The sequence below is a fragment of the Rattus rattus genome, chromosome 4 (genome assembly GCF_011064425.1).
Source record: "Rattus rattus isolate New Zealand chromosome 4, Rrattus_CSIRO_v1, whole genome shotgun sequence".
Classification (NCBI taxonomy): Eukaryota; Metazoa; Chordata; class Mammalia; order Rodentia; family Muridae; genus Rattus; species Rattus rattus.
Window position 1 is genome coordinate 131,182,226 of NC_046157.1, and position 288,358 is coordinate 131,470,583.

Sequence of the window (288,358 nt, forward strand, 5' to 3'; positions counted from 1 at the left end):
TCTAGTTAGGAAGAAAGAGGGTGTTTGTCTTTGTTTCCTTGGGCACTTGCTCATTTGCCTGTTCGATGGGCTTTGGCTCTACAGGGAGAGTGGCCTTGAACTCACCGTGGCTCCCTGTGGTCCAGCCTCAAACATGTGATCCTCCCAGTGATGGGATTATAGATCACAGACAACCTCACCTAGCAAGGAACATGTTTTCATTTCAATCTCAGGTTGATAGTAGAAGAGAAAAGGGCTGTCTCGAGAATATTAAAATGGCCTGAAAGTTCCTATGATTTAGAGATCCATACTCTTGTAAGATATCTATTTCCCATCTTTTAAGCAGACCCACAAATCCGCACATTTGGTCCATTATTTTCTAACAGAAAGCTATGTTCAAACAAGTCAAAGTCTGGCTGTCTCTTTCCTAATTCTGCAACCACACTATTTTAAAGCTGATAAAATATTTCTTTCATCTAAACATTGGTAAGAATGCCAAAATCAAACAATTCAGAATGACTGAGTGTAGAGCACACAATCTGGGGGGCATCGTGATGGGCATACATGTGGATCGTTCCATCTGATTTTCTGGCAAGAAAGGTTATGAGCTTTACTCTCCTCATGGCCCTGTAGCTCTTCACAGCCTCAGAGGCAGCAGCCTGTCTTTTTTCCATCCTGAAAGTTTAGGAAACAAAAGAAGGAAGTAAATTTCATTTAAATTAAGTCATTGTGGTGGTTAATTCTGCTCTTCAATAGATCTGGTCAACTAAGAAACAGGCTTCGCTATTCACTGGAGAGATTAGCTAAGTGGGGAGAGTTTCCCCTTGAGTGAGATCACCTTCCAGTGGTGTCCCCAGTATGAAGAGAACTGAGGAAGCAACCCATCCCTCTGCCTGTCTTTGCCCCTCACTGGTAGCATCTACTACTCTCTTGCTTCCACTGCTGCAGCCGTCCTCCGCTGACATCTGAATCCATCCTCTTCAGTCTTGCAACAGGGACCTGAGGCCAGTGACTCTCCAGAAACCCACCAGGCCATGAGCACTAGCTCAGGACCACTGAGGCAACCAGCCTTGTGGACTGAGCAGTTAGCACCTTGTCAGCCTCACCAGAGCAAAGACAGCCACTGTTTGGGTTACCCAACACAGATGACGTAAGGCCACCAGGTAAATTCCCTTTGTGATATCTAGTCATCCCATCCAGTTTCATTTCTCTAGAGAACCCCAACCCATCCAATAATCCAAGAACCAAATGATATTGACAGAGGTCTAGGATAACAATGGGTTCTGATCTGTGCATAGGAGGGGTGCTAAACAGGGCAGTGATTATGAAGCTCTGAGCAAGCATCAGTCAACTGTATAATTAGTCCACGCAAAGCACTCGTGCTGATCCAGGCAGGCAAGAGCAATGTGAGCTTTTATCCTCTTGCTCTACCACAGAAGCACGAACTCATCCCATTTCTTGTCAGCCCTCTGTGTTATTAATATCATATAGACTCCAGTTCTAAGATAATCTTCTCATAATTTGTCTTTTTAAAGAGCAGCCAAATCTCATGCTTTTGAGGGAGAGGGCAAATGTCTATGACACACAGGCAAAGCATAGGTCAAGTCAACTGCAAATTTGGATTTTCAAATCTATACCATTGCCCAGGCCCCGACCCTCACCTTCTGTCTCCACTGACAAAGAGAACCAGAGTGCTCTGCCTCCTGGACTCCTGTAACACGAGAAACCACTCTTCTGTGTCAAATCCACCATCAATTTTGCAGTGGCTTGCTGCCATTAACACACTCCAGGTAGGTAGTTGTCACGACGCATTAGCTCTGAAAGAGGCTGACAGCATAACTGCAGGCGAGCTCAGGGCTCGGTCCAGGCCAGCACCTGCCACCTGCTCAGGCAGGAGCAACCTCTGTCAAGACACAGGCTGGCAAGAAGCTTCAGGAATCATGTCGGTGCCCTTCATGGACAGCATGCTGCAGGGCAGCCTGTCTAGTAAAAGCAGGACAGAAACCTTTGCCAGCCACCTGCCTGCCCCCATATGGTGGCCATTTAAAAACCCGTCACTTTCACAGAGAAACCCTCGAATTATTCACTCATCAGATGCAGTTTTGACTGGCCCAACTGCCTCAATACAGTCACGTGGCGGTGGTTAGCCCTATTGTGTTCTGTAGGTTTGGGGCGTTGGTGAGGAAGATATTGCATGCACCTAGCTAAGCCAATGAGTCTGGCTCACTTCACTTCCAACACCCTCGGTACTCCAATCTGGGAGCCAGGGCCAAGGAGTGGGAGAGCTTCAACCCAGTCCCATCAACCTTCGAGGTTTTATGGACCATGGAGGGAAGTGTTGGACAATGTTGCAGTGTTTCCACGCTCTCCTGGTTCCAAGGGAGAATGTTCGAAAGGAAGAAGGGGAATCCTTTCAGAAACCATAATAAAACTCTGAAAACCTCTTAAAAGTTCCTTGGATAAGTCAGCCAATGGTGTAACAACAGCAGCTCACGTTGCAGGGGCCCGGTCTTCCGGTATTAGTTGCATGTCAAAAATCGTCTATTTTTTGTTTCGGTTTGAATTATGTTCACAAGACAATTTAAATGTTTGGCAAGACTTCAATAGAAACAATGATATTTTCCTCTTTTACTTTTTGTTTTTGTCTGCTTGGGTTTTTTTTTTTTTTTTTTTATTTTTTGTTTTATATTTTCTGGATATCCCTTCAACTCCCTTAACACCGTAAGAGGAAGAAGGGCCTTGGTCACTGTCAAGATGTTCAAAAAATGTTTTGGATAAATGAAAACAAAAATTGAATGACAGGCCAGGTGGTAAGACACCAGATGTCTTATGGGTTTTTCAAATATTGTGCAACGGTTGTTGGGGCAGGGGCTGAGTGACTCACCGGACAGAAGCAATGAAGCAGTTTAGACCAGTTTGGGAACATGTTAAAGATGTTAGAATTCAGATTCATATGGTTGTGACATCACACTAAACAAAGCCTGGTAACTTGGTCCCAGATCAAAATCCACTTTAATGAAGTTTAACAAAGGACCTCAAAGCCCACCCCCACGGGGCTGAACTTCCTTCAACAAAGTCACACCTACTCTGACAAGGTCATAGCGCCACTTTACATGGGCCAAGCATATTCTAACCACCACAAGCAACACAACAGGCCAATCAATTCTGACTATGTACCTAAGATTAAGAAAGAAATTGAAGAAGACCTCAGAAGATGGAAAGATCTCCCATGCTCATGGATTGGCAGGATTAATATAGTAAAAATGGCCATTTTACCAAAAGCGATCTACAGATTCAATGCAATCCCCATCAAAATACCAATCCAATTCTTCAAAGAGTTAGACAGAACAATTTGCAAATTCATCTGGAATAACAAAAAACCCAGGATAGCTAAAACTATTCTCAACAATAAAAAGGACTTCAGGGGAATCACTATCCCTGAACTCAAGCAACATACAGAGCAATAGTGATAAAAACTGCATGGTATTGGTACAGAGACAGACAGATAGACCAATGGAACAGAATTGAAGACCCAGAAATGAACCCCACACCTATGGGCACCTGATTTTTTGACAAAGGGCCAAAACCATTCAATGGAAAAAGATAGCATTTTCAGCAAATGGTGCTGGTTCAACTGGAGGTCAACATGTAGAAGAATGCAGATCGATCCATGCTTATCACCCTGTACAAAGCTTAAGTCCAAGTGGATCAAGGACCTCCACATCAAACCAGATACACTCAAACTAATAGAAGAAAAAAATAGGGAAGCATCTGGAACACATGGGCACTGGAAAAAATTTCCTGAACAAAACACCAATGGCTTATGCTCTAAGATCAAGAATCGACAAATGGGATCTCATAAAACTGCAAAGCTTCTGTAAGGCAAAGGACACTGTGGTTAGGACAAAACGGCAACCAATAGATTGGGAAAAGATCTTTACCAATCCTACAACAGATAGAGGCCTTATATCCAAAATATACAAAGAACTCAAGAAGTTAGACCACAGGGAGACAAATAACCCTATTAAAAAATGGGGTTCAGAACTAAACAAAGAATTCACAGCTGAGGAATGCCGAATGGCTGAGAAACACCTAAAGAAATGCTCAACATCTTTAGTCATAAGGGAAATGCAAATCAAAACAACCCTGAGATTTCACCTCATACCAGTGAGAATGGCTAAGATCAAAAACTCAGGTGACAGCAAATGCTGGCGAGGATGCGGAGAAAGAGGAACACTCCTCCATTGTTGGTGGGATTGCAGACTGCTACAACCATTCTGGAAATCAGTCTGGAGGTTCCTCAGAAAATTGGACATTGAACTGCCTGAGGATCCAGCTATACCTCTCTTGGGCATATACCCACAAGATGCCCCAACATATAAAAAAGACACATGCTCCACTATGTTCATCGCAGCCTTATTTATAATAGCCAGAAGCTGGAAAGAACCCAGATGCCCTTCAACAGAGGAATGGATACAGAAAATGTGGTACATCTACACAATGGAATATTACTCAGCTATCAAAAGCAATGCCTTTATGAAATTCATAGACAAATGGTTGGAACTGGAAAATATCATCCTGAGTGAGGTAACCCAATCACAGAAAAACACACATGGTATGCATTCATTGATAAGTGGCTATTAGCCCAAATGCTTGAATTACCCTAGATGCATAGAACACATGAAACTAAAGATGGATGATCAAAATGTGAGTGCTTCACTCCTTCTTTAAAAGGGGGAACAAGAATACCCTTGGCAGGGAACAGAGAGGCAAAGATTAAAACAGAGACAGAAGGAACAGCCATTCAGAGCCTGCCCCACATGTGGCCCATACATATACAGCCACCCAATTAGACAAGATGGATGAAGCAAAGAAGTGCAGGTCGACAGGAGCCGGATATAGATCTCTCCTGAGAGATGCAGCCAGAGTACAGCAAATACAGAGGCGAATGCCAGCAGCAAACCACTGAACTGAGAATAGGACCCCCGTTGAAGGAATCAGAGAAAGAACTGGAAGAGCTCGAAGGGGCTCGAGACCCCTTATGAACAACAATGTCAACCAACCAGAGCTTCCAGGGACTAAGCCACTACCTAAAGACTACATGGACTGACCCTGGACTCTGACCTCATAGGTAGCAATGAATATCCTAGTAAGAACACCAGTGGAAGGGGAAGCCCTGGGTCCTGCTAAGACTGAACCCCCAGTGAACTAGACTGTTGGGGGGAGGGCAGCAATGGGGGGAGGGCGGGGAGGGGAACACCCATAAAGAAGCGGAGGGGGAGGGATTAGGGGGATGTTTGCCTGGAAACCGGGAAAGGGAATAACATTCAAAATGTAAATAAGAAATACTCAAGTTAATAAAAAAAAATAAAAGTCATTTTGAGGGGCTAAAGAGATGGCGCAGCAACTGAGAATACTTGTTGCGTCTGCAGAGAACCTGGGTTACCAACACCCAGATGGTGGCTCACAACCATCCATAACTCCCTGTCACTCATGTAATAGAGAGTTATGTACATAAAATAGCCTGAAAGAGTATAGTTTCTTTCTACTTATTGTTACAATGAAACAATAATAATAACAAAAACATCCAGCACATAGAAGAACGATTTTGAGACAACAGAAAATGAGCTCACTTTTAGCTAAATTGTTCTTCTCTTCAGCAGGTGTTAGATTATGAGAGATTGGCCAAAATGATATCATAAATACATCACGTGACAGAAGGAATGGATACTAAGGGACAGGAACCTGTGCCCTTAATTCTTGTAAGTCCTTATGGTCAAATTCAAACAGAGAGTTGGGGTACCATAGCCAATTGGTGGTAACTAGGAAGTGACCCAAGCCAGGCAGGATATCACTGACTAACAACACCATGTTGTTTTCGGTGCAGCAACAACAGAGCTTCAGGCTGTCTGATCCTGCTAACACTGCTAACAGTTCTGAGATGAAGCATTCTGTCTCAGAGGGCCTGGTTTTACCCTCCAGAGGCCAACCGCTGCTCAGGGCCTGGGCTCAGATAAAGGCTCACTGCGCAGGGTTGTGGTTTGTACAGGAGAAGCTGTGACTGTGTTGACTTCCATGTCTGAAATCCCTGGTGTCCCTAATAATTGTAACTCGTGCTTCGATAAAATGCACAGATAATGTTACTGAACCATTTCCAGTCTCAAGGTGTTAATTTGGGTCTGGAAGACTTACAGCCTTCAGTACTTGAAAAGAGAGTGTCAAGATGGTCTTACCTTTGTCTGAAAGGAAACAAAACTCCTAGACTTTTGGCCAAGCGCCCATTCCTGCATATCATCTATTAGGGCGGTGGCAGCGTAAGGGCATCAGAGTGACATTTCCATACAAGTCAGGGCCACATTGAGAGACCATGACAGTGTTGCAATAGACTATAAGCCAGGAGCTCTATGCAGGTAATTGTGCATATACGTATGGGAGAGGGTGGCCAGGAAAGGGGCACTGAGCAGGATGTAAAGTGAATAAGTAAAAAATAAATTAATTAAATTAAAAATAAAAAATGAAATGAAAAGTAGTAGTACTGCCAAACCTAATGATGTCCTTGGCATGAGTTCTGCACGTGGTTATTTTTTCCCATTATATACTCTTAATTCCCCTTTCAAGCATCAGTTGAGCACGTATGTCTGGCTTTATATCTAGGTTTTCTATTTTGTCCCATTAGTCAATATGCATGTTTTTATGCACCATTCAGTTTTGACTTCTGGGGCTTTGCAATATACTTTGACAGCAGAAAGTGTGATTTACCCAATTTCATTCTTGTTTAAATCACTTTGGCTGTTCAAGATCACTTGTAATTCTACAGGAGCTCTAATTCTTGCAAGAAGTCATTGGGATTTTGAGACAAATTGATTAAATCTGCAAATGGCTTAGAGTTGACATTTTAAATTATCTATGTTTCAATCTATGAATATTTTGCCTTCTTATTCTCTGTACCTATATTACTTTCCTTCATCAGGGTTTTATAGTCTTCATCGTATAACCTTTCATTTTTGTGATTAAATATATTTCTAAGTGTTTATTAGTTTTATGCTGTTGTGATATTATTTTCTTTTTAAAGGTTTTAAAGATTTATTCATTTTTACTTTATGTGTATCTGTAAGTATTTATGTGTGTGCATGTGTGTGCCTGTGTTTGTTTGTGTGTGCGTGCGGATGGGTGCACATGTGTTTTTGTGTGTGTGTGTGTGTGTGTGTGTGTGTGTGTGTGTGTGTGTGTGTGTGTGTGTGTGTTTACTATCTGCTTGGATGCCTGCAGAGCCCAGAGGAGGGTACCATTCTCTGGAGCTGGAGTTTAGGTGGTCGTAAGCTGCCCAGTATGAATTCTGAGAACTAAACTCAGATCCTCTGCAAGAGTAGTTCATGGACCTCTGAGCCATCTCTCCAGCCATGGCTTACTGTTACCATATCCATGTTTATCGAGAACATTAGCCTGTAGTTTTCTTTCATTTTATCTTTAGTTTTGTTATCAGCATGATACTTTCTTTATAACAACTATTTCTTCTATTTTGGGGAGAATTTAAGAAGTGTTTGTCATTAATTTATCTTTAAATATTTGGTAGAATTAACTTGCAAAGCCGTCTCCCCGGAGTTCTGCGTTGGGGCATTTTTTATGCTAATCTCTCCATTTATTATTATCAGTCTGTCTTGACTCAGTCTTGGCAAGTTTTTGTTTGGTTGGTTTTTGTTTTTGTTTGGTTTTTTGTTTTTTGTTTGTTTTCTGATTTTGTTTGGTTGGGGTTTTGTTTGTTTTTTGTACACATGATGCTTTGTAACAGTCCCTTGTGCTCTTCTTAATTCCCATGGCATTGGTTGTACTGTCTTCTCTTTTCATTTCTGATTTTGTTTATTTTACTCTTCTCTGCTTTTTACTTGGTCAAGTGAAAGGCTTGATAATTATATTTCTTTTTTTATTTCTTAGCTAAGATACCAAAAGCCCCAATGACAAAAGCTGAAGCAAACAATTGGGATTACATCAAACTAAAAGCTTCTGCAAAGCAAAATGAACATCATTGAACCAGAAGGCATTCTATGAATAGAAGAAGTATGTGCCAATGGTCTCACACTCATTCTCAACCTGTGGGTCACGACCGCTTCAGGGGTAGTATGACGCTCTCAAAGGGGGGTAACATAAGACGAACACAAAACACCAATGTTTACATTGTGAGTTATAACAATAACAACAAAATTATGGTTATGAAGCAGCAATGAAAATAACACAATATGAGGAACTATACTAAAGGGTCACAACATAAGGAAGGTTGAGAACCACTGAACTATCAGAGAGAGAGTTAGGATCCAAGGTATACAAGCAACTTTTACAACTTAATATCAAGAACTATTCAAAACAAGCAAACAAACCCACCAAAACAACAACAACAACAACAACAACAAAAACCCCAAAGACCTAATTGTAAAGTGGGCAAAGGAACTGAGTATACATTCACTCAAAGAAAGCACACAAATGTCCAGCAGTTTTTTGAAAAGGTTATCAGGATCACCTGTGTGCCCGCACCCTCATTTCTGGATATTTTACAATCAGATAAGAGAATGGCCCTTACACTAAGCATCTATCTGCAAAGATTACAATAATGACAATAGGAATAATAAGGAACTTTGGGGGTGACAGGTGGGTTATTATACACATTGCGTGGTCATTGTGAAGGCCAGCAGCTCCAAATTTGCCAGGCTCTACATATTACACATGTACAGTGTTCTGTAGGTCAATTATATTTCAATAAACTGACTTAAAATTTAAAAAGTACTGCAGTGGAACGAATCAAGCAATGTAGAAAATAAAGTGAAATGGAAGACTTCGTGTTAAGCCTTTAGCACTGCAGAGTTCACATGCCCAGACCTCATGATGCAAGCCATGCAAACTGGAGTTTTCCTCCAGCTCTACCTGATAGAAACCCCTCAGTATAGTCAGGCAACCAGTTCACCGAGTTCATCAGAGGACTCACATACCCTGCAGACCACCATGGCCAATGGCCAAGAACTTTGTCTGTGTCAGTCAGTCACGAGGCTTCACATGGAATTGCCCACCAACCCTTGTTCAGATGAACATTCCTCTTGGAAATATGTTTCTTCATTGTTTTACATATCCTAGACTGTACCAGAAAAGATTTACTGGGGCACATGGGGAAAAGATTGGTTACTACATAGACTTAGAAAAAAACGGTAGTTAGTATCCAAGTCAGTTAGACTCATATTTTACCTAATGTCCATTAAAGCAGAGACTGAATTTAACATCCTGTCTGTGGATAAATCTTAGTAGAAGGAAAGCTAGTCACCTCGGCTGAAGGGTAAGTGTTGTCCTAGGAGACATCAATGCCTCCTTCTTAGCCAAAAATAGATGAGTGCCAGGGTTGGAAAACTTCCTATGCTGTATGGGATTATATTAGATGAAGATAAAATACATAGAAATCATAAGGAATTATGGAAAATTAGGCAATAGGGCAAAATAAACTCTTCACGTTTGAGTCAATTATTAACATTTCTCCAGGAAACAAACAATTGAGACTATTGTCTTCTTTGCAGAGGTTGCCCAAGAGTGAGCAAAACAGGTAACTTCATTAGACAAAATACATAATCCAGGGTAGTTACTTAGTCATTATATGCAAGTGTTCCTGACCATAAATGTACCTTACATAGGTCTTAGGCACTTTGAGTTGTTGAAAGGCTCAATGTAATAGACGGGGAAAGAATGTTACAAGAGGATCACAAAATGTACTGTGAATTAAAACATCCTATGATTTTGCTTGCAGGTTAATATTTTAAACAATAAAAGATATAGTAAGCTATACTATTTGCAATTAAGAAGCTTAAACGTATAGCACATAGTGGAGAAGACATAGATTTCTTTGGATGGCCATGGTTCTCATTCATTGGCCAAAATTGTGTGTTAAACCTTGGAGTTATAAATTTCAAAGACCAGCAAGCCTGGATCTGTAGATGGAATTATGTTTTTTTCCATGCCTGGGACAAAAGACATGTTGAAGTTCTAATCCTAAATTTCTCAGAATATGAGCTTATCTGGTAAAAGATTCTTTATAGAGTGATCAGGTAAAGTGATCTCTTTAGCCCCATACCACACACAGAGGGAAGACAACAGGAATAGACAGGATTGAAGAGATACCTACAAAAGCCAAGAGGTACCAAAGATACAGACGCTAGGATGAGGCACGGAAGGATTCCTGACTGCGTTTAGAGGAAACACCTCCTGCAAATATTCAGTTTTCCTTCTGCCTTCCAGAGCTGTGGTGCCATACATATCTTTTAAATGCTTGGATACTTCAGCCATTGGAAACTTGTACACCTAGTATGCTGGTTAGGTTTTTGTTTGTTTGTTTTGTCAACTTGACAAAACCTATGCTCATCTAGGAAGAGAGAATCTCGACTTAAAAAATGCCAGTCATTAGTCTGTGGGACATTTTCTTGGTTCATAATTTATATAGAAGGGTCTAGTTTATTGCAGACAGTGCCACCTCTATACTGGCGGTTCTGGGTGGTATAAGAAGTCTGGCTGAACAAGCTATATAAGGGGCAACCAATAAGGAGTGTTCCTCAGTGGGCTCTTCTTTGGTTCCTGCCTCCAGTTTCCTTCCTTGAGTTTCTTCATGATGGACTGTAAGCTATAAGATGAAATAAATCTCCACCCTTCCTCCTCAAGGTGATTTTGACCATGGTCTCTATCACAGCAATAGAAAATGAACTAGGACACCTGGAAAATGAGTTTCCAAGAGACACAGGTCCCTGCCTCTGCTTTATTTCCTATCACACGTCCCTCTCCTTAGACAGGTGAGGCAGCCTGTAAGAATTCTAGCCAATACACAAGCCCAGTGTCAATGATCAACTGGCATTTGTATTATGATCATCAGTTCTTGGGATGAGCCAAGCTCACAAATGTATCATATATCTTATAAAACAATAGGAAAATGTAGAAAACCATCTTCTGCCATATGTCCGTTTTAGTTACAGGGTTATTAATTAGTTGGTCTCAGATCTTTCTTGGCTGATTATGAAATAATGTAATTCTAAAGTGACACAAAAATGATATAGGGAAAAGACGATGAAAGCATTCAAAGGCACTAATTCACACTCCAGCCCATGCCATATTAATTACATTCCCCTTAGAGTTTAATAACTTCTTCTTTTACTTGACTTCCTTTGCCCTGGATCGTGCTCCTGAATATGTGGTCATGAGTCTCATAGCAATGATAGCAGCTTATATGCAATATCCACCATCTACTGTGTCAAATCTCTCATAAACTTACTTGATTTGAGTGTTAGAATTATCTATTGATTTTTATAGTGGAGAAATGAAATCTAAAAGTATAACTTGCCAAAGTGGCAGAACATGAACTTTAGGTTTTGACGCCAAAGCCTCACCCTTTAAAGCACTGTGCCCTGGATTCCACCTGGCATGCCATTTGGGTATAGCTGAATACTAACAAGATATATGGATGCTCTCCATTTTGATTAATAGCTCTCATTCTCATCCAGTCAGCCTAGAGCTCTGCAGGTTGGGAGAGGAGAGATCACCCACTAGTTAAGAGCACTGTCTGCTCTTTCAGAAGACTAGGGTTCAATTCCCAACACTCACATAATGGGTCACAGTTATCTGTACCTCCAATTCCAGGGGTCCCAATACCCTCTTCTGGTCTCTTTGGGCACTGCAGGCATTTAATGCACAGACATATACATAGACAAAACATTAAAAACATAATATAAAAATTAATCTCAAAAAATTAAGAAATTTTAAAATAACAACTGCAACACTTATTTGAAGATGTTCATCTTTTCCTAGATTACTTCACTTTTTAACTCTTGGTGAGCCAGTGAGGAGTTATTTTTCAAAATAATTTGGTAATTTATAAATACTTAAAGGTACTCAGAGAGTTGAATTTGGCTTCGGGCCAGTTATTAATATTAAACTAATATTTGCCTGTGTGACTAAAAGGTTCAAATGAAATTGACCACAAATGCACAGTTGCATAATAAAAATAAATAAATAAATAAATAAATAGCTAAATAAATGAATACAAACCCTACATTTTCAATTCTCTTGTGACTCAACAAATGGAGCCAAATTTAGGTCTATTAAGCTCTGTCCCACAGAAGTATCGTGGCAATCACTACTCACTCCTGGTGAGACACTTTACAAGAAGGAACAACCTGAGCAAGCAACAGGAACTCATGCTGTTGGATGAGTGCCCGCTTGGTGTACATGTCAGGGACACCAAGGCTCTCTATACCTGACACCTGACTGTGAACCCATGACTTTGTGTATGGATAGGTTGGTGGTCAGAGGATGTCAGAACCTGGAAGATCATCGGGCATTCCTAGAATTTCAACAAGGACAATTTGATCTGTAACTGAGTCACCATCTAGATGCTTCCCTTTTCTATCAGTGACCTGGGGACAGATAAAAGCATCTAGTGACTCATGTGGAGCCTGTCACCAACATCACTTCCTCTTCCTGAAGCTTGTTTTGTCAGGCGAGAAAATGAAGAGAATTAATTTACCATTAATTGTGACGATAATTCTGATTAAATCTTTCTGCCTTTTAAGAATCTGGTTTTTTGTTTGTTTATTTATGTTTGGTTTTGGTTTTTGTTTTAACCTAGATTATCCGGGATACTCAAAAAGTTACTTGATCCTCCAAATCCTTCATTTCCAGTCACAAAAGGAAATCTGTATAAGAGGGTTTCCACATAGCCATGCTTCTCAAAATGTCCTGATCCCATCTAACAGAAGGTTGTCAAAAATAATACTTTTGCTTGTTAAAAAGACGTCTGCTACATGATGTCTTTGGTACAGATCTTCTTTTTGACCCAACTTTTAAGAAAGATTAATGGAGGAGAAATTGAGGGATGGGGATGAGAGGAGGGGAGGGAGAAGATATTAGTGTTGGGATGTATTGCATGAGAGAAGAATAAACAAAAATATTAAGAAAGAAAGAAAGAAAGAAAGAAAGAAAGAAAGAAAGAAAGAAAGAAAGAAAGAAAGAAAGAAAGACAGACAGAAAGGAAGGAAGAAAGGAAGGAAGAAAAGTAGGTAGGTTAACTTTGAAACCTTTCCAAAGTTGCTTAGTAAAATCACTACATGCCAATCTCAGAAATAAAAACAGAGACTACAATCTGAATGGCAGGGCATCATATCTTACTGAAATGCTTTCTCAAAGTAACAAGCCAAAGAAGGAATAAGCCAGGTGAAAAAGGAATTCTAATTGGTAATAGCACACATCGGGATGGTGATTTTTGATCTTGAATATTTGACTTTAGTTTGGAATTTCTCTTTTCATTCCTGGGATTATAACCTCAATGCTGTGCAGTTATTTTGTGCAGTTCATTTTATTTTCCTTAGTGTCATTCAATGTTCAGAACAACATGAAACATATCTTCTTCACATGGAGAGTGAATTCAGTGACAACTCAAGCACATAATTCTTCTCTGCATGGAAGAAGATGCTGGACATCTGCTCGCTGTGATACACAGAACAGCACAGCACACAGCCACTGAAGAAGTATGGAGGAAGGGACCTCCTTGCATCACACAATTCAGCTTTATTAGAAGGAGACTATTGAACATCCTTTCAAAAAATCTCATTTGTTTACCTGACTCTTTGAGAATGGAGACTGAAAAAAAAATCAGTATTTTCTTTTCACGCTGAATCTCCTAACCCCATAATAAGGCTGGCCCATGGTAGTTGATGTGGAGTGAAGTGAGTAATTAAAAGAAAATAAATGAAAATTTTCTATTTTTAAATGCCAATCATAAAAGCTATACTGGATTTCCTTTCCACTCATACTGCAAAGATAACTAAAATGAGTCTTCCTTTCTTAATTGTCACTGAACACTATTTTGTTTTAGGAAGGGCTCTGAGTGGATAAATTCTATCCTGAAAGAAACTCTTTAAAATACAGGCACTCTAAAGGGAAGGCCTTGAAGACTCAGAGGGTAAACAACTGAGAAGCTTCAGGAAATCCTTGAAACCTATCAGGTGCAGTGAACTCCCTTCTCAAGCTTTGTACAAGCAGTAGAGTAGAGAGAGACACTCATGTGCACGTGAAGCTGCCTGAAAGACAGAAAGGATGAGATACTTGGAAAACAGACCACTTGTTCTGGAGTTGGACTTTTAATTTAATTTAATTTCTTCCTTTCTTTCCTTTCCCTTTCTTTCTTTCTTTCTTTCTTTCTTTCTTTCTTTCTTTCTTCCTTTCTTTCTTTCTTTCTTTCTTGCTTGCTTGCTTTTGTCTGTAACCCCAGTGAGACTAACTGATTCAGCAAGTTAGATGTTAGTGGGACCCTAATTTTTATCTGTCCTCAATTCCTTATCTGGGGTGAGACTTTTTTACATATCCCCAGCCATAGTATCATAAACACTCCAATTTCTATACACATACCAATTTCTAACCCAAATAAAATGCCACTGCTTTGTAGGCCTCTGTCTCACTTCTTTAATGCACATATCCTAGAAAAACTAGATCCCTCTTAGGGATTCGGCACCCTTTCCCCAATGGTCTACTGTTTCTATCAAAGTGTTCCACAGAAATTTTTACCACCATATTTTACTTAACTTTTTGGAGCTCCAAGCCTCAGATTTCTCACTTTTTTGTATACTAGTTTTATATTTATTGGAAAAATGAACAAATTATATAATATTCCCATATAGAAGTTTCCTAAGCCACAATTCCCTTGTAACATCTTGTAGTTGTATAGTGTGTTTCTTTAAATTAATGAACCAATAGGATATATAATATGAACTAAAACCTGGTGTTGACATTAAACATCAATCTTTATATCACGTAGTTCTTGATATTCTAAATGTGTAATGTCACATTTTCAGCATTGCATATATAGAGAAGTAGCATTACCAAGTTCAAAATCTCTTCTCTTGGTCTATGTTCCTCAGCCTTTCTTACTGTGAACTCCTGCAAAGAATGGATCTATTTATTGCCTTCATAGTTTTACCTTTTCCACAGTGTTCTTAGTTAGATTCACACAGGATGCTGCCTTTTAGCTAATTTCTTTCATTTAGTAACTTGAAGTTCTTTCATAGAGCATGAGATTGCCTAGTGGTAGAGCACCTGCCTAGTGTTTGCAAGGCTCTGGTTTTACTCTGTAGCTTCACATATATAACATTCCCCATGTCTCTTTGTACTTCAATTCCTGTTTGTCACTGAACAAGTCTCAGATGCATGGATATATCAGTTTATTTCTTCTTTGATCAATGGATATCATGGCTGTTTATAGGTTTGGGCAATTATAAATAAAGCCGATTGTTGGTTACCTGTCTTGTTACTGAAATAAAACATCTTACAAAAGTAAGTTATAAAACAAAAGGTTTGTTTTAAGGGTATAGGCCATCGTGGTAGGGAAATTCATGGAGGCATCAGCAGTAGAGAAGCAGAGAGAAGTGAGTGCCACTTAGCCCCTGTCTTCATTAGGGTTTTCATTGCTGTGAACAGACACCATGACCACCGCAACTCTTATAAAGGACAATATTTAATTGGACTGGATTGCAGTTTAGAAGTTTAGTTCATTATTGTCAAGGTATGGTGGCATGCAGCCAGACAAGGTACTGGAGAAGTCGCTGAGAATTCTACATCTCAGCAGGCAGGCAACTGGAAGAGAGAAAGATGCTGGGCCTGGTTTGAGTATTTGAAACCTCAAATCCCACCAGCAGTGAGAGTAGGCCACACCTCCTGACAGTGCTTTTACCTAGTAACCAAGCATTCAAATCAATGAGCCTATGAGGGTCATTCTTGTTTAAACTACCACAGTTCCTTTTCACCTTTTCATTGAGTTTTGAACCTCAAACTATGGAATAGTGCCACCTACATTCAGGGTGGGTCTTCCCATCTCATAAACATGCTAAGAGATTTGTTTCTATGGTGATTATGAAAACATACTATGTTGACCATCAAGATTATCTATTACAGCTGCTATAAATATGGGTGTGCAATGTCTGTATGAACAGATATATTCAACTTAGTTGAATCAATAACTACAATCAAGCATATGGTAAAGTTATGTTAACCTTTATTAAAACATGCTAACTTAGCTGAGTATGGTGTTATGTACCTGTCATTCCTGCCCTCAAAGAGAAGAGGCAGAAGTTACAGAGTTCAAAGCAGCCTCAGAGATATAATGAGTTTGAGGCCAGCCTAGGATGAGAGCAAGTTAACTTGTCTTCCAGTAAAATTGTACCATTATGCTCTCCAACAAGCAATGAATGGAGTTCCTGGTGCTACTCATCTTTGTCAACACTTCGGATTTTAGTCATTCTAATTAAGTGGATAATATCATTGCACTGCCGTGCTAATCTACATTTCCTGAATCAAGTGGGGACTGTGTTTTCTCTGTTGTTAGCCATCTTTCTTCAGTGAGGTATCTCTGCCCTCTTAGCTACTTCTGATTGAATCATCCATTTCTTCTTGTTGAGGTCTAGAGTTTGTCTAAGATTTTAGATGTTAGTGATTAATGATACTGTTTTCTCCAGTTTGAGACTTAACATTCTTCTTTCAACAGAGTATACAGCAGAGAAGCTGTTACCTTTAACAAAGTCCAACTTGTCAACCGTTCTTCTGTCACCAAATCTAAGGTCACCTAGATTTTCTCCCATGTTTGTCCTGTAAAAAAAAAAAATCTTACAATTTTGTATTTTATACTTAGGTTTTTGATCCACCTAGATTTAAATTTTAGGAAAGATCAAAGGCCTATGTCTAGACTGATTTTGTGGTATGTGATGTCTGATTGTTCCTGCGTTACTGGTTGAAACCATCCTTCATTTACTTGGTTTCAATGTGTTGATAACACCAGATGACTGCATCGCATGTGGATTTCTGAACCAACCCTCTATCCTGTTTCATTGTTTCTAGACTTTCTTTGCCACCATCACACTATCTGACTTACTGTCTGTCTGTTGTCAATACTGGACTTGAGTCAGTCATCTAGCTTTGCTCTCTCTCCTCTTTCAACACTTTGCTGCCTGTTATGGGTCTTTGGCATTTTCTACCTACATTTGACAGCTAAGCTTTTGTATCTACAAAGTAATTTGCAATCTACAAAGTAATTTTGTATCTATAAAGTAAATGATTTGGGTGGTATCTAATCTGTCAATCTTTGGGAAGAACTAGCATCTCAATCATGCCCTCCACAGAAGTCCTGACACTTTCCCAACGAATTATCAATCACTTCATTGCTTTCATCAATTTCATACTTTTTCCATAAAGCTTGCATAAATAATTTTAGTCAATTTTAGCAACCAATTTCAATTTAGAAGATAAAGCATGATTATTATTTTGTTTGAATTTCTTGTTTTCTAGTCATTATCATTGTCTTAAAGAACAATTGATTTTCAACATCTTTTTTATTATTTTTAATTTTTTAAACTTTTCTTCCCCTCCTGTTCCCCTTCCCGACAGTTCCACATCCCGTACCTCCTTCTCACCACCACCCCCATGTCTCCATAAGGATGTCCCCACCCCACCTACCCCACCAGACCTCTAAAAAGTCGACAGTCTCTTAAGGGTTAGGTGCATCTTCTCTGACTGAATCCAGACCCAGGAGTCCTCTGCTGTATATGAAATGGGGGCCTCATCTCAACTGGTGCATGCTGCCTGGTTGGTGATCCAGCATGTGAGAGATCTCGGGAGTCCAGGTTAACTGAGACTGCTGGTTCTCCTACAGGGCTGCCCTCCTCCTCAGCTTCTTCCAGCTTTTCCCTAATTCAACCAGAGGGGTCAGCAGCTTCTGTTCATTGGTTGGGTGCACATATCTACATCTGACTCTTTCAGCTGCTTGTTGGGTCTTTTGGAGGACAGTCATGATAGGTCCCTTTTTGTGAACATCCATTGCCTCAGAAATGGTGTCAGGTCTTGGGGCCTCCCCTTGAGCTGGATCCCACTTTGGGCCTGTCACTGGGCCTCCTTTTCCTCAGGCTCTTCTCCATTTCCATCCCTGCAGTTCTTTCAGACAAGAAAAATTATGGGTCAGAGTTTTGGCTGTGGGATAGCAACCCCATCCCTCACTTGATGCCCTGTCTTTCTGCTAGAGTTGTGCTCTACAAGTTCCCTCTCCCCACTGTAGGGCCTTTCATCTAGTCCCTGCCCCTGCCCCCCCCGTTTGAATCCTGAGAGTCTCTCACTTCCCAGGTCTCTGGTACATTCTAGAGCGTCCTCCCACCCTCCTTCCTCCCGAGGTCTCCTGTTTCCATTCTTTCTGCTGGCCCTCAGAACTTCAGTCCTTTTCCTACCCCCACCCAATACTAGATCATGTTCCCCTCTCCCCCGCCCTCCCTCCCTTTTCCCTCCCCTGTCCTTCCCTCTTCCTGCTTTGTGGTTGCTTTCTTCTCCCTCCCAAATGGGACTGAGTTGTCCTCACTTGAGCCCCTCAGCTTGTTGAACTTTTTGAGTTCTGTGGACTGTATCTTGGGTTTTCTGTACCCAAGGCCACTATGAACATAGTGGAGCATATGCCCCTGTGGCATGGTGGATCATCTTTGTGGTATATTTCCAAGAGTGGTATTTCTGGAATTTAGGTAGGTCTATTTCCAATTTTCTGAGGAACCTCCAAATTGATTTCCAGAGTGGTTGTACCAGTCTGCAATCCCACCAGCAATGGAGGAGTATTCCTCTTTCTCCACATCCTCAATAACATGTGTTGTCACCTGAGGTTTTGATCTTAGGTAGAATCTCAGGGTCTTTTTGATTTGCATTTCTCTGACCACTAAGGACTTTGAACATTTCTTTAGGTGCTTCTCAGCCATTCGAGATTCCTCTATTGTGAATTCTAGTTTTAGTTCTATACCCCATTTTTTGATTGTGTTGTTTGTTTTTTTGGCAGTAAGCTTTTTGTGTTTTTATATATTTTGGATATTAGCCTTCTATCAGATGTGGGGTTAGTTAACACTTTTTTCCCAATTTGTAGAATGCCAATTTGTCTTATTGACTATGTTCTTTGCCTTATAGAAGTTTTCCAATTTCATGAAGTCCCATTTATCAATTCTTGATCTTAGACCATGAGCCATTGGAGTTCTCTTTAGGAAATTTCTGCCTGTGCCAATGACTTCAAGACTCTTTCCCACTTTCTCTTCTGTTAGATTCAGTGTATCTGGTTTTATGTGGAGGTCCTTGATCTACTTGGTCGTGAGCTTTGTGCATGGTGACAGATATGGGTCTATTTTCATTTTTCTACATACAGACATCCAGTTAGACCAGCAACATTTATTGAAGATGCTTTCTTTTTTTCCATTATATATTTTTGGCTTCTTTGTCAAAGATCAAGTGTGCTTAAGTGTGTGGTTTCATTTCTGGATCTTCAATTCTAGTCCATTGATCAAACTGTTGGTCTCCGTACCAATGTGATGCAATTCTTATCACTATTTGTTTAATTATGCATGTGTATGCGCAGCTGTGAGTGAAGATACCCATAGAGGCCAGGAGGGAGAGTTGGAGCTGAAAGAGCTGGATAACTGCTGAGTCATCTCTTTGGCCTACACCTGACTTTTTGGTATTAAACTGGAATCCTACAACTTTGCCACAGTGGCTGATTAGTTCCGGAAGATGGAGAGGCACGTGTTGTGGTGTTTGTGGCAGTGGAGATTTGCAATGCATCACTTGCAAACAAACAAAGGAAAATTATTTCTTTTTCCTAAACTTATACAGATTGTCTTATTGCTAGGAATGCCAATATGATTTTCAACAGGATGATTCTTGTGCTCTTGAATTTAGAGGAAAATGTTTAGTTTCTCACCTTTAAGGAAGTCAGTTATAAAGATTAATGCATGCTCTTAATTTGAAAAAAATTAATCTCTCTTCTATGTGTATGAGTTTCTTTATGGTAAACGGATATTAAATTTGGTTTGTTGAGCATCTTTTGCCACTGATACTATGTGATTTCTCATTAGCCTGTCGATATAGTGGATTAAAAGAGTGGATTCAAATACTGAGTCGGCCTTGCCTATATAGAATAAATCTTACTTAACCATTACCTTGAAGAGTTTGTTTTGGGTGTATAAGTAGTTTTGCATCTATATTCTTGAGAGGTGTTGGTTTACTATTTTCCTTTCTTGCACTATCTGTAGCTGATTTGGCAACACAGTGTTACTGGCCTCATAGAATGAGATAGAATGTGGGGTTTTTTCTGCCGTTATTTTTTTACTAATAAATAAAGGTCAGTTCAGACACCTGTTCTCCTTTGAGTTTTGGGAGTTTGTACCTTTCAAAGAATTGGTCCACTGACCATGTATCAAAAGTGTAGGTATGAAGTTGTGCATAATATTTATTTATTACATTTTTGATCCTCACAAGAATGATGCCCTTGACCCCTTAGTCTCACTATTTACTAATTCACACCCTTCCTCTTCACTCATTTATTCTAGATGTGGGCTATTAACTCTTTTCTTTTTATATGTATTTTTATTGGATATGTTATGCATTTACATTTCAAATGTTATCCCCTTTTCCCTGTCTCCCATTCCCCCTCCTCCTGCTTCTTTGAAGATATTCCTACTTCCACCCACCTACTCCCTCCTCAACGCCCTTTTGGCTAAGATCCAGTGTAATATCTGTTCTTATAAGTTTAACTCTCAAACAGACAACTTTGGGTTTGTTGGGTTTCTTTATTGATTCTGTCTTCATTGTTTGCTTTTTCTCCCTTTATTGAGGCTCATATTGTTCATCTTTCTGCAGTTTTCTAAAGTGTTAAGTTATTGACTTCCAATCTTTTCCCATTTCTAAAATAAGTATTCATTGCTTCAATTCCTCCACACACACCCGCCCCAAACAGCTTTTGCTGTATCCTTACCCATTTTGGTCAATTGTATTTTCACTTTTATTTAGGTAAAAGTTTTCAGTTGATTTCTTCTTCAATCCACTTGTTGAAAAGTATTATTTAGTTTCAAAGTATTTGTAGAATTTCAATCTACTATTTGGTTATTGATTTATAACTTAATTTGATTGTAAGATAGGGACTTTTATTACTTCTTAAATTTGAGGAGGTGTGTTCAATCTACGTGTGTGCTCAGCGTGAGTTTAAGAAGAATGAGACAAATATTCTTACTGCTTTTCTGTAGGTAAACTTTGCTTTGCCTTATTCTCTGAATTCTTACAAAATTGTCTCTATGTCCACAGCTTGAGTGATATGCATAGGTACCATAGGAATCCAATTTTGGGGTCTTTGTTCTGTATGATATCCTGCTCTCTGTCAAAAGTATTGACATATTCTCACCAGTATTACTTCAAATATTTCTTCTGTTCCACTTTCTCTTTTTCCTCTTTGGTTTTTATCACTGTGAAAATCCTACACTTTTTAAAAATAATTGTCTTCACTTCAGTTTTTTTAAATAATTTTTCCTGTTCTTTTTTCTTGATCTCTTCCATTTAGCTTGTAAAGTTTTGTGATGTCTTCAGAACTATTGATCTATCTGTCCTTCTTCCTTTTTACTGATAAGCATCGTGTATTGATTTTATACATTTTAAGTGACCCATCTGAGAAATCCAAAATCTGTGTCAGATCACAGTCTAATTCTGACATTTGTCTTCTCTCTTCACACTACCATTGTTCTTTGTGTGTGTTATGATAGTAAGAATCGAAGTCAGTCAGGATTGGCCTGGGAGATGTTGTATCCTAACAGCTGCTCTGAGTTTACCATTTTTTGTAGGTGTAGAAGCCAGGGGCTCGAATTTCCAGAAGTTTCTCTGTTAGCTCATCTGATGTCCCTGGAATTTCCTAAGAATACCTGAATGCTGTCTGTCTCTTACAGGGCTCTGATGTCAAGGTTGTTGCTGTAGTAATGGCCCATGATGGCCCATGATGGCAGTGAGCTGTAGAATAGATTGAATCATCTATAATTCTATGATAAAGTACCAATCAGGTTGTTTAGAGGCCTTGGAGTCCTAAGTGGCCAAACCCAGAGTTGTGCCTGAGCTTCACTTTTTAGGGCAATTACCTGAGCCTGGAGTTGTGAAAGTAGATGACTCAAACCGTGGACACAAAGATGATTTTTGAAAGAATTCAGAAAATAAGGCAAAGCAAAGCTTACCTTCCAGAAGAACGGTATGAACATTTATCTCATTCTTCTTAAACTCACACGGAGCACTAGTCAAGATTGAACACACATTGAGATATAAGACACACCTCCCCAAATTCAAGAAGTAATAAAAGTCCCTATCTTACAATAAAATTATGCTATAAATCAGTAACCAAAAGGTAGATTGAAATTCTAAGCTTTTCACATCTCAGATGGAGGTTCACTGACCCCAATGAGGGGTAGAACCTGGTTTTGGAGACTATTCTGGGAATGTTTCAAGGGTGAATTACCAATTCTTTCTCGGAAGCTGAAGGGAAGTGTTCTCTCAACTTCTGTTTGAGGACAAAGCAGAGCTCCTAAATGTAAAAATCTCGAAAGCTTCCCGTCTCTCCCTGCCCCTCCACCTTCTTTTTTTTTTTTTTTTTTATAAAGTAGTTATTTAAAATAAAATGAAAACTAAACTATCCATTATTTCAACATAAAAGTATTATTTTTTTTTATTATTAACTTGAATATTTCTTATATACATTTCGAGTGTTATTCCCTTTCCGGTTTCCGGCAACATCCCCCCCCTCCCCTTCCTTATGGGTGTTCCTCCCCACCCTGCCCTATTGCCGCCCCTCCCCCAACTGTCTAGTTCACTGGGGTTCAGTCTTAGCAGGACCCAGGGCTTCCTCTTCCACTGGTGCTCTTACTAGGATATTCATTGCTACCTATGAGGTCAGAGTCCAGGGTCAGTCCATGTATAGTCTTTAGGTAGTGGCTTAGTCCCTGGAAGCTCTGGTTGCTTGGCATTGTTGTACATATGGGGTCTCGAGCCCTTCAAGCTCTTCCAGTTCTTTCTCTGATTCCTTCAACGGGGTCCTATTCTCAGTTCAGTGGTTTGCTGCTGACATTCGCCTCTGTATTTGCTGTATTCTGGCTGTGTCTCTCAGGGGAGCGATCTACACTTCTGCACTTCTTTGCTTCATCCATCTTATCTAATTGGGTGGCTGTATATATATGGGCCACATGTGGGGGCAGGCTCTGAATGGGGTGTCCTTCAGTCTCTGTTTTAATCTTTGCCTCTCTCATCCCTGCCAAGGGTATTCTTGTTCCCTTTTTAAAGAAGGAGTGAAGCATTCACATTTTGATCATCCGTCTTGAGTTTCATTTGTTCTAGGCATCTAGGGTAATTCAGGCATTTGGGCTAATAGCCACTTATCAATGAGTGCATACCATGTATGTCTTTCTGTGATTGGGTTAGCTCACCAGGATGATATTTTCCAGTTCCAACCATTTGCCTCATTTGAATTTCATAAAGTCGTTGTTTTTTATAGCTGAGTAATATTCCATTGTGTAGATGTACCACATTTTCTGTATCCATTCCTCTGTTGAAGGGCATCTGGGTTCTTTCCAGCTTCTGGCTATTATAAATAAAATGTAATGAACATAGTGGAGCACGTGTCTTTTTTATATGTTGGGGCATCTTTTGGGTATATGCCCAAGAGAGGTATAGCTGGATCCTCAGGCAGTTCAATGTCCAATTTTCTGAGGAACCTCCAGACTGATTTCCAGAATGGTTGTACCAGTCTGCAATCCCACCAACAATGGAGGAGTGTTCCTCTTTCTCCACATCCTCGCCAGCATTTGCTGTCACCTGAGTTTTTGATCTTAGCCATTCTCACTGGTGTGAGGTGAAATCTCAGGGTTGTTTTGATTTGCATTTCCCTGATGACTAAAGATGTTGAACATTTCTTTAGGTGTTTCTCAGCCATTCGGCATTCCTCAGCTGTGAATTTTTGTTTAGCTCTGAACCCCATTTTTTAATAGGGTTATTTGTCTCCCTGCGGTCTAACTTTTTGAGTTCTTTTGTATATTTTGGATATAAGGCCTCTATCTGTTGTAGGATTGGTAAAGATCTTTTCCCAATCTGTTGGTTGCCGTTTTGTCCTAACCACAGTGTCCTTTGCCTTACAGAAGCTTTGCAGTTTTATGAGATCCCATTTGTCGATTCTTGATCTTAGAGCATAAGCCATTGGTGTTTTGTTCAGGAAATTTTTTCCAGTGCCCATGTGTTCCAGATGCTTCCCTAGTTTTTTCTTCTATTAGTTTGAGTGTGTCTGGTTTGATGTGGAGGTCCTGATCCACTTGGACTTAAGCTTTGTACAGGGTGATAAGCATGGATCGATCTGCATTCTTCTACATGTTGACCTCCAGTTGAACCAGCACCATTTGCTGAAAATGCTATCTTTTTTTTCCATTGGATGGATTTGGCTCCTTTGTCAAAAAATCAAGTGACCATAGGTGTGTGGGTTCATTTCTGGGTCTTCAATTCTGTTCCATTGGTCTATCTGTCTGTCTCTGTACCAATACCATGCAGTTTTTTATCACTATTGCTCTGTATACTGCTTGAGTTCAGGGATAGTGATTCCCCTGAAGTCCTTTTTTATTGTTGAGGATAGTTTTAGCTATCCTGGGTTTTTTGTTATTCCAGATGAATTTGCAAATTGTTCTGTCTAACTCTTTGAAGAATTGGATTGGTATTTTGATGGGGATTGCATTGAATCTGTAGATCGCTTTTGGTAAAATGGCCATTTTTACTATATTAATCCTGCCAATCCATGAGCATGGGAGATCTTTCCACCTTCTGAGGTCTTCTTCAATTTCTTTCTTCAGTGTCTTGAAGTTCTTATTGTACAGATCTTTTACTTGCTTGGTTAAAGTCACACGAGGTACTTTATATTATTTGGGTCTATTATGAAGGGTGTCGTTTCCCTAATTTCTTTCTCGGCTTGTTTCTCTTTTGTGTAGAGGAAGGCTACTGATTTATTTGAGTTAATTTTATACCCAGCCACTTTGCTGAAGTTGTTTATCAGCTTTAGTAGTTCTCTGGTGGAACTTTTGGGATCACTTAAATATACTATCATATCATCTGCAAATAGTGATATTTTGACTTCTTCTTTTCCTATCTGTATCCCCTTGACCTCCTTTTGTTGTCTGATTGCTCTGGCTAGAACTTCAAGAACTATATTGAATAAGTAGGGAGAGAGTGGGCAGCCTTGTCTAGTCCCTGATTTTAGTGGGATTGCTTCAAGTTTCTCTCCATTTAGTTTAATGTTAGCAACTGGTTTGCTGTATATGGCTTTTACTATGTTTAGGTATGGGCCTTGGATTCCTATTCTTTCCAGGACTTTTATCATGAAGGGGTGTTGAATTTTGTCAAATGCTTTCTCAGCATCTAATGAAATGATCATGTGGTTTTGTTCTTTCAGTTTGTTTATATAATGGATCACGTTGATGGTTTTCTCAGATATTAAACCATCCCTGCATGCCTGGGATGAAGCCTACTTGATCATGGTGGATGATTGTTTTGATGTGCTCTTGGATTAGGTTTGCCAGAATTTTGTTGAGTATTTTTAAGCCGATGTTCATAAGGAAATTGGTCTGAAGTTCTCTTTCTTTGTTGGGTCTTTGTGTGGTTTAGGTATAAGAGTAATTGTGGTTTCATAGAAGGAATTCGGGTAGTGCTCCATCTGTTTCAATTTTGTGGAATAGTTTGGATAATATTGGTATGAGGACTTCTATGAAAGTCTGATAGAATTCTGCACTAAACCCGTCTGGACCTGGGCTCTTTTTGGTTGGGAGACCTTTAATGACTGCTTCTATTTCCTTAGGAGTTATGGGGTTGTTTAACTGGTTTATCTGTTCCTGATTTAACTTCGGTACCTGGTATCTGTCTAGGAAGTTATCCATTTCCTGCAGATTTTCAAGTTTTGTTGAATATAGGCTTTATAGTAAGATCTGATGATTTTTTGAATTTCCTCTGAATCTGTAGTTATGTCTCCTTTTCATTTCTGATTTTGTTAATTTGGACACACTCTCTGTGTCCCTCGTTAGTCTGGCTAAGGGTTTATCTATCTTGTTGATTTTCTCAAAGAACCAACTTTTGGTTCTGTTGATTCTTTCTATGGTCCTTTTTGTTTCTACTTGGTTGATTTCAGCTCTGAGTTTGATTATTTCCTGCCTTCTACTCCTCCTGGGTGTATTTGCTTCTTTTTGTTCTAGAGCTTTTAGGTGTGCTGTCAAGCTGCTGACATATGCTCTTTCCTGTTTCTTTCTGCAGGCACTCAGCGCTATGAGTTTTCCTCTTAGCACAGCTTTCATTGTGTCCCATAAGTTTGGTATGTTGTACCTTCATTTTCATTAAATTTAAAAAGTTTTAATTTCTTTCTTTATTTCTTCCTTGACCAGGTTATCATTGAGTAGAGCATTGTTCAATTTCCACGTATATGTGGGCATTCTTCCTTATTGTTATTGAAGACCAGCTTTAGGCCGTGGTGGTCGATAAAGGCACGATGGGATTATTTCTATCTTTCTGTACCTGTTGAGGCCCGTTTTTTGACCAATTATATGGTCAATTTTGGAGAAAGTACCATGAGGAGCTGAGAAGAAGGTATATCCTTTTGCTTTAGGGTAGAACGTTCTATAAATATCCGTTAAGTCCATTTGGCTCATGACTTCTCTTAGTCTGTCTACGTGTCTGTTTAATTTCTGTTTCCATGATCTGTCCATTGATGAGAGTGGGGTGTTGAAATCTCCTACTATTATTGTGTGAGGTGCAATGTGTGTTCTGAGCTTTAGTAAGGTTTCTTTTACATATGTGGGTGCCCTTGTATTTGGGGCATAGATATTTAGGATTGAGAGTTCATCTTGGTGGATTTTTCCTTTGATGAATATAAAGTGTCCTTCCTTATTTTTTGATGACTTTTAGTTGAAAATTGATTTTATTTGATATTAGAATGGCTACTCCAGCTTGCTTCTTCCACCATTTGCTTGGAAAGTTGTTTCCCAGCCTTTCACTCTGAGGTAGTGTCTGTCTTTGTCTCTGAGGTGTGTTTCCTGTAGGCAGCAGAATGCAGGGTCCTCGCTATGCATCCAGTTTGCTAATCTATGTCTTTTTTATTGGGGAGTTGAGCCCATTGATGTTGAGAGATATTAAGGAATAGTGCTTATTGCTTCCTGTTATATTCATATTTGGATGTGAGGTTGTGTTTGTGTGCTTTTCTTCTCTTTGTTTTGTTGCCAAGACGATTAGTTTCTTGCCTCTTCTAGGGTATAGCTTGCCTCCTTATGTTGGGCTTTACCATTTATTATCCTTTGTAGTGCTGGATTTGTAGAAAGATATTGTGTAAATTTGGTTTTGTCATGGAATATCTTGGTTTCTCCATCTATGTTAATTGAGAGTTTTGCAGGATACAGTAGCCTGGGCTGGCATTTGTGTTCTCTTAGGGTCTGTATGACATCAGTCCAGGATCTTCTGGCCTTCATAGTTTCTGTCGAGAAGTCTGGTGTGATTCTGATAGGTCTGCCTTTATATGTTACTTGGCCTTTTTCCCTTACTGCTTTTAATATTCTTTCTTTATTTTGTGCGTTTAGTGTTTTGACTATTATGTGACGGGAGGTGTTTCTTTTCTGGTCCAATCTATTTGGAGTTCTGTAGGCTTCTTGTATGCCTATGGGTATCTCTTTTTTAGGTTAGGAAGTTTTCTTCTATGATTTTGTTGAAGATATTTACTGGTCCTTTGAGCTGGGAGTCTTCACTCTCTTCTATACCTATTATCCTTAGGTTTGATCTTCTCATTGAGTCCTGGATTTCCTGTATGTTTTGGACCAGTAGCTTTTCCGCTTTACATTATCTTTTGACAGTTGAGTCAATGATTTCTATGGAATCTTCTGCTCCTGAGATTCTCTCTTCCATCTCTTGTATTCTGTTGGTGAAGCTTGTATCTACAGCTCCTTGTCTCTTCTTTTGGTTTTCTATATCCAGGGTTATTTCCATGTGTTCATTCTTGATTGCTTCTATTTCTATTTTTAATTCCTTCAACTGTTTGATTGTGTTTTCCTGGAATTCGTTCAGGGTTTTTGCGATTCATCTCTGTAGGCTTCTACTTGTTCTCTAAAGGAGTTCTTCATGTCTTTCTTGAAGTCCTCCAGCATCATGATCAAATATGATTTTGAATCTAGATCTTGCTTTTCTGGTGTGTTTGGATATTCCATGCTTGTTTTGGTGGGAGAATTGGGCTCCGATGATGCCATGTAGTCTTGGTTTCTGTTGCTTGTGTTCCTGCGCTTGCCTCTCGCCATCAGATTATCTCTATTCTTACTTTGTTCTGCTATTTCTGACAGTGGCTAGACTGTCCTATAAGCCTGTGTGTCAGGAGTGCTGTAGACCTGTTTTCCTGTTTTCTTTCAGCCAGTTATGGGGACAGAGTGTTCTGCTTTCGTGTGTGTAGTTTTGCCCCTCTACAGGTCTTCAGCTGTTCCTGTGGGCCTGTGTCTTGAGTTCACCAGGCAGGTCACTTGCAGCAGAAAAGTTGGTCTTACCTGTGGTCCTGAGGCTCAAGTTCGCTCTCGGGGTGCTGCCCACGGGCTCTCTGCGGTGGCAGCAACCGGGAAGATCTGCGCCGCCTCTTCCGGGAGCCTCCGTGCACCAGGGTTCCAGATGGCCTCCGGTGTTTTCCTCTGGAATCAGTAATGTGTGCAGAGAGCAGTCTCTTCTGGTTTCGCAGGCGTGTCTGCCTCTCTGAAGGTTTAGCTCTCCCTCCCACGGGATTTGGGTGCAGAGAACTGTTTATCCAGTCTGTTTCCTTCAGGTTCCGGCGGTGTCTCAGGCAGGGCTCCTGCCTCTCCTGGGCCCTCTCCCACGGGAGCCCAGAGGCCTTATACAGTTTCCTCTTGGGCCAGGGATGTGGGCAGGGATGGGCAGTGTTGGTGGTCTCTTCCGCTCTGCAGCCTCAGGAGTCGCCCCTCCACCTTCTTACTCCTCCCACCTTCCCACTCCTTCCACCTTCCCAATCCCGCCCTCCACCTTCCCACTCTCCCCACCTTCCCACTCTCCCACTACTTCTCACCCCCTCCCACCCAATTCAATGGGCTCTCAAATAAGTCCTCGACCTTCAGAAACTTGTCAATTATTACTAAGAGTTTCCTCCTAGTTAGTGGCTTCACTGGCTCCTGCTCCTGCTAAGCGCACCCTGGCCATGATTCTCAGTATTTTCTTTTTCCAGGTCTCAGAGCTAATGATTTGTCTTGCAACCTTGGTTCCCTGATGAAACTAAGAAAAGTCACTGATATATAATGTGTTTAGCTTTTGTTTTATTGAGAAGTTTGGTCTGATAACTTTTGAACTCTTCATATCTCTAAGCACATTTTGGCTGGGGGTGGTATTTGTTTTTTTGTTGTTTTTGTTTTCTTGTTGCCTTGGATGTTGAGCCTAGTTGCTTTGTGCTTACTGGCAAGCATTCTACCTATGTGCCTACCTTTTTCAATTATTTTAAGACCAGATATCATTAAGTTGCTCAAGCTGGTTCTCAGTTGCCTTAACACCCTGAGGAAATTATAGGCCTGTGCCACCAAACCGGAGTATGCGTCTTAACCCACAAGATAGCTTAAAAAAATAAACAAAAGATAACTTAGATTTTTATAGAATTTGTAACATGTCTTGCCTATCAAACAGCAAGCCAAGATATTTATAATAGCTAGTCACTGTCACATGTATTTTACATATGTCCCCAACCGATTATCACACACAACAGAAAGCTATAAGGTAGGCAAAGGCTATTACTCCCATTTTACATGCATGAGGCTGAAATGCAGAGAGACTCTAGGCCTAACCGAGGACTCTAACCTTCACCTGACATCCCTTTACCAGCTTCTGCTTCTGCTCCCATCCTGTGACTTCATCAGTCTTGAGTGGATGGCTTTGAAGGGCTCATTGTTTTGGATCCTGAGACTTTCTGAATCTACCCCATGGTCCCATCTGTTCCCCCTGGCTATTTCACAGCCCTGACTGATGATATGTTTAAGAGCTTGCCTCCTGATCTCACCCAGGTTGTAGACACAAAAGCTGAAGGGGGGAATCTAAATGCTGAGGAAGGAGATGCACACACATATGTGCATGTGTGTGCACAAACACAGTCTGTGAGTGTTTTTCAGAGATCCTGTCTTTCCTAGAGTGAGGACAGAGGCTGGGAGAGAAGTGAAAAGCCAGTGAAGACAAACAAGGTAACTAATGGAGAGCAACATTTAATTAAAGGTCTCAGTATCTCTGGCTGACTATGCCAAATTACTTCCTCCATGAGCAAGAAGGTACCTACTTCCAGGAGAGGCAGCAAGGAGGCTGGAGCACTGTGAAATTGTTACCCCAGGCTAGAATCTAATAGGTTTTCTTTCTTGCTTTTCTCCTGTGGATGACATGTGTTTCCTACGAGTTGTCTTTGTAGGAGCCACAAGGAACTGAATATTGTTGGAGACTCCACTGAAGTGGAAACTTAAGGGCTTTTGGAAAGTTGATTGGATGGTGTTTTGTAGGGGAAAACATGTGAAGGAACGTTTTGTTAAAGTGGACACAGGTATGAAAGGCTAAGGCAGATTCGTGAAGGAACATTTCACTGAAGCAAATGCAGGAGAGTGGATGTTTAGTTAAAGCGTGGATGTGAAAGGTGATGAAGGATTTTTTGTTGATGATCTGCAAAAAGAGATCATTTTTTTGACCTGCATTTGTCAGAACACTATAGAAAGAAACGCGACAAAAACTTCTGCTGGTGTGCTGCAATTTCCTGTCACTTCCACTGACTCAGGCCGAGTGGCTGAGTGGTATCAGCTGAGACAGACTTCTGTGTTGAGGCAAGGCACATGGAGGACACGTGCTGTTTGAAGAGTATAAATAGGACTCGATGGCCAGTGACAGGGGCTCATCTTAGCTTGTTTATAGAGCTAGCTGTGTAATGCTTGTGGGACTCGCATCTTTGTTGATCTTTGCTTCCCTGAGAGAGGCACAGATGAGAACTTCTCTTAGCATTTCTCTGGGTCCCACTTGTTGTGTTGAGGCCGAGGCCTGGCTGTCTCTGCCAGCTCTTGTCACCATTGTTGATTTGTACTTTTCTTCCTACTCTATCCAACTGGACTCCAGTTGTATCTGGTTTTGAGTGGACCGAACTGCCACTACTGACCTGTGAGCTGAACTGCTGATTTCCACACAACATGGATGAGCTTGTCCCAAAGAACCTTTCCAAACAGGTCCACTTCCCCCATATCCTTTCTTTCCTACTACCTCTGGTGTGTGGTGGGCTAAAGGGAGGTTAAAGCATCTAAGAATCATCATTAAAAATAAGATTTAAAAACATTAAAGTTATACTTTATCTGTGGTCGGTCTCAACCTAACTTGACTCTTAATGTCTTCTGTTCTTAGCAAGAGAGGAGAAGAGAAAATGGAAGGAAATAAGAGAATGGAAGAGAGGGAGGGAGGGAGGAAAGGAGGGAGGGAGAGGGAGAGAAAGGAGAAGAGAAGAGGAGAGAGAGAGAGAGAGAGAGAGAGAGAGAGAGAGAGAGAGAGAGAACTGTCCATCACTACCTCTCCCATTGATCTATACAACCCTTTCTGGGAAATCAATTTACATCAGATCAGTATTCTGGTGTTGCTGTTCATTAGAGTTCATTAGGGGCTAAAATCAATTTCCCATTCTTTGCATTTCATTGCCCTGAAATCATGCACCCAACATAGCTTTCTGGCAATATTGGTTCAATTTAATACCTAATATCTCACTGTTGTACTAACAGAAAAAGATCAATGTCCAGCCAGTAGTGTCATGGGCATTTAACAACCTGCTCTTCCCAAAATAAAGTGGAGGGGTAGGTAAGGGCTGCTTTGTAGAATTTGCCATGTGAATGTTGCTATCATGGCCAGCTATAGGTTACAGGTACAATGTCAGCAACCATGGAGATGGAAATGTGTTAACTGTAAAACGGCATCCCTTAATTTCTCATGTGGATGTATGTAGTAGCTTGATTATAACATCACTAAATACTAAACGTGATAAAAGCTGTTCAGAGTAGGTTCTGATGTATGACCAAGGCATGGAATGAGCATTTCATTAAGAAAGGCTCTTGGTTTTCATTTTTATTTTCTGGTCTCAGAGGCCAGAGTACGTAATCTATTCTGATCCGTGACTCATTCCATACCCCTGGCGGGATTCTCTGACTTCACTGTCTATGATTATCACCTCAAGGAAGTCTCTGTCTGCCCAATGCATGTCATACTCGCCGACTCTTTTCCATCCATATACGAATAGGGTGAATCAATTATAACTTCCAATAGCAATCATAGCTAAGATTTGTGAAAGCAACTTTTATTTGCCTGAAGTAAGTGTCATCTTGGCGGCTCACTGCCTGTCTGTTAAGCTAGTGCCGGGAGCTTCTAGCCTCTGTAGTCTTATCTAAACCTAGAATGCCTTCAGCCTCTGAGACTTACTGCTGAGTAAGCTCACTCTTTCTAGGTCTGGCTGGCTGGTTCACTCAGCTGTTTTGGCTCAAAATTCCTCTCCATGGTAACTGATTCAACCTGACTTCTCTCAGCTTCTCCTGAATTGCTCTGCATGGCCTCAAGCCAGCTCTAGCAAATCTTCTCTTTCTCATTCTCTGACTCATTCTGTCTTCCCCTGTGTCTAGCTTGTTCACTTTTTAATCTGTCTTTTTAAACTCTTCCAGTAAATCGGCCTCCTTTTCTTCTTCTTCTTCTTCTTGTTGTTCTTCTTGTTCTTGTTCTTGTTCTTCTCGTTCTTCTTCTTCTTGTTCTTCTTCTTGTTCTTCTTCTTGTTCTTGTTCTTGTTCTTCTTCTTCTTCTTCTTCTTCTTCTTCTTCTTCTTCTTCTTCTTCTTCTTCTTCTTCTTCTTCTTCTTCTTCTTCTTCTTCTTCTTCTTCTTCTTCTTCTTCTTCTTCTTCTTCTCCTTCTTCTTCTTCTTTTTCTTCTTCTTCTTCTTCTTCTTCTTCTTCTTTTCTTCTTTTTCTTCTTCTTCTTCTTCTTCTTCTTCTTCTTCTTTCTCTGCTTTTCTCTTTCTTATGTAGCCTCTTTTTAATCTGTTCTTCTGAGAGTTGGGTGTATCCTATTCTGTCAAATCTTTCTCTGATTCATCACTTTGTCTTACACTCCATTAGACATCACTTCCAACATGGATGTTTCATTCTATAAACTAACTTTATCTTCATGGAGATTAAAGCTGTGTACTAAGGGCATGCTTACATTACAGCCAGAGAGGAATTAAAGGTGTGTGCAAAGGGGTGAGCTACATCACAACTATAAATTCATTTGTCCAGAGAATAACACAATCTCGGGTTTGCAGCGTAAACAAATATCCTGCAAACAAACAAAGGGAGTAGCGTTCACTAGGAATATGTAAGATGACTGAGACCCTACGTCTCCACACCATCAATGCTGTGTGTAAAGATTTCAAAGGTGGATAAGCAGAACACACAGAGGGGTAGACGGCACAGGATCTTGTATCCCATGGCCTTGGCACATGGGTGTTAATTATTGTGCTCTAACTAAATCACCTCTACATGTGTGCTACTTGGGGGACACGGACATGCTTGGGATTATTTGGAACAATGATTTCTAAAGGAAAATCTGGCAAAATAGGGGCAGAGCAGATAAATCAAGAGGCTTGCCATGCTTTCAGGGTAAATTTTGTTTACTAGCTCAAATCGTAAAAGGTTTCTGAACATGATGCATGACCCTGTCCTTTTTACCTTTCATCTACAGAAGTTCCTGACAAGAGAAAATTCTTATTTATTTTTAGTAATTCTTCTTTACTACCGGCTGAGAAAGATGGCAGTGTAACACAAACCTCCATAAACAAATTAGATAGTCCCTTATCCCCCCAATAAGATCGTATAAGAAACCACCAATTACCGTGAGAATTATCTTCATTTCAACCATCTGGTTCTTCTGAGTAGAAGGAGTGTATGCGCATGAGCCAGGGACATAAGACAGAGAACTGTTGTTATCTTGATATATTGCCACATATGAAAATAATTGCTTTTCGTGTGGTTAATACTCATATCACACACACTACAACTTTAGGGCAAAATTCTTGTCTGTGTTCCATATAAATAATTAGACTCCAACGTTCAACTTTCCTTATATGTACATGGCCGACTAGACATTCTAAGACTGACTTAATTTTGCATAAAATTTTCCAAGTGAACCTGATGATGAAAACCCATACACCGAGCGAATGCAGAGTCAGTTTATGATTTCCAAAATGTACATGAACATGTGATATGAGTTTTTGGATAACGATAATGTATGTGGTCTGTGTGCTGCTTGGTTAATCCCTGTTTACTACTCAAATGTATTCCTTACCCTCTATGGGCCTGCTCTGCATCTAGAGAGATGATCACATCTTTTATCTCGATGGGTCCTTTTGTACTTTGGCTTGTGGTGCACGGGGTTGGGTAGACTAGTCAAATCAGAACATGGAGAATGCAGATTTATACTCCTGCCTGTCTGCTAAGACCACGTGTCATGTGCTCTTTCTTCCTCTCTCCATGTGGCCCTTCCAGATTTATGGAGATAGTTACCCGCTTTGCTGGTCTTCTGAGTTCTGGGTGCCTCTGGCTGACTGCCTTGATGCTAACTCCAGCTCTTTAAATATGCTGTCCCTCAGCTTCACATAATGTATACACCATCTACAATCACTGAAATACTATACTTTAAAGAAGTTAAATATGGATACCAACATTTCTTGCATACTGTAAACTTGTTATATCTGACATCTTGTCATTAATATACACATATGTAGCTCAGTGGGTAGAGAGCTTGTGTGTCATTCACAAAGCCCTGGGTTTGAATCCTAGCACTGCAGATACAGGATGTGCTGGCACATGCTTATCCTATTAGCATTTGGGAGGTAGGGGCAGGAGGCTAAGGACTTTAAGCTTATCCTCAACTATGTGTAGACATATTATGCACATATGTGAACAAATCCTAATTTAGTCTAAATGAAACTGAATGCAGGCAAATTTTCAGGAACATACTATAATTAGTTACTTTTATGCAGCAGAACTAAAACAACTGAGGGAACATCTTCAAAGAGAAACGTTCTCTGCTCACAGGCTCAGAGGGTACACTCTGGTTGCCTGGACTCATGGGTATCATAACAACAGAGTACATGATGGGAGATACCCCTCACCTCATCATAGCTAGGACATAAAGGGAGAGAAGTAGGGTGAGAGCCAAAACGACTTTCCAAGACACACATCCAGTGATCTACTTCACTAAAGTAGGCCCCACCCCTCAGTATTTTCAGGACCTTCATAAATGACATCTAGGACTGAGTGCTTGTCACTTGAACCTATGGGGGATTTAATATTCAGATTTCAGCACTTGGCTCCTGGCCCCCCAGATACTCATGACCAAACACATTTAGGACATCTCCAAGAGTCCCCAAAGTCTAATGGTTCCAACTTTGTTCACAATTCTCATTTCAAAATTTTCTCTAAGATATGCTATAAACCATTTGCCTGCATCCATTCAAAAGGGAGAGTTATATACTCCCAAGTTATAGGACTCCATCAATGGCACAGAGTAAACCTCCCCACCCCTGTAAGGATGGATAGGTGTGCAGCAAGGATGGTCTCAACCAAAGCAGAGTTTCTTGAAACTCAGCAGGACACGCAGGGTGTTATCAGCAGGACACATGGGTGTTATCACGTGGCCTTAAGCAAGCTCATGCTGGTGGCTCTGTCAGCTGTTGGCTGCATTGCCTCTTTCCCTTATCCTTGCTTCTTATGCCTTGCAGCATCCCATAGTAGATGACCATGTTCTCCAATGCAGCTCAGGTTTTTCCATCACAGCTGCACACAAAAAACAAAACAAAACAAAACAACCTCTAAGGGGCTGTGTGCACGGAGACTGACTGGTCGTTGTGTCATTGCTGTGACCAGCTGGCTACCTGACAGGAAGAACTCTTGCTCTACAAGCTCCGGTGCTCTGAAAACACAGTTACCTTCTGACGCGGAGGATGAGAAGAGCTTACGATGTGCCTTGGCCTCTAACCATGCTTTTGCAATGAAATATCAGAATTCATAAAAAAATATTTTTTATTCTGTTCCATGCTGTCCAGCTCCGGTTTCACGGTTTTCTCTTGTCACTCTAAAGTACCCTGTTCTGTGGCCCTCCCTGTCCACTTGACAATCTGAGTTCTTCCCAGTGAACAACGAAAGGAACTGAAAATAATTTTCAAAAGCAACAACGAAATAATAGCACTTGATGAGCTGCAAGGGGCATCTGTACATGAAAAAACACTCATTTATCAAAAATTCAAACTTAACCAGGTAGTCTTGAATTTATCTGTTTTGGTTTTGCATGTGTGAGTGAGTACCATGCTGGACAGAATGGATATAAAATATTTTTATTGTGTCAGAAAAAATATAATGGACAGTTCTGTCCTGCAGTATTATAAGTTCAATTTTTATAATGTGCTTAACGGTTCATTTTTAAAACAACGACAACAGCAGAGGTTTGGGGACTGGGATGGCTCATCCAGTAAAATGCTTGCTATGTAAGAGGGACCTACCTGAGTGCAGATCCCTAGAACCCATATTTTAAAAAGACAGGAAGGGGTTACAGAGATGGCTCAGTGGTTAACAGCACTGGCTGTTCTTCCAGGGGACCAGGGTTCAATTCCCAGCACCCACATGGCAGCTCATAAGAGTCTGTAACTCTAGTTCCAGGCAAAACACCAATGCACCTGAAAGAAAAAAAAAAAATACTAAAAAAAAAAAAAAAAAAAAAATGGTCATGGTATACACTTGTAATCCCAGCTAGGAAAGCAGAGACAGGAGGATTCCTAGGACTCATTGCTCAGCCAGTCTGGCTCATTGTTGAATTCTAGGCCAAATTCAGTTCCCATCTCAGAGACAGTAGCAGGCTCTCCCGAGTGCCACTCTAGTGACTGTCCTCTGGCTTCTGTTCCCCTCACACCTCTCACACATGCACTAAATAAAGCACAACGTCAATAATAAAATGATGCAAAAATCATATCTCTGTTTCTAAAGAGTCATATTTTGACAAAACAGGCAACTTTTTTGTAGTTGAGAAATGGGCTTTGCTATGTTTGGGTAGTGACCAGATCCAGCCTTCTGACTGCTAGTTTGTATATCGCCAGTTTAGCCCATAGCACTGACATAATACCTAAAACTCCTATACAGTCCTAAACTTCACAGTAAACTACAATCCTCATACAGAAGTGTGCTTAATCCACGTTCTAAGGATGCAGATCAGCCTGGGCCTGGCATTCCTCTGTGGTTTGACAAAGCCAGGTCCCTACTCACTGAGCCTCTTTACTTTCATCCCTTCTCTTCTAGGTCTAACCAGAATTATGTTTTCTTCTGTTTAAACAAACAGCATTTAGTAAACATATAACTCGAATACTCATGACATTGTTACCAAAAGAATGGAATGAGCTGTGTCTAGGGAAGTTATTAAGACAATTGACCTCTGTTTCCCTAATAAAAAATAGGAGAGAGGGGGCCGCTCCAGCCCAATCAATGGCATTAATTGGTTATTGGCACAAACGAACGCTGCTCTGTCTGCCCGCCTCCACATTTAGGAGAAACTAATGGAGTCCATTAACTTTAGCATCGTGAGTTTGAAGTGATTTGGAAGAGGCTACTCTTGTATTTCCCTGGGTTGTTCTTTTCCATGCACTTTAAGAGGAAACGCTACCCAAAACATTCCCCTAAGTCCAGAAGGAAGCGTCCCAACTCTCCTAATACTTGGAAGTGAGAGTGACAGGCAGGCGGCGGGCCTTTATCTCTGAGGGAGACAGCTGGAGGGAGCTCTCTCTGAGGGGCTGCGAGCATCTTGCTCTTTATTCAGCTCTTCTGATGAGGCCTTTCGTTGGGCATCAGTTTACCCATTGGTAAATGGAGTTGAATAATATATACTTACCACTCCATAGTAAATGAATATTGAAGATCTTTGGCTAAAGGGGGCTATGAATATGTAAGAGCACTGGGAATACAAATCAAGAATTCATGACTTAGGAAAAGCTCAATATGTTGATAAATCTTGAATTTTTGCAAATGCTGAGATGTTTCGCTTTTATTCAGAATATATAATAGTTAGGGATTGAGGTCTAGCCAGAGCGGCTTTATGCAAAGGACACATATGTAACTATGTACAGTAAAAAGCTGTACATCTGGCATGTTGGGGAAAATTGGAGGCACCAGTCAGTCAAAAGTTCTGACTAACAATTTCATTGCTTTTCATATTTCTTGTTTTCTGTCTTGGCCTCTCTGCTAAAGCCTAGATGGGGGAATAAGTGACGGTTTGGTTCCATGTTGCCAAAAGTCTACTGCAGCCGAGGTAGGGCTGGGTCGCACTCCCCTGGCAAGGCTCAGAACAGCCTAAGAGAGGTCCCAACGAACAGGCTGCGGGACCCAGGTGACACTGTGACGAAAGAGGGGCAAAGGAGAAACATTCAAATAAGTTTGTGCCGGAAGGTGTGCAGAGCCATTGCTGGCCTGCTTTCACATGGGTACAAGACACAGAGCCTAATTGTGACAGTACGAAGTAATACACATTCAATAGACTCAGTACTTCGAATTTTGACTGTGATCTCTGTCCAGGGTAGTTAAACACTCATGATGCTGGCCAAGGCAGTGAAGTACAGCTCCCAGTGGTCATGTGATTAGGAGGGAACAGAGCCAACACTGCAGTGGACAGCATTGCTACACTACAGTGCCCAATAAGCAAGGTGTGTTAAATGCATCCCCAATTTGGTGGATGCTTACTGTTATTCTAAGCTAAGGAGCATCTGCAGCCAAGACCACTTCCTTGAGCAGAAGCAGGTCTCACCACGGCAGGCGGCTGACTGAGTCTTTCCTTGCTGCTTCATGTGGATACCTATAACATGAACAACCGGCATAGTCATGAGATGGCTGGGATAGGAACCTCAGAGAGCCCTTTGACATCTCCAGAAAGATGGATCTGTCTCTGGAGAGAGCTTATCCGACTTAATTTTGCAATTGTATGCTAGTGAAAATCCTATATTATTCAATTTTAGTTTTCTAGGTAACTTGAGTTTGTCTCCTTTTTTCCCATTTAGAAGTATAGAAGTATAGAATTAATTCAGTAATAGCTGTTGAGCATAAATCGTGAAGTTCCTAATAACAAAACGTGCCAGCTCCAAATGTAGCTGCCCATTGCAAGGAGAAACGGTGATTTTTTTTTATTGCTTTCAGGGCAGGGGAGATAACTCAGTTATCAGTGCTCAGAACCACAGCACTTGTCTAAGAAGCCAGTAACGTGCAATGCTAGGGCTAGGGAGGTAGATATTAGAGGATCTTAGAGCTTGCTGGTCCCCTAGTCTGGCCATATCAGTGAGCTTCAAGTTCAGAGAGACTCTGACTCAAAACTAAGGTAGAGAGAAATAGAGAAAGACACTCTACAATGACCTCTGGCCTCCACCATTTATGTGTGAATGTGTGTGTGTGTGTGTGTGTGTGTGTGTGTGTGTATTTCTGTGTGAGTGTCAGTGTTTGTGTATATGTGAGTATGTATGAATGTGTGTGAGTGTGGGGTGTATGTGAGTGTGTGTGAATGTGTGGGGTGTGTGTGAGTGTATATGAGCATGTTGGGTGTGAGTGTGTATGAGTGTGTATGTTTGTGTATGCATGAATGCATGAGCGTGAGTGTCTGTGAGTGCATGTGTGTGTGAGAGCATGTGTATGTGAGTGTCTGTGAGGATGTATACTGTGAGTGTGTGTGTGATAGTGCGTATGTGTGAGTGTGTGAGTGTATGTGAGTATCTGTGAGTGTGTGTGTGACTGTGTGTATGACCACATATGTGTATGTGTGTGAATGTGTGCATGTGTGTATGTAGGTGCATGGCAAACCACTGTCCCACACATATTTCTTGTTTTTAAAACTAATAGAAATTTCTTGTGTGGAATTTCACTTGGGAGCCACTGACAGCTTTTGTAGGTAACAGCTGCCCCCACAATTCAACAGCAAATTCACTGGCAAGAAACGTGCAGCCGTGCTTTTTCGCTGACAAGCTTAAATTAATTTGGGGTTAAGTGTGGAGCCTCTGGTGGCTGCCTCAGAGGACAGAGTTTCTGGGACAGTAAATATTCTGCCAAATCCCTAGAATAGCAGTTCCCATGTGTCATCTGTAGTAAACTCTGGGAGTTGATCCTCTCCACTGTAAGGTAAGACAGAGACATGCACATTTACAGAAAGTCGATTAAAACTTTCCACTCCACAAGCTGTGCTTAGTTGTAAGACTATGAGAGGGTTAACCTTGTCACAATGTTTTTTTGGATCAAATAGTACTTTCCCGTTTTGCATTGTTATGTTTATTTGCCAATGTGAAATTGAGCATTCTGTGTTGGCTTCCAAGTCAAGTTCTTACTGGTCTGTGAAGTCCCAGTATCTGGCAATGACTGCTATGCACTGTCTTCACGGAGTAGATTTCCCCATGAAGCAGGTAGGTGAGAGACACCACTGTAGCTGAGGCTTGGCATGCATGCTCTTGTTCTTGAATGGGCTGGAAACTACATGCTTCCTCATTGCCAGTAAAGTAGGTCTCTTTGTTGCCACTGACCTGAGGCTCAAGGCTATTCACAGGGAGCTTCAGAAATGTGTGATCGTGTCCATGTAACTGTTTAACACCCTATCGGTTGACTGTCTCATTGTGGAAGCTTCCAGAACAAAGCTACCTTTAACTTATCTGTAATGTACAGAAGGTTCTTGTATGTTTTCGGGGTCCTTCACAGCCCAAACCAATGCTTGTCCATAGTGGAATTGGTTACAACATGGTTTCTCCTAGATCAATGTTTCTCAACCTGTGGATTACTACAACCCTTTCAGGGGGCTCACCTAAGATCATTGGAAAACACAGATATTTACAGTGTGATTTATAACAGAAAAAAAATTACAGTTATGAAGTAGCAACGAAAATAATTTTATGGTTGGGGTCACCACAGCATGAGAAACTGTATTAAAGGGTCACAGCATTAGGAAAGCTGAAAACCACTGTCCTATATTGTCTGCATGGTTGCTCTGCCACTAAAAATGTGTAATATTGGCCAAGTGACCCCAGAACAATCAATGGCAGTGGCTCACTTTCCATCAGTCCCATTCCACTTGCATCGAGACAGAAGTCTGGACTGAGACTGAAGCTATCCCAAGTTGCAGCTGACAGGCACAGGCATCCTCACAGTTACAGGAAGAGGTATCTGTTCCTCTCAGGATATAGGTCTTCTTATCAACTAGGAGTCTAGATTACTTTTCTCTGTATTTCAATATTGTTTGATTCTTATATTAGCAAATGATATATATGCTTTTTCAAAGTCAAATACCGTAAGTTTTAACAAATATTTCTGTTAAAAAAAATGGGGGTTGGGGATTTAGCTTAGTGGTAGAGCACTTGGCTAGCAAGCACAAGGCCCTGTGTTCGGTCCCCAGCGCTGAACAAAAGAAAAAAAAAGTATTTGGCTAGAAAGATGGCCCAGCTATTAAGAGCCCTTGCTGCTCTTCCCAGTGGCCACATCAGGCAGCTGACGACCAACTCTAACTTCAGATTCAGGAATTCTGACACTCTGTCTTCTAACCTCCAAAGACACCCACATACATGTGTGCATGCACATGCATGTACACACACACACACACACACACACACACACACACACACACACAAGTGCGCACATGCATGTGCACACCCACAAAGAGCAAGGATGTGGGCTTCCACATGGTTTCTGGTAACAGCTCAGACCATGAATTCTTTGCCCCTTCCAGCTACAGTACAACCAACCATGAACCCAAACAAAGCCCTCAGAGGCAGCCTGGAGCTCAGTTATTAACATGACCTCAGACAGCAGCCCAGATCATGGACATCAATGTGGCTTTGGTGGTAGCATGGGCCATAGACATCAGAGACACTGACTTTGAACCCAGACATAACCCTCCATTGCATGTGCTAGAATTCTGGATTCTCGGCTGGTGACAGACTTCAACCAAACTCAGAAGTGTGTGTGTGTGTGTGTGTGTGTGTGTGTGTGTGTGTGTGTGTGTGTGTGTGTGTGTTGGGTGGGATACCTTCCCATTCCCATGTCTGCCTAATCTCTGCTGTTCTATTCTACCTCAGTCAGAGAAGTTATCATGGGGATGCTGGCTTTGCTCACACTAGAGAAAAACAGTGAGTAGCTGTCAGGAAAAGGGGAATTCTTTAGAGAGAAGAGAATGGAGGCCAGTGAGCATGAGGGAAAGGATCAGAAAAGAGGTCATCCAAGCGTCTGATGTAAGTACCCTACTGAGCCCTAGAGGTTTGGCAGGGCAAATGTGGATGGTGATTAAGCACTCCTGCAACTCAAACGAGGGAGGACAGCATTAAACTTAGCACCCAAGTAGAGATGTCAAGGAGGCAAACAGATTTAACTCTCTCTGGTTTAAAAGGTCTGAATCTGTCAGGTAGGGCAGCACGTGGGTTCATGTATTGTCACAGTGTTGCACAGAAAGGGAGTACCGTCTGGGGCAAAGGAGGAAGGGACTGAGGGACACAGAGAGGATTTCAGGCTGGAGAGAAGAGGGAATGTGCCTAAGAGAGCAGGAACAGAGCAAGCAGCTGCAGGGCTGTTAGTGTCTAAACGCCCATTTGGAAGATTTCAAAAGACTGCCAAGATGTTACATTCATTTTGTTTTTAATTAAGAAGGAAAATCATATGCCTCTTGACAGCAAGAAAGAGCAAAGAGGGGAGAGAAGAAAGGAATGGAAGGGAGAGGGAGAAGGACAGGGAAGAAATACGGATGGGGCACATCTCTGTGACTCGGTTTCAGCTCTTTGGGCAGAAGCTGGGCACGAATGTTTTAAATCACATTAAACAAACAAACAAACAAACAAACAAACAAAACCTAACATCAGATCTTATCCTAACTCTAAAACTCACCTGAATTCCCAAGTCAGCTAGAACATTTGAATACTTCCTGCTCTCTTTCTCCTTCAAAGAGAAGGAAGGAAGGAAGGGAATATTCTAGATATTTCAACAGAGTTGCTGTATTTGATTCTGTGAAGTTCAGGTGTATAAACAGCTAGTCTTGTTTTATGGATGGGAAAAGTAGAAATCCTACATTTTAGTACATTAAGCTACAAACCTGATAAGGGATAGGAGAACAGCCCATTGCATTTTCCCACAATCAGCTGGAGAGAGGAATGACTGCAAAATATGTTGCCTTACCTCTTGTTTCAGTGTCAGGCCTTAGAACTGCTCTGCCAAAGTTGCTACCAAATCTCCCAGGATGCCCTTAGCCTGTGCTGTTCTGTGTGGCCATAGGGTTCGATTTGTTAATGGATAGTTACGAAATCGCAGCTACCTCTTCAGTTCATTATTGCTTCATACTATTTCCTACAATATTAATAGAATAATTTTGTAATTATTTCTCCATATGAAAAATTTCATACTTTTAAAAAAATATTTCCTTCTTCTGGGATAGTTACACCAACAGGTTACAAACAACATGGTTTGTTCTTGCTGTTATTGTTTAATATTATGACTTGTTTCCTCTTCAAAATAAAGTCCATCAGAAATGCCAGTCAGACAAAACCATACAAGTGTGTGGAGAGAGGTACAATGATTAGCTCCAATAAATACATTCACAACTCACAGTGCCCAGTACCCTGATGCTCTATCATACAATCTAGGTCATTCTAGGACACAGAAACAGAGGTAGTGTGACACTAGAGAGATGGGAGCTTTGGGGTTATGCAGTCTGGACTTTCTAGTTCTGTAGTTTACTTCCTGGGAAGGCTGACTTTTACTGCTTCAAACTACCCATCTCTCATTACATCTGAGTAGGCATAACAGCCTTGAATGTCACCCTAAGGATGTATTATGGGCTACAGTTCATCACTGAGGGAAGTCAAGACAGGAGCTCATGTCAGGAACTTAGAGGCAGGAACTCAAGCCCAAACCACAGAGGAATGCTGCTTCAATGGCTTGATTCTAGGTTTACGTTCAATGTTCAACCCTTCTTCTTAGACAGCCCGGGCCCCTTTGCCTAGGGATGGTACCACCCACAGTGGGCTAGACCCTTCTACATCAACCAGTAATCAAGAAAATCTTCCACAAACAAGCATATATATATATATATATATATATATATATATATATATATATATATATTCATAGATGGGGATGCATTTGATTAAAATCAATGCATCATGGGAATGGGCATGTGCAATGAACAAACAGTTACATAATCCAAGCTGTCCAACCAAACAAGGAAGCCACCTATGCTATTCAGTTTAGCAGTCTGCCTTCTTAAGTACCACAAACAACAACAGGGGTCTCGAGTACTTACTCTCAGACTCTTGACAGTAAACTTCTTTTTGAGTTTCACTATTGCATTGCTTTGACTGAAGTTTCCTTGCTACTTTACAATTTGTGTGCCCCTTTATCTCATTTTTTAATAAGACAGGAAGAAACACCTGATACAGACCCTGACCACCATAAAATAGTTCTTCTTATATGCTCATTTCTAAGAAACTCCACAGACACAAACCACTGTAATTAGTCATTTCTTATACTAGTCAGCTCCTTGAAGTATAACCTTCTCATGTTACAGAAAACAAAAATCCCTTACAATAATTTTGAGACAGGTTTCACTCTGTAGATTAGGTTGGCCTGAAGGTTATATGATGTTGCCCAGACTGACTTCAAGCTTGTTCTATAACCCTCTGTCTATCTTCCCAAGAGTTGGGATCAAAGATGCATGCCACTATGTCTGGCTTAAAATAATTAATTTAAATGGATTCAGAAGTGAATTGATACTGCAGTAAGAATTGAGGTCAGGGGCTGGAGAGATCGCTCAGTGGTTAAGAGCACTGACTGCTCTTCCAAAGGTTCTGAGTTCAAATCCCAGCAACCACATGGTGGCTCACAACCATCTGTAATGAGATCTGATGACCTTTTCTGGTATGTCTGAAGACAGCTACAGTGTACTCATATACATAAAATAAATATTTAATAAAAAGAGTTGAGGCCAATGCCTGTGCTCAGTAGATCCTTACAGATTCTCGGAGTTGATCACAGCATCCCATCACCAGGTCTTAATTAAATGTTTGTTCTAATCACACAAAAGTATATTCGCCACTTCGTTTTCATTGGAGTTCCTACGAATTCATAAACAAAATAACAGAATGAATGATGGAGTAGTATTTAGCAAGTTATGATTTGCAGAGTGTGGTATTTCTACTAGGCTTTGAGGTTTCAAAATGTTTTCACAAATATTGGACCATCCATACCACTACCAGTTTGGTTCATTTCCCGTGACTTTGGTTTGGTTGAGGGCTATACCCTTGCTAAGCATGTGTTCAGTGGCTGAACTCCAGTCTCAGTTTTTCCCTTCTGTTTAGATGAGGATGGTAGGTTAGAGACGTAACTTAGTCAGTGTTATGTGACCTGGGATGATGGTGCAACCCTGAGAACCCAGCTTTTTATGGTTCCAAACCCCACTTTAGTCTTCAGGGCTTTGCCTTATAAACATCAACCTAGCAGATGTGAACTAGTGACACAGGGCTGGCTCTGATTGTCCAGTGGAGTAAGGGATGGGGGATAGCCATCCCATGCACTAGAATCTTGGAGAATGGATCATTTTAGGAAGAGCTTTGTTAATTTTTCTTTTCTTTTTTGACAAGATCTCACTGTTTAGACAAGAACTGGCCTTAAACTTGTGACAGCTTTCCTTGCCCTCTTGAGAGCTGTTTTACAGACAAGTGCTGCCATGTCTACTCAGGTCTTCAGCTTTATTGTAGAGTATATTAGAAACACCACAACCAAATTTACCAATCTCGCCCCACAGTTTTCATCAGATTTTTTCATTTCACCTTTTGGAAAAACTTTGAATTAAAAAAAAAAATTAGGGGTCCCAACATGTATATCTTGAATAATTCTCTAAACGTCAGAAAAACAAAAACCCACATTGGAATCAGGAGTTTAGTCATGTCTGCTCTTCTCCCACAAGGCTAGCTAAAAATAAGCCACTATGGGACACAAAAGGTTAAAGACCTAGGAACATCCCTCTCTTCTTCTTCTTCTTCTTCTTCTTCTTCTTCTTCTTCTTCTTCTTCTTCTTCTTCTTCTTCTTCTTCTTCTTCTTCTTCTCCTCCTCCTTTCTTCTCTTCCTCCTCTTTTCTTCTCTTCCTCCTTCCTCTTCTAATTATCTTATTTTTGAGATTATATCATTTCACCTTCTCTTTTCTTTCTTCAAAGAATTCCATATATCTCTCCTTGTTTTGCTTTTTCAAATTCACAACCACTTTTTTATTGTTGTTATGTGTGTGTGTGTGTGTGTGTGTGTGCGTGTGTATTCCTCTTCACTATTGGACAGTATGCTTTCTATTTGAATACCTTTCTTTCTTTCTTTCTTTCTTTCTTTCTATTTTTCTTTCTTTTTCCTTTTTCTTTCTTTCTTTTTGTAGATCAGGCTAGCCTCAAACTCATGATGTAGCTAGTGATTTCTTGATACTCTAGTATCTACTACCTGAGTACTGGGCTCATAGCTTGGCCTACCATACCCAGTTTATGTGATGTTGAGATCAAAACCAGGGCTTCATGCAGACTTTATATCCCCAGCCTTTATCAACCACATAGTAAGCTTTCTTCCCCCCACCTCTGAGCCCTGCAAAGCATTGTTTTTGTTGACCATATATGAGGCACTGTCCTAGGGCTAGGTAACCCACTGACTGGAATGCAGATGCAAAGTTTGGGTATCAAGAAGAACACAGTATAAGAACTACAGCATGCTGTGCGATCCAGGATAGTGGGAAGCCCTGGGAACTGTGTGACCACAGGATTTGCAACACATCAGCAAAACTGTCTGGACAGACTTCATGATGTTGAAACAGGTTAGACCCCAGAATGGGGATAATGAATGTAGGGTGAGCAGGAGGTAGATAGATGATCCAGGGAAGATTGCTGGGGAAAATATGCCTCTTCCTTTTTTCCTTATCTATTATTTTCAGCATCCTTTTTGGATATTTGCTGGGACAGAAGCTATTAGCTGACTCCACATACACACTCTCCTTGGAGCTAATGGTATAGCCAGAAACACTTCCCCCCCCGTGGATTCCGATATAGGGCTTGTAAAAACTCTCCAAGATAGACGTATGGAATTGTTTATTACTCTCCATCCATGTCTATGGAAAGTAGAAGTAACAGTTATTATGGACCATGAAGAGTGAACACAGACCAACAAATGCAGGGAAAATGGAACCTTGAATGGAGGTCAGGGAACTCTGACAGCTTTGTGAAGCCAACTTACCTTAGTCATGTCATATACCTGAGGAGACAATGTCTTAGTATTTTTCTGTCCCCTTTCCCTCGTATATGCAGCTAAGCCTTTCAAAACCACTCTAGAAGATGATTCATATTTTCTCTTGTATTTATAGTCCACCCCACAAAGCAGTGACTCTTCTGGAAGTCCAAACATTTCTTTGAATTTCCTTGGAAATAGAAGCAGCTAGTACGAGGTTGTCCCCAGGCAGAGCTGCTCATGTGTCTGGCTGTAGTTTTTACTTTACAGTTTATCTCTGGTGAACTACAGCCTCTAAACGTGCAGAAGGCATGCGGAATGTGGAACTACCTTGTTAAAAGTCTAATTATCCCTCCATTGCTTTCCTTCCTGGCCTCCACGCCCCAAACCAGAGCTCACGTACATTTGTACTGAGAATGTGGGTCACCCCCAAGTTAAGTTCTTTCTAGCCCTCAAAAAAACTTCAGCTGTCTGCATTTCTGTAAACACCTAGTTTTAGCTGTCTGTCCTTAGGATAGAGTTACCGGGCATGTAGGCTACAAACCGTCATGGAAAAGGAAAGAAAAATTAATCTGCACACCCACCAAAGCAGAGGGATAAGAAAAGGAAAAAGGCAGGAAAAACTGACCTTATCTAAATACCCAAATCATTTTTTAAATTTACTTTCTCTGCAACTAAACATTTGCTCTTTCTTTATTAACTTTAGTCTTTGGAGTAATTTTTTCCATCGTAAGCACTTTCTAAAAAATCATTTTCGCACATTTCTCAGATACATCAATCCTTCCAGCATCCCTCTAAGCACACATTATGGTGCCCAAGCTCTAAATATAAAAGACTTTTATTATGTCCATTAACCATGGACATATGTGCTCCAAAAGTTTCCTGACACGCAGTCATTTGTGGTTTTTTAATTATAAACAGAAAATATTCACTAGAAAAATAAAGAAGTGGGCCCATAAATATATCTTTTCACACTTGAATTTTGTTCATATATGACAAGACAGTGGCTAAACGACTCTTCAGGTCGCCCATGATAGCAGGTGAGCATGCGTGTGTTCAGATATGCTGAGAGAGACACACAGTTCACATGTGTATGTTCAAATATGCTGAGAGACACACAGTTAACATGTGTGTGTTCAGATATACTGAGAGAGACACACACACAGTTTATATGTGCAATTAAATCCACACACTGAAAAGAATCGAAACATCTATAACTGTGGGTACCACGGTCTTCTTTCTAAAACATTTTTCTTAGATTCTCCAGGTCTTGTTCCACTGGAAGACTTAAAGTGGGAAAGGGGGAACCATGCCCAGTAAACTATTTGACAAACAAAGTCAGATTTATTGAATGCGTTTTATTTAACAACCAAAAAATTCTAACAGCCTAACAATGCACATAAGTTAAAAATTATCACTTAGTGATAACAAAGATAGTTGATTTACATGGAAAAAAGAACATTTACAATATGTTAATCCTTATTCACATTATTGATACTGCAATAAAACACAATTTGTTTTTTTTTTTTCTTCATTTCACACACACACAAAAAAAAGGTGGGAAATTGTGCTTTGTCAAGAGCACTACAAGAGAAAGTTTCTTCTTCCAAATAGATATTATATGACAGATATTGAATAAATAGACATATATGCATTGTAATTCGCAAAGATCTGGCAAGACCACAGGCTAAAATGCCCACAGATTCACTTAGAATCACTGCAAACTCGGCAGTGAAATTAAAAAATAAAAGGCAAGACTTAGCATTGAAAAATACCTAATAAATTTTTGGTTGAAGTGTAAAAGATACCAAATACGGATGCCATCGGTCGATGAACCACCTGTAAGAGCTTGGCAAAAAAATCGGTGTGGAGGGTGTGTACAGAGTGACTTCAGCAACAGTGTCAGAACACAATTTGGAAAGAGTAACTCGGAGATCAGGAAGCAGCAACGGTGAACTCTCGGATTAAAGCTGCAGCATCTACAGAAAGGGGAAGGGCAGGTCCAGGCCTCGATTGCAAACAGCCATCCTTTTGCAAAGACACGTGACACTCACGTCAAGGTTAACTGTTTTAAACATCATTATTTGAAAAAGTACAGGAAAACGTCCCTTTGAAAACTCCAGAGGTTACTAAGCAGCTAGAATTAGCTTGTATTGCAACGTGTCTTCTCCCTGTATAGTGTAAGTTCTGAGTTAATATCTACACATAGAGGTTTGTTTTTTTTTTAAACTCCTACCTCTTATACCTTTCAAATATATAAATAGTATTAACAGTTATATTACAATGTTTGTGTAGTAAACAGAAAATAAATTTCAAAGTGATATTGCATGAGGTCTTTGACAAGGTTGCATGAGGATACAACTCAAAAACAAGACAAAACAAAACAAAATCCAACCGTGCGGGACTGCTGAGTGGCCGTCTCAAGCCTGGAGTGGGTTCTGGAGGCCTGGCCCGAAGGGGCGGTCTCCTCTTGCTATCTCTGTCAGTGGAACTGGAAGGGAATGCTACTGTTTCTAATAGGAAACTGGAGGAGACTTGGCAAACGGTGGTAGACTGCAGCTTAACGCTTGTTTCACAAAACAGCCCGTTGGCATTAGTTCTGCTTTACGTAAGGTAAGCGCAATGTGGGGCACTGGGACAATTATTTCCTTTTCTGATGAGTAGGTGACTCTGCTGAAATTGCTTCCCTTTCTTTATTGCCTGGAGGTGCATAATGATTCCAAACCAGGTTCCTGTCAGGGCTGCCATGGCAGGGGAAGGGCGGAGGCACGTGAGCTCAGGGTCTGCAGAGGTTTGGCTAAGCGAAGGGGGTTTGTGAAGAAAAGAAGTCCAAACGGAAGAGGAATAAGAAACGCTTGGGGAGCGGGCCGGGTGCAGATTCATTTGAGTGGAAGCCCCTCAAACCGGGCAGAAACTTCTTTCTCTAACCTAGCATTACCTTGAACTATGCTCTATTTAAAACAAAACAAAATGAAAACAAAAACAAAAGAAATCCAGAAAACAGAAATGAAACGAAAGGAAACAGTAACATCCCAACATTTTTAAATGAGCAAGCTTAATAATTTTAAGATTTGAAGCCACAAGCAGGTAAATAAACTTCACGACAAAATGTGGCTCATAGCATGGATCCCATAGGTCATCCAACATCAGAATGTCATTCATCGAGACTGCGCTAAAGGTCAAGTTTCCCCTGCACTGAACTTGGCTCGGGATTCCACAGAATACACCTGCTCGCTACAGTGCTCACATGCTCAGTAACGGAGTGTGGAGGGTCACGGCGTTGCGTCATTGTCTGAAAGTGTGCATTATGTCCTTAGGAGTCATTTGCCTTACGTCGTTTTTTAACAGGCCCTGGTTGTCTCTCACTTTACTCTCTTCTTTCCTCTTTTCTCTCATTTTTTTTTTTTTTGGCAGTGTTATTTTGTTAAATACATACCTCAAAAATTACCCATTAAGCTGCCAGATAGGAAGCCATAGAATTAAAAAAAAATCAGGGACAAACACACAAAATAAATAGGAATTCAAAAATAGTTACCCCGCCCTGAGAGCAGGCCGCAGTTTCTCCAAAAGTCAAAGCGACTCACTGTGAAGTGGTATTATTTTTTATACATACACGAGTCTTTTGTTTAAGAACTCATTTCACAGTCTAGTCCTTCAAATTGTAAAGTTCTCTGTCCCATGCAATTTTTAATATATATATGTAAATATAGAGATATGTACATATACATATACACACACACTCGTAGCTTCCTTCATTTATTTCCTGGGTCTTCCCATCCTGGAACTTGTCTGGTGTCTCTTCGTAGGTCCAAGAATGATGGCAGGGTCTCCCGTGACTAGAATTACTATGGTCCAGTCAATTGTAAAAGTTTAACACTTAGTGTCTTTGCCAAGGCGACGTCTGATTCAGAAACTCTGAGTTCACTCAGTCTATAGGCTATCCTGTGCAACAGAGGAATGCCATTAAGGGTAAGAAAAATAAAACAGACATAAAATAAAAAACAAAATAAAACAAAGCCGAGAGGAACTTTAAAAGAAACTAAAGCGGAAAGTCCTTGGACCCATGTATTGCGCTGCCTGTGGAGCTCACATTATCTCTGGTCAGTTTCAGCAGGGGCCACCTTGTTCTTCTCTGCGCTCTCCTCCTCGGCCTCCACCTTGTACATCTCGTCCGAGCCTTCCTCGCTGTCATTCTCCTCAGACTCTGTCAGCAGCTCCTCGTCCTTATACTCCGCCACGTCCACCGCGGAGCCCAGGTGCTCCTTCAGCTTCCCATGATGCTTCACGTGGTACCTCTGGTTCTGGAAGAACTTGATGATGGTGTGTTTAGGTAGATCCAACTGGGCCGAGAGTGTGTGGATGGCTTCTTGGTCAGGATAGAGGCCTACATCATGGATGAAGCTTTGAAGGATGCCCAGGGCTTCCAAGGAGATCTTTGTGCGAGACCGAGGTTTTTTGGCACAACTGTCTTCTGTTGGAGGAGGTGGTGGGGGTGCTTCTTCTCTGGGAGGGGAGCTCTCCTTAGTCGGCTGGGACTGCTGTCGATGAAGGACCTGAAAAGCAGAAGAGGGAAGACTTAGTGTGACTGGGATCTTAAGTTTGCAAGGCCACCAGACCTCTGCGACATTCATTATCTCCTTCAGACTGCACTCAGACAAAGGGAAGTCTTGGGAAAGCTGAAATCATTTCTGAAGATTTAGATTCTCATCTATGAAATGTGAAATCCTGAGACTCATGGGAGCCAGGTAAGGTAGGACACGCTTGTATAACTCCAACGTGAAGGAGGTAAGGGCAGGAAGATGTCCACGAATCTGAGTTCATTGGGCTACACTGAAATTTGATGCCTGACTAGACTGCAGAGCAAGACTTTGTTTCAACAACAACAACAACAACAACAACAAGAAGGAGAGAAAAGAAAAGAAAAGAAAAGAAAAGAAAAGAAAAGAAAAGAAAAGAAAAGGATCGGATAAACTAAACCAGCATTGAAATTGTGGGCCATTGAGTAGTTAAGCCATGTACCTGAGGTTATATGGAGCAGGGCTTCATTGAGGAGCTTGGCTTTAAATCGCCTCCACTTGTAAAGATACCCAATTGCACTAATGACAGGTACCACAGTTCAACTTTAGACTCCTCTGCAAGCTGGGGGAGCTAGGCAGGTCTTTGAACCTCCATCTCCTCTTGTGTCAGAGAAGGATTAAGAAAGTACCATCCTGCTGGGAAGCGAGAGGCTCCCAGGCCCAACCAGGATGACATTAGCTGAAATACCCAACAAAGGGGAGAGAGAACCTCTAGAGACCACCTCTAGTAGATAGCATGGCTACCAGGTGAGGGATGGAGACACCCACCCATCTCAAAAATTTTAACCCAGAAATGTTCCTGTCCAAAGGAAAGACAGGGATAAAGTATGGAACAGAGACTGAAGGAACGGCCATCTAGAGATTCACCCGCCTAGGGATCCATTCCCTCTGCAGACACCAAACCCTGATGCCAAGAAGCGCTTGCTGACAGAGGCCTGGTATGGCTGTTCCCTGAGAGGTTCTACCAGCACCTGACCAATACAGATGCAGATACTCACAGCCAACCATTAGACTAAGCCAGGGGACCCCAATGAAAGAGTTGGGGAAGGACTGAAGGATATGGAGGGGATTGCAATCCCATAGAAGAACAACAGTATCAACTAACTGGATTCCCCAGAGCTCCCAGGGACAAAACACCAACCAAAGAGCACATATAGAGCAACTGTGGCTTCAGCTGCATATGTAGCAGAGGACGGCCTTTTCTGACATCAATGGGAGGGGAGGACCTTGGTCCCATGGAGTAGGGTAGGGGTCCCCAGGGTAGGGGATGCTAGAGCAATGAGGTAGGAGTGGGTGAGTGGGTGAAGGAGCACCTCATAGAGGCAAAGGGGAGGGGAGAGAGGGGGAATAGGATGGGGGGTGTGTGGAGAACATCATTGGAAATATAAACAAAAAACGAAAGAAAGAAAGAAAAAGGAAGTGGCGTCTCAAGCATGGCTCAGATATTAAATGCATACTGTATAAGCAGTACACTGTCCTGAAGGGCGGAGGCAACAGGGAACCTTCTCAGTAAGGGGCCATAGTCACTGCTCAGGGCTTCTTGGGAAAGCAAATGAGCTCAACTCTGCCCACTGAGACTGGATTTGGCCCAGGAAGTCACAACTAGCCTATCCCTGGCTTGGTGCAAACTTCCAGTCAGTGATAATCATTGGTCTTCTCGGCCACATCGTTCCCCAGGTGGTAGAGAGAAATAGTACTTTGAAATGGATAACACACCCTTCATCGAATGAAAAAAAAATCTTATCTTCTTTTAGTTCTGACTTTGCTCTTTAAATATTATTTTAAATATGTAAAAAATTTCAAGCAATTTAAGATTCTGTATGTTTAAATTTTAATTGACTGCTTTAACCACATTTAGATAGGCATTTTAATATCCCTATAAACTAATTAACCCTCTGTTTTGAACATACTTCCAAGTTTCTATTTCTTAATTTTTAATTGCAAGATTTACTAGCTAGCTGTTAAAATTTAAATATTTCTTTTCTTTTTTTCATAAGTATCCCTCTTTTTATTTCTACCTATGCTACACGTTCATGAAAGAAAACCCTAAGTGGGCCTCAGCCACCACCGTTACCACTGCATGAAATAACTTCCATTTTAATATGAACTTACTGACTCTACGAAGACTGGAAGGGAGAATGTCACCCAGCAAGGAGACATGGCCGACACTGCAGCTGTCTTGCAGCTGCATGTCACAGAATTAAAAGGCAGCAATGGTCATCTCTGCTGAGAGGCAGGAGGTCATGCACAGAGGTGAGGATCACAAGGCCTGTGCTAAGACGCTGCCCAACTTCCTGTGTCCTCTCTGGGCCCATTATAACGACAGGGTCACTTAAAAACGACACATGCTTCTTCTTTACAATTTTCAAATGTTTTGTGAAAGGTTCTCCCAAACCAGGGTCCCAGATTACACATTTCCAGAGTCCAGGGAGAATTAGATCCAAGCAACACAGAAAAAGAAATGTATGTAGCCACACTTAAAAAAAAAAACAAAACCAAATCACCCATGGTATCATCCCTGCCACATTCCTCCCAGCACGGGACTAGCCATGTGGTCCATTGCTTAACTAAGAACCAGCATCATTGGCCTCAAAGCAGCTAAAGGTGAGAGAATCTGCCATTTGCACCAGTCTCTGGGGCCTTTGATGAAAAGCCTACTTGCACAAGTGAAAACATGCAACTTTTTATAGAATTTAATAAATAGTAGAGGAGATAAAATATGGCAGCCACAGGAATAGGTTGTTTTTCAAATTACTACCACTATGAAAGCTGAAAGGGGCTCGGCACGGTGGCCCACGGCTGTATAAGCATGTGGGCAGCTTGGAGAACAAAGAACCTCAACCACAAGGCCAGCCTGGGCTACATAATGAGACTACCTACTGTAATCAGCTGCTGGCTGGTAGCAGAAAGAAACAGAAAACAAAGGACTATAAAACAGAGGACTAGCGTCCAAATAGCGCTGACCAATTAAAGGCAATGTTCTTAGCGTTTTCGTTACCACTTTCAACTAAGAACAAACTCATGTGGTCTGATGTGGTGAGCTGGCATCAGCAAAAAAAGTGAGAGCTCCGTTATTCCAACGTCCTAATTATCCCCGCCAGGGAGAGCGGGGCTGCATTGCAGGCTCCCACGGCTCTCGGTGGCTTTGACAACAGGAGGATGTGTGCTCAGGGCCTATGATGTGGGCAATGTGAGCGTGCTAATAAATAAACCTCTGTGTCAACAGGTGAGGGGCTCGGCTTTTGGTGAGAAAGAGGACTGGAATCAGGGACAAAGTACATTCTAGCCGGACATGTGCTCAAGCACGAGTGGTCCCTATTAGAGCAACTCTGTTAATTGGAAAACAAAAGAGAATTAAAGTGCTCCATTTTCTAAATTATGCTCGCCTTCTGTAGTAAAAGCCAGCAGAACGGTTCCATTTAATTGAATAATTAGATTGGTTCTTAAGGGGTTTCCATTGTGTGCTCAGTAGATTTAAAGAGATTTTCCAAAACTATACTTTGAAGTTACTATAATCTTTCTGCATGATAGCATTTGCTCTCCTTAGGCCCTACCAGTTGGACTACTCCACTTCCCCTCATTTCCTAGGACGGAGCACCACAACACAAATACACAAAGAGGACAAATGTGAGACGCAATAACAAGACTAGCAGAGCGGCTCACTCACGGCTTACTTGATTCTAAAATAGAGAAATAGAAAGGTAATCCTACAATTCTTCATGACAGTGTAGTCTGGACCAAGAACTAACTGGGAATGTACTGCACTGGAGGACACTCCTCTACACGGTCAGGAGAATAGGGAGAAATCAGGCTGGAAAAAAAGACTTCCAGGGGACTTTGCAGATCACAGACTAGTAAAGCATTTCTAAAAAGAGATACGGCAATAAAAATTCCCCATAAAATGAAATGTACTTTCTGACCAAGCAATACAGAAGAGTGGGTTGGTGGGCATGACAGTACAGGCATAAAGTGAGTTCTAGTATTTTCTAACAGACATGAAAAGATCAGTCAAAACACAGAAGACAAAATGAACATCTCTAAAAGTGATCTGCCTTATAAGTTACACAAAGGGCTGAGTCTTTTGCTTGTATCTTGCTACTGGCCAATGACTGTCTGCCTCCCAACCACAGCACGTAAAACATCTAGAAAGTAGTGATCTTCAAAGATGTCTACCACAACTATTTTTACTTTTCCAAAATGTTCTACCCCCACTAGTCGAATAACTACCATCTCTAGATAGTTTCTAGCAAAAGGTCTGAATGATGTTTCATCTATCCAGGGTCTGTGCATTCTTATTGGGTAGTGCTTTCCACAGTGAGCACAGTGCGTGGGGAAACAGGAAGTGCAGCTTCACACCTCCAACTGTCTCACTTACAAATGATCTTTGCCAAGAGCAAAGTCAATCCACGAACTCTCCAATTCCTCTCATCTAGAGGTTAGTAGGAATTCATTCTATCTATCTATCTATCTATCTATCTATCTATCTATCTATCTATCTATCATCTATCCATCCACCCATCCATCCATCCATCCATCCATCCATCCATCCATCCATCCATCCATATCTCTCTCTTCCTCCATTTCTTCCCTGATTTCTCCCACTAATAATTTTAGCTTCTTTCTTTCTCACAGGACAGGTTTATAATCTCACTTCAGTAAGTCATGGTTTTCCTGTCTGAATATGTTATGGCACCTGTCTGTTTCCTTTTAGTAAGTAGAATGGGTCAAGGTTAAGTCTGTGTCTCCAGAAAATACCATGGGAGACACCCCACTGATCCTTGGTGGACGCTTGCAAGCAATTCCATTCCAGAGTTCATTGGGAAGTTCTTGCATTTATTTATAACTGGCTAGGTTATTTTAATTTTTTTAATTTTTTGAGATTATAATATAATTATAAAACTTTTCTCTTCTATTCTCCCCTGTGCCTTCTATATGCTCTCTTCTCTGCTCTGTTTCAAATTCATGGATTCTTTTTCCTTCACCTCTCTCTCTCTCTCTCTCTCTCTCTCTCTCTCTCTCTCTCTCTCTGTGTGTGTGTGTGTGTGTGTGTGTGTGTGTGTGTGTGTGTGTGTGTGTGTGTGTGTGTTTTCAAGGCTGGACAGTCATTGGTGTGCTCCTCCCTAGGGAAGACTTTTCTTGCTCGTTCTCATTATTCTTTTGCTGCCTTTAGTTCTTGTGTCGGAGTGAGGCCCTGGAGTGTTCCTCCTTCGGCGTTGGTATGACAGTTGATGCCATCCTTGTTCTGGCTAGTTTTTAACATGTACAGTCACATAAAACCTGTAGTAACAAACACACAGGTACACATCTAGAGCCAGAAAGAATCCTGCAACCTCTGAACGGTATGTCCTAGGAGTTTCAGTCATAAACGCCCCTAAGTTGAAAGAATACAAGTGTTCCCCAGTGACAGAATAAGTAAACTATTATATTATATTAAGAAGGATGCCAAACCAACTAGCCCACCGTGGGGAACTGCCACAAAGTTACTGCTGTGCAAAAGGAATCAGGTTCGAAAGACTAAAGATTCTACTTATGGGAGAGCCAAGAAAGAAAGAAAAAGCAGAAAACACACTGCAATAAGAAAGCCCGAAGCAATTGGGCGGTGGTGCATGCGTTTAATCCCAGCACTCAGGAGGCAGGGCAGGCAGATCTGAGTTTGAGGCCAGCCTGGTCTACAGAGCAAGTTCCAGGACAAGTGGCAACACCATGAGTACACTGTCATTGAGAGTTACTGACTGAAAGGTTAGGAGACAGTCTTTGGGAGATGCTGAAAATATTCTCTGCATTGATGTGGGTATTGATTAAAGGGATGAAAACGGGTCTGGAAGATTATTCTGTATGTTCAAGAGCTATGATTTTTACTTTTGATTTTTACTGTACCACCACTCAAGAGGAAAAAAAACGCTATGGGTCCAGAACCAGTGTGATGTGGTGTAGCTGTGAAATATATCAAGCAAGAGGTTTGAGAATTCAAAGGCAGCTTGGGCTGCACACTGAGACCTGTTCTTACAACAGGCAAAACTTTTAGGGCCCAGTGGTTGATCTTTAATCTCTAATGCTGCACCATCTTCCTGTGATCTTCTGACATAAGGAAACGCATCACTTTGTACAGACAGCAAATGCCTCTACTTTCAACCTTTATGTACCCACTAATTCTTCTTGGTTCTTTGGAATTTTCTGTCACAAATGCATTTTTGGTATTTCTATAACGAGATTCCTGAAAAGCATATTTTCAAACCTCTCTATCATAGCATCATTTGTTTTCAACATGACTATGGTGGGAGGGGTCACAGTATTGACATATACAAATTCCAGTGGTAGAAAGTAGCAGTCAGAATGGATATTAGCGTCCATGAAATCTAAGCCAAATGCTTCAAATATATATATATATATATATATATATATATATATATATATATACTATGTATATTACATATGATATAGATCACATATATACTTTATTTCATGGTAATCCCATGTTTTGACCCACATAATAAGAAAACCAAATATGTTCAGCACCCACAGCTTGTGACAGAACATGCATTCTGTATCTCTCGGGTCTGAACATGAAGCCCATGAGCAGAGTGTACAGAGGGAAGCTGAGTAGGTCCTTAGAGCAGAGGGGAAGCAAACTCCTAGTCAGACATCCCAGAGGAGGATTGTGAGTGGCAGAAACACACAGGCGAAGGAGGTGCTTCAGAGAGGGGAGAGCTCACTGAGGAAGCAGCATAGGTGTATGGTCTGAAGGAGAGGGGGAAGGCAGGGAGCAGCCTGACATGTATGAAAAGCGCTCCAGACAAAGGAATGCTGGGAGAAAAGGACAAGCATGCAGTATCTGGAAAACAACAAGGCTAGCCCACTGGAGTACACTCTCCAATGCAGGGGCCATGGCTGCAGACAGCTTGACATTTATTCCATGTGTGTGCTAATGTGTGAGCATGTCTGTGGAAGGAGGTCAGAGGTCAGCTTTGGATGTCTATTCCCAGGCACCTTTTACTCCCCATGCTCCTGTTTTTGTTTTTGTTTTTTTTTTTTTAACACAGGGTCTGGAATGCACTGAGGAAGCTAGACTGGCTGGCCATTTAGTTGCAGGAATCCACCAGTCTCAACCTCTCCAGCACTGGGATTAGAAGCATACCACCATGGGTTCTGGATATAAACTCACGTCCTAGTACGTGTAGCAAGCACTTTAGCAAGTGAGCTATTTTTCCAGACATCCCCCCCTTACATTGAAATTAATTTAAATATATTTTTAAAACAGCCTTCAGTTCTTCAGCCTCTTAGCCACATCACAGGTGCTTGGACGCCTCCTGTGTACAACGCTAAGATGGACGGCATGGGCCAAGGTGCTCCTATATTCATATAAAGTACTTGGTCCTGCACTGCCAAGCAGTGACACCAGAGAGAGATGGATCCAGTCCTGGAGCATGCGGAGCTCAGGGTGATACAATCCCCGAGAGACCGTGATCATATGATCTATTCTAGCCAAAACCACAGCTTGAGCTGTAAAATACTAATATAAGACACAGGGCGAATAGCTGTGTGCTCATGTACTAAATCTGAAATATTCAAGTTATACTGTGTTCCTAGATCATCGGTAAATTATTCCACATAGGAACATTAGTGTAAAGTAGCCAGAAATGTGCCTAGACATTTCTACCCTCGAAGAAATAATTAGTCTACATTTAATTGACGGCTGCCTTCTTCAGCTGTGGCACTTACCGCACCTAAAAGGAATTGTGTTACACAATCTTAGCTTTGAGTTGGCAGAGAGAAAAGTAGATCCACTCACCAAATATTTGGGTACTTACAGGGCTACCTACAACAATTGAACCCATTCATTTAGAGGGCTTCTAAATAAGGAGGTCTAGGTCCAACAATTGAGAATTGGTGAATAAGTAAGTCACGGGCTTACTTAAATGAGTTAAAAGTTCAAAGCCTGGTAAAGTTCCTTTCTTTCTATTTTCTGAAATCTCTCTGAGCTGAGATATTAACACATGTGTACATGAATGAACATGAAACTAACAATTCAGGAAGAAAAGTTGTAGATATATTTCTAAGGGATGCCATCATCCAAACAGAGCCTTCCTGACCAGTTACAGAGCAGAGCTATAATATGGACACATGTTGCTTCTCTGTCTTAAAACTAAAACCTTGGAGAACAGAAGGAGCTCACGGTACCATGACAAAAGCCGACGGAGAGAGATAAAGCCCGCTTCTTAAAGCTCTCAGCGTTCAAATAGATTTTGAAGGCCTCAATGAAAACCAGCTGGGAGCCATGTGTAAAGTATAATGGTTCTTGCCTGCAGGGAAGGAAGTAAGATCTTGAATGATTAAGTTTAGGAAAGTATATAATTCACTGTATCATTACGGGGTGAACTGGATTACTTATAATAAGCCAAGACTTTGTGGTCGTTTTTATATAGAGAAAATGAGAAATGATTATGGAGGTGACTGTAGAGGGTGGTGGAAGCATGGTAACAGGTTAATGCAGCTTTCCAGGTGGCCAAGTGTGGCTCTCTAGGACAAGATTCACCCACACAAGTAAGCCTTGCTCACAGCATAAGGCACAGCAGCAGGAGGTGACTAGGACAAGACATCTTCTGTCCACATCTACTAAGCGTTAAAGTCAAAATCTTTTACCCACTTTGTTTTACCTCATCTATGCCAATAAATAATCAAAAAAATATTTCTGCATCAAAAATTCCAAGAAAAAATATATGAACCAACAAGAACAATTGGTTGAAAGCCCTTTGGCATACGTTCACTGTAGCACACCAAACACAGGAACGGGTGCATGGTATTATTTTTACCCGTTACTATATATAAAATGTCCTGTACTTACCCGTTACTATATATAAGATGTCCTGTACTTGAGGTTTCAACAACTCAGTGGCAAGTTTCCCTCCACCCCATCAAAACCAGCAGTAGAGACTATTAATTTGAGTCTAAAAATTCAGCAGGGGAAACACCTAACATTGGTGATTATAAACTGGAAGAATCGACTGTACGACCGACGTAGCTCACCCACTGGGCTGTGAACTGTGGATGTCATGCCTAGCTAAATGCTCAGGACTTCTTGGTTATGCTGCACTGAGCCAATCCCACATCCTCTGGTCTCTGTTTCTAGCTTTAGTTTTGCTTTTACCTGTTGAGCACTGGCTCTTCTTCCTGCTATTAATCTACACGTAGTAAGTAAGGACATTGTCACCAAGTGTAGGCATTTACTTCTAGCATCTATCTGAGAACACACAACACACACACACACACACACACACACACACACACACATATATATATGTTAAGAACAAACACTTATGAAGTTGATGTATATAGAATACATATACTTATGAATGAATATATATATATGTTAAAAACACTTATGAAGTTGATGTATATAGAATACATATACTTATGAATGAATATATATATGTATATATATGTGTGTGTGTGTATATATATATATATATATATATATATATATATATTGCTATTTCTGCTCTTCTAGGGCACTAGATAACTCATAACAATCAATTGTTTAGAAGTTTCAAGCAAGTTTGGGGTTATAAAGTTCTAGTTTCAAGGCAGGTCCTACTCCAAGTACCACTATTTGTCAGCCTTGAGAATCTGGAGCAAGCTATTCTGAGTCCATGTTTGGCACCTTGGAAGATCATTTTTGCAGTATTAAGAAGAAAGATTAAGCAAGATCATACCTATGAAATATTTGACAGAGGTCTGACCATAACCAAAGCCTTTTTAAAAAGCAATTTTCATTTCAAAGGATTTATTTTATTAACTATGTACATATGTATATGTGAATATGTGCATGTTGAATAAGAAGGCAGAGGGGACACCTACAGCTGGAGCTACAGGCAGTTATGAGCTGCCCAGTGTGGGTGCTGGGAATGAAACTGGAGTGTCTGGAGGAGGACAGTATGTGCTCTTAACCGCTAAGCCATCTTCCCAACTCTAAGCACGTTTCATTTTTAAAATGTGAGAAATACTTAAAGAACAATACTAAATTCCTCATGCATTTTTCTGTCAATATGCTTATTATTAAAAATAGCAACAATTTCAGGGATTGGCCCTTTCACCTTAAGGGTCCAGATGGATGAGAGGACACCTCTGTTAGGAACTTCTCTTCCTTCCTTCACCGCAGACTTCGTAAGTATTTGCTCTTACCATGGTACCTGGCACATGGAAGCTGCCTCAGGAGCATTTGTCACACAGAACTGAACCTCAGAGCCAGAGTCCCCTTTGAAATGGTTCATAGCTGTGTGAACTCTTACGGTCATATAGTCCTCTCTAGTGGTTCTTCAAACAAGATCCACGGAGCTCAGTGAAACTGCACTGTATTAAGACAGCCATGACATCAAGCCTATTTCCAAACAAAACTACAGAGTTACTGCTCATTGCCTTGATTATGCTAAAATTTGCACCAAAGACACAAAACTACAGACAGGGAAGTGTGGCCCGTGGTAGTCAACATGATGGTACCAAACACCTCACAGCAGCCTTTAGCTCGTGTTTACAAGCTCGTGTCTGCAGTGACATCACCTTTGTGTGAGAATAATCTTGATTAAGCGACACAACCTAATTAGTTAATACTAATTATTATTAATCTCACAACTTGAAAACACACATCTCTCCTTAACATTCTATGTGGGGAAATGACATTGGCATGAAGCTCTTCTGTGACACAGCAAAGTCATGTGGTGGTCTTGAGAAAGACTTTGCCCGCACTTAGTCTCCAAGCAGAATGCTTCCGTTACAACTGTTTATACTGAGGCTGAGACGCTCTTATGCCGTGGAATATCATGTTACTTGATGGGACAACTAATAGGAAACCTGTGGTTAGTCAGATTTGAGTAGATAGTTCTTTAAAAATGGAAGGTAGGGGCTGGAAAAAGCTTAGTGGGTAAACTTTTTGCTGTACAAGTTGAGGACTGAATTCTCATCACCAGCACCCAGGTACAATAGCATCTAGCAGGAGTCTGGGCAACACTGGGCAGGAGGAAGCAGGCAGCTCTCTGGGTTAGGAACTTGATAACCAATACTCTAGCGGAAACAGTAGCTTCAATGAGAGAGTGTCTCAAAAAACTAACATGGATCCTGCTGTGTGTCTTTAATCCCAGCACCTGGGAAACAGAAACAAACAGGCCTCTGAGATTGAGGCCAGCCTGGTTTACATAGTGAGCTCTAGCCAGCCAGGGCTATAGAAAGAGACTCACTCTTGTACGTGTGTGGAGCATCCAGTGTTATCTAGCTTCTCTCTATGCACACACATAGGTATATGTACTGCACATACAAGCACACATACATACATACATACATACATACATACATACATACATACATACATACATACATATACAGAGAATGAAGTAAGCCTGTCACTTTAAGTAAAATATCTAACAGCATTTACTTGTGATGGTCAGATTTGACCTTTTAAGTAAAAATGAGAGTTTGAAAAGCTTTAACCACCACAATAAGCTTATCAACATCCCAACACATAGAAACTTTCCTAACGAAAATTAGTAGTGGTTTAAAAGATGCTTTTTAGAAATGCTATATTCAGAAGTCTCAACATTTATAAGATCTTCATAAATGAACAAAACAATATTTCCCATGTGACCAATATATAACACTGCAGAGTTATACACTGGCAAAAGATCCAGTCAAAGTTAAATGGAGACCAATGATAAAGTATAAAACTATGAAATATTCACCAGTACATTGGCTCGATTACATTTGGAAAATTCCATTTTGCAAACAAAAACATTGTCACTTTCAAAGTCTTGCTAAAATATCAAAAGAGAATTTCTCAATTACCTGGAATGCCTGTTGAAATATCTCTTGCTATCCTAATTACTTTATAGCTTCAACCAGAAGTACATATTACATCAAGCACACAGCGTTTCTGCGAAATCTACTTGCCTTGCATTAAAAGCATTAAATATCATATCTGAGATTAAAGTATCTTCAAATGTATATAAATGCTGGTATATATTAAGTTTTAGCAATATGATTTTCATAAAATATATCCTTTACACACACACACACACACACACACACACACACACACACACACACACAGAAGCACACAGGCGCACACGTGCACCCGCATGCACACACTATGTACAATTATTTAAAACTTAGCAGACTCTTCAGCTGTAAAGGTTAATTTCCAGGGGGTAAGACTGATATACATTACATATTACTGGGGTCATCAGCTGCAAAAATGAAAATGGGTCACAAGACCAAAAAGATTGAAAACTTCCATATTATTTGAATCACGCTTGAGACATGAGCCTGACTCTCCCTAATGATTATCAAGTTCTTTACTAGAACATTCAAAATAGATTCTGCAGTTGAAAGCATCCTTGCTTGAGTCAAATCATGTAGGGCCCCAGAGCAGGGCTGTAGGGAAATCACACACACGTTATGATTTGCCTCTTGACTTTATCACTCAGAGACATTTTCACAGGCAAAACATATTCTCTTAGACACAACTCAGCACTATTTTTAGCTTCAAATGATGTTACTTATGTTGGCTCTTATGGCTGTAATTTCACATCCTAACATTATAAGGCTTATTAAAAACTATAGTTCAGTTCTGTTGCTTTTTTGGGCGATTATACTGTATCCTAAGGTCAAAACTCAGGAAATATGTTATTAAAAAAGAGTACCCATGAAGTGATGACAAACTGCAGACTACAGGTGTTAGATTACATTTTGACTCCAGGCAGGTTTAATATAAGTTGGTTTTCTTTGTACAATTGCTCTTAGCACATACAGCTGTAGGAAGGGGATTAAAAAATGGCAAGAGAGAGGGAGAGAGAGAGAGAGAGAGAGTGGAGCTCAATAAAGGAAGGCCATGTCAAAAGAAATCAATACAAACAAGCAAACTGATAGGAAGTCCAACATGGAAATCCATGTTCAATATCCTCGAGCCTTAGACAGGCTTTCCTGCAATATTGTAACCAAGATACTATGGGAAGACTTGTATGCTTTTAATGCAGGTTAATAATTGTTTCTCAAAATGAACGCTTTGGACAAAGATAAAAGCATTACAACATTGTGACACAATAATCTGTTAACATAAGCTTAGTGTTGGAGGAAACGTGGGACTTAAAACAGCCTTGGGCTTATAGCATTTCCTTCAAGGTAATAAATTGAGAACAACTATACCAACAACTTTGGAAATAGTTTGGGGTAAAATAAATAAGTTGCAGTTATTAATAATGGTCTTAGGAATGGACAGAATCTGTGACCATCCAAGAGGCAGCCCAGTAAAGCACTTCCTTCATACAACTGAATGAGCTGGTACAGTAAGAACAGCGAGGCTGAGAGGAATACCTAGGTCTCAATTAAATGGCCACCAAGTGTAAGATTAGGCCATACCTTCCTCTAAAACATGGTTCTCAACCTTCGTAATGGTGCAACCCTTTAGTATAGCTCCATAGAATTATCTTTGTTGCTGCCTCATAACTGTTATGATGCTACTATTGGCCATTATAATGTAAATATCTGCGTTTTCCAATGTTCTAAGCAGACCCCTCTGGAAGGGTTATTTGATCCCTACCCAAAAGGAGTGGCAACCCACAGGTTGAAAACCACTGCTTTAAGATACTTCATATTGCATAAACATGGTTTGTTTGTTTGTCTGTCTGTTTGTTTTCAGGTTCTTCCTTGCCCCAGACACTCCATTTTAAAATCAGCTTTTGACTCCATTTTGGGAGAAAGGAGTGACTGAAGCCTCTTTAATTTGTACTCTTTCTGTAAATGCAACCAGGTCTACAGATATATTCTCTGTGTGCTGTGTGATATGAACTAAGTTAATATGAGCAGTTATGATTGGAATAATGACAACAACAATAACAAAAACAACAACAACAACAACCTGCCTAAACAGGATTGTTATTGTTATTGTTGAGTTGTTATTGTTGAAATGGATAAATGATGTATTTACTCTTATTCAATAAATTATGACACTGTAGAAAGACAGAAATATGTTTGCTTATGTTTCTGGCATAAAGTAGTCATGATACCAAGAAACACATCAGGACCAAAACCAAATAAGCAGAGAGATCTAGAGAGAAGAGTTCAGTGCTTATGAGTACTTGGTGCTCTAATAGAGGGGTCAGTTCCCAGGGCCAACATGAAGGCTCACGACCATCTGTAAATCAGTTCCAGGGGACCCGAAGCCCTTTTCTGATCTCTGTAGGTATCAGGCGTTCACATGGTGCAAATATATACAGGTAGGGAAATATTCATGCACATAAAATAAAATTTAAAAATCTAAAAATTAAAAGCAAGCAGAGAAGATGTGTTCCACAGTTAGACATTAAGACAGGCAAAACATGGCCACACACTGAACCTAACGGGAGTCTATCCTTCCCTTCACGGGCCTCATCTGAGAACCAAGTTTATTGATCATTTATCAATAATGTAAGTGAAAACTGATTTCACAAACAAGACAACATATGTTCCAACCCATGGCTGTACATCCTGCCCTAGGAGGAGCCTGGCCCTGAGCGGTGTCACATGCCTACCAAACACACCCTTCCATTTCCTCCCCTTTGCACACCATTATCACCTTTATCATGGCTTCTTACAGGATAAAGCTTGGCTTACACAGTCACAGGAAAAGAGGCCTATCTTTTGAAGACAGATTTAAGGGACAGGCAATGACAAGGTGCTGCAAAGATTTCATATTTATGTTAAAACAGTAAAGAGGAACATGGAAAGGACTGGCAGTTACTCTGAGAACTGATTTTTAGGTGAACGTGTCTTGCTTCACTGGTATAACTGGGAAGAATGGTCCTTGTCCCAGCCCACAGGAAAGAAGTTCCTGAGTTAAAGATAACCAGAGTCACTGACCAGCAGGTGAAAGGTTAGGATGACTTGAGTCACAGGAATTCAAACAGCATTAAAAGAAACAGCCTGAAAATTCGTAATGGTTCCTGGATGGCCAAAGGCCAAGAGAGAAAGACATGTTAAGTTTTCAGGTTAAAATGACCACCAGAATTCTGAAGCAGTTAATCTAGGTGGCTAAATAATTCTCAAGAGAAGTAAAAATGTGACCGAAATGCAAACAACCTGGGCACCACCTGGGAGATGCGATTTGTGAACTCTTAAGTTGGGTTTTACTAAAATAACAAAACGGGGGTGGTGCTAGCCAATGACAGTCACATTGGTGCAACACAGGGTGTAAATTATTTGAAGAGAATGCTGAAAACATTTGGTTGCTTATTTGGGGGGCAAGGGGCAAAGGCGGGTTATTGTGTGTCTGAGGCCCGGGTAGGACATGGACTGGGCCACACTTTCTGTATAATTTTTACAGTGGGGACACTCCAAAGGCAGAACAATCTGACAGTTATGGTTAGTGAAAATATTAGACGCTCACCAATAATATACGACCTCAGCATATTTCTGCTTTCTGGATATAACCACTTAATAACAGGACTTGAGAAAACTGCACTGCGTGAATCAAACACATAAAAGTATGGACATGCCTTTTATAGAAAGCAGATCTTAGGCAGGGCATCATAATCAGTGACTCTGGTAAAGGACAAACTCTACTGCATTACCACACCACTGAGATATTACAGTTTATTATACCCTGAAGACCAGACTGGGTAAACCAAGTCAGATGATCTAAGCAGGGCTGTTCCTCAGACCATGAAGCAGAGGTCCCTGAGCCAAGATTCCTGGTGAGTTAGTTCTTAAAGGGTGTCAGATGAGGGCTCTGGGCTCACAAGGCTACTTTGCAACCTTCATTTACTCCCACCAGTGGCAGGCCTGCTGGCTATTTTTTTTCAAGAGAAGAACACAGGGACATTAAACGGCGTGAAGTAAAGCTTCCCAAGGGTAAATGAGCTGTCAGTCCAGGAGTGTTCTTTTTCAATACTAAACTCTTTAATATTAAACTCTAGAATACTAATACTTCACTGTGAGGATATTAGCTTTGCATCCTTCATATTAATGGTTGCTCTAACTTCAACAAGGTAAGGAGAGACTCTTACATCCCAACTTTGTGCCCGGATGCGTAGGAAGAGGTGGGGGCCTGGAAGAACTAGGCCCTCTTATTTAACCATGAAAACTGAGACAAGAAAACCAGTCTCTTCCTCCAGGATGGTGACTGGGAACAAAATCCTCAGTTCCTAATTCCCTAGGGCAAAGTAACTGGACGGGAGGTTCCTTTTCCCACAAGAAAGATTCTAGTCTCTAAGCTGTAGAAGACTTTGGTGTTCCCATGAGGCCAGCTATCCAGCCTCCTTATCTACTTGAATTCACACAGCAAGTCCACTCTGTCTCCATGCCGCATTGCCTTGGCTCTCCAGAGCGGATTTGCTTACCCCATGCCGGTCATCCTCATAAGCTGGAACTGTCGAGTGATTATACTTTCAAATGTGAATTTGCTTAAGGGTGGATTTAATTTAATAGCTGAGAACTCAGTACCAAACAAATATACTTACAAATGACATTAGTGGGGAATTAATCATTAACACTCTTGATTGGTGTTCCAAGGCCAACCCCCCTCATTGGCTACCACGATGATCATGGAGTTTCCACTGACTGATTCCTTCATTTTAAAGTCAACATCCAGCCTACTCCGTGTGCTGAAGAGGACTTCCTTCTAAACAGTTCTTGTGGAAAGGTTCCACTCTCCAGACATATATATTGATGCCACTGAGGTCTTTACAATCTCTTGCTTGAATGACCAACTCTTCCTCCTGACAGGCCTCCCTGCCACTGACCACAGGACACCTTGCCAAATGCCTTCAGTGGCCTTAAGTCAGGCTAAAGTCTCTTCGAGTGTCTAAGAAGACTGTCACCTGACTGGAGCTTATTCCTCTGCCCAATTCTCTTTTTTAATTTTTAAAATTTTTTTAATGTTTCACTTAAAAACAAAATGTAGGAACTAATGTCTTCAGTTGCTAAAAACATGGTACTAATGTTCCAAAAAGGCCTAATTAGGAGGAAGGACTATAGTTACAAATAAATGTCACATTCATTGCATTAGTTTGAAAGCCCCCAAGCCACTTTTAAGAGTTGGCAATATATGATCAGCCAGCTTACTAAGGCCAGTGGCCAGCTGAGATAAAAGTTCCACTGTAATCTAATGGTGTTCATTCACCTAAGCTCTGCCCACACAGGCTCTCTTGTTATCTGGACAGGTCTGCAATGTGAGAGCAAGACCTCATGGCCTACAAGGACCAAAACCTCCGCTGCCTGGCCCTTTGCAGAAAAACTCAGCCAAGCACGCATCCATGTATTTATGGGCAAGATTTTCTGGACCTGAGAGAAGACGCTCATCTTACCTAAGGAAACGTAACTGTGGCTAATACACTGTACATGTCAAGACCTACTAGCTATACACACACCTGGGACTACTTAGATTAAGAACGAGCTAGCACAAGTAATTATAATCTTGTTTTAATAGTTACAAAATAACGTGCCTATTTTTAATAGGAAGGTTTAAAAATAAGGCAAATTTCACATTTTGGTGAATGTTCAGGACCCAAAACAATCAGGTCCAACACAATTGCTTAAGATGTGCTTTAAAGTTGATTTTAAAAGATAATTTATTCTCAGATTACTTAAACTTACCAGGTAGATGTCACCTTTTAAATTTTTCTGTAAATATATGATTATTAAAGTCTAAATTGAAGAAAAAAAGCTTAATATATCCACAAAGAATTAAGGAGAGGTAAAGCACTGATATTCTGAATACCAATGGCAAGAAAACCTGAGATTAAAAACGCACAGCTCTAACCCGAGTCACACAGATAGAGCACCACCATTAGCAAACACTTCTTGTGTGTAAAGATGGTGACAGTCAGTGTTCAATGCAGACACACACGCCTTTAGGATTCATATATGAATGAAAAGCAGCAGATGAGATGCCGTGTGAACACAAACTCCATCTCCTGGTTGGTCTGCATTAGGTTCTTCAGCCTGGAGTCTCTTTGCCATATAATAGCATTAAAAATAACAAAAGAATGTACTTGATGAAAGAGTTTGGTAAAGTACTTCATCAAAAGACAAATTATTCCATAAAATTACTTTTTGCCTACTAACATTACCCATTATTTTACCAGTTCTATATGTTTAGATAACTTTTCTTCCACATTGAATACAAAATTTTCAAACAAAAAGGATTTTTAAAATGCCTAGTAAAAATCTACTTGCGCACCCAGATAATTATTGCATGTACTTTCTTAGTGTGTAACATTCTTCTGGGAGTCAACTTCTTACAATTCACCTTCCCTTTCAAAGGAGGCCCTCTGCCCAGTTCTTGCTACTCAGCCCCTGCCTTGCAGGTAACCAGACCCCTGTGGTCAGAACCCTCTTCCTCCTGACTCTTCCTTCTCCTGTAAGCGACCTGGACAGTCCCCCGCTGGGCTCCTCCTGAGTCCTCTCACCAGTGAAGTTTAGCATCCTGACACTGTATTCTGTGGTTCCCCCTGTATTCACCTCCCTCGTGGCAGTCATCTATTCTTGAATACCAACCACTTCACAGGACAAGGCACGAAGCCCTCAATGGAGAATTGAGACTTAAAATTTATCATAAAATGTTCTATCAAATAAACTGAAATCTTGTTAAAGAGTTTATGTTGTCTGAAAAGACTTGAATTCGAGTCGTTTGGAGCAACGAGTTGCGAGCATACAATACTATCCAGCTTTCTAACTCTCCCACACCACTAGGCTGGAAGAGACTGACGCTCAAGAGAAAAACCTTAGGCTGTTACTGGTGTTGATCACTGAAACTGACATCTTTACTCATTTGCTTCTATCTCTAGCCCTTCTCACACTGCAAAAATATTTATGTCTCAGCAGATCTCAAAAGGTCTACAGTAGGCAGCTGCTACGACCAGAGAGGTTGCTGCAGGCAAAATAAATTGCAAGCAGCACACAAGTATCCATGTAGGACAAAGAAAGGGAATCGTGAATCAAAAAGGAGTCTACAAAAGCAGCCCATGGTTTCTAATGAAGCCTATGGGTCTTAATGACCTCTTGAGAGGGTCCTGGCCCCTCACTGAGATATACGAGAGTGTTACCTAGCTATAAAATGCTGTGGAAGAACACTGAATGTCTTTTCCAAAACAAACATCAAATGTCAGTGTAGTTCTCCTTAGAGTGGAGTGAATCAGCTGAGAGAAGAAGAAAGAAAGTAACAAAAATCAATTCAAAGAGCATTTTCGCCTTTATTCTCACTCAGCTTCTCCAGCCTCAACAACCCACATTTCAAAATGAGCAAATGGTTCAAAATAAATTCTTTGCTGCTTTCTGGCTACTTTGTAGCTTATTTGTATTTTATCAAAATCTGTTTTTTTTTTTTTAAATATTTAACTAAAACATAAGTCATGGAAGCTAAGCATAGAAAGCCAAACATAAGCCACCTCCCGAATCTACAGAGATCAAAAGGCATTGGGACAGCATCAAAGAAGGCTTGTTTTAAGGTGTTATTCTTCTAAGGGACTGTGCAGCTTTTAGCCTTGATGGGGGTCTCTGTCAGAATTTAATTCCTAACTGATGAATAAAATGCTATTATCATATTAAAACACTCGATTGTGTATGACTTCAAGAATCCAGACTTTCTATTTCTGAGAAGAGAATGGATTTAACGAAATATTTTTAAAGTGGAGCAGGCAGAGAGAATATCGGCCAAGAGGCAGTTCAGATGGCAGATGCAGAGAAAGCACAATTTACCATGTAGACTGTAGCAATGGGCATTAAATAATCATCTCTGAATAAACTCCACAAATCAATATGGCCCCGTCGCTCTAAACGAAGAACGGTATTGCCTAAAGGAAATCTCTAAGGTCAACCAGCAATTAACTGAAAGGTTTTGATTGAAAATGCTATTGACTGCTTTCATATTGCACAGCTTCCTGGTTATTATACTTCATGGGCTAAGTAGGTGCCAAGACATTAAACTGTCAATAATCTATTAATACTGGACAGCTACACTCGCTCTCCCCGAATCTGCAGGCAAATAGAGCCAAGCCAAATACCTTGCTTAGAAGCAATGCAAATTCCTCAGCCCTGATATGGAAATCGCATCCTCATTACGCCATTCTGGATGCGTTGAAGTGTCACTCAGTGTAGGAGAAATACGCAGGTACAGACGCTTGTTCGCATGAGTTAAACTAACATTTGTTTTCTGAGAGACTGCTGAAGGGATAGAGTGTGTCCGGGACCCTGCCTTCCATTCTAAGTCATATTTAACAGTTCCTAAATGGAGCATAATAAACACTTTACAAAGAGGAATGAGAAGTTCTTCAAAGGGAGCCTGACAACCCCGTGCCTCTCGGCATCTGGAAAGCAGTTATATACAGGGAGGGGGGCTTTTAATGAATTTAATAGAGAAAAGCACTTTAATTAAATGCTGTCAAAGTGGATTGTATTAATGACTGTACACAGAGGAATTTAAAGGCAGCCAAGTTTATTTAGCAAATAGAAACTGGGCTTTCGAAGCCTGCAAGTATTTATGTTTCTACAGTTGGTGCACACTGAGAGGGTGGTGATGTCAAACGAAAGCACTGAGTTATTAGATATGATTTTATTTATTGTGTATTATAAAAGTTACAAAGGCCTCGGGGGAGTCAGTTTCATTTTCAAAATGAAGCACTGTATCTGATCAGGAGGGGTTAAGGAAAGAGTCCTGTCCCCAAGGTGGGTTTTCCTGCTCCTTAGACCCTGACTGCAGGTAATGGGTTAGCAGAGCAGGTGGGAGGCCGGCCTGGGGGCTGGCCAGTCAGAATTCACACCACTGGACAGCAGTGCAAAGACATCAGTGGCAGTGTTCCCCTCTGGCCAGATGACTTACCCCTAAACGTAATTCATTCTATTATACATAGCCATAACCTGAAAAATGACCCAAGCTATTAGAAATCTGCATGAAAATTTGGTTGCCATAGCCCATTTAATGAAAGCCATGAGGAGTACTGTGCTTTACGTGACTCGGGGGCAGTAGGGAAGGGGGTCTTCCTCGGTGTCGTCTACTTGGAGACCGATCATAGGACAGACCTATTATTAGTGAGAGTATTTTTAAAACAAACAAAGAAAACATGAGCCTTTAATGCATGAAAGCTGTAAAAGATTGAGAAGCTGGCCGGGCTGGAAAATACTATGTGTGTAGCAAAATGATTTTCTCTACCGTTTGTAAAAATGTAATTATCCACGATAAGCTATTATCCACGATACTACAGCTGTGAGGGATTTCAAGGAAGCCCATCGGAGGGAGGGATTCTCCATTTGATCTCCCGTCTCTGACACCACCATGTCTGAGATCACAAACCACTCCTTCACCGCATCCTCCTTGCAGATATGTATATAGCCTTGCAGGCTGTCGTAGATTTTAATTCAAAACATGAGGGGGGGGATGTGAGGATGAGAAAGAAAAAAAGCAAACCCCTAAACGGAGCACCTACTTCCTCTGAGAACAGAATAATAATCACAAATGCAGACTTTCAACTTTCTAAATAAATAATCTGATTTTTGATTCTCCCTGCACCCGAGCTATTTATTAATGTCAGATGTCTGGTCTGTGTCTTTGTAGCTCTGGAACTTGGACGTGCCTGTGCTTTCCCATCTGTGCCAAGATGTTTCAGACTAGGCTTTGAGATGCTGCAAGTGCAGATGAACAGGACATGGGCTAAGAGCTGATTACAGATACATCCTGTGTTTGAGGACGGGCAACACGGAGCACCGAGGACATTACACATCCATGTGGTGTAATGCAGTCCTCAGGTCCATGTGGGCAAGTATGCAGAGACAGCTGGAGTGCAAGCCACCGCGGCGCAGTTCTAGCTCTGCTCTGGGAAGGCAGAACATGTGGACTACTTTCTTCCAAATACAATGACAGTGGTTCCTGTCCTGGTTACTCAGTACATCTGAAGTGACGATGTATCCAAGAATTATCCACCCATAGGACAGGATGAGGCAACTGGTTCAGACTGTATTGGGCGAGCGGAAGACTCAGTCATTCTGCTCCTTCTTCAGAAGAAACAACTGTGTCCACAGTGTTACCATTGTTTGCTTCTCTCTCTTCCGAAACTCAAATGTAGATTTCCTTCATAAAGGAACCCTTAAATTATACCTGCATGGAAAAGCTCCATACAATTCCTTCTTCCCATTTCAATGGCTATACTTGAAATGTATTGTTAACCAAGACTTTCCCCACCCCTCCCCCACACAAAAATAGTACTCAGGAAAGTTGTGCATGAGCCAGGTGGGGGATGCACGCCTGTTGTCCCCACACAGAGAAAGAGGCAGGAGGAGACACAGTGAGGTCAACCTCAGCTACAGTGAGCTGAGCCTAAGTTCCAGGCAGCCCAACCTATCTCAGAAAGGGTGGGTGGTCCTGAGAGACACAGCCAGAATACAGCAAATACATAGGCGAATGCCAGCAGCAAACCACTGAACTGAGAACGGGACCCCCGTTGAAGGAATCAGAGAAAGGACTGGAAGAGCTTGAAGGGGCTCGAGACCCCATATGAACAACAATGCCAGCCAACCAGAGCTTCAAGGGACTAAGCCACTACCTAAAGACTATACATGGACTGACCCTGGACTCTGACCTCACAGGTAGCTATGAATAGCCTAGTAAGAGCACCAGTGGAAGGGGAAGTCCTTGGTCCTGCTAAGACTGAACCCCCAGTGAATGTGATTGTTGGGGGGAGGGTGGTAATGGGGGAGGATGGGGAGGGGAAGCCCATATAGAAGGGGAGGGGGAGGGGTTAGCGGGATGTTGGCCCAGAAACTGGGAAAGGGAATAACAATCGAAATGTAATAAGAAATACTCAAGTTAATAAAAAAAAAAAGAAAGAAAAAAAAAAAAAAAAAAGGGTGGGCAGGGCTCATTTTGATGTAGACACTGGGCCTACACAGCCCATACCCACTTTCCCTTTTTATTTACTCGGTCCACAGCAGAATTGGGAACAATTTTCCATAGCCACAAGAATTTGTCATTTCGAGTTTATATCACTGATTTCAGCTTCCAAAGTCTGAAGGACTTTGAAAACAAATAACCTAGTCATCGTTTTGAGTTATACAGTCTGGGCTCAGTTTATCTTGTCTAAAATAACAATTCTGCTAGGATAATTTGTTCGCATTTCCTACTTTTCTGAATGTTTGGAAACGGCAGGCTATGGGCTCCTCATTTGACATGATTTTGCACAGTGAACACAAGCAGATAGTCAGGTAAGCCATTGGAATGGACACAGACAAACCCTGAAAAGGAGAAATAAATAAAAACCACTGCCACTTTCATAAACATGCTTTAAAACCCTGGTTTCTAGTGTTACTTGGTTTCAGAAATAGCTGACTTTACTGTATATATATATATATATATATATATATATATATATATATATATATATGTGTGTGTGTGTGTGTGTGTGTGTGTGCACACGCACACACACACACACACACACACACCATGGTATTTGACAAAATTTATTCATAAAAAATCAAAGATATGAATGGCAAAAAAACATTTAATTTATCCTTTTCTAAAGTTAACTGGCATTTATTGATTCGTATCCATGGGTGTTTAAAGATTGGTTCTCTGGAATTAACAGCCCCAATTGTCTCCTTGGCAAATTCTCAAAGTAAGGCCACCATGATGAGTTTTATGCTCTCAGAGGTGTACCAACGAGCCTCCAAAATTCCTGAAAATGAAACGCGCTGCTGTAGACTACAGGATATGCAGACTCTACTGTGGAAAGCGATACCACATCCCTCCTTTGGTGAGCCGCACACGGCTTCCTGACCTTTCTCTCTGGAATCCCTTTGCTTGGCCTGGCTTAGCTGTCATTTATCCCAATGCCAATGTGATTATGATGACTCTCATGAAACAGACATTTCCACAGAAGATTGTATATCAAAAGGTGAAGGGTTATATGATTTACAGTGAATTTGATCACAAAACAGCTTGTGAGGAAATTGAACTTATGGCCCCGGAACTGTTAGCCTGGCCAGTTTGCTTGATCCCCCCATTTCTAGGGTCAAGCCAAGTAATAATAAAATAAATGAATGTCAGAACTTTGGCAGTTTCTCTTTAATTGGAAGTGTGCTTTTCTATCATTACAAGAGAAACTTCTAGACTTCCACTTAATAAAAATCAGCAGTAGTTTTCAGCTACATTAGATTTCCTCACTAAGCAGAAACAGCTGAAGAGAGACCTCCAAAAGAGATCTACTATAGGTAGGTTTGACTCGGAGTTTCAAACTCAGTGCTGGTTTTCTCTCACTGTAGTCTGAATTTTGAGTCACGAGCAAAGTGATTGGGTCAGAGTCTAAGTAATCTAAGCTGTTCAGAGCCATTACGCTCTTGCTAAAGTTCTTTTCCCTGCGTACCTGACTCTCCTGGGAGCAATGGGTTTTTGTTTTATTTTGTTTTGCTTTTGACATTCATTGAGATGAAGTAGACAAAGCAAACCAAGGAGTGAGTGTATCAAATAAAGAACCCCGAGATTACCTACCTTGTGTTATTAACAGTTTACAAAATTGGTATAGAAGACATTTTGGATCCTGAAATCATGCACCAAAGTCCTAGGGTGGCAACAAGCATGCAGAAAATAGGAAATATTTGGGGGATGTTATGATTTGGATGAGCAAACTCCAAAGCCTGTGTTAGAGGCCTGGCCGCCAAGGCATTGTTAACAGGAGGCAGGGAGAAGTGCAGGAGCAGAGCCTCCTTCGGTCCTGGAGTTGCATACCTCAAAGGTGCTGGGGGAAACACTGTCCTCTCTCTGTTCAGCTTCCTGGCTGATGAAGTAAGCAATCTGTCCCCACTCTTTGTTGTTGCAGACAGACAACCTGAGTGATGGGGCACTTCTTAGCTGGGAACCTTTAGAACTATGAGCCAAATAGCTCTTTTTAAATACATTTCTTTCCTCAAGACCAGCTAATATTTTAAGTCCAGAAAGACCATCACAGAGCTGCTTCAGATGCCTGTTTAATGTTGGACCAAAGATATTCAAGCTTAGCCACTGCATAGCCTTACAACACCTCAGTGTCAAAACCAGCTAAGTTCCTAGTAGTTATCAAGAAACGGATGCATCGTTTTGCTTTTTTAAGAGTGAAAGCATTGAAGGAGGAGGAGGAAGAGAAAAAGAAGAAAAGAGGAGGAGGAAGAGGAAGAAACATCTACTAACCAATCTTATCATCTACAAATGTCATTTAGTTCTTCTACACAGAGGGAAGTTTAGTCAGAGCAAACAAGTCTTCCAATGACTTTTGACAGACTTTAAAACATAGAAAGTCAGGAGAAAGTGGAGTGTCCCGAGTCTTTCGATCTGTCTTACACCAACTGTAATAACAAGCAGATCACTCTCAAATATTCCTGTTAGGAAACCACACACTGGCACCACCCTCAAATCAATTCTGGATTCACTTGAGTTGAAATTATTCTCCAAATCCTTAATGAAGAGGAATAAGAATACTACTGAGGGGCTGGGAAGATAGATGGCTTTTGCAGAGGACTCTGGATCGGTTCCCAGCATCTACATGGTATCCTACAGCTGTCTATAACTTCAGTTTCACGGATCCAAAGTCGTCTTCAGGGCATGATGGCAGCAGGCATGGATGCCATGCACGGACACACATGTAGGCAGCACACTTGTACACATATTCATGTTTTCCTTAATTATTACTCAGAGTCTATCACATTTCTCAGAGACCCTCAAGCAAACGGCAGCTCAGTTCATCTGCACTGAATCTCAGGATGAGGATGATTATCAGTAATTCTAAAGATATTTCAGCAGTCACTGTGCTCTTGGAGATTTGACCTTAGACTTCGGCCAGGATAGGGGCACTGTTCCTCTTTACCTGGCACTCACTGTGACGTGGCCCAGACAGGGATCCATGGGCTAGTCACAGAAAGCTCCTTCTTTGGAGATGGGGGCAGGGGAAGCACAATGGCCCTTTCATTTGGATGCATTTGTAAACGTTTTAATATTTCAATTTATGGATCAGGTTTGCAGATTTCATCAGGTATCTGGGGTACAGCTCCTAAACTCAGAAAGGCAACTGGGCCTGAGGGCCCAGAATATTTCTATGTCACTCCGGTTGGGACTGTCTCTTGTCTGTGACCTTATTTGAGTAACGAAGCCTAAACCAAAATGTGTGAAATCATCACTCGTCGTGCGGGTCAACAGAGGCAACAGTGGGGAGGTCCCACGTGGGAGAGCCCTTCTCTGGAGACCGCCCGCCCTGTGCTTCTTGGGTGAAGAGGAAGACTCCCTCTCAAACCAGCAGTGGTCCATGAGTACAGCACTCTGGTAGCAATGCTAAGGAGAAAATGTGGACCGGGTCTCCAGGAGTGTTTTTCTATGCTCAATACAGAGACTAGTTCATACCACCAACCTCCGAAAGGCCATGGCCTTGGTCAAGGCATGCCCAGTGAGCCAGGTGGTTTGGTTGGTGCGCTGACAATGATTTAGCCCTTCCCCGGTGCCACAGGAAAAGGCTGAAGAAGTCCCTCGGGGTGGTAAGACTGAATACAGCCAGGGCACAGACACGAACCAAGTGTCTGTGTGGTCAGGGACAAATTAAGGGTGGGGCAAACATACCATTTATGCATCTGTTTTCCATCAAAACCAGTTTTCAAAATCCTACTTGATTACTAATCAGCAGATATGATTGTGTAGAGCTATGTAAATCACTCGGGACTCCAGAAGTGACTCAGAATGTCTGCTAGGTTCACACCTTCAAATAGCCTGTGTATGTCTGCGTGCATGCAAGTGTGTGTGCTTGTGCTTCTTAAGGTAACGGCATTCCTGAGAGGCGCCGTATAGTTTAGAGTTGCTACTAGATTCGTTCTGAAAACAGAAACAAAACCAAAAGAAAGAAAAAGAAAAGGAAGGAAGGAAGGAGAGAGACGGGGGGAGGGGAGGGAGAGAGAGTGCATTGAAGCAAAGAGATATTGGAACAAACTAGTAAGCAGGAGCTGTGCGCCATTGTGAGACTGAATCTTGGGTTCAGGTAAAGGAGCATAGAAGAAAATGGTGGTGTGTTTGAAATGGGTCATATACAAAAGGAAACCCTTCAATATGTGTGAAATCCTATCTTGATCGCTTTTATATATGTAGAGCCTAGAAGAATATCTGCTACCCTGCTACCCTGGAGGAGTTCAGTAGTTTCTAGATGAAGAAATCAAAAGTATGAATAGAAACCACTAGAATCTTACAACAACTTGCACTTTGAGAACAGGTTTACTGGTCCTTTCAAAAGTTGTATTGGAGGACATCTCAGGAAGTATAAAGGAAGTACTTTCCTTTCCTTAGGTGAAATACTGTGCGGAGGCCTGGGCTTATTACAGTAACTGGTCAGTATCAATGGCAGTCTTCATGTTGGCTTTGGTTAATCATTGCTACTTTTATAGGAGGGGGCCAGGAAGAACACCTCCCACACACCCTCTACCTTGTCTCTGCTGAGTGTCTCTTTTTCTCATGGCTATGTCAATAGCATGAGATCAGTCTGTCCCTCCTCAAAATTTATAAGTTATTTCTCTCTACCCACTTGAGTTGAAAAAGAAAAAACCCATAAGTTTACGCTTTTAAGTCCTATTTAGGCTTCTTTTTCAGATGTATTTTATTTTATGTATATAGATGTTGTCATGTGCAGCGCGTGCTCCAGTTATTAAAACAATGAGCCCAAGGAGATGTCGAGCCCACTGTAAAGAAAACAAATAGCAGACCCAGATACAAATTAAGATGGAAATGAAGATTAAGTTCCATCAGTGACTGAACACAAAGAAGTATATAGAAAATGCCAGGAAGGCTGCCATGAAAAGGAGCAGGGGTGGGGGAGCACAGTATGCAGAGCTTGCAACCTCCCTCCGGCACTGGCTCTCCAGTACTTATTCATAAACCCTTATAGCAAAACACAGGCTATATGAATCTCCTTCAATATGATTTTACTGAAGTTGTCCACACTTGCAAAACATCTATTCTGACCAAAAAAAAAAAAAAAAAAAAAAAGTCCTGAGATACATATTCTCCTATTCTCCTAAAGGTGACTAATTTTCTGGCTGAGGTGTGACCTATTTACAGGCTACTTGTAAACAGTCCAGAACCCATAGCTTTCCCACTTCCCAATCAGCTTCTTCAGGCTCTTCAAATGCATTGAGATGCAGTGCCTTTTGAACCAAGCGTCTGTGGTACTGCTCGGAAATTCATGCCTAGAAAATCTGCCTTCAGTGGGGTAAAGTGGGCAGGTACACTTCCCTTTGGCATAATCTAAGGCAGCCAGTGTGGACAAACACAATACACTGGCTAGAGTGAGGACTGGGGAAACACCGTGACATAGAGGAGGGGACAAAGACGGGCTGAGGAGGAATACTTAGAATGCAGAGAAACTGTGAATGGTACACAGAGGATACAGAGTGGAGAAATACAGGCCAGAAAGGGCAAAAACAGGTGACAGTTTGGAAGCAAAGCTTATTAGACAAGGAAGCTGGCATGGGAAGAGGTTGTGTGAATTAAAGACGGGCAGTGAGGTGAGTTCATTTACTGCTGACTGAACACCTTCCGGCCTCTACACAGCTAACCACACACAGAGCCCTGCACATGGACTTCCACGAAGTTCCTCGCTGTTTGTTTCTTCTGCTGTGCTTCCAAACACAGTAAATACACATTTATATATCTCATAAGAAGGTAAAAGACGCTAATAAAACTTTAAATTTAACCAAAGAGCCTCCGTTCTCAAATGTGTATTAAACACCAAGTCTATAGCAAACGATCTGAGCTGCTGACTCTGGACCCTAAGGAACTGCTCCGACTCTGACATTTCCCTGGGGAGAACTTTTCAGCACAGTTAGGGCTATGAACACAGGGATGAATACACCAGTTTCCTAAAAAGAACTGGTAGCAATAGATAGATAGATAGATAGATAGATAGATAGATAGATAGATATTAAAAATTAATTAAATGCCAAATTTCTATATATTCCCGTGTAACACATTTTTTTTAAAAAAATTAAGCACATTGAGATCTTAACTGGTGACACAGAAATCAAGAAGCCTCCTTACGAGGACTGACTTCTTTATGCCCACCTGCCCCACCGTAGTAGACAGGGAAGAATTCTCTGCACAGCTCCTTAATAGCACAATGCGGACTGAAAGCTGAAACTACATTTAAACAGCAGGCTTTGCATAGGAGTTTGGAACATACCCAAGATGGAAAAAAATTGTAGTAACCTGGATAGAGAATTTGCAAACATCCTTAATTAATTAATTGGCTTATCTATTTATTTTCCTAGAAGCTGTTCTTTTGGAAGCAAATTCATAAATCAAGATAGTCTATCCAATTGAGTGGGAAGATAGGATATCTCGCTTGGTACGGACAACATCTTCAACTCTAGCAAGAGAAGCCACATTCCAAGTCAGCTCAAATGCAGCTGATGACGAGGGCACAGTTCACTGATCCCAGGGCTTTGACATCACAGGAAGTTACAAGTTTCATCAAACTGTGTGGCTTGGAAAAAGGAAAGCTCACGAATCTGAACCTATTCAGCCGAAAAATTAAAAATAAAATATATGCAAAAAAGCTGTGTACAATATGAGACAGCTAACGGTAGGTGCTCTGGAGGTGCTGCTGTGTAACATACAATAAAGGTCAGACTTGGAAGGTAGGGAGAGGTGAATTCGAGTTCTCACTGGGAGCAAGTTACTCAACTTCTTTAACTCCAATTTCTCATCTCACTAAGGAAATAAAAACTATCCACTCTCTTGGCTTTTCACAATGAATAAAGATGTTAAAATGTTAAAAATCCCACATTTGGAAGGTCTAGGTTTCAAAAACTCTAAAGAAGTCTAAGAAGGAAGGATGGGGAAGAGGAAAAGGAGGGGGATGGACAAGGAAGAGGGGGAAGAGGATAGAGGGTGGGGGAGGAAGGGGGAGGAAAAGGAGCAGGAGAAAGAGAAGGTAAAGAAGGGAGAGGAGGTAGAAAGGGAGAAGGGAGAAAAGAAGGAAGAGGGAGGAGGGATGAAGAGGATCAGGGAGAAGAAGGAAGAGAGGATGAGAGGAAACTGAAAGAAAGGGGGGAGAGGAGGGAGAGCAGAAGTCTCACTGTTACTATTAACACTGGATTTTCACACAGCTAAGAAATCAGCCTGGAGACAGAGTGCTCTGCTTTAAGGTGAGCACCAGTGTTGAGTCTAGACCAGAAACTGCAACTCTGGCCCTATGAACATGTCATCCGAGCCTTGTTTGGGGGATGCTCTAACATTCTGTCGGTTGTTTGGCAGCATTTACTTACTCACCATTAGCATCCTAGAATTAAAATATCAACAATGTTTCCAGACACTATTAAATATCCCACGGAGGACAACGTTGCTCTGGTTGTGAACCACTGGTGGCTACTAGGAAGGCTGTGGCTTACAAGATGGTGAGAGTTCCCTGAGCCTTTGTCCAGATGAGCAAAGGCACAATGATGTGCCACCAGGCCTCATGTTCTTACTCGATGCACAGCACAGAATTTTCAAATTTTAAAACAAGTGCTTCTCAAGAAACCATAGAGTGGCTAACTCCAAATCCCTGGACTTAGAAAGCACCCATGGAAACTGGGCAGGGAAAACACCATAAACCAGTAAACCACGACTCCATCAACAATCTGATGGCTGCTCCCCAGTCAACCCTGCTCAGGGACTAGAATGAGCAATAGCCTTTCTTTTAACTGCATTCAGAGGCAAGTGTGGTCAGACAGAGGCAAGCAGGATGCCAATGAACGCCTGTGTTCTCATTTAGCTGGTGATCTGGTGATCCTGGCTTCAGGCAGGCTCAACAGCTACTCCAGTTTTTCCAATTGTCAAGTATAGTTGTTACTAATGAAGACCTGAATGTGACTAGTATTTTTATTCTAAGCTGAGGATTCCCATTTGCGCTAGGGCCGTGGTTCTCAACCTTTTGGTGTCTGGTGAACTTTTCACAGAGGTTGCCTAAGGCCATTGGAAACACAGATATTTGCATTATGATTCCTAACAGTAGCAAATGAAGTAACAATGAAAACGATTTTACGGTTGGGTGTCACTACAATAGGAGGGATTGTACTAAAGGACTACAGCACTGGGGAGGTTGAGAACCACTGCTCTAGCACATCCACTCACTAACCACAAGACATGACTTTGTCCCAATCTGCTGGAATGAAACATAGAACTTAATTCATTTCTTGCCTTTTTTACAGGATATTTTAGTTTTGCTTGCCCTGTCATGTGCCCTGCCCTCTGAGTTATTACACTCTATATGTATGAGTATTATGTACTTAAGTATATATGTCTGTATACCATGTATGTACCCAGTGCCCATGGAGGTCAGAAGAGAACATCAGTTTCAGGACACCCTGGAACTGGTGTCATGGCCACTGTGAGCCACTATGTGGATGCTGGGAATTGAACCTAGGTTCTCTGCAAGAATAAGTGCTCTTTACTGATGAGCCCTCTCTCCCTCCCCTTGTCTCACTCTCTTGCTCTTCTCTGTGCTATCTATTCTTGAACTAGCAGCACTCGGAAGATTAATGCTTCTCCCCATTTTCAATTCATCAATGAGGCTTCTATATCACTCTTTCCTAAAACATCTCCCCTCTTCATACACTTTAAGGCCAGAGATATGCTTACTGGCTCTTTATATGCTGAACCACTACAGTGGACCATACCCTATTGTGAATCTAGGCTTTTTATTTTCCCCAAGACCCAGTGCTCATTTGTCTTGGGACAATGTATCTCTTATTGTGGACCTGGGGTATATATGGTTTTACAAAGTGAGTTCAGAGTTAAAGCTAGTTTCTACTCAGACAAGTTAACTGGTGTTTCTAAAGAGATACAGAATAGCCTCAAGAAACTTTGTAAGGCCAGCTACTTCAACATGACCTGAAAACTTACATATTCCCTGGGAAATATGAGTTCCAAGGAGGAGACATGTCCTTCCATCATGACTAAGTCTAGGGCTGACAACATTCCTACATGGGCCCTAAGTCCAACATAGTCTCAACTGTAACCTTGACTCATCTCTGATGGGAAATTCCATCAAAGACATACTTATCAGCCAACAAGCAAAGGGTTAAAGTCAAGATAATCAGAACATATTATGTGACATTCTCAAAGAACTAAGTGGTATGTAGAAAAAAAAGCCATAATTAAAGGCAGCACCAGGAACACCAGGGTCAGGTGATTAACAGTGGCAAAGAGACATAATGAATGCAGAGCTTGCATTAATAAAGTGAAATGATGTGTGTACAAAGGCACAGGGTGTGGCTAGTATGGATGGAGTGACATGTTGGTGTGTGGGTCCCCATGGACATGGTGCAGCTTCAGTCATGTGGGACTTCTTGAGCTTGGTGGGCCACATCTTCTGACTCTCTAAATTTTATATAGAACCTTCCAAGTTATAACTGTGGGTTTAAAGTTTTAAGTCTTCATGATCCTAAAAGAAGTATATTTCCAGTATACATAAGACAGTGGTGCACTTCTAAATTCTGTCTGCAAACCACTGGTAAGAAACCATGGGCTGTGAGCTGAAAAACCTCACAGACAACTCCAGATAAAGACAGAGACAGGGAATCCCTCCTTTGATCCCGTGTATCCACTGCATTCAGGTCAACAGACCAATATAGTGATTATACCCAAAGACACTGTCTCTTGATCATCTAAGAAAAACTAGAGACTACTCTACCCAATTACATAATGAAATCAAATGGTACTCTTCTATGCCCACCAAGAGGAAACCCCTCTGGATTTATTATGCTGTGTACATGAGACTCCCCTACCCATCACTACTTTCATTCATCCTTAATGATTTAGTGATGATACATTTCCCACCCAATTTGACAAAACGCAGCATTGCTAAACCAATAGTAAGCTTATAGATAAAATTTCTAAAATATGTAAGTATACCTATCTTTTTTAAATTGCAAATGACAGAAAGGAACAAATTAAATCCCAACTCTTAAGTCCAGTGGCCTGGCATGTGCTCAGCCAGAAAATGTCATTATGGGTAGGTATATTTCAAATCAGTCTTCTACCATGCACAGTGGCACCTAAGGAGATGGTGTCAGTTGCATTCTCTAGTCTTTAAGAGCATTGCCAGCTGTTTCTAGTGATTATTCCTCATCTTTAACACTATGATTATAATTAAATAATAAATCTATAACTTTGTATTTTTCTGACATTATGAATTCACTGAAGCAATGTCACTCACGGGAAGCCTCAGGTTTTGCAGTAGTGGAAGGGGCAAGATTGATACACAGGGCAAATTCAGTGCAGAGAAAATGGCCTTGTTTGTAAAGTCCTTAGCTAGGAGTTGTGTGATAGGAATAGACTTCCAGGATGTAAGGGGATTTGTCTTAGAAGAACTGGAAGTCGATGTAAACTAGCATGGCACACTGAAAGTCACAAAGGCTGATTTTTGCTTACCCATGAACAAGCACTGATATAGAAAACACAAGAGAACAAATGAATGAACTGCCTGGCTGAGAGTTAGTTCTCTCAGACTGGTCAACTGCATGACTACTGTATCATCTACCTAAAGCAACACAAACGAGAAGGTCTGGACAGGAGTCCAGACAGGTATGGTGAGAGAGCTATTATCAAAAGGAAGGGCTCCTCCACTGCCGTAGATAATGGGTTATTTCAGATTTCTGTTTCTAGACCTGATGGCACTGGGGAGGTTGAAACAGGAGGATCTCCAATTTGGGGATGACTTGGGCTGTATAGGGAAACCCTGTCTCCAAAAGTCAAAACAAAGAATAATAGAAAAACCCAGCAAAACCAAAAGCCTGTGAGTTCCCCTTTCATCACTGGCATGGAGCTGAGACCATTTTAACTTCTGCTACTATCAAGAATAAGACTTTACAAACATTTTGCTCTTGTATTGGACTAAGACAGACCTTGAATATAAGGCCATGAAAAGTCCTTGGCTTCTGAAGCAGTCTTTGGTATTCTACTGGTTCAAAACAGAAGTCTGGACCGGAATGCAGCAAATGAGAGAATAAGGGGGGCAGGTGATGAGTGTTCCTAGAGGATCCGATTTCTACTGTTGCTACGGTCTTTGCTGTATGCTATTTCATGGAGATGCTTAGGGTTCCTCAGTACTGAACACTACAGAACGGTACGGCGAATGACAAGCACTTCTCTGGAACTATTTGAATCGGTTTATTTTCTAAAATAAAAGGTTGGTAAACTATACTGAGCTCTCTTTAATTTGAAGAAATTAAAAGTCTGAAAGCCACTGCTCTGTGTGACTCAGTATACTGGTCTAATTATCCAAAGGGAGGTTCCTTGCTGTTTGGATGAAGCCCCAGACAGGAAAAGATCAGGACAGGGAGAAAAGAGGATAAGCATTGTGGCTCAGCCTCCCAGAATGAGTGGTTCTGTTGTTACTGACCCTGGATCCTGCCTATCTACCGTGGGTTCTCTGAGAACCTTTTAAACACTGCCTCAATGAACCTATGAGTCAGAGCATGACTCTGACCCGAGAAACTGACATAGAAAAGCATGACAGCTTGGGCTGAGATGCCAACATTTGATAAAATGAGGTTTCACTTCTGGCTACTCCCAGGCATATAGTATAGAGCAAAGAGAGGAGAGACAGACAGCTGACGGCTATTCTTCCGCATCCTTCCTCTTTCTTCTATTATGTCTGCATCGTAAACTGTACCTCACCAGGCTTCCTTTGCCTTCGTAATCTTCTAACATAGTCTTTACACACCTGTGCACACCCGCATTCCACTTCAGTTCACGCTTCCACATAGATGCTAAGTCTAAGAGAGGTCTCACACGATCCCCTTTGTTGCAGTCAAGATTTCTGTTACTGGGCTGCAGGGCCAAACCAATTGACGTGCCCAACTCTGCCAATACACTGGTTAATACTGATTGAAAGTGATCTTAGATTCAGAAGTAGACCAGCAAACTCATTTACTTCCAAAAGAAAGATTTGTTTCATTGAAATTGGAAAACTAACCCAACGGAGCATACTGCCCAAATAAGGAAGACTTGTAAAAGTAGGAACTGGAGACGGCAAACTCATCTTAAAGTTCTGAGGATCTATCACGACTTCTCTCAGGGGGTTGGTGAAAATTAAAGGGATTCCTCTGGTCAGAAGACTATTTCTTTGCTTTTCACCCAACAAAAATTCTCTGAAGAATTTTGAGTCAAAATTTACTTCAGTTTTTCTTTAGAAAACAATTGGATGGGCCCCAAAGGGATTCCCAGACCCAAATAGTAGAAGGCAAGAATTGATTTCTGCAAGTTTTTCTTTGGTCTCCACTGTGTGTGTGTGTGTGTGTGTGTGTGTGTGTGTGTGTGTGTGTGTGTGTGTGTGTGTGTGTACTCCTATGTGTGCATATACACAAATAAATAAAAGTTAAAAATACTAAAAGGAGAATCTGATAAGCACTATATTTAATTATCTGAGTGATCTGCTATCAGCCAGGCCACTGCCATTGGCATTGATCTCCTGGTCATCTTCTCTGGGTGTAAGCACACAGAACCTGCTGTGACCTCAGGACAGGGTACCAGTCCTTCTCTCACAGGAGGTGGTACTGCTCTCCCTGACCCTGGGTAGCTGCTGCCAGCAGAAAGCCTGTCTTAAGGCTGGGGCTGGAGAAGACACTGACCTGCACGGGCTCAGGTGGCAGCTGGACCACGTGCTGCATGCGCTCACTGTGGTGATGTCGAGATTCTTCCTCATAGATCACATCCCTCTCATGCTGGGGAAGATTCAGGAAACGGCGAATGGTGCAGAGATTCTCCCAAAGGGTGCGGTTTTCTGGGCTGGGGTTCTCCTTCCAACGAAGCAGTTCACAGAGCCAGCCCTGGAGGGAAGGAGATATGGGAGTTAGGACTGCAGGGTGTAGAGCAGTTATGTGAGCCTAGACACCAAGTCAACTGCCATCCCCAAACCATGGTTCTATGTCAGAATTATTCCCATCAATGGTAGAAGCTACTGAAATGGCCCAATTCTTAAATCCAACCAATGGCCATGTTAATACTTATGCCAATGGTCAAGAGTCTTCTTCTTATTATATTATTATTTTTTTTAATAAACCCAGGCTAGCCTCTGATGGTATAGTCAAGGATAACCTTCAATTCCTGATCCTTTTGTCTACAACTCCCAAGTACTGGGATTACAGGCTTGTGCTACAATGTCTGTTTGAAGGCTGGAGAGGGTGGAGCTCAAACTCAGGACTTCCTACATGCTAGGCAAGCACTCTACCAACTGGGCTATATCCCCAGCCCCAAGAATCTTTACTCCCATTGAAATTTCTTAACACCTTCCTATAGAATACATTCTCAATGAGTTTCTTAACAATCCATATAACAAAATCTTCTAGATGTACAAATGAAATTACAGTTATCCCTTCTCGAAAAAGAAAAAGGAATTTTTTAGTTTCAGCCATAACATTTTACAAATTACCCAACTGGTTAGTTCTACTACAAGAAGAGGGGGAAGTCAAACATGCATATATTATGAGAAGGCAAATAATAAAAAAAAAAATACAGTCCTGGGTATCACAGTACTGAGTCCTCTAGGGAGTTAATGTCCTTCTAATCATTAGTAACCTTGCAAACAGAAACCAGCAGCCTTTGCTAGAATCAAAACGCAATGTAGATTTGCTTCATCTGTGAGCACGCTGGGCTCAAAGCCCCCGTAGCCATCACCCTCCCTCCATAGCCGCACCTGCAGGAAGGGACAGGGGGTCAGCCTGCACCTGCAAACGCCCTGTCCCAACTCTGCCATCCGGATGTTCCCTCTCACAACTGCAGGAGGAAGGAAAAGCAATGCAAATGATGGCTTATATGAAAATAATACAGAGGCTGTCAACATCGCTCACTGACTCATGTCAAAATATTTTACCCAGTAGCTTTCTAACCCATCACTTCCAAGCTACGTCGCTAATTTTAAAACCAAGAACTGTCCCACAATTCCTCTCTTGTGAAAGGGTAGAGTTTTGTTTTGTGTTTTTTTTTTTCCCTTAAAAGGTGCATAAACACAACTGACTTTGTGAGAAACAAATCCCAAGCCTTCACATACTCTCCACCATCACTTGTAAGCCAACGGAAGCCCCTGACACGCATCGTAAAAACCCCATATAATATCATAAGCTCTTGTTTGTCTAACTCTCCACTGTGTCTTCTGCCTTTACCCCCCCCCCAAAAAAAGGCAAGATTTGATTATCTCCGCAGCATCAGCCAAGACAGCAACACCAGCTGTTCTCATTGTGCAGCCTCCTCCTCACGGCCTCCATGTTAATAACCTGATCATTCCATTTTCCCCTTCAACTGCCGGCTGCAGCACTGAGAAGAGACAAAAACCCAGGCCTGTGTGCAGCAGCTGTGGGCACTGAACTGTGAAGCCACTGGGGATTTATAAACTAATCTGTAACACAACACTGCCTTGTTTTTACAAGTGAGAGGCCACATTTGCGCAGACCTGATCTTTTCTTGCAATAAACTGGGAGCTTGGGAGAGTTAGAGAGTTAGGAAGAATGAAAACAAGGTATCTTACCATTTGCTTGCAAATCTTTTTTTTCTCAAGTACTTCTATAGCTCCCCCAACCCCCCAACTCAAGAGACAGGTAATGGTTAATTTTCAAGTGCCATGCACATGAAAAATGAAGATAAATTTTTATCACTACCAGAAAATAAATTATATTTTAATAAAAATCTCCTGGTCCCAAAGTGTTTTCTCGGGGGGTTCTTTATACAAAGGAAAGAATTCTTGAGATGGAAAATAAGCCATCTGTGGAAAAATTAAGCTCCCATTTCTGTGTCTTTTCACAGATCTGAATAAGTCTCTGGTGAACTCTTTCAAATGTTTTAAACAGGTATGTTTAACATCTCCCAGGGGAGGCGAGAGCATGGAGACCAATCACTGAATGGAAAATAAAAACAAAAACCTACATCTGTTAAAAGATGAAGTTCGGAGATAGCCAGACCTTAAGGAAGACAGCACCTGCTGTTCTGCTTCCAGGATGCATTGCATTGTGGGAAGCCGCAGCTTGAAGGAAGACAGGTGACAGCTGAGTGGTGTCTCCACTTATGACACTTGGAACGTCTCACAGAACATCCATTGCCACGTTTGATTCGTATGCGCCGCTATAATCTGTGTTCCTTGCTCTCACTTAGAACAACACTATAGCTTGTGCTGTATGGACTGTGCTATCGGCCATCGGTCTTTAAGGAGGGTAGTGCTCAATTTGCCCACTGACATGCAAGGTCTTGACCTTGAAGCTATTAGGGAGTGGATTAGACACAAGTGTGATCATGTGTACAGACATAAGCAAACCAAATTAATTTCTGGCATCAGGAAGTAGCCAACAAGGCCCTGTTCTTAGGGCGGCAGAGAACTTCCTTGGATCCCTGATGGGCTGAGCTAATGGCATGTTTAAGGGAACTCGGTTTGGAAGATGAAGCACATTCATGGTATTTAGAGGGTTATTAATCAAGTTTCCCCACAAAGTGTTTGCTTGGCTGATCAGATTAAGGGAGGGAGCCTTCACCAGTGCACCCCCACCACAGCAGGCCCCAAGAAATCTGTGATACTTCACAGCCTTGGCCATATTGCACCATGTGTACCCAGCTGCTTCAATAATTAGCTTATGAATGTATCAGCTGGTTCTGTGATTTTTATAAATAATAACTAACCCACAGAGCAGAAAGCTTGTTGAGAGCCCGCACTAGCACAGAGTGGTGAGGAGCTCCTAACTCTAATTTGCTCTACAAAATGCTGATATTCCCACCAGTAGGACTCCTGTGATGCCATTTATAAATATTTATTTCTTATCTGAAATGGCAGTGTATTCTTTGGCTGATGTCCTTCTCAGTGGCCATGATTTGCTGTCTCCTCACTGACTCACTTGCTCCCTCTGCACATTTGCACGCTAGCCTTTCTCCTCACCTCTCATCCCATCCAGCATCTTTTTGTGCACCCCATCCCTCCAGGTGGCCATTTGGACGGTGGCTCCTTTTTCTAAACAGGACCTCATATTTGCTTGTCTGGTGACTAATGATCACGTAAAGAAGTGTCATGCTCTTGCATGTACACATCCATACCTGTATAACTCTGAGTGAACCCATCACAGAAGAAATAAAGGATCCCTACGTTGGGAATTTTTTTCATTTATATAATTTTTGCATACCATCCAAGAAAGTTTTGCAGTATCAGGCAAAAAAAAAAAGTGTAAATGTCAAATAAAACAGTGACAGATGACTGTATTCTCTATTGAATAGCACTGTTTCTGTCATGCATGTTCAATGGGAACTCATGAATTATTAATAAACAAATCTCCTTTTTCTGTTAAAAATCTCAAGTAGGTTTTTTGTTGTTGTTCCCTGTGTGTTGTGTGGAACATTCCTGAAGTATTTTCATTTTCAAACACTGACACAGTTCATCTGATCTCCAGCCCCCCAGAAGCTCCTTCCTGTCCTTCTCTGTGGTTTCCCTCTTATTTGAAAAGTCTGAGTTTTAAGCTCTGATTGGAGATTGGCTGAATATCCATGCAGTCCAGTTAGTGTTTATAGTCTAATAAATTGGGGTTCTGTAAGTCTCACGGAGGTGAGCATGACTCAGAGTGGCAGATAGCATTCATCTTTGCAGTCCTGAGATCTGACTTCTAATTTAGTTCTCGCTCTGCCCCAAAATGACTGGGCAATCCTTGAGTAAGTGGTTGCTCTGTTGAAGATTCTGGGTATTAAAGGGGAGACTCACAAAAATGGTGGTGTCCCCTGGTTCTACACTCTAGCATCTGCTATCTGATTCCTATCATGAACAGCAGATAGTAATTAGCCTTTAGAGTTCAAAAATACAAGGAATAAATGACCTTGACCAATTGGTTAATAAATATGTAAGGAAGTGCCAATTGGTCAAGGCCGGCCTCACTACTGAAGCTGCACTGACATCATGACCACTGTTCACAATACACACCACAAAAACAGACTGTCACATGACATACCACAAGGGCAGACTGTCACTCAGAAGGTGGTCTAAGCCCAAACTAAGAGAAACTTGATGTCAGCACTCTTCTGGCATAGCCATAAAAGACAAGGGAAGATGCAGGAAGAATTATGGGGTAAAGACTAATAAAAATGACCAACCAGATCTGGGTCCAAGAAAAAAGACGTGAATAGAAGAACTAAGGCAATGGAATTACATTTTCCATATGAGAGCTGCTAATGTCCTGGCTTTGTTACTTGCACGGCTAACATTTCTCTCCAGTGATGGACAAAGTCAACACTAAGGAAGCAAGCGGGGGTAAGGATGGTACACAACACAACATTGGTTCTATGCTTTTTCTTATAAAAATTGCTGTATCCAAAATGAGTTTGAAAAAGTTTCAAAACTTCCAGAGAGCACAAGGACCTACATATGAAAATAAACATGGAGCCCATGAATATGATTCCAGAGAATTCATCTTTACAACGGGACTCATGAAGGGGCAGCAGTTCAAAGATTGATTCCTGGCAACCAGTGGTTAATGAGTTCCTAAACACTCAGAAAATAAGCAAATAGTATTTATTAGCATTATATTTCAGCCATCTCGTCAGTCTCTTAAGCAAATTTCTCTCTGTAGCAAAAACAAGTCTGACGACCCTCTCTAGCTCTGCAGGTGAGGCCGACACTCGCACCGGCCATGGTATCGCTCACTTACTACCCACATGTCCCAGAGAGTTGGCTGCCAATCTAAATTTACAAAGCAAATCATGGAAATGTATTAGGACTCTGTACAACTTGAAAAAAAAATACCCCACCAATTCTTTTTGAAAAACAAGTAACTCTTGTCTATCTTTCAGAAAAGGGAGTTTTACTGATGAGTTGCAGGAAGGAAGCGACTAGCAGCCCCCCATTCCAGACCACTGGAAGAGGCAACAGCAAGAACCACGAGCTGCTGTTGTTTGCTCATTCCTCAATAATTCCCAGGGTGACCTTATTCTCCAGCCACAGTGATTACTCAGTCCCTGCAGACATTTGGTACATGCACATTACCACCTCCATGCTTTGTCATGCTACCCTCTTGGCTATAATACCTCTGTTCAGATCAATAATCCCTGGAGATGCTGTTCTTCAAGACTCTCATAACCTGGCTTCACCTAATCGCCTGTGAAAAATGCTTGCTCATTCCTGTCTGGGCCTCACAGTGTTACTGTCAGGCGTGGGTATGCCTGATGTACCTTCAGGGCTGGCCTCTTCTCGATGGGAGTAAAGGACAAGGCCGTGCTTCTTGATGCAGTCTCTCTGAGCACAGTACTCCTCCTTGCACACAGTACTGCTATGCAGATGCTAATTAGATTGAACTGGCACTACTGGGTTATATAGACAGTATCACGTGGGGACTATTTTGTCACCTCAAAGTCAGTTCTTGTTGAAGGGGAACACCAATTTCCAAAGGCAGCCTGACAAGGTCTATTTGCCCATCTGCAATAGGCGAACATCTCATTTTAATGCTATAGCCTCTGGGAGCTACCGGAGGCACTTAAACTGTGAAGATAAAGAATGAACTCTTCTCTGGTTTCCTGTCACACTTTTTTCTATTTAGTATGGAGTCCTTGGGGTGTGGGGTAGTATATAACAAAGTCAAGAACACCATTAAGCCTAGATACTATTTCTGTTCACATTGAGACTATGCTGTTGCATATTTAAAAAAAAAAACAACAACAAAAAACAAAAAACAAAACCCCACATGACCTGAGAGTGAAGCGCGTCCTGCCTGAGCTGCATTATTTGGGGTTGTCTAAAAAGAATGACATACATCACTAACACCATACTGACCATTTAACAAGCTGCTCTCATCCTTTTGAGCGCTTTCTATGTGGGCACTGGTGTGAACTTTCTGTTACTGCTCACATCGGGGTCCTTAGAGTTTTCCTGGGTCAAAACTAAATGGAAGCTGGCAATATCTATTTCAGTTTTTAACTACCACAGGCTGAGAATGTTCAAATGACCAAGGCATTTATAGAACATTAACAAGGCCTAGCTTGAGTGAGGACTCAACAGGCATGAGTTTGAATTTAATCTCTAAACTGTGGGTCTAAGCGCTGCTGTGGGAGACAGAGGGGCCACAGTGGAATAGGAGCACGTGGTCCTGTCCATGGTGCTGAAATGCCTGTGCTTGAGGTTGCCATGTATCAAGAAACCGAGCTAGGATCCTCCCTTCTACCCCTTATCAAGTGTTCTTCTTTACAACAACAGCAATAATATTCTAGCACTGGGGAGGCAGAATGAGAGAAGTGGCCAAGTCTTAAGCCAGTCTGGGTTTTGCCTTAAATAAACAGACAGACAAACACATGAACAAAAAATATTCTGGGCTCATGACATTTTTCTCGATTACATTTTACTTTGGGTGTGTGTGCACGCGTGTGTCTGCAGGTGCATGTGTGTACATATGTGGAGGTCAGAGCCGAGTAACTCATATGACTTGCTTTTCTTCTTATCCTATGTGGGTCCTAAAGGTGAGAGGTTCTCAGTGTCCCTACCTCTCGAGATGCCTCAGCAGCCCCAGTGTTCCTGTCTCTGTGTTAGCTCAGAACAAGCACTACTGAATACAAGCTCATGGCTTGCTCTAGTCTCCAGCAAAGGAGGTTAAAGTTGCCCCTAGTGAAGGAGGCTGGGTGATCCCAGAAGGGAGGTGATGCCTGTCCCCCCTCCTTCCTGACGTGTCTGGGAGAGAGCTGGTGAGTGAACCCCAGCTACCAAACAGGAAGTTGCACCACCCTTCTGCCCCTCTAGGAACTCTAATGAATGGGAAACTCAGCAAATGAACAGTTCCTCGGAATGACTCAAGCTTCTTGCCGCAGAAATGTAACAGGCCATTTCCTCACCCACATCTTCAATACAGAAAATGTCAGCATATGTAACCAAAAGGGAATGTTTTCTGAGTTTCTTAAAGGAAAATTCATATTATTAACCACAGACAGTTCGCTTTCTAAATGGAAGCACAGAAAGTCCCCAAACAAACTTTTGTAACTGTGAAAGGATTTCTCTTCAGCTGGTTGAGACTCTCCTCAAGTGTGAAATGAGCCAGATAGTATTCTGCTCTTGTTTCTTCGTCACTGAATTCTCTTTTCATGAATCCAATAAGTGTCTATTAAAATAAATAACCCCCCTAATGATTCAAGATAACCTAATCAGGAAAGCTGAAATAGATAAGAGGCTAAATACAGGGGAGACCTGTCAAGGGCGTCAATGAACCTCTGCTGAGGATGTCATCTAAGCCCGGACAATGGAATCTACTCTGTACTCGGTTACAGTTCAAGGTTAATTACAGTTTACCTTGCACGAAGTGAGCTTTTTCTAGTGTCCAAAATTGTATACTAAGTCCTAAGCTGAATCTTCATAGGGACCAATTTTCAGCTTTCTCTGGGCTGCCTTAAGCACATCTCTCACATTTCTGTGGATGTGTTTACAAAGATTGAGTCTGTAATTGAGAGTAATGGAAATTTTATTTCAGAACAATTCTTTAACCTCTGCTGTACAGGGCTGAAATCAAGAGGGGATTGCATGAGACTGTGCTGCCTCTACTCCCACAAATACATGGGAATATGCTGGATTTCACGTCTATGGAGGTTTACTGTGCCTTTTTGTGTTACTGTATACACAGACACATGCATAGATGAGCACACATACATGAAAAAGCCATTTATATGTGTACAGAAGAATAAATGTGAAGCCTTGGGCTCTTTATTATACTAGAAACATAATAGCTAAATGTGCCTTACTATATGTTTCTACGCCCTTCAGGCTCAAACTGTAGCTGAGGTGTTAAACTTTATGCTAAGCAAACTTCCTCCAGAACCTAGGAAAGCAGGGTCATAAGTAAGACTTGTGCTAGGTCAGGGCAAGGACCATATGGAGGTAAGCTAACAAATGGTGCCCGATTTGAAAGGAGTATGACTGCCAGAGGACACAAACTCGTAGGCACCTATGTTCTTCTCTGACAGAACCATGGCATAGCTCACGCCTCTTCCCAACAGGGCTGGTGAGAGTTCAGAAGACCCTTTAACAGGGAAGCCAGATTTGCTTCAAAGTCACACCCAGTTTCCAAAGGCACCATACCATAAACAGGCAAAATATATCAACTCAAAATACAGAACGAAAAAATACTAAAAACCAATACCAACTTAAAAGACATTCCAATTTTGAGAAATTCATGAATACTATGACCAACTTTCATTGGTATCTAGTTAATAATACCAGTAATAACAAGAAGACGACCAAATAAACAAAAACTCGCTTTACACCATAAAACAGATAGAGGGGAGAAGAAAGACAATTCTTTATTATAAGGTTTCTATCAAAACAAACCCATGGGGAATGTTTGCTGATGCCCTGCGGAAGGTTCTCATTCCTTCAGATTATGCCATAAAGAAGAACTGGAAATCAGAGGTCCATGTTGATGTACAGGGAATACTGGGCTCACTGCCCACAGACTGTGGTTTCAAGGAAACCACTTTCATGGGCTCCCAGAGAACCTGCCGTACAGGCAAAGCACACCCATTGTTTTAACTTCTGCTGAGGGTAAGTGGTACAATGAACCAGGAGTCATCTGTAGAACCTTCTGGCTGTGCTTCCTGGCACGTCCCATACCACAGAAATCAGCACAATCATATATTTATTTCCAACACCATCCCAAGGATGCTACCCTCATAATGGGACCTTAGAATAATGTTAATCATTTCTTTTGAATACATACAAAATGGCAACAGTTTGGTCTCTTGCAACATAAGCAAGGAAGGCTAAGAAACTCAAATAGTGAAACTAAAGAAAACCATTTATATTTTATAAATTTACTCTTCCACATGATCTTGCCTTTACTAGATAACTTATAACATAGTTTTTTAACTATCTACACTGAAAGCAATGAATGCATTCCATATAATCCCTATCAAAACCCCAATGGTTGGGTGAGGAGTGTAGCTCGGTGGTAGATAACCTTCTTGGCACGCATAAGACCTCAAGTCAATCTCTGGCATCAAGAAACAGGCAAACAAACAAACAAATTCCATTTATTTACATTCTTCACAACAGAAAAAGGAATTCTAAAATTTTTAAGGAACTACAAAAGTCCCCCAAAGAGCCAAAAGTCAGGGACATCATACTTCTTGATTTAAAATTGTACTACAGGAGCTAAGGCTGTATCTCCGTGATACAACACTTGTCTGTCACACTCAGGCTGCTGGGGTTGATCTCCAGCAACTCCAATAAATGAATCACTCATGTTACAAAGCTAATCGTCAGAATTTCAGAGTGTGGCTGTAAACACTAATGCACAGGCTGAAGGAACAGAATGGAAAGGGCTTGGAACTAAATCCAAACATACAAAACTGAATTTTTCAACTAGGATACCAAAAAACACAATGAGAATATGGAAGTTTAATGGGATGAGGGTCAAATGTTCAGGGCCAGCTATGAACTGAGATCCTATTAACCAACCAACCAGCCAACAAACCAATCATTAAAAAATGTTCCAGAAAACTGGATCTCCCCATATCTAGGAGAATGAAATCGGATGCTTATGCCATATAAAAATCAACTCAAATCTAAGACAAGAAACAGGCAAGTCAAACTATAATTGGTTGTTAGTTGAAATTCAGAACACACATTTTAATGGCAATGCAGTAATGAGGCATACAGCTTTCTACAGAGTACTAGTGCCTGTGAGGCACAGAACCCACAGAAACTCCTCTACATGAGAGCAGAGACACTAGAACCACTCGCATGCAGAACACAGGTTTTGTGGGAATAACATGGTAGAGCTTTTCAGTGTTCAGAAACTCTTCTCTCTCTCTAGCTACAGAGAGCTCACAGTCTTGTCTTCTCCTCTGCTCTTGCAGTGAGGAGAAAACTCTCCTAATCCCTGCATCCTCCTGTCTCTCTTGCTTGAGGAAGAAGACCCTCCCACCCTCCCTCTGGCTATAGCTAGAGCTCCCAGGCCTGATAGGGTGTGGGGGACAAGGAGAGCATCCTAGGAGTCCTTAAACCCGGGTAGAGGACTCCAGGGCCATTCACCCACACCCCATGGGTCCCCTGGTTATTCTTCCGGATCACCTCCTTTGCTTTATCCCAGCAGCCCCCATCCTTTACGTCCCCACCATCTTTAATAACTGATTGCAGCCGATTCACACCAAGTGGGAACGGGCCTACTAGACGATGGTTGAGTTCTATGGAAAGTGAATTTCTAATGAAGTGGAGGATTGAGAGCTATATCTAAGCTCAGGGCTCCAGTCTCCTCCAGTTCTTAAGGGATCTTAATCAACGGTTTCACTAGTTTCACCTCCATATGATGGGAAAGCCCTGGAGAGGCATTAACCTCCTCAGTCGCCCTGAGAACTCCCAAGCCCTCCAGAGAAAAATAACAGAATGACAGAAGTTAATGAAAGAAAGGAGGGAATGCTTTGCTCTCTCGTTTCTCACAACCCAAAGAAATGTGTGTGCATCTTGGGGAGGTAAAATCTGCCTGAGTCATTCCCGCACTAGAAACATACATTAAATACATGGACCAAATCAAGCAAGTGGGCCTGCTGTTGGGTGAATGCTGGTGCTTCCGGGATAGAGTATCCTTTATGATGAACTGTCTTTAAAGCTATGTTATTTGGCACTATTTTTTTTTTTTTTAAGAAACATCATTCCTGAAATACTTATTTGGTCAGCTATTTGCAATATATGGTTCTTTGTCCAAACATTTAAGAAGAGCCCATTCTTCTGAGGAAAAAGAGAGACTTCCAAGTGCCTAGTCCCCACTTATGCTCAATTTCATCCTTTGGGATATTAATTTTCAGAACCACTTTTCCAGGCTCTAGGAAATCAGGACTGCTGATTTCTTGGGGAGGCCTCAGAATTGGTAACAGCTAACTGTCAAACGCAGCTCTCAATCATCCACCTGAATTAATTAGGCCTTGCTAATCCCAACAGCCACAGAGCCATGTCAACAAGAAACTTGTGCGCCCTTCAATTGAGCTCTCAGACTCTGGTCTTCAGTTTATCCTTATAAAAGAAGGAGCAAGGAAAACTGAAATGTGTGTCAGGACACAGAGAGGGTCAGGTTTGCAAAATCACTTATGCAGCTCTCACACCCACTGCACATCCACACATACGCCCCTTATTACCCAGTGGAAAACCATTAAATGCACAGTAGTTTTGCCAAGTGGCGTTAGCATTTAACACCTTCTTCGTTTAACAGCTCCAACTCTCATTATATTATACCATGTGTTACATGGGATTTTTATGCGTTTAACAGTGTAGGGAGGCGCTATGGTCTTTTCTTTTTGTGGATTTTCATCCTATGGTTAAACATATCTTAGCAAACTCGGTTCCCTAGTTTTGTTGATGAAGGAAGTCAGAGTCATTTTCAAGAATGACTACATGGAGATTAAAAAGGAAAATAAACATTTCAATCCTCTTCAAACTCCTCTGGTATTCTCTCTCTTCATTAAAAACTGAAAGTAAGATACTGTAATGCAGGTCAAAAATGAGGTTAATCTGCCAATAATTAGTCTAAATATGCTAAATTTAACATTTATCATGTTTAAGGACTTAATTTTTATTGAACTCTTTCTTGCTCAATAAAAAACGTGACACCCAGTAACTTAGTACTACAGCTCACAGTAGTAACTCAGAGCTCAGTAGTAACTACAGCACCCAGCACATATCTGTCAGGGAGAGGGCCCAGGCCATTTTCCATTTGCATATGTAGGAATGGAAGCATTTGTCATGCAAAGCACAGTGGAAATCAAGCTCAAAATCAAAGGGCTCCCAAAATTCTGCTTCACCTAACTTCCATTTCCTCTGTCCTACACTAATCCTTTATCTGTGGGAGAAAGAAGGGTGCCCTGGTGCAGCCTAAGGCAGTAGCTGCCCCCTTAAACAGACCGAGGCAGAGGGGTAGATCCCACCAACCAGTGCTGCTTTCAGAAAGGAAGCCAAGCATCTGTGTGCTGGGCTCCCCTGAGCATCGCACTCCCTGCAGCTCTGATGCTGAACACTTTTACTGGATAAGCATCTATGTTTTTCTGCTAAAAGATTTTAGCACTTATTCTGGAACCCCCACGTGTGTTTTCTCCTGGAAAAACAACTGTATTCAATATGTGAACGAAACACCCGACAATCACAAGGTGTCTCTGGGGCTGGGCAAAAGTGGTTATTAGAGCGAAGTCAGCCTTTCCCCTGGTGGGAATAGGAAGGTGATGAGCCCTAGTTAAATGTGGTCTCAAGGAAGGGGCTGTTATGCACAGACTACAGTTTTCTTTTTTTTTACTTAAAAAAATTGCTTCCTCAAGAAACACATGTTTTTTTTCAATGAACATAGGAAGCTTTGGATAAGGGAAAAATATTTTAACTCTTATTCTTTAATATCAAACATTTATTTAAGAGAATGAAGCTAGGTTCTGGCATTGTCTCTCTTCTGAACTCCGATGGGAGTTACAGCAAAGCCATGGGGCAGAAGGCAGAACATGATGGGCTCCCCAGGGGTTATTACTGTTATTATTATTATAAAAACAGATGTGTTTTTATTGGAGGGGAAAGAGAGCGGTCCCAGCACTCCATTTTATTCTTTAAAAAAAAAAAAAGAACAAAACAACAAAACAAAAAACCCCTACTCACCTGACTTTTGTTTGCAGCCACTTTGGCAAACAGGGCTTGAGACACCTTGGCTCTTTTCATCTCCTGTTGGATCTCGTCATAAATGGCAGCTGTGATGTTGACGTTGGCTCCGTCCACCTTAATAGGGAGGTCTGTTGTCGGTGTCGAGGTTTTGGCCTACCAAGAGACCATGAAAATAATAATTTAAAAAGTGCTGCATTCAGAGCAACCATCTGTGCAGAAATTATCAGAGGGTTTCAGTCAGCTGATGCCAAACCACATTAGCTACAGAGGGACACTTCCTGTCCATTATTCTAATCAGGTTAATTGTGATTGGAAATAATTGCAATGCATTCCTATAGGACATACAGAATCCTGTCAGCTCTTGGTTCCCCTCACAGGAGCCTGGTAGCTCACAGGTAGGAAGGCAACCCTGGGCACACCAAAGTCTGACATCTACCTACAAGCAAGCACACAGAACACACTCACTTTTTCTTTGCAAAACATGACACACCTTACAGAAGAGCCAATTCTCCAAGTTAAAAAAAAAAAAAAAACTGAGTAAATGGGTAGAGGTCTCTAAATAATAAATTATTACTCAATTTAATGCATTCCCGCGAGTACCTCTCACTCTTTATTAAGGTTCATGTATGTTATTTGAGTCTGTGTGGTTCCCGCCACTATTGTCATTATGCTATCCAGACAGACCCCTAATTTCACCTAGGAAATCACTGGAAATGAAACAAAATTTCATTTCATACAATTCGGCTTCAGATGCCGTCCATGGGCAGTTTTCATTTCCTTAAACTCATATTGTGGTTTCACGCATTCTGCTGCACGCGTTTTAATCGAATGATTTCCCATTAGCTTCAGAGACAAATGAAGGACGATGCAGGTGTCGTGCTTCCCGGGGTAGGAATACCCTAAACCGTCCCACTCAACCTGGTCCAAAAGATTGCCAGAGAGGCGATGCTGAGTCTGGTCCCTAAGCTGCCTACCTGGAGGGTCCAAGCCGATTTCCTAACCCAGGAAACACAGCTCAGGGACAAGTCATTCCCACCCTTGAATACCTGGGCAGTGCTGACTAAATGGGCCTACGTTTGGTTCTTTTTGTCCTTGCTCACTCTAAAATCCCATAACAAAAATGATGTCTGTAAATCACAACTCTCCCTGTGTTGATGCCCTGAGCCGCCCCTCCCCTAGGCTGACACAATGCAGGGCTAATGGAGGACAGTGTGCAGTTGCGACATGGCTGACTTGTGCAAGGATGGCTGTTGTGAGCCTGTCCTGCCTGCTCTAAGTTCCCATGGAGGCTCAGCTTCCTGAGAGAGCCGAGTGGCATTTACTATCTTCCTTTGCCCTCCCCATCCCAACTTCTTTACTAGTTACTGCCAAGTCACAGCGAGTGGAATTTATGGGCTTCCGCGTGCCAGCACTTCAGGAAGACTACTGACTTCTGTTTTATCTCGTAGCTCTTATAAAAGAAAACCAATGGTGAGGTATCTGCATTTTTATTCACAGGTAAAAGAGCAGAAATGAGGAAAGTCTTCACTTGGTATAAAGGCCATGCAATAGTAGGGTGTTCAATGAAAGCCTTGAACTCAAGCACTTCAGGCTTTAGAGCCTTGGGTCCACTATGCTACTCCACTCCTATATGGGGGAGGTTGATTGGGCAAGTATCCTCTGCCCACAGTAACTCAATCCTCTAGATTCTTTTTTTCCTAATCAAACTATGTTCCTCGACACTGCACAGTCCTTGTTAAGAGAATGAGAAAACATTCTCAAGTGTTGTTGGTCACCATTGCCCTGTACCTCACTGCTTAACTCTTCACTTGAACTCTTAGAGCTAAAAGACGGTGGTAACTCTGGTGCCTGGGTAAGATTCTGAATTCTGTCAGCTGTCTAACTACAGTTCGAATCCCCACTCTATCACTCAGGCATGCGAACTCTCTTCTAGGAGCTGCTTGGCCCAGAGAAGCCTGTTTCCTCACTGGAAACACAAGAGTGTCAGCACAAAACAGCAGTGGTGGAATTCATGCAGAACGCGCTCAGTACGCACTGTGACGCCAGGGAGAGCGAGGAAACAACCACTCTCACCCCATGTCATCCTATTTCCTAGGACACTGAAGACACGCTACTGAAGAATGACTGGAGGCTTAATTTCAAATGGGAAACATCTTCAATGTATTGATAAACTCATGATCAAGTGTTAGAGGACTCTGGAAAATGATTTGTGTAAAAGCTGCCTGTGTGGACAAAGTTGTTCCTCTAAATTAAGACGTTGCTTCATTGAGGTGTTTTTCCCACTCACCTCCACCCTTGGACAAGAGCTCTGTAGAAATTTGCATCACTTTTTCCAGTTATGAGGAAGGGGGTCATGACGGCCTTGAACTTGCCTTGTAACTATTGGCCATGAAATTATGCTCCTCCCACCTCTACCTCGGAGTGGTGAGACGGCGGGCATAGATCCCTGTTTTCTGCTGCTGTTGTTTCTACCGAGCATCTTTATCACTGAGATGTGTTAGAACGAACTTTAAAGACATAGGCACGTAGGGATGCATGAAATGTTGAAAGATTCAAATAACTTTCTTTTTTCCAATCTTCAGCAATGGACACAGAATAAAATGGTAATGAATGTGTGGCTCTAGGATTAAATCCTCAAAAGTGTCTGAATATTTCATATGTACTTTCAGAAATGAAAAAACCAGTAAAATTAAGTACACAACTTCCTGTATTTATCCCTAAGGAAGTTTTATCTAGGAAATTTCAAGATTGGATCCTAATTCAGACAAGGAAAATGTCCTAATGTGAAGCCGTCCGTGTTAAGCCGCTCGGTCAGGTTCTGGAAGTGATCAGGTCTTTGGAAAGGTGCCGGTGATACGATCTTGTTAGAAAAATATTACAAAGACATGGAAAACAAAACAAACTGACCTGTGCCATTTTCTAACAAGTACAAGTGGCCTTCTTCCAAGAGAGCTGCCTGGGGGTGGTAGGGGCATGGAGTAGGAAATGTGACTAGGCTCTCCAATAATGGCCTAACAGCCTTTTAAATGTTGCAAAAGTACTACTGAGTTTACTAGCAGTTAATATTAATGCAAATTGTCAATGTCCTTAACAACAGTTCTCTATGTATTCTTTGATATTTAAAGAGAAATAAATTAGAAGGCTTGGTTGCAGATGTCCAAAGAAGGCAGTGGAGACTTTAACAGTGAGTATGACTCATAGCTTACTAAAGGCTGAATGAAGTACAAGCAACAATTTGGCAGGCATAACAGAAGGTCATCCACAGTTACAAATCTACTGCAGGGTGCTAAAACACCGAGTCAAGATGTGTGCGAAGAAAATGACGATATACTCACAAAGGCTCTAATATTCCTAACGAGAATAAAATTCTGATGCCGTGTTTAATCAGCTTCTTGAGAAACAAAACTACAGTCTCTCAGCAAAGGAACCTTTTATTTTAATGTAACCCGTTTTCAGTTTTGCACGAACAGGTATGCACCAAGTGACCTTTCGTCCTGAGAACCATCGCTCAGAACTTATGCAATCCAGAGAAGCAGAGAGGGAAATGGTTTTATCTATGTTAACAAAGTAGGGAAAACTTAGGGGAAGTGTGGATTCGGTGGAAATGAGCATCTTGCATTTGAACTGCTACTGTGCCTTGCCTGCCTTGAGCTCTGACCACATTAGAAGTGTGGAGACACGGAGGCCAGACCTCAAATCCTAGAGGGACAAAACCGGAGGCCTCCTGCTTCTAGGACCCATGGCTCTGGCCCGGCTACTGCACTCCCTGCACACAGAACTTTCCCACTGTGTTTCATTTTTAAAAAAAAGTTCTCATTTTGTTGTTAATTGGGGGTAGGGGTGGGGTAGGTAGACATGTGTGCAGGATCTCCCTGGCGTTGGCGTTCCAAAGAAAAATGTTAACCGCTGAGCCATCTCTCTGGCCCTCCATTTTCTTACTAGAATGTACATGATATGCTCACTGAACGGCTGTTTCTTGCCCTCAACCACAGCCCCCACTCCCAGAAAATAAACAAGCAAGGAAAATACAGTAGCTGTTATAGAGACACAACTCCAACAGGAACCCCATTTTTTTCTTCTGAAACTGTATAATAGTCAGGAACCCACCTCCTGTTCTTGCCCTGTCCCCTCGCCTGCTTGTGTGGAAGAATGGGAAGATCCTAAAGAGAAGGGAATAATGCACCACCACAGCACGGGATTGCCTCGTGCCATGGCCAGAGGAATCCTTTGATCTGCTCAATTATGGTTCTTGGTTTTCAGGGGAAACTAGCATGTACACGAAGCAGGAGGTAGGAAGTGACGTCTGGAGCAGATGGCTCACCTGTGGGGTTCGGGAGGAGCTGGGACTGCTAGAGGCAGAGGACACCATGCTCACATTGGGGTTCATGCTCCGCTCTCGCTCATCCTGGTAAATGCGGTCGCGCTCCACTTCAGGCAGGTTGAGGAAGTTCTGCATGGCCCTCAGGTTTACTAGAAGAGACTGAGAGGCAGTCCTGGGGTCTTCTTCCTTACGCAGTATCTCTGACAATAATCCCTGGTAGAGTGGGGAGAGAAAATAGGTAAAGTCACGTCTACAGATTTACGTGTATGGTTTCCATCTCCACCCCAACTGCGCCTCGGTTTGCCATAACCAGCTTGAGGATACCAGGAACATGCCTAACTCCTTAGGGCTTGGGAGGAGTCAGTCTGCTGTGCTCCTTTCTGGGGCTGTGCCTTATTTTAGGATATCTACTCTGCCACCTCATCAGCCCTGTACTAATCCTGTGTGCGCCAAAGCCAGCGAGCAAGGTAGGCGCTCAGGAGGAAATGTGGAGCTGCAATTACCACCAGGTGCCTCCTGCAAGTATTTCAGGAGCTGTTAGAACTCTCTCTGCTTGAAACTGGGAACTCTTGGCAGTCCTGCTTAGCTTTATGAATCTGCCAAGTTTGGTAAATTTAGTTCCGACATTTAAACAGCATGGGAGATTTACATCGATTTTTAAAAAAAAATAAAAGTTTGGCTGAATTTCTGTTATGACCGGCCACTGATTTCGATATAGATGTGTCCGAAGGCAAAGGGGGGGGGGAGTGGAAAGCAAATGGAACCTGTCAACTCTGTTAACTTCTCAGCCTTCCCACTCAGAAGTTATGCTCTCATAGGTATCGTGAGGCACCCCAGACCTTTGTGGGGTACCCTCATGGGAAGCTCTAATTTCAAGTGATGAAAATGTGGTCACATTAGCTAGGGACCGAGACATGCTCTAACTGTAGTTTGGAAAAGCTCTGATGTCCTGATTGACTAGATGTCTTCTGAATTTTTGACTCAAATAAATAAGGAGGCTTTAAAAGAGGTGTTTTGTTGTACTCTAGTGACACAGAATTCACAAAGATTTTGTCACTACTCCAGTAAAGCAACATGGCCTCAGAGGACAGTAGGAGACAAGCCAGAGAAGCTGCTCTTAACCTACAGGTTGTGACTGATCCTGCTCAATAACCCTTTCCCAGGTGCCACATATCAGATATCCTGTGTATGAGATACTTATGTCACAATTCATAACAGGAGCAAAATTACAGTTAAGAAGAAGCAACAAAAATAATTTTATGGTTGGGGGTCAGCAAACATGAGAAACTATTAAAGGGCTGCACCATTAGGAAGGTTGAGAACCATGGAGCTAGAGCGATGTTAAGACAGAGGCAGAGTCATTACTGCTGCATGCGCTGTGGGGTGACCACTCAGAAGCATCATTTCATATTCTCAGCTTTTATCCTTTTGCAGGGCACCGTGAGATGAGGGTTTAGGACTGTTCCCCCCAAGAAGAGCTAAGATGTTAATCCTATACTTTGAACACATGGGGCAACCCTAAGTCACGAAAGTCACTTCTGTGAAGTGTGGTAAGGCACTGCTGGTGCCAATGGTGTCTGCACTAAGGAAAATTAATATAAATGCAGGAGACACCGCTCGCATATAAAACAGCAGTGGTTGTAAGGAGAACTATCCTCTGGCTGGACAGAAGTCTGCAGGGTACAGTGGGCATTTTCATATAAACTATTACATTGTTATTGTAGTATAGCAAATGCCATTTGTAGGAATGTGCATCACACAGCTACCAACATTTCAGGGAAGCAGAATCATCATTCAGAACATCACATAGGGCTGGAGAGATGGCTCAGTGGGTAAAGGCACTTGCCTGATGAGCTCAGGTTGATTCTTGGGATTTACATGGTAGGTGGAGAGAACTGACTCCTGCAACCATGTGCACTGTGGTACACGCATGCACATGCGTGGGTGTCCACACACATACCATACACAGAGAGACACATAAATCAAACTAATATTTTTTTAGAAATTACACAAACCGACTACACAGCATGGAACCGACCAATGGTATGCCATCTGCCAGCTGTGAACTTGGAGGGCACATTACTTTGGTTAGAGGAACCCTAACACTATGTAGAAGTGCCCACACACACATAGCTCGGAAGCACACAGAGTTTGCTTGAGGTCAGAATGTGAACAAGGATAAAATATAGCACATAATGAAGCTAAAAGAAATGTTAGTGCGTGTGTGTGTGCATGTGCGTGCGTGTATGTGTATGTGTATGTGTGTATGTGTGTATGTGTGTGTGTGTGTGTGTGTGTGTGTGTATGTGCTAGCTAGTATGGGTTCATGCACATATGTGCTTAAGAAAAGAGCAAGGTAGGTGGTGTGTGTAAAAATATTGTACTGCTAAAATGATTAGAGGGAAATCAGATCTCACTGCATGTTTTTAGAAGCAACAAGTGGGGCACTTGTCTTCCAGGAAAGAATGCAGTCCATGAATCAGTTCTACTTCTGAAACTAAGAGTGACATCGCCTAGGGTCACCCTACTTCCATTTTAACTAAGCAACCAGAAATACTCATAATGCATTTGCTTCAGAGGTTTTTTAACATATATCTCTAAATTAATATGAAACAAGGAAGTGGATTTTAAATTGCCCCTAATTTCCAAAGTCAGTAAGACACTAAGATTGACATTCTCTGAGCTTTCCTTCATGATGAGTCATGCACAGAAAGAACACATTGGTTTTCTCCCTCCTCCCCATCCATTCTCCCTCCCATCTTCCCTACCTACATTGAGGATTGTAATAAAGGAATTTTAGGGTCATCATGGAGATATATATGCACTATGATAATTAATCCAAATATCTCCGAGGTAGAGTTTGACTTATTCTTCCTCCATAAAATTATTTTCATGAGTCACATAGTGTATTACAGCAAAGGCTTATACATATGAAATAGTGAAATAAAATAGTATTGTTCTAGTACACCATATCTAAAAACTATGCTTGTAAGTCCCCAGAAAAAGAAGTCATTAGAAATTATGGAGTGTTTTTATTTTGATTCTTGAGTTTATATTATGCTTTTACTTTAAAACTGCATAGGATCCCTGTCCTACACCTGTCACATTCTCGTGAGCCTTCTAGGAAAATTCACCCGTCTCTCAGGGCGATGCATATGGGGCACCCTTGATGATGGCTGCTGGTCAACACCGCTGCTTAAGCAAAAGAGAAACAGCACTGTATTGTCAGTGGCTGATGGAATAGATTGCTTCCATCAAGTAATTTACCTAATTGCAGGTACAGTCTCAAACGAACAAGCTTGGCCAGTAGCACCTTCACACACGGCCTTCAAAAAATTACAACATTGCTCCAAATCCTTTACCTCAACTCTCATCAGCATGGCAGTGGTCCCAAAGTGCATTCTTTCCACTGGGGACATTTTCAATGGCACGTGACTAACTAGAGTGAACAGACCTTAGCTGTTTGGTTTTGATTTTTTTTTCACTTGGCTATTTATATCCCTTTAACTATTATAAACTAAGATTTTTAAAGGCGTGGTGTAAATTCTGCAGATATACGTGTGAAGTGAATCCAGTTTGTTGGAAATCAACATGCATGTGTGCACGTGCACGTACACACACACGTACACATACACACCCCCCCCTCTCTCTCACTTCCCCAACCCACCACCCACTAATTATCAAGATGAGTAAATGTTTATCATATTGAATCTGTCTTGAATGGAATATAAATTAATAATTTATCTCACATAAATATTTCTAAAGCCTTTGCTACTGTGTCATCTGGCACTTTAATTATCAACCAGCAAACCAGGAGATGTCAGTTGGATAGTGCCATTATGTAGCCTGACATATAGAAAATGTGGTGTAGCTCCTAGGCTCTGGAGGAAAAAAAGATGCACTCCTATCAATAGGAAAGCCATGAAAAGGAACTAATAAGTTAGCCAGGATAATGCTTATTAAACTTTCACATCAGTAATAATATTAAAATATATGGCCAGTATTGAGTGTCCATTAAGTATTGTAGGCAACAGAACCCTCTCCAGGGAGATGTAACAATTTCCTCAGTGGTGTGAGTCTACTTTCACAAGACAAAGAAACATGTTGCCTGTAAGGGTACAGGTAACACAAAGTGCTTATGCCCTCCACAGGTTTAGGCAACGAGCATCTGCAGAGGGCTCTCCCCTGGCTCATCAATGGGGGAGTTTATAAGCTTTTCAGATCACTGCTAGGACCAACAGAGAATAGATGGTTTGAGAAGGAACTCACTAAAATTAAGATCATTCAAAGTATAAAACAAACTGAAAATGCAGTCTGGCCTGCCTGAGGATACAGGCTATCTTCCGATAAAAGGAAGAAATTGGGGTGATTTTAAAGTAGAAGAAGTCATGTTTATCTGAGGTAAAACAACATTTCTAAGTAACACTTTGAATGTACTTTGCTTTCCAGCGCTGAGCTTTCTGCATCAATTGTTCATCAATTGGTACAATGTTTCCTTATATTAGTGTACAGGATACAAACTGACACTTATAAAGGTGCGGAAAATGATAGTGACTGACTCTCAAGCTTCTTCACTAGCCTTGTCACCTTCTCAGGGACAACTGACAGAGACCTTTCAATCCCGAAGAGAACGTGCACCTGCATGGACGAGGTCTTAGGTTTAAGACTGTACAGATCCCCACAGAGCAGGTCATGACTGGTTGGATCTGAACGGATATTCTTTATATGTGGTTTTCAAGGTTTTGGTAGCTTTCTAGAGTTAGGCTACATCATTCACAGAAAAAAAATTATGGAAACACTAAGCCAGTCATTGTTCCTCAATTGTTGAGGAAGCCCCCAAACCCAGCAAAACTGTCCCAAAGAATAACAGCTCCATTAATTCCTTCTTCATTTATGATTTGGCTAAAAAAAAAAAAATCAGGGAAAGGGTGAAAAGACAAAAAGAGTGCTTCCACAGAGTTCTCTGCATGGCGGGAGGAAGGTTTTACAGGAGCATGCTGGAAAGGGCATTGACTCAGTGTGGTTGTACTTATTTGCACACTGGTGGTCCCAGTGCTTAGGACACAGAGGCAAGGTCATGAGGTCAAGGCTCTTTCCGGGTCATGCAGTGAGACCCTGTCCCAAAGAGGAACAAGGGAAGAAAGGTAGACAGAAAGAGAAATGGGGAAGGGAGAGGAGGGGAAGTGAACGGGAGAGGAGTGGAAAGAGGGGGAGTGTTAGAAGATAAGAGGGCAACAGGAAGACAAAGGGAAAGAATGACAACTAAACTACCATCAATCAAAATACCGCTAGTGCCATCTTGGTTCGAAATAAGAAGATGTATTGCCAACTGTGGGACTGGAGGGCCGGACTGTGTGGAGGAGGCGAAATAGGGTCTGACTGAATCTTTAAATGTGAGTAGCACCTGCAGGGAGAGATAATGGTACAGCCAGGAAGGGGAAAGGTGGCAGCAGAACGTCTGAAAGAAAAGAGGCCATGCTTTTTCCAGACGACCAAGGGAAGTGTGCTTTCTTAGGTGAAAAACTGATACAGTAGTGTAAACCTTCTGAAGGGACAATGATGGTGACATGAATCAGAACTGGAGGTACCGGTGTGTACACATCAAGCAGCACACGCTGCCCCCAAATGAAGCGATATTAGATAATACACTCTGCCTTTTTGTCACCTGCAACAAATTAGGCTTTCAATATGCAAAACATCTTCCTTCCAGAAAAACAAATGATCATGATTCCCCTTAATTGTAATTTAATGAGGCATAATTTATTTTTTAAAGTGATATACACCAGGTGTGTAGGGGGACGTGGAGGAGCCAAAGCCTGGTGTTTGTCTAAGAATCAAAGTAGCTGGAGGCCATTTCCATCCCTATAAATTACATATGTGGCTGCTTGTGGCCATTGAAATGGGAGACAAAAAAAGGCAACTTGTGGTTATGTATTATTCCAACAGATAGAGGTAACTCAATTCAAAAAGCAACCCACTGACCATACAGCAAAGAGTCCAATCTGGTGAGGGCAGATATGAGAAGGTCACGTTAGCCCCTCACGTGTGTTGCTGAATTGTGCTCCAAGGAAACCCATACAGCCCATACTATTTTAGGAGTGCATAGACGGGGAGTTTCAGGGAACACACGCCCCATTTCCTCACAGCATGCTTCAGTCATTAACTCTGAGATAGGTGAAGATATTTCACAGGGATGGCAAACCTTTCCAGAAACTAAGTGACATCCTTATGAAAAGGTATGATTCAAGAATATATCACAGTGATTCTGAAAGCATGTGTTTACAATGGCATATTGTTTGAAGCAGATGATGTCATAACCAATAGCAAGATTTTTAAAAATCTGAAGGCACAAACAAACAAACAAAACTCAAAAACCAAGCTGTAGGCTTACTCCCATTTTGCAGATTAATGTGGCAGAAAGGCAGAGACAAAGGAGGCTTTGCAGGGACTTGGGCCACTCTTCTATGTACCAGAGAGTATGGCCTGCTCTGACCACTCTCCTTGAATACAGACAGGGAGAGAAGGCCCTCTCTGTGCTGCTCACATTGCACTATCCTGTCAGCCTTAACCCTCACTCAGTTCTGATGTTCATGCTCAGGCAACAGGAGGAATTGTTGTTGTTGTTATTACTGTTATTACTACTACTACTACTATTATTATTATTATTATTATTATTATTATTATTACTACTATTATAAGGTAAAGTCAAATTTCTAGTCTGATCCCACAAGGCAAACTCTTAACACATTGGAGGTTCCCTAGGCATTACCCAGAGCAGTGGAGCCAGGGGCATGTAGGAGGCTCCTGCTTACATCCACTGCTCAAACGCTGGCCTTCCTTATGAAGTTCTCATCCTCCCCTCATTTCCTGCTAGGTGCTCCTGAGACATTTCTCCCTCTGTTTACGAACATAACAGGTTTCCCGTAACCTACAACCGTGCTATGATTCTGGCTGTTGAAAGTCATCTGTGTAATGCTAAAAGTATTCACCCCGCCCCCAACTCCCAGAGCTCTGCTGAGCTATGAAGCCAAAGTACTTAGTGTGATTTGAATAAAACCTATACTGGGCACAACAATGGCAATTTGATTTTTATTATTAAAAATGATGTGCTAAATCCTCAAAGAAGATGTCGTTATTGCATTAGTTTAATAAAATCTCTCTTTCATTACAAAATGTCTTTATTGAGAAAGACAGCCTATGCATGTCATATTTTGTAGGACGGGTTAGACAGAATTGAACACCTAAAGGGAATTAATGTACTTTGCAAATAAGAATGCACTTATAAAAGTATCTGCTAAAGGCCAGAGCTGCACCATTCAAACCACTACAAAGGTAGATAGGTATAGGAGCACAGATAGCCCTCCTTTGGACTGAGGTGCACAGGACTAACTCAGTCTCACTTTTAAACCTCTCTTTCTCCTTCACATTGGCCACTGTAAACACTATCTCTCTCCCACTGGGGGCCGATTCTCTGTACTCTGTGCTTGGTGGTGAGCTAGTGATATGGAGAATATGGATCTGTGAGAAAACACTTATTCATTACAGTTCTGGAGGGGGTCTTGGGGAAAGAGTCTACAGCAGGCCCTAGCAGGCCACATATTTAGTCTGTCTCTTGAAGCACTCAAGATCATTTTATTCAACTTACTGAAAGCAATGGCTGACAGTGATACTTTGCTTCATGCAAATCTCACTTTGGAACAACTACCCCATACACCTTAAGTCTGCAATTTATAAATGAAACACTTGTGTCATGAGAAACCCCCTTCCTGGTACATTCAACGAAACTTGACCATGGTACCTGACACATCAATGTTACACATGCAATACAAGATACATGGGCACAGCAGACCATCCTTCAACATTCTGAAAGCCAAAAGAGCCTTTGCTGCCTTGAATATACATCCCTGTCCAAGCCACAGGCCGGCATGTCCAACAGAGGAACATCGCCAGCCCACTTCTTGTCATGTTTGCTGTTTGTAGCATACAGAATCTATGTCCTGGCAGACAGGTCTGATGATCAGTCCCACATCACTCTTCCTCGGCTGTTGCTCTGTCTTGGTCTTTAGGAAATGAGAAGTACTACAACAGGACTACACATACACATTCAAAGCCAAACTTTTCAAAACACATTAGCACTGAAACTCAAAAGCAGAGGGATGAGCAGGTTGTATTTGGAAAGGCACTGTCTGGGCAGACAGAGCTTTTACACACACTGGCTATCTCAGTCACAGACCCTGGCTGTCCCTCATTTCCATGAACATTCTACAGAACGACTCTTGAGAACCCATTCCCCACATTTTCTAGCTTGACTCTTATATCTCAACATTGGCAAAATTAGTGCCCTCCAAACACAAAGCAAACCAAAAAGTGCAATTACTAGTATTGCTATCTCAAACATATGAGCTGCTTTTAGAGACAAGTAAATACACTATCCTGCAATACCACAGCGCTGTGCTCCTTCCTGCTGTAAAATCTACAGGTTGACCCCTAGCACCTCCAGGGTCAAAAGCACCCATTTTTGCCTAGTTCACGGGAGACCATGGCACTCGCATGCCATAACAGTATTCTCGGGTTGCATTTACTGCCTGACCAGCTTGAGGAAGTGGGTGTGCCTTTCAAACCCTGTTCCAAGATAACAGAGATGACTGAGAATGGGGCACGGATGATAGGAAGCTCTGAATCCAGGCTTCCTGAGCTCAAAACGGGACTCTAATTAGATACAGATCAGTCACTCCCTCTAGGCAGATTTTCTACTTCCCTCACAAGGTTCTCTACAGCACAATGGTGAGTACAGATATGAACACTGGGTTCACTAAATGGCAGCTATCGTGCGATGCCTAGCATGGCTTCTAAATGCATAATAAGAACCTGTGAAATGTGAAAATGAGTCAAACATGTTGAAATATAGTCATTTTAAAATTAAAGCTTTGAATATTCAAAGTATGTCAGTTATACTTTGCTAAATATTTTCTCATACATAAGGCAAAAATATAAACAATAACTTTCAGGAAGTGGTATAATTAAAATTATTTGAGCTAGAGGAAAATATAAACAAGGGTCATTCTATAAAATGGAATGACTATATGAGTGTTTCAGGTAAGGTCAAGTTAAGATAGTAATCATTGGTGGACGCGATGGCGGTACAGGCCTGCAGTTCTAGAACTTGGGAAGTAGAAATGGGAGGATGAAGAGTTCAAGGCTGTGGACAGAGACCTGGAATGCTCATGGCAGCTTGAGCTATATGAGACACTGCTTCAAAAATAGCAATCACTAAGATATAAACTGTATACTTCAAATAGCTAAGTCAATTTCTTTCCCTATACAACATATAAAATAATTAAAAATAAGCCTTCATCTATATCATCATTTCAAATGGGTCACAGTTATTAGTAGATCATGAAGTTAATTTCGTAGATCAAAACCAATTTTTATAATGAATCAGAGTTCTAGAAATTAGAAAATACCAAAGTGTTTTAATTATACTATGAATATGCTTTTATAGGGCTTTTTTCTCTTTCATGAAGACTTTGCTTTAACAATAAATAGAGCTAGAGACAGACATAATGTGCACATAAGCACGTATCTACTAGCAATGATTTGCAAAGTACTCAGGATGGGCATGGTGGCAGGTAAGAGAAGTTCAGAAGTAGATGCTATAGTCTACAGTGATCATTTTTGGCACAAAAATTACAGAGAGATTTAAAATTTCTTGGAAAAGCCCACATGATTTCAAATTAGTTATATTACGTCACGGCATTTCTGGTCTCTAAAAGTTAATTCACCTTATTTGAACAAACAGGCATATAACTCCCAGCTAACTGGTCCTTATTTCAGTCAATGGCCATGAAAGGAATGCTCCTGGAACATACTGTTTTAAATAATCAGAACTAAAGGTGCTGTTTCCACTTTCTCAGTGAAATTTTTATAAAACTGTAAAATATGACCTAGGCCTTAATACAACAGTAGATGCTCACACCAGAAATCCAGGTTTCCATGAAGACAGCCTCAGGAGAGGCAGATACAAATACTGAAGATGGAGATCCCTTCTCCATGTGGAATGAGAGGACCAGTACATGGTAGACAACAGTGGAAAGTGACATAAAATTATCACCAAAATGGAATCTTCTACTTGCACTAATTAACAGTAATTCCTTATTTGTGTGGGTGGTACTAAAATAAGATTGCTATCTAGAGAGTCATTCCCTTATGCTATCCAATAACATTGAGATCCTGCTATCTTGAGAGACATTAATATTATTATAATCTTTAAATCTGAGAATTCAAGCCAGTGATTTTGAAATGAAAGACTATTTTATGAAGTAAGCAGGGCCATCTCTCCCTATTTTATTAATTTAATGTTCTGAAATCAAAAGAGGGTATATCAAAAATTCAATAACATGTTCAAGGCTGATGTGCAGCATTTTATATTTACAGCCTACCTTTCAGGGAGTGGACTTCCTCTTCCTCACAGGTCTCCTTGTTATTTTATAACCAGCTCACTGGACCATGGAGTCAAGACCCTAGGTTTACATTGTGGTCTATGACTCGCAAAGAGCCTGGATCTCAAGGAGATACTGAGAAATGATCCTGACTGACACCATGTCAGCTGACAATGATAGAGTATCTTAGAGGTGAGGCTTTATACAACTACAAGCTACAATGCATAATTAAATTATTCCCGTCTCCGACTGACAGTACGTGTAAATCAAACTATGACATTAAAAGACAATTTTTGCCTCCTCCAAACGGGACACTGAGACAGCAGGAAATTGGGAGCTGCTATCTTTCCTGTGGTTGTCCCAGATCTCTTTCTTTCTGACTGGGTTGCTTCAGATTGTGATGTTTAGCAAGTTCTTAGAAATTTTAACCCTAGCAGCTAGGGCCACGCATACATTCCAAACACTGTAAATAAAGCTTAAATCAAACTCCACACCGTTTCATACCACGGTGTTCACATTTTCAGCAGCTGGCCTTCCTGCCGAATTTTCTGATACATCATTCAATCTAATTTTCCAATCTGCTGAAAACATTCTCCAGTTGCTGAGTGACATCATAAATTGTATTTATGACTCTGGTCTTAGGTTTCCTCAAGTGATATGGCTTCGATGAGTAAACGATAGGGTTGTTTTTTTGTTTTGTTTTGTTTTGTTTTTTTGTTTTTGTTTTTGGCTCTCATTAAAAAAAAAAAAAAGTAGTCAAATGAGGACATGTCAATCAAATGAGACCCCACCGGATCTTCAGGGTCCCATTCTCCATCAGCCAGGGCACGTGCACTGCTTCTCCAGCGAGACCTCTGCTAAAGGTCGTGGATTGTCCTTAAACTGAGAAAGCACGTCACTGAGTCAGAAACCCACTACGCTACGTTAAAGTAGCACATTTTATTACACTCAGCTATTCTACCAAAAAACGTGTTTCTGCGAATCAGTTCAGCAAGTCTCACTGACCCGCTGCTCGAGGGAAAGAAACTGAACATGAACAATGCACACGAGATAAGTCTCATTCTCAAAGGTGCCAATGTCCCACTGTCGGCCGGGAGGGATGGCCCCTGGGCTCTGCGGCCAGTTTAAAGGGAAGAGGAGGGAAGCTGTGAGGGTCAGCCCTAACCGCCCTTTTCCGGCATGCCAGTGCCGCCGTTCACATGTGGCACTGCATCCGTTCCACTGGATTTACCCTAGTTTGGATCAAAGCTTCCTCTACTTCATTTAACAGATTTGCTCAGACGGAAGGTCTCGGAGGAGAAGCGGCGTTACTAGACGGGGACTTCTGAACATATGAATATGTAGGTCATTGGATTTTTAAATAAATTAGAGAATAGTTTATCTATTAAGTAAAAGTCACTGTACATATTTTATGAGATGTTACTTATTATAGGTCAGTGGACACCAGTAATATTAAGTCTGAAAACATTTCCGGGAGCCTTGCATCCTGCACGAGCCTCTGATCAATGTTCTCAAGTCTATACTTTAACAGAAAACCAGAATGCTTGAAGTTAGGATTCAAGAGCACATTTAAAGATGCAAAGACATAAATGGGGTAAATAGCCAATGTCTTACTTCATGTATAGCGATGTAATGAGAGAAAGTGCAAACTTAAGATGAATTCAGGATGCAGACATAGACGCAAAAGGAAACACGTGAGCAGAAATGAAAACCTGAGAGACACCATCTGCACCTGGGACTGGGCAGGAGGGAGGGGCAGGGCAGGGAGCGAAGCGACTGTCAGCTCATGTCAGCAGCATGCCACAGCTGAGAAGACTGAGGCCCTTTCCCCAGGCAACGGTGGCACAGCTCTTAAGGGCTCAAGTCCCGTTCCTGTCCTGAATCTCATTCCTGCCCACACTTGCATTCTCTCTTTCCTAATCTCAATCTCTCCTCCCACCCCTCTCTGCCTCTCTCTCTCTCTCCCCACTTCCACTCGATAGCATTAAGTCAGTTTCAATAATACTATTTTCCACTCATTGAACTGAAGAGCGACAGGGTTTCAGGATCAAAATAACTATGGCGACAACGTGTAAGTAGCAGACAGCTATACCAGCCATACAGAGCGTATGGCAGCTGCTTTGTGGGATGAATGGTTATCAGTCAGGTGCTGTGCTTTACCCTCTCAGGGCACGAGCAAATGTCAGTGACATAGAAATGGCATGGGCCTATAATCTTGAGATAAAGATTCCTGTGTAAGAGGTTAATTAATAAAATCTTCCAAGGGAGAGGGGTGAGAGACAATGAAGGTGGGGAAGAAAACCAGACTATGTTGGAGCTTCAGGCTGACTGTGCCTAACAGAGCAGTCTCTTCCACAGGGACAGGGGCTGTCATTGGGTGGCTCCACAGTAGCTCTTCCAGGTCTATGTCAACATCTAGTAGCCTACGGACAGTCTTTAAAATGAAGAACCCACATCAGAAGTATAAGCATGAGTGTGGAGCAGCTCACACAAAGCAAGGGTATGTGCCTGCCTCTGTGGTCCCACAGGGCCATAAGAGAAAGTGCTTAAAATGGAGAAGTAAGAAAACGGCTATTGCTGTCACCTCACTGTTCTCCTTTTGTAGCTTTTTGCTATAAAATAGCAGGGCTAGCCACTTTTTCCAAAAGACTTCTACAGGTGCAATGCTACTAAATGCGCTATGTACAGAACTGTATTAGCCTTATGCCACACTGCAGAGTTCACATCCTGGTACTACTGGCATAAATATGCTAAATCCCTTGTGGAGAAAAAACACACACTCAATTTGTATGTTCTCAGTTTGAATGATTCATGTCTTATTGGTAAACAAGAAAAATACAAAAGTAATAAACAATAGTAAGTAACAGTAAAAGATGACAGCCAAAAGGTTATCCATTTACAGACCAGAGCCACGAGCATAACATACAAGGTGCTGCCAGACATATGCATAAATGACTCTGAAAGACATCTGTGGTGGTTTGAATATTCTTGGCCCAGGGAGTGATGATGCTCTTAGAAAGTGTTGCCTTGTTGGAGTAGGTATGGCCTTCTTGGAGTAAGTGTGTCACTGTGGGTATGGGAAATGAGACTCTCCTCCTAGCTCCCTGGAAGTCAGTCTCCCACTAGCAGCCTTCTGAGTAGAACTCAGCTCCTCCCGCACCATGCCTGCCTGGACACTGCCATGTTCTTGCCTTGAAGACAGTGGACTGAACCTCTGAACCTGTAAGCCAGCCCCAATTAAATGTTGTTCTTCTAAGAGTTGCCTTGGTTATGGTGTCTGTTTACAGCAGTAAAACCCCAACTAAGACAACGTTGATCAAAATTAATATGCATTACAAACCAGTAGAGGTAAGCAAGGGCAAGGGTCACAGGAAGACAGGGGGAGGGGAATGAGAGCAAACTATAGTAATATAACATTATGTATGAAAATGCCATAATAAACCTATCACTATGCATTAACTTAGAAAAAACGAAAGTAAACAATAATAAAGTAACTCTTGGAAATATAGACCCTAATGTCATTTTTACATAATCAGATGGTATATGGCTCAGCAGTCTAAGATAATGAAGTCTCTTTAAAGAACATGCACTTTCCAGATACTGTTTACTGGACGCATGAGGTTTTCATCTGGAAATCTTAAAAGCAGGCAGACGAAGATTTTATGTTTATATTCATGCTGGATTGATGAATGTCTGCAGATGATTTTAATTTCTGCACACCTACACGTACGCAAACTAGTGAGATGTCTTGTTAAATCTTCAAGCAGAAATCCAGAAACACAACCTATCGTGTGACACGCCAGTTTTATTAGCACTAATTCCAGAGAGTCCTGGAGACGTCAATTAGTTCCTGAGAACATTCAGGGACATGAGAATATGCTATACATCAGGAGCGCAACCGAGGACAAGATGGCTTTGGATGCCTACCAAATATGAGTGGTTTTGGTTATATGCAACTATTATTTCTAGAAAAATATGTCATTTAACCATTTTTACATATCCATTTTACCTGGCAACTTACTCTATCACCCAGAAATGTCTGATTCTGCTCAAAAAGGCCTCACCATTTGGAAAACCCACGGCTGGTGTCATGGGGGTACACTACACTGCATTTCCCATTTAACAGTACAGCTGGTGAAGTCAGCTGCCCGTTTGTGCTGTTAGTGAGTACAGCACACAGAGCAAAACCAATCTGCCTGCTGACCTTATGGTCAAGGTCAAACTATGTCATTCTGTCAATACCATCTACCTTGATTAGGCCGGGCTTATACACAACAGGTTATGATCCCAGAGGGATGAAAAGCTTTACCAAATTAAAAGCAGAATTTAAAAAAGAAATACTCATACATTCCTATGCAGTTTCCATTTGATATCCTCAAGGCTGGCCCATGAACTCAAGCTCATGTTGATTGAAAGTGAATGTTTCTCTCTGGGTGTAGCCATCTTACAAATTTAATAGCAGGAGAAAAATAATAAAATGTGTTCTCTGCTTCAATTAGACCTTTTTATAACTTGGTACTTCAAAGGTGGCAATGCCAACGAAAAATCTTTAATCCATAAAGAAAGACATAAAGGATTCCTCAGGAGAAGAAGACAGACCTCCAGGAGCCCAGCACCCTGGCACAGTGGATCCTCTCAGCAAGACTGCCTTTCGTCCTGACTCATTGGAGAGATTTCCCTTATGCTTCAGTGCTGTTTGGGTGAAATGTATCCTGTAGTCATTTCGACAATCTAAAGTAGTACAACCATGCTTTCAATTTTACCCTGAGCCAAAAAAGAGTGGTGCACATAACTAGGCAATAAAATGTTGGCTGGGCATGAAATGTCTACTCATGCACATGGAGGAGACAGAACTCAGTCACACATAGAAGTGCAGAAGCTAGATAGATCCTTCCACTTCGTATTTTCAGTAGTGGGCAATGGATTTTCTCCAAAGAACATGCAAATGTTGCCTGGGTCTTTTAAGTCACATGAAGATGGATGCAACTTGTGTGGGTCTCTCTGGACATGTTTTTCAAGTGATGGGAATAGGTTCTGTCATTAATACAGTGCAAAAAAGTAGCAAAGAGGGGGCTGGAGAGATGGCTCAGCAGTTAAGAGCACTGACTGCTCTTCCAGAGGTCCTGAGTTCAATTCCCAGCAACCACATGGTGGCTCACAACCATCTGTAATGGGATTTGATGCTCTCTTTTGGTGTGTCTAAAGACAGCTACAGTATATATATCTTTTAAAAAAAAATAGCTAACAGCCAAGGGAGCAAGAGATTCCACCTCACCTATCCTTCTATATCAAACACAGAAATACCAAAACCCAGGAGCGCCAGGACCTCTTCTTTGCCCAACTGCCATCAATGACTCTGTCCTTACTTCATGATTTTAATCTGATCTGAGGCGGCAAACCACCTATCTTAAACTGTGACTTAAATGTGACTCCCCATCACATTTTGAGCTCTTCATCTACTTCTGGTTGCCTTTTTGCCACAGTTTTGCAAAAGCAATCAGCTTCGTCATCCCGAGCAGTTAATCCCTCCTTACCTCTGAGGTTCTGGGCTTTTCCCCTCTACTGTGAGGGGCTGTGCTCTGAAACAGCCGTCTCCCAACCAGTTGGCATCATGGCCAAGTCCAATGGCATAATGTCCAGCTTCTCTTTCCCCACGTATCATGGCTTTCCATCCATGTGGAATCTTTTAGAGGCTCTTCACTCTGGCCATTATCTCCATACTCATTGTCTGACTACCTACTCATTCTTCCAGCGTGTATTCCTTGTTAGGAAGGTGGGCATGCTTTCTACCTGCATGAGTTCCTTTTCTGTTCCTATGATAAAATGTCCTGATGGAAGCAAATTAAGGAAGAGTTCATTGGTTTGTCTGAGTCTGACTTGGCCATGTAAGGGACAATATGACATGGCTTCCTGCCCCTGAAACAGAGCCAGAAGGGTGTGTGCCTCCATGAGTGTAGATGGCTGCTGTTGGCATAAGGCTTATTTGTATAATAATGTACATATTTTCATGTTCCTACTTGAAGGAATGTCCTCTCAGCCAAGGTTAATGACTCCGTGATACAGCATGAGTCTGGGAGGTGAGGGTGTGTCTTCCTCTCAGCAAACTTATTGTACCCTGTGACCTTCAGGACAGCCCTTAGGCTATGGGAAAGAACTCTAAAAACATGAATTCAAAAATATATCAATTCTCAACTATGCAAAATATAAGGATGCAATATGAATTATATGAGGGGCTTCACTGACCTAGGAAAACAGAGGCAACTGCATAATGAGTCAGTTTGTTGGAAAGATACACAGACAGGCTGATACCAAGGCAGTAGATTACTGAGTTCAAGGTCAGCCTAGGACAGAATGACTTTAGGTATAGACATGGTCGGAATGGTAATCTCAGTACAGGGTCCCACCCAGGTAAATTTATAAAAAGCCATTCTTTTGCAATGTTAAAAAAAAAATGTGCTTGCTGTCTCTTCCTAATAATCAACGGGTTAAGGCCATGGAATGTTTATTCATGGGATGGTCAAGAGGGAACCTAGAGTAAATAACTGAATTGATTTGTCAATAAAACCTGGCTGTTTGGTCTTTACAAGATGAGGGAGCAGAGAGTGATAGACAGCAGTTAGTTCTCCTTTAGACTTTTTCTCGAGACAGCACAGCTGTCTGGAGATCTCAGGAGAGTGAATACAGCTCTTTTAAAATCTTTCATAGCTCCTTTATAATGTTTTCTAACAGGATTTCTGACCTTGGTTGGAAATCCCAATAATTACTTAGAGAGCTAACACAAGTCTTTTAGAGTGTTTTCCAGCAGGTATCCAGAGAAGGGTATCTGAAGAGCAAACATAGCTCTTTTAGAATTTTTCTGGCTTTCTGATTTTAATCAGAAAACCCAAGAATTACTTTTAGAACTCTTCTAACAGGATTTCTGACTTGGTCGAAAAATTCAAGAAATTGTTATAGCAACTTTTCTGACTCTGGTCAGAAAACCCATGAGCTATCCAGAGAGCTTTCAGAATTTTTACTAGCAGAGAGAGCAGTCTCATCCACAGAGAGCTGAATCAAGCAGAAAGCTAGCTGTCTCCAGCAGACCTCACAGAGCTGTCTAGGGAACTATGTTGAGCAGAACATAGGGACTCAACTTGTAAGCCTTGATTTGACTTCAACTCATTTGTTTTGCTGTTCCCAGATACCCTTTCTCTCAGGAACCCAGACCTAGCCTAGGCTGGTCCTTGGCAGTTGTAAATCCATAATAGCATGGAAGGTGTGAGATTCTGGCAGGAGCAGGAAGATGTAGATTTTCATAGACACATGGTTAATCAGAGGAATGAAAACAGGAAGCTATAAACTCAAAAAGCACACCTACTGTGACGTATTTCCTCTAGCAGGACCCACAACCTCCCCAAATAGTTCCACTACCCAGAGACCAGGTGTCCAAACACAGGAAACTACAATGGCTTCTTCTGAAACCATTACATCACACTCCCTTTCCGTGCCCAAGTTAATCCCAGGTTCTCTACCACTTTTCTAATACCTCACTCTCCCTACCCACTGTCTTTAGTGCCAAACTTACAGGTTCAATATTCATTGCCAATCTTCATTAGAAATCTGCCAATATTTCAACGTAAAAACAACTAGAACCCTAAAAATCTCTGTGGCCTCACTGAGCTACTGAGCAGTGTCTCTCTCGACTTTGCTTCCAGTCACCAGGCCCGAGCCCTGAGCCCATCATTACGCTTCTCCCTGCACCCATGTATTCCATGATGGCTCCACTGCCTGCAGCCTCCTTCCACCCTTCCCCCATTTCAGCAGGTCTCTCTAACTAGAAGTGCTACCCACTTTCCATAAGAGAAAAGAGCAAAAACCTCCCAAAGATCAGATTCTGGTTAGTAAGTCAGAGTACATTCCCACGTGAGACCTTACACATTCCAGTGACTAAAGTTCAAATATTGAGCAAGTTTTTACAAGATCTTTCTTTAACCAATGACTTCCCACCAATATCTTTAATTTTATTATCAACTACCAACTAGTCTCACAGTTTTTACCTTAATATTTTCCTTATGAATTCCATTAGCTGAATTGCACTTCTTGATATTCATTAAATATCATTAACCTTCACGTTTTCAAGTTTTCACCCAGAACCTTTTTTCTATTTCCCTACCTCAGGAGCAGTAAGGTCTTTCGGCTTGAGCCGGCTGTGTTCCTGAAGACTGGACCTGCCCATTCTGGTGTGAGTGTTCCTCAGCCCAGCTCCCAGGCCCACGGCATCACTGCATACGCTCTCCTGTGGTACCCACCACACTTCATAGTTGAGTACAGCTCTAGGCTACCCTCTGTTCACTCCTGAGGCCATCAGTCTCCAAGGCTCAGCCCCTTTACTTGATGGCTCCTTGTAAGAGAGGACACATGGTTTGCAGAGTGTACCCTCCACCTCAAGCCAGTAGCATCAGCACCTTGTTAGAATCAAATGCTCTACGTCCTGTCCCCTACTTCCTAAATCAGAAACTGGGATGAGCTCTGAAACCCTTATTTTAACAACACTCCGTTCTGATGTACACTCACAAGGAAGCACAAATAGAAAAAGAAAAATCAAACCAGCAACATTCAATAAGACGACACATGTGTGAAGGAACTGTTCACCGTATAATTTAATATTATATTCAAATGTAACTTTCAAAACATTAAAAGTAAGCAATCTATGTATTAATGCCTTAATTCTAACTTGCACATTTTAAAAAGTTTACAGAAATACTTTTATAATGTTTAAAAATGAGTTATTTGAGCATGCATAAATAGTTTTACAAGCAGTCTCAAATATTTTTTAAAAGGGTGGTGGTGATAATCACAAAATTCACAATCAAGGGTCCATCCAGGGAAACACAATGGTAAGGATGAGGGTGGAGACACACAAACATCCAGCCAATCGGTGGGAAGATTCTGAGTGGGGAGCTGGGTGGTAGCTTCTCACATATTGAAAGTAATTACGATTTTGTAGGGATGAGTGGTGACTTTGTTTTATGACAGAAGACTATTATTCAATTATGTGGTCTGAAAGTTTTCCTGTATACTATGTGTGCCTGTGCGATATGACATATGTATGAGGAGTGCACATGCATGGGTGTGTATAATATATGTATGAAAGATGCACATGCATGTGGAGGCCAGACATTTGTGGGTTGTCCATGTGGCTCTACACTACATTTATTTATTTATTTGTGTGTGTGTGTGTGTGTGTGTGTGTGTGTGTGTGTGTGTGTATGTGTGTGTGTGTATGTGTGTGTGTGTGTTTATTGTGGGACAGGCAGGGTCTTTTTGCTGACCCTGGAGCTCACAGAGTGGGTAGACTTCCTGGTCAGAGAGCACCGGATTCCCACTCATCTCTCCCTGCCACCTCTCCCACACGAGGCTTAAAGGTGTGAGCCCAGCTTTTTACCTGGGCGCTGGGGATCTGGACTCAGGCCCTCATGCTTGGACAGCAAGCATCTCCCAGCCATTTCCTCATCGCCATAAAACATTTTGAAGAAATTATAGAGAAATGAATACAAGTGACATTTCTTTCCTACTCTGCCTCTTACTCCCCAGAGAGAATGTCATTAATCTTACCTGTGTGCGGTTGAATGCCACTCTTGCGAAGACAGCTTGAGACACGCTAGCCCTCTTCAGCTCATCTCTAACTTGCTGGTAGATATCAGGAGAGACTTCCACAGAGGAGTTTGTTGGCTCTGGCTTAACTGCTCTGGGAATGGGTGGATGGTTCAGGAACTGCTGGTTGATGGCTTGAGGATGCTGGTGAGCCAGAAGCCGGCTGACGGCGATCTGCTGGTTTATCAGATGAGCCATAGCTATTTGCTGCCTGACCAGCTGTGGGCTGAGCTGCGGTGAGAGAAGACCAGGGCTCATGATGGGCTGCAGTGCGGGCACTTGGTTCCGGATTGGAGTACTGTGGTGGATTTGGCTATGAGGAGACTGTTCGTTGGTTTTGCCCAGGGATGCCAGCTGGTTCATATTTGGTAAATGCATTGGCCGCTGGCCCAGAACACAATAGTCTGAAAGGTTCTCTCGCTCCACTCTTTCCACTGTTGAGAGATAAAAAGAAATAAAAAAAAAAAATCACCATTATAATCAACTATTTTTATGATTATAATTTATTGCAACTATATAGAGTATTTAATTGTTATATTTTTGGCACACTTATTGATACAAATAATACAAATATTTTTTCATACAAGTCTGAAAAACCCGAAAGCAAAAGTGAGTTATTCTTATGGTAAAAGGGTTAAGCAATCATTATCATTCTGTGGGCAGCAGCCCCTTTTGACAAACCTCTATCTCCAAAAATATTTACATTATGATTCATAACAGTAGCAAAATTAGAGTTATGAAGTAACAATGAGAACAATTTTATGGTTGGGGTCACTACATAAAGAACTGCTCTAAAAGGGTTGCAGCATTAGGAAGGTTGAGAAGTACCAGGTTATAGTTACAGGTATTTTTCATAAAAGATATGAAATTGAAAATATTTGCCACTTCAGCTTATTCAAATTTGTAAACAGTAAGCATTTCCTAGATTAGCAAGACAAAGACCCACTGGCCGGTACCAATTCCTAAGCCCAGGGCTAGGAGCATAGTTCATAGTTATCAGGATAACAACAAAGGCAACATCTCGTGCTGAATGGCTGGCTACCTTCTAATTCTGTACTGGGAATTCACCAAGGATACAACTAAACAGAGTGCCTATTTACCACACAGAGGGTGAATAAGGCCTTGATAGCCAGTGCTCCAATTGTGATGGAAAGTTCATGAAAATGCTACCATAGATTCATTGCTTCTTCACTTGCTAGCTTCTTTTGAAAAATGGGTATTTTAATAATCCCCAAATTAATAACATCACCTTGACTGGTCCTTAAATAAGATTCTTTCCTGTCCCAGGTTACTGCAAATTATTAAACGTTTAAAGGATAATCTTGGAGTGAGTGAAGAGAATGTTTCACAGACCATGAGTAGAGCACATAGAATTGGTCTGCAGGGGATCGTGGCCTTACCCAAGGTCTGTGAGGCCAGAGAGATGGCTCTGCAGTTAAGAGCACTGGGACATTTTCTCCAGACTTGGGTTCATTTCCCAGTACTATTGTACTTTATTGCCGAAAACAAAGTTTTGTTTGAAGAAAATACCAGAGGCAGAAATAGCCAGGTCATTGCTAGTTTTATGTGTTTATAGTAATCACCTTGAAAATGTGTTTCAAAGAAAACTTCCATGTCCTTAGTAAGTAATGCTTACTTCTTATATTTTGAAATATTAGGTATAATTGTACAAAAAAAAAAAAACTTTTAAAGAAGCTGGGTGTACTGGCACAGAGAAAGGAGATCACTCTTAAGGTTCAAGGCTACCCTGAACTACACATCAAGTTCTAAGGTGCCTCCCCAGCCCCCAAATCCATTAAAGATAAACTCACTGCTTGTGGTGGTTACATGCTAGAAATCAAAACTATTTACCTGCAGGAAAAATATTTTTAAAGGTTTATTTCTATTACCTTTGACTGTATGTATATATGTGTGTGGTATGTGCCATGCTCAAGTGCACTTAGAAATAGCAGGAACATACCCCACAAAGCTAGAGTTACAAGCAGTCACGAGGTACCCGATGTGAGTCTTAGGAACAAAACATGGGACCTCTGCAAGAATATGTGTTTTTAACTTTTAATCTTGAGGTTAGAGAGCCATCTTTGTAACCTCGGGAAAAACTTTTGAAAACAATTTTTTTTATCATTAAAGTAGCATTTGCAGGTTGATATGCAACTTATACTGAAAGAAGCCAGTCTAAAAAGTAAGGAAAAGACTGCGTATTTGAGCATGTAATTCTCAGAAGGTTTCATTTATTATTTTGAGGAAGTAGGCAGTCAACCTATCTTGGGATCATTTTTACACACATGCAGTTATTTTTTTCTTTTTTCTAAAGAACCAAACTTTTGTTTAACTTTTCTACGAACTCCCAAGGAAGGCAAACGTTTACTTCAAACTTCTTTAATTTCTAACTGAATCTTTGAATGTAACTGATTTAGTTTACACATCACCTTTCCTGCATAAGGTTCAAGGGGAACAAATTGTTTTAATCTTCTCTAAAGGCATGCATCTTCCAATCATTGTATTAATTAAACATTAAAGTACACAGCCTTAAATCCAAACCAAGCAAATGGCTATGAGCCTTTAGATAAGGTAATCCAATAGGGTTCCCTCCCACTGACAGGAATTATTATTGTAATTTCTTTATTGAAAGAAGATGTAAAGAGACCATGAACTGCTTCCCGCATGCAGTCAGACTTTGCAGACACAAACACTCGGACGCAGGGAAACGTGATTCATTGGTTTGTTTGTAATTCAGTCAATTCAATTTTTAAATTGTTGCCAAGGACTTAATAAGCAAACTTTTATCCCCACTTTTTCTACTTAAAACAGAAAATCACCTCTCTATAGAATATATTCAACCAAAAGCTAACTGTCTAAACTCTTAGTGATTTTTTTTCTTTTTCAAAGACTTGCTACACTTGAAGGAGTTGACTTTTCTGCTATATATCTAAATGGCGTTAACTTAAAAACAACAACAACAAAAAAAAAAAAACCTGCAGATATAGTCATGATTGTGCATGTAACTAAATATAAGTATAAGAGATCAAGAAATCCTACAGGAGCATGTGATGAGTCAAAATAATGATCAGTGCATATTGTTTAAGGTTTGCACATAAGTCCCATCTGTAAGAATCCCCAGATTTGCAGCCAGGCATGGTGGTACACACCTTTAATCCCAGCACTCGGGCACAAGGCATGCCTGGTCTACAGAGTGAGTTCCAGGACACCCAGGACTACAGAGAGAAAACCCAACCAAACAAACAGACAAAAAAAAAGGAATTCTCAGATCTTTATAAATGCTTATTGACAGGGGTTGTGATCGGAGTGTCTCAGAAATGTATCAGTGTCATTTACCCAGTAATGAGGTAAAAGGTCGCATGCATCAGTACTGGCCATGGCTAACTGGGGGAGGGTCTCTGCAGAGGAGCAGGAAATCGACCCAACATGCAAGTTGGCTGTTTTTGGAAATACTGATTTTTACCTGACGTCTCCAGATTTCTATGTGTTGGCAATTAGCTTCATTTTCAAAATACAATAAAAGACAAACAAAACATCTGATAATTAGATCTTGCTTGCATGGTTGCCATTTCTTCTTTTTTAATTTTGTCAATTACTATAGATACTTGTGTTTATCGGCCCCTGACAACTTTATCAATAAAATCCAGATTCTTTACCTCTGAAGACCAAAAACAGCTAGATGAGAGTCAAATGCACATCAGTAGTCTATTGTGCTACGGTCAACCAAGGATGCATATGGCTAAGTACTGACTTTGCACAGACTTCCAAGGACTACTTTTTTTTTTCAGAGTGGGGAAGGGGATGGCTTCCTGCGGATGCAACCCTGGGTCTCTTGTATGCTAGGCAAGTGTTCAACCATGAAGCTATCCCTCCCAGTCCTAGCTGCCTCTTGAAAAATGAATGTCCAAGCAGTAATTTTAGCCTCTTAAGTCATAGCACGTGATATGCAAATGCTTTAAAGGAGAACCAGCTAGACTCCATCTGAAAACGGAGCCTAGGAAATAGTTATTCCTTTTCTTCTCTCTCTCTTCTTCCTTTCCCGCATATCTTCTCTTCCTTCCTACTTTCCCGGTTTTCTTTTTCTTTTCCTCTACCCCCTTTCTAAGTAATTTGAAATTCACACTACATCCTTTTGTTCCTGCCTATTCTGACTCAACACTACTGTTTCGTTAATTTCAGCGAGTCCTTGAGAAGCTCCTCAGGAGAACAGAAAACCTGAAGGAAGTGAGGACAGAAAGCAGCGTGACCTCTAATAGTGCTGAATGCACTCACAACAGAAAACACTCAGAAGACATTAAAACACAAATGCTTCAAGGATTTGAAAACTGAGCTGCACCAGCACTCACGGTGAGCATGAGGCAGTGTGGAGCCCTGGTACTGAAGGGAAGCCCAGGCATGGTCAGACTTGAGGAACTGCTGCGCACAGGGCCAAAGACCTCTGTGTCTCCATGCTGAAAGGTTTTCCTCACTCCCACAGACCCTAGAAAGTCATGGCCAGGAGCCTTCCAGCTTAGCAATCAGACCTGAGGTCTTCTCCAGCTTCTGAGAGCCCAGAGATCCCAGAGGTGAACTGCAGAGTAGAGGCCATTGCTACTGAACATCATGCAACAGTGTTACAACCATGGGGCTGCAGCAACTTAAGGACGTCCTCAGCACTGGTTCCTACCTCAGGGCACAGGATGATATGCTCTCCTCAGAGTTTATCCACACTATGAGCAGAAGACATTTGTCCCCCAGTTAAAGCTTTATTCCAAACCACTGCACCGTACAGCCAGAGAATAGAACTAAGAATTGACCTTTTTATGTTTTGGGGTTTTTTTTTTTCTTTTTTTCTTTCATGATAGGGTTTCTCTGTGTAGTCCTGGATGTCCTGGAACTCAATCTGTAGACCACACTGGCCTGGAACTCAAAGAGATCCTCCTGCCTCTACCTCCCAAATTAAAGGCACCACCACTGCCAGGCTTGAGAGTCTACTTTTAATAGGCAGAAGGATATCAACAAAGAGTTTCCTGGCTGTATCATAGGGTTAAAGTATATAATAGATTATTAGAAAATATTTACATACATATTATACATAAAGAACATATATGTGCAGATATGTACATACATATATATGGAGAAGGAGAAGGGAGAGCGCAAGTGCTTATATGCCAATATTCTGGCACATGAATCACTTTATCGAAATTTTACATAAAACCTTTCCAGATGTCCGGATTGTGGTGTGGTATAATGGCTCCAAACAGAGACTTCAAAGCCACAGGCCTGGATTGAATCCTATCGCAGCAATTTGGCAGGTGTGTGACCACTTCCCTGTGCTGTAACTTTTCATATCTAAAATAGTTGTCTCCTGCCGTGAGCCAGGGCAGCGAAGACTGAGGTAATGCCTTTCAACACCTACACGCATTTGCAGATGCGTGGACACACAGCTGAGGTCGTGGGTGAGCAGATATTCTCACTGACATCCTTTGCTGTATGTGGCACACTGGAAGACGGTTGGAGACAGTCCTGGGTACTGAGTCAGATTCTCTTAGGGTTCGCACGTGTGTAAAGAGTCTAGTGCTTTGTGAGTGCCTAAGCTCGAGAAACAATATGCCAGCCATGTCATCTCGGCCTTGAAGTATCTTAGTATGGGATGAAATGATGATGTCATGTAATCTGTGCTTGAATTTGCTGTTGCTAGCTCCTGCAGTCAGTATTAAATGTGATTGCTAGATCCTGCTGTTCACCAATCCCTAAGAGAAAAGCTATGATTTTACTGAACTTTAATTATATTTTAAATTTATGTAAACATTCAAGATTTCCCTATAGTTTTACTATCATTGATTATTATAGAGAACACTGACTCTGGCGTTTATATTCAAGAAGAATGTACGGAATGATATACTTCAGTGTCAAGGATTTCAACAGACAGAGATGTCATGGACCTAATAATTTATTGGTGTCGTTTTATTTTTTAAGGACTTATTTATTTTTATTCTATGTATAGGAGTGTTTTGCCTGCATTTATCTCTGTGCACCTTATGAATGCCTGATGCTTGCCAAGGCCTAAAGAGGACTTTGGATGCCCTGGAACTGGAATTTCAGACCATTGTTGGTTACTGTGGGTGCTGGGATCAAGCCTGGGTCCTCCAGCAGCACAGCCAGTGCTCTTAGTCTCTGAGCCATTGCTCTAGGCCTATACGTTTGCTTTTTAAAGTATTTTTTAAATGTTTCAATGTTATTTATTTAATGTATATGAGTACACTGTAGCTGTCCTCAGACACACCAGAAGAAGGCATCCAATGCCATTACAGTGAGCCAGCATGTGGTTGCTAGGAATTGAACTCTTAACCACTGAGCCATCTCTCCAGCCCCGACCTATATGTTATTCTTATCTTAAGAAAACTTTTATCTCAAAATTCTAGGAGTAAAATTTAGAAGTCCAATATTATTAAGATTTTTGTTAAATTAATATAAGTCTCAGAAAAGATTTATATGATTGTGATTAACACAAAAACCTTCTTAGTCCACATTTTTTAAAAAATAAGACATTCTAACCAATGTCTTCTGTCTCCCAAAAGATAACCTAAAGAACCTCTCTCATTCTTTTGTTTTCATAACTGTCACAGCATATCAATGTTGAAGATTAATTCCTTCACTTTAATTCACTATCAAATGGAATCATATGCCCCATGACACATATATTGGTACTCAATTTCTACAAATGAGCATTAACCATTTCATGCTGAGCTGGGAATGGTGGCTGTGCACACCTGTAATCCAAGCTCTTGGAAAGTGGGAATATGAAAAGCAGAAGTTTAGGGTCATACTCAGCTCTATAGCAAAGCCGCCCTGAACAACAACAAAAGACCTTGGCTCTTAACAGCAGAGTTCATATCCAAACCTTTGAATGGGAAGGTGGAAAGACAGACAGTAGATGAAATGATAAAACCCAGAATTAAATGACCAAGTTTATAGGGCTGGTAAGAAGGCTGAGTGGGTAAGGGTGCCTGCCACCAAGCCTGACAATGTGAGCTCAGTCTCCTGGTCCACATGGTAGAAGGGAATTGATTGCCAGCATTGTCCTTCGACTTCCACACGCACAACCATGCACGCAAGGATAAGTGTGAACTTTTAAAACAGTACATTTTATAGAAATGCAATACAAGTACATGCAAGTTTCAAATTTTCACAAGAGAGGCAATAAATCTGCTTTACTTATACATATGCTGTATTTGTATCAACCAACGGATGGAAGGATGGCACCCCGGAATATTCTCAAAAGTCACTGGTCAATAGCTTGGGTTTTTGTCTTTGTTTTGTCTTTGTTTTTTTCCTTTATAATAGACAAGGAAGGAGATTATAGATATTCTAATTCTCTAAACATGGTGATTTACACCTGCAATCCCAGTATTCAGGAGGCTGAGGCAGAAGGGCTATCATAAATATGAGGCCAGAACTTGACCAGTGTTGTAATGCACAGTTCTAAGACAGTTGCTTTGTGAAATCACCCCTGGAATCCATCCATTGTTATAATGGGTGAAAAGCAGCAAACTGGGTAAAAGGCTTTGAACTGAGAAACTTCCAGAATCTCCAGCTTGTGGATTTTTCTTTAAGCCATTAAGATGCTTATGCAAATGTAAACAGATTAGCATGAGTGAGTGCTAATGGATTCCTTAATAAGATAACACTCTAGAATTCCCCAGAACCTCATTTGGAGAATATAAAAATAAAAGAATATAAGGGGGAAAACAAATAGACAAACAGAACTTCTCACTGCCTTTTTAAACCCTCAGTGGCTCTCTGCTAGTGATTCTAGACAGGTAAGACAGACATGGGTTTGGGTTTGTCCCTGGTAAGGACACAGCCAACCAAATCAATAATTTTAAATCGCTACCCAAAGCCTGAGTATAAAATAGAAATAACGTTAGCAAGCGCCATTCCAAACCTTTACCCCAAGTTCTCTGGTCCATTACCCCAAACCTCAATAGCAACTTTATAGACGATGATCCTGTTAAAAACAAGTCAGAAAACACGTTCAAGGTCAAATAGCTGTCCATACAGGGGATATTCCAAATACGAGCTATTGGTTCTAACATTATAAGTAAAATTAAAAAATCATGTAGGCAATAAAAATGAGTCTTTGTTGTGTTGGGTCCCCCTCCCCCACCTTCTTGGCTTAACTTGAAGTGATGGGCTCATTGCCTCAATATTTCACTAGTGGTTTTGATAGATTTTTTTCTTTTAATTATTAGATTTATTTATTGACTTGGAGGACAACAAGCATGCATGGAGAAGTCAAAGGACAACTTGCAGGAGTCAGCTCTCTCCTTCTACCATGCGGTTCCTGGGGGCTAATCTCAGAACCTCTAGTTTGGCAGCAAGTGCCCTTATCTACTGAACCATCTTGCTAGTTCCTTAATACGTTTCATTCAGAAACAAGATGCCTTAGGCACAGAAATTTTCATATCTCTAAAGCCAAGGCAACTCCTGAAAGCTGTGTTAGTATCAGGTAACTACCAGCAAGCCTGCATCTCCAACTCTGCTGAGGCAAGCCTGCTGTCTAGACTATAGCTGTGACAGAATCCAGATCTCAACCCTGCTGTTGCTTAGTTCCCACAACGGTGTGACCCAGATATAAACAGCTCATTCAGGATGCTGAAGCTCAGAAAATCCAAAAATAGGCTGGGCATACAAACCTTTAATCCCAGCACTCTTAGCACTCTCTGTGAGTTCAAGGCCAGCCTGGTCTACAATGTGAGTCCAGAACAACCAAAGCTATTACACAGAGAGACCTGTCTCAAAAGAATGAAAGGAAGGAAGGAAGAAAGGAAGAAAAAGAAAAGAAAAAAGAAAGAAAATGCAAAAGTAGAAAGATTAGTGAAATTAAAAAGTAATTTTTTTCCAGGCTCCTGTGCCCACGGTCTGCTGCTGGCTATGCTGCCTGAGTTGGCCACGGTCATTACTAGTGTTAGGGTTAGGATCAGGGCCAATCCACCCTCCTGTGCCAATCCTGCTTTTGAAAGTATATACAAGTGTGTACACAATGCTTGTGACAAGTATTTGCAAGTGTGATTTGGTGGCTGGGTGAGTTATGTGAGTAGCAGGGGTCCTGCCTGATGTCTCTCCACAATGTGCTACACAAATCCTTCTGAGGTGACATAGCTTGAAGAAGTCAATCAACAAAAAGGTATAACAATAGTTGAATCAACTAATCTGTAATGAATAGTCATTTATGTTTTCTTGTTTGTTTCAATTCAGATGGAAATAGTTATTAATTATTGTATGCCAAGAATTATGCCAGTTTTTAGATATACAATACCAAATAATTTTAACTTTAAAAAAAATTCATCATTTTTTTTTTTGCCTCAGATAAATTAACCACTTGGTATGCACAGATTCTTAGAACACCAGCCTATGACTGAAAAGTGTCTTTCTATTTAGTAATAAAAACTCCTTTCAATGTCTATTTTCATTGACAATTCATCTGCTCACTAATAGTTAAAAATAATTATAGCTCCCTAATTTTATTTTTTTGCGGCCAAGAGAGCTTTGTTCCAATATAAATGTCATCAGCTTAGAATCCCACCCACCCAGTGAGGGATGTGAGTGACCCAGGGAGGAAAAAAAGTGAGTACCCTTGGTAAATTTTGTATGTACAAGGTGAAGGTGTTTAGTTGAAACAGCCAACAGTAAATTAAATGGGTTACACATACATGACCTGGTAACAAATACCTTACGGTCCCAAGCAGAGAGAATTCATGTCAGACTGAACGTCATGAAGCGGGCAATCAGTCAACAGTTCTGCCCTCCAACATGGTAATTACATATGCTTAAATGCAGTATTTATTTTGGCTCCCCTCCCTTAGCTGGAATACACATTAACCACTCCACTGTCCCCCTGAAGTCTTGTGCTGTATGTAGTTCTTCCAGGCTCCTGTGCCCACGGTCTGCTGCTGGCTATGCGGCCTGAGTTGGCCACACTCATTACCAGTGTTAGGGTTAGGATCAGGGTCAATCAACCCTATTATGTAAAAGTAACACCATAAAACGGCATCCCATGGCACTATATTGAATATGTCCATCTATGAAGTGTTTCTGATTTATTATCTTCCGGTCAATAACTGTAAATAAAAGTCTATTTATTATCGGAAAGTCAGTTTCAGTTAATTTAACACAGACACAAGGAGGCCTGCATCTATCAGGTGTAAGTCCCACATCGCTGTTACAAACAACTGGAGTTCACTACGAAAGAAAAGATTTAGGTGCGGGCTTAGGGGTGCTAAGTCTCTGATGGCTACTAAACCTACAGAGGGTTTTCTTTCTCTAAATTTGTCACAGAGACGTTGTCTCTGGGCTCAGAATTTGCCTGCAAAGCCTCTGCCTAAAGCAAGACATTCGGAGCCAACTTGTTAACTCCCAATAAACGGCCCACAAGTGAGGAGTACAGCCAGCGCTGTGATAATATCATATGACTGAGTTTCTTAGGTGTATTTTCCACTGACTATCAGCTTCCTTCCCCCATCATAGTAAGATCTGTAGAACATAGGCACCCACTATAAAGCAACTGGGATTGGACACCTCTGTTTCTTGGGCAATGAAAGATTAGAGAGGCCATTAAGCGCCATGGAAAAAGTGACCACTGGCCACTTTACTGCCCCACAGCCCCACTCTCCTGTGACGCAATCGCCCTGGCTCCAAACATTTTGATAACATCAAGCACGTCAAACCCTCTAAGTGTAGATGAGAACTGCTTACCTCTAATGACGCCTACACTCCTGCGTTTCGATCTGGGCTATGATTTTAAAGTAAATTCCGCACATGATGCAAAACCAAAAAAAAGTCACACTTGCAGAAACAACATTAATATTTAGAGTCTGCCTTGTCCATTTAGCACTCCTAACATGTTAATTCTTTAATTTAATCTATTGTGAAAAGTTCATTTAAAAAAATCACTCCTGATCCATTCTTTCCAAAAGACCAGTTTCCCTGACTGTATGAATCATAACTGTCATAACCATTACTTTTTGGAAAAATAGTAAACTAGCTGTAAGAAAACTTCAAAGAGGCATTTTTCTTTGTGGGAACAATTCCCAATTTATAGTTAGTAAAGCTGAAATTATTCTTTTCAGAAGAATCGACAATTATTAACTCTTTAGTTCAATAACTAATTAATAGAAAAGGAAAGGGTTGCTTTAATGGAGTATTAGCTTCCTAAGGATATTAACTGTATGAATTAAATAAACAAAATTTTTGTCTTCCTTTTTTTTTTTTACTAAACTGAGAGATTAACACACAAAATGAGGCTGATTGCAATATAATATCTGCCAAGACAAAGCTATGTGAATTCAAGTAAATTTATCTACATTCAACTCCACCTATTAATATGAAGTCTTTATAACAGATAACGCCTCATGGTTAATAGACCGAGGAGAGTACAGGATGTGTGTCCAGGATCTTCTCCTTTGTCTGCACTGTTTTGTCAAAGAGCTTTATTTTCCTAGAAGAAAGATGAGGCAAAATCTAGGCCCTATTCTCCGGATCATCTAGATTAGTGCTTCTCGGTCTGTTGGTTGGGGCTCCTTTGGGGGCTGCAGCTTTATAACAGTATCAGAATTATAGCTGTGAGGTAACAACGAGAACAGTTTTATGGCTGGGGGTCATCATAACAAGAGGAACTGTGTTAAAGGATCACGGCGTTAGGGAAGGTGGAGAACCGCTGCGCTAGCTTCACGGAAACTCCTTAGGGATTCAGGTAAAGTCGAGCTCATGCAAAAGCAGAATAAAGGTCAGTATCAGTGGGGCGAGGAGCAAGCTGCAAAACTATCTCCCATAGGCGAACGACTTCAGTGTTGGAATCTCACAGAGCACTTGTAGGTGAGGGCTTCCAGCAAGAAAGGAGCTCAAGTGTATCTCCATCTTTGACCTTGTAAATCCCCTGAGGAATCACCTGGTCTGGTAGCGATCTGGTGCAGGTCTCTGATCTCACATGCTGGTTTCCACTACGCCCATACCAGCCCTCAAAGGAGACAGGCATTTCCCAGTCAGGATACAAAACCCCTGACTGTGCATCTTTCTAGACTGTTGCTCCCCATCACCAGGCCTGTATTTGTTTCTGATTATCTGACTTTGTTTCCGTGCAGGACAAATGTACTCTGACACTAAGAAAACTCTCAAACAGAGCTGCAGTAGAGACTCCTGAGCCTTAACAAGGCCTGCTTCCCTTTACTCCCTTTGCTCAAGTCTCTGCCACTCCCTCACTCTTCACCCCACAAAGGACAGTGACTATTTCTGGTGTCCTCACTAAGCCCCCACCTTAACTATGATTCACAGGCATGAACCCCAACCCACCACACTTCCATAGCAGCTCATTCTCTGCTCTCCTCCCACACAGGCACCTCCTGGCCTTTCCCCCAGGCTCATCTGACCACATGTCTCTTTCAAGGAAAATTATCATCTAAGCATTGAGTCCCACCTCTTACAGGCTCGCTCCTCTTTCTTCTAGTTATCAATCACGCTTTTAAAAAGCCCCCTTCACTCAATATCTGCCACCTGTGTACCCTTGTCACTCTCTCTCCCTTCCCAGGTACACAGCATCCGGGTCTCCCACAGCTGGGAAGTAACTCCCTGCACTTCAGGGCTGCCTCCCACTGCCCACTCCTGCTGCCACCCTTGCTGACACTTCCGTGCCATCTTCCCACCTTTCTCTTAACCCTCACCTACTCGTAGCTCCTTGTCCTTTTCCTCTTCTGCACCGCTGTCCAAGAGAGTCCCAAACTTTTGTCAGCAATTCCTGTGACCCTTGGTCGCCAAGAGGTTGAAGGTAAGTCCCTACTGCTAAAGACACCATGCACTTCAGACACAAAATCCAGAGGACCTGAACTAGATGTGACCTGAAAGTCTCCCTGGGAACCAGCCTTCATGGTGCTAGAAGGTGCCATGCAAGCTTCCAAAGGAGGGAAGCAAGCAATAGTCCTACCTAGCTGTGATGTCTAAGAACTGTGACAATGACCAACCTGGCCCACTAATCCTATCTCAGTGGTATCCAACAGCTCTCTAATTAGACTTACAACCTGCTCAACAAGCAGGAAATCATGCCTGGTCCTGGAAGCCTAGACAATTATCTGGGGTTAGTGAAATCATAGATGGAAAACCTATAACTGCCATTTGCTAACCCAGCATAATTTCCAACATGTTTATTCTGGTACACACAGATAGTGTAGTTCTCAGCCCTTATAAAATAAATGGGTCTTTGCAGCAGACAGATACCATTACAGAAAAATGGCCAAAATACAGAGAATAATTAACCACATGGTATGACTCAAACAGATACATCCGACAGATTGATTCCTGCACCTAAGCCTCACAGGGCATTAAAAAGAGGGCTGGAAAGTTTGGAAAAACCAGAGGAATGGGAAATCCAGTGAGAAATTTTTGCCTCCTAAAAATGTCAGGGAAGCTATACCCCATGAAGTTCTACCAACATAGCTGCCTGAACATGGACAACACAGACACTTACATGTGGAAGGGGAAAATCTCATGTTGTCCTGACTCTAGACAAAGACCTCTGGGCAGTTGAGGAATGCCAAGAACTGAAGAAATAGTCTTTCCTAGGGAAGAGCTCCCAAATGGATTATTTAATACCAAGTGGTCAGCTCTGAAAACATCCAAAAGTAACATTATACAGACTGAGCAGGGGGTGTGTGTGTGTGGTGTGTGTGTGTGTGTGTGTGTGTGTGTGTGTGTGTGTGTGTGTGCATGCAGGTGCATGTGTTTAAAATAAAAGAAACAAAGAAAAGGAAGCCATGGATTTGAGAAAGGGCAAGAGTAGATTCGTGGTGGTAGGGATTGGGAGGAGGACAGGGAAGGAAAAAATGTAATTATATTTTTTCTCTTAAAAGATAAAAAAAAAATTACTGAAGAGGAGGAGGAGGGGGAGGAGGAGATGACAAGACTCCTCCTCCTCCGACTCCTCCTCCGAACTCCTCCAACGACTCCTCCTCCTCCTCCTCCTCCTCCGACTCCTCCTCCTCCTCCTCCTCCTCCTCCTCCTCCTCCTCCTCCTCCCTCCTCCTCCTCCTCCGACTCCTCCTCCTCCTCCTGTGGTTCCACTTGAGCTTTAAAGTCCAAAAAAAAGTCTCCACTAATTATTCTCTAGCTCTGTCCTCAGTTCACTGGCTCCCCCTGACTGGCCCACTGACATTTCTAGCTACCTAACTAATTTTTATCAGCTTAGGTAACAACAAATTTTTCTCCAGTCAGGATTTCCTATTTATGTCAAACCTACCGAGAACCACTGAGTTCAAAAGCTTAAACGCTGACTGATTCCCTCCTCCTTTTTCCTAGCCTGCTATCTGCCCTCATCACGCCTTACTGACGCTCTGCCACTCAGGTTGGAGTTTTCCTGTCTTTCTCAGCACTGTCACACAAACCCCAGGTGCCACGCCTCTCGTCACCTTCATATTCGTAGATTACTACTGTAGATTCAATACTATCCTGTCACTTCATGGCGAGTGGGTCATGCCTCCTCCTCTCACTCTCCTTGTTCCTGCCATGCCCACACCAGCAGAACTTTAGGCCTGACTCGCCGCACCCAGCTCTCTGGAATAATATTTTAAAACCATTTTTATTGTATTATACTTTAGTAGTCCTCAAAATGTTACATCTGGGCTTCATCTGGGCTTCCAAAGTTCCATAATATATGAGCTCTATTTTCCTAGCCATAATGCCCAAGTTACAAGATAAATGCCACCCATACAAATGGTCCCCCAAATTCTACTATCACCAGTATCTGACACCACCCCAGTGCAGTGCCACTTCAGCTACATTCTCTCTTCTTGTTCACGGACTGCTACAGTTTGAATCTCAAATGTCCTCAAAGGCATGAGTGCTGGTGGCCAAAGGAATTCCCTAGAGCAGTGCTATTAGTAAGACAGAGCTTCAGGAAGCGGAGCCCCACAGAGGTCTTCAGATCACCTAGGTACCTTTCTGTCTTCCCCACCTCCTGGCTCCAGTGTGGGAAGATCGATGCCACAAATCCCTGCAATGAGTACAGCCGACATGTCCAAATGATCCTGAACTGATACCCACAAAACTGTGAGCCAAGACAGAAATGCCTCTTTATAAGCTTTGGTTTTTGTTACACTGGCAGCAAGCTGACAGATGGCCAAAGTCCTAGCCATTATGGCGTCATGGTGAATAGACTGCCATTTAAACACAGGGCACAATTCTAAGCACAATATGCTCCTTACACTACATCCTCCATCCTGATCTGTCCTCACAATATGCAGGCACCTAAAAAGGGCTTCCTTCTCCTCCCTGAAAAACGCTGACTGTTCTAACGCCCATGTTCCACCTTCCCCAGTCCTGCTTTCTGTAAACCAAGACCGTCAGTCGGGAGGTAAAGTGCAGGACCTTTCTCTGCATTCTCACCATGTTAGCTCCTAACATTACTGTATATATAGGTCCAGACAGATTTCAAGGGCTGCTTCCATGGCCTGAGGCAACACGCATGGAAGGAGAAACCATATCTTACATACTCCAGGTGTTTCTTGTGGACATCACCATTGCCGTGGGACTGTGACAAGCATTGAATACTTGTTTACTCACATCATTTATCTAGTTAAGATGGCAATTCTTTGTTTCTTTTTTTTTAAAAAATCTCTCTTTTGGGCACAGAAGGCCTATGTAATGGTCCCTGTGATAGTCTTACCGTTAGAATCCTCCCAGCTATATAAGAGAGATGCTCAAACTCATTTTCAAATGTTAAAATACTTGTTGTACTATTAACTGCTTTGCATATATTACAGACTTTTAGGAACCAGGAACTTAGTCTTCTTTCAGATTGTAACTATCCAGGATGGATGGATGGATGGATAGATGGATGGATGGATGGATGGATGGATGGATGGATGGATGGATGGATGGGTGACGGATAGATGGAGGATGGATAGATGGATGATGGATAGATGGATGATGGATGGATGATGATGGACAGATGGATGGATGATAATGGATGATGATGGATTATGATGGATAGATAGATGGATGGATGATGGATAGATGGATGGATGATGGAAAGATAGAAAATTGATAGCTAAAAGGAACAGATAACTATATTTTTAAAAATACACTTTAAAAGGAATTAAATAGCATATAAGTTTGTTTCTTTTACTTTATCAATTATGTTATTAAGAACAATTATTTATAGTTCTTTAAACACCCATGAATAAATACATCCATGCCAAAAGTAAGCAGCTACCAGCATAACTAAAATGAGCCTCAAGAGATCCAAGGAAGAAATTAGCTTATGTGGGCCAAGCACCCAGACCCCCTCACACACCTTTCTTTTGTTGTTGTTGTTGTTTGTTTGTTTGTTTTTGCTTTCCGACACTACCAATACACTTCTGACTAGACCACCAAACAGCCACAGTACCTGAGACATACACATCAGCAATGGGCACAGCAACCGTGCACAAGGCTCTTCAAGAAGACTGAAAACTAGCAAGATGGAAACGGTTGGTTGTATAAGCTGCTTCTAGTCTCATGAACCCAATATTTATATAAAATTCAAAGGACTTGATGTTGGCATTACTTTCAAAAAGGGATAATGTAGGCCTCCTCGCAAGGCACCTTCATTTAGGCCCGAAGGTGAAAGCAGATTCCTTTTATAACTCAGAAGAATCAGGTAGACAAAACTAAGTTCCTTTCACCTCATTAGAGCTAAACAGCAGCAGAGGCTCCAGGAGGACAGAGAGTTGATTAAAGGCATTGTCCTGACCGCCGATACCATGGTGGCGAAGCAAGGGGCGCCTTAAAGAACCAGGTCAGGAGACACTGATTTCTCTATTCAACTCTGAGGCACCGCTTTGTAAATGACACAATCATTTTTGGGTACAAGAGGTGCTTTAAATGTGGTAACATTATATCATTTCGGCTATAATGATGATAATTACTTATTTCTTTTAATCACAACCCACTTAACCACTTTAGTCCAGAGGACTAGTTCAAGGAGTTTAATTTTCATTCAACATCTAATCTCTGTGTTTACTGAAACCCTTCACGTGCTTTGTTTACTATCTGCTTGCTGGCCTGGACGTTTGATCTTGCAAAAGTAGATTAGACAGGGTCAGATAAAGTACTGATTGCTAGGATCAACCAGACTCAAGGAGGTAACACTGGTTTTAAAAATCCTCTTTTCTCCCAGCTTGGTAATGTTTTTCTAAATAGACTCAAATAAACAAATAAAATTAAGAAAACTAGCAATCAGAGTGTTTTGAGCAATGATTGAGAAAAGTGATGGGGATGATTTTCAACTCTAACCAAAATACAGGGTTTGGTTTGGTCCATTCATCCTGGTGGTATTATTCTATGACATAAATAATTTTGTAATAGCCACCGATATTTATATGAACTTTGAATGACCTCTCATTTCTTGAGACATACTAAATACTTGAGAGGAATTCCAGTAAAGATAATTCATTTGAGCCTTCAGTAAAAATATTTTAGATATGAAGCTATTCAAATTTACTAATCAAGGATGCATTCAGAACTGATGTGAGTGCCTTAGTTGGTCCGTTCCTATGCGCCTTGCCACTATGTGAGAATGGAGTTACTTCTACTGCAAATACAACTACCACTGGGCTTCATAAAAAGTATGGGGTAAGTTCATAACTGTAGTTCTTAAAAAAAACAGTTGGATTAAAAGCTATTTTTTTTAACAAAATAGCTATAAAGATGATATCCATGGAGTAAATCCCCAAGCCTTGAAAATGACTATACAGGTACCCGAACCTGGCTACGTAGCTGTGGATTTTCTCTCTGCCTACACTAATATGTCACCTATGAATGGCTGCTTGCTTTCCTTTTGGATAAAAGAACATGTTCCTTACACAGAGGAGTGGAGTGCTCTTGAAAATCTAGCCTAGACAGGGTGAGACAAATGGCAAATTTTAAAAAGAGGTACAGACCAAGCTACCACCCACCACCCTACATTCCTTAGGAGCAGAAAGTCCTGGGACAAGGTTCACAGTAGGACATTGAAACCAGAGTACACAAACTGTTTCCCCATTGCTCCCAAAGTAATGGTAATGTTAACTCAAATATGTCCCTGTCAACCTTGATTGTCTTTGAAATTGAAGCAAAAAGGTAAACAGAGCAAGGTCTTCTGTGATCACTGGGGAAAATAAAGTCAACAAGCTAAGCCAAACCAATTTAGGACTTTGTAAAGAGTAAGTGTAAATAGTTTAGATACAGCAACAACAAATTCAAAAAATGCACATTAAAATGTTTACTTCAAACGTTAGACAATTCCATTTGTCTATAGTTTTTACATCTGTTTTTAATGATATCAAATTATTGATTGTTCCTTTTTCTCATATTTATTTAAGCATTAACTATAGAATTTGCCATCTGATCTTTTTTTTTTTTATCTTTCCAGTAGACTCTTATTTTTGCCAGGTTTCAATCTTATTTTGCTTTGATCTTTAGAGTATATAATTATTTTACTGTTTATTTATCTCTATGAGAATAGAAAAAAAGAACTGACCTGGGAGATCTAGATGTGGCAATTTGTAACAGAATCACATAGCTTATGTTTAGGAAATCATGGTTTTGATTAAGAAGCAACCATTTAGTTCCCACTGTTTTATTAAAACAGACATTAGCAGATAATAGGAAACATATTTAAGGATGGAGCCTGTACTTTGTTGAGGACATCGGTAAGCTGACTGCAAATTTCCTTCTGCAGCTAACATAAGCCATAGTAGAAGTATAACTGATGACTCCGTGGGATGACAGGGAGGTACGGGCCTCTCAGGAAGAAGCCGAGGTACCAGTTTGCTCTGGCTGCTATGGGCCTTCCAGATTTGAACATATCACTTCTGTACATTTAGAAATGGCCTGGTCACCAGCAAATGTTAGAAATCAAACCATGATGCCTCCACAAGACATGGATCTAGACAGGAAGCTCCTGCAATACCCATCCTTAGCAAGAAGCCTCTCTCAAATGAAAAGAAGCGGCTAGACCCAACACTTCTGTTTCCTGAGGGTAGCAAGTTAATAAAGCACGCTCTTGGTCTTGGTTTCTGCACACCATTATACCTGCCATGCGTTCTCTGTTGTTCCTCCCACTCCCTAGGCTGGTGAATCGACACCACTTGAACTGTTTGATGGCAGCTTGTGTTTACTTCACACAAGCCTTAACCTTCCCTTTTTCCTTCCTACTGGCACACATACAGAGATACACACACACTTCTCTAGCAGCAATGCCTAGCTCTTTGCACGTGTGTACACAGTGTCTGACAGCCTCTTCAGGTGTAGATCCTTGACCTACTGAATGAAGTCAAGGCCTTACTCTGCTTTTATGACACTTAAAGATTTAACTGTGCATTTACTATCTTGGAAAAAAAGCAGCTTAAAGAATAGAACCTCTGAAAGAGCAGAAACACACACACACACACACACACACACACACACACACACACACACACACACTGGTTGTGACTTCACTAGAGTTCCCAGGCTTCCAGAAGCTGTAATAACTATAGTCCAGCATATAAAAGAACACACTCTTTCCTTTTACACACAGCAGTAGGTAAACATGATCAGCAAACGACCTTGAAGCTGCACAATTCTTTTGAATTTTTTTTGTCAAAGATGGTATGTTTAAGCATTTTCAACAATCAAATTTTAAAAAGAAAAACTTATAGACAACACTTAGAGAAAAGAAAGTCTTCTGAGCCACATAACCACACTGTGTGATGAGTTATTTATCCTCTTTACATGGGAGTGAGTATTAATATTTAAAAACAGATACCCTACCAGAATCATAAGGGCTCTAAGATTTTGAGGATATATCGAAAAGAAATTGATTTTAATTCAGTTTGCAGTACACTTAACTTCTGGATAGCTCGACATTGTTATATCCCTTTAAGTCATATATTTAGCATAAAACGCTCTCCCTTTTTCTTGATCTAAATTGTGTGGCTGATGTATCCAAAAGCTTGTTTGCTCAAGGGCAATCTTGTAAACAAGCTCTCAGACACTCAATAGCCAGAAGTATTGCTTTGATACATATCCTGTCTCCCCTGAGGAAGCCTGCAAGTAATAAAACACAATTCATCCTTCATGTCTACCTACCCAGCAGATCATCACGTGGCCTTGAATGGGGGCAGTGAGCTGTTGGCAAAACTATGAACACCCACAGAAAGCTGGACGGACGGAGTCACAATCTTATAAACTGTAGACTAGAGCGGCTCTCAAACGTCAGTGTCACAAATTACCCAAATCTCCTCAAAGACTAGTGACATCTGCCTGAGTCAGGCAGAATGTTAACATGTTTATAAAGATAAAACAACCCTAATATATTTAAAGGGTTAAATTATCTAAATAGTACCTTATTTGTTATGTAAAAGAATTGTGCTTTCAAGGTTACATATAATTTCATATGTAATATATAACTTCTGGTCCTGCTACTACTACTATGTTATAGTACTAGTAGTGTGTAGTAGTAGTAGTGTAGTAGTAGTAGTAGTAGTAGTAGTAGTAGTAGTAGTAGTAGTAGTAGTAGTATGTCTTAACTACTAATTATTCAGAAGTAATTCTGTGTCAATATTATCTTGTTTAGTCCTCACAGCCTGTAGGACTAATCATTCTTAACCTATGGATCGACCAGATATCCTCTGTATCAGATATTTATATTATGATTCATAACAGTAGCAAAATTACAGTTCTAAGGTAAAAATGAAAATACTCTTATGGTTGAGGGTTGAGGAACTGTATTAAAGGGTGGCAGCATTAGGAAGGTTCAGAACCACTGAGCTAGATACTTTCATTTCTAATTTTTAGATGACTCCAATTTTTAGACATTAAATCTTGGTGAAATTAAACAGTTGGACCAAGCTGATGTAATTAGTAAGTTGAAGAGCAGACCTGCATTCAGGCCTGCCGACCGCAGAGGCCTGGTGGGTATACCACTCCAGGTTTGTCTCCACCACATGAACACATCAAAACTCTGTTGCTAACCAAAGCTTTCCTCATGCATTGGCCCTCCTTCTAACTTGTTAATCAGTGGTCAAATCCGAGGTGTTATGTAACGTGGAATAAAACTTTTAAATGTTCATCCTAATGGATTTTGATCTTTACAGGGAATCACTGGAGAAAAACCACAAAGTTGATAAATTATGCTGAGAATTGTTTCTGTGGTCCTAATATATTATTTAAAAACTCTTCCTAAACTAAGGGTTGAATTTTACAATAGAAATATTAAGAATCTTACCTTCCAAAATACTTATGCGTATACACACGCACACACATTTAGCAAAGAATTAATAACTCATTACCAGAGAATCTATACATAGCTTTAAAAACAACCCCCCCCCAAAAAAAAACCCAAGATTACCTTTTATCTTCTTATACTTTTTGTACCATCTCCCAAACTCCTGGCACTTGGTTGCTGACACATTGGCATAGTATGTGCTATTTACAATGGATGAAATCATACTCTGAAAAGAAGGGAGAGCTCAGTTAGTTCTCATGTACACAAACACTCATTTTAGAGGCTAGAAGAGACACCTTGCACGCAGCACATACAGTTTCCTTTGTCTTTTAAACTTAAAGCTATGACTCCTCTGCAAACAAAATGATTCAATAACAAAAACGGGGCTTCACTATCTCCTGAGCACGCGTGTGTAATAACGATGCTTTCTGAAGCAAAGGCCAATCCTAGAGCACTGTCAAAGTCGGAGAGGCCAGGGCGCACAGACTCTATGCAGCAGGAGGGGATGGCCAGGCTGCCGAGCCAGAGCACAAGGTGACATCAGATGCTCCAGCACCAGCGATCCAGATAATGCTTTTCAGATGTCTCCGCTCCTCTTCCAACTGCAACAAGCTCACACAGCCAAGAATCTGAGAACATCCGTGCTACACACTGCAGAACAACGTTTAGGGAAATAAGTTAAATTAATATAATTTATAGAAACGTGTGATTATCACTTGTGTGAAAATTCACCAAATGAGAAACTTAACAGTGCTATTTTCAAGCAGGGGAAACCAAACCTAACACTTCTACTGTGTTTCAACCAAAAAAATTAAAGCTAAAACTTTCTGAGCTCTCACACTCACGACCGTTGCCTCGCTTCCTCCCCTCTTGCCTCAGATCTGTTTGTTCCTGAGGTTAAAAAAAAAAAAAAAAGCAAGGGGGCATAGGCTGATTCAGCCCTGGGAATTTTACACTGTAATCGCACATCTTGACTTATATGAGCTACAGAGAGACACTCCCTCACTCTATGGTGTGTCTGAGTCAAAACACTGGACAGATGTCCACTCGTGCCTGAACCGCCTGTGACATTTTACATGTCTGTTTCAAATGAACATTTGATTTCTATAAATATTGTGTAACACCAAGTGGGCATGACTACTCAAGTGTACAAGGCTTGAGAGTGCGCCTATAAATAAGTCTCACCTATCCCAAAAGCAAAAGTCATTCCAGCCATGGAAGAGCTCAGGGAAGCTTAGAGCTTCTGGTGGCGTTTCTCTAACACAGCACAGATAAAGAGAAAGGCAAGGAATCAAAGTAAGCCTCACAGCAGGGGACTCCAACCCCAGCAGAGACCTACGTTTAAAACGTCAGACTTGATTCCTTGTTTCATCACGAGACACAAGTGGAAGAAGGCGTCTTTAATTCAATTCATAGTAACCTCTCTGGCCTTTACCACACAGCAGATGGCTAGCCTCGCCCAGCTGATTGCTAAAGGACATTTTCCCCCTCTGAGGTAAGATAGTAAAGAGAGCTCTGTGCTTTCTGGGTTAGAATGCAAAAACCCGCTGGCACCCAAGGGTCTCCTAAGACTCAGGATGGTGGGTCTTCTGCCCCTAAAAGATCTGCCTGGGCCAGACCTGCTTTATAACCAAAGACAACTATGCAGCTGTGGGTTGCACTAGCTCCCTCTCTGGTCTGAGATGCATTTGCTCTTCCTAGACAGTGGGACCTTGAGGAAAGTGACAAGCTGCCATCTCCGGTCCTTTTTTCCTCTTCTCCTTCGTGTCTCACATAGTTCTGATGTGGGATGTCTGAGTCATTGAAATTTAACACATGAAGGGACAGGGATGAAATTCTGAAATGCCAAACTCAAATGTCATAATAATAGAAATTCTAACATGGAAGCTACCTAATAAAGCTGCCTGCCACAGCCACACTGGGGTGTGAACTCGCGAACGCGCTCCCCGTCTTCAGTTTGTGATGAATGTTGTCTCCTGGGAAGGCACAGGATAGACAGCCGCAGCAGAAGTCAAAGTTAGACTTCCTTTCAAAAGCTACGCTAGAAATCATCCAAGGACGTGTGCTCTAACTCTGCCAGGTCCAGAAAGGGAGGCTGCAACCCACATCACCCTGCTCCCAGACAATCCCTGTCTCCCTCCCTCTTCAGCCATTCTCTGGACCCTGCTCCAGCTACCAGCTCTGTGGTGCTGCACAGGCCATCTCGAGCCTCTGTGGGAAGGCAGGGAGAAGGTGTCCTCCGTCTACTGGCTCTATCACCAGGGCCCAAATGTCATGCATCCGCTTTAAAGAGGGGGAGGCTAGGCACCGCCTCAGGCAAACTCTCTTCCCCAGATTATTACACATGAGTATCTCTACTGCTTCAGAATGCAGAATAGATTTCAATTCTGAACTAAGCAAAGGAATTGGGTAGCAAACCTAGACACTCCTTGTGACAACTTCTAACTATGAGAAAGAATTGACTGAGCCTGTGATACAATTAGTAATATAATTCTCTTCGCAGAGGATACTCAGTAGTTGTATAGGTCAGTTGTCACACACCATCATGACCCATGTTTAACATGACAATCCACTAAACTTAAAGGAGATAAGGATATATATTCTCATGCCTTGAGCCTGAATCATGAGATCCTGGGATGTAGTGCAAGATCTTTCTGTGGTGGTACCACCAGTATTTTAGAAATTTTCACACTTAGCTAGTGATGTACAAGGCTGGGAGGAGCTAACACAGATCCAGCACATGCAACTTCTATGAAAACCAATTATTCCAGAGGTCCCGAGACAGAGGATGTGTGTGTACTATACACATACACCCACACTCTAAAGCCACTTTAAGCAATTCACTATCACAGACATGGGGATATCCTCTCATCACTTGTCACCTTTTTCCTTTTTTGGTACTGGGGATCCAACTAGGAGCTTTCCATGTCAAGCAGCTGGTCCACCACCAAGCTACTGGTGCTCCCACAGCCTGTCAATAACAACTTAAACCAGATGAGACTCGGAAGGCAGAATGGGATGAATATTGATTAAAATCCTTCCCACCTTACATTCTGACACTACTATGTATCATTCTTCTTGCTGTATTCAGCACGCAATAGTGTGCTGGGGAAGGGTACTTTATTTGGTGAGAGTGAGCACACACAACAGTGGTCTTGAACGATTATAAGAGAACGGAAAAACACCAATGTCCCAGTGACATAATAACATTGTAACAAAATGTGTCATTACTATGCTTTTCAGGCATACTCTGTCAAATAAATCTACTACATTGCTAGTCACAAAAAACTATAGCACACACAACTCTATATTAGCATGCAATGCCTGACAATGACCACAAACATCTCTGGTATTGATTTATGTAAATACTGTATTGTTCCTTCTTCCTCTTTTGGGGTATGCTCTCCTACACACAGAAGTTTACTGGAAAGCCATACGCCATGCTGTCTCAGTAGCACCTTTGTACATCTCTCCCGGCCCTCAGCTCTTGATTGCACCAGAAGGCCACCGAGTGACTGACCTCCCCTTCTACATTTTTGCATGCGTGCTCTGTATGTTCATACGATGCCGATGGAGTCATCTCATTCCTCAAGATGAATCTCCATCACTAAGGGACACGTGACCAACTACACTTATTCTAGCTAAATTGCCATGTCTAAAAATAAGTTTGCTTTTAAATTCTTGAGATAAATTTTAAACCTACTTTTTTTTTTTAACTAGCCGAGGCGACAGATGTCACACCTGATTATAAGTATGGTTTGATTTCCAAACTGAGGGCTTAGAGACTGAAAATGAGAAAGCTACATTGACCAAAGTTAGATGCACTGGGAAGTGCCTCACAGAGACTCCACTGCATGAGCTCATGCTCACGTGCTGCTGTCCCACTCACACTCTCTACTTTAGTTAGATTTTTAATTACATTTGTATTTCTTTATTTAGCTTCTGTGGAGGTTAGAGGACCACTCCTGGAATCCAGTTCCTTCCTTCCGTTGTGTGTGTGTGTGTCCCAGGCTCTAACTCAGGCCTTCCAGTTTGGTGGCAGGCACCTTTACCACTGAACCCTCTCACTGGCCCTCATGGTTTCTTAAGAGGAGAAGCTGACTAGTGGTGAGAAGAAAATGTTCCCTGCTACCTCATAATGCTTCAGCTGTTTGCAGACAAAATAAGAAACAAGGGGACAAAAAAATAAATAAAAATGAATTAGGATGGGGGTGTCAGTGCACATAGGAAATCCCAATATAACAAATAGGGATAAAGAAGAGGCTGGCCATTGTCACATAGCAAGTTTGAAGATAGCCTGAGATACATGAACTTTGTTTACAAAGAAAAGAAGGAGGGTACAGTGGCATGTGCCAGTGATGGTGACTGAGCACTTAGAACTAAGAAGCGTAAAGACTCTGTATGTTCAAGGCTAGTCTGATCCTGGGAAGCAAATCCCAAGCCAGTCAAGGCTACAAGTGAGACCTTGTCTCCCAAACAAAAAGCCATGACAGTCAAAGGATTTAGAATTCCAGGAAAGGAAGGAACCTAAAGGCATTCCAAACACTAATGAGGCTGGCATGTGGTACCCATCCTCCATCCCAACACTCGAGGTGAAGGCAGGATGAGCAGTTCCAGGGCACACTTCCGCTCATCCCTGTCTGCCTTGATTTATAAAGAAAATGCAGACAGATGAGGCCGGAGTGCCTCCCTTTCCTCTAAAACCAAAGATAAAATGATGGATAAACTTCACCGAATTCCTGAGGGCAAGGTGGGACAGGTTTGTGTGAAAAGCCACGTGACTCTGAGGGTTGGGGAAATGCAGACACATAATACATCTGCTATGAAGAAGAATTGGAGAAGTGGTGACCGACAGCCCCTAGTGGAGCACCCCAGGGGAAGAGGGCTGTCCCCCGGCTTCTCCCTGTACTCTGCAAATGCAAGTGGCAGGCAATGGGTGACAGCACGAACACTTTGCTCACTTTCTGCCTTTTCAAGCTGCTTCATGGTGTGTTAGGGAACCTACTAAACACAAGATTATAATGGCACTTTTGGACTAGTAAAAGTAAAGATTGTTGTGTCACATGCAGTGTCAGTGGTGGCCTTCTACTGTCTTCTCCTAGCCCCACTCTTATGAGGATGGGAAGTACACAAATTCACAGAAAGGAGAGGTTAGCAGTATCTAACAAGAAAAAAGAATGGAACATTATCACTCAGGGGTTATAGGCCCCATGTGGTGCAACAGAAGGTATAAAGACGTGGGTGGTGGTGATACGGATCAAGGAGGGGCGCAATACTACTCACCTGCAGACTTTAAAGGGTTAAAAGACTAACCTCCTTTCAGATATTTATCACAAAACCCCAGGTTTATATCAAGACTTCGGGACCCGTAGAAGGTGCATGGCTCTGGAGTTATGTGTCCTCCCTTCCCTGTTAACAAGGCTGGCTGGGACTCAGCCCTCTTGACCCTCATAAGAACCTTGCTGAGCTAAGAGTGGACAAGCTTTGCTGAGGTGAATGACCAAACCTCTCAAAAGCCAGCCGAGAGTAAAGCCAAGAGACACCAGATGCTGTATTTGTGGCACATTCAGGCTGTTTTGTAGGTTTGTTGACTCACAATGGCATCAGGGGACAAGAGTGGCTATCCCGATTTATGCACGCTCTGAGAGGTGAAATAAAAAATAAATACAGACAGCCAACAACAACCTATACTTCCCGAGCATCTGGCCAGACAGAACAGCTAAATCATGACTTCCCCTTAAACACACAGTCTGCAATTGTTGCCTTTTTACGGACTTCTCCACATTTCTCTTCTGTCTTCAAGGTTTCTTTTTTAAATTATAGGCCACTGTGATGTTCAAGAAAACATACACTATCCACTGAAACCTTTATATAACGGCCAAGCTCCGGCAGGAACCACTTAGCTTTGGTTCCTTCCTTGGAGCGCTTCGGTTTCTTATTTTCATGGTCTCTTTTAGTTTATGATCCCGCAAAGTGAGTTGTCGTTGTTCCTAATGATGCATTTTTGTGTGGTAACTTTATTTAAAAAAAACCTCCCATAAATATACACAATATATATTTCTGTGGAAGGTTTTATTGAATGTTTAAATATATATAATATGTATTTTATATATTATATATAAATATATAAAGGCCAGTCTCTAACAATGAAACAGGGCAAAGGATCACCTATTTACCAAGATGTGTGGTTGAGCATGGCAAATCCATCCTGCCAATGAAGTAGGGCGACCACTGGGAATGTCGACTTTGGAACTAGAGGTCTGGCACTGGGCCTCAACCTGGCACTTAACCAGCAGAAGTTTCAACATGAAAAAAACTTGAGTGACTCCCTCTGTCACGATGACCTATCTACACAATGGGAAAGCTGATGATTGTGCTTCAAAAGTGTCTCGCACGTTCTCCCTGATTTAAAGCCATTAGAAAGCTCTCCTGGAAGTGACCACTTTCACTCTAAGACCAGGACTCCAGCAGCACAGCATCACTGCAGAGAGAACAGAGAGAAGACCCTCCCGAGAGACACTGACCTGGGAGAGAGGGCATTCTTTGGCTAATGTGCTCTGGTTCATTTCTTTGAGCAGCTCCTTTAAGGCATTGCGGACGGTGGCGTGGTTCCATTGCTCTGCAGGCAAGTCTTCCAACTTTGAACAACTGCGAAACAGACGGAGAGTGAGTGACATGTGACCCTCCACCATGGCCCTGGCTGCCTAGGACGCAAGCGCTGTGTGGCTCCTGGGTCCTCTATCAGTGTCACAGAAGGCTCCTAAGAAAGGGAAGGGGAGCAAGCTGCTTCTACAGACTGCAATGGACCCCAGAAGTGACATAGCCCTGTGGTGACGGTCCTTCCTAGTGAAGACTCATTATGGGTCTTCCAGCAAAATCCTTCGAACTCGTGAAGGTTCACCTTTCCCAGAAAAGTCTGGACAAGCTTCTTTCCCAGTCACTAAATCACTTTTGAGAAAGACCCTGAAGAATTGCTAGAAAAGGAAAGGGATGGTCAGTCCCCACCAAAGTAAAAATTCTCCGTACACTGGAGGACAACATTGGTTAAGACACAACTTGCAGACACTTTGCAATAAAAAGGCTGCAGAGAACCCCTAGACATTGGGTTGTACACAGCATTTCTAGTCCCCCTAGAGGCCATAGGCTTTTACTGACTGACCACCACAAAAGAAAGACATATCTAAACAAATGGCCCCTTCAGCAGACAAACCGGAAGACAGCAGAGGGATCTAATGCTTCACATGCTGTGCATTAAGCTCCAGAGAAAGCCAAGAAAAGCCACAGAAGCGGGTGCAGAGAGCCTCTGCCTCCCCTGAAGACGTTCAGTGATTTATCAGGCAGCCCTGGGTGCCCAGTTCACTGCCTCTGAAAAGAGCATAAAAGAGTTGGAATGTGGGCCATAAAGATGCCTAGCGAGGCATCCCCAGCTCCCTTCCACTCCCCGTCTTCATTTCACCCACTGTCTAGAAATTAACGAAGACGAGCTGATCTCCACAGTGGATGGAGGCTCCACGCAGCACCCCTGAGAGGAAGTGGAGACAGCCGCTGAGAAATCCCCACCTTTGTAATTGGATCTTCAGCGTCACAACGTGATAGACATCTTGCAGCATGTCGGCCACGGTGGCATCAGGGGCGTCTGTCACATAGCTGAGAGGGAGAGGGTTCCACCTCCCCAGCTTGATTATTCCTGCACAGGGGGGGAAAAACCACAATAAACATATATCTGCTATTTATTAAACCCTTCCAGTTTGTTCAGTGTCAAGAAGGTCATTCCACAGTCAACATGGAGCACACCCACTCTGACAGTTTACGACCTGGTGCGATGAGGAATCCCTTTCTGGCTGACAACTAGGTTAGTGAACTACACAAGGGAGATAAGGAATGAAAAGGATGAGGTCTGATCGTGGACAAGTGGTTCTTTTATGTTTTCCTGTGTCTTAAATTACTTAGAAAACCATACGGATATTCCCTTTCCCCAAAGTCTTGTTTCACAGTCTAACTTAAGACTGACGCTAAATATATAAGGCTGCTGATTTCCCAGACCAAAAAAAAACCCTTCATGTAAATATGAGACTTGATTTTGAATTGAATGAACAAGAAAGCTGATGTGTGGGCTCCACACAGTCACCTTGTGAATGGGCTGTGATTCCTAGGGCATAGCACTTGGTGCCCCTGGAACAGAGTTCCCCTAACTTTCTGGTTGCAGGTGTCACCTCAGGTGCCTTCAGCTGCCTCTCTGTGTTTATTCCTGGGTTCTTTTCAGAGAGACAACAGTACCTTTCCCCTTCGGGGTTCCTGGTGTCTGGGATTAGCCTGGATGAGCTCCTAGGCTAGCTTAGGTTGCAAAGAGCAGCAACTCTGGAAGTCAGGTCTAGTGCAGAAAGATTCATGGGACGATCAGGCAGCTTGTGGTAAAATGCTAACTTATTTATTCCTTCTATGGGCCCCTCTGGTCTGGAGTGCCAGGCACACAGAAATTTGATGAAGAAAAATAAAGAAACTCATTTCACAAATGACACCAGGTAACAAAACTTTTATTCCATGCTATGAAAAATCTGATGGTCCTCTCGGGGATGTCAGAAATTGTCACATATAAAAATGTTATGCTTTAGAGATAAAAGAAAAACAGCATTTTTTATTTTTCCTTTTGACAATACAGGTGAGTCTAAGTACATTGTTCTCTCAAAATACATATATTTTTATCACCGACGAGAGAGAACACCTGTATACCCAAAGGCACTTTTAAAAGAGTCACGAAATGACTCCGTAACTGTGGGGCGAAATTCAGAGGGTCGGAAACGAACTCCCCGGGGAGGGCATGTCCTGTCCCAAATGAGATAAATGAACACGTACTGCCTGACACAATGCTTGAAAACAGGGAGGAAACAGAACAAAAATATTAAAATGATGCACTGTTTCAGTATTAAGACTTAACAATCTGCTACCGAATATGCTGCAGTATAAATAGTGCCTGGACTCAGCTCCAGCAAGCGATGCGGCCCGCATTCATGGCGCCGTATGTCTCCAGTTCTGGCTCCGTAAGTCATCTTTCCCCTGCCAAGAAAAGCTGCTTTTTTGTGGGGGATAGTTTCCCTAACATTCCCTCTCATGACAATGAGAAGTGCACAGCCCGCAGCTCGGAGCAGACACGAAGTGAGCATCCGGGGCCCTGGACGGCCACCCTGCTGCAGGCTTCCCTCCCTCTATCTTTCCTGGCAGGGGCCATATTAAAGAGATACTGCAGAACATGTCCAACCTACTACCTTTCTAAGAAAACCACTGTGCGAATTTTCACCTCCTTTAAGAAAGTCATTGTCATGGTCACCTACCAGTTAAACAGAAGCTGACCATATCGTAAAGGCACTGTTTTATATATTCAGATAAGAGTATAAAGGAAAAAGTGGGTGTCAGTGGCTGTGCTCTCTGTGATTGCCATGACCATGAAGGTAACCTGAAGAAAACGAAGCCCGCAAACTTCCAGAAATGATTCTCCGGGACATTCTTCCTGCCGTGTGTATCTGCACTTCATTCCCTTTTATTTTATTTTATTTTTTTAAGGAACATTGCGCAGTGCAGCCAGACACAACCAAATATAGCTGTGTGATTTCACTTATATCAAATCTAAGAGCAGCAAGACTAACCTGTGGGAACAGAAATGAGACACGAAGGCCAGAGAATTCACCAGGAAGGGCTTGCTTGCTTGGGCTAGTGGCTGCACTAGTATAAAATTTGTCAAAATTCATCAAACCAGTCTCCTAGTATGAATAGGCTTATTGCATATAAATTACACATGCCAAACATGGTGACAAATGCCCATAATTCCAATGAGTTTAGAGCCATCCTAGGCTATATAGTGAGTCTAAGGCTAGCTATATGGCATGGTAGTAGGGGATGGCTCAGTCAGGAAAGTGCTTGACTTGAAAGTATCAGACCTGAGTTCAGAGCCTCAGTACTCACAAAGGCTGAGCATGGTAGCGTGTGTCCATAACACTGATGCACAGCACTGTGACAGGCAGAGCCCTGAGCTTGCTGGCCCTTCAGCTTAGCCCATCAGTGAGCTTCAGGTTCAGTGAGAGACACTGTCTCAGAAAATAAGGAGACACTCAATGTCTAACATATGCAAGTGCATTCAGAATATATATGTATATCACACACACACACACACGCACACACACACACACACACACACACACACACACACACACATACACAAGTTAACCTAATAAGTAAAAAGTAAACCATAATTTTCCTTAAAGGGAGGGTGTGTCAGAAGTAATAGGCTGAAGACAGATATCTCCATTTAGGTAAACTCCCTCCGCACCTCAGTGAGCCAGGAGGAGGCAAGTTTAGGCTATAACTAGACACACAGGTGCCTCACAACACTGGATACCTCCACCCAGAGCATCTACCCAAGCAATCCGTGAAGACTCAAGGGAACGGGGGTACATGCTATTCTTTCTGGCCAGGGAAACAGTGCCCGCTTTTCCTTCTCTCCACTCTCTAGAGGTCACAGTGAACACTCAACTGTCTACCTGGGGCAGAACTGCTAGAGGGGCTCTCTTCAATGTGCTGTCCTTCCAAGCAGGGTTGTCTGCCTAATGCATTAATCTGCTTTGGAAAAACATTCTTTGGAGCTGTCTCCTTCCCCGATTGAAAAAAAAAAAAAAGACAAAAATAGTACTTAGAATAGCAGTCAAATGTTAATTAAAGAAATCAAACTGGGAAGCAGTATCCCACAGCAAGTATGAATGAGTGCAGTGTGGGCTTCCAGGGAAACTGCCTCAGATCATTCCTGGCTTCCACCATCTTCTAATCATGTGACTCTAGCAAGTTACTTAATGTCTCTGTTCCTCAATCTGCTCATCTGTGAAATGGAACTGAAAAGCTAGAGTTTGATTAAAGGAGAGTGTGTGAGTTACAGGTAAGGCCCTTCGTACAAAGCTTCATTGTACAGAGACTGGAGAGGAGCATGTACTCTTCAGTTACTCCTGTGCAGGAGGATAATCCGCAGCAGGGTGGGGATGAGTTTGTGCAAACCGTGATCTGGGGCCAGCTGTTTCCTTTTCTGCACCTCGGTTTTCCTGTCTGTAAAGTGGGGATGAGGACGATGCTCACTTTTGTGTTACTATGAAGCTTCCGAAGAACAAATGTTCAACAAAAACCAAGGGCAACCATCTTTGCTAAGTTCTGAGTGATGCCACAGCAGCACCTTAGCAAAGCTACAGGAGACGAATCACTCTTGGAAAAGTGTTGGATGAACAGAGAGAACTGCCCTAGGGGGGAGAGAAAAGGCTGCAACAACGCAGGCAGGCAGGCAGGCGTGGTTAAGTACAACGTTGGCAGACTCAGCCCAGCCTTTAAAGGGGGGGCACCAAACCCTACCATGAATGTTAAAACAAGAAAAGAAAAAAGATCTGTCATGGGCCCACAAGGATTGTTCCTGACTCACAGCACTAAGGAAACCTCAGTAACTCTGGTGTAACCAGCCGTACGCAGATGTTACTTCTATAGTCACAATCTAGGCCTCCTCATTCCAGGAGGTAGGAAGGGACGGAAACATTACCAACATTCTTTGACCCAGGCGGGCATATGCACATGTCCGGTAAAGCTCAGGGTGGATGAAGATCTATCCTGCTCTGAACAGACAGCACATTCTCACTTTGTCTTCAACGCTGACCCCAAGAGTCACTTCTAGAATCGTATACACGCTCAGATTCCAACCTGGGACTAGTTCAACTCTGAGCACCCTATCTGAAGTAATCTTTCCTCTGCACAGCTGCACGGAGAGTATCTGTACTTGGCTTGTGAGTCTTATCACAATATCCCTTATGCTACTTTACAGGAACCAAGGCTTCTTATTGACTTGGTCTGTTTTTGGTTTTGCTTTTCCTGTTTCTTTGTCCGCTTTTGAGCCAGGGACTCACTATTATGTAGCCCAGGCTTGCTCAAACTCATGCTCCTGCTTCAGCCTCATGAGTACTGGTCTTACAAATGGGCTATCACATCCAACATCTGGTGGTTTCAATAACTATTTGTTCATCTGTAGGGAGTTATGAGTGTACATGGAAGTGAACTAAATGTTAGGAGAAAGTGGCTTTAAAAGAAATCAGCCAGGACTATGAACTAGACTTCATTTTGTAAGGTTTGGACTACTAGGCCCCTCCTACTCAGGTCGGCTGCTGGGAGTCCTCATGCCAATTCCCGGAAACAAGTCCCTCAAGTAGGGCTTGCTTGTCCTCAGTCATACGTCAATCCGGGCATTGACATTTATTCTGACAGAAAGAACCAAATGAAACCCAGGAGTCATCAGATGATAAAGTCCAAAAGGCAGAAGAGTCATTGGCTATACCTCGGAATTCTCTGGGGAAAATGGTCCCTTCGAGGAGCCACTGCAGACATAAACAATGTCTCCCAAGTCACCAAGAAATGCATCATCTGTAAACATTCAGAAAATGCCTGGTATTGAAGACTATTACAGATGCAGTTTCAAGGTCTTTGAGTCACAAATTATGGGCCTTTATTTTGGAGTTGAAATTCATACAAATGTTAACATGATTGAATTGAGCACAATATAAATAAAACTGTTTATACCCAGACAAATCTGTTCATTCTGAAATACAAAATGCCAATTCACTCTTTGTGTAATGCATTCAGACCAAATAACAAAATGCAATTGTAGGTAAATTTCCCATTAGTGACATAAAATTAAGTTGGAAATGGAAGCAATTTTTGTCTAAAATTAAAGAGATGCAACAATGGAAACCATTTTTTCACTCTCTCCATGTAATATCCTTCCAGAGTCAAAGAGTTGATGTTTCACAGAAGGGGGGGGAAGATGTTTTCTGTGTTTTTATCAGTGTTCATACTCTGCAAAGTCAGAGCAGAATTTCCATTTTTAAATTATTTTTCTCTAATACATAAAAATCAGAGAGTTTGGGATACTGCAAACTAGCTGAACATTCGAAAAAACACTTAAAGTGGCCCTGAATGTGGTGGTGTAAGTTATAACCAACAGAGCATCAGAAGGTTTGCATGTAGTGCTAAGCATCCATTAAACACCTTTTCTCCATGTGTCTGAGTCACAGATATGCTAAGAGATACCAATGCATCTTGTCCCTGGCATTTTGGAGTTTGAATAGAGAAGCTTCTCCTTGCTAAGCACGAAACTAAGTAAAACTACTCTCCAGATAAGCCAGGATGATAACTTTCACTCCTGTACCTCAAATGTAAGAACTACTTCATACAACGAAGGTTTGTGTCAAGTCGTCTGCAGGGTACATGAAAGTTCTCCAAGTTAGCAACATGGAGGGAGTTGCTGACAAAACCTATCCAGGAGACAGATGCATGCAACTAAGCAAGATATCAACAGTACCCTCAAAAGTCAATTTGGTGAGCAACTCTCTTTTATTCCAGGTGCAGCCTGACATTAATTTTAAAAGCAAAGTGAAAACTCAACCTGGGGAAAAATGAGACATTAGCTTTAATATCCAAAGGCTGGAGTTTATATATCTCATAACTCCCTGGAAAAGATCTCAGCAAAAGGAGTGTCAATAAAAACGCCAGTCTCCGAATAACGAAGCCTTGGGGCTTCTGGTTCTCAGTATTATTTCCACGATATACCAACTGCTGACGAGACCCCTTGCAAAACCAGGAGAACTCCTGGCATTGATCGCATCTGTTCACCCTCCTCTGAGCGGCTTTGTCCCTGGGCTACAGCATATCACTTTCTGTTGTTAGGCTAGGCTTTGTTAACGAAATTAAAAACTGCCTGTCCTATATAATAAGAACAGGGAATTATTTATCCATAAATCACTTTACAGGAAATCACTACCCAGCAGTATGTAATAATTCAGCCTATGCTTCTAACCTGTGGCCTGGCTGTGCTATATCATCAAACTGTGGAAGGGACATGGCATAAATTGTAGTTATTATTGCCTAACCCGTGGTGGAAAGATGCTCAGCGAGGAGACAGAGAGGAAGGGCAAACAAAAGACTGTGTTGGAAACACATGGTTTTCTTCTTTGTGCGTGCGTGGCTCAGCACAAGTTACTGAAGCAGACCAACTCTTCAACACTGTCTATTTTGAAGCCAAAGGCTCTATACATCTTAAATGCATTCAAGTAAGAGAAAATGGAAATTACACTATTCTTTGGGTACTCTATCCAGCTGCCTTTGTAATTTACACAAATTAATGAAACCTCTCAACTCACCAGTCTGGAAGCCTAGAATGCATTTAATCCTGTATTTATAACAGCATAAAAGCAAACACCAGGCAAAAACAAATAACAACTCAGGAAAAAACGCTGAGGCCCTATTGTTATATAAATTCATCTAGAACCAATCGGGCGCATGCACACAGACTTACATACGAGCAAGTGCGCGGTTTCCATTGCCCACACACATTTGATCCACTTTCAACAATCTGAGTATTATTAACCAACACAAACAACCAAAGTTTTGATTCTTGAAGTACATTAACCTAGGAGCTAGAGAGACGGCTCAGCCATTAAAAGCACTTGCTGATCTTCCAGAGGAACAAGGTTTGATTCCCTGTACCTTCTTGGTGGCTCACAACCATCTGTAACTCTAGCTCCAAGGTAGCCAATGCTCTCTTCTAGGCTCCGTGGGCAATAAGCACAGATATAGTGCACATAGACATACACAGGCAAAACACCCAAAGACGTAAGAATAATGATTTTAAAAACCAGTAACTTATTCTTATATAAGGTCTATACTTTTCAAGGAAAATTACAGGGAAGATTACTGGCATTTAAGAACTAAAATTAACTTTTAGAGTAGCTTAGAAACAAACTATAGGTAATAAGCAGCATTTCTCAGCTTTTTAGATATAATCAACCCCATTACAGTACAAAAACCTTCTACACATACGCGCACATGTACATGGGCACACACATACACAGTAGCATTTGGTGTCTTGTAATTCTATACATGTTTTGACATTGCGCAACATAAAGATTTTGTCCCATGTAATAGACCCTGTTTCACATTTGGGAAACGTTATGTTATAACTCTGATTTCTATTAGATTATTTAATATAAGCACTAAGTAACTAGACTAAATTAATAAAGACCTTGTTGTAGAGAGAAAAGGGGTGGGGAGAAAGAGTGAACAAAATTATTCCAAAATTAAATAAAACTTTCTGAAGTTGGTATTTTATAAACCTTTATTTAATTTTCAAAATTCCAATTCTCCTGAAAAACAACCAAAATATCAGACAGGGCATAAAAAATATGGTTGACATTTAGCTATTTGTTTCATAAGAGTACCATTTAAAACTATTACATGGAGAATTGGGCAAATGGGAGAAGTGTCGTGTGAAGTTATCTGGGACCAGTTCTAAACTGCTAGCATGGGTTGCAAACTTTCATCAGTGACAGATTTCCTCATTATTGTTTCTAGTTTTGACCACTGCCTGAAAGAATTTCAAATTAAGGGACTAATTTGGGCAGGTAACACAAACAAGAACTCTCCTGTCCTTCCCCTCCCCACTTCCTTCCTCCAATGTCTTCAATAATCCACAGTATAGGGAACACTCACTGACTCAGACTTATGTGCCTATGCTCTGTTTAGGGTAGCTGCTCTCCCAAACATACTTAGCTAGTGTCTCTGCAAGTTCTAAAGTGAGAAGTTTCCACTAAAGATCAAAGATGACTGCTGCCTTGCAGATTCACATCCTAATTCATTACCCATAATCTTCTCAGAGGGGAGCTAAAGTGGCTCCCCTGAGGGTCTGGCCCTGCAGGAACTCTACCGCCTGTCTCAGTAGGCTTGAGAAATCTCAGCCTCTCCCAACTACAGGTTCCAGAACGGCCCTTCCGGCATATTCTGTTTCCTGTAATCTGGGATTACATAATGCCTGATCTTAGGGGTACTATTATGATGGTTTGCAGATTATCATGGAAAAGGTGGCCACATGAATGCAAGAAATACATTATTTATGCTGTACACGCTTTTTCTTTTCTTTTTTCAAATTTTGGTAAGAGACATCATTCTACAATAACCCTGGCTATCATAGAACTGACCATGTATGTAGTCCAGGCTGACCTTGAAGTCATGGAGATCCTCCTGCCTCTGCTCGTAAGTGTTGGGGTTAAAGGTGTACTCACATCTGGCTATGCAGTACACTTTTATCTATGTTCCAACTCAACAGATCTCACGGCCATTTACTAAGTAGCTATAACACATGGAAGCAAACCTGGACGAAGTGAGAGTGATGATTGCGTTTGATTTGGAAAATGTCTGCTTTGTGCCCTTCGGAATATGTTAATTTCTTCACTCTGTCTATGTATATGAGATGCACATTGTGTATCCTAGCCTATTAAGCTTTATAATGTACATGATTTACAGGTCTCAGATACTTCATGCTTACGAGATGTCCAGATAGCTCCTTAATTTGCATTTTGGGAAATGTCATATTTAAATACTGTAAAACAAAATTTGAAATATGCCACTATCATTTTAACGGCTATGAGGGAAGCCAAGGGCCCAATACATAATAGGTGCTCTCTCGGCAGACAAATGTTTCTTGAACTGGATCAAAGGCAGACTTACAGTCACAACACACATGGTGATGAATAATAATGACAGCTTATATGAGCCCCATAGAATATTCAGACATGTCAGAAAAATGTCACATGAATTAAAGGGCACATGAGGTAGGAGAGACTCAGATATCGGTGCTGACTATATGTATAACTAGTCATGGCAGTCGGACTGGACACCTTGTGAGGATCTGAGAGGAATGAAAGGGGCAAAACCTAATTCTTATCGTCCCACGCCATGGACAGTGCTGCTTGAGGTGCTCACATTAAATGAGTGCGCTCCAATGTTATTCCTAGAGCAGTTATGAGCCTCTTTTTGGCCTATGAAACCAAAGCTCTGTGGAAGGAGCCAAGGAGACAATGCTGAGGCGTCAGCCTTGAGAATCACTGCCGAGGGTTCCCACACAACAAAGATCCACACATACACAGTGGCCAGAAGAGTAAGATCTACCCATCACAGAGAAGAGGTGAAACCAAATGATTCCCAGATTCCCTTGTTCTTAAGTCACCAGAAAAGATGCTCGCCACCGTAAGCCTGCGAATCTGATGAGAAGGTGCAATGTCAGAGTGGAGGAGGGGCAATGTCAGAGTGGAGGAGGGGCAATGTCAGAGTGGAGGAGAGTGGGCTGGGTCACGATGGATTTGTGGACTTGGCATGGACTGAATGAGCAATATGGAAGGTAAAGAACGATTTCTTATATATGAATAAACATTAGAAACTTTTCATCAAATGTGAACTGTATGCTATCAAGGCTTTTTATATCATACAACTTATCTTACCAACCCTAGCCCCACGATCACCAGGATGCCTAATGGATTACATGCCAGTGAAAAGCAGCAAGAGGGAAGGCAGAAAGGCAGGCTTTGGCTGTGGCTGTGTACCATTCTGATCCCCATTTTCTTTACTAGAACACGTGGCACTGAAGGCAAAAGAAAGACTAAATGGAACAAAGGAAGCCCTGCTTAACTCTCAAAGACGATTACAGCAAAAGGACACAATCAAACTGCATGGAGAACTATAAACCTGGGCCCCAGGCTGCCTCCTCGGCAAAGGCACGTGCTGTCTAGTTTGACAGCCTTCACCCAGACCTCTAAAGTTACGTGTAAAAGGAGAGCCCTGCTTCTGTGAATTGTCCTCTGCCCTCCATGTGCATGCTGTGACATGCGCATACACGGGTCACCGGTAAATAGATGCAGAAAGATTTTAAGGACATTTTAAAGAGCTGTATACAACTGGCATTCAAGAATGCTAAGTTAACTTCAAATAAGTAAGCATTACTTCTTTGAAGGAGAGATGCCTTTACTTAAGCAAAACACTGAATATCCTAAAATGTCACTGGCTAACACAGCAAATGATCTATCTGGTGTTATGGTTTGAAAATGTCTTCAAAGGCTCACGGGTTGAAGGCTTGGTTTCCCCATCTGGTGATGTTACTGAGAGGTTAAGAAAAGTGCTAATCCCATCAGTGAGGGGACACAGCTAAACAGGCTGCTAGGAGGCAGGGCCTAGTGGAAATTAGTAGATCACTGGGGTATCCTTTGAAAGGAACCATCCTATAGCCTGCTCTCTCTGCTTTCTGGCTACCCCAAGGTGAGCAGCTTTCCTCCTCTATGATGTTTCTGTCTTGCAACAGACCAGACAGCAACTAACCTGCCTGACTGTGGACTGGAGGCTCGGAAACTCTCAGTCCAAATAAGTCTTTTCTCCCCTTTAAAGTCATTTCCTTGGGTAGTTTTGTCATCGTGATAAAAATCTGGCTAATGCACTAGGCTTGGCAGTCTGTTGTATCTCAGTAGCTCAGGCCCTTTTCCCTTTATCCAGCCATTACTGTGAAGACACAGTCTTAGAAGTACCACCTGCCCTCTCAACGTATCCCTGAGATCCTCTACACTTACAGATATCTTCCAAAAAGCTGATCAAGGCAGAAAAAGGTCAGGACTGCTGACCTCAAGCCCAACATTCGTGTAAGAGACTCCCTGGGTATCTCCCTGCCACTGCTACTCTGACATCCTAGACCAAAAGGCCTCCCAAGTACATGGGGTCCAATCGTGGTGGCTTTCGTTACTGTCATTTGACAGAGGCATTAAAGACTTCAAAATTTGACAATACTGAATAAAATCTCAACACTGCATTGGTAGGTTAGCCTGTCCTTGTAAAATTTCACTTTTAAAAACTGGCAAGCACTCAGCTTTATGCTTCTCAGGCAGAGATTTCTTTATTTTTTTTTTCCTGTAACTTTCTAAGTATAGCAAACAACTCTTCAGGATAACTGAAGGTCTGCCAGTTGGTGAGCAAAACAATGGCACGTATCTCGATCAGGGAAAGGGAATTTAGTCCAATCAGACAAAACAAGTATCATTCTACCAGTTCTACTGTTTACTACCAACTGTGAGTGATGATGGCGGTCTGAATGAAAATGGCCCCACAGGCTCCTAGGGAGTGGTACTATTAGGAGATGTGGCCTTATTGGAGGAAGTGTGTCACTAAGACAGTCTGAGATTTCAAGTGTTCAAGCCAGGCCCAAGGAGTCTCTCTCCCTGCTGCCTGCTGACCCAGCACCATGCTGCCTGCCATGACAATAATGGATTAAACCTCTGACCCTGTAAGCCAGCCCCAATTAAGTGTTTCCCTTTATATGAGAGGTCAGGGTGTCTCTTCAGAGAAACAGAAACCGTACCTAAGACAGTGGCTATACCTGAACCAATAGAATTCTGTTCTCTACTTTAAAATTGCTAGCTACGAGGTACTATCCAAGGGATTCTCTTATGTTAACAAAATTGGTAACAATTATTAGGACAAGTATTCTCAGAACTATAACATTAGATAGAATGTAGAGCTCACAGAGCTCTACAAATAGTTTCCTCTCCTTAAAGGCCTTAGTGTAACCCTCACATGTAAACATATCCGATTCCTAAATTATGACACAACAGATAACAGGGAGCAGAAATCTCAACACCATCCCATTATTAACTAAAGACTTCAAAATGACCAGAGGACCTACTTGCCTTTTATCCACAGGGGATACATTTGGAGATGCTTGGTCATTCCCTCTGCTGGTATCTTCTATCCCTAGGACAACACCTGTGCTCACACCCAAACAGCATATAAGCCTGTCTATTGCAGAGTGCCTGAATCCAGTACCCAGGTCTCTCCACTGTCTCTGTCTGTCAGTGAGAAAGGGACTTTAAAAATAGTCTGGTGAGCTGAATGGGAGTGTGTATGTTGTAACCTCAGCTACTGGCAAACCAAGGCAGGGAAATCGTAAGATCAACCTGAGATACATAGTGAGACCCATTCTTAAAAACAAGCAAACAAACAATACACACAAAAATATACTGAAATTAAATAAATTAAAATAAAAACTGATAGAGAAGAGAAAATTTACGTGAGAGCTGATACTGTCTAAATAACTCTCCTGGGCTCTATCTGGAGAGCTAGGCAAGTACTAAGAAGTCGAATGAAATCCCTTCTTATTTGCTTTTAACTGAACCATCCTTAAAATAACTAGAATGGTGTTTCATTTTTATCCTCAGAGCAAACTATCATCAAGCTGCCCACCCATAAAAGGAAGGAAACTCACAAATCTAAGAATATATTTAGTCATTCACATTCTTAAGTGGAAAACAAAAGAGGACCCATTCAATCTAACTTCCTGCCACCCTGTTTGTGTGTATGATGTTTTTGTTGTTTTATCAACTACATTCCATAGTGCATGAAGATAAAAACACAGAAAATGTCTAACCCCAGCATTCACACCAAGTCCTGTGCTTGCAGATGATACCTAGTGGGCCCACACTTGCCTCTCCTCACTTTCAGTTGTCCGGTGTCACAATCACTCCATCAAGAAACGGAGCATTTGCTTTCGGCTTCTCGTGGTAGTCTGTGTTCCTCCACAAGAAGAGAGCAGTTAACCAACATACCTATGGCCACAATCAAACTGACTGGCACCAGAAACCGAGTGGTCATCAACTTAAGTTCTGATATACTACTTATTATAACTTGTGGAGATTCATCAAGTGCCTATGGACACAAGTTTATCAGTCTGTGGTCCTCACACACAGGGATAGGCTTCAGAGCCAGTCAGTCTAGTAGAGAGCTTCAACTCTCAAGTACACTACCTTCTTCCTTTGCTCCTGACACTCAGCAAAGGGGGAAAAGAGATCTTGTGTGATTATATTGAAATATGAATATATTCTAAGAACCCTGTGAACTAAAAATGATTGAACATTTCCCTTTCCAGTTTCATCCATATGACATGTTTCATATTTCAGCACTTAATTTATATTTTCCCAAATAAAGCAAAGAAATAAGAAAGAAAAGCCTTGAGATTCTTACCCATGCTACAAAATTACTTAGTGACACAACATTGGGTTGGGTTGGTGCCCATAATAATAATACTTATAATAAGCCAAAAAAACGGGAATTCTGTCATTCAGACACAAAAAAACACTGTGCGAACCAAATCATGTGACAGTTTAATATTGTATCTGGGACATAATTACCCCTTGCTCTTGAATATCCATGATGATCTAGAATATGCCAAATGTCTAATGTTTCTTGCTCCTCTGCGTCAAGGAGTAATTTTGGTTACAAAATGATTTCACAAAAGATATTCTCGTGTTGAACATCTAGCAATTCTGATCATGGATAACTTGCAAAACTAGTTACTTCCAGTAACTCTTTACCTACCCACAACTGGTGATGGCCCGGCCCTATCTCTTTGAACTTCTTAGTCCCAGCCTAGTTCATGAAAGCCCTTAATCTCTTCCCACAAAAGACAATCTTCTCCAAACAATTTCCATAAAATATATGTTAACAGAGTCAAAAAGGAAGAGGATCTGATTTCCATTTTTGTTATCTCTGCCATCTTTTTAAAGACAATGCTTCACCCACGAGCGTCACAATGGCTGCCACAGGAGCTGGGGATGTGGCTCTGTTGGTAGTGTTTGCCTAGTATGCACAAAATCCTGGCTTCACTTCCCACCATCACATAAAAATGGCTGCTACAGAGATCCAAAAACTCAACTTTCTTCTTGAATGCCATCCTTATAGAAACATTCATTCTGGATAATAAAAGATATTTATTGTTGCAAACGTAAGGCTTACAGATGTGTTTCAGAGAGATGTATTTCACACATTTTGCATTTGAAATAGACAAGAAAAGGGCCTACCAAAACAGCCACAGCACAGAGAGGTCACAATCCTACTGGCCTCTGGGACCCTCACTGTCCTCAGGGAGAAGCAAGGAAAACAGAGGGCGGCAGCCCAGGAGGCCCTGGGCCTCGAGCGCATGCTCAGACGTGGCTCCCCTGTGACCTGACCCACATCTACTTGTGGAAGCACAGTCCAGCCAAGTCTTTCTGTTCTAAGGAAAAGGATCTGAGTTATCACCTCCCAGGCCCATGGAAGGCTTTTTAGCAGTTTGGCAGGTGCCTGAGGGCCACACCTCATCTGCATAAAGTGTGGCAGATTGCAACCGCCTTCGTCTTTTTTATTTTTAAACTGGTTTTTGAAGCAGAGCATATATAAAATCTCAGGGAAGGGGAAAGGAGATAGATGGCTGTGCTTCCACTTCCCTTGGTGCCTTTATTTTCATTGTTTTCCCATCTTCCCGAGATGCTATTTACCTGGACAAAGATACCAAATCTGCCAGGAAAAGGAGTGGGCAGTGATTACAAAATGTTTATTTTTATTAAAAGAAAGTCCTATCTTATAATAGGCCTTCACCACGAAGCCGCACGATGCGTGTCCAAAGAAGTTTTCATTGAACTCCGTGTAGTGCACTCCTGTTGTGTGAAGACTACGCTATGTGGAAATATGCTTTGGTTCTGAAAAAGGACTAAAGCTAGCAGACTGAATAATAACTATAAACCTCTGATCTGTTTAACAGAAAGAAAAACAACACATTGTATGAAGTGTGTTATGATCGACTCAGTCCTCTCTATCCTAAAGCTTATCAACAAAGTCACCGAGCTCAAACACGGGTTAATGTGCAAAAGAACTCAGCAATTGTCAATATGCCTGATACAAACCCAGACAGTGTCTAGGAAAGAATAAACAGATGAAGGTAAAGTATACCAGGTATATTTAAATGGAGCTAATACAGACATGAAGACACTAATAAGCAGGAAGAATTTGGTTCTGCCTCTGGGAGAGGCATAGAGAAGACGCTGACAGTGTGCTTCCTCTCCTAAGGCTTTAAGAGCTCTACTACCTGCATCTCATGGAAGTGTCCACACCACGATAGTATAGAGAGGTTACCATCAAGAAACAGAGTGTCCCAGGGGTTCTGAGATGGCAAGAGCGATGTGAAGTGTCCTCAATGGGAGTCTGGGCAGAGAGAGCACCAAGAAGCAAAAGAAAAACACCAATTTATTTGTGACAACTGGAGGACAGTTTTCTAGTGTTCTAGAATGCAGGCCATGGGAAACTGTTGAGCAGAAACCAGATAGGCACTCAAAAGTACCCTGGTGGGGAGAAAAGGTGAACGCTGCAGCTGAAGGCAGGCAAAGCTGCATTGTAGGCACAGCACTGAGGACAGCGGGATGCCACCCTGCATATGCCACGTGGAGGACTGAACTAGACACAGGCAGTAAGCGGAAAGTCACCCTGAACGTGCCCTTGGACTTTCTGAACTATAGGTAACTGAGGAGTGAGTGAGACACAGAGACACCTATTTATAAACTTGGTTTTATCCCGTTAATCTGTCTTTTGTCAGTCTAATTTACAAAGGCCCCAGCCTGAGGGCCTACAAAGAGAAGAAAAGTGTTTTCTAAAGTGAAGAGCCTTTGCCTAGAATCCTAAAACCTTCAACTCTCCAGGAGGTCAATCCATGTCCTCGGCTAAGAGTAGCTGGGTGCATTAAGTGTGATGTTCTCTGTCAATTATGAGGCTAATTGAACAAAACTCCCTTCAAAGCTGAAGTCATTCCAAGGGGACAATAATGCAGAGTTAACGTAGTTGACTTCCCGCTTAGAACTCAGAGCGAGCAAGGTACTGTGGTGTGGAAGTGAGGAAGGAGGAAGCTCTTTCATAACCAAGTAAAGGTTCTAAAAAGCTGATGGACGGTTGTGGCAACCAACCGCTGAACTTTGACAGATACAGATATAGACCGGGCTTAACAAAGTTTAAAACAGCAAACAGACAGACATGTATCTTTGTCAAGTCCCGTAGGAAGGTTTCATGGGATTAGAAGCTAGTCTACGATCTCCTGGTATATACAAAGGATGACAGAATCTCATTTGATTGCAAAGAATATGCACTCACACATAATGGTGCATCCAAACATTTTCTCATTGTGTTAATCTCCACAAAAATCTTGTGACAGAGAGTGTCTCCACTTCCTGTTAGGATAAATAATTTGCCTACGGATTTTTCACTGAAACCCAACATTTGTCTGTCTGCAGTGACTGGTCCCCTCACATGTGTCTTCCCACCCTGAGACTAAGACCTCACAAAGACCTCCAGGGGAAGAACCCTCTCCCACACCCCTAAGAGACTTACTCTCACTGTCCTCAGATTCACTCACAAGACAAATGATTACAACTTCCTGTCTACTCTCCGTTCCTGTTCCACTGTCCAGGCATCTCGGTACTAATCTGAGCATCTCCAAAACCCGCTGGTGAATGAATAAAGGAAGCTCAAAGACTAAGAAACGACTCAGTGACTGGATCCCACCTATTCTTCCACTAAACATCCTGGCTTGGTCACGGCAGCACCTCCGAGGCAGGAGGAGGTGCCTGAGCGCCATGCGTCCATCTCATGACTACAGTATTCACACAGAGCAAACGATGTCTCCATTTCCCAGAGGACCAAATGGAAGGAGAAAAGGATTAGACAGCTGATTATACGGGCATGTAAGTAATAAAAACAAAAACCATGAATTAAGCATCTACTTGTGGCCAGCACCATGTTAGAATTTAACGCATATTCTATCAGTTGTTACTATAAACCGACGAGGTGGGTGTCGTTTCTTGGGAGAGAAGTAGGGGTGCAGGGTGAGGCACACTGCCAAGCCTGCAAGTAAGAAGCAAAGCTTCACTCCTCTCTTAGGGTTTCCCAACTCCGGAATTCATATCCTTTCCACTACTCAATAGCCTTCTAACTCTCCTATGTTGGATAAATCTTTCTGCCCTACATATCTGAGGTACTGGAAACAAAAATAAGGCTCCTGTTGAGTATTTGACCCAAATTGGTGGCATTTGATAAATGGGTCAGTGAGGCAAACACAGACCCAAGAACACAAGCCTGATCCCGGGGCTCAATTTTGTTACACTCACAATACCACATGTTTATTTTACACGTAAGAATCCTTGTGACACTAAAACTTGTTCTCTCCCAAAGACAACAGCAAACTCTCTCCTTCACTCAGCTATTTCAACACTGACTCTGTGTTCACCCAGGTAATGGAAGGGCAGTATGGTGATTAAGGCAGACATGGTACCTACATTCATCAGACTGAACGTCTACTAACCAACAAGCAAAGGTCTAATTAAAGTGTTAGCAAGTGCTAAGAACGAAAATAATAGTATGCTGAGAGAAAGAACAATCAGGAAGTCAGAGAAAATGGCCCCTAGAGAGAAGAGCTGGCCAAGCAGAAACCAAGAAGTTGCTATGGATGAGAGCAGGTAAGTGGAGTGCAGAGGCCCGGGACAGAGCAGGAGGAAACAGCTCAGGGCAAACATAGATCTTACTCTGAATTAAATAGAGAATCCAAACCTCGCAGGAGGTGGATCAGGTTCCATACTGTTCCTGGGGTTGCTCAGGCTGCTGGGGGAGAGTGAACAGTGAATCAGGGTGAAAGGCTGAGGCGGCAGCAGCCATTGTGATAGGGAAAGGAAGAAGTGATTATAGAAAAAAGCAGAAGAAACAGAAAACTCTTCCAAGTCTACTCATGGCTACTGAGCTCTTTGGCACACATTCGCAAAAAATAAATTACATTGATAAGAATAAATTAGCAATTAAAAGAAGACAGTTTGGAAGGTACTAGCAATATTCTATTTTTCCAGCAGTATGCTACAAACCAGAATGCTTGTTTTAGTACCTATTTTTTAATACTAAACAGAAAAATCACTTGTATTCCTTGGTAAGCATGGCAGACCTCACAATAAAATCTCTAAGTGACTATTATACCTAGAATATTCCAATTAGCAACCTTGTCCCTTCAAGGATGCTTTAGAAATTCCTGTTGACCTTTAAATCATGACAATGCTAAGTGAACTACGTGTTTTCTAACTTCAGTTCGAAAGTTAAAGGCAGGGGGATCAAGAGTTTAAGATCATTATTAACGAGACAGACAGTTTGAGACCAGCCCAAGACACTCCACCCCCAACCCCCAGCAAGAACCTTAATTCCAAGATAAACGCAATTTTAAAAACTACTAATTAAATGCAAAGTCTGAAATTTGACAACATGACACCTTAGATGTCAATGAAAATCAATCATGAATGTCAACTAGGAATAAATGTAGACTTTTTAAAGTTATTTCAAATTATTATCCAGTACCACCAACTAATTAATCAAAAAACAGAGTGGAATTCAAATATGTAAATTTTTATTTAAAAGTTATTTGTAAAAATTAATTCTAAATAGCATAAATGTCTACACCAAATGAGATGGTTAGCCGACATGCTGCCACAAGCAGGCATTCAAAACTGGTGCCATGAAACATAGTGATGGCAAGGGAACACACGCAGAAAGTAGGCTTATGTACACATGTGTATGTGGACACAGATATGTACATACATATAGTGGGTCTAACAGTGTACATATATTAACAGCATATATGTATTACTGCCTGTGCAGAGGAAGGAAAAGAGGCTGTGTGCTACAGAGAAGATTTCAACTGTGATGGCCCATCTGTTAAGATAATACACATCTTGCCCTGCAAGTGTCACAGGGAGCCCATTTGACTTTATCCTTCATTCATTCATTCGGTGCCCGATGCCATATCACAATGGAGGTGTGTACTACTGTCAAACTGCCAGGCTTCCATGGAAATCAGGCAAAGCAAGCTACACACTGACAAAAGCTATTTGTGTTCAGAAATCCCAGCTCTTTCATGAATTCTCTTCTATTTTGAAATGAAAAAGCCTATGGTTTAGAAATTTATAGCTAGCATTATGAACAGATATGATATCGCCCAAGAGGACGTTAAGCAACCGTATATTGATGATTACAGAGGCAGGCCGTGAACGTTAACAGAGCAAATCAATCAGGTGAGATAGCACGAACTCAGCCCTCCTTTGCTCTGCCAGTCTTGGGCAACCATCCTCACTGGCTCCTGAGATGGCAGGATCCCAAAACAATGGCTCTCTCTCTAGACGGCACTGTCAACAAGGGCCATGAGACCACCCCTCCAGAACGGTCATGTGAGAACAGAGGAACAGGATCCAGTCAGGGTCCTCCGGCAGAGGCACCAAGGCAAAGCAAGAGGAGAAGCCAGGATGGCCTCTCAGCTGTACAGAGCGGCTGGGCTGGATGTGGAAGACTTCAACCTTGCAGGGCAGCAGGGTGACTGTAAAAGGGAAAAGTAGCCAGGACCTCTGCAGGGAAGGTAATACTGCATCGGGAGAGAGATGAGCATCTCAGACATAACCACCATCTTGCAGGCTAGCCCCTGGCAGTACACAGACCTGTGCTCCCTAGTTTTTAGCCCATGTTACCTTGGTGCAGGACTAAGGAATGACGAATTTAGCAGACAGAAGACTGGACATGGCGGCAGGAAACTAGAAGCGACAAAACCAATAATCTTCACCTCGTCACTAATCATAATTACTACATACATTATGCTAGGCGGTAGGAGAGGGTACACGCCTTTATTCCCAGCACTCGAAGCAGAGGCAGGTAGATCTGTGTGTGAGTTCAAGGCCAGCCTGGTCCTTACAGCAAGTTCCAGGACAGTCAGGGTTATGCAGAGAAAAAGAAGTACACATTATTTAGAAAATAAGTTTTAGAGGGCACAAGGGTGAACAATCTAAGACATAAAATGGGATACTATAATTTTGGTTGCTACCATGAAAGAAAAAAAGTGTCATTTAAATTAGGGTTTATTTATTTACTATATAGGTACCATAAACATAAAGAAATATTCATCTACAAATGTTCCTATTTCACTAATGTGATGTGTCTTTCTGGCCACATTAGAAAAAAAGATTTATAAAAGCATCATTTGAAACTAATTGCTATAGTAAGAAAAATCACACAGGTCTCAAATAAATAATATTTTCAAAGTGGCTTAGCAACCTTTATGGTTCTGTCAACATCTGACCATCCTTTTCTTTGCCTTTCTGGTTGTGCCCTGAGAAAAACAGTGACGCTCCGACAGCAAAGAGCTTTACACTTGTAAACAGTCCCTCCCAGAAGCCCAAATCTCCATATCTTAATATCATGAAAGCTGGAACTGTAAAATAAAATCTGTTAGCAACTGAAATCTTAATGAGGTTCTACAAAGAGGAGGCTTTTCTGCCATGACTCAATGCATGGAAACAGTTGACAATTATAAATGCACGGGCTGAATGTGAGTTGGCAAACATCAGGCCACAGAATGTACCCGGAGCTAGGGTTGTCCCAGTTCAGACGAGACCGTATTCCTTCACCAGTGGCGGCAAACAACCTGAAATGCCTTTGGCTGAGAGATAGGTGTGAGCCCGTAAAATTATGTCCCTTGACTCTGAATTTACATGGTGACAATCTGTTCTGGCCCACCGAGCAGCCTGTTCTTCGGCAACAAAGAGCTTCGGAAGGAGCCCTGCATAATATCAGCTTCATCAGAAAGAAAGGAAGCCAAGGACAATTGGATTGCCACGGTGGTTCTCAAACCTGGGGTCACAGATATCTCCACACACGCCAGAACCTGTGAAAATAACAATTCCAGGGTCTGCCATCAGGGGACCCAATTGGTTAGGTCTCCAGAGATGAAGACTCTGTACTTACATAAGCACGCTGAAGCTTAGCCGAGAAATGTCCTGGGGAAATACAAGAGCAGGAGCATGCATCCCTGAGGGGGCATGGGAAGGCGGAGGGGAAGGTAGGTGAAGGGTATGTGGGCGAGGAGACCAAGGTGCTTGCACAGTAGCGAGCATAAGGAATACATCACAATTATTAGGGTCTTTTTTTCTTTTATGGGGCTGTTTTGTTGTCATTTGGTTGGATTTTGGTAATGGTGGTTTTGTGCGTGTGTGTGTGTGTGTGTGTGTGTGTGTGTGTGTGTGTGTGTGTGTGTGCTCGTGCATGCACGCACATGCGCGTGTGTTTGTTTTGCTATTTTCAGGAAAAAGAAAAACGATTTCCTGAAAAGTGATCCGAACCTTCACAATACAACTGAAAATGTAGAACATGTCCTTGAAATATTTTAGTGCAACAGTATTTTCATGGTAAAGAGACCAAACCCCACATGCTCATTTCTAGAAAGTATATTATTTTTAAAGAGTGAGGAGAAAATACACACACACGCATATGCACGCATGTACGCGCACACACACACACACACACACACACACACACACACATGCACACACAACTTGCATTTGAACCAAGCATACAATAAAGTAACAAAAAAAGAAGGGGAAAGCTTGCTGGGTAAAATACCTCATTCCATTCTGATTTAGAAATTCTAAAAATTTAGGGATATTTAATTCCATGAAAATGAATAGTCCAAAGTAATTAGTGCTCTTATTCCCTGAACACTGCATACATGCCCCTCACCCAAGGCGGAGTCTTGAGGATTTACCCTTGAAGAACGGTGATGTCTATAGTCTCAAGACGATGCTACCGGGATTCTCCTTCCTTTCTCTAAGTCCAACCCCTATATGCTAATAATGTGTTTGATTTTCCTATCAAACAGTGAAAAAGTAAACAGGAAACATTTCCAGAATCTTGTGCTGAGAGCATCCCATTCCGGAGCCAAGGTCTCTGGACTTTCTGGATGCTGCCTGATTCAAAGGCTAGGCTGCCCCAACAACCCTCTGCTTCACAGTGCTCACTATGGCAGACAGAATAAATAGACCAGCCTCAATGCAGGACAATATACACTCTTGTAGATTTATTGTTTTTTAATCATGTGTATATGCAGGTATAGGGGGCCTGTACGTGAGTGTAGGCACCTGCAGAGGCCAGAGGCGACAAATCCCCTGGAGCTGGAGTTAGAAGTGGTTCAGAGTCTTCTGATGTGGGTGCTGGAACCTGAACTCAGCACATGACCAAAGCAGCATGTGCACCCCTGAGCCATCGGTCTCTCTAGCCAGAGAACAATTGAAGCTGCACAAATCAGTCTTAGAAATGTAAAAACCAACCTCTCCTAGAGGAAGTATTTCATAACTTAAAAATAATATTGAAAAGGTAACAGAAAATGAGTATGATTTCATAGATGGAGTTGTCTTAAGGAGATAGTTTAAAATAATCATAAAACTTTAAAAGGATCTGTAAGCCACGGTTATGTGAATGAGTGGGCAACATCCCGGAAAACAGTAACAATAATAAGAATACTGCTCGTGGGCTCTGGAGACAGCTCGTGCCCGTGACTATCTCACAGTTTCAGGTAAGGAGATCTCGTCCCATTTTACACATGAAGAACGTGGGAGCAAAGTAACTTCCGGTAAGGAGGGGCTGCCTAAGGGGAAGGACAGCCTAAACGCAACACTTTCTCGAGCTTTCTGTTTAGCTTGGGAAATTCCCCAAAGGTGTAAATTCTTCAGCAACTCAGGAACTCTAGAAAATGAGGCAGGGAATCTAAAGATCTTATCGCAGAATGCCCAGGCCCAACGAGCTAGATCCTGAGCCAGTTAACTGTAACAGTTTTCAAGTGGTGTCAGGAACAAACTGAAGATCTAGAAAGACAGGAGCTCTGCCTGTGGGAGATGACGTTCTGTTAAAAAGATCTACTTCCTCCTCCTCCTCCAGGCAAACCCAGCTGCCCGCCTACTTCTGTCTTACCAGCTGAGGCAAAGCAGCTTTGAGCTTGGAATGCCAGAGTGGTGGCACTGAACAGGGAATAAAGTTAGAAAAGAGTATATATAAACTACTGTAAACCTAAGTCTTAGTTCAGGGCCCCACGTCTCAGAATAGTGCTAGACATGATAACAAAATGTAATGTAAATAAATAAATAACACGGAGAGCCAGAAATTCCAAACCAGTAAGAACTCACAAAGTTCAGTCCTTTTATCATGGGTGACAGGAAAGGTAGAAATACTTGAGGAAGCCTCTCGAGTTAACTCAGGGGCCTGGCAGTACGGCTCTCGCTCTGTGGTTTGTACCTGAAGGTTAGAGCTGGGCATATGGGCCATACCTAGGATTCTGTCTTTTGTCCTGACCCTTTGCAGTTTTGTTAGTAATTTTGGGACAGTTAGTAATGTGGGACAGCCATAGACAACTAGACAACACCAAGATACAAGGGTGATACATAGCACAAAGGGACAGAAGAGTGACCAAATACTGAGACACCCGCTGTTGTTTCGTCTCCCAGAAGAAAAGTTTTGGGGGAGGCACAATAGTATTGTACTTTCCAAATACAGAAAACGAATTAACAATGATAAACAAAGACAATGGTCACAGTCAACCTGTAGAAATTCAAAACAAATGCAGCAGGTATTTCCAAGAAGGGAGACACTCACGAGAGCCCTCAAATCTCCCCCCAGAGGAGCGAGCCCACAAAGGCTGCATGAAACCACATTGAGGAAAGCTGTGGGAAGATCCCTAAGTATGGTGGGTAATGAAAGAAATAATCTTTAATTGTGTTATAATGAAAAAATAATCCGATAGGCCTTCCCATCATCCTCCCTTCAGTCAGTAGTATACCTCGATGCCTCGTTTTAATTAGCAAACTATATTCCACCGAAGGGGAAAGCTTTGTGGTGCATTCATTGATAAAAGACAAGAGAGAAAATGGGCGTCTAAAAGCAGAATTTAGATCATCTGCATTCTCCCAGCATTTCCGGGGTTCTATGACACTGTACTGTAAATACTGCTGCTTCCTTGAGTAACAGCGTGTCCTACTCCCAGAGCAGTGGGCTGACACATTTATTGTGGCTACAGCAATCCGCACCCCACGATTCAGCCTACTTGATGTTTTCGATACCAGCCCTGAAAAATGAAGACGAGATCTTTCTAGATCATGTTTTGCAACGCCACCATCGAGAAATACCAAGTCCCTCTGGAGGCAGCTCCTTCGCTGGAAATGTGCACATACCGCTTAGCTTGGCTCTGTTTTTAAAGATTGGTCACAGCAAGGCAGTGCCCTTTCTACTGCAGGGGGTAAAGTTAAGAAATTTAACTTCAAAAGAGCTTCCAGCTCATCTTCACCATGTAATGATACTGTGGCAAGTCTGGATTTAATTACAAGTCTGTGAGGGATGAGGGAGGGAGGAAGTTTGTGGGCATAGCTTGCCTCTCCACCACCCCCACCTTCGCTGAATTTTTTCCCCTTTTGGGTTTGTACATACTCTATAGGCCAGGATCATTAATAGCTAGTATAAACATTCTACCATAGAGATTACAGATTACAAACTGTGTGTGTGTGTGTGTGTGTGTGTGTGTGTGTGTGTGTGCAGGGGCATGCGTGCTCACGTGTGTATTCAGCTGTTAAGACTATTAAGTGATTTTTTTTATGCTCTAGAGAATAAAACCTTTGTTTAATAGTGTATCTTGAGTGAGTCTTCCCTGGCCTACACCCAGAAAATTAACCAGGACTTCTTGAACTCTGACCTCAAAGGACACTGGGTCTGCTAAATCTAATCCTAGATTTAGAGATTACTTCAATGATATTCAAGGCAGCTGGGAGGAACCGCTGAAATCTTTGCTTGATTGTAAAGAAGTCCCAGTTAAAGGGTGGGGCACTTTGTGGTGTTTTAGTTAGAATGATAAAAGCAGGGCAGGATCCACCGGCCTTTAGTGCAGATAAGCCCCAGTTAGATAGGACAGTACACAAGCCTGGAACTCAAAATGCCCAGGGTCATCTGTCAACTCCACTGCTTCCCAAAGAATTAGGAATTAATCATCTTTACGAGTTTCCAATCTAGAAGTCGGACTGCAGCCTCCAAAAGTAGCCGGCCCTCCCAGCACACGTTGCTGTGACTTTAATGATGGAATATTTTAGGCAGCAGTTCCAGCAGAATGAATGCCCCATTATTTTAATGGTCTGCTCGGGGTGGTCACCACTTTTTAATGCAATGTATTACATAGGAATGACATCATACGCCTATCATAAAAGAAAGTGTTAAAATCTGTGATGAGTTTTTCTACTGTAACTATGCCATTAATAAGTGTAAAAGTAGATCAAAACACACACTTACCGGCTGGTAAAACATTTACAGTCACCTTTGTAAATACAGAAACAAAAGGGGGTTTTTTAGTTGTTATTTTAGCTTTTTCTTTTTTTTTAAGCCATAAAAGTCCTTTTGTCCTCTCACCTCTGAAGCTCCATTTAGTGACCTGAGAGGCCTGGAGACTCTTTCTAATTAAAGAAGCCCAAGTAGTAGTTGCTAATAAATGGCATTTATGAATCTTGAGTAGTTTCTTTCTTCCTATGATAAAGATCTCACTTGAGCCATATTACTATGTATCAAATTCAAATCATATTGAATCACTTACTCTCCGCTGCCACAGACATTCCCTTTTCATTCTGAGGGAGCCTCCTTGGCCACCCTGACAAGCTTCTGTCCAAGTCGTTCTTTATGTTTAGGGGGGGAAAAATTTGCTCACTTCTGTCTTTGCCATCACATGCTCACTCAAAATTTAACCCTTTAGCTATTGAAAGGAGTGAAATCTGCTACCCAGGGGCAGGCAAGTGCACTGATATGCCCCTCTACTTGTCTGTTTTTATATGCATGCGAGCTCAGAACAAAAGAAAGAGGCTGCATTCCCGAGGAATCAATTCCGTCCTGCTTACTGTGTTTCAAACAATGTTTAAAGATTTACTTCTATCATTTGTAGCTGTTTGTGCATGTGCATGTGTGTGCACGCGCATGCAAACATACCTCAGTGTGGGTGCACGTGGGTACAGATGCCTATGGAGGCAGTTGTGAGATACCTGACGGGGCTCTTAGGGGGCCCAAGTTTTTACTATGAATACCTGCCAGGAGTTAATAAGCGCCCGCCGTGCTGAGGATGCGTTTGAATGTAATCTTATCCTCACAATGTGATCAGCAAGCCTGCCATTCTTGTCCGTAGATAAAATGAGAAAGAGATCCACTATCCCCAGCAAACAAGTGCTGGAGTCTCCATGAGCCCCTCGCAGTAAATCTGCACCCAGTGCTCCTTAGCAGCCATTGTGCAGATTAGGCCAGCGAGCGGTAGGTGTGTGTGCACACGAAGCTCACTGGCTAGGAGAGAACAGAGATAAGGAGCTCAGAGAGCCAGCGTGTGGACGGACCTCTGCTCCCAGGGTCAATGCTATATTAGACCAGAGAAAGACACTCAGGAGCCTGTCAGTAGGCAGTGGAGAGGAAAGCAGGCCCCTTTCTCCTAGGATAGCAATTTTACCTGTACCTTGACTAAAATTTTCCAGATAAAATGAGCAGAAGCAAGCACCAGAATGTGGCTAACTGTAGCGGAAACAGCCAAGCTATTGATCAGGAGAAGACTGTTTTAAACCATACATTATATATTAACCCTAGAGTAAGGGCGCAAAAGGGATCTGTTATGTCCCCCATTCCTTAGAATATGTGAACGCTTGTATGGTTGACAAACACCCATGCCAAGGAACATTAAACTGAAGGGTTGTTTTATATTAGATATTTTAAACTAATCCATGAAATACTTTTGTTTGGCCATTAGTCCCACGAAATAGGGAAAGACAGTTTTTAGTAAGATCTGTATGCTTCCCATAATATATGCTTCCCAAGAAATGTATGCTTCTTTCTTGTATAACTTACTCAGCATTTAGGCTGAAAGTAGTATTCCAAAAGCATTTACAATCTTCTCTTAGCATCGCACATGCTGGGTCCAGGCTTTCAAGCCCCATTGTCGTGTGTGTGTGTGTGTGTGTGTGTGTGTGTGTGTGTGTGTGTGTGTGTGTGTTCCATCCAGTAAGTTCCTAGTTTTATAGATAAGAAAAACAGGCCTCAGAGCCACGCTGCCCTCTGCACAAGTCTAACGCCAAGCCAGTGCTCAAAGCTTCATCTTTCTAACCCATTTTAAAAAAAAAAAAAAGATCTGTACACACAGTTTAACAAACCCACAACTCAAACTGGACTCTGGGTTGTTTTATCTGAATCTAATCACAATGCCTTGCTGGCACTGTTGGCTTTCTGCACCTCTGCTCTCGGTCTTTCTTGATTTCCCACGGTAGGCACAAACACACAGTGGCCAATGCCATTACTTGACAACCAATATCCACTTCCCCTTCCTTCCAAGAGAATCCCAGTTTTTTGTTGGTGGTGGTGGTGGTGTTTTTGTTTTTTGGGGTTTTTTTTTTTTTTTTGGTTTTTGTTGTTGTTGTTGTTGTTGTTGTTTTGAGAAGCGTTGTATCAGATGATCAGATTAAAAACTTGATTCCCCAAGCTCTGAAGAGCCAAGAATTCAATAAAAGGCGAGGTCCTAGGAAGGCTTCCTTCTGGAGGCAGGCGGGGGTGGCTCTTCTTCCCCTCCCTTTTCTACGTCTCTGAAATCAGAACCTAAGTTCCAGAGACATTAATAGCCATTTTGCAATGATACTAAGAGAAGCCAGGAAAAAACTTAAAGCCAGGGCCTTTAATGCTATTGTGAAAATATTTTAGCCAAGATTAGTCACCTACTTGAAACAAACCAAAACAAACAAACAAAAACCAATAACAACTAAAAAAACCTCTTTGGTTATAACATTGCTGTAGACATCCTGCACTTGTGAACTTAACTGATTATCACCTCAACTAACGTCTCACTAGACTTACACACCATAACTACATGGATTCAGCCCTCCTCAAGGGTGATCCCAAGCTCAAGACTGCGAAGAAAACATGACCTCTTCAGCTTGGCATGCACAGTTCTTCTCTGAGTGCTAAAGCTTCCTCAGTGTATCATGCAGACCAGCCAAACAGAGCCGCCTGCCAACTGTCTCCCTTCATCTCTGTCCCTCAGAATCTTACAGCCTTGTCAAGGCCTTCATCCCCTGTCTCAGTGTGAACAGAGCTCCCTACCTGAGGAGGCCTCTCCCTCTTTTGAACTCGCCCCTCTCCAAAGCCACCATGCTTAGGTACTCTCCCAGGCAAGAGGCATCCTGAAGTCAGGCCTTGACACAATGCTGTCAGGACCCCCTCCCCCCCCCCAAAAAAAAAAAAACCCACCGCATCCTGGCACGATTAGCCACAGATGATTAATAACCAATTCCCTCTCTCCTAATGCAGCTCTGACTGATTCCGGAAGGAGTCCACGCCAACGCACTAATGACTTAGGAGGCGCATGTGTGACAGCCGGCGTAAGCCAAGCTGCAGTTCAGGCTGCTGTATTGTTTTGACACTAGTGCAAGTGATAATGGGCTGTGACTCAGTGTGTCAAAGCGCTCACTCAAGTCTCCAGTGCCAGCACCCGCTGCTGTCACTGCCCAGTCTGCACAAACTATCCTTTTGAATACCATGTGTCTGGTGCTTGGGAAAGGTCCTACTGGTCAACGTGCTTTCCAAGATCACAACACAGGATGACCGCAGCAGGAGCAGATCCTCATGAAGACCAACCGAGCTTGTCAAAACACACTTGTCCCTCTGCTAGTAAGCCCTGGCACGCATGTCAGACAGAGATAGACAAGCAGCTTGCAGGAGAAAAGACAATTGTCTTCTGATGAAGAAAAACCACATCACAGGCAATAGTCAGGAAGGTTAAAATACAAAACAGTGAGGGCCATGAGAGGAGGACCACTGTGCAGACTAAGCGGGACAGACACTGTGAACTAAATGCTACCTGAGAACAAAACAGCTCCGAGAAGAAAGATGAGGCCACAATACTCATCTCCAATAGAAGAGCGGTTTTGTTTCCTATTCCACCAATGGTCCTCACCTCAAATAAATAAAACGTTTAAAATGACACATGTTTAAAATGTATGACACCTGAGGTTCAACTTCCCAGCACCAGAATAAAGTAATACTAGTAAGATGAAATGAGTGCCATATACAATTAATGGAAATAAAAATCGGGTCACAGATACATACTCATTTAAAGTACTCTATGACTTTGATTTAACTACCACCCATAATACAATTAAAATAGTTCTATAATAACAGGCATTAATACTAATACTCCTTGCTGGTTAAAAACCACTCAGTGTAGCTGGACATGATTGTGCACACAACTTTAGTTCCAATAGTCTGGAGGCAGAGGCAAGTGGATCTCTGTGTGTTCAAGGCCAGCCTGATCTACCCAGTGAGTTAGTTCTAGGACAGCCAGGGCTATGTAGAAAGATCTTGTCTTCACAAAACAAAACAAAAACAAAACCACTGAGTGAGTGTACACTAAGATAGCATATAATACACACAGATACCCAGGCTGCCTGTCCTCCTGTAGGTGAGAATTTTCCTGAAGGGAAGGGTGCACACTCTATTCATCAGAGGTTTGAATGAAGGAATGAACCCCTCATTCCTCCAGTGAGGTTCTGCTTGCTGATTGGCTAACAGCTACCACATCCCTTCACCAGTTTTCCAGAGACGCACAAACCTCTTAGGACAAAAACTGGACCTGTGGCACCATCACCTCTTGATCCAGGCTGTCCTCTTCACAGTACGATCCCCAGTTTGCTCTCTGTGACCCCCAAGGGCATTAAGCAGGTCTGACATCATTCCTTGCCAGCTACCCTGTCTGCTGTGGAGCTGCCCAGCACCTCACAGCACATGCAGCACCCCTGGCCCCTCACTGCCACAGGGTAGAGAAATGGCTGTTAAAGACCAAGGCCAGGAGAGGAAAATACTCAGAAAAGTAAAATTAGAACCACTGGACCCAAAAAAGAGAGAACAGGGCTTGGCAGTAACATGACTTTACAGAAGAACATTACGTTCTATTTCCATGTACTCCAGTTATTTTCATATAGGTATGGCTCTATTATACCAAAATAGATTCTTTTTGTCTAAGATCTGGTGAATTATATTTTGTGGGAAATGGAACAATTTTCTAAGTACATAGATTCTGAAACTACCTTATGTACAATTCTACAACTGCATAATTATTAAACAGAGGACTAGTCACTAATAATTATATTTGACTTTGAGGTACACCATGCAATTTTTGATACAGATTTACCTTCATAATTATACTTTCCTTAAAGTATTATTAGCTTTCCGATGATGATTCTAATATTAGAATAAGCACACACCAAAACAGAGGTTGGAACCACACACCTACTGACTGGCAGGGGACAGTTCTATTTCACATGCTGGTTTCCAATGTGTAAATCATGCTTAGATTTTTTTTTTTAATTTTGTTTAGTTTTTAAGAAGAGAATATTTCTCCAAAAGGGGGTAGGGGGAAGGGAATGAAGGAACAAGAAGAGTTTAAATAGGGTTGGGAAGGAAACAGTGAAAAGAGAAGGTGACTGGAGGGTATAATCAATAAATAGATATTAAAACTACTACTTTTGAGCATGGTCCCATTTGATTCCTGACCTCTGTACATACAAGCTAATCACTTACGCCGTAACAGCTGAATCGACCAGAGCACAAGCCAGTCTCCATCGGCTTCAGCTCTTCCGCTGTCTCATTTTGAGTCATGATCATTTAGTTCACAACCAAGGTCCCAAAGAGCACGTGCTGGGTGGCAGGCAGCGCTGACTCCTGTGAAATGCCTCAGGAGAAGCCATGGAAGGATGGTGCCAGGGTGCAGAGGCAATGAGTTCAGTTCTCATGGCATTTGATTGAGTTCTCCAGGGTACACACACCTGCTGGCATGTGTTTCCAGAGGAAGTCATTCACACAGTCTGTTTCTTGATATCTCCCCTGTTCTACATGCCAGAGCCATCCAGGCAGTCCCACAAGCAGAACCATTTGAGGAAAGAAAAGGGGTGCACAGCTTAAACGTCTTCCCTGCACTGAGCACGTAGATGACTTGAGGAGGAAGCTTTAGGACAGTGCCAGCCGACAAAATACTTTAAGTGCCTTAAAAGGGGGAAGGACAAGAATGTGATACAGAGTGGTTCTTCCAAACAAAATAAAAAGCCTTCTTTTTGAGTTACTGGAATCCTAGAACGGGATATCACTAACGTTTAAAAGACAGAAGTGTCCCTATGCCTTCTCTTCTTAGAGCACAAGAAAACAAACAGATCAAGAAAATATTATTGGTAATTCACATGCAGTATGTCAAATTAAGGGACTGCATGAATTGTTGAGAGAAATGAATAGATTTATCTGGCTTCTGTACTCTACAGCAATGATAACAATCGATTTTTTTGGTGGTGGTGGTGGTGGTGGGGGGGGTGGTGGTGTGTGTGTGTGTGTGTGTGTGTGTGTGTGTGTATAACATCAAGATTAGGTGTCGATCGCTCTACATCTTGTTTTCTGAGACAATCTCTTTCTGAAGCTCACCAGTTTGCCTGGACCTGCCAACCAGCAAACCCCAGGAATCCTCCTGTCTCCACTTCCCAGTGCTGGGATTCCAGGTTCTTTATGCAGCTACTGGGGATCAAACCCCAGTCTGCATGTTTGTACAGCAGACACTCTACTAACTAAGCCACCTCCCTAGCCCTGGCAGTAACAATATTATCGTTGTTATCACTGTGGGGAGGAATACACGTGAGTGTGGGTGAACATGCTATGGTACATGTACGGAGATCAGTTCTCTCTTTACATGGGTTCCCAGGAATCACACTCAAGTCACTAGGCCTGCATGGTCTTCTGAGCATGGTCACTGGCAAAAGGGATCTGAACAGCAGCTCCACCCACCCCTTCTGTGGGTCAAGGACTTGGTAAAGTGCTTCACACTATTTACTTCACTTAACCAAACAACCTTATGGAGGAAGATTTGTTAGTACCGCTCTACTATTATTATTATTATTATTATTATTATTATTATTATTATTATTATTATTATTGTATGATTTAATTGTTTATGTATATGAATACAAGTGCTCTATTTGCATGTATGTCTATGTGACAGAAGAGAGCATCAGATCCCATTCTAGATGGTTGTGAGCCATCATGTGGTTCCTAGGAATTGAACTCAGGACCTCTGGAAGAACAGCCAGTTCTCTTAACCGCTGAGCCAACTCTCCAGCCCTTGTTAATGCTCTTTTGATTTAATGGTAGCAACTGTAATTATTGCTTATTTTGATTTTTAAATTTTATTTAATCTGTTTTTCACAGTCCAGATTTTATCCCCTTCCTGGTCCACCCTCTGACTGTTCCACATCCCATACCTCTTCTCTCTGTCTCCATGAGAATGTCCTCACTCCCCGAGACCTCACTACTCCCTGGGGCCTCCAGTCTCTTGAGTGTTACGTGCATCTTCTCTGACTGAACCTAGATGGCAGTCCTCTGCTGTGTATGTGTTGGGGGCCTCATCTCAGCTGGTGTATGCTGTGTGGTTGGTGGCCCAGTGTCTGAGAGATCTCGGGGGTCCAGGTTAATTGAGACGGCTGGTCCTCCTACAGGGTCGCCCTCCTCCTCAGCTTCCTCCAGCTTTCCCCTAATTCAACCACAGGTGTCACCAGCTTCTGTCCATTGGTTGGGCATAAATATCTGCATCTGACTCTTTCAGCTGCTTCTTGGGTCTTCCAGAGGGCAGTCATGATAGGTCCCTTTTTGTGAGTGTCCATAGTTTTAGTAATGGTGTCAGACCTTGGGGCCTCCCCTTCAGTTGGATCTCAATTTTCTCTTAATAGATGAAGAAGCTGGAGTCACAGAGTAGGAAATCCCTGATTACTGTCCAGTGGTTATAAGTAGAGGACCCAGCAGCACCTAACAGTCATGAGGTTCTCACTGTCCTTGTTGTACAGAGGGAGAGACACATACTCCCCATGTCACCCCTGGCCAGGCCACACTGTCAGCTGCCATGTGACAGGGCAACAGCACAGTGACAGAGCCATCACACTCTCCAGGAGCAAATCCTATCAGTTTCTCAGAGACGGGAGCCGGCTGACCACTTAAGTGTTCCTGCTCACTATCTTATGAGCAAATGTGTTTCCAAACTAATGTAGAATGATCAATTTATTGGAAACCTTTGCTTTTGAATCTCCCTAATTTACTACTACAGTCACATCATTTTATACAATATTTATTTCCTTTTAAATTTGATTTAACCTAATATTTTAAATATCAGTCACTTTTATCCAACTTTCAAACACATAGTAGGGAATGTACATAGAAGAAAAAGAGGATCACAAGGCACATAATGTGATTCTTAGTGCGGGAATAATGTTTCCTGTGTGTCTGATCCTGCCATGTTAGATATGGGTACAAAAGAGATCGAGGTCTATCACGGGGTCTCTTATCCCATCCCTGCACATTACCAATCAGGTGGCTCACAGGAAGTGACAGGCTATCACAGTACACAGCCAAACCCACACTGATCACTGGGCCTATTGACCTCTCCACACAGAAGATGGCTCTCTCGTTTGTCCAGAACTGCAAATGCCACACACGGAACCATTCATGGCACTTTTAAAATTCAGGATAAACAAATGACCTGGGTCAACTTGGGAACATGGGTTCTTTGAAAATTGCTTTAACTTATAATACCTCCATTTTGCAATTTTTATCCACCACAGAAAACTAGAACACATGATGTTTTCAGTCTAATGGGAAGAATAAAAATATTCTTGCTTATTTTCACTGTGAATAAACTCTCCTGCAGAAGAAAGTCAACACATGCCTTTCAGGAAACTATCCAAAGCATTGAGAGATAATGTTCTATCTGACACCCCAAACCCTGAAAATGGCCACCACGCTGCAGAATAAAACACCTTATTTCTGAGGAGAAAGTTTATGCCAAAGGTCAACTAGAAAGACGTATCTTCATGCTATGATTTCAGAAGTTCCACCTGGGCTTTGCTTGCCAGCGCGTTTTAGAAGAAAATAATTGAGCATATGGTTATAAATCACCTCGAGATGTCCACGCAGAGACAGCGCCGCCTGGAAACAGGTCGCGTCTTATGGTAACGCATTCGGCGGCTCCCCCTGCACAAGCAGCACTTGTAATGAAAACACAGCCATATATCTTGATTTGTCAGAGAACAAATCAGTTTTATCTGTTCATTTTGTGCTTTAGTGTCATAGGTATTTTAGAAAACATAATTTATAATTCTTCATGCAATTATATGTGAAATTAAATCATCTTCCTTCTCCAGAAGCGTCAAAATATTTCAGATTAAGTAGAATGCATTCATAATGTCTTTCAAATTCTCTTCCTGTTTCCCTTCCTCCCATTCTACACCCTGACAAAAAAAAATGAATAAAGGGAAAAGGGGAGAAATATTTAGCATTTTAATGAATGACTCTAGTTATATGAGAGACTTTATAGCAGCTTTTATTGGTTTTATTTTGGTTTGCTTTCTGGAAATGGGTTCTTGCATTATATAACCCAGGACGCCCTCAACGCTGCAGCTATTCTCCTGCCTCAGCTTCCCGTGTGCTGGGATGAGAGGCATGCACCCTCATGCCCAGCGGATACTATTAATTCACTATTACAATAATGCCTTAACCATGCCATAGTTGGGGAAGAGTGTCAGTGTCTAGCCATTGCCTCATTTGGGCACTGACTCCATTGCTTATTTGCAATGTACCCTGGGGCATGTCATTTAACCTCCCTCTGCCTCGGTTGTCTCATGGTTGTCTCAGCTACAAGATGAGGACAATCAGACCACACAGGATTTGTATGCAGTGAATAAGTTAACCTATGGAACACACTTAGATATACAACAAGCTCTGCCTGCTTGCTCGTATCCTAACTGGCAGCAGCGCACACACCACTCTTTATCAAAGGATAAGATAATACACAAGAGCCCACTAAACCTATATCTTTATGGCTCCTCAGAAGGCAGCCAACAGAGCAGAAGAGAAAAACACACTTAAGGGGCGTGGTTAAGTGATAAGCTGGTTACTTAAGTAGACTTCTAGGCAATACAGGCAACTCGCCCATGGGAGTCCAAGCTCACACTCTCATCACACTCATCACACTCATCAGTGCATCTTCCTTTCGATGACCTGAGAAGCCCATGTCCATGCTTTGGGTGTGTCTCCTTCGGAGCACCTGTCTTTTTGAGCGCGCATGCTTGAGCTTATGTTAAAGCATTCTTATTGAACTCAACTCTGCAGTGAGGGTCTCTTATTTCAAATGGGAGGACAACACCTGCACAGAAACCTAGTGCCCTAAGGACCACACAGTTGGCCTAATCTCTTACTTTCCTTGGTTAAGGGTTATTTGCCATGAGTTCAGACAAGTTCATGGTCTTGTCACCAGTCACCACAGGAAATGTCCTCCATTAGCTAGAGAAGGGTTTTTATTTTTTTTTTTTTATTTTACCTCAACTGCATGTGTTTATTTTTTTCAACTGTGCTAATTTAAATTGCAAGAAGGTACATTTAAATATCTACCAGAGTTAGAAGAGACACAGTAGCAAATCATACCTTAACATGTTACACAGAAATCTCCAATTACATATTCAAGATAGAACACTGGTTTAACACTTCTTTTGTATAAATTAGTATTTTGGGCTACATGGAACCCATTTTAATGGATAATTTGAATTATATAAAAATACTGACTAACCCTTGTTATGTCTATTCAAAAAACTCAACTAATCTCTCTCTCTCTCCAGGAGCCACCAACATAGTCACAAACGAAGAAACTATTCTCTATTCTCTATGGGTAAGGTCAGCTCTTGTAATGACTTGAATAACTGCAGGAAAGAAGGCCCCAGGGGTAACCAGTAGGATACCAGCCTGGAACACCATTAGGAGAGACTTAGGATATGGGGAATAATACTAAGTAGCCCAGGCTGCCCTTGACTCAAAATACTTCTGCCACACCATAACCTCCGAAGTGTTGAGATTATAGGTAGGCACTGTCATGCTCAACTTCTAGTACACAGAATTATAACCAGACCCACGTCAAAACTGCTAAGATTGTGGGGCTGAAGCCAAACCCATGTTAGAACTATAAAATACTGAGGAGAAACTGAGCAAGACGTCCATCTCGTCTCCATGCCCACTGGGTCCTAAAGTCCACTATAAATGATCACAAAGAGTCCAGCAAAGGAGGGTGCATCCCTGACTTGCCTGACAAATTCCCTACCTGCAACTTCGGGCTGTCTATAGCCACTCCAAACATGAGGAAAATGCTCCCTCCCTCGGAGAGTCCCCCATGACACGTTCAGAAAATCCCCATCCTCCTGCACACAGCAAAACCAGAAGCTAACAGACAGACTGTCATCAGCTATTAATCCCTGGGCCAAGGGACATCTTAACACAGGACTGTCATTGTGAAACTCATAAGCACTCAGTCACTAGCCCACACAATGATGTGTATGTGCTTTTTAAAGAGGAAAAAGCCCAACATGCGGGTAACAGCGAGATTGCTACAAAAACAAAGTATGTAAGCAATTAGCTGAAGCTTCTTGAACGGCACAATGTTTTTATACCCTTCTTCCATGTTTAAAACATAGGAAAGAGAAAAGGAAGGGGAAAAAGAAAAGAAAACCCACAAACACAAAATTTAACTCTTTACATGCCATCAGGCAGGGGTGAAGGGAAAGCAGCCTAAAATGGGGATGGGGTTGAACAACTGGCCTTTCACCTCCAACAATTCAAATGACATGAAGTGCATTTTCAAGGAACAACTGTATTCTCATACAGTTGTTGGGACAAACCTGATTATCCAGCGCGGGCTGTACACAGCTCTGAACTTAGGACTTTTGAAGTTAAAATTGCTCCTACTGAACAAACCACAGAAAGGAAGACAAATGAAACAAAGGTTCCCTGTTTTCTTTGAAGATCAGAGCTTCACTGTTGTGTGATACCAGAAGCAGTAATAAAGCTGGGATATGGAAGCTGTGATATTACAGTGGTCACAGGTGAGAACTGTGTAGAAACAGAACCAAGGGGAGCAGCCCAATCATCCCTTAGTACTTCGTCCACAGAGATTTGTGTTCTCTTTCTACTTTCTAATTTCTCACTTTTCTATAATTAATGAACATTAATTATGAGAGAGAAGAGGAATTTTAAAACCTTGTGCTTTTTTTATAAGGTGTTTAGACATATACAAAACTAGAGACAAATAAAACGGTTTTTATCAAGGGCTATTTCAGCAGGCAATGAGATGATACTGTGGTTTTTTTTCCTTTGAGTTTGTTTGTGTCCCTGATTGAGAGATGGGGCCACCCACCCACCACAAAAATATTAATGCAGACTTCTTCCTAAATGCAGGGATAAAGAGTGGAGCAGAGACTGAAGGAAAGGCCATCCAGAGACTGCCCCACCTAGGGAATACATCTCATCTGCAGATACCAAACCCAGACACTATTGCTGATGCCAAGAAGTGCTCACTGACAGGAGCCCAGTATAGCTGTCCCCTGAGAGGCTATGCCAGAGCCTGACTAATACAGAGGTAGATGCTCGTAGCCAAACAGCAGACTGAGCTCTGGGACCCCAGTGGAGGAGTTAGAGAAAGGCCTGAGGGAGCTGAAGGGGTTTGCAACCCCATAGGAAGAACGAAAATATCAACCAACCAGACCCTCCCCCCAAAGCTCCCAGAGACTAAACCACCAACCAAAGAGTACACATGGGAGGACCCATGGCTCCAACTGCATATATAGCAGAGGATGGCCTTATCAGACATCACTGGGAGGGAAGCCCCTTGGTCCAGTGGAGGCTAAATGACCCAGGGTAGGGGAATGCTAGGGCACTGAGGCAGAAGTGGGTGGGCAGGTGGGGAAGCACCCTCATAGAGGGAGAAGTGAGGGGATGGGGGTTTGCAGAGGGGAACTGGTAAGGGGGCTAACATTTGAAATGTAAATAAATAAAATAACTAATAAAAAATGAAAAGGGGGGTTAAAAAGTAGAATCTAGCCTGGAAACCCAGCTTGGGAGACTAAGGCAGCAAGATTGCAAATATGAGGCTAGCCTGGGCTACAGAGTGACTCTATCTGAAATGAAAAACAAAACAAAACAAAAACTAACCTGACAATCTGTAACTGGAATAAGATCATGATGGTAGATGGCACACATTCTCAAGAGGCAGTGCTCAGTGCTGGTCTATTTCCCCCTTTGAGACTCATTCATCAGAGGTGCAATGTGCATGACACAATCTAAAGTGTGCAGTTGCTATGAGGACTAGGTAAGTTAATACACAGTAAAGAGTTCTGTGGTACCCACTACAGAAGAAGCTCTCAGTAAGTAACATTATAAGAAAGACACTGCTGAGGTTGTAGCTCAGCAGATAAGAGTGCTTGCTATGAAAACGACCTGGGCTCTAACTCCTAGCACCTCTGTCAATAGCCAGGCTTGGCTATGTATGTTGGTAACCCCAGTATTGAGAGTAGCAGAGACAGGAAGACTTCTGGGCCTTGCTGCCACCAGTTAAGTTCTGAGCTACTAAAAGACCAAAACATAGACACACACACACACATTACACACTCACATACTACACACACACACACACACTATACACACCATACACTCACACACTACACACACATGTATGTGTATATATATGTATAATATACATATATATTACTAACAAGCCTTATTATGTTAATGTTCTCATAAGAACTAAGCCATCTAACAGTGCAAGATTTAGCTGATTTCCAACAGGAGTTAGCCCACATAGGTAACAGATTTTATTCAGAAAAAAGAATTTTAATCTTTGCGTTGCCCATATCACTTTATTTTTAGCCCTCAAAACCTACTTAAAACTTGCAATTTTGTACTGGTTAAGTACTTTGTCCCCAGAAGCCAAAGTCTGAACTCCAGATGGGGAGCATGGACTCCTCCAACCTTGTACCACACAAGGAATTCTTTACTATCCTCCCAATGCAGAGCCCAGGACAGGGGCCTTCCATATCTGCACCTTGGCTGGCTAACTCAGAACAGGATCATGTGCATAACAAAGACTAACAGTTAAGTGAAAGTGAGAGCCTGCTAGAGGAGCAGAGACCCAAGACAAGCCCTCCCAAGCGAGCTTGTTCGGTTTTCTCTCCACTAACTTAAAACAGTGATCAGAAAGCTAAGGGTCTTAAAGTGTTTCTTTACAAATAATTCTGGTATGTCTCTCCCCTTGCAGATTATGTAAAAACTGTCCCCCTGAAGTGAAGTCTCTCTAGCCCCTTATAAAATATCTTCCCGAGATGCACATTCTGAATTGCTATTCATCATCTGGGCTGTGGTGCATACATTCTCAAGAACTGGAAGTTGGTCGGCCTGGGTATGGCTGGAGCAGGAGCAGACTTCCCTCTACAAAGGGCTCACTTGCTGGCATGGTTTTTTGTTTATTTGTTTTTGTTTTTGAAGTAGGAGATTACGAGGCAGAATTTGTAAATGGGCAATGTGGCAGCACCACCGAGGGCGTAGGTCTGAAGTGCGCTGTAAGCTCTATCCCGCTCCCGGCTTTACAGACGACATAAGGAACATGTCAGAAGCAGCTCTCCGCCAAGCTGGAGCTGGGAGGAAGGGGACTTTGGCACCGTCTGATTTGCATATAGGCTGCAATAACTTCTCCCAACCTGAGTAAAGAGCTTGGAAAATGGCAGTTCTGTCTTGCCTGATATTTCATCAAACCAGAGGAAAGCCTGTGTGTTTCCTCATGTTGACACTCAAATAGTTTCGCCAATTACAGCTTCTCGGGGAAGCAGTGTCACATGTTCTAAAACCCCAGCTTCAGATGCCCCTACCACTCCTTATGTCTCTCGGGTTCCTATGAAACCCAGTCACGGTGCCGGTGTGTGACTAAGCTACCAGCTCACCATGGACTTGTCATCCAACTCTGCAAAGCCTCCAGTGACCCTTTCTTCTGTCACACTGCAGAGCTGCCCAAAGCAAGGGACAAGTCACACCTTCCTGATACTACATGGATGAGTGAACAGCAGTGGAACTGAGACCCCAGAATAACACAGAAATGACCAGAAATGCTGGACAAAATATAGATGCAAAACACAGGACGCTGAAGTCTCGCGATCTCACAAAGAGCTGACTGAACCTGGGCTTTCAACATGGCCATCATTTTCCAAAAGAGAAGAAAAAATATGGAGGGAGATTTAAAAAGACATTTTAAGATTATAACATCCAACATGCATATCAAATGCACTCTCCTTAGAGCTGGAAAGCGACGGTGTCCAGTCGGAGCCTGAGCCCTGTACTGGCGGGCAGCGTTAGAGTTAGCCAGGAAGAGGCAGCTCTGTGCAAGCATGTGTGCATGCACCATAGAGTAACGAGCTCCGTGATGGAATCCATGCCGCATCTTGAAGCACGGACAGACCTAGATCCTCAGCGATGCCTCAGTCTTGTACTTACAGTCCATATACGTAAAGACGAGGCTACGCCTTACCACAGAATAAAAATCAAACATAGAATAAATCGTACTAGAATTACCACCAATCTCGAGCTATGTGCGTCCCACTTATAATCCATGATAGCCAGCTACATTCATAAAACACTGGACAGTATACAAGAAGAAGTACTATACAAAATTATAAAGACGAGTGAACGAAGCCGGTCAGCTATTTAATTATTAAATAAAAGCTGTCTGTCTTTGAGGTCAATTTGTTTCACCTGGATCATTTGAGTGTTTCACTCAAGCAGCAGAGCCCAGAAGTCATGTGAGCTGGTCCTGGCTCTCTCCTGCTATGTACCCAAGTTAGCCTTAAATTACAATCCCGCGTGCACGTCCTAAGGTGCGGATTATAAGCACTGGGCTGCCATACCTGGCTGGATTTTTAAAAAAATAGGAACCCTAATGGCAATTGTAAGGTCAGAGGAAAACTCAAGTCACCCCTGCATTTTCTGTCCTTAACAATTTGTTATAGTGACGGGGTCTCATGTATATCAGGCTGGCCTTGATCTCTCTATGTAGATGGATGATGACCCTGGACTTCTGAACATTCCACCGCTAACTCCCAAGTGCTGGGTTACAGGTGGGCAGTGCAAGGAATGAACCCAGGGCTTTGTGCGTGCTAAGCAATCACTCTTCCAAGTGAGCTACACCCTCAGTCCTCAACCCGAGTGGTTTTCACCAAGCACTATCTGCTAAACTGCTAGGCATCTAAGTTAGGTAGAGCCTATCCTACTTTACATGTAGACAATATTTTTATCAGTTGACTTCCACATAAGCCATAATTATATACTTACATATGTAAAATAGCACATATTATGACAAAATAAATAGGGATACAAAGCTATAAATATTTATATTAGATATTTAATCTTAACTATATGGTGGACAAGGATATAAGAAAATATCATTTTCTTCTTGGCATTTACTCACAAGGAGTGTTTCACGTGTGTCGTGTGCATATGAATGCAGAGATGCACACATATGAGAACTCAAGGTTATGAAGCAGGATAGGTCCACACAGCAGGAAGAGCATTAAAAATGTATGACATCCCAGCCAACGTCACTTCTGGGGAGAGCTAAGTTGTGGCTATGGCAATTTGGGGTACCTTTTTCTGTTATTTGGGGGACAGATTTTATTTAAGAAACTCATTTGTTGAAAGTTTGCTCCAAGATCATCTAAATATGGACCATTCTCAATATGCCATCATAAGATTGGTAGACAGTCAAAACCTCTCAGATATGAGCGTAATTAACAAAGGAACATAAGAAACAAAAGTGGAGGAGGAAAAAAAGGAGCAAAGAAATGTCAAAGTTCAAGGCATGGGAGACCTTTCCACTCTGAACCACGTGGTCTTTCAGGTTCTCCCTTTAAAAGGGCATGGATTTCTGAACCTTTATGAGATTATAAATGAGCTCACTAACTGTCCCCTTGAAATTATATTTAAAAAAATTTTAGGGTCAGAGTTTACATTATGTTTAGCCAAAGAGAGAGAAAGAGAGAGAGAGAGAGAGAAAGAGAGAGAGAGAGAAAGACAGAAAGAAAGAACAGACAGACAGATAGACTCTGAATCAAAGCAACAAATGAGAGTTCTAGGATGTCTTTAATGCAAGTGTAAAGAAAACCCGTATAATCAAAAGACTTACTAGAAATATCAAGCATATATTGTTTATAGATACACATGACTCACGATTTAAGCAGCTCAGCACGGGCTCATCAACAGAGTCTGACTACACTCCACTTCTGACTTTTAACAGCTAAACCATGAATGAAACTGACTTCATGATACAGTAGGGAAAAATCCTTTGTGGGTAAAATGTCGTGAAGTACAAAATTCAACAACCATGTCTGAAGCAGTGAGATGGCGGAGCAGGCAAAGGCCACCAAGATAGACAGCCTGAATCCTACACCCAGAGGCCACAAGGTGAAGGAGAAAAATCAATTCCTAAAAGTTGTCCTCTGACCTCATCTATGCACTATGGCATGCACACACAAATAAGTAGATGCAAAAATTAAAATTAAATAAAACACCAAAACCTGCTTTCATCCCTTTAGCACATGCACTGAACTATGGGTCTCACACGGGACTGCGCACCACAGGTCCCTTAGAAGGGAATGGAAGGGTTTCCGGCTCCCCAGATCTACCCACCAAAGCAAGCGAGCGAACACTTTAGGACACACACGTTTCTCCAGACTCAAATGTAAACAGTTCAGGTTCTTCTGTCTATTCTTCCAGATGACTGCTAGTGACTGAATGTCAGCACGAGCCAGTTTATTGCCTGAGACAGAAAGAGCTTAACCACATTAAAAACCAAAGCCAGAGAGGAAGACCCTGAAAATGCTGTAGGGAACTGACAAGTGGCATCTTCCCTTACGAAGCAAAGACTTCAAGGACACTTAATGCCTATGTCCCGCCTTGCCACCTACTTCCAACAACTGACAACAAGGAACTCTCCTTGCAAGTTTTTAAGGAGTAACCACTTAACTAAGCACCAAACATAGATAAATTAAATTAATATTATAATATTAATAAAATAAATAAATTCAATTTAAAAAATAAGTAAATTAGCACCAAACTAACAAATAAATTGTACATATGTTTGTAGTCTCTTGAAATTACTGTGGTACATTTCTGATCTCAGAGGGCCAAAAAATCACCTGAACAGTTCTACATGTATACTTTCTTATGTATAATGGAGCAAATGTAAGCTCACTGAAAATAGCACATTTTCCCTCCATCTCTTTACTTAACATCACTACCTCGTGACAGGCATTAAAGATGGGGAGGTAGCCAGGTGTGGTGGCCCATGCTCTTAATCACATTACTAAAGAGGCAGATAGATCTGAGGTCAAGGTTGGCCAGCCTACTCTACAGAGTGCCAGGACAGCCAGGGTAACACAGACAAATCCTGAGAGAGAGAGAGAGAGAGAGAGAGAGAGAGAGAGAGAGAGAGAGAAATAAATGTATTTATTAACAGTAGGTCAACATTGATAAGAAACATGTTTTATGTATAAATCAGGATTCAGTTTGACCTTAGGGAATTATTTATTTGAAACAACTATGCCCTTTACTTAGTTTTAGAAGTCTGTGGAGTGTGGTTCTGAACAACTGTAATCCCAGTACCTAGAGCCCAAGGCAGAAAGACTCCTGGGAGTTCAAGGCTGGCCCAGAATACAGTGAGATCTTGTCTAAACAAAAAAATAATTCTGTAGTTAAAAAATGAATACATTGTGTAACCAGTGCTTTGAAAAAGTATCTCTACATGATTCTCTTCTTCTTCATGGAAACAAAACCTATACATGGATTTGCATGAGCATGTACACACACACACGCACACACACACACACACACATCATGTATCTGGGAAGTACACTATCCAAAAGCCACCAACACTGCAGGGAGGATATTAGTGAGAGGCGACCTCTAGCCTGACTCTACATCTGCTGAGGCTCACCCCAGGCTCAGAGCCTGCAGGAATGGCAGTGGGCTTCCACCTGTGTCCCAGCGAGAATGGCTGCCCACTCTTTCTCTGCCTCGACTTAAAATGGAAAACACTGGGTGACTGTCCCCCTTCAAAGGGCTGCTGTGCTGACTAAAGGAACCCGGACATACGCATCTCTCAGCAACAATGTCTGATACAGCACTCGCTCAAGTGCTCTGAGCATCATTATGCTGAGAAATTGTTTGCCTCGTTCCCAAAGGTGAAGACAGCATGCTTCTCTCCTAATCTCCCACTGGGAAAGGCAACACAGATGTAGCTGTTTAATATGTGAGTGTCTGAGTTTACAGATAGGAAGAAAGGAACTGCTTAGTATGGAAGTAGCAACTGCCTACTTAGAGAATCTGAGAAGGAAGTGGAATTTTATACTCACTTTCATTCTCATTAGAAGAAACAGAAACCCCACATAATCCTGCACCCACACCGTTTACAGATAATCTACTTTGTCTTTCTTCTCTGCACATATGTGAAATTTTATATAATTGAGGCTACTTGGCACCATGGTTGAGTCATGTAACATTTACTAAATAAAATTTTGTGTGCCATTAAAAATTCATTTCAAATGACTTCAGAAGTGTAATTATTGCAAGATAAATGAAAAACAGTGATTAGCGTTCCCCTTCTGAAGCACACAGTCCTGACAACAAAGGTGACAGGCTAAGAAGGGCTGTCGCTTACCTACTGCTCAGTGTGTGCTTTTAACCAGACAGAAGTACAATTTAGGGGCTGAAGAGATAGCTCAGCAGTTAGGAGCTCCTGCTCCTCTAATCCAGGACCTGGGTTCAGTGCCCCGGCCCCACATGTTGGTCTACAATCCATAGGCCAGATTCCTCTGACTCCTACAGGCACTAAGCTGCATGGGGTGGATGTATGCATGCACAGGCAAAACGCTCCTATGCATAAAATAAAATTTTAATTAAAAATGTATTTTGAGAATTACTGAGGGAAGAGCACTATAGATAAAATGACCATTTGCAAATTAAGTCAGCCAGGCACAGTGGGACATGTCTTGCCATAGCAGCTGTCTCCTCCCAAAACCATCCTGTTGGCCAGTATGACTGTCAGATGACCAGGGACTAAGGAATCTCTGGAGGGTGTGGCAATGTGTGGAAGTTACAGAAAGCCTCATGGGACAAAGCCAAAAGGGCGAAAGGGGAAGAATTAAAAAAAAATGGCAAGTTTAAGATGAGGGGAAGGGGGCTCTGACGATCCCCCACAACCCTCTCTTCAATTACTCTAAGACCTCTGCAGAGACATGGGCGTACAGCATATCAGCCGGGCAGGTGTGAGCACTGCTCGATAGACCTCCGTCTACCAACTCGGCTTTACATATGTTTAATAGCAGATCAGATGAACCCTGCAGCTCATTGAGAGTCACAGTTAGCGGTGTGTTGGTGAATGGAAACTATAAGTCAGCTAGAAACATAGTTCCCATGATTTATGACAGTGTCTGGTGCCTTTTTCTCTAGTGCCAATATTCAGCATTTAAATAAATATTTTGCAAACGTGGGCTGGGGAATCCCTGGACTCTGTTTCACTAGAATTTCTATTACCCTTTAGAAACAAATAAGTAAAAATCTTTGCAGCTCACCTGGAGGGAATACCCTCTCAGAGAAAGAAATTGACAATCTCGTGCTTACAGAAGCATGGGTAAAGCCCTGATTGGAACTTGATGGGTACGGCACTGACTGTGAGCATCTTTCCAAAATCACCCTGCAAACATATTTGCACTCTTACTGCTCTTCTAAGGCAATCACTGGGAACCTTCTCTGGTCACGTCAAAATGAAAAATCCTTTTCCAAGAGCACCATTTTAACCCACTATCCTTTCAGCTCAGGTGTCCCTCACACTTCCAGTACAGGAAGAGAAAACTCAGGGACACTGAAGCAGCCTCTTTTTCAGTGGATTGGCCAGAACGGTCCCTTGACTTGGGACGTTGGGAAAATTACAAAAGCAGAGGTTGGGGGTGGGGGGAATAAAACAGAAACTACATACATAAAGCCTTCTCCTACATCACAAGACACGTGTTCACTCCTATCTCCTCTACTAGACTGGCTGTGCTGTGTGTCCAAGTCATGGACAACCCGACTCCTCCAGCCACTCAAGTTGTGCTAAGTAGGTAGCAGGCTGCATGCTCCGCCCCCCCTCCTCCCAGTGACAACCGAGACATCCTCTCAGAGAAATGAATAATCCTGTTTTTCCATCTACCCTAAACATCTTCCAACCAGCTGAATGACAAGAAACATCTAATATATTTATTCCAAAAATGTTATTCGAGATTTTCCACTTGGCCAAAATAGAGTATTTAACCTTCTAGTCACCAGAATGACAAAGAACTAATCTTTTAAAACTATAAACAATTCTAAGTTTTCCCATTTATTCAAAACAGGTCATCAGCATAAGAAAAAATAAGCAAACTGATATTGTTTGTAAATCTGTAATGTAATAAACCTTCTTTTTGCCACAAAATAATCTAGACAGTATTTTTTTGATGAGTTGGTTCTACTGAAACAAATACATATATGTGTGTGTATGAGTGTATGTATGTATGAATTATTATTTTTTAAGCTTAGTTTTCAGAAACTTTAAGCAAGCAAATAGTTACTTTGCCTCCACCCCCCTTATGCTCTAGAGCAGACAACAGTCACCGCTTGCTTGCCCGGCTCATCTTGGTGAGCGGAGCTCTCAGTTCACATCACTGAGAGTCAGTGGGGCTCCCTGGTGTAGATTTCCTGAGAGTCCCTTCCTCAGCTCGTGCCAAGAATCAAATCTTGGCCACTTAGTGCTCCGTGTTCCACATGTGATCTCGTGATGTACGGAGCAGTCATGCTAACTGAGATAGATAGCCCTGTCAAACAGGAAGCTCGCATGCCAGGATGCAAGGCACAGGATACAGCGACCTTTACATTCGAAGGAAAAGATCCCTAAAGCGGCATCAAAGTTTCCAGGGACTGGCCAACAGTTCTTTTAATTCATTTGGACACATGACGTGAAATAAAAGCAGTGGTATCCAATATGCAATTTGTTGGGGATCGAATTCTGAATCCCCTCACACAGAAAGAAAGTTTTTGAGGGAAAGAAGGAAACCACCCTTCATTGCACTGCTGTGAAAGCAGCGGGCTCCACAGTGCACTTGCTGTCCCTGCACCCAGCCTGGCCGAGGGCAGGATGCTGCACTGAGACGCATAGGACATGGATGGAGGTACACTCACCTGGGAAAATATGCCTGACCACCCTGGTAGAAGCACTCTATAATTTAAACAAAGTGACCTTTTAAAAAGCACCAATGTGCCTCTAGAATCAGAGGGAAGAGCTTGAACGTCTGAGTCCTGCATCGCAGGCTTCTGCGCGTGTAGCTCTATAAACATCTGATCTCCCCTTGTTATCGTATCAGAGCCCACTGAAGCCAGTGGATCTCTCTTAAGAATGACGTGAAGCCAGACTCAAGACACTGCAAGAAATCTTGGGATTCTCACAGCAATGTTAAGTAAAAATGATGATCAGAAATCAGCACATAAAGTGAGATGCTATGAATTGCTCACCTTTAGTTAGAACTATTACCATCAACTACGTGATTCTGTCATGTCATCCGGAAAACAAGGACAATAATTCTACTGCTCAAGTTTTTTTTCCCCATTATTCAAGGTTCGAGGAATAATGTTATTATTTGTTTTGCTGCATCTTTTGGCATAACAGAACAATGGACTGTGCTTCAGAAAGAAACAAGAGAAGCTCACATAAGCTCCCTGAGATTATCAATATAATAATGCAACTTTAGTGGTTAATTCAATAGGTAAAAATGAGTGATTACGAAGAAACTGATTTTTTTTTTGATGAATGGACCACATCAAAACTGTACAACAGTTTATAAAGGTACAAAAGCATAAGATGCAGCTATGTCCCCTGTTTAATTCTGGTACACTGCAGAAGCCACGGGCCCAAGGCAGGAAACAAGTACATTCCATATGCTTAGAAATCATATATTAACGTTTGGATAAGTCCGGGGGCAAATATCTAAGCACTGAGCCCGAAAACACCAATTTGCTGACTTAGCAAAAACGACAGAATTACAAATGTAAAAACATCATGATGATTGCTTTAAAATACAAGTCAGTATGGGTGGCCTTCGGGATACTGGACAAATATTTCACGGAGCAAGAAAAGAAGACCCTGCACGCTTTCTGAGGCCTGCTGTCAGGTGCAGCATCCAACCATTGTTTTGCAGCACTTTTTGGAAAAACCCATCCTTGCTCAGACCACACCGAAGGCTAGGAAGGAAGGAGAGGAGGGGTACCTTGGGCCTGAGCTGCAGAGCTGTGGGAATAGCCCAGGGCCAGGAGCGCCGTCTCCACCAGCTGGCTAAAAAGCACGTCTTTTCGCACCAAGACGAACTCGGCATGCTCTTCTCTGTTGTCGTACTCAAGAGAGCCATCCAACTGCTCCACCACACAGAAGACCGGAATCATCAGACCTAGGAGGACACAATCCGACAGCAGAACGTGGGGTTACAAGGCAATCGGAGCCACGGGATGAGAAGGGGCGGTTCTCAAAGTTAGCTCGCTAGGATGGCACACAGTTCAGGATGGACAGTGTGAGGGTTATGGGCCCCGTGGAAGGCTTCGGGTGAGGAGAGCGGATCTGCTCTATGACTGTCCTGTTATAGCAGCATTGCTGAGGACAGGGGCAAAGACCTCAAACTCCAGTGATTAAAGGTCAGCTACACTCAGGTGTCTTAGCCCATGGCCCAGGTCGAGGTGACCTTAGGACTTTAATGTCCGCTGTCTCATCACTAGTGTTTTCAGGCCATCTCTGGTTTTGTCCAGAAATGTACTTCCATGTGGCTAGGCTATAGCACCCAGTAGGAAGGCATGTTGGACTCCCAGGCCTGAGAGGCTATGTGAGGGTATACAGGAAAGTCAACAGGAATTCAAAAGCACTCCTCTTCTAGGATTCTTTTTTTAATCTCAGTAAACAATCCAACAAGCTAGCTTGAAAAAAGTACGGATCACGAAAATCTCAAATAATTTTGAACTAATATGAAACATACAGCTAAGTGCAAACTTCACCTCCTTGGAATTACTTTATACATGAACATGAGTTAGCCCTGGACAGAATACTTTTCAGTGTTTGCAGATAAAATAAATAAATAAACTGCCCTAAAGAATAAAGCAAATTAGTCTATTTGAAAAATCTGTTGAAATCTGTTGTCACTGAAATATTTCTCTGCTTTGTATCAAAGTGTGAAAAGCTTAAAAAATGTTTAATTCACCAAACAGTTTTTAAACTTTTTTTTTTATTTTTTTAGAAAAAGTCACACAGGCATTTAAATCTAAACATAGCGAGACAAAAGAAGATCAAAGATCTACCAATGGACAAGTGATAAACATGGACTCAACTCTGCGTAATTCACACAAATTAGTACGCTGTGGAATGAGGGTCTGCTCTGGGTCTTTTCTTTGTGCAGAGTGGGGGTGGGAAGAGTGTGGTGGCCTTCGTACAGGCACTCCATAATGAAAACAAGATCTCTATACCATGACTGGGGATTGGCCCAATGCACAGATGTAAGGAAGGCTTGCAGCAGCTCTCCCTGCTCTGACCCCAGACGCCTCCTGACTCACTGCGATCTGGAAGGCACAGGCGAAAAGCCAGCTCTCTGCAGACTCCTGAGCCATAGATTCAGGGTTTTGTTCTGAAGATAATACAATGGCACAACTGGTTCCCATGTGCTAATTATTATTATTAAAGATAATAAGTATTGGGTATAATTATTAAATATCATTATTATTAAAAATAATAATACTCATTAAGAATTGTTATCATTAAAGATCTTGGTAATTATTATTAAGCCAGAGCTACAGCCCAACACGTCTCACCACACCGCACTTGGGACAACCCTTGACTCCATCGTTGCTCCCCACAGAAACTCATCCATAGTACGGATTCGTGGAAAATGCAAGGTAGCAGTGAGGCAAGCCAAATCTTAGGCAAAGAAGGTGACTTAGTGTAGGGCTTCAGTGCTGTTTTCCTTGGTTACCGTCCCTAGTCTATGAAGTATTTATTATTTATTTGTTTGTGGGAGACTATCCCCAAATATATTTAAGATACATAATGAATAATACAAATTAGATGTTTCTCACACTATCTTCCCACACTCATTTGTATAGCATTTATTGAGTGTACCTACTATGTGTCAAGTATCACCCATCACTCCATAGATACAGGTAAGAACAAGTCTGCTATGGCTTCTGCCCACACCGTAGCTGGAAGCATTGTAAAACCTTCCTGAGCAAGCATAATGTCATTTTATACAACCCATCCAGGAGAGCCCTTCCCGGCAGGGAATAGCCCCATTTAGACCTTTTAACTCTTACATACTGGTATATGATCTTTGTCAAAGGAAGCAGGCTCATTGCTACCTCTAGTGATTTAAGCATATGCTCACACACAGCCACACAGCCCGTAGTGCCACAAGCTGCCTCACCACTAATACCTGTGTCTACAGAGGTTTCAGTGCTGAAAATCCATGTGCCGTTCCTAATGTCAACATGTACATGACACACATCTGGGGAGCACAGATAAGGCCTTCGAGTGAATCTAGCTGCTCTATAAGCTAGCATTCACCCATGACTAAGTGAGTCTGGGACTGGCTGAAAAGGTCCGAGTAATTTGAAAGTAACATTACAACCAGTTAAATACAAAATACAACATAAAATCTGAGGCATCCGTAATATGTCCTATAACTCTCAAAATAGGAAAACTATTTCCTAAACATTTGAGTTTGTGACTGAGGGGGGCAACCATTGGCCAGCATAACAGCAGTGCTTCCTTCTAGCCAAAAGCAACTGCCAATCCCCTCACGCCTATCACCTACCTAAAATATAAGATGGCTCAGGGGATGAGTACTTGCTGTAAGAACAAAGGCCAGAGGTCAGATACCCAGCACAACAGTAAGCCATAGACCGTGGCACATGTGTCTGACTGCAGGGAGGGGGCCAGGAAACAGGAAGCCCTGGGCTCACTAGTCAGTCAGCTTAGTCAAAACAGTAAGCTCCTGGCTCAATAGGATACCCTGCTTCAAACAGTAAGGTGGGAAACGACAGAGAAACACCCACTATGCATGCACACACACACACACACACACACGTACCACACACTGGAGCACACACACACACACACACACAGGCTCACAGACTCAAACACACAGACAGATAACATAGATAACATAAAAGGTCGTATTCCATCCTTAGAAAAATTAATCCTTTTACTAGTACTTGATTGATTCAACAATTATGGTCTTACCATAGGATTCAATTCTTACCAGAAAAAAAAAAAAAAAAAAGATAAGAAAAACTGATACAATTACCAATGGAAGTGATAAAATAAGCAAAAAAAATAGGCAATTGGTGTAACTGAAGTGAAAACTAAGGCCTGGGACTCAGAAGCCTTTGAGAGCAGGTCTTCCTGGGGAAGCACACAAAGGGCAAGAAGGAATGTGCACCTCACAAAGAAGTAACTCCTCAGCGGGTCCCACTGCTGTCCTCAGGCAAAGGAAGGAAAGAGAAAACAACAGGTAGGGTATTTACAAAAGGCTCCGAAACTAAAGGTAACAGTGGAAGGGTAAAGCAAGTCAAAGAGAAAGCAGCAGCCTAAAGCTAAACACAGCTACAAGTGTTGAGGTCACAGAGAAAGACAAGGAAAGAAACCCCAGGGCGGGAGCCCGCATCTGAGCTTACAGCAGGCATTATTTCTCTTTATTGTTGCACAGACCCATTTCCAGATGATCAAGTGGAGAACTTTGGACCTTTTGATCATAAGCCTTGTTAAGCCTTTTACAATTGCTGGAGGTAGGCAGGTAGTTTAATCTGAAGACAGGCACTCGGGCCTCAGCCATTTACTCAAAATCATGACGAGTTCAGGCAAGCAGGACATATGCTGTCCTCTGTCATCGCAGACAGGAAACAGGGCTCTCTCCCCTAGAGAAGTGTGCTTCCCTGCTGTCATCTGTTAGGACACTGAAACGGCCATGTTCATTGTCACACAGTTCTAAAGAGCCATGGCTCCAGCCACTGTAGCACCAAGGCCACGTGAACAGACGGGTGCGAAGATGGTTAGAGGTTATGAAAAGCCCTGGGGTGGAAGGCCGGCGGCCCTGGAGTCAAACAAACCCTGTTCCTGTCATTCTCCGTCGCCTGAGTCACTGACTGCTCATAACGTACGTGGAGCTCTCCAAGACTCAAATTCTCCCAGATAAAACGCAAACGGGGTGTGTGTGTGTGTGTGTGTGTGTGTGTGTGTGTGTGTGTGTGTACATGTGCACATGCAATACATCTAGGTCTGGCTCTCAAACAATGCTACCTAGTTTTCTTTTTGAAATATGAGTGTTAATGCCATTTTATAGATGGGGGAAAAAAACAATCATTTCTTCATCACTTTTCAGTAAGCAATGTATATGACACTAAAAAAGTATTTCTTCAAATAAAAATAATACTAATAGTGATTGAATAACCTATCACTGAACGACCTAATGAAACTAGTAATCACTGGATGGTTTATTATACAAACATGAATAACTGACAGCATTCAACATGCCCTATAGCAAAAAGCATGGCCTTGGGTGTCTCCTCTTCAACTGAGACATGCTGTTAAGTATAAAATACACTCGATTTTAATGATTTACTACCAAAGGAAAAAGCAACAAAACTAAATGTATTATAAACATGTTTTTAGAAAATGAATTGCATGTAGAAATAATATTTGAACAAACTGAATTAAATGAATTGTTAAAATTGCTATGTTTCTTTGGCTAGTTTTAAGTGGGGCTGTTAGGCATCACACGCGTGCCTTATATTTTTCTGTGAGATGGCATGCCGCTGTAAGCAGTCTGCCAAATACAGACACACACAATGGTTTTTCCCGTACACAAAAAGAATTCACTACAAACTGATACCGAGACAAGTACGCAGTTGCCTCGACTGACCAGGGCACTTCTGGCCCCACCCCTCAGAGGTGAAGATCTTTCCCTTGGGTTCTAGATCTTAGGTGACTTTAGAACAAAAGCCATTCTCTGTTTAACCTCTCTTCTACAGGAAGCAAACCGTAGGCAGCTAGCTACCTGTGATTCCTAACTCTGGTAATCCTACATCTTTACTAAGCTCTCCCACCTCCTTTTCCTGGTCCAGACCTTCAAGGAATGCTCCCATGCTGGCACAGACAAAGGAGAGAACTAGTATATTTATTCTCCGGCTCTCAGAGTGGTTAACCTCAGCTAGGAGAGAAGGAAGTTAGGCCAGAAGCGCTGGATCTTCACAGCCAGAGATTGCCACCTAAAACTGGGGTAGAATCAGCCTGCCCATCACAGTACAGGCTGGTCCACCATGTAACCTTCACTTTTTCCTCATGTTTACCACTGGATGTTCTCATTGACCTCAGCTAATAAATTAAGGGTCTGAAAGGGCCAGAAAGTGATACAGCCAAGACCGAGCAGCAACTCAGTCCATTTAAATCCCACATTCTCCTTTGAAAATAATATCCCAGACTCCACCCACAGGGACCTGACAACTTTCCCTGTTCACTAACAACCCTCCCTCCAAGAGGCCAGTGCTACAAGATCTGTGAAATATATATATATATATATATATATATATATATATATATATTTTTTTTTTTTTTTTTTGAGGACTCCCATTTGTGGGGTCAGTGCTAGGCCTGGAATAACTTCAGAAGTGACCTTCTGTTCTCCGGGCACTACAGACAAAAGAGAGAAAACTCTCACCCACCCACCGCTGGAGGGATGGACTCCACCCTCATCCTGACCCCTTTGTCTTCTGAGTCCACCTTCATTCTTGGAACTGCCACCTGAAGGACAGTAGTTAGTCTGAGGCGACTGCAGGCCTGCCTTTATCCTCGATGGGGCTCCTAAAACCCACCCATTTCAGGAATGAAGGCAGCCACAGGACCACACCTTGGTCTATCCCGTGTTATCACCTAAGATTCCAGAGTAAATGAAGACTCGAGGGCCGTAAACAGAGCCTCTCCTATCCTTTGCATAATTTGAACCTGAAGCAAAGTACCACATTCCACAACCTCCATTATAAATAAATCCTGCACCAAGCCCTAGAAAGATGGAAGGGATTTAGGAAGCAGATTTGATACAGTCTATTCCCCTGAGACTGGACAAAGATGTTTTTCCTATTACAATATACTAGAAAATGAAAGTATCTCTCTCTCTCTCTCTCTCTCTCTCTCTCTCTCTCTCTCTCTCTCTATGACAGACACACATGCATACAGAGAGAAAAAAAAACACACACACACACACACACACACACACACACAGAGAGAGAGAGAGAGCGCAGGAGCTACTCGATATTAATTTCTATCCTTTTATTCCTACCCCAAAACAATAAAGCAAATTTGAGAGCCAAGAATCACAACCAGAAACAGACAACAAAATTGAAAATCATTTACCTCCTGGTTGGGACTGCAGACAAAATTTCAGAAAGAACCAATTGTGTCTTTGTTAGTAGCTTGCCTTGGCCCTATTCTCACCTTCCCCTCTCTCTCAGGCCCAACTTTCTGAGATTAAGACAGCCACATTCCAAACCCAGCTGCAGCACACTCCCCCTCAGGGGCTGAGGTGGAAACTTTCAGAGATTAAGTGATAAAAAGATGTGACACTTTAGGGGTGGGGATATAGCTCAGAGGTAGGACGTTTAGCAAACCTGTACAAGGCCTACAGTTCAATCTCCAGCAACATTTGTTTAAAAAAAAGAGAGTACGTTTTGCCATGGAAAGGTCTACCTCTCTTCCTCTAATGGAGAAGACACAGTGTAAAAAGAGCATTCCCGGTCCTTCTGTGAACCTCAGATATATACTCACACAAATTTAAAATGGCTACTCCTGCACTGCAGGCTGTTAATGCTATGGGACCACTATACGCACTCTGTGGATGACTGGAATGTTCATGGTATAACTGTACCTTCATATTTCCTTCCAGATAAGCTTAATTGGGGGCAAATGTCAGATAGTGTCTAAAAAAGTAGAAAAGATATTTTAACCACGTGTAAGGGTAAAAGAAGTGTGTCACCTGAGCATAAGGGAGTCACCCAAAAGTTCGCAGGTCAACCCTTGAGGCTCCCTCATGATTCCAGCTGACTGGCTGTTGATTTCATCTGCCCCTCACACGGAGGTGTATGACAACAAGGTCTACAGAGGGAGGGCCACTGCCAGCTCTAAAGAAACAAGCGAAGCCATAAACGTAAATCTGATTTCCTCTCCACCACGTGCGTGCAGCACAAATGCACACACGCTCGCGCAGGCGCACACACACACACACACACACACACACACACACACACACACACACACCAGTCCCCAAGTAAAGTTTCAACAATAAAGTCTCTTAATGCATCCCCCAGCCTCCCACTGTCTGGGGATACAGGTTAAAAATGAGTCAATATCTTACTCTCAGAGTTATCTGTGGTAAAATCAGACGCTTTTTCAGCCCCAACGCTGACCCTAACCTTAGGAATGAAGTGTAGGATTAGGCCAGGAGAAGTGAGGTACGGAGAGTGAGCGCTGCTTCTCGGAGATTCAATGGGAGCCTCAAAATAGAAAGAAGGACCAGTTTAGGGTTTACACACACCTGCTTCAGGCCTGTCCTCACGTTTAGGAATCATAACTCACTCTGAAATCGTGACTGCAGAACGAAGGGTAAATGTTCTCTGCTTTAACCTCTCGGATTCAGTGGCAGGCTCCAGTTAGAAGGCAGTTTGAAACCACAGCTTCAGAGGAGCCCAGGAGGCGCGGCTGTGCTACCGTCCCTAAATAATAAAGAATGAGCTCCACCTGGGACCACTGCCCAGGCCTCAGAACTAAATCCCCAGATGTCAGCAACAGCTGGCCTGCAGCCATCCCCACTCTGCCACACCCCACCTCAGAGCCTGACCTAGGGGATGTCCAAAATAAACAGTGGTTCAGTTTAACCAAATGCTAATTCCACTTAGACGTTAATCACCTTCATTAATAAGCAGCGTGGACTGTTCAGCCCTGTGGCCCCTAAACCCCAGTAAACACCAGGTCTTAGGCAGTGCTTTCTAGGAAAGACATGGATGGACACATGGATGCAGGGGCTGGCTTTCCCTTGGGCACAGGAAGCTCGCCAGACCATGGCGAGGCGATGCATGTCCACAGTGGGCAGACTGCTGGCAAATCAGCAGAAGGCACGGTGGTGGATCCTGTTTAAGCCTGCAACACTCCGATCCCGAGCTACAGACACAGGCTCAGGTTTGGAGAGGCAGTCGGTCTTCGGGACCACGGCCTACACTGCAGGGAAGCATCTCCTCTACGTCTGGCTATGACAGAACAGCTCGAACCCACGGCATTAGCTGGAAGATGATTACTTCAACACTGAACAATGGAAAGTTCTTTTCACGGTTGCTGAAGTGTGTCCATCAAAAGATTCAACTGATGTATTAAAAGTGACTGTGGCACATTTCAATATTGGGATTCTTGTCTCCTGACAAAGTACAATTTGATACTGCAGGTTTCTGACAGGGTGGATTTTAAGACATATTTACGAGGACACACATTTGTCTTGCTCCCTTTTCAATACCCTATCTGCAGAAGTCATTCACCAGAGCTCCACTCCTCAAAAGAAGGGAGTCGATAAAAACTGTCCCAATACTTACTTCTTGCTTCATTATTTCGGGTTTTGAACTCTGGCTAAATATTATTTTTAATCTAATTCAAACAATTTTTTAAAATCTTTGATTAATTTCTCCCGTGTAGTGTTAAAGAAAGGTTAACTGTGTTGTGGTTTTCGAGCAAGGAATTAATAAAGGAATCAAGTGCTCACTCTCGGTAAGACAGGACTACCTGTATTTCTAGTGGGAATATTTCACAGCACAAGCATGTTTCCTTTGGGGAGTTTAACTCAAAAAAATTATTAAAAATTGAGATCAAACACTGGTGCAAAGCCTCAAAGGAAATCATGTGAGAGTGGAAAGATTTTTATCGAATGAAACCTGAAAAGTAAAGTTTTTATATTAAAAAAAAAAAAAGGTTTCTCCCTCATAAAAGAAAATACTATGTTTGGGGTTTGAACAGTAGAACATTTATGGATATTTAACAAGAACTTTAAAAAAAAAAAGGGGGATCACTGTGATTTAATGGATGCAGAGGCCACAGAGCTGCATCTCAGTGGCCAGGCAACCAGCACCCCCTTTCCTGGACCCTCACCCTCATCTCCATCAAATGCCTGTGGAGAGGGAAGACAGGGAGCAAGTCCCCCAGAAAGCTCTGACATGGGGAGGGAGGGAAGAAGGAGACCAGAGATGGCTGAAAGCTCACATCACAGGAGGGGCATCGTCTGGCTCCCTCCGGGGGCCATGAGCTCTGACTTACAATGTGGAGGTCATTATTACTGTGACTGAGACGAAGTTAATAAACACAGACCAGAGAAACAGGGTCTGATGAAATACTTCCCTGACACAACCTTTTAACTATGCACACGCCAGGGTAATTGATAGCAATTAGTTAATAAAAATTGCATTGTTTCTGTAGTTCTAAGACGTCCTCTTTATACTCTATGTATTTCTAAAAGAAAACATTAACGTTGATTATTTTTAAAACTAGAGAAACTGTGAAAGCCACCACCTATGAAGCCCACTGAAATCCTTGTTGCTTTGTTTCTTCTGAGGCATGTTTTTCACCCTCTCACCCTGGGTGGCCTGGTACTTACTATAGACCAGGCTAGTACCCCAATGCTCCTCCTTGAAAAAAAAAAACCTTGAGTAGTCCTCCTGCCTCTGCCTCGGAAGTGCTAGGATTACAGCAGATGCCACCACATCCAGCTTGACAATAATATTTCCACCCTAACTGTGGTCACTCAAAGGCTGCCAGCCAGTCAAAGAAAGAATGTGATTCCATTCTTTTTAACCTAAGTATTTCTAAAGTCTAAGACAATTTGTTTCCTGAATTAAAAAGTGAGACATCCTTGTCCTAAACAAAATATGAAATTCTACCTTCTTCCAAACAAAGAACTTTAAACTGGGGGTAATTCCAGATATGTACATCTCAAAGACTTCACTTCCCCCCAGACTACTAGATTTATAAATTCTTTCTTTTCTGAAGTCATCCCTAAACCTCACGCCGCGGAAGTATTTTAGCATGCCACACCTCGAGGCTATGGTTTCCAAAGAGTTCTCATCTCACATGAATAACACAAAATAAAATAGCCAACAGACAAGGCCAGCATTAAGGAGAAAAGGATTTCCTGTGGGGTTAGCTTATAAGCATAAGGGCAGGTTTGTGGGCACACTAAAGCAGGGTCAGGGCAAGAGCAACCACCGCTGTCAAATCTGGATGAGCGAGAAGTGCTCAGACCAGCTCCTGTGAATGGGAGTTCATCTCCCTGTTTTGTTAAGAGCAGGACAGACAAACAGATCTACTTTCAAGACTAAGCCTGCGTTTATCCAACATAAGGCTGGCAGTGAGGAAGGTGGCTTTCCTAAGAGGTCCTAGCAGAGAAGCAGAGAGCAGAGTCCCAGAAGCCTCCCTCATGGAAGGGAATTGTCTCTCTCAACCTTGCTTTCAAGGTATACATCAATCTTCAATACAATTATGTTTGACACAGTAGAAGCTCTTGGCAGTTAACTTGTTTACAATAAATGCTTAGTTTGGGAACATGGACTGTATTTCAGTCTTACAAATATCAAACACTAACCTACAACGGTCCCATTATGAGGCTGAGAATTATTCTGCTATAAATCTTTTTATTGGAGGGCCAAGGGATTTACTTTGCAGCTTGTTTTCCACTAACCACTGGAGCAGCAGTAAGAGAGGTGCATTGGTATCCTGACGCTGTGCTAATTGGGATCCCATACATTTCTATCAGACAGTCCACAGTCATCCTGAATATTCAGGTTGACTCTGGTTTCCCATGGATAGTCTCACCAAAGGAGAGACCCCATCATTCTCCTCAAAATCTCTTGGGAACTAATGATCATTGGCAGATTGTCAATGGTGAGCTCTCATTTGGGATTGGGGGGGCTGGGGGTATAAGTTAAGCATAAAAATGTGCTTAGGGCACAAACTTGCTGGTTGCATGAGCCCGTAAATGGAATTAGTTGTGCTGAAAATTACCTAGACATTCATTTGAGAGGGACAGAAAAAACTCAGAATCACCTTATTTACTCTTGAAAAATGACTTTACCTGGGTCTTCAACAGGGAATAACCACCATGTCCGGAACAATCTGTTCTCCTTCGGCTCCCTCAACAAAGGACTCCTTGACGCCATACTACCAAATCCAAAGGTCAGAAACTTGTCTGAAGATGCCTTCTGACCTGATGAGGGCTGCTGTCACACACCCGGCCCGGCCCACTTCTGTCCCCAGAGGGACTGCTGAGCCATGGACCACACATGTCACTGACACTCTGGGAACTTGCTAGCTTTCATACCAAGATAACCCGTGCCCTTCCCCTTCCACTTCTATGTGACCGGATGTCTATAGCAATCCAACTCTAACACAGTATCACCATACAGAGGAGACCGTCTTAGAAGAATTTGGTGGAAGTATGTTTTCCAAAATAAGGTGGGAAAGGCCAGTTGTTTCAGACAGATTCGATTTTCTTTTCTTTCAGTCAGTGTTAAGATTGCAGGTAACATAAATGAAACAAACCGATATCTTAACTCTCAGCTTCTAAATCAGTAGTCACTGATTCATGGGGTTCACGGTTTCACACACTGGTGAGAAAGAGAGAAGAAAATACTTGCACTGCATTAGTGGCTTTGCATATCTTTCCTATTCTTTCCAAAAGCACTTAGTTTACGATGTGAACTAATGGAAAATTGCTTAATTCGCCTAAAATAATCATTCCATTTTTAAAATTAAAGATATACACTCTTAAAACCCTGACTACTTAATTGCTATTTGCTCAGGAGAAGAGGGGGAACTTGGAGAAGGTGGTTGCATGAAAGAAATGCCACTTTTTACTGTACGACAAAAATCCCCTCGGAGGCACAGGGAGGTGATGCCAAGTTCCACCCCAGAATTAATGTTTAGGTTCAAACTGTAAAGCCCAGAAAAAAACAGAACCACTAATAGACCCTTAAAGCTCAGCCCTGTTGGGTTATGTGAATGTAAAGGTAGAGAAGCCTTTGCTGACAAAGGTTTAATTGAGGTGCTATTTAATGAAGGTGCTATTACTAAACCGTCTGCATGGATAAACACGCTAAGCTTTTTCGGATTATTCAATATAAATTCCCTTCTGAAGGGATGATCCCTGGGCTGGCCAGGGTTTCTGGACCTTCCACCACAGGATAAAACACCCACCTAGCCTTTATGATGCAGCTCACAGAAAGATCTTTTCAAGTAATGGCACCAAGAAAATGTTTAACAACTGATTTTTAAAAAAAAAAAAAAAAAGTCCCTTCTAAGTGTCCCGACTGAGTACAAGCTCGGGCTGTAACTGTGCTAGGGGCATCCAGTGCTTGAGCCTTAGGCTTCTCTTCCAGAGGCTGCTGGCTGGCCTTACTCCACTGTCATGGTCAGGTTTTCAGGAACTGTGACGGTTCCCAGTAAGAAGCGTGACCCAGAGTGAAAACTTAGCCAGTGATCTTGGCTGCTGTTTGTTGCTAACCCACAGAGAAGTTTCAAAGTGTGGACTGGGGGACGACTGATGCCAGCCCAGTCCAGCCCAGCCCAACAAGGTTAACAATTATGGAGATGTGGGGCATGGTATGTGCTCCTTTAGTCCCAGAGATAGGTTGATGTTTGAGGCCAGCCAGAGCTATGTACTGAGAACCCACCTCAAAATTAAAAAAAAAAAAAAAAAGACAAATGGATATATGCAATAGTTTACAGGACGCAGAGTGAGAGCCGGATGCTCTGTGTTCAAGTGACAGTCTTAACTCTCAGCTTCTCCCAGAGTGACAAGATGATAACATGAGGATGAGGAAGGTCCAGGTTCTCCTATGTGCAGGGGAGAAAACAGGTATGGGTGGACCTCAACCTTCTCTCTCCAGCTTAGCCTCCTGAGGACCTTGGGAAGGTTTGCTGCCTGGTGCCTCACCTAGCTCTTTCCCATGACAGACAAGCTGTCATTTCTGTGGGCATCTATCACCACAGGCTAGAAAGGGGGTCACTCACACCTCCAGTAGAACTCAAGAAAATGTCACACGCTACAATGCAAAGTGCACCCTTGTGGTGCCTGGACACACACTCCCACGGGCTTTTTGTGAACCTCCCAGGGAAGGAGAGCCTGTGCAGATCTCGGCTAATAAACACCACAGAAGACTAGAAGCACTCTGGTTATTCTGTATCGTCTTCAAGTCTAAAAATTTGTACACTGTGTGACAGGTCCACCTCATTTTTCTTAATGATGTTTTTATTATTCCTTCACTCAATTAAAGCAGAAATGGATATTGCATCTTCTGACTGTATAATTGTTATTGTAATCTGTTTTCGATCACTGCTTGGAAATGGGTCCAAAACAACATAAACTCTCTACTGCCTCAGAAGACAAGTCATTTTCTTTTACTACGACACTTAAAGAGACATTTATCATGTGGCTCTCTTACCATCTTTGGATTATGACAAAAGAAAGTTTTGTTCTATTAAACAAAAAAAAAAATGATGCTTCAAAAACCCAGCAATTTTAAGAGTTTTATATAAATGCATTTTTCTAATAAGCTATCAGCAATATCAATTTTGGCTTTCTTTATACGTGTAAGTAATAGAGGAGTGAAATTCTTAATTCTCATGTGCTGACACAATCAGAAAAATATCAAAATATGGTGTCTTTTTTTACTCTTTGCCTTTGGTCACTTCTCTATAGTTGTGTGGTTCTCTTTGCAAAGAAAATATTGTCTTGTGTAAAACAAAACGATTAGCTACGACAGAACTGATATACTTGCTTTCCACCTACAGACCCAAATCAAGCAAAGACCTTCAAGAAAGACAAGGGTAAAAAGCCATCTCTGTACCGCAGCTCCCCTTATTCCCACGAACGCCTGTCAACTGCCTATCACACTTCAGTGTTGGGGAAAACACTCTCTTATCTGGAATCTATCTCTCCCCACATCTGTGTAAGTCTTCATGTGCACAAAGACAGGCACGGAGCTCTGTGCCCCACGTGAGTGGGTATCAAACACAGCTGGGAAATGCATGCACTTTAATAAAGAGTTTAGGGTTTTTTTACCTCTTATGTTAATACCACAGTTTAACAACCAACCGTGCTAGAACAGACCTCCATTGTGATAATAAGGCAACTAGTTAAGAGAAGAAATGATTTCATCTCATACAGTAACTAACAATATCAGGAACAAGTTAAAATTGAAAACTATGCTTCCTCGGAGAGTTTTATTATCCTAATGTATCAGACTAACAGTTAATGGACAAGCCTGCTGTGCGCTGACATGGCTTGCTGATAACTGTATTTCCAGGTTTAAATTGTTGACACTTATTGACTTTTGGTTTGATTTGCTCTTCTCTGCTTTTCCTTCATGCACTGCTCTGATAACTATAATATCTACTCAATTTGCCTTTTTATTATTATCATGATTTTAGGTTAGCAAAAATTACTGGGTTTCATCGTCGGGTCTTTTACACACATGTATCATTATACTTCACTCTCTGGGACTTTCTTATTTGGGCTTTATAGGTTATAGCTAATAATTTTAAAATACATGCCTTAAATTCAGTTGCTGTAACTGCATATCTAAAATGTAGTTAGACATTTATCAGGCTTGTTGTTAATGTGCAATTAACTAAAACTGCATAAATATCAGGAAAAGACAGAGCAAATGACATTTCTAATACCTTGTATCACCTAATTATCCTGGTTTTCACCATAATTTTTTTTATCATTTGCAATTAGTAAAACGTCTATTAATTGATGTGTGTGTGTGTGTGTGTGTGTGTGTGTGTGTGTGTGTGTGTGTATGTGTATGTAGAGAGAGAGAGAGAGAGGGAGAGAGAGAAAGAGAGTGTGTCTTTCATGATTTTGGAAAACTTTATTATAGGATTTCTTTTCTTTCTTTCTTTCTTTCTTTTTTTTTTAAGACGTTAGTGGTTGGATTTTTGAGATAAAGTCTTGCTATGTGGCCCAGACTAGCCTCAAACTCAGAATTCTCCTGCCTCAGTCTCTCAAGTGCTGATATGACAGGCATAAGCCACCATGCCCAATACCATGGCACATTTTTACAGAAACACCACAGTACGTCAGACTCATCATATGCACTTCCACAGCAAAGAAAGAAAAAAGTGCCCAGTTGCTGGAAAGCAATACAGGAAGGAATGTCTCCTCAGAAAATGGAGAACAATGCAATGTAGAAGCTACACCTGTGTCAAAAAAAAAAAATAAAAAATAAAATAGAACCTCTGGAAGTCCTCAACTGACTTGTTTTAACTCCTACCTCAATTGCATGCAGACAGTGACTTTGGCTCTGAAAATGGCAATCACTCCATCCAGAAGTAGCAGGATGATGAATCCTTTGTATTTAGAGATCTGTTTCTAATACTCAGACAGTTTCAAAGCCTCTCCTGTACTTTAAAATAAAAGAAATTCACAGCTCACCTGACTGGCTTGCTAAATTACTGCTGAAGAGCCGTGATGATTGGAAGGGAGAAGAGATCTGTACAATCAAAGCCAAGAGAAGGAAATCACTCCTTTTCAAATTGCCATAGAGAAAACAAGGAAACTAAACGGCAAACTCTTCTTCACTTTCCCAGCTAAGTATAAAGGTCTCCTACTTGAAACCATTTTCAGTTACCCAGCCCCCACACCCCCCCTTTTTTTTTTCAAAAAATAATGAGTTAAAATGTATGGGTTCAATCCAACATTTCACTGCTGTTCCTGTTCTCGGGGAGCAGGGGGGAAAGGGACTTGCTGCCAAAGCTTCTGAAAAGAGTTTGGGCTGCTAATTTCCCGTTCACAAAATCTAAATTCTCCTTATGCATCTCCTACAACTCATGAAATACTATGAAACAGTATTATATCACTGCAAATTGAGACATTTTTATCAAAATAAAGAGGGATGATGCCAACATTTCATTTGTCATTCCCCGCTTGTCACTTTCCACTGACAAACTGTTACACATACAACTTTTGTCAAATGCTCTGTCTTTAAATATGTTCCAAAATGCCATTGTACCTCAGTCTCAGTGTAAGAAGGATAACACAAGTTACTATGTTATTACACATTTCTTAAAGAGGTTTTTAAAGTGTACTTATTAAAGAAAAATATACAAACTATCTTAGTGAGTACATGTTTCCTGCAATAAAGAATGGCTTTTGGCATGCAGAAATAAAACAAGCTGTGTATGTAGTTTAAAATATCAAATGTGGGATTATTAGTTTTAATGGTAAGAACCCAAATCAATTTTGTCTTAACAAAAACTAAAGGACAACAAATGATATATGTATCCAAAGAAAATGATACAATATGGAATATACGGAACTCTGTTAATGTAACATAGCTTTTAAAAACATTCATATACACTGCTTCTACACTGAATTCTTATTTAGAAGAAGAAGAGATGAGGAGGAAAGGAGGAGGAGGAGGAGGGAGGAGGAGGAGGAGGAGGAGGAGGAGGAGGAGGAGGAGGAGGAGGAGGAGGAGGAGGAGGAGGAGGAGGCGGCAACAATGTTTCAATTTACCAAAGTAAAGCCATCAAGTCTCATCAATGCTGTCTTGCCAAATGCACCCAAAACAATTACCATAGTCTTGGTTGAAATAACTGATTTCCTTGTCCTTAAAATTACTCAAATTCATATTCCCAGGTATCTTATAAATAATGATTAATCTATTTTTCTCTTCCTATAGAGAAAGAGGAATTAAAAAGAAGAAGAGTCAATACAGGATATCTAGGATGAACAAATTACCTCGGCTAGCCACGGCCTTCAGGAAATGAAGGCATTGCTCATTTTCTGCACCAGTTAAAAAACAGATGCTTAAGGGACTTCTTTGTAGTTTTAAGGGTGCGCGTGCGCATGCACACACACACACACACACACACACACACACACACACACACACACACACACAGCACACCACTGCAGCAGAACTTCACTATAATGGTCAGTGAGTTTCTGCTGATGGAACATGAAACTTCCAAAATTACTTGAAACACCAAATTACACTCAGGACTTTGAGGGGCGGATACCCTGTGTTCTGTTTAATGTGTATGTTCCATTGCATATATTTTTTTAACCAAGTATGTCTTTATTTTAATAACAGGCCAAGGGCTAAAAACACTTTAGGGAAGAGCTATTTTTCTACTTCAGCAAAACTACAGAGGACATGTTAGACGGTTAGATGACCCCCAAGCCTAAGTTCATACTCTTAAGAGACCTTAAACCTTTACATTTAAAATAGTAACAACAGTGCGGATTGGGTAGGGAAGCCTTGAAACACTGAGTCCTTCCTACAAGCATATGCTCCAACTACCACTGCCCCTTATGTCAGCCATCATGGGAAACAGAGTTCTCTCCATTTCCCTGTGTTGACAATTATAAGTGTTTTATATATTTCAATATTACATAAATATATATACTCTTTCCCATTGGCGCTGCTTTCAAAGAGTGAAGTTATTGCTGCCCCATCGCCAATATTGTGTCTCCACTTGACCCGCTCCACATTGCTCTGACTCCTGATGGAAAAGGAAATGTTCCACATGTAGACAATTAGGTTGACTGCTGTTGTAGTAGATGATGCTCAGCTCTCAATGAGGCCCTGCCTAGCAATCTTGATCACATTTGTTCTCTGTTCGAATGCAGCAAGTGTGTACTGCATAATGATTCTTTCCCCCCTTGCAACAAGACAGCTATGTTCTTGAACAGACGTGGAAGCAAGGGGAGCCATCTACTTCAGGGAATTTTCTTAAGAGGTAACTTCAGCCAGCAGTTCCTCAATAAAATCCAATTATTTTTAAAAGAAAAATGTTTTTCAAAAATAAGCAATTTTTTTAAACAAAATGAACAGGTATCTCAATAAGTCATCAATGTTTAAATTCCAACCCCCCCAACTAGAACATTTAACACACACACACACACACACTCTCTCTCTCTCTCTCTCTCTCTCTCTCTCTCTCTCTCTCTCTCTCTCTCTCTTAAAGCACTAAAAAATCCTAGGAAAAAGAAAAATACCGAAAAGATTTCTGATGTTTAATGCTTCCTATCAGCAAATACACCATCTGGTACAGCCAAGTGCTGTTCATTCAGTTTAAATAAAGCTGTCTGAAAGTTCTTCTTGAAGCCAAACATTAAAAAGTGAAAATGCTTGTGTTAACAATGAATGAGGCACAATAACTCTCTGCTATTAAAGCACAACTGGCCGGCCCTTTCCAGCAGTCCCGGAAAAAAAGGCAGAAGCCTGGGCTCCTCTCAGACTTCCCTGGCCCCACTTTCATTTTAGGCTGTGGGTTGCCTGGCTGAGGATTCAACACAGCACAGCATGTTTTAGGGGCTCATGCTAAGGGTAAGTCTGATGCTCAGTTAGCTGATCCTTAATAAGCTCTTCTTCTAAGTCTTCAAATAGATCTGTAAGTTTTAATCAACAATTTTGCAAATATAAATTTCCCCACCATTAATCATCCTTTTCCCAAATCCTTATGGAGTGAATTACTAGCTGAGAGGGGACGCCAATTCTAGTAAGTGAATGTCACCCAGCAGGGATATAAAGCTGTCAACACCACAAGGCTCTTGCCTGTCTAAACTCTCTCCCAGCCTTCATATGTTTTTTAAAGAGATATTAGCCTTTTTCCCCCGGAAGACCTTCTACCAAAGCTGACTTTTACATAAATCGGAGCCCTTCTGTTTCACTACATACATGCTTTGAAAAAAAATACAGCATAAAGAGCAGAAACACCCTGGGGGTATGGAAAAGACAAGGCAAAACCCACGGTGTAGTTGCTAACAGGCTGACCACATTGTACGCAAGGCACTGACTTAGCATAAGTTGATTCTTAAACATGTTAAAAACTGGGATGGAGCATTCACCACTTCGACTGGTTCAAACCAGACTCTATGTACCAGAATGCCCCCCTCCTCTATGAATACCTAAGTCTCATCAAAAAAAATCCCAATAAGTTCCCACTCTGTAACAAGGAGAACAGCAGCAGACCATACTCTCTCAGCCAACCAAAAGCATTTATCTCTCCCTGCTTATCAAAAGCGGTGGGATAAATTGCTATTTTACTGAGCAACCAATTAACGTAATGATTTTTCCCTCTTTCTGTGAGGAGAACAATTTTCAGGAGGAACACTCAAGAGAAACAAGTGTGTGCCCCCAAATCCTCTGTGTACATAGTCCACGTCCACTGCATGGACACAGTGCCACAGACCAAACAAGAACAAATGGCCCAGCAGTTAAATATTTTTGTGACTATGTAAGTTTTATAAAGAATTTTCAACAAGAGATGTAGAATGGTGGAAATGCAATCTACTTTATATCTACCCTGTGCTAAAAGAAAAAAAGTTTCAATTGGGAAGCATTTCTAACTAGAAATATACTTTGAACATTGTTTTTAAAATTAGAATATACATGTTTAAAAGGTTTGGCTTTCCTCCAGTCTATATTCATGATTAGAAGTTATAAAGAAATAAAATTATTAACATCTTAGTATACACTTGGGAACTTTATAAACTGAAACCAACAAAATAATTATTAACAGTTAACACAAAGAGCTTTGCACTGCAAAATCTGATATTCTGTTATATTTTGAAGGTCTCTAAATTAATTTATTTGGAACAGACAAATTCCAAAGAATCTATTATGCTGTAGAGAATGAGAGCTTTTTTAAAAGAATATTTTATAAACCCACCGTGTACAGACCCACCATATACCCTTTACTATTACGCACTACAAATTAAGGCAAATGTTGTCATCTTACTTCCAGTATGGGGGCTCTAATAGGACTCAGTGTTTCTAAATTAAGTTAAGCCTCCAAAGTGTTAACTAGATAAGTTTATTGAAGCAAATCTATTATTCATCACAAAGGCAATAATTTTAGTCTGTAGCAAATTTAGAGTCAGTGGTCAAAAGCAAATTATAATTTCAGAAAATCTGCAAAGGAGCTATCATTCCACACTAAAGGGACCCTAGATCCACAGACTGAGGAGGTTTCTCTCCTAGCTCAATGTGACATGAAAGGAAAAGACAGCTTTGGTTAAAGGATTCTTGATAGTTACACTCTAAACTGTCTGAAGACCTCACAGAACTTAGAGCGTACAGCTGAACTGCACTGGATTAACAAAGAGAGACAAAAATTACGAAGCCCGGGATTTTCCCTATATAAGAGGTGACTTTCAGAATCCGTGTTTTCCAAGGATTTCCAGAACTGTTCTCAGCAGACATTGGCAGCAAGTCCAGCCAGGGTCCCCAGCATGGTCCCACCGTGTCTGTGATGGATGTCTCTCCATTCTGTGCGTGTAAGTGACCATAAGGAAGGCCAAGGTCATTGTTCTGGTCTCAGGGGCAGTACACTCATGGGTCCCACTCTGAAGAGTGAGTCACACACTTATAGGCTTGCTCGTTTGCTCCTTGCCTTTTCCTTTCTTTCTTTTTGCCTCATGGAAAGTACATTTTCACATCTCTAAATGGGCCTATACACAAGCTAAACCATGTTTTCAAAACTTTAAGAATGAGAGGAAGGCTGCTTCTCAAGAGAAACGGCCCATTGAAAGAATTAAGGCAAGCTGTCTTTAATGACCACCACCAAGAAAAATAAAATTAAAAACAGAAGAGTTTCATCTTCTTAGGTGTGTGGAGGCATTTCAAACTAAGTATTTATTCCAAAGCTCGATGGTCACCACAAACTCAGGCATGAGATGTGGGGGGGTTGGGGTGGGAGGTGGAACCTTATCGCCAAGTTTACCATGAATTTGTATTATGTTATGCTGGTCAACATCAAGAATTACATTAAACGTGCTGCTGCTAAAAGCATCTGGGGTGAAGGGGAATCTCGGGCATGATAAAATTAAAATGATTTATCCCAAACAAAACAGTCCGAATGCCATGTAAAACTGTACGTTTCATATGTACGAAACAGCTAGTTGACTGCCATGCAAACCCTAAAGTACGGTATTTAAATTCCTCTCTAATCACTGTTAAAGAAAGTATCTGCAGATGTAATGAAAACAAGGACTTCCTTTAAATAATATTGAATTCTTGGGTGGGGAAGCGGCAGGCAGCAAATAAAGTTGCTCGCTGTTTTTCACCCAATTCTCTAATTCCTAACAAAGTTATAAACGGCTATGTCTAAACTCTGCAGGCAAACAGCAGCAAATCTTCTAAGGATATAATGGACTCACGGTGGTGATCCTTCATCCCCCCCCACCCCCCAAAACCTCTGCAGGACACAGCCCTAGTTGTCACTCATTTGTCTCACTCAGCACCGTCCCAGCTATAGAACACCAAAACCATTGCTTCGGCTCTAGCCTCATCCTAGGTCTCTGTCCCACTAAAATCAAGGCATGTAAGCTTCAGCCCTAAAACAGATCCGAGGCAAGGCAAAGGAGTTAAAACACTAAAAAGCTCTCTAGGAAAATCTAGAAACAGTTAGCTGGCTGTGACACAGACCTGCCAACACCTCAGCACACAGTGGCAAAGTGCCCAAAAAATGCCACCCTCTGGGTAAACCACTTTCTGGTTTTAACTCGGGATGAAGCTACTACCAGTTGCGGAGAGGCAACTAGGGCATTATTTGGCAACCTGGATTTGACTTCCTGTAATCCTACACCGAAACAGCGCCTAATCAACCTGAACCCTGACACCCAGGCCATTATCACTGGGCCTCCGGCTGCGCGCACCTCCCAGCTCCGGGCTGTTACCTCCCACGGCCTTGGCCACGGCGCCGTTGGGCCTCCCGCGGGCTCCCATGGGGCTGCCGTTCTGCTCCAGCCGGGCCACCTTCACCGGGGGAGGCCCCTTGACGTCGGGGCTGCCGCTCCTTCGGTCTGGGCTGTCCCGAAGACACGGGCTCTCGCTCCGCCGCTCCATGCTGCTCCGATTTGGAGACAAAGTTCCCACCGGCAGGTCGCAATAAAACGCGCAGGGACCTAGGGAGGGGGCGGAGGGGAGGGAAGGGGGAGGGAAAAAAAAAGAGGGAAAACCGCTCACACACGTGATAGACGATCAGGCCAGTGGCAGAGCACTGCACCGCAGCCACACAAACTTCCTCCCACGCTGCAGAAGGGTACCGAAGGGTCCCGGGAAAGGAAGTCCCAACCAAACACTGGAGGTCCCAAAGCTGCCCAGAACTTGAGGTACTAAGACCTGCTCTGTCTCAGGTCCCAAGAGTTAGCCTTCAGTTGTGTGAACAGAGTCGGACCTCGAAGTCCTTAGCAATACTCCATTCATTGCCGGCAGCACAGGCATTAGCCTCTCTTTGATGGAGAACCCCCACCCCGTCCCCCACTTGGGGGTCAGGGTTTTGAAAGCAAGAGGTCTCACCTGGCCAGGGAGGGAGCAAGGACCTACACGGGTCCATAAGCAAATTAATTGCTTGATAAATGCGCTATGGTCAAGCTGGATTAATGGAACCATGGAATGCCCACTTTTTACCTTTATAGACCAAGTACACTTGTGTACACAAACACACACCTTTGCACAAAAAAAAAATTAACTATAATTTCACGTGAGTGATCATCCCAAAACACTTTGAGGTTTGGAAAGGCTATCCTTCATCACAGGACCACAATTATTTGGGAGCATTCTTATCTTCATCGTATCCTGGATGCGGTTGTTGTTGTTGCCTTTTTTTTTTTAAAGCCATTAAGCATAAAACACGAGAGAAAGAAATCTAAATTCTTAGGTGCAGGAGCAGCCTCCCCTACTCCTAATTTCTAAATCTGGAAAGTTTTTCTCGAGGTCCCTAGGCGAGCAGTGCTCCATGCAGTTCTCCGCACTCTTCAATTTCGGAGGAGTGACCCGGAAGAAGGGAAAACACCTGATGAAACGGCGCCCACATTGTCACTGAAACCCGTGAGAGGAACCCCGAATACGCCAGGGACACTGAAAATCCTCTAGGGCGCTTTGGACGCGGGAGAAGCGTAGTCGCCGCGGATCCAGACAAGGTGGGGAGGGGGGAGACAGAGAGGGTAAGGAAAACTGCGAGAGATGTAGGGAGTGCGCGGAGGGGTTGCGAGTGAAGGCTCCACCGCACTTTCCGGCTTCGCTTAGGCGCGCATGGGAGCCAGAGCCGGGGAACAGCCGGGGAACTTAGCGCGCCCCGGGCTTCCCGAACTCCGGGCGCCGCGTGGGAGCCCTCGCCCAGCATACTTACTGCTTACGGTCTGTCTGAAACTTGGCTGGCTGGGGCTCTGTCCATGGAGCAAAAGTAGAGAATCCAGGGTGGAAAGTTTCTGGATGATTTGCAGTGTTGTCCCTGTCTTCCTTTCTCTTTCCTCCTTCCCCTTTCCTTTTCCTCTTCCCCGTTCCTAGCGTTTAAGGTCCTGGGTCAGGGTGTCTTCTTCTGGTTCGGAGATGGTTGTTATGATGATGGGGGCGGGGGGGGGGCGCCGAGGGAGGAGGAAAGGGAAAGGAGGACTCCTCCAAAGGGGCACCAGAGCGAGCGGGGGAGGGGACGGCGGAGGAGGGGGGGGAGAGGGGGCTGAAAGAGCCTTTCACACCTTCGGGTAGGAGACCGGTTCTGGAGAGAAAGGGCTGAGGACTGGGAGGCTGCGGCGGCTGCTGGCTCCTACAGCCGCTAGCTCCAGAGGAGGCGCGGCTCGAGTCGCGGGGACGTTGCTACCAAGAGCCGGGAAGGTGCGGAGACCCCAGACCGCGCGCAATAGAAAACGCGGCGGCCGCCCAAGCTGTCACCTCCAACCTCTCCCCTCGCGGCCGCCTCTGCCAGAAGCCAGAGCGGGACTCACTGACAAGCCGCAGAGAGAAAGACACTGAGAGGGAGATGATTATTAGTTGCGTTGAGTCATCAGGCAAAGTGAGTCCTTTTGGGTTGTCCTCGGTTTCCGATTTCTCCCCCTCCCCCTTTCGGTCCCCAGATCTAGCGCCTTCAAAATAATAATTTGGGGTGGGGGTAGGGGATGTCTCTGGGTTATTTCGGGATGGAAATGGGGGGAACGGATCTAAACCCAAGCCAGACTGGTCCACCGCAATGAAGGAGGGGAGTGGGGGGCGGGGAGGAGGGCTGGGGAGGTTGCGGGGGGAGGGGGGCCCCGCCTGGCAGGAAATTAAACATCAATCAATCAATCGCTATGAGCACGGCGACCCATCGAGCCGGGCTGCGGAGGAGGCACAGGGATAGGCGAGGGGTGGGAGGCAGGGAGAAAGGAGGAAGGGGAGAGTCGGAGGTGGGAGCGGGGTGGCAAGGACCTCATGCACCGCGCGACGAAGGACGGATGGCTGAGGACTGAGTGTGGCGCGAGGCGGTGGCCACGGCCGACGAGTGGGTGCGTCTAGGCGCTGACGAACGCCAGGGCCCTGGGTCTGGTCCTCCTCCTTGTAGCAAGTCCAGGGCGCAGCCGCCTCGCCCAGCCCCTAGGCGCACTCGTCCCGGCGCGCAGGCTGCGGCGACTTGGCGGGCGCTCCGTGCCGCGGCTCGCCGCAGAGGCGCAGACTGGCGCTCGGGAAGCGGCAGAGGCTGCCTCGTCTCCCGGCTCTGTTAACTGCGCCGCCGAGTACTTTCGACTTTGGAGATAGGAGGGCGATCGCCTCCCCCACCCACCGCCTCCGCCCACCACCCACCGCCTCCGCCCCTCGGAGCAACTTTTCTCGGTGCGAGCGAGCTCCCCATCAGCTCCCAGCCGACCATCCCGGCCCGATGCGCTCCGGGCCGTGTTTGGGGAAGGCCACTGCTCCCTCAGATCTGGTGCGGCCGCGGGTCCGGAACAATAGCCCGGGTGTCCCGAACTCCTGGAGCGAGACTCCGCCCGTCCGGCTTTGGGTCCGGCACTGGAGAGAGGGTTGCTCCGTGGGCACAAGGCATGATGCATCACTGCCACTCTGGCCACAAGGTCTACGTTGCGAGCAGTGCAGCCGAGAGGCCAGAACACTGTGCCGGCCGGGGCGCTGGGGCTGCGCGCCCTCGGGTTGCGGCACCGGAGCTCCTGAAGACCCTCAGCGGCTGGGGACCGAATTCGGGCGCGAGCAGAGCTGAGTTGTGGGGACCTAGCCTCTCCGCCCCGAGTGAGGCCGCGCCGATGAGTCCCTAGCTAGTCTTTCTATGGCTTAGGAGCCACAAACTTTTGCGGACTCGCGCGGCCCTAGCAGTTCGGCTCCCGCCGCGTTACTTGTTTAAGGTGGCGCGGGTACTGCCGGCCCCAACCCGGCTGCGAACCGCGCTTTTGTCTTGGCTATCCCGCATGGGCGAGGACCTCCTTAAAAAAAAAAAAAAAGCACGTGGGCCGGAGCCCCGGCCCGGGAGAGGTGCCTGCCGCGTCCGGCGTCAGTCAGCCACTGGGACCTCAGAGGATAAAATATGAACCATTCCTCTCCGGCCTTCGGGCCAGAGAAGCCCCTTGAGCCGGCGGCACCTCCTGTCCCTTCTGTGAACCGGGGCTTTCCCTCCTGTTCCCTAGGACCCCAAGGACTCGGCTTCCACCGGTTGCCAGAGCCACTAGTCCCCCTTAAGAAGCACTGACTGTACGGCGGCGCCAGAGGGCCAAACTAAATTCGGTTTCGGGAAACGCGCTCCGGGCAATTCTCTAAACCCCGGCCTTGAGCTGGGCCATTGGAGGTTGAATCTGAGCATAGCGCTGGAGACTAGGCTGCTGTCCACTTACTTGGTCATCTCTCCACCCCGCGACCCCCAACGCCCCAAGAGTCTCAAGCCCACGGCCAGGGAGGCCCGAGGGCCTCTGAAAGAAAGAGGGTCCCCGAAAGGAAACCTGTCCCTGGCCTAGATCTCGGTGCCCAGACCTCGGTGAGTCCCACTCAGAGGTGCCGCCCACCAACTTCGCCGTAAGCCCCAGGTGACTAGGGAGCAACTCCAGGCAGAGGGAGGCCATCAGGGTAGTAATCCTCCAGGGAGCCACCGCAGTATTAAGAAGCCTTTTTCTTTTCCCTGCTTTTTCCTTCCCCAAATTCCGTGCTCTCACCAACATTCCCAGCCAAAGGGGCTAGAGAAAAATCCGAAGCCCGCGAAAGCAAAGTGGCTCAAGTAACTCAACCCTTGAAAGTAGCTAAAGGGGTTTTGGAAGCAATGACAGAAAGAAATTGTAAGTTTTGATCGACAAACTTTAAAAAAGAACAGTGTTATAGCATATCGAAAGGAGAAAGGAGTGGTTCAAAAACTTAGCCATTGCTGTCAAACTTAGCCCGTTTTTAAAATGGAAAATGCATATATCTTATTTATATATTAACGGTAATATCCCCCCATCCTGCCCCGTTTCCCTTCTTACCTTGGTGTTGGAACTACAGAATCCTCCGGCCCAATGTCCACGAACTAAGAAGAATTGATGATATTAGGACTTCAGGACTTCTGGAAAAAATGCAAATCGTTTAGTGGGGATCTTTTTTGTCTGATTCGTCACTATTATTATATCTGATGATGCGAATGGTTGGAACGATTCTATCCTAAGTCATTAATGAGCTATTTTATAAAAATCACTGTCGGAAAATCGTCGTTTGCGTTTTTGCTAAGGATCACTTCGCTAACCTCACTGGCTTGTGTCAACAGTATAATTATGAACTTCAGCTACACTCTTATAAACAACACGGCAGTATTGTTTAATCGGTTAATATTTTATAAAGTGTAAATATTTTATTATGCTTTAAAGGGAACTATTGATTCTAAATTATTTTTAAAAACAGAAACTATTTAAATAAAGTATACAATTAAGTTCAATTAAATGTGCATTGTGGCTAGATTCCACACCCTTTCAAATTCATTATTTCTTTTGTCTCTTTTTGATAATGAAAAGAAAATCTACCATTTGGGACCAAAATTCTAAATTATTTAAAATTACATTTTAAAAATTAAGCAAATTACATTTAATATACATGAAAATGGAATTCGATGTCGTTATTAAAACTGTACTTTGAATGTTGGCAGATTATTTTTAGTAGAGCATTTTCAAATTTCTCTCGTTTTGCAAAAGGAGAATTCTAGAAAGTTTTTCCTTGCACACCCAGTGTGAATTTTTCCCTTTAGTTTTGTCTCCAATGAAGGCCTCTTCTGTTTTCCCAATTCGGTTTTGTTAACTTCATTTCAACTAAAGCAAATTATTTCAAACACTTCTAGTCACTACAGCAAGTTATATTTTAAATAATACTTTTGAAACGTTTGTCATTATTTTCATTTTAAAAACAGTAAATAAATATATTTGATAATTCAAGAAATGCTTGGTTTCATTTTTGTATTCCCCATGATGCTTTATTTCCAAACACTTTTTGAAACAATCACACTTTTTAACATGGTATAAATACACTTGTCTTTTTAAGTACTTTAATCCAAAACTCTCCCGACCCCACACACACCAGATTAAGAAACAGCTCCCTTGTGCTCAGAATGTAAAGTTTTGGGGCGGGGGTATGTTTTCCGCAGTTGTTTCCGACCTACATTTTTTGAGGATGATCTATTCAAACTTTTCTCGGATTCTCCTAGTCTTAAAATTTCCCCCTAATGTTAAGTAGTCAAAAGCCGCCTGTCTTTCATAATCACACTGTTATTATTTTTTAAGCAACAACAACAACAAAACACTGGGACTTTCTATGCTGGGGTGAAGTGCACATAGTTTCTTTGCTAGACTGCTTTTCTTTCTTCCCAGGCCTACATCCCCTTAAGGCCTGGCCTGCACTTTTAATGACAGTGGCATTTGCTTTCTCCAGTTGCCTCTGCGGTTTGTGCGGGTCATCTGCCCAGGTCAACTTCGGTGGTGTGCTAGGATTACACCACCTAGGCCCGACTGCCCTGGTAGGACGCAGAGTGCCAAGCAGAGTGCCTTTGCGTCTTTTTGGCCACGGCCTCTGAAGGCCCACCATTCACCCCACCCCACCCCCCAGCCTCTCTGGCTATCAAGTTTGGTGACCCAGGCACTTTCAGAGGTGCGCTGCCTCTTTTAGAGCACTGAAAGTTTGTGCTGTTTTTTTTTTTTTTTTTTCTCCACCCCAGGGCACACATTTCAAACTTCGTGGGAACCGCCACCTTAAAAGCCTTCGAAGGGACGGCTTCTAGGAATCAAAACGAGCCAAAAGCTTCTCCTGGAGTTGGCCCCTCTAGGGGCGGGGAGTGGGGAGCGAGGGGGAATTATTTCTTTCTAAGGATGCCCATGTTGTGTCTGAAGCCAATTTCCGTCTCGGACTGTCCGTGGAAGGTTAGGCGACCAACACTTTAAAAGACCTCATACTGCCGCTGCGTTTAGATTGCAAATCCAGCGAGTCAAGTGGACGTGGAGCTGGTGGCCCGGATATGGGAGAACCCGGACAGGCTTTGGAGGAGGAAGAGCAGTTCCTCTAGGATGAGCTTAAGCTAACTTTTTTAGACTACTCTGGAGACTGACCAGAGCACAGCGACAGGCGACACTTACTTCGTTATCACCCAGCTTCCTCGTTCGCACCAGAACCCAAGAGATCAACCCGCGCCAGGCAAAAATGACAGGACTCGAAGTTGCCCTAGCCGCTCTGGGGCCTGGGCGGGGGCGGTGCGGTAGGACAGCCTAAGAGGTGGTGGGATTCTTCCCAGGGTTCGCACAGGAACATGCCTGTGAGGCCTGGTCAGAAATGCGCCGGAGGTCGCAAGGGATTGGGGTAGGGTGTTGGGCAACTAGTCCAGGAGAGCAGAGCTGCCTAGGTGTCTGGGGAGTTGGAGTTCAGGACAACACAGTGTGCCAAAGCCCAAGGAGCAAAAAAGAGTGCCAAGCGTTACTCTGTCAACTGTCCCAGGGAAGACCTGCGGCTTTCTGTCAGAGGTCCTAGGTGACAGAGACAGCTCTGCGTTTTAGAAGGAGGGTGGTGAGGGGACAGGTTTAAGAGCTGGGAGAGTACTTGGGCGAATATTTGGTTATTAGATTCCCAATCACCGTGTGGGAACCCTGGGAAAAGCCGAGGACACCGCTGGCGACTCAAAGCATAAATATCCCCAACGCCAGGGCTCCTGGGATCGACGTTCGTTCTTTCTTTCTTTCTTTCTTTCTTTCTTTCTTTCTTTCTTTCTTTCTTTCTTTCTTTCTGTCTGTCTGTCTGTCTGTCTGTCTGTCTGTCTGTCTTTCTTTCTAATGCCTTAATAGGTAATTTCCTTCCGTAGCAACGAGAAAACAACTGCCTAGTTAATGTAGTCTATGCGTAGAAATCTACTACAAATGATGGAAATTAACAAGGCAGGAGGGAGAAAAGGCCAAAGGAACCGCCGCGGCCAATCGTCCCCATCTTGGGGGCTGAGCTGTTTTCCTTTGGAGAACGCCGCGCGAGACCTAGAAATTCAGGCCCAAAGCAAAGATCTAGAGGCCAAGGCTAGTAGTCAAGGTCCCTCCACCTCCTAGACCGGGTCACTGCTAGGGGTCCCCGCCCAGAATCCAGGCGATGCCTCCCTTACAGCGCCACCGCGTGGGCTGCGGCTGAAACCTGCTGCGCAGCCCGGAGCGAGCCTTTCCGCAGCGCCGAGAATCCTCAGGTTAGTGAGGAGTGGAGCGGGTGCGGTGCCGGCCCAGGGCACCATCAGACTACTCAACACCGAGATGGGACCGCGTATGCAAAATGTTCTTGCCTGCAGTTGCGTCCAGACTCTTGTAATGAAAACTACACCTTCCACCAGCATCCCAAACTCCTGGCAGGCCGACCCGCACCACCCTAACCCGGGCAGGGGAGCTCAGGCTGTCGGATGCGAGGCAGCCCTACACGGAGCAATCGCCAGAGCTTACTGTGACTCTGCTGCTAGGCTCGAACCTCACAGAGAACTTGTTCTAGCCAGGACGCAAGGTCTAGGCACTTACTGGGACCACGGATGAGGCGCGTAGTCGGTGTATCCTGCGGACCAAATTGCTCAGGCACTGATCGGGGATGTCGAACACTTCGTTGACTGGCGCTTTCACTTTTCCCAGGGTAACAGGAAACCCACCAGGCACTCTCTTAATCCAGTAGGGCTTGACCCCCTAACTAAAGTCCGTGTGGCTGAGACGCCAGCATCACGGGACTCTGTCCTCTTTATCCACGGTGCCTTCCCTCCGCGTACTGAGAATAAGCCCAACAGAGCTAGGTATCACCTGGCGCCAGTCTGGAGTCACATTATGACATGACTTAGAGTACTTTGCGAGGAAGGGTGTTGTTGTTGTTGTTGTTGTTGTTGTTGTTGTTGTTGTTGTTGTTTAATAAATTCAATTCTCTACCCATCCCCTCACTCGCACACACACACAAATAAGTACACGGTGGAACTGCCAGCTATTGAAGGGAATAGCTGGCTCAGAAAGGTGTAAATTCACCTAATGCCCACCCTAATTATAACAGGCGCATACCCTGGATTCCCGAACGTGCAAGTTCCATGCCGGGTCAGATCTAGGTCTTTGGAAGTAGTGACCAGTGCCACCCAAAATATATCACTGCCGTCGGGAGGGCTCAGCACTCCGCGACCACTTGGCCTGCTCTCGCACAGCCTCAGCAGCAGCGGTGACCAGTTCATTTCTCATACCTGGTACCCGGGACCCTCTTCCCCTGCCAAGCCTCACAGTCCCGGCCAAGTGGCTCACCTCCGCTCTCTGCGCTTGCCTTCGCCCCTCTTACCCAGTCCCTAGTGAGAAGTGGTGGGTCAACGAGGCGCCGAAGCTGGCTGCTCACCTCCAAGAGCCAAAGAAGGTGCCCTGGGCGTCTCAGGTCCAGCCCCGAGGTTGATTTAAATAACTAATAAGCTCAGAGAAATTTTACGAGGGGAACTTTTCCTTTTAGTATCAATAAAGCTTAGTAATTGGATTTGTTGGTTACCTATGCTCTCCTCTCTCTCTCTCTCTCTCTCTCTCTCTCTCTCTCTCCTCTCTCTCTCTCTCTCTCCCCTTTTCAAAAAAAAAAAAAAAGGAGTGACTAAGTGGTGTGCTTTTGTGTAGTGTGTGAGTGTGAATGTAAGAAAAATGTTTGTTTTGTTTGTTTTCAAAGCCCTTTGCATACAGAACAATCATGGTTGCGCTTAGGAGTGGAGAGTTTTGAAAGGTGAACAGTGGTTATTTCGGAAGAGAAAAAAAGCACAAAAAATAGAAAAGGAAGAAAGGTTCTAAACACTCTACCATTTTACGTGACAGTTTAAGGGAACTGTTTTTCCTTAAGAGAACTGTGTGTCCTTAATATTGCCTTTTAACTAATTTTCACTGTGTTCAGATTCATGGATTGTAGTGATAATTTGGTTTTAGTAAAAAGTTCGTGCCATAATACAATTTAAATTTTTATTTTTACTTCTACTTTGAGCATTTTTCCATTAGTAGACATTTTCCTGTCTGTGTGTTAAGGTTTAAGTTTTAAGATAGAGATTGTTCTGCGTACAAGAATTGCTTCTAGTCAATTAATTAGTGTCTTTGCAGTCGTTCCAACCTATACGAAAATCTTGGACAGTAAAACAACCGGAGTGGTTTTCACCAAGCATGTGGATTTCTTGTTTGTTTTGTTTTTCTTCTTTTACACATAGAAGTTAAAGGCTGGATTAAAAAAAAAAAAAACGACTTGGAAACGTGTTGTGTTTAAATTTACCTGAAGTTCAATTCCTTTTCAAAGACAACACAGCTAATATATACAGGTGCCATTCAAACAAAATGAAGAGCGTTTTTGCCACAGCGTTATTAATAGGATCGGATACTAAGTTGTCAGAGATTTCGGTTTTCCAGGGGGCAAAGTGTTGGCTTCTGAAGTTACCAGAAGCATACCCAACCCTGTGCTCACACTTCTCCTGTGTTTTCACTATACTGGGGGACATTTTTCCTTTTCACTGTTAGCTAGGAAATTGGGAGGTTTTCCTTGTTCCTGTGGTTTTAGGCTGTGAGACCTGAAGTAGGCTGAGGGTTACCTCTGCCAAGTAACTTCCAGAGTTCAGAGATTAGCTCTACCCCCTTCACATTCCAGAGGGAAGACGTTTCTAGCTGACCTACTATGCTCATCCCTCCTTATCCAGAGAGCAGCAACACAAGGGCGCCTGACCATTCACACTCTCTGAAGGTTGCCCCAGCCACACTGATGTTCAGCTACGTGCAATGATACCAGCACATCCTGAAAAGCTCCTGTGGACCTGTATCTCTTCTTCCTGCCTTCAAAGAGGGTTACTGGCAAACAACTTTGCTTTCCATTGGCTCTCCACCAAGTTCCTGAAAACACCCATCACCTTCTGCTGTCTTGACTTCTCCAGCAACCAGGGCAGTGCAGTGCCTGTGTCCAGGGAGCTCTGCGTGAGTCATCTTTGTTCTCTGCATTGGTAGTGTTGAGGAATGGAGCATTCTCTCCTACTGTTGTGTGATTTTGAGGAAGTGGCGGGGAAAGTTGGAAGGATTAAGAAGAAAAGTGCAGGACTGAATGGGGGGGTAACCTGGAGCCTTAGTGCTGGGCACCTCTGTCTCCTCCACCTGGCCTCTGGGTTGTCCACTACTGGCTCCCTACTCTGGACTTGGGTCCCAACAGCGCTGCCCTGGGGACTCTGGCTTTCCTTCATAACTCCCTGTTATCCTGAGTTTTGGTTTCGGTTCATCTGTTTTCTGAGGATGCAGAACACCCACTTTTATTCTTTTTTTTTCTCGTCTTGCCTCACTTGCACTTTTTTTTAAAAGAGCATCGCTCAAGCCTGGTTTCTGCCAGACCCTCTGCCATCTCCCCAAGTTCTCTGTGTAAGAGCAAGAAGTGATTTGTCTGTTTATAGCAGGTTTAATTAAGACAGTTATGTGCCGTGAACTCTTTAGGCGCCAATCAATGCACTTTGATTTGGAAAGTCAAATAGAATCACGTCTTACGGTTGCAGCAGCGCCGCTGGCCGCCCAGGCTCTTGAAAACACTGGCTGTCGTCCTACACCCACTTCGAGGGACCTGCGCTAATTCCCGGTAGGACAAGCTGCTCTTTGAGTGCCTAGAGTCCTCTAGAGAGGTTTTAGGGCCAGAGAGAAATCTTCCCCGTTAAAAAACGTGAAGGGCTCAATGCTCAAAATGTTCCTGGTGACTGAGAAGCTGGCACCGGACTTCTGGGACTAGATTTAACTTCCCAAATGTGGCACCCCAAGGCCTTTAACCTGCGGCTTCCGCCCTCCTCACTATGACTCCAGGTTCATATCTCTCTACTTTCCCCAAGAAATGCCTTCCCTCCCCTCAACTCCGCTTCAGTCCTGGCTGTTTTCTGGTTTATTATTGAAAACTCCCAGAAACTGGAGTGTTGGCACTTTTAGGGCATCGACCACGCCTTTGCATTTTTCTGTCCCTCCCGTTCCACCCAAAGTCTTCCTCTCTCCTAAGAAAAGGGGACAGTGGGGTGAAGATCTGAGATAACTCCCTCCCAGACAATGTTGAATGGGAACCCCTGGACTCAGGGGCGAATAGGTTTTTGACATTAAGCCTTAAGTGCTGAGCACCCCTCTACCTTCCCTCAGAGCTAACCAACAACTTAGTCCTTATCACCCTTGAGATTCCAGACTCCTCCCTCCCCAAACCACAGGTCTGCCACCAGCTTTCAGAGTATCACCAGCAAGAGATACACACCCTCCCCTCGCCAAAAATCGAACTTTTTAAATCTAACAAGAGCATTTCCCATTCCCAACCCTAGGCCCTCTCCAGGAGGGCTAGAGCAATCTAAAACATTGTGATTGTTTCTGTGCGGGTCAGGGAAGAGAGACTGGGGAAGGTTTGACCAGAAAGCAGTAAAGAATAACTCTTTTGGCCTTCGCTGAGACCCTGACAGGGCCCATTTTGGCAAGCTGAGTGTATATCTCCTCCAGGAGTGGGGGTGTGGGGGGGGGGAAAGGCTGCGATTATGATTCTGGCCTCTTCCTCCCCCCCCCCACTCTGTATTCCTGTGTAAAGGCAAACCTAGAAAGATGAAGTGGTTACTATCAGAGTGGCCAGTAACTCTCCTCGTTGTGTCTGGAGTTACATTTTAGGAAGAAGGAGCGTTGGCAATTGGGTAGCGTTGGGCTCAGCGACCTGGCCAGTGTTTACTTAAGGCTTGGGACCTAGAGTGAAGGGAGTCAGGCTTGTGTGACTCAGTATTCACTCTAGCACTTCCTAGCTGAGCCAGCGAGGGAACGGACTCTGTGAATATATATATATATATCATATATATATATATATATGAATGAATGGGCCCCGTGGTGCTAGCTCTAAGAGGCAAGTTTTAGTTAATTGTAGTGGGCAGATGCTGGCAGTTGCCACCCCCTCCCGCCTGAAAGTCCCCGTCCCCGCGTCTGAGCAGGATTGAGGTGGCTGGGCTGCCCAGCAGCTCCCCGCCCTTCAGACCCCAGCTCAGGCCCTGGCAATCTCTGCACTTTGTCATCACGCGCGAGTATTTGACATTCGCAATTATCTGCAAATACCCTGATCGGTTTGTATATGAAACACTTTTTTTCTTGCCTTAAGGTTTGAATCTGGTAAATTTCAGACAAGTGGTTGGGGGAGGGGTGACCCTAGAGACCATCGGACCAAGCCGGTGAAGACAGTTCTGTGGAGGTGGGCGACCAGAACCGACAGGTCCATATGGCTGTCATGGTTCCCTCAGCATCACCACAAATAAAGGCCTATCCAAGATTAGAAAGGGTCCAGGCCAGAAATCTAGAGTCCACTTCTGAAAGAATGCAGTCTGATCTCCAGAAAGAGGCTGCGTGCCCAGGGCGGTCCTACCACAGACCAACCTCCAAAGTTAATCATCTTGATAAATACAGAGGTCACTAACAAGCCTGGTGGTCATCATCGAAACTGTCAATCACCAGTTTTGGATCCTGTGGCCGAATTTACTTACTCAAAGAGCCATCCCAGAGAGCCCTGTGCTTAGAGTTCCCCCTCTGACCAGGGAAGTAAACCCTGCCTATTTTCAAAGAATCGGATGCCCCTTTGACCCTCCTTCTGTCTCAGGATCCTCGGGGTGGGGTTTCTAAATGCAGAGGATAGCTCACCACCCTTACATCTCACTTTCGGGGCCACCTGTCTGCAACAGGGAGGGAAGGGGACAGGACGTGGGCAGGGGGACAGGAAAAGAGGGGGAGGGGGAGGGGAGAGGAGAGGAGAGGGAGGGAGGAGAAAGGAGGGGGAGGGAGGAGGGAGGGAGGAGGGAGGGAGGGGGAGGAGGGGAGGAGGGGAGGGAGGGGAGGGAGGAAAATGGTGGCAGGCCTTAGGTACAGGCCTAAAAACAGGGCTAATCGAACTCTGTGCTTTCTCAGAAACCTGGTTCTGGCCGGGCCAGAGTCCTAGGATCTTGAGCCCGGAGACTAGATGGAGCTCCTGCAGCCCAGGCACTGCAGGCTTGGAGTCTATCTCTCCAACAAGCTGAGCTCCTCTGTGTCAGGCACATCGGCAACTTGAGGAAAACTTCTTAAAAGCCCTTCCCCACGTTGTTATTTCGGCTCAGCTACAGACAACCAAGCTAGTCCCTTCTCAAACCTATTTTCTTATTCCGATAAATTTCCGATTTTATTCCGATAAAATCCCCGGGAGGAGGGGTTAGCTTAGAGAAAGGTGTTTGGAGGGATGGGGGAGGAGAGGTTAGCTTAGAGAAAGGTGTTTGGAGGGATGGGGGAGGAGGCGTGCAGCCCTGCCCCGGAAAGGCAGTGCTGGACTTTATGAAGTCTGTCTCTGTAACTCCAAACTGCCAGAACATTTTCTGAAAAGTCAGAGGAGGCTTGCTAAAAAGTATTCCCTTTTCTTCTCGAGAGAGACCTTTAAACCTGGCTCGCACCCCACCGCCCTCATGGAGAAACCTGAAATGAGGTTTGGAAGGGCACCGCCTTCTCCTTTGGGCTCGGCCTCTTACGGTAATAAAGTGTGAGTAGTTCTCTTTGTCTTCACAGACACTTGGCGCTCTTGACCCAGGAGTAACCTATACTGGTGGCTACTTCACCACCAGCTCGCAACTTTCTTACAGCATTCCCAGATAACAGCCAGAGACACCCCCTGTGACTGCTTTCCCACTCCCTTCTTTGGAACCAGATCCCTAGTTTGAGCCCCAACCCCACCTTTAGATCTTCTGCCTAGGCCTTGCCTCTGTGGAGAGCATCGTGGGGTCTCAGCTCCTCAGCCGGGGCCGGAGTGAACAGGTGAGACTCGTGGAGCCTTTGCGGGATGGAGAATCGCCCGGCCAGCTCAGGAAGCAAATACAAGACGCTGGATCAAACCTTTACTCCTCCACTTCCCACCACCGCTCCGCATTTTGAAAGGTGTGTGTCAGCTATAGTCTACCAGCCAGCGCACTGCCAGGAAGTGCCCCACAGACTGGGTTAGACTTTGCTTATTTGGCCAACTCAGTAGTCTGCTCCCTATTCACCCTTAGTCTCCAGGCAGCGCACCCCTTTGGTAGAACTGATGACTGCTTTGACCCAGCAGAGCGCGCCCTGCACTAACCTGAATTCAGAGAGAACCTTCTTCGGAGCTCGGCATTGCGCACCCCTGAAGGAGCTGGCGCTGAGACCTCCTGTTCACATCCTTCTGCTCTGGAACTAATCGGAACCCTAGTCCATCTCCTCAGATGACTTCATTTTGGAGCTTTACTCTCATCTGGGGGGGGGGAGGGATGTACCCAAGAGGAGGAACCACAGGGGCTGGGGCCTCCTCTGCTCACCTGATAATTTGCCTTGGGGGTTCCGCTTAAAAGGTGTGGAAGCTCAAAAAAAAAAAAACAAAAACAAAAAAACCCGAGAATGTATCGAGCCTAGATCTCGCAGGGCAACTGGAGTTAAGGTGATGTGTGAAGATCACACAAGGATCCCAGGCAGGGAAGAGGGGCTCCTGCATACGGGGCATATTGGTTGGTGTTTCCTTGAGTCAAGCTTGGCCGGGGACTTTCTGGCATCTTAAGAAAAGCCTCAGAATTCCAGGCAGGGAGCACATATTGCAACCTCCCTACACCCTATCCCCACCTTAATCAGCAACTCTGGTCTCCCTTAGATTAGCCACCGATTTCAGAGCCAGCGCTTCTGGTCTTACTTATTACTAATTGCTTGTGCTGGGCAATGCTCCTTAGTGTTTCTGAGGGGCATAAGCAGACCATGCCATCCACAGCTTTCTAACCCCACCTTCGAAGCCAAAGTGCTAAGGAAGCAGCATATTGTCTTCTAGGTCCCTGCCACCTATGAGTCCCGGCCTAGAGTCACCTGGCTTGTTTCCTGGGTCCCCTTCCACGGGTACTTTCCTCTTTGGCCTGTGGATACTTGAACCCAGAGCAGAGGAGTGAAGCGGGTGCCCAGATGGCTGTTCATTTCCGGCGTTGCACGGAACAGGCGCATCTCAGTGTGTTAGTTGGCCAGGAGACTGCAGATGTGCAGATGCACAAATACTGTATTTTTCCTGCACACCAGTACATGCACACATACATACTGTGGTAGAACGGTGGTCCCACAGATTTTGACCCTTGTTTTAAATATATTATGGCATCTAATCTCTTCCCATTCGAGATGTCTCAAGTTGTTAATTTCCAGAGGGCTTTATGTAACCTCGGCACAAATTGGAGCGTCTAGCCTATGAGACCTGCAGGCTTTATCTCAAGATGATCAACCTCAGAGTTCCTCTCCTGACCTCAAGGATTTCAGGGAGGATTCAGAAGCTTTTAAGCTTTGACTACTGTTTTAAGAACAGCATTTCGAGAAGAGCTATGTGTGTGTGTGTGGGGGGGAGTAGGGAGATGGCTTAAGTACTGTGATAGATGTGTATGAAACTGTGGGAATCCACAATTCTGTATGCTAACTAAACATGTAATAAAGGAAGAGAAACAACACCAACCCAGGGCCAAAAGGAAAGTGATGAACTAAACTGAAAATTCCATGTGCCCAGTGTGGTGATGTGTACCTGCACTGCCTTCCGGTCAGTACCCTCTCCAACACAAAAGTGGACTCTTTCTTTAAAAACAAATCTGTCCTGCTATGGAGAATACAATGGTAACTGTAGGGTGGTTGCCCTCCTAAGGGCACAGCCTCTCCAGAGATAACGTAAGAGCTGAGGTTTTCACACTTGGAAGCATGCCTAAAGGTCATCTGGTCTACCCACAACAGCTCACAAATGACAGGAGCTGATAGAAGACAAAGAGCCAGTCTTTAGGGAAGAACACAGACTGCAGATCTTCTCCATAACATTGGGTCTGCCATAGCTATAATGACAGGGATATAATGACCGTATCCCTGAATGACCTCTTAGGTTCCATATAGTTCAGTAAGCATGCTACTTAATGCTGTCACTTATATTCATATTGGACACGTTTATCATCATTGTAATAAATTCTATAAATAAAAGTTAAGTGACATGGTCACCCTCCTTGATTGCCTTCCTTTCATTTTTGCAATGTCAACACAACACTATCATTCACAATTTCACATCACCCATCTTATTCGTATTCTTGTTCACGAAGGCAGAGACACATTACAAATGGAAATGTCTGTGTCTTTTTCCGTAACTAATGTCTGATCCCTGGCAAATGGGGCTATGATGTCATTGAAATGGATATCGGACAAGGTACCAATTGATTTATTGACTTCCCTTCTTCAAAGTCCTTAGAGGATTAGAGAGAAGATGGAAAAAGCACAAGTCGGCTGAGATGCTCAATACTTACTGTGCTACACAGAAAAAAAAATGGCACTTGGCTGAGATAATCACCAACTCAGAAGTTTTGGTCAGCCGAGCTTCATAAAGGGGGTGACACTGAAATCATTCAGAGCATCCACGTGTTTTTCCCCAACCCGCTCCGTTCACTTGTCCACCAAATGCCAGTGTTTGAGAAGCCACGCTCAATAGTTTCCAGTCAGGTAGCAAGGAGAGAAGCAGGAAGAAAGGAGAAACCCACAGGGGGAGAACTTCCATTGCCTCCTGACATTCAAGTCACCCATACGTGTGGCTAGAATTTCCAGAAGCTATATAGTATCCCTAAAATACCTGACACTTGAGGCTGATTTCAAAAGGGCCCCCTGTCTTCCAAAGGCTGTTGAGACATCTCATTTGGGAGTGGATGCGTTTCCTGTGGTCTAAACTTGTCATGGTTTCATGGCAGAGACAGCTCTGATGATCTTTAGCTCCATAGGAGAGGGTTCCAGGGCAGAGAAAGATCTTCTTGGTCCCCCCCTCAATACTTTTTTCATGTGTACACCACATGTGTGTAGGTGCCCAGAAGAGAGTGTCAGATCCCCAGGAGCTGGAGTTGTAGACAGTTGAGAGTTTCCCAGACATGAGTACTGGGAACTGAACTCGGGTCCTCTGGAAAAGCAGGAAGTGCTTTTAACAGCTTTTCGGACCCACTGAATCAGTATTTTTTTTTTTAAGAGAATCACTTTGAATCATATCCTGTTAAAAATAACTCCCAGAGAAAGTCCACATTGTAACATCTGTTTAGGAATTAACACACATGCCAGTGTCTGCACAAAACTATAAACAGCTGAACAAAAGCAGACCTCAGACTTCCTCTCCTTTAGCCCTTGGGATGAACAGGCTTTACCAAGGACCTTACCTCAGTGTCTTCTAAACACAACTGCATGCTAGCTGCTGTGTGTGCTTTCTACACACTACAAGACAAATCTGAGTGTCATTGTCTGCCAGGTTTCCTGTCACTTTGCCCTCATCCTCTAGATTTAACAGCATCTGGGCACTTCCGCACCTTCTGTGTACTGAAGAACTTCCTCCAGAAGAGCAGCGTGTATAGTGTTTCTGGTATAGTTCATATTCCCTCAGTTCCAGTCCCCACCTTGAGGCTGGATGCTAGGTCCTCTCTTCTCTGGGAGAAACTGGGGGAGGAAGGGGAAAGAGAATGGTGTGGATCCTGTCTATTCCTCTTTCTCAGCCAGAAGTTGGTGTTGATGGTGCTGGACAGGGTACAAGGTGATAGGGAGGCCCAGCCAGGGAGCTGCAGCAGAAAACCACTCTTGTGGGAGGTGAGTTTACTTGAGCCATAGAATCCATCTCCTTGCAATGCCCTTAAAGACCGGACATTTCTGCAACTGCTAAGGGGAAATAACTAAGTATGCTCCCGAATTTTAAACCTAAAGATGAACTCACTGGTTAGCAATGTGAATTTGGAAGGTAAGCTTTCCTTTCTGAGCCTCACGCTCCTTTGTGAAATGAGCAACACACTCACATAGTTACTGCACAATATTGCAAGGATCAAACAATGCACCGTGTGTCATGTGCCTAGACAACTCCTGGAGCATAGTAAAAACCACCCCCCTGCCCTGTGTATAAAATATAGTGATTATTAATTTAATTTATCTTCTCCTTCCCGCATTGAGAATTACTGAACTTAAATAAGAAATTAAACATTAGCTCTACCATAGTTGGCAGGCGGTCATGGAGATAGGCCACGCCAATGTCATCCACAGAAATCTGGGCTTAATATATGGAACGTCAGCACACAGCTCTTCAGATACGACATTATACTGTCATGGAGTAGGGAATCAGAGTAGAGAATAAGGTTGTCCTCTGGTCTCTTCTTCTGCTGAGGGATGGGGTATCCTATGGCCTGGGTAAGATTCTCCTAAGCTTCCTCTGAGGAATACCTCTTTGACTGGTCTGTATTAACCATGCCCAGTACCCAATATTGTGTGCTGTTGACAAAGAAATAAAATGACACCACTTTCCTCTTCTAGAGAGATCTAGTTCTAGAAAAGAAAGCAGCTGCACTTTAACAGCCTGGGTAATATTCCCTCTGCTCTCACTATGGTAAGATGCATTTCTGCCTGAGTTCTTTTGCCATACCATGGGCAGTCATCACTCAGGAGGGGAGAAGGCCTAGCTGGTCAGGGACAGCAGGAGGGAAGCACTCTTCTTCCCTGCTGCAGGAGCAAACACAAGGCCAGGGGTCCCATGTGCACACAGCCTCTTCTGAGTTGGGTCTTGTTACTGTATGCCACTGCCGTTGGTGGAAAGGTAGCTCATTCAGTGGGACATGTGATGGGTGACACCCAACTTAGCCCTCTGTTCGGTTTTCTTTTCGGTTCAACATTTCATCCCTTTTGAGCTCCGTCTAAATATTTACACCAGCTTAAAATATTCAGACAATACATTTTCAAGGACCTTGCTTTGTGTTCACTCCAACAAACCTAACACAGATCAATTGCTTTTTCCCAATCAATACTCCTCTGTGACATCAGAGAAGGTGCTAGGTTGAGGACTCTCAGGCTCTTGAGGTGACTAGGTAGCTATAAAATCAAAGAGTACCCTAGAGCTCAGGGTAACAGCTCTCTCTCTCTCTCTCTCTCCTTTACTTTTTCTCCTGTGGATATTTTCCAGTCTGGGGAAGGAGTATGGAGTATGAAAGGGGGTAGCCCTGGGTAACAGTCTTCACGCAAGCTTGACAGAAAGGCTCAGGTTGCTGCTGACGTCAGCAGCTCTGGATTTAGGTTCACAGATCTCTGGTCCACTTGCTTTATCCCTTGACTGCTTTATGTCTTAAGGAATCAGAAAAAGGTGGTGAAAAGCAATGGCCCCAAATGGTCCTGCATATCTTGCTTGTTTCATGTCATGGAGTCCTCACAAGGATACCGTAAGAAAAGTTCTGCTTTCTACACTCTGCTTTCAAATCTGAGTTCAGAGAAGTTGATAATTGGCAGAAAGCCACACAGTGCTAACCAGGAATGGGGCTTAGTTGATGGGAGTGCTACTTTCTCATTCTTTCCATCAGATTCTATTATTAGTAGAGCAGTGAGAGATAATAGTGAGGTTTACTAAGGGACCCTGATTAAAGGCACCACTCAGTTATGGTGACAGGCTGTTGTGAGCCAGGGAATGCCCCAAAGTACATGAAAAATTAAAATCCCCGCCAGGCCTACAGTAAAGGTAACTGTTAGTGGGACCCTATCCTGCTTGACCATGCAGGGATGCAGATGGTGGACAAAAAAGAACAAAAGAGTAAATATTTACATTCGGTGCACAAGGGTGCAGTTCAAATTTTGTAACGTTAGCTGTCAGAGAGCTGCTAACACAAGTTGAGGTCTTACAGGAGGTGCGGTACAGGGGTTCACTCCTTGGGAAAAGGTGTGTGCATCTATTGCTGGTGAAAATGAGGCTGGTGAACAGAGTGCTCCCGGCCACAGAGGAAGGAATCTGGTGAAGACACTGAAGCCCGTGCCAGCACAGCAGCCAATAAAGTTGACGGAGAACTGCTGATGTTTTCCAAGGCCACACAGTCAGCTTGCTGTGGACACTTCAGGTGCTCTGTAGCCCTTGGTGTTCATAACCCCCATCCCTATGGAAGCCTTCTGTAAGTATTGGTAGAGAGCGCCACACAGTGAGGGCCACACACTAACTCGTCTAGTTATGATGTGAACGAAGCTCTCAAAATAAAACTAACAGGCTGCCTATTATCCAAATAAGATGCTGTGAGGAAAGCTTTGGATTTCAGGAGCCTAACCTTGTCCTTAAAGAAGTGTGAATTCACTTAGAAGAAAAGATGGACTCAGGTAAACACTTTGCCACAGTGTATTCCCTAAGGGACAAGACAAAGACATGAGCAGAGTGACAGAGAAGTGATACTTTGACTTGATCTTAGAAGAAGGTTGTGGGGTGGAGGTCAGCGGAACAGAGTCAAGTGGATGGGCTTTTCTTCTGAGCCCGCAGAAGTGAGGGAAGGGGTCTGTGTTAGTTGTAGTAGGACCACTGATGGAGGCCTCTACTGTTACCCAAACAGGTATAATCGAGCAGAAGATACCCAGCCATGGTAGTCCCCGTGTCCTCCCCAGCTTTTGAGGCATTATGAATGATTTGATCTTTTCACTTTATAGAAAGCAGACACAAGTTGTGGGTAAGATGTTCAAAAGTACAGGTAAGAAAAACAAAACCCTCCAACAAAAATGACAAAGGAAGCAAAATTGTGTATAGAACAATGCATATGATTCATTTTGTTAAATTTTGAGGTTTAAAAAATTGCTCATAATGGAATCAGTGAGTGTGGCTCTTGGCACACAAGCTTGGTGACTTGAGTTTGAATCCTGATCCCATCCTGGGGTAGAGATATGGTTCCCATGTTATTTTTTGACTTCAATACATAAGCAGTTACACATACACACACACGCATGCATGCACGCACGCATGTGTGCATACTCACATGCATCTCCACCTCATACACACTAAATTTACCCTATTCTTAATGTGAATAAATTATAAAGTCACCTTCCACAATACCTTCACACAACCTTTAATGAAAGCGTCACAGAGAGGGTGAAGAGATGTCTCGGTTGTTAAGGGCACTCACTGTTCTCGTAGAGGAAGGGAGTCCAGTTTTAACACTCACGTTAAGTGAGTCACAGTGTCCTGTCTGTAGCTCAGCTCCAGAGGGATCTGTCACTTCTGGTCTCTGCAGATACTATACTCATATGCATGCACGTGAGTTCATGCACGTGCACACATGTACACATGCACGCCTACTGAAATCCTTTTTAAAACTACAACAGAATTAACAGTAGAATTAATAAATAAGTCACTATACAGGCATACAGAAGCCAGAGTAGGATTGTGGAGGCCTCAGAGTAGAGAATGAGTTATAATATGGAAATCAGAAAAAATTTTTTTCTGATAATAATGTTGTTTACTGGGTGATGTTTGGTATAAGCAAATTATCTACAAATCACTACTATTTTATTCCATTCAAAACACCAACCTATGGGAGAAAGTTTTTATTTCTATATTACAGATGAGGACACCGGAATTTTTTAAAAAAGAAAGACAAATAACTTATCAAATATCATAGGACAAATACATGTCAGAGCCTTGATTTGAACCAGATATGATTCTATAGTCAAAGGTTTTGTTTTTATTTTCTCCTTTATGATACCGGGGTCAACCCAGAGTCTCATGTATACATGCTCAGCAAACACCCTAACTACCCCAACTTTGACCATGTCCCTAACCCTCTGTTATACACACCCCCCAGATCATAAATGTGTGCAATAAGTGCACTCGTGTGCACACACACACACATGCAAGCACACACACACACACACACACACGTGCACTTATGGATGCATGTGCACACATGCAGGCACACATGCACATACACACAAACACACACACACATACACACAGATGCACACACGTGGGTGCATACACACACATTCTTGGGGAATGTTATATAACAAGTTTTGATCATTTTCATCCCCTATCTCCTCTCTGATCCACCTCTCCTCCCCTACCTTCTGAACTTTGTGTCCCCTCTCTCTTTCTTTTCTTCTTTTACACTCATCAAGTACAATTTGTGCTGCCCATATAGTCTTGGATATGTGTTGTTCCACTGGAGTGTGGCTGACTTAGCAGAGGCTATACACTCTTAGAGGAAACTCGCTTTCCCTCCTTCAGTAGCTACCAATTGCCAATTGCTCTTCTGCTCGGGTAGGATTTCATGTCCAACTCCTCCCCCCTGTTGTGATTGGTCCTATCTTGAGATTGACAGGTGTGGTGCATGCTGTCACAACTGCTGAGAGATCAGGTCCAGAAGACTCTGTTTCCTCATAGTCATCCACCATCCCTGCCTCTGGCTCATTCACACTTTCTGCTTTTTCTTTGAGATGGGGTCTCACTAAGTTGCCTAGGCTGACCTTGAACTTACTCTCTCACTCAGGTAAGTTTGAACTTTTGATCTTCCTGCTTCAACCTCCTGAGATTACAGACCTAAGCTACTAGGCCCAGTTGAGCTGGTATCTTGACTATGATGGTAGGGCTACCTCTTAGTTCTTAATCAGTACCACCTATTTGATCTTTGGCAAATATTCACCATTTCTGAGTCTTCTTTTCCTTATAAGACTGTCTTCTCAGTCACCTTTAACTCTGTCACTCTGTTGGACAGCGGACTTTAAGTTTGGTTGTGCAATGATTTGCTGTAATCAGATGACAAGTAGCTGAATCTACTCTGCCAACATCTGTTAGCCAGTAGACATGGTAAACTCCAAATACAGGCAATGGTGGCCAAGACCTGGCCCTGCATCATGCTCCTAACTTACTCTTGGCTGAAATTTGAAGACTAACAGCCTTAATTAAAAAAAAAAAAAAAAAGGTACAAATTTGCTCTGGATTCTCTCTAATACTTCCAGTTCACATCACATCATCATCTTCATTACCACCATTTACATCACCATCATCACCACTACCACTGCCATTATCACCATCATCGACTTGTCACCATCATCATCACCACCACCACCACCATCATCACGATAGAAAACTCTTACACTCCAGAGTCTTTGTGTGTAGCTTAGATTGGTTTTGAACTCATTGTGCAGCTCAGGTTCCTCTTAAATTTGGGTCATCTTCCTGCCCCAGCTTTCCAGTCTGCTGGAAAGAGATTGTAGGCATGAACCACTGAGACTTGACTTCTAACCATTCCTTTGACTTCTAACCAACCTTCTCTTTTACCAATGGTCCATCTCTGACAAACTGAAAACGTTTTCCCTGCCTCATCCTGAAGTTGGCTCCCAGGATCCTCTGCTGGAGTCTGTCTCTCAAAACCTCGTTCTACTGGAAAAGAGTCAGCCTGCCTTCCCAAGGCTCCCAGGGCAGTCCCTGAAGGAATCAACAGAGACAAGGACTTCAGAAGTCGTCCTACCAAACAGAAGGCAATGCTCCAACTAGAACCTTTCCCTAGATTCTCAAATGGCACCTTTCCAAATCTTGACGTGTGTGACCTTTCTAATCTTTAAGAGGGCAGTATTGCTTGAACTTAGGAAGTGGCAAACTGCTTACTAGCAGCCCCACTTCAGTACCCCTGTGTATACAAAGCCAAGAAGCCAACCGATCCAATAGGACTCTCCACGATCCACGTCCAGTTCTGTCACTTAACAGCTTTCAAATGCTGGTCAAGGCAACCTTTTTTCAGTTTCTTAGCTGTAACATATGGATGGGGGAAAAAAATCTATACATGCCTTGTGCCTCACAAGATGTTGTGACAATTAGAAGTGATAATTTGCTGAAAAGGACATCGAAAACTGTAAACTATTATGCAAAATCCAGTTATCCCTGCACGATACCAGTATCTATGTGTCGCTCCACAGCCAGTTTAGGAAAATAATAAAACAAATTCTCAAGCATTAAACGTGTCGAATGAAAAAACCGTTGTGTGTGTGAGAAATGATTGCATGTAGCCTAGTCTGGTCTCAAACTCACTGTGCAACCCAGACTGGCCTTGAACTCCTGACCCTCCTGTGTGTATTCCTGAAGTGGTGGGGTTGCAGGCATCTATCTCCATGCTGAGTTTGACATTTCTGTCAGTAAAATAATAAAAATAAGTAGTGTATCCCCCTCCAAGCTCTACTGGAGTATCGAACTTATATCGAACATCTTATGAATGTGCAAAGTAGATTGGGCACGAGGGATCAGAGAGAGCAGGAGCCATGCCAAGCCAAAGCTAATGAGAGCCGTGAAGTAAGCCATCCACCCTGCTCCGTTCCTGTAGGACTGTGGCCACAAAGGATTGAAAGTGAGCTGCGTCCTCAGGCGAGGCAGTCAGTCCTCTCACTAGCCTGGTGAAAAGGCCTCCCCTTTCTCCATTTGGTCTCATTCCTTTGGCACCTCTGTCCATTCCCTGGACTTCAGCGCCCTCTAGGGTGGGGTCTATCTTCTGAGTTATCAACCACATGCCGCATGGGTAATTTTAAATGTTTTGAGGGACCACCTTTTAAAAATAGACAGGTAAAGGCTGGAGAGGTCGATCATTTGGTAGGGTGCTTGCCCGACACACACAAAGACCAGGGTTCGATCCCCGATACCTCATAAACCAGATGTAGTAGCATACACCTATAATTTTAGCAAACCAGGGGTTGAAAACATGAGAATCAGAAGCTCTAGTTCATTCTCATACAAGCAATGGGTTTGAGACCATCATGGGATACATGAGACCTTGTCTCAAAACAGAAAAAATAGAAGTAAACAAATTTTTATAATGTTTTTCCTTCATTCTATAGTAGTCAATGTGAAAGTTACTGGTGTATCCTTTCTTTCTTTTTCCCTCCGAAAGATGACATGCAGTTTATATTTTCAGCACATTTGGATCTGGACAAGCCAAATTCCAGGGTTGGAGACTCTCATGTGGCCAGTGGCTGCTAGATCTGACAGCGTGGCACCAAAGTGAGTCACTGCTGCTCTCCAGCCATTGCCCAGGGCAGTTTGACTCCCTTTATCCTCAAAGCCAGCATTCCAAGGCTCCCAAAGCACTGGCAAGATAGTCCGATAGAAGCGGACTGTCTTCAGCGGTAAAGAGAAACAAGTACAGCCCCTCTCCCCTGCCCCTTCACAGCCACTGAACCCTGCACATACAGTGTTTCATCCCCTTTCACTAACTGGTGTCTAGACGGTCTCCAGTCCACTGTGCCTTGACCCTCAATTCGTTTCCATGGTGATGCTGCAAGGACAATATGCATCCAGTAGAGACCACACCTCACACAGTGAACTGTAAGCTTTACCCAGGCCAGCAGTATACTATGCAATTCTGGAGCAGGGCCGCAGTCGTTAACTGCAGCTTGCAGTCAGCTGGACAATCAGAGGGGAGGACAAACCTTACTCCACATGCAGGATCACTAAACTGTGATAGGGACTACTAAATACAGTTTTTTAAAAAAAGGTTTTATTCTATTGTTTTAAAAATTATTTGTATGTATGTGTGTGTACAGAGAGGGGTGCATGTGAGCACCATGGGAGGCCAGAGGTGTCGGAACCCCTGGTAGCTGGAGCTAAAGGAAGTTGTGAGCACCTCTAACCTGGGTGCTGAGAACTGAATTCAAGTCCTCTGTAAGGATATTGTACACCTAACCAATGGACCATTTTGCCAGCTCCCTAAATGCACCTTGACTGGTTCTTTCCTTTTAATAATGAATAATAATAATAATAATAATAATAATAATAATGGATGTTTTGTCTTTATGTACATCTGCACACCAGAAAAGGGCATTAGATTTCCTGGGACTACAGTTATAGATACTTGTAAGCTGCCATGTGGGTGCTGGAAATCGGACCTCTGAAAGAGCATCCCAGTGCTTTTAACAGCTGAATAATCTTTCCAGATCCCTAAATCTGGTTTTGACTGGTTATTTTCAACTTTGTGTTTATCAGCGCAGTTGCCAGTTGAGAAGCAGCTGGACTTACACAGGAATAGTGGTTTAAACCCCAAAACATAGAACTGAAGTGAATGTCTCATGTCAAGTGGTGGGCAGACAGCGACCAATGCACTGGATAGATGGGAGAGCTCTCCTAGAATCCTCAGGTCAGAGGTGTAAGTAGCCACGTCCATCTTCTTGAGGAGAAACAAGCCCTTCAATGAGCACTAACTGAGAGGCTGGCGGAGTGGAAGAAGGCGTTTGCAGGCGGTCACCTCAAGTACTCAATTCAGCAGGCACGAGCACTTTGCACCTATGGTTCTAGACGTGAAAATCCTGGAGCTAGGGATTATGTCCTCCTTGCCTCTGTATGGCCAGTGTATCAGCTAGTGAGTTTTACACAGTCTCAGCCAAAAGCAAAAGACATTTGGTGTTTTCTTCTTTAGGATCAGTGAACATTTGACATTCGGGGTGTTTCAGACACAGAAATCTGTGAGCAAATCTATTCTGATTGTGACTGCTTGCAGGCTGTGTGTGGGAAGATTCTCTAAGGCAACAACCACAGTTCAACTTCTGTTAATTGAGGAGAAAATTGGGGTCTTCGAATCTTGAATACAGCTATAAAAATGTGTGTGTGTGTGTGTGTGTGTGTGTGTGTGTGTGTGTGAGAGAGAGAGAGAGAGAGAGAGAGAGAGAGAGAGAGAGAGAGACTGATTTTCATGGGAGAAGGGTGGGAAGTGGTCAAATGAAGGTTTAGGCTCCAGGTTGGACAGACAGAGGACCACCAACAATGTCACACAGAGAGAGTGCAAGACTTTGTGGCCAAATGGCCAAAGGGACCTTTGCACTCTGAGAAAAGTACTCAGGCTCTCAGCCCACACAAGCTCCCAAACTTCATAGGTCATCATACTGTCAACTCCAAAAACATCAGTGCACTCATAAACTATCCCACGCCATTCTCATTAGAGGGAGACCTGGAGCACAGCAACCTGGCCTGGGTTCTTGAACACTCCCCAGAGAACTACGGTCTTCTTTGAGAAGCAGAACTCTATGCTCATGTTGAATTCAGCACATCACAGAGACCTCTATATTTAGCAGAGAAGTGCTAACAGCTAAGCTATGGAACCAACTTAGTTGTCCGACTACAAAATAAATGAGTTTTAAAGTGAGCCATATATACACAGTGGGGGGATTCCACAAGAGAGAGGAAGGAAGCCATGTAGTCTTCAGAAACACAGCTACAATTGGAAAGAATCATATTCAGCAGAGGAAGCCAGCCAGAAAGATTATATATTTCCCCTCATATATGGTTCTAGATTTTTATACAGCTCCATGAAACCTTGTATGGGTATGTGACATTACATAGAAGTAAAATTATATGGGGGACCCAGAGGACCCAGGGGAAGAGGGAGAGGGGAGAAAGCCAAAGAAATTGGAGTATGAGGGAGAACATAGGCTACAACATAGTAATTATTAAAATGTTTTTGTCACCCAGTACCACATTCAGTGGATTATATGATAAAAATATTTTAGAATTATAAATAGGTAAATACCAGTGTTGATTAGGCTCCTAGTGTATTACACAATGATGGTTTATTCCAGAGCACTGCTGAAATATGGTACTAGCATAAAAAATAGGAAATTGCTCCCTCCCTGCTAGGAGTCAAGCCTATAATTGATTGAAAGAAACCAGAAGGCAGAACAAGACCCTGATACTTAGCAAAGGAGCTCAGCCCCCTCATTGCCTCTTCTGTCTCACCTGCAGCCTGCTCAGTTTTCTTCGTGGTCCTACCTTCTGAGCTCCCCTGGGAGTCCTCCAACATGGGTCCTAGGGTCCAAATGAAACTGGTCTCCTCTTTGCATGAGCAGAAAAACTTCTCCTCAGGCACTCCAGCACTCCAGCTAGAAAACTGGAGTGAAGCCTCTATGTTGTTTCCTAGATGAATGGCTTCCCTGACTGTGGGAAAGAGACATGCTCCCTACCTGGGCTAGTAGAGCAGGCCAGAAAAAGGAATGAGAATTCATGGCTGCTTAAAAATGAAACATTCATGATAGCTAAACCTAGTGTTAGTGATGTTGGCAAAATGCTGTTTCTCAGGACTTGATAAATTCCTAAAGAGCCAGGGAGGTGATCAGCAGTTAGGAGCACAGACTGATTCTGCAGAGGACCTTAGTTTGAATCCCAGCCCTCATGTTGTGCAATACATAATCCATCACCTGTAATCATGCCCAGTGAATCTGACATCCTCTTCTGGCCTCCAGGGCACCCACATGCATGTAACATACATTCACATAGAGACAAATTTACACAAATAAAAATAAACACTTGAAAATAAATATAAATACTGACTTTGACATTCTCTCCTTGTCTTCACATACTGAGGTAAAGCAATTTTCATATCTTAAACTTTTGGGTAGACTCCCAAATAGCTTAAAGCCTAAGAACTGCACATGTGGCCAAGTCCCATACCCCTTCCTTCCTAGGAGCCAGTCTAGGAGTCCTCAGAGGGATTGTCAGGCATGCTAGACTGATATTCACTCGAGTATGAGTTTTGTTCAAATTAACTTACTTTACAGTCTTAGGAATCTTTGTGTGGAGGACTACCGTCTAGAGGTATCTAATGAGATGTGAGATGAAACTAACAGCCTGTAGCAAAACTCAAAGGGAATGCCTGAAGATCCACCCTCTCATTACCCAACATTCATAACATATACAAAAATGATGCTCAGAGATGTCCACCATTAATGACTCCAAAACTCAGAAACAGCTGAGTAACCCTCAGAAGGCAGTGGACGACTTAAGGGCAAACATGTCTGTGCTACCGTCACTCGGCCACTATAAAAGAAAGATTTGTATTTACTGCAGTGAAAACATTTGAGAGAAAAACTGTGGAGTGGACATAATTTTAAAAGTAATAAGAGCTCAAGTTAATCACATAAAATATCATATATTGGTTCATATGAAATTATTATGCACATTCTACAAACACAAGCACATTCTATATACACATGCATTTGCATAAAATAAAAAATTGAAGAGAAGTATCTTATTTCTCAGGAGAACTGGACTTTTAATTTTTCAAGGAGAGGTCATGAAAGAAGTCATTCAAGTCTACTTTATATTTGTATTGTTTGTAATTTTTTATTACTTGCATTTCTGTATTAGTTGTATTTTTTAATTACATACAAACAATGCCCAAAGCCTGAGCGCATAGCATACGTCACTGGGGCAGGTCCAGTGTGGGCTCCAGGCTTACCTCTCCTTTGGGACTTGGCAGGGCTGAGCATGTTTATAGGGATCAATTGCTTGGAATCTAATTTTGATAAAGACAGGGAGCCCCATGAAAGGGTTTTGTCTCAGGGACCTTCTGAGTGTTGGGATTACGAACTCTAGTCTTCATACACTCTGTTTCTGTGGCAACAGGAATTGAAGCCCGGACCCTGTATGTGCTCGGCAACCGTTCTACCAACTGAACTGCATCCTAAGCTCTTGGTGGTTCTTTTAAGAAGAGAAGAAAAACAAAACCAAAGATCTCTCTCTCTCTCTCTCTCTCTCTCTCTCTCTCTCTCTCTCTTCCTCCCTCCATCTATCTATCTATCTATCTATCTATCTATCTATCTATCTATCTATCTACAAAGTAAAAAAGAAGAACTGAAGGCACAAACCAAGAAAGATTTTTGCATATGTTAATTTTGTATATATGCTAATTTTGGTCCAGGAGGGCCCCTCTGAGAAAGGGTTTTTAGGGACCAGAGCAAGTGACTGTCTAGAGGGAGGGGTGGATGTGGGGAGGAGAAGAAACAGCTGGTGCTTGGGGTGTCCAGAGCATAGGTGGCGGGTAAGTCTGGCTGAAGTCACTTGTACAAAGAGCATCTGAAGGGCGAGGAACGAGAGGGGCGGGGCCTGTGGGCTATAGTATGGCATCTGGGGCTTCCTGAGAGTTGATGGAGTGATAAGACGAAGATGCAGTGTTCGGCAAGGTCATCTTGGCTACCGTTTGAAGCAGACAGCATGGGGTGGATGGTAGAGAAGAGGAATTGGGTAGAAGACTCCTCCTCAGTCCTCACCAGAGAAGGTGGTAGCCTGGTCAAACTCAACAAATTGACAAATGGGACTTACTTACTTAGCATGGTATAGTGTCCAACTGAGACTATGGCAAATGCAGAAGCCAAAGAGTAGTGTGGCTTTTCTACCTAAGAGACTTGGTGACAGAAAATGAGTTGACATTTCTTTTCATACACAGTCGGTCCTCTTCATATGCTGCTCAGCGTATGGAAGTTGTCCAAGTGATACTCATCAAGGTCTGCAAGATTTCCTGACTTTCATTTCAGTGTGGCTGAGAATGTGCCCTGTTCACTAGGTGTTGTGACTGTTTTCCCTTCATGCTTCTGTTTGTTTGTTTCCTTGCTTGCTTATGAGACAGGATCTCACTATGTAACCCTGGACGACCTGGAACGAGCTTTGTACAGGCTGGCCTCAAACTTAGAGGCCACCTCTGCTTCCAAAGAGCTGCAGTTAAAGGAGTGTACCACTGTGCCTGGCAACACACAGGATCTTAAATTTGGAATCTGGTGCTAGCTCACCCTCTGTGGTAGGGGTATGCAAGTGTTGAGTGCCGGATTGGGTTTGTTGTTTTATTGGTACAGACTGGAAGGAAAATCATTGCCCTATGTTCATTGTACTTGGTATTTGGGTTCTTTACAGTATTTTAGTGCTTATTTATTTAAAAATTTTTATGTGTATAGGTGCATTAATTATTGTCCTATTGCTGGGAAGAGATACCATGACCTAGACAAGTTATAAAAGGAAGCATTTGATTGGTGGTTTGCTTACAGTTTCAGAGGGTTAGTTCATGACCATCATGGCAAAGTATGGCATTAGACAGTCTACCCCTAATGACATACTTCCTTTAACAAGGCCACATCTCCTAATTCTTCTTAAACAGTTCCACTGAGGACTAAACATTCAAAGACATGAGCCTATGGGCACCAATCCTATTTTAAACCCCACAAGGTGTTTTGTCTATATGCTTGCCTGTACATGCTTGCCTGTGCATGACATGGGGCACTGCTACCCGGAAGAGGGCAATGGATTTCCTAGAACTGGAGTTAGAGATGCTTGTAAGCCACCATGTGGGTGATGTGAATCGAATCTCAATCCTCTGAAAAAATACAGTGTTCTTAACTATTAAGCCATTTCTCCAGGGCCCTGTTCTGTTTTTAAAACTGAGAAGTGGGTAATGAGAATATCAGTAGGTGTGGAAAGAATTCAGAAGAGCCCTTGGTTGGAAAGCCCAGCCAAATGTGTATATACACACACACTCATACACACTTGTTCATACACGTACACAAACACACATACATGAGCACATGTGCACACACACACACTTGTTCATACACAAACACACATACATATGCACATCTGCATACACACACACACACACACACACACACACACACACACACACACACACACACACACACACACACACACGATCCTTCCCTTCCTTCGTTACCCGATTATTACCTGAGAATATGGGAGTTAGAAGCAGGAGGATCACGAATCACCACCTAGCTTGAGACACGTAACAAATTCCAGGACAGCCTGAACACAGCGAGACCATGTTTCATCCTTGTGTTCTAAAAGACAAGTTGCATTCATACAGTCATTTAGCTGATAGAATAAAATTTAGTTAGCAACTACCCCTTCCCCAGCTGGGAAATCTGCAGAAACCTTAGAGCTAACACACTCAGACTGAGGGCTGAGAGTGGAGAGTTGTCAGCCATCTTGAATGCCCTCACTGACACAGCAGGACCCTCCTTGAAGAAACAGTACAAGCTGTTTCTTCTTCACTGACTTAGCACTCACCCTCGACTTAAAGTGAAACAGAAGAACTTCCCATTTAATTACCCTCCTCAGCTTCATGTCCAGTGCTCTTTATTCGAGGCCTGACAGGTACAGGTCTAGCTGAGAGCTGAGCTTTGAAGAGCACTGCACACACAAGGAGACCCATCTTACTCTATTAACACTCAGCACCTCCTTATCTGCAGTGCTAGAAGAATTCTACGATTCAAAGGGGGAAATACTTGCTTCGAGGGTAAGAGCCATGCTACAATTGTGTTTTAAAAGATTTGAAAGCTACCCTTCTGTGAACAGAGCCACTGATGGATGCATGGAAACCAGGGAGAAGAGGAGACCCGGGGAAACATATAAGAAATGTGATATTTCTGCAGCGGTTTGAAGGCTAAGTTTGGTCATTATACTCTTGAATGTGAAAATCCTTGTGGCATAATGAAAAACACACCTCTGTTCTGCTTCCAAAATGAATTTCAAATACTGAACGGTCTTCATGAGACTGAAGGAGCTCCACAGAGTGTGGATTTGCCCCACTTCTGTGTCTCCAAGAACACACGGACAAAAACGAGAAGAGAGGGATGTGTGCTGCCCTGTCCCTTCTGTTCCGGTTAACCATTTCCTTCTGTGGCATCATCTACCACAGCCTACTTCCTGAACACACATAGAACTTGTCCTTGGTTACCTGCAGGGAATGGAAATTCATGTTTACAAGCCTTATGAAGCAGTTAGACTGTCAATCACCCAGGAGAAAATGATCTTAAGAGACTGTGATGGTTTGAATGAAAATGGCCCCCACAGACCCATAGCGAGAGGCACTATTAAGGGGTGTGGCCTTGTTGGAGAAAGCATTTCACTGGGAATGTGTAGAAGTTATTTCCCGTCCTTCCTCCCTTCACTGTGCTCCCAGAAATAAGGCTCAAACTCAAAACATATTTACAAATACCTTGGCCATAACTAAAATAACCCAGTATTTTAATATACATTCTGCACATGGCTGGTTACCTATGCTCAGCATACCATGCATCTGTTTCCTCACACCTTCCTGGGTGAATTTCCTGCCTGGCTCTATCCAGAATTCTTTCTGCCTCCCAAATGTCCCACCTTTTATTTCCAGCCTATGCCATAGGACATAGGCTTTTTAATTGACAGGTGATGCATCCATACAGTACACAAACTATTCTCTCCACAGGGGTGAGCTCTGAGGTCTCAGAAGCTCAAGCCAACTCTCTTCCTGTTGCCTACCAATCTATGTGTAGAACTCTCAGCTCCTTCTCTTGTACTATGTCTGCCTGCATGCCACATGCTGCCTGCCCCCATGACGATGGACTAAGGAAACCTCTGAAACTGTTAGCTGGCCACAATTAAATGTTCTCTTTTAGAAGACTTGCTGTAGTCTATTGGTGTCTTTTCACAACAATAGAAACCCTAAGACAGACATTCCACAAAAGTAGAAGAGATGGCTCAGAGGTTAGGAGCACTGGCTGCTTTTGCAGAGGACCTGAGTTTGGTTCCCATCACCCATAGGGCAACTCACAAGCATTCTAGTTCCATCTCAGGAGATCCAATACCTCTTTTGCTCTCTGCAGTCACCAGGCACTCACTTGGTTCACATGCATACATGCAGGCAGACAGCAAACATATAAAACAAAAATGAGAAAAATCTTTAAAAATACAAGACCTTTTATAGAAAATGTAAGTAATATTTAAAAATAGGAAAACATAGTTGTTCTCTGTTATTGTGATAAATACAGACCTAAAGTAGTTTAAGGAGGAAAGGAAGTGACGTAGTTTATCATCTAGGGAAGCCAAGGCAGAAACCTGAAGACTGGAACTGAAGCAGAAACTACCACAGAGGAACCCTGCTGTGTGCTTTTTGTCAACTTGAACAAGCTAGAGTCATCCGAGGGGAAAAAAGCTTCAATGAAGAAAACGGCTCCAGGGACTGGAGAGATGGCTCAGTGGTTAAGAGCACTGGCTGCTCTTCCAGAGGTCCTGAGTTCAATTCCCAGCAACCACATGGTGGCTCACAACCATCTGTAATGAGATTTGATGCCCTCTTCTGGTGTGCCTGAAGACAGCTTCAGTGTACTCATACACATAAAATAAAAATCTTAAAAAAAGAAAAAAAGAAAAGAAAAGAAAGAAAACACCTCCGTAAGATCCAGTTGTAAGGTATTTTCTTAATTAGGGATCAATGTGGAAGGAAGGACCTAGCCTATTGTGGGTGCAGCATTCCTGGGCTGGTGGCCCTGGAATCTATAAGAAAGCAGGCTGAGGCAGCCATGAGTAGCAAGGCAGTAAGCAGTATCCTCCAGGGCCTCAGTATCAGCCGCTGCCTCCAGGTTCCTGCCCTGCTTGAGCTCCTGCCCACACTGCTTTGGATGATGAACTGCTCTATGAAACTGTGAGAGAAATAAACTCTTTTCTCCCCAAGTTGCTTTTGATCCTGGTATTTGTCACAGCAGTAGCAACCCCAGCTAACCTCTAGAAAAGCATCTGCTTACGGGCTTGCTTCCCCTGGTTTGCTCATTTTGTTTTGCTGTAATTTATTAAAAGTTTTTAAGTAAGTGGATGTTGATTATTTCCCTTCCCCCGAGTCCTCCTATTTCTTCCACATTTCTCTGTTTACCCACCTTTATGTTCTTTTCTCTCTAAAAAAAAAAAAAAAAAAAAAAAAAACTACATCCATCAACTATAAAAAGAACAATACAAAAGGCCACAAGGATTTACCTATAGGTAAATTGATGGAGGTGATTGCTCAATTGAGATTCCCTCTTCTCAGGTACATCTAGGTTTGTGTCAAGTTGACTAAAACTCTGCCAATGCTGTTAGATGCAAACTACACATCAAAACCTAGAACTGTGAGGCGAGCTTCCCCTTAACAACCTGCCAAGCATCCAAGTTGAGAAAATGAAGCAGAAACTGCCCGACCACAAGCACTTACCTCATCTCTGCCTATGCCATAGTGAACGTCCAAGCAAGGTCTGGATCTTCGAAGATGCCCACTCATCCTGCCCTGTCTGCTGAGTCTCCTGATTCTACCCTGCCCTCTCCAACCCTCAGATCTAGGCCTGCCCCACAGTCCTGCTGCCGAGCTTCCAAACTCCAGACTTAGCCCAGCTCAAGCCCTCATCAGCCCAGCCCCTGCGTGCCATCCTGAAAACCCTGCCCATGCTGTAGCCAACATCCAGGGAACGTGCAATCCAGGGAAAGATTGCAAGAACCAGAGGATGAGAAAATCTGCAGTGAGACTGTATCTCCTAGAAGTGACTGGGAAGCCACATCCATAAAACATCAACAAAATGGCTACCTAAATAACAGCAGAACAAGGACAACAGGGCTCGGCAGCAGGGCTGTGGGACATACTAACATGGAAGGGGGAAATCTCACAGTGCCCACACTGACACTAGAACTTCAGGCAATTAATGACTGCTGAGAGAGGAAGAATTACTTTTTCTCTATGTTTATATATGTAAAACTAACAATTAAAGACAATTAGGTCATGAAATTGAAATGGGGAGGAAAGCGGGACACATGAGAGGTTAAAGGAAGGAGGAAAAAGAAGAAATGATGCAATCATAATTATTATAATTATGAATTTTAATATTTAATTTTAAAAATGGAAAACAGAACAAAATCAGTCTTAACAGTCATATATGTGGGAAGTCAATACTGTAATTCAAATATCATTCCATCAAAGCATTCATTAGGTGACCTGAACAGTTATAGAAAGCATAGTTTGTCTTGAGTGGGAATAACAAGCCTTCAAGGAATTACTGAGTTCAGTGTGGAAAATCAGTTTTTCTTTTGCTGCAAAATTCATATCTGAGTGTTCTCTAAAATACTGAGTATTTGGATATGTGTAACATACAGTGTATACTTGTGTGAAAATGTTCTTAGTGATGCAGTACATGCACAATGAATATAAATGGTAAAATTATGAAAGAGAGAGAAGGGAAAAACAAGGGAAGGAGGGAGGGAAGAAGGGAGTAAAGGAAGAAGGGGGGAAGGAGGAAGGAACAGAAGGAAGGTAGGAAGGAAGGAACAAACCTAGAGGTATTTGAGCACAGGAATCCAATAGAACCAAAACTGTCATATGGATTTTGAACTCCGAGGTCCGGATACTCACAATTTCCAACTTCCTTTATTAATAGTGTTTACTAGTCACACTTTCAATCCTTTTCATATTCAAAACAATGGATGCAGTTGTTGGTTGTCTGCAGTGACTCATAGTCTCTCCGAACGTGATGTGACAGCCATGGTGGCTATGTGGCTGTGTGGAGTATTATCCTCTCACCTAGAAAGTTCTTTTCTCTCCTAGAACTTTCTAAAATAGTAATCAGGAAAGTTGTTTTTTTTTTTTACCTTCATTCATTCCTTCCATTTATGTGTGTGTGTGTGTGTGTGTGTGTGTGTGTGTGCACGTGCGCACGCGTGTTTCGAGGACTCACTTTGTAGACCAGGTTGGCTTTAAACTCATAGAGATCCACCTGCCTCTGTGCTCCACATGCTGGGATTAAGTTTGTGTTTGTTTTTTTTTTCCTTAAGTTTTCATTTATGATGGTAGGAAGTTCAAATTCTAGCCTACCTCTCAAAAGTTGCATTACATTTTCGACAAGCAGTTTGGTAACAATGCTACCCCTTATCTTATGGTATTTATTTCACTCTAACTTTCCATTTTTTACCATCCATTTCTTTACTCTGAACCTTGTGCACTATTTTTGCTCAAATTGAAATTCCTTCTTTGGAGTGAAGTGTGATTTAACTTTCTAAAGTACAGAGGGGAAAAAGTGACCACACTGCTCCCTCACACATTTTCCCAGGCTGGGAATCGACCACAGGGGCCTGCGTGAGCTAGGAGTGCTCTACCTTGAGGTACTTCCCCATCCCTTTGCAGCAGTACTGACAGAGAGAAGGCAGACCAGAAAGGAATTGTGGCCTCTTTCACCAGAGAACACATTTCAGAAGATGTCAGCCTCTGAGCTACAAGGTCACCACTGCTGGATGGTCCACACTGCTCTTGAGCTGCCTCTCTCCACAGCACATGCACAAATCCCAGTGACCCAAGTCACCATGGCTGCCAGAGTGAGCATATGAGTCAAAATTCGGAACATTAAGGCTATTTTCAGGAGGAATCCATAAAAAAGTCTGTTAGTGAGTCTGAAAAATCAGTGTGACCAGGGACAAGGATTATTAGCTTCAGACCCTAACAGACCTATGGGGAAGACAGAGAACAATACCTTACACGTATTTTTGCTTATCCTAAACATTCCTAGCAGCTTGCAATGAGAATAATTTATACATTAATTACTTAGAAAGGTCAGCTTTTACAGCTCCTATTATCAGCTCAGTGTTCTCCGTGTACCACTGACCACTGAGCTTGGTAATACTTACATGCTTAAGAAATGTCTGACCATGGTAACTATGCACCACTTAACTTCCACACAGTGGAATGTACAGTCTTGGGAATGGTTACCAACACATGTGTTCAGGGACCCATGCACCTAGAATCCGAATCTAGCTATGTTTGACTCAGTTGTCTGCCTTTAGCCCCTGATATGAGCTTCATGCTGAATGCAGGTAATCTACAGAAAATCTTGGGCAGGAGATGGGATTCAGCATCTGGCTTGACAGAAGTGTGGGCTGATGACGTCTTTGCTCACAAGATTCATGTTCACAAAGTGCTTAAATCTCACTGAAACGAATATAATTGTACCTTTAGAAACAAGAGCATCTGTCTATCCCTACAAGCAAGAACTGGCTGCCGGAGTGAGCAGATGAGTCAAAATTCGGAACATTAAGGCTATTTTCAGGAGGAATCCATAATAAAAGTCTCTTAGTCAGTCTGAAAAATCAGTATGACCAGGGACAAGGATTATTATCTTGTCACTGAAATGGGTATATGACAGATTTCACTTCCCGCTCTCCCATGCATTCAGAAAGAGCCACACGACTGTGTTCTAGCCAATGAAACATAAAAAAAAAAACAATATACTCTACTTCTGTTTCTGGTCCATGAAATTTCAAAATCAGTCTATCTTTGCCCCCTCCCCCTAACTTTTTATGACAAGTCCTCACCTCACCACATAGCCCAGACCAGCCTAGACATCACTGTGTAGTGCAGGTTGGCCTATTTCTGCCTCTCAGGTGTTGGAATAACATTTATATGCCCATCACATCTGTCATACTTTCTTATTCTCTGGCTAAGAAAAACATGGTGTGTGTAAAGCCATGTATTAAAGATAACCAAACCTGGGGTTGGGGATTTAGCTCAGTGGTAGAGCGCTTACCTAGGAAGCGCCAAGGCCCTGGGTTCGGGTCCCCAGCTCGAAAAAAAAAAAAAAAAAAAAAAAAAAAAAAAAGATAACCAAACCTGTGTGATACAAAGCTCTCTTTATCAACCAACCTCTCAGTTTTTAACAAGTTAGAATCATTTAGAGCTATTTATGGGCGGAAAGAATAAACTTCTTTTATGTCTGAGCTGACCCGATAGCACATGCATCTCATTCTTCTTTGGTATCAGTAGAACAGAAGAGCAGTCTAGACTCATCTTCAAAGCCAAATTCAGTTTTATACTACCAACCTTTGGGCCTAGCTCTTGTTGACAATTTTTGGAGATATCTTCTGTGACTTAGCCAACCATCGAAGCCTCTTGGGATACAAAAAGTGGTATTAGCTGAGTTCTCCAGCCTCCTGTACAACCTTCACTTTGAACTTGTCTACATGACACTATGCAGTGTTGGCCTCAAGACCTTAAACCGTCACTTCTAGCTCCCTAGATCTGGTGAACAGACTAATCACCTCGATGCTTGAAACACAACCATCTTCAAAGCACTTTTACACTGTGTATCCCTATAGGACTTACCATCCGTGTCATGCCCATAATTCATTAATGGTTATCACAGAAACTGCCATTTGTCTGAAATCTTGACAGAATTCAAGAAATCAGAGCCATTGGCTTCTATCACATGTACTTTTACTGACAAATTTCTCAGGCTTCAAGAGTGTTGAAATATTAAAAACAAATGTGTAACATTAGAACTATATGTAATATATATGTATATATATTATATATTTGACTTAAATGGTAGTGGCATACACCTTTAATTCCAGCACTAAAGAGGTAGAGGCAGGTTGATTTCTGTGAGTTTGAGGCCAGCCTGGTCTATGTAGTAAGTCCCAGGACAGAAAGGGCTACATAGAGAGATCCTATCTCTAAAAAACAAAACAAAACAAAACAACCAAGCAAACAAAAACCACTAGTCCATAAAACCCTAAACCAAACCAAACCAAACAACAGCAAAACCATATATCACCATTTAAGATATCTCAGACATTCCAACAACTCAGGCAAACACTAATTATCTTGCATACAGGATTTTGCTCGTCAGTTTATGTGTCTGCACTCCTCACTGTATTTTAAGCCATTTATGGACAAAATGAGTTATTTCCCCTGCATTGTACCTGTTTGTAGACTGGACGCTAATTTTTATTCTAAAAGTTTGTTTTAAATAACCAGTACACTTACAGTATTAGTTGAAAACAACACATAAGATAGAAGCTGAAAAACAATTACCCCCTACTTTATCTGAAACAAAAATGACCGAGTAAATAAAGAAAAATGCAAAAGAATCATGGTCTACTGATGTAGAATTCCATGAGAGGAAGTGTTGTAGGGGTGGGGTTGTAGGGGTGGGGCTGTAGAGGAGGGGTTGTAGAGGAGGGGTTGTAGGGGTGAGGTTGTAGGGGTGGGGTTGTAGGGGTTGGGGTTGTAGAGTTGAGGTTATAGAGGAGGGGTTGTAGAGGAGGGGTTGTAGAGGTGGGGTTGTAGGGGTGAGGTTGTAGGGGTGGGGTTGTAGGGGTGAGGTTGTAGGGCTGGGGTTGTAGAGGTGAGGTTGTAGGGTTGGGATTGTAGAGGAGGGGTTGTAGGGGTGGGGTTGTAGGGGTTGTAGGGGTGGGGTTGTAGAGGAGAGGTTGTAGAGGTGGGGTTGTAAAGGTGGGGTTGTAGTGGAGGGGTTGTAGAGGTGAGGCTGTAGAGCGCCTGCCCAGCATGCATGAAGCCCTGGCCTTAGTTCCCAGAATGTGGGCGGCAAACATCTGTAATGTGTGTAATAAAAGCAGGAGGATCTGAAGTTCAAATTCTTCTTCGGTTACATAGTGAGTTCTCACTCACCCAATCAATCCATTGATCAATAAGTAAACCATCCAGAAATTGCAGTCATAGACTAGGCGCAGAGACAGCGCTGGGGTGGAAAAGAACCGGAAACCACACGTTCACGCCTGAGTTCCAGGGAGCTGCTCCACGAGTCAGGAGCCAGATGCCCTCTGGCAGCACCGCCTTTCAGCAGCGCCCTGCTTCAGAAAGGGACTGGGAAGAAGCTGTGCAAGGGATGGCAATGACGCGATGGAGCTAAGAAGCCACCTAGACCCGCAGTTTGGAACCTGCGTTTGAGATGCTCAAATAAAGCTTTGAGAAGAGGAAAAGAGGCTTAGAAAGAACTGGCCCGTTTTCTCTGCACACAGAGATGCCTAGTGCCTTTGCCAGCGACCCTTAAAGCCCAAGGTGCTCTCTTCAGCGCTTTAGGAACAAGGAAGAGTTGTGTTTGGCTCATGTTAGTAACTGACGATGACACATGATAAGGACGTTAATGTGAAAGGAAGGTCCAATGGTACCCAGATTGCAGAGGATTAAGGGATTGATAATGTTGGTCTTTAAATCAATTTCGTTCAAGAAAATGATACCAGGACAGAGACTACTTATGTCTGCTACATTAGACTCAAGTGAATTGTCATGTTGGTGCCACAACAATTCTTTGAATTGTAAAGATACGTTTTGATCACTGTGTCCACACTTCCATCACAAGCAAGTCACTAGTGGAGCCGGTTATCTTCTCTTGTCTGTAGTTGGCTGAGGTATTTATTATACAATAACATTAACTTTTGTCAAATAAGACTTTGACGAAACAAAGGATTATTTGTTGAAACAATTCTACGGGACATTCCCTTTAATTCTTCAGACTTAGTGAGATATGTTAGCTGATATTTCCAATTTCTTTTGAGAGTTTACTTATTTTTATTTTATGTGTATGAATCCTTGTCAGAATGTATGTCCATGACTCTTTGCCTGAATGTATGTTCATGTACCACCCATATGCAGTGCTCACCATGTGGGTGCTGGGAGTCAAACCCGATAGGTGGTTCCTAAACACTGAGCCATCTCTTCAGCTCCTATTGGTTAAAATTTTAAAACACTAAATCTCCCTTGCCTTCTTTAAAATTTACTTGGCCGTGATATTTTATCCCTTCTACATTTCCTAGATTTGAACTATTAGCATTTTGCTTATGAGAAATCAGCCCACATTTCACCTTAGTTTCTTGTCTGTCTGTCTGTCTGTCTGACTGTTTCTTGTTTGTTTGTTTATTTATTTGTTAATGGCTACAGAACGCATAGATAACTCATTCCCTCATGTGAGGGCAATCACTTCTCACGACCCGCAAAAGGATGTGCTGCCAAAACCACACAAATGAACACATTTCCAAATGTTAAGAAAATAAATAAGATTGAAAGTCAGAAGTAAAATCATGAACATCAATTACCATCAGTATTTTAAGCTATAGATGTTAAAATCTGTGTACTTATAACAAGTTTCTGTATTAACTAAAATACCAACCAAAGAGGGTAAAACCTGGGGGGATTATAGTATATTACGTTTTAAAACTAAGTGTTGAAATTGAAAATTACAAATGAGTTGACTAAATGACCACATATTCTTGGCATGGTTCTAAGAACTAACATCAAACACTAGATTTGGACCAGCATAATGACATGGTGAGTAAAACACTTGCTGCTCAAGAGTGGTGACCTGAGTTCGATCCTTGAAACACACAGAAATGTGGGAGAAGAAAAATCTCCAGAGTGTCTACTTTATACATGTTATGGCACACATAGCCTTCCATCACACACACACACACACACACACACACACACACACACATACAGAGAGAGAGAGAGAGAGAGAGAGAGAGAGAGAGAGAGAGAGAGAGAGAGAACATTAAAAGTGAATACATGTTTCATCGTCCCTTCTGGAGTGCTTGCTCACTTTTTCCTCTGTAATCTTGGTAGGATTAATGTTCATCTGAGCCCATTTCCCTCTCTCACACGTCTCTCACCTCGTATTATTTATTTGGAAGATTCTTTGAAACTCAGAAGCATTCTTCCCATGTCACACTTTAAGATTAATGCATGAGAGGGGTTGGGGATTTAGCTCAGTGGTAGAGCGCTTGCCTAGGAAGTGCAAGGCCCTGGGTTCGGTCCCCAGCTCCGAAAAAAAGAACCAAAAAAAAAAAAAGATTAATGCATGATAAAATATGAAAGAATTACAATATAGAACCAATTTTGTTAATTGGTGTCTTGAAAGTCAAATTAAAAATCCAGAAATCAAAGTGTATGAACAAGTAGTTGACTAAAAAGAAAACCAGGGTCTGGGGAGATCTCTCAGTGATTTGAGCACTGCTTACTTTTGAAGAGGACGTGGGCTCAGTTCCCAGCACCTACATGGTGGCTCCAGGGGATCTGACACCCTCTGCTAACTTTGCACAGGCACCAGGCACACACATGGTGCACATGCAGGTAAGGTACTAAGATACCTATAACAATATAAACCTTTAAAACAATCAAAGACAGTAAATGACGAAAACATTTAATTGTGTAGTTACTGAAAACTATGAATGAAGAATGTTGAGTATTTTTAATAACAGATTGGGAAAATTAGAATTATAAAATGTGATGGGGATGAAATTGAATTATTTTTGGAAATAAAACAATACAAAAAATGAAAACTTTGAAATGAATTACTGGAGCCAAGGCTGTGTCTCAGTGTTAAAGTGCTTGTCTACCACGCAAAGCTAGGGATCTCTGGTCTCCATTCCCCAACACACACACACACACACACACACACACACACACACACACACACACACACACACACACACACACACACATGCACACACACACACATGCACACACACATGCATACACACACACTACACTGATCGTTAAGAAATCTGTACAACCTGTGGTAGCAGCAAGTGGGAGGCACGCTGAGTGTGTGCTACATTCAGTAGAATGCTATGCAGCAATAATAAATCAATTACATTTTCATAAGACATGAATAAATCTAAAAATCACACTATGTAAGTATGCTATATGAGAAACGAAGTGAGAATCTTTGTATACATTGTTTATATTTTAATAGAGGCAGCAATATGTATTAAATGTAAATCCATACTGCACCACTATGAATTTTTCAAGAATATATATTCAACAACATAGAGGAATAGATAGTACATTGAAAGGATATCGAATGCACAAGGATCATAACCTGAGAAAAGGAGGAAAAGAGAGGGACTTAAAGTAACACAAGTGGTCTCATGAGACTGCTGATCTACGCTGCCGTGGAGGGAACATATATGTTCCACTTGATGGCTTCAGGTGCCTTCCATGGCAGTGGTAACTGTATTGTCTTAGAATGTAGTCCAAGACAGTAAACACACACACACACACACACACACACACACACACACACACACACACACACACACACTTCTGATCTTTCTACTTTTAAAAAAGAATATCTAAAAATATCTAAATTATAACATATTTTACATCCATAAATCAAAAGTCTGATGACTTCACACAATGTACATGCTCATGTAAGCACCTTCTAGATTGAGAAACAGAACATTTTGAGCTCTATAATTCTTTAAGCCTCCACCAAGCCATCACTGGGCCTCCCTCCCCAGCAGACGTCTCTAGTCCGATTTCCCATGCTATGGATTCCTCTGTTTAGCCTTCAGTGTGAGGGTTGTGCATTGTGCTTTTCAGTGTTTGCATTTTTCCCTTCTGTGTTAACTTTGCGAGAATGGCATGTTCTTGCAAGAGACACTGTAAAGTTTCAATGTGTAAACACTCCACATTTTACTCCTGATGGGCTATGAAGCTGACCTGTTTTCTTTTATCAGGGAGAAGGCTACTATGGACATTTTTGTCCATATCTCTTAGGAGCTGCATGCTTTCTTGTGTTTAGGTTGGAAATTGTACAGCTGACCAGCTATAAGACATACGGATGGATCATCACCTCCTCTGGCTGTAGGGGGGAACCCCAGCTACACCTTCCTCTGCACAGGGGAATTGCCAGTATCTTTAAACTTAGCATTTTCTCACTTTTCATTTTTTTTTTATTTTTGCTTTTAGATCAGCTCCCAAGTTTCTTCCTTTTAAGTCTAGACTGGACTTCATACCTGTGTCATCACTGTCTCAACAGTCCCATATGTTAGCATCATTCTGTGAGCTTACAGGCCCACCTTCTACGTGCAGACCAGAAAGCCATGCTACTGTGTTCTCTGTCATACAAATCATCTCATTTCTCCTCCCCCCTTCCTCCTCTTCTGTCTCCTCGCCTTCCTTTCTTTACATTTTCTCCTCCTCCTTTTCCTCCTCCTTCCTCTTTCTGCTAGAAGGAATTATACAATAGTCTGGATGGAAATTGTCATACGTTGCAAGCATGGCTTTTTCTCTCTACCACCCTTCCTACTTTCCTGGTTCAAACTTGGTTGACCTCCTGTGCATGACTGCAATGGCTATCAGAAGAGTCTCTGGACTCTTTTTAAAATTCTTTTCCAGAAAGATCCTCCCCAAACAGAGCTGACCACACTATTTTCCAGATTAATGTTCAATGGTCCTTACTGTTTTCCTTTATAGTCAAACTCCTTTCAAATATACTATCGGTAATACATTTAATTAGGCAACACTTGATGGATGTGAAAGGTAGTAGTCTACTGATGATGTTTGTTTATTAATACTTCTATTTCTGATCTCGGAAATATAGCTCAGTCTCTCAGCATATAGTGTGAAATTCTTAGATTGACTATTTCAGTTTAATTTTTAAAAAAATGGCAGAGGGGCAATGAGATAGTTCAGTGAGTAAAGCCTGAGCTACCAGAGGTTGATTCTCAGAAACCAAATGGAGGAAATAGAGAAATGTTCTCTATTCTCTATGAAGACACACAACCTTCTTTATCACAACCTTCAAGTTGCCTTTGGCCTCCACACATAAACACATGTATCCATGCACACACAATAAACGTAATAATTAAAAGAGACTGGCAGGTCTTACAACACTACTTTTCATCATTAAAAAAAAAAAAACAATGTGCAGCTGACCTTAAAAGTGATTTAGGTTTGATGATTTTTACATTAGAGGAATGTAGTACAAGTAGACTTGTTATGTAAAAGGCAAAAAGTCAAGAACAATAGTAATTTTAGTTATATAACAATAGTTTCGCTCAAGCAGATACATACAGTGCAGATTTTCTCTGAAAAGACCTTCCCCTCCACTGAAGACTTCCTAGGTTGTGCTTATCTTCTGGTTTTAATTTTCCCTTTCTTCCCACTTGACCTCCTTTGTTCAAGACTTCACATGCCCTGCCTGTTTCTCTTTTTCTGCAAGCCAGGGGAGGGAAGAGGCCTTCCATGGCCTCTGCATCAGCTCCTGCTTCCTGACCTGCTTGAGTCCCAGTCCTGACTTCCTTTGGTGATGAACAGCAATGTGGAAGTGTAAGCTGAATAAACCCTTTCCTCCACAACTTGCTTCTTGGTCATGATATTTGTGCAGGAATAGAAACCCTGACTAAGACATCTGCTTAATAAATCGATCGATCAATGGGACCTGGGAAGCAACCTCTAACTAAGTCTGTATAATTTGATTCTTAGACTAGAATAGAGCTTTTCTACCAGTGCAGGTAGAAATACTATATCTTTGGATGCTATCTATCTTGGAGGGAAGATTGAGTACTGGCTTTGTGGAAGGATTGAATCTTGAGGTCCTCCAAGGAAGCCCAGGACATGTTTTAGCATCATCTCCTTTCTCCTACTCTCTGATGACCCCCCACAAGGCTATATCTGGCCTTAAGCAATACTAATTATTACCTCTTACTAGGGTATATGTGGATTGCAGTTTAAGATGCATCAGAATGATCATGCATATCATGTCAGACTAACATTGTTAGCAATTTGTAGTTGATCAGACCTTTCAAGTATGTTCTTCCAAGTTTTTGCTTGAGTAGTAAACTTCTATACTCAAGTTCGACAGTTGGTGGAGGCAATAGTCTCTAGTGTTTTAGTTAAACAAGGTTTCATTGAACGTAATCACATAATAATAGATATATTCTTGGTTTATTTTTCTGAAAAGAAACTATTGTTGAATTCATGTCAAAAGCAAAAAGGTATGCATTATCCCTTCAAGATATAGTTTACTTGAGTGAACATCTAATAGAATAGCTTTGTATCACATATAAGAAACGCTATGTAATTCCAGAACTTGTAATTAAATAATATAAATATATAATTTATATTAGATAAAATCATACATTATATAAAATATAATATATAAAATATATAAATACATAAAAAGAGATATGTGTGTGGAAACAAAGATTTAGTTCCTACCACAATTTAAACATCTTTTACATTCTTGCATCTTGGATGTTTTATCCTCAAAATTAGTTTTTGTATTTGAATATATAATTATGGCCTTGGAAGAAGTCGATATATATTTATTCCCTGGAATCTACTACACAGAATTTTTAGCTGTTGTGAAAAATTCTATCTCTCCTTTGTATAACAGTTTCAAATTTTTTGTTTGACTATGATTTAATAAAATGTGGGGGAGAATAAGTGGAAGATTTATTCTGCCGAAGACAGTAATGTGTCTTACAATAGGAAGAATAATTAATGAAATAATTGGAAGCTCTGGCTGTAAATTTGGAAGTATAGGGACTGAATCTTCAGTGCATAACCATCACATTCAACATATGAAAGTGGGCCAGTAAATATATATTGAATATGTGGTTATGTAGAGTGCCCTAACTCTGACAGGTTTTTATGTAGCCGATCAAATCTGTCTACTCCCTCCATTTCTTCTCTTTTCTTTTCCCTTATTAAGTTATAATTTCAAAATGGAGAAGCATGGTAAGAAAAAGGATAGGAATGTTTCTACTGTTGGGTTATAGAGGAAAGAGGACACAAAATACTTCATTGAGTCTGACTGAGTTTGAGAAAGAGAGAGACTCAAGATTCGCAGGGCTGTGAAAAGTAAGCTTTAAAATACAGCAGGCTTTGGAATCCTTGAATAGTAATGGGTGCTGGGTGGAAACTTTGAAGACAATAATTTTAAAACAAAACAAACTAGTCCTTTAATTATAGCATAATTATCCAGATTTTGAACTGTGAATTCACTCTTACTTTGGTCTTTTAAATAAATTATGCATGTTTTCCATATGGAGCCCCACACCAAAACTCCTTTTTAATCTGGGAAAGCATTTCCAAATCTGAGTTTTTAACCAGACTCTGGGATATTAATTTGACTTCAGATTCCTCTATAAACTCCACGTTTAGAAATCTTTTTGAACTGTCCCTTGGGACACACATGTTTGTGCTGCACATATTCTGTCTTATAATAGTAACATTTAGGAATTCAGTAGGAAAAAAATAATGCCCATGTAAATATGATCTCTTTTGCAAACATTCAAACATAAAATGTCCTCTGCCTTACCCCCCACCAGGTTTACATTAATAAGCCACCAATTGTAGCCTAGCCGTCCAATTCCAAAGAACCTTCTGACTCCAGTAATATGCAGTATTTATTCTGTTGTGCATTTAGAAAGGATTAAGGCATAATGCAGTTTTAATTAACTGAAATATTAATGGCAAAAAGCTTTTAAGAGAAAAATTTTTAAAGAATTACTCATCACAAACATGGTTTCAATAAAAAAATATTTATAAAGCTGCATAGGGAACCAGGAATGGATAATTAAAACAAAAAACGAAATCAACATTTTTTCCTTTTCTATAAAATCATTAACTCAAAGAACTTCACAGATAACAGGGGAAAATGTGGGTGCACTCTTTGGGGGGGGTTATGAGCTAATTAACAGAAGTTGACAGGGATTTTTTATTTGGTTTTTTATTTTTTTATTTGGTTGGTTGGTTGTTTTGGCTTGCTTGTTTGACTGCTTGCTTGCTGAGTTCTGGTCAGACTCCTTATGGTAAATGTATAGAGCCTGAAGGAGAACTGTATTCAGCCACCCAGAATCCTTAATGGGTCCACACTCTGTGATAATTAATGCCTTTCTCAGTAACCATTCAGCATCCAGGAACTTGAGCTAATGAGAGGAGGAGGAGTAACACGGGCAGACCCACAGCACTGGACGCTCTGGAACTACTTTGCCATCAACTCTACTGTCCAAGCACACAAAGCAAAGTCATGATTTTATAATTCATCCCTAACAGCATTTCAGTACTAACAATGAGCCAATTTTGATGGCTTTTGATGCCATTGGGGTTGCTTTTAGTTTCATTTAATAGGAAGCCACCAACAGTGGCTTAAGTAATGAAGGCTTGTGTTTTTCAAATAAAGAATGCAGTGCAGTCATTAGAATGATCACCATGGATTGTGCTTCCTCCCATTTTTTTCTGTTCAACATTATGCTATGTTAGAGTTTCATCCTTGCAAGAGAGATGCTCTACCTTTAAACACCACATCTGTCATTTTAGCTGGAAAAAATGAACATGAAAATAGGACTCAAACATGACAGCTGAATCTAGCCTTTTGTCAGCAAGGGGAAAACATTTCTTTAAAAATTTATATTTATATGTTTACTTTTTGGTTAAAGATTTCTTTGTTTTGTGTATATACATACATTGTCGCTGTCTTCAGACACACCAGAAGAGGGCATCAGATCCCATGACAGATGGTTGTGAGCTACCAGGTGGTTGATGGGAATTGAACTCAGGACCTCTGGAAGATCAAAGCTGCTTGTTTTCAAATGCTATTTGGGTTCCCCCAAAACCTGTTTGCAAAGGAGGGTCTGCACATAGCTTCTAGGAACCTGCCTCCAGTTGGTTCTGATTGGTAGTAAAGATGCCAGCAACCAATAGCTGGGAAGAACAGAGATGGGATTTTAGTATTCCTGGACTTGGGACCAGGAGGAGGAGGGAGAGGAGATCTGGCATGCCAGGAGAGCAGAGAGAGGGGAAACACAGAGGCTGTCATGGGGTAGAGAAACTAGGAGACCACTCTGGGCTCTGGACCATAAAAATGTGGCCCAGAGGGCTTACTAATTAGATTTCAGAGCAGCCAAGATGAAACTTGAAAATTAATAAGTAGTAACTTGGAATTATTGGTGGGAAGGTAGATTCTAAGAGCATGGAGGGCAGGCAATTAGCCAGCTATTGTGTTGCATAAGGCATATTAAAACAGAAAGGCTGTGTGTGTCTTAAATTTGGGGTCATAAATCATTGAGGTGGGTAGTAACCCCACGCTGGGATTTACTAAAATAATACTACTATAAGATTTCTCTAGTCCTATTTATTTACTTTTGAGACAGAGTCTCATGTAACTCTGGCTGGACTAGAACTCACAACGTAGACCAGCTTGCTCTTGTACAGAGATCCACCTGCCTCTGCCTCCTGAATGGTGTGATGAAAGGCATTTGACACCACACATGGCTTGTTTGTCTTGAATAGCTGGTAGACTTCTACTTATAGCTAATTGACCAGAATTAGTTCATGTGGGCTACTTCTCCTTGGAAGATTATTCTGAGAAACTGAATTCTTTTCGTTTGGACATTTTGCTTAATTCAATAAAACCCGACTTCCACTGAGAAAGAAAGCAAGGTACGAGTGGCCTTCATTGGCTGGTTTTGGTGGCCCAGCACACAATCTCCATTCTATCTCATTTCAAGGTCTGTTGATGTCTGTAGTTGTATTCTCTTGTGATATCAGATCTAAATAGTTCTTATCACAAGAAAACCTTTATTAAATCTTACCTCCCTCCCCCACAAGTCTGTACAGAATTTCAGAGATTTCTAAATACTCTCAGTAAGATGAAGTGTGGGGACAGTTAGTCACAACAATGATTTGGATACATCTAATTTAGTTATGACATAAGCCCCACCTCATATTGGCACAAAGACGTCAATGCTGAAAACCACTACTCACAGGCTTGGCCTTAGCTTTCTCTTAGCATGTCAGTCACCTGGGAATATCAACTTAAAGTGAGAGAACATTCATTCTGGCATCTAGTTTTAGATTTACCAGTCCATGAGGCATGGTAGTGCCGTGTGGAGCATGGAGCATACCAAACTGTCTGCTTCCTGACTAGGAAGTGAACAAGAGAAAGAGGAAGTGACTGGACTCTCGCTATCTCTCTCAAGGACTTGCCCCCAATGACTTAATGACCTCATACCTCTTAAAGGTTTCCTACTTGAAGGAATTCCTTTTCTCATTGCTGTGACCAAATGCCATTGAAAAGTGACTTAATGAAAGAAGGATATAGCTCACACAGTGGGGACGCCATGATGGCAGCAGTAGGCTGCTAGTCCCATTGTGCTTGCTGTCAGCAGGCTGACGCCTACACACACAGAGAGAGAGAGAGAGAGAGAGAGAGAGAGAGAGAGAGAGAGAGAGAGAGAGAGAGAGAGAGAAGGGGCATTGATGGCCCTCACCTGGATTTCTGCTTTTCTCTTTTCTTTCATCTGGGTTCTCAACCCATGGGGTGTTACTGCGCATGCTCAGGGTGCATCTTCTGCTTTTAGTCCTTTTCAGAACAGCCTCAGAGACCCCTCTTATGTCTCCTAGATGATTCTTAGTCTGGCTAAATTGCTAAGAAAGAGTAACTATCACACCTTTCAAAATGACCAATTTTGGGGGCTAAGTATTTAATGCATGGAGGACATTACAGATTCAAACTATGGTTCTGAGCTAATTAGATATCTGCATTAAATTAGAAAATGCCTCGCCCCTTAGTGTTTTTGCAGCAGGTAACTCAACAGCATTAATTTGAAAATAAATGACCTTGAGACAGACTAATGGCCCACAAGCTAGAGTCCTTATGCACTTTTGCAAGTATTTCTTTTTCTCAAAACAAAGTTTTATCCATTGCTTTCTGCATTTCTGTCTGCTGTAACATATTAGAGACAGAGCTGGGTAACACTATCCTGCAAGATCCAAAGTACTTATTTTCAGGTCTGTGATCCAAAGATGCGAGGATTTCCTTATTTTTATTTCATGTGTGTTGGTGTTTTGCTGGCATGTTTGTCTATGTGAGGGTTTTAGATCCTTCGGAACTTGAATTATAGACGGTTGTGTGTTGCCATATGGGTACTGGGAATAAAACCTGGGTCCTCTGAGCAGCCAGTGCTCTTAACCACTGAGCCAATCTCAAAAGCCTTTCCTGAGGATCACTTATGAACATGCAGCAAGTTCTTCATTTTTTTCACTTTATATCTGAGACTTCTGTAAGCAAAGGTACACAGAACCTTGAAGGACTTGATAAAAGAGATGAGAATACATGGGGATTAGTGAAGAAGGTAGTTTTGAATGGATAACAAGGGGAGCTTTGAAACATCCAGGCTATCTTTATCAATCAACAAGGTATTACTATCAGTTCCCATTCATGAATCAGTAATGCAATTCCTACCTAGGCCATTTTTTTCAAGATTGAAATACCTAGTTCTTAAAGAAAATAACATAACATTTCTTCCTGAGTCAAGGAAGTTATCATATCATCATAATTGCAAACAAAGCTAAAGGTTTTCCCCATTGTGCTCTAAGAGTATTTTAGTGCGAGCTACTATAATTATTTGTCTAAACACTTTGTCTCTTAACCTGAAGCATTGGCTTACTGAGATTTCCAGTTTCATTTCCCGGCAGAGTGTATGAATCACAGCAAGTGCTCAAAGCACATGTAACAGAAGAGCTGATTAGTAACTGATTAGGGTTCTAAAAATCTATTTTACTGGCCAATAGAAAGAAGAAAATGAGGCTGCTTATTACTAATGTACAGTAAAGGGTTAAATTTTCTCTAAGAGGTTGGCCTTTACCCTTGGCTTCTCAGAGGCAACCTTTAAGTTCTTGAAATGTCTTTCCTGACAAGAGTGTTTTTTGTTTACCCAGGACCCTGGGCCTCATCAAGTCTATGTTAATAGAATGATTGACAGTGGGAGGAGCCATTCTTCAGTCAATCGTTATCAGCTTGATCTCTAGAGAGGTTGAAGGTTAAGGTCAGTGCTACATCCAGGCAACAATGTGGGTGTGGGTGAGTCTTAATGAAAACACTGGACAAAGGTCCCTGGCTGATGCCGTTACCACACAGAAGACTGAATGGAGTACATGAGCCCTCTGTGTGAGGAAAATGGAGAGTTAACAGAAAACTTGCTGTCATCCTGTTCAATGTGCATTTCTCCTTGGAATCTATATTTTTGCTCTAATAAACTATAATTCTGAAGCTAAGAGCTTTTATGAGCCCTAGTGAACTACTGAACTCGCAGGTAGGGATGCCCCAACCAACAACTAAATGTCAATATTAGGACAGGCTTGAGGATGTCATAATTCATAGATAGTAATGGCTGGGACTTGAGATGCTCTTTATATACAAGGGATAGAAATAAAAATGTCTTTATTAAGCCTTCAGAATAAAACTGTGAGCTTGCTAATATTTAATAATCATTTTAAGGATAGACAAGTAGAGACTTTAAGAACAAATACTTCATCCAAACATCCAGAGAAGAAAATAGTTAGGAAGCCCTTAAGCTCCTCAAGTCTAGAGCCCACCATCCATCCACTATGACAAGACTATAACATCTCCAGCATGCAGTAGACCAAAGTAGCTATGGGTAACGTGCAGCCAAGGTCTCCATATTGTCGTACTGGGGCTTCTGGGGAGATTTATTTTTACTTTTCTTATTTCTTTGACATCTCTTATTTGATCTTCAGAACTTCAGTGGAAACGAGATATCAATTTCTAATTAATTGTCTTCAATATATACTTTTGCAAAAATTTTTTTAGTCATTTAGCAAGCTGGTTCCATTCTTCTAAATAAACACCCCCAAATATTAAGGGTACAATTGGTCTATACATTAGGATTCTGAGAAGTAAACAGTGTCTCGGGGCGGGAGAGCTTGATAAGAAGAGATGATTATTTTCTTTGCCCTTTGTAACTTTAAGATAACATGGCGTGAGGAAGGAACAAGAGACATTTGGAATGCTTCAGCAAGGTCTTTAGTGCAGCAGTGTAGCGACAGGCACTGAGCACCTGTCTCAGGTAAGGCATGGACCCAACCCATGAGTCACAGAGTAAGCAGTGTGGTCCAGAAGCCGGGTAGCCTGCAGGCAGGGAAACAGCTACCCCAGCACTCAGGTTCCAGGAGTGATCGCTCCACAGGTACTCCGAGATTCATCCCAGCTCTTCTTTCCCCTCTAAACTCAGTGACGCTTTCAGGAGACGTAAGCTTCAAAGTGAGGTCAACGTCTGTTTACTCTAGAGCAAAACTTGGAGATCACAATTTTCACCTGCCTTTGGGGACAGAGTTCCTCGTTTAGATTTGATTCTCCTCTGTCTCACTATGTGTCAAATCCAGGCTTAAGATACAAACCCAGGGCATCGATTTTCAGCATCAGTCTGAGTGGAAATTTTTATCTTTGCTCTTTGCTTTTTCCAGAATGATTTTCTTCTAGCAATGGGAGATGGGGTGGGGGAGAAATCTTTGATTAGACTTATTATAATTGGACAAACAAAAAATCAGCAACCACCATAGAAGCAGGATCAGTGAGTCCCCGAGATGCTCCACAAGTTGAGGAGTTCAGAATTTGGCACTATTTATTTATTTATTTATTTATTTATTTATTTATTTATTTATTATTTATGACAAATATCATTATAAGTTAAATTCTACAGTGCTAAAGGGACTTTCTCAATCTTACCTTTGTCCCTTAGGATTGTTTTGTTTTGTGGTGGCAGCGGCTATTCTTTATGCATTTTCTAGTAACCCAACTACAGAAACACCGTTCTGGGAGACTGCTATGTCTAAACAATGAGTCAAATCCCTGAGATCTTCACGGTGAAAGGAAAGAACAGACTCCTGCCAATTATCCCCTGACACACCACCCTGCCCCACCCACTCACAAAGTTAAAAAATAAATAAATAAAATCTTCACCCCAACTGAGTTCCCTCGAATAAACATAACAAGGAACACTCAGAAGTTAGGAAACGTGGAATCGATGCCCCTGGGGCTGTGGGATGCAGCACAAGGGGAGGTCAAGGTAAGTTTAGTCAAGGGACTGAGAACGGGCAGTGCCAGGAACATGAGAAGCCTTCATTTGGTGTCGCACGCTGACCGTATCACCTGAAGATAATGTGAGAAGTAGGTCCAGAGCCTCCGGTGTGGCCCATCAGCCACCCGGTCCCTATTACAAGGATGGGACCCTGGAGCCCCCTGGAGCGCTTGACAACTGCAGTTCCACCCCTCCAGCCAAGTGCTTAATGCTGAGAGTGGTTTGAAAGTCCAGGGAGCGGTGTAGGGTGGACCCTTGGTGCTGATTTGCATCCTCACTCCCTTGGGGGACACCTAATGGCTAGACATTAGCCACCAGAGGAGCTAAAAACTGAGGATATCCAGGGTCATGAGAGAACCTACCTGACCTATAGACTTCAAAACTTGTTGTAGTTAACAGAGGTTCCTGGTATGTAAGGACCGGAGACTCAAGTGAAGAGCACCGTGTGGCACATCTGCCTTGCCTAGTCCAGGCCTCAGGACTCTGTGATAGGGAAATGAGAGTCTCCTGGTTTAGCTGACACTCCTACCTACCTGCCATACCCTATGTCAGAGGACACGATGAAGCTGTTCCAACATTGCATGTTTGTGTGTGCGCAAGTGTGTATGGGTATATTTGTATCACATGTTTGTGTGTGTGCAAGTGTGTATGGGTATATTCATATCACATGTTTGTGTATGTGCAAGTGTGTATGGGTATATTTGTATCACATGTACATGTGTATGCAAGTGTGTATGGGTATATTCATATCACATGTACGTGTGTGTACAAGTATGTATGGTTATATTCACATCACATGTTTGTGTGTGCAAGCATGTATGGGTATATTTGTATCACATGTATGTGTGTGTGCAAGTGTGTATGGGTATATTCACATCACATGTTTGTGTGTGTGCAAGTGTGTATGGGTATATTTGTATCACATGTATGTGTGTGTGCAAGTATGTATGGGTATATTCACATCATATGTTTGTGTGATATGTGTATGTGTTTGTGTGTGTGCAAGTGTGTATGGGTATATTCACATCACATGTTTGTGTGTGTGCAAGTGTGTATGGGTATATTCACATCATATGTTTGTGTGATATGTGTATGTGTTTGTGTGTGTGCAAGTGTGTATGGGTATATTCATGTCCCATATATTTTTTATATCCAGGGGCCAGAGGACAGCACATCATTGCTCAGGTGTCACTTAACTCCCGGAACACATGAAGTGGCTTAGGCTAGTTGAACCCAGAGATCTGCCTGTCTATGCCTCCCACCCTGGGACTGCATACATGCATCGGCACATCCAGCTCTTTAGACTGTGGATTCTGGAGGTTGAATTCTACCACATCTGCTTATCGGTAAGCAATTTACTGCGCTAACACCTCGGCTCTTTACAATTTGTCTCCCTCTGTGTTTCGCCTTTCACCTCCATACTGTTATCTTAGTATTTTAGATTCAATTTATTACTTATTGAAAAGATGTTTCTGGTGTTAATTTTTGTTTACCTTTTCCCGTTTACTTACTTTATTAAGGGTCTTTTCAGGTTGACCTGGGCTTACTATATAAAATAAAATGTTTTCAAATTCTCAGCAATCCTCCTGCCTCAGCCTCCCAAGATTAGAGAGTCATGAGTCATTGCACCTGGCTTCAGTTACCTACTTTTGTTGCTATATTGCTTTAAAAATCTCCAGCTTTCTAGAAAAAACACAACATTCTTCTCCATTCCTCCCCTCTTACTTAGTCCCTTCTTTCTTTTCCTCTTCTCCCTGCACTTTATCTCAGTCAATAAATCTCTGCATGTACAATAAGTGATTTTATAACTTTAATTTATAGTTTTATAACTATAAATATAAATTCATGTGACACTCTACACCATTTTTAAGATTTATTTCATTTCTAAATTATGTGTAAGCATGTACATTTGAATGTGGTTATGTGCATAGATGACCTCAGCGGCATCAGATCATTTAGAGCTGGATTTACAGGAAGTTGTAAGATATGGGTGCTGGGAACTGGGCTTAGGTCCTCTGCAAGACCAGCACACATGTTCTTAGCCACTACGCCATCTCTCCAGGCCCTTTAGATTGTTTTTGCTATGCGGCAGTTGGTGATCTATTTGTGGGCTTACTTTACTTCGAGTATAGCTCTGTATCTTGTTTGATGTGGTTGTTGTTGATGCTGCTGCGACGGCAGTTTGGTTTTACTCTGAGCAGTGTTAGGAATTGAGCTCTCAAGAGTCAGCTGTTCACTAATAACATCCCCAAATAAATTCAGAAGAGATATCCAAACTAACAGATGTGCAAATCATAACACAAAAACAGTAAGCATGTAGAGGCAAGACATGATGCCTCCCTCCAAGATATCATAGACACTCTGCTACCAAATCCAAAGATGACGAACTGTTGAAATGCGGAAGAATTAAAAATTCTACTCCAGGAAATAATGGGTGACTTTAAAGAGCAAGCAAGCAAAGAATGAACTAAAAACAGCAACGCAGGCCAGGCATGGTGGCACAGACTTTTAATCCCAGCACTTGGGAGACAGTGGCAGGTGGATCTCTGTGAGTTCAAGGCCAGCCTGGTCTACAGAGTGAGTTCCAGAACAGCCAATGTCATAACAACAAACAACACAACCCCCATCTGTACAAACAAAAAAAGACTTTAGGGCTCTAGGGAAAAGTCCCCAACACAGATGAGAAAATCGTAACATGAACAAAACCTGAGGAAAATGAAAATCTTCAGAAGACACAGATGAACAAACGAGAGATGTTGGGGCTGCTAAACTCAATTAAATAACAACAGAAAGCACGCAGCAAACACCGAGGTTAAACAGAGAAAAGGAAAGAATGTGAGGTAGGGAAGACCAGGTCAAAATATTATTGACAGACAGCAGAAGAAAAAAAATCAAACAAATAAAAACAAAACAAAGCAAACAAAGGCACAGACTCCATATTTAAGAACTCAGGGACATGATCAAGAAATGGAATCCAAGAGTCCAAGAGTCAGAAGAGGGAGCTGATGTTAAAAACTAAGGATGTGGGTTGGGGATTTAGCTCAGTGGTAGAGCACTTGCCTAGCAAGCGCAAGGCCCTGGGTTTAGTCCCCAGCGCCGAAAAAAAGAAAAAGAAAAAAAAAAACAACTGAGGATGTGTGAGTTCCATGCTCTAGAATTACAGCAGAAACTTCCCTCAATCCAGGGAAAGAGATGGACACCTGAGTATAAGAGACAAATATAACCCCAAAATATAATTTGACCAAGGACACATTATATTCACATGCCCAAACTAAGAGAGATACTAAAAGATGCATGAGAAAAATGACAGCTCTCTTACAAAGGCAAACACATTAAAATAGCACCTGTTCTCTCACCAGACATTCTAAAATCTAGGAAGACAAGCGATGATATGTTAAACTAGAAAAAAATAACTTTCAACCAAGATTACTATAGATCTAATGTAGATTTTATTTAATTAAAAACTAATTAAGACATTTTAAGGAAAGCTTGAATGTAAGCAGTACATGAGTACCGAATTAGAGCTGTAGATGACGTGAATGCTAACCCGGAAAAGGAAGAAGAAAGGCTGGCTACCCTGTGAGCACAGTGAAGGCTGCGTGTCAGGAGAAGACAGACTGGCAAAGGAGAGCTAGGGAAGAAACAACCGTGTGAGCTCAGTAAACCAGCAAACCACTAGTGCAAACAGATAAGAAAGAAAAGCATAAACAGCATTCCAACCAACTGAAAAACAACTAACGAAATAATGAGAATCAGCGAACTTCGGTCAATCTTAAGAAACACTAAATGTACATAGTCTTAATTATCCTATTTTCAAATGATGACTAGCTGATTAGATAAAAAAACAAAATCCAACTATGTGTTGACTACAGAAAACACATCACAGATGCAGAGATGGAGAATGAGGTCAATCAAATGCTGGCTGCATGTATACATCTGATGACGTAGGAGGCATGCCAAGTCAGATAGAAGACATGAAGAATAGACAGATTGTTTGGAAAAAAGAACAACAAACCAACAAGCCTCCAAGTTAAATTGCACCGTAAATCAAATAGACTTAATAGCTATCGACAGATTATCTCAATGAATGGCTACAAAATATATACTCTTCTCAGTAGCCTACAGAACTTTCTTCATAATAAATCACATTTTCTTGTACATTATTAGACCATAGTAGAATCAAACAAGACATTGACGGTAAGAACCCACAGAAACTATATAAATATAAGGAGATTGAACAATGCACTTTTGCTTGGATTGTGGTACACACCTTTTATCCCAGAAGCACTCACAAAGCAGAGGCAGATGGTCTCTGTGAGTTTGAGGCCAGCTTGTACTACAGAGTACATTCCAGGATGGTCAGAGTTATGAATAAAGCACACACACACACACACACACACACACACACACACACACACACACACACAGACAGAGAGAGAGAGAGAGAGAGAGAAGAGAGAGAGACAGAGAGAGAGAGAGAGAGAGAGAGAGAGAGAGAGAACAAAACAACAAGAGCAAGTAACAACAACAAAAAAGACAAAGAAAAAAACCTCAAAAAAACAGCAAAACCTAACAACTGGAAATCTTAGGTATGATACTCTTTCATCAGAGTAGCAGCACGTAAAATCAGAATGTAAAAGTTTTGTCTAGGGATGGTGAGATAGCTCAGCAGATAAAAATGTCTGCTCTGTGCCTGACAATTTGCACCCACATGGTGCAAGGAGGGAACTGTCTACCACAAGTTGCCCTCTGACTTTCACACGTACATCATGGCGCTCTATGCCTGCTTCCCCACTAAATAAGTGAATAAACATAAAATACCAAAACAAAACATTCTCTATTCACCAATAACAAACTTGCTGACAAAGAGAGTTTGCTGGGGAAGGGTGGAGAAGATCCCATTGGAAATAGTTTCAATAAAAATAAAATACCTAAGAATCAAACGAAGAAGGGCAAAAATCTATATAATGAAAACTGTGAGATACTAAAGAAATTGAAAGAAGCACCAGGAGACATTATGGCCTGCTATGCTAAGGATTATGCAGAATCAATGTAGTGAAAATGCTGTATTACCCGAAATGAGATTCAACACAATCCCCATCAATATTCTCATCCCATCACCTCACTGCTGCTTTAGAGGAAGCCAAGGACCCAGAGCAGGAACTGAACTGCAGGACTCAGGAAAGCCTTCAGGGTCTTTGGGAGTTCAACACCTTCCAGTGGTTTTAGTAAAAGCTCCTGACCCAGGGTGGAGACCTTCACAGACAAACAGTGGTGACCCCATCTCAAGACAAAGCAAGAGAAAACAAAACAGCAAATAAGTTGAGAGTGTAACGGGGATGTGAGCAGGGAGTGTGAGCTTGAGCAACAATGTAGTAAGGAGACTTTTGCCATACTAACTAAAGAAATTCAATAGGTAATATTATATAATTATAATAAATATATACGTTATTTTGTATCAAATGCAATTACTCCATCACTAACATGCTTCAAAATAATGTTAAAAGATTTTTACTTCTTGAAAAATTAAACTACCCAGTGATGACCTTTACTAACTGTTGCTTTAAAAAATTGTCTATTGTGGGTGGAAGGCCCCACATCTGAGAATATGCAATTAGCAGAAATTGGACTTGACGGAGGAAAAATTAAGAGAGGACATGAGGTTGGGTTGGGAGGGAAGAGAATGGGAGGGAGCTGGAGAGGGAGTGGATATAATCAAAACAAATTGTGCAAGATTCTCAACTAATAAATTTTTTAAGTGTTGCTTTTAGATTTTTTTCTTAAGTATATGTTGTTTCCAGTGAAAACCCTTAATTTTGTCTTTGTCAAATTTAGACACAAAATTTAGAATAGAACTCTTTATGGCTGTTTATTATGTTTGTGACTGCTGAACTATCTTTGGGTTCATTAAATGCAAAATTTATAACAAAACTTTGCTTCTTTATTTAATAAAAGGAAAGAATAAAAGCAGTAAGTATATTTCTGAAGGGCGGCTTGAAGAAAATGTCCAAGGCACTTGGTTAGACTCTAGGACTTAAACAAATGAAAAAGATTGTTATTTTTAAAATCCTGATGAAATCAATATTATTTGTGAAAGCTTTTAGAATCCACATATACATACCTACCCATAAATATTTATATTTATATGTGAACTGGGGTCTTGCTATATTACTCAGTGTACCCCTGAATTCTTGGGCACAGGTAATCCTTTTACCTTGGGTAGCTGGGACTACACGTATGTGATACTACACCTGGCAGAATAAATTTTTAAAAAGTCCTACAAATTCTAAGAAAAGCTCATCATTTCCATGATAATTTTACATCTAAATAAAATGTATTACTAAACACGCATATCAATTATTGTAATCTTCATGTTAAGATGGCATACTTACACAGACGCAGCAATAGTGTGAAGATTTTTTGTCTCCTAGTTTAAATATAAAATGTCAGTTGATGACTTTGATAATACACATTCTTTTGATTTATCAAAAGCTAGGAGATTTATCCAAAAATATGCTCTTCCTAGAATAATTATTGGCTAAGGACTTGCAAGTTAATTTTGTGCGACACCTCAATATAGAATCCTACTATCATCCAACCTACTTTGCTTTAATGTACGAAAAGTTAGCAGGAGATGTTCACATTTCTCACCAAAGCATATGAGCAGCTTCCGTTGCCTGCCATCTAGTCGTCTTTCCTATGACAGCCAGGCAGTCAGCTACTCTAGGAAGACCATCAGCTAAAGATCTCACTGACACTTCAGCAGTAGCCGTGTTTGTGTGTGTGTGTGTGTGTGTGTGTGTGTGTGTGTGTGTGTGTGTGTGTGTGTGTGTGTGTGTGTGCAATTAGCAGAGCAATAGGATTCCAAATGATGCATGTTCAGCCTGGAGAAGCCAACGCTAGCCACTCTCCACCATTAATTTTTTTTTAAAAACTACTCTTGATGGGTTGTGGATTCTGTGGGATGGTTAATTAACACTAACCATCACTCCAATGGGACTTTTGCCGGAAGTAGAAATGATCTGTCATCTGTGGTGTCCACCACAGACGCTACTTACCATGTGTGACAAATAAGACAAGGGAAAAGTTCTCATTGTAATTAACTTAAATGGAGTCGTGACATGTGACTCAGGGCTCTAACAGTGGACAATGCAGATTCTGAGCACACACTGTTTCTCACTGTGCTCCTCGATATTCCCAAGGGAATGCTTCATTGGCCTTCTTTACGAAGCCACATAAAGGCCTTTGAGAGGGTGGAAAATGACAGCCACTCATGTGGAAGGGAGGTAAACTTAGCTCTTGTCATCTGAGGGACTGGTTTCAGTAGTAAGAAAGCGATGTCTGCCTCATTTGCAGACTGGCACAGCTTCAGTGCATCATGGGACATTGGTCAACAGCCACACTCTTCCAGTTCTACATCAGTCTAAGATCTCCATCTCACTCAGGAGGAACAGAGTGGGCATGGCACACTCCTCAGTCACAGTTTCTCTGTGAAGAAAACATTCATTTGACACATTTTGGAGAATATTACCATTTATCAAAAACAAAATCTTGTCTTTGAGTATCTTAAGTTTGAAAGATTGTATGAGAATTTAGAGTATTGTACTCTAGGCTTCAACTTGGAAAGACTTATGTTTGTTTTGTATAGAAGACTGTAGCAAAAGTCAAATGGCTCGTTTTCCATACATTCTGATGGTCACTGAGTTGCTCAAGTCAAGTCTAAAGTACTCTTGGAATCAGAGGTCTTAAATCTTAACTCTCCTGGTTCAAGGAACTCAAAATTGACAAGATTCGGGGCAACTGAATATTTTTTTTCTCTGTTTAGTGCCTCTGTATGTTTTGGGGCCATTCACTTGCTCAGGGCAGACTGACATTCCTGTGTGTAATGTATAACTCATGATCTCTGCTCCTATGTATTAGTCCTTGACAGGAGACCCTGAAAACACATTACAGCTCTAGGAAGGACAGAATTTCTCAGCAGGATGGGAGATTTACAAGCAACTTTATTTGACAATGAACCCCAGGAGTATATACATTGAGGATTTGAAGAATTTTTATTTACTATGAGAAAGAACTTCTTCAGTAAGTAGTTTTTCCTTCTGAGCACACAGCTGGACATTTCTATAAAACTTCACTACCCCTTCCCCCCAAATAAAGGCTTATTTGCATTATATTCTGGGTTCTTTATGAATTTTGCTCTCCAAGGGTTTATGTAAAGACCAATAGTTGGAACCAAGAAAACAGAACCCGCATTCACAGAGTATGAATGAACATGTGTATGATTTCCTGGGATGTAATCCTAAGTTCTGAAGAGTTTCTGAAGTGACTAGCTTTCTGGCCTTTAAATAAGCAGCTAATTTTAGGGCGTATATTCCTGTCAAGGGGGAACCTACAGTAAGAATGAGAAGTCTCTCATTTTCTCAGTTTTCTTTTGCAGTCATGTCAATTTGGTCAAACCTATGGATGTACCTAGAGAGCGGTAGATCATAGTCTATTGTGAATTATAAAATGACAGCCACAGACCTGTGGGGCTGCAGGAGATGGGCTAGTGAGGCCAATCTGAATGTCTGCAACTGCACGCTGGCACTGAGTACATGGTGACATTTTCATTTTATGCTTTCTTGATGAAGATTCTTCCTCCTACACCTCCATCCTTTCTTTCTCTCCCTCCCTCCTTTTACTGTATCAACACTTGAATATTTAAGTTAACATTGTATTGTTTCAACATTTGAATATGTAAGTTGATGTCCTTCTGTGTGAAAGGTGAAACAAAAACAGTCTCTCTTTGCGAGGTATGAATTCTTTACAGTAAGATGAACTTTCCCCTAGGATCTCTGCTTCTTGCTTTTTGTCAACTTGATGTAAACTGATCTGGGAAGACATAACCTCAGTTGAGCAATACCTCCATCAGATTGGACTGTGGGGAATTTTTGATCAGTGATTGACATAGAAGGGCCCAGTTCACTGTAGGTGACACCAACCCTGGGCATTGCATCAGATAAGATAGCAAACTGAGCAAGCCATGCTGAGGAAGCAGTGCTCCTATGTGGCCTCTGCTTCAGGGTCTGGCGTGACGCCCTTCAATAACGGTTGTGACCTGGGAGTGTGACCCAAGCAAACCCTGTCTCCCCAGGCTGGTTTTGGTCATAGTGTTTTATCGCAGCACAGAACAAAGTGATCCAAGGCGTTTATGAGGAGCGTTATCTAGTTTGGGTTTCTCTTAGCTAGAGCTTCTCTGGGGATTTCTTTGCTCTGCAATCTCTACTTCCAATTTTCCTGCCACCCTATTCTCAAAATTCCAAAAGAAAGAGTTAATAATGCCACCCTAAGAATGTTCCTTGTCTCCCTGTAGACCCATAGGATGAAGGCAAAATTCCTTAAGAAGCTACGTGAAGTCTTTTTTATATCTCTCCAACTTCACTTTTAGCCCAAGTTCTCCAGAAAGTTGACTCCTTCATACACGATCTAAGAAGGAGAAGCCTGGTGATCTGTCAAACACGGTTATCGAGAACCGGTCAGTACAGAGGTAGCTGGGCATGGCACAGCATGGTGAGGACAGGGTGAGCTGGCAGGCAGGACTGTTTTCAAAGAGGGAGGGGCCTGGAGCTGCTACTTAGCTCCAGTCATTTGTTGCCATGTGGGAATGTGGTCCCAATCTTGCCAGATCTTCAGATTTTTTTTTCCCCAAGAGAAGCCAGAAATCTGGAATTTTATGAGAAATCTTCCAATTTTTAAATCTTGGCAACTAATTCAAAATATTTTTAAAACACTACATGGGCCAAAAAAAGAAAAAGTCTGCCAACTGAACGGAGTGGGACATTAGACTGTGACCCCTTTCATAAGAGACAGAGACTGTGTGTTATCTTCTAAGCTTTGTGCTCAGCCCACAGCAGACTTCCTGTGATTCTCCAAGCACGCGATGCCCTAAGAACACCTCACCAGCAATGTCTTGCTCTATCCTGTTTTCTACTTGGAAACTTCTGCCTGTCCTTCAAGACATAGTAGAAATCTTCCCTTCCCTAGTGAGGCCTGCATTTCCTGGGATGCAGTCAGAGGTCTTCCCAGACTAGACAATTACCTGTACCATCCATATGGCAGCCCTATGGATATGAGAGGGATCTTCTATGGATCAATACTGGCACCTAACACAGGGTCTGGCACATAGTAGGCTCTCACTAGATGTTTGTTGAATAGATGTGTTCCCATCAGTAGGAATATATGAGATTTCCCAAGGAAATAAACACTTTTCGATTCCTCCCATCTTTGCCATGTTGATTTCAATGTGGTAGGCAAACCCATCTGTGGATGTGGGTGTCCTTTTGCAGTTCTACACTGCGTACAGACTGTACTCTTTTGCAGCCCTCAACGAGCTCACTCATTACCACACTCATTGGCTTAGGGTTAAGCATGTCTTGGCAGATGGCTATGTAAGCACCCCGTCTTCAGTGGGCTAAATTATTCAGATCGGCTTTTGAAAAAGTAAAGGTGTAGAAAAGTTGTCTCCTCAATCACCTTGGAGTCAGGTTTACAGAAATAAAATTGTCGCATGGTGGGTCAGATATTTTCCATGGGAAAAAAATATGTCAACCAATTTTGTCTAAACTTCCAAAACCGTTCTGGGTTCACGTTTGATGTATAAGACTAATGCGAGTTGAAATGATTTCATATGAAAACTGAAAGCCACTTGACTCCATACCTACGTCTGGTAAAGTAAAAACATAAGGACTTCTAATTCTTAATTTCCT

At 42.3% G+C, this 288,358-nt stretch overlaps 1 protein-coding gene and 1 pseudogene across 7 annotated transcripts; one reads left to right on the top strand and one right to left on the bottom strand.

Moving 5' to 3' along the window:
• Positions 1-48,501: 48,501 nt before the first annotated feature.
• Satb2 (SATB homeobox 2) lies at positions 48,502-232,339 on the bottom strand. 7 transcript variants are annotated; one of them, XM_032901124.1, is made up of 12 exons: positions 232,215-232,339; positions 227,849-227,928; positions 223,295-223,543; positions 201,779-201,955; positions 153,555-153,681; positions 152,519-152,642; positions 146,118-146,220; positions 124,700-125,172; positions 104,667-104,879; positions 100,343-100,498; positions 87,363-87,560; positions 48,502-51,716 (listed from the first exon to the last, which is right to left on the bottom strand). In XM_032901124.1, the coding sequence occupies exons 3-12, from the start codon at positions 223,482-223,484 to the stop codon at positions 51,255-51,257; spliced, it is 2,223 nt and encodes a 740-aa protein (XP_032757015.1). In that variant the 5' UTR covers positions 223,485-223,543; positions 227,849-227,928; positions 232,215-232,339; the 3' UTR covers positions 48,502-51,254. The 7 variants fall into 7 exon arrangements, with proteins under 7 accessions (XP_032757015.1, XP_032757014.1, XP_032757017.1 ...); XM_032901123.1 differs by having other exon boundaries at positions 232,127-232,216; XM_032901126.1 differs by lacking the exon at positions 223,295-223,543 and having other exon boundaries at positions 232,127-232,216.
• Positions 121,937-121,992, top strand: LOC116899796 (annotated as a pseudogene).
• Positions 232,340-288,358: the final 56,019 nt, after the last annotated feature.

Excerpts from the sequence above, each read along its gene's own strand:
- Satb2 (XM_032901124.1), bottom strand. The coding sequence starts at position 223,484 with ATGGAGCGGCGGAGCGAGAGCCCGTGTCTTCGGGACAGCCCAGACCGA. Across the intron at positions 146,221-152,518 it reads AAGAATGCCCTCTCTCCCAG|AGTATGATTTCATCCATTGT; the intron begins GTCAGTGTCTCT and ends CCTTCTTTTCAG. Across the intron at positions 87,561-100,342 it reads TGGCTGCAAACAAAAGTCAG|GGCTGGCTCTGTGAACTGCT; the intron begins GTGAGTAGGGGT and ends CCTTCCCTCCAG.